The 271997-nt window shown below is 50.1% G+C and overlaps 12 protein-coding genes and 1 non-coding gene across 34 annotated transcripts in view; 7 read left to right on the forward strand and 6 right to left on the reverse strand.

Annotated features, from left to right (window-relative positions):
- The window catches only part of LOC102050127 (ankyrin repeat domain-containing protein 26), a 14824-nt gene extending 10488 nt beyond the window's left edge, over nt 1–4336 (forward strand). For all 6 annotated transcript variants that reach the window (XR_008730443.1, XR_008730444.1, XR_008730445.1 and 3 more), the window contains 2 exons: nt 1194–1239; nt 2744–4336. Coding sequence is in view for 3 of the 6 variants with exons in the window: in XM_055700301.1 (XP_055556276.1) it covers nt 1194–1239; nt 2744–2892 (195 nt within the window). In the remaining 3 variants the exon portion in view is untranslated. The remainder of the gene's footprint in view (nt 1–1193; nt 1240–2743) is intronic.
- Nucleotides 4337–26399: 22063 nt separating this feature from the next.
- Nucleotides 26400–30601, forward strand: EMC4 (ER membrane protein complex subunit 4). 3 transcript variants are annotated; one of them, XR_008730442.1, is made up of 6 exons: nt 26400–26594; nt 26696–26795; nt 26934–27087; nt 27716–27876; nt 28003–28170; nt 30419–30601. XR_008730442.1 is itself a non-coding variant. In XM_055700300.1 (6 exons), the coding sequence occupies exons 1-5, from the start codon at nt 26521–26523 to the stop codon at nt 28036–28038; spliced, it is 525 nt and encodes a 174-aa protein (XP_055556275.1). In that variant the 5' UTR covers nt 26400–26520; the 3' UTR covers nt 28039–28070; nt 30419–30601. The 3 variants fall into 3 exon arrangements, 2 of the variants coding, with proteins under 2 accessions (XP_055556275.1, XP_055556274.1); XM_055700300.1 differs by having other exon boundaries at nt 28003–28070; XM_055700299.1 differs by having other exon boundaries at nt 28003–30601.
- Nucleotides 30602–53287: 22686 nt separating this feature from the next.
- Nucleotides 53288–57814, forward strand: LOC102049785 (uncharacterized). The gene is made up of 4 exons (XR_008730434.1): nt 53288–55155; nt 56185–56301; nt 56608–56760; nt 57521–57814. It is a non-coding gene; the product is annotated as an uncharacterized LOC102049785 (transcript).
- A 3765-nt stretch (nt 57815–61579) lies between these two features.
- Nucleotides 61580–62651, reverse strand: TOMM5 (translocase of outer mitochondrial membrane 5). Its single transcript, XM_055700358.1, has 2 exons — nt 62467–62651; nt 61580–62098 (listed from the first exon to the last, which is right to left on the reverse strand). Exons 1-2 carry the CDS (start codon nt 62585–62587, stop codon nt 62064–62066), a joined length of 156 nt encoding a protein of 51 aa, XP_055556333.1. The 5' UTR covers nt 62588–62651; the 3' UTR covers nt 61580–62063.
- Nucleotides 62652–62882: 231 nt separating this feature from the next.
- Nucleotides 62883–122945, forward strand: FRMPD1 (FERM and PDZ domain containing 1). Its single transcript, XM_027813131.2, is given in 18 exon segments — nt 62883–63384; nt 98299–98455; nt 99720–99824; nt 100618–100775; nt 102745–102847; nt 103180–103225; nt 105375–105482; nt 109540–109635; nt 112066–112191; nt 113324–113443; nt 113736–113872; nt 115116–115242; nt 115640–115735; nt 117002–117184; nt 117616–117763; nt 118430–119236; nt 120623–122112; nt 122114–122945. Coding segments are annotated over 16 exon segments (4422 nt in total). The 5' UTR covers nt 62883–63384; nt 98299–98455; nt 99720–99723; the 3' UTR covers nt 122690–122945.
- A 1438-nt stretch (nt 122946–124383) lies between these two features.
- On the reverse strand, nt 124384–129800 carry TRMT10B (tRNA methyltransferase 10B). The gene is made up of 8 exons (XM_055700190.1): nt 129620–129800; nt 129431–129539; nt 129211–129335; nt 127781–127933; nt 127114–127192; nt 126199–126266; nt 125757–125880; nt 124384–125121 (listed from the first exon to the last, which is right to left on the reverse strand). Exons 1-8 carry the CDS (start codon nt 129776–129778, stop codon nt 125015–125017), a joined length of 924 nt encoding a protein of 307 aa, XP_055556165.1. The 5' UTR covers nt 129779–129800; the 3' UTR covers nt 124384–125014.
- A 10035-nt stretch (nt 129801–139835) lies between these two features.
- On the forward strand, nt 139836–155240 carry DCAF10 (DDB1 and CUL4 associated factor 10). 2 transcript variants are annotated; one of them, XM_055700276.1, is made up of 7 exons: nt 139836–140168; nt 143834–143947; nt 148905–149102; nt 149534–149736; nt 150530–150640; nt 151875–152020; nt 153703–155240. In XM_055700276.1, the coding sequence occupies exons 1-7, from the start codon at nt 139876–139878 to the stop codon at nt 154045–154047; spliced, it is 1410 nt and encodes a 469-aa protein (XP_055556251.1). In that variant the 5' UTR covers nt 139836–139875; the 3' UTR covers nt 154048–155240. The 2 variants fall into 2 exon arrangements, with proteins under 2 accessions (XP_055556251.1, XP_055556250.1); XM_055700275.1 differs by having other exon boundaries at nt 139839–140168; nt 153679–155240.
- Nucleotides 155241–160054: 4814 nt separating this feature from the next.
- On the reverse strand, nt 160055–166365 carry SLC25A51 (solute carrier family 25 member 51). The gene is made up of 3 exons (XM_055700296.1): nt 166234–166365; nt 165689–165867; nt 160055–162793 (listed from the first exon to the last, which is right to left on the reverse strand). Exon 3 carries the CDS (start codon nt 162752–162754, stop codon nt 161879–161881), a length of 876 nt encoding a protein of 291 aa, XP_055556271.1. The 5' UTR covers nt 162755–162793; nt 165689–165867; nt 166234–166365; the 3' UTR covers nt 160055–161878.
- Nucleotides 166366–166488: 123 nt separating this feature from the next.
- FBXO10 (F-box protein 10) lies at nt 166489–188204 on the forward strand. 5 transcript variants are annotated; one of them, XM_027813095.2, is made up of 11 exons: nt 166489–166960; nt 168657–169247; nt 172922–173770; nt 175953–176102; nt 177030–177166; nt 180912–180982; nt 181576–181728; nt 183026–183301; nt 183533–183843; nt 186390–186583; nt 187864–188204. In XM_027813095.2, exons 2-11 carry the CDS (start codon nt 168663–168665, stop codon nt 188027–188029), a joined length of 2892 nt encoding a protein of 963 aa, XP_027668896.2. In that variant the 5' UTR covers nt 166489–166960; nt 168657–168662; the 3' UTR covers nt 188030–188204. The 5 variants fall into 5 exon arrangements, with proteins under 5 accessions (XP_027668896.2, XP_027668895.2, XP_027668892.2 ...); XM_027813094.2 differs by having other exon boundaries at nt 166489–166931; XM_027813091.2 differs by lacking the exon at nt 166489–166960 and adding an exon at nt 166969–168300.
- A 6477-nt stretch (nt 188205–194681) lies between these two features.
- On the reverse strand, nt 194682–210389 carry POLR1E (RNA polymerase I subunit E). The gene is made up of 12 exons (XM_055700272.1): nt 210167–210389; nt 209965–210068; nt 208196–208272; nt 205944–206029; nt 205168–205223; nt 204632–204776; nt 202925–203032; nt 202394–202490; nt 201221–201354; nt 199975–200056; nt 198366–198497; nt 194682–195075 (listed from the first exon to the last, which is right to left on the reverse strand). Exons 1-12 carry the CDS (start codon nt 210225–210227, stop codon nt 194916–194918), a joined length of 1242 nt encoding a protein of 413 aa, XP_055556247.1. The 5' UTR covers nt 210228–210389; the 3' UTR covers nt 194682–194915.
- Nucleotides 210390–210516: 127 nt separating this feature from the next.
- Nucleotides 210517–227920, forward strand: ZBTB5 (zinc finger and BTB domain containing 5). Of its 7 annotated transcripts, XM_055700116.1 has the most exons (4): nt 210517–210676; nt 220079–221124; nt 221706–223474; nt 223607–227920. In XM_055700116.1, exons 3-4 carry the CDS (start codon nt 223464–223466, stop codon nt 225633–225635), a joined length of 2040 nt encoding a protein of 679 aa, XP_055556091.1. In that variant the 5' UTR covers nt 210517–210676; nt 220079–221124; nt 221706–223463; the 3' UTR covers nt 225636–227920. The 7 variants fall into 7 exon arrangements, with proteins under 7 accessions (XP_055556091.1, XP_055556093.1, XP_055556094.1 ...); XM_055700118.1 differs by having other exon boundaries at nt 220079–222818; XM_055700119.1 differs by having other exon boundaries at nt 220079–221983.
- An 8340-nt stretch (nt 227921–236260) lies between these two features.
- On the reverse strand, nt 236261–243394 carry GRHPR (glyoxylate and hydroxypyruvate reductase). Its single transcript, XM_055700122.1, has 9 exons — nt 243277–243394; nt 243074–243204; nt 242885–242957; nt 242351–242467; nt 241758–241846; nt 241304–241408; nt 239992–240127; nt 239180–239310; nt 236261–236539 (listed from the first exon to the last, which is right to left on the reverse strand). Exons 1-9 carry the CDS (start codon nt 243339–243341, stop codon nt 236418–236420), a joined length of 969 nt encoding a protein of 322 aa, XP_055556097.1. The 5' UTR covers nt 243342–243394; the 3' UTR covers nt 236261–236417.
- A 15447-nt stretch (nt 243395–258841) lies between these two features.
- Nucleotides 258842–271997, reverse strand: part of ZCCHC7 (zinc finger CCHC-type containing 7) — a 124648-nt gene continuing 111492 nt past the window's right edge. For all 4 annotated transcript variants that reach the window (XM_055700260.1, XM_055700257.1, XM_055700258.1 and 1 more), the window contains exons 9-11: nt 270706–270801; nt 265922–266039; nt 258842–265449 (exon numbers count right to left, since the gene is read on the reverse strand). In XM_055700260.1, the coding sequence (XP_055556235.1) occupies nt 265004–265449; nt 265922–266039; nt 270706–270801 (660 nt within the window). In that variant the 3' untranslated portion in view covers nt 258842–265003. The remainder of the gene's footprint in view (nt 265450–265921; nt 266040–270705; nt 270802–271997) is intronic.

The raw sequence follows: 271997 nt of genomic DNA on the forward strand, positions 1-271997 counted from the left end.
ATCTGGATTTGTGCCCATTCCTCTTGTTTTTTTGCTTGGCACCGCTGAGAAGAGTCTGGCTCCATCTTCTATACTCCCCCCACCAGGTATTTATACACATAGATAAGGTCCCCCTGAGCTTTCCTGTTCTCCAGTAAAGAAACAGTTGCAGCTCTCAGCCTCTTCATATAGCTCACAAGGTCCAAGCCCTGCAGCATCTTCATGGCCATCGTAGCCCTGGAAGCTGTATGATATCTGTTTGGAAATTCACTTCTGTGTGTCACAAATTTGATGGGAAAAAAATGTAGGAGTAACAAGTATCATCAAATGTAAACAACAGCATATAGCGCTTGGACTGTGACTCTTAAATTAAGAGATGTGATTCCTTCTTGTGAAGGCTTCTGAAGGTGGAATCATAAGTGAGAATAACTTAATTGGTAACAATACCCACTTCTAGGGGAGAAAAGGCGTAAGTGCTCCTTTGTAGTGATCCAGGCTGATTCCAGCTACATAATAAACCCCAGAGCACTTGCTGCGTAGAAGCTGTAGCTACGGTTGTTTTTCTTAGTACACAGTTTGCAAGAAAAAATTGTGTGTGCTTTTATATTTTTATAAATGTGTGTCATGGTATTTGCAATAACAATAAAGAAAAGTTTTGGCATCATCTGTAGGAGCTCTTTCAATTTCCCATCTTAAGGTGGAGAAAAGAAGAATATTGGCACACGCTTTTTTCTATACAAGTGGTGTGTGTCAATCCTGCAGCAGCTGCTGGTGCAGCTCTTCTCTCTGTGAAGTTGCAGAAGCCAGCCTCAACTGGCTGATTTGTCCCTGTGGGTGGCATTTGTACATATCTCGGCATGTAGCTGACATTCTGTTCGTGTGTTTGATGATAAACTTCAGCCATACCTTCACCGCAATAACTGCGCTAGGCTTTCTTGCTTTCTTCCTGTGTATTTTGTTAAATGCCCAGTAATAATCCAGCTGGTGAGTTACAAATTGTTTTGTTAACGTTGCTGAGCAACGAGGCAGCTGCAGCCCGGCTGACCAGAAGTTTCTCTTCAGTAAAAATCAAACCCCAAACCAAGGTGTGTCTATTTGGAATTATATTTTTAGGGTTTCTCTCATTATGTGTGGATTTTAAGAATGTTTTAGAAGTTTAATATTAGAAAATCGTAACTGTTAATATTTTAACTATATTTTCTGTATAATTCTAGGTACAGCAGGAACTAGATGAAAAAATCGCTAAAGAACTTAAACGAGGTAATGTGTCACTATGTTAGGGGCATTTTTAAGGAAAAAGAAGAATGTTCCTAACTCTTGAACGTAATGGCTTGAAAGCTGTCAAGTTCCTGTGCTAAGCACAGGGAGGTTTTTCTGCTAGCTTTCCAGTTTAGGCTTGAATGTGAACATTTCCTGCTTACCAAAAGATTGTGTAGAATGTTATGCAGTTGCCTGAAAAAGACAAGTGCAAAGAAAACTAACCCACTTCCTCTACACGGGTGCACTTGGCTTAAGCTGAAGTCACGTTTTTCTAGAGTGAATCCTTGAGCACAAACATCAAACGTAAAAGAAGCCCTGAGAGAAGACGTTTATAGACTTCAGCCATCACTGCTTCTTCCATGTGCGTCAGTTGCATTCCGCACTAAATCATACTGTGCACATTCTCTGCTGTTGGACCTTGATTTTTGCTGTTTCTTATTCATTGCTTGTATTTGTAGCTTATATGTTGCAGTCTTTTTTGAATAAGCAAGAAAAATATAATCAGTGATGAAAGATACCCTTTCTTTAGGAAAAAATCATTTAGTAGCACTTAGGCAAACATAAGATGAGTTGAATGCTTTTAACACATAGCATGAAACATGCTCTATAATATGAGGCCAGGTGTCCAAAGAGGAATTCCACCTGTTTCAGGGTAGTCGTTCTTCCAGAGTCACTGCTTTGCTTTGCAGTGACTGGTGCTATTTCAAAGCAGGTAGCCCCTGCGAGAATTTCCTTCTGTTCCTGCATGCTTTTGGTAATACAGAGAGTGTTCAGCTGTAGCTTCACAGCTCTTTCCGTGTGTCCAAATGGACACAAAGCCGTTGCATTTCATCCGGGTGCGTTTTGAACCTGACTGTGCATCTGCTAGGTGTCATAGAGTGCGTTTGGTTTCAGGACCTTGTCTGAAAAATGTGGCTGGAGAAGAACAGGAAAGGTGGGCTTGCTTTCATTGAGTATGTGTTTTTGTGGAGGAAAGAGGGTTTTGCCAGGGTGAGTTACAAAGACGCCCCTCAAAGAAAGTGCCAGGCTAGGAGACTTGTCCTGGCCTGACTGCATTGCAAAGGTGTTTGCGTTTTCACCGGCGGATTCTTTTTAAGTTTGTCACAGAGAAGGCAGAAGCTGGTTTTTAGGAGCAGAGTTCCAATAAATCACTGCTTTGAACATTCAAGGAAAACAGGTACTGGAGGTTTGAGAGGTCTGCAGTGGGGCTCAGTTTAGCACTGGTGTAAGCAGGAGTCATTTGTGGATTCCCTGAAGATGTTCAATGTGTAGCCTATAGAATTTCTTTCGCTGGCTTTAGAAATACTGTTGACTGGTAAGCAAATGTGGAAAAAGATTGTTTCTCCCTTTGTGCCTAGCCCTTTGATTGTTACGATCCCTTGGAAGTTTTTAAATCTCTTTCTGGACTGTAGTCTCTCCAGTTATCCATAATGTTTTTGTAGTGACTGATTTGGCCCTGTCTAGGGTAAAAGCAACACCGGAATCTTGTTTCTCTTCTCCCTAGCCACTGCTGAACTTGAAGCTGGATCTGCTGGAGCTTCTCCCACGGTATTTTCTGATGGATCTTCAAAAAGTATCCACGTTGACCAGGATCCCCTTTGCAGGGCAGTACAGGAGTACCGTGATGTTTTAACCAAAAATTACCTGATTTGAACAAAATGCTGGGAAAAAAGCTCTGGAAAGGATTTTGTTTACATAGTGCGTCTATAGTTTCTCCTCCCACAGTTCAGATGTGCAAATGTGTTTATTGCAGTCCGAATGTGAATTCTATTAAATGGATGTCAAGCACATTGCACTTGCCTGTTGGCTTATTGATGCATAGGTGTTTTATTTTGCACTCACCATGAGAAGCACACCTATTTTTGTCTGACTAGCAGAATGACTCACCTTGATTCCTGAGCTTGACAGAATTGTCAAAATGTTTCTTATTAACGTAGAAGCATTATTTTTTCTCCACTGATGTTCTGTGTTTTAACAAAAGCATTCCCTTTGTTCTGCTTAATCCTTTCACCCTATGTGTTTTTAATGTTTCCAGTGTTACTTTAATGCTTAGGACATCATTTGATGTGATTTGAGCCTGCTGCTTCAGTCCAGATGCCGTGACTGCTTCTGCCGATAAAGTGAAATCTTTACCAGTGGTCATGCTGGAGGACGGGGCACTTCACATTGCTGTCACCTTATGCGCCTTAGGTTTAACATTACTGTGAGTGTGTAGCAGTGCCAAGAGAGTTACGTGGTGGGTTTGGTATGTTTGTTTTGGATCACAGGACCACGGAACAGGTGAGGTTGGAAGGGACCTCTGGAGGTCATCCGTTCTAGCTCCCCTGCTCAGGGAAGGCCGCCCAGAGCTGGTTGCCCAGGACCATGCTGGCTTTTGAGTATCTCCCAGGATGGAGCCTCCATGGGCAGCCTGTGCCAGTGCCCAGTCACCCTGATCGGAAAGAGGCATTTCCTGACGTTCAGCCCCAACCCTCTGTGTTTCCGTTTGTGCCCGTGGCCCCTCACGGTATTCATCGTGGGGTTTGTGTTAAAGGCCGCTGCAGCTGTAGACATTCCCAGTTACTACATCAGCAGCTGTGCTGTACCTGAAACACTTCATGTGCGGGAAAAATGAATGTTAAAATACTAACTTCCAGTCTCCTCAGTACTTTCCAAAACTTGTATGATAGGGCAGCCAATCTTTTTGTTGCTGCTAGCAGCTGATGATGTGGTGGCTGTAGCCCAGTTGGTAGCCAGTGTTCTGGGACATTTGTGTCAATAAAAGAAGCAGGTTTACTTATTTCAGGGAGTTACCTGTTACTGAAGATCTGCGTTGTCATTTCCTGTCCACAGAAGTCAGTAGTGATCAGAAGATGATAGAACAAAGTCCCAGTTCTGGGAATGGAAGAATGGTTGTCCCAAGATCAATGAAGACTGGAAAAATTTGGGGGTTTTACCCACTAATTCAAGGACTTGAGTTAACAGGCAGCGAGGAAAGCAATGAATGTTGCTGTGACGCTGTTCCTTTTTATATGAATACATATTTGTGAAGTTAATATACTGTATTTAATTCAGATATTGTTTCAATTTGAAATTTAATAAACTTTGTCATCTAGTATATGTCTTTGTTTTATCGTTCCCCTTCTTGACATCGCTTTCTACCCCTTTCCCTAACTGTACAGCTCTCCAGAGCGCTCTGCTCCTTTCAGCTCTGTTCTCAGCTGCACCTTCAGCCTGTCCTGGAGGCCAGGCAAAAGGCCAGCATGTGTGTATGTCCTTTTCCACAATTGTGTTAACACCACGGACTGGTGTTGTGGTACTCATGATCAGTTCCCAGACTTTTCCTGTATTTTAGAGCAATCCTCCTTGTGGTTTGGGCAGAAGGTAGCAGGTGAGCTTCTGCTGGCCGTGAAACGCTGGGAAATCCCGCAGGTTTTGATCCCATGGGGAGCCAGCCAATTTGTAGCTGCAAAGGAAAAAGGTGTAATGAAATTTCTCCAGCCTGCACCAGAGTGGTCAAAGAGAAGGTCAGCTTTTGCTACTTCTAATGTCTCTCCACAGAGGAAGCAGGGACAGAACATCTTGACATTCACGTTGTGTTGTCAGTCACTGTGATAAACTCAGACGTGACCTGTGCTCAAGTTTCTTCACCCGCTCTCTGCTGCCAGCTCTTAGTGAGAGGGGAGAGCTCTTGGCTGGTGGAGCAGCAGAACAGAAATTCGGTGTTGGCATCTGCCATAACCGGCATTGATAGCAGTTATGATGAGGCGTGAGGGGGGTACAGAGAAGTCCAAGCAATTCCTGCGCTCGAAAGTCCATCCCCAGTGTCACTGTGGGGACACTCCTGATGAAGCAGGAGAGGGCATGGCACTTAGGGGAGGCTCTGAGGCCTGGAAGACAGGGAATGTCTGTCCCATCTTCAAGAAGGGCAAGCCCGAGGAGCTGGGAACTGCAGCCTCACCGTGCTGCCTGGGAAGGTGGCGGAGCACGTACTCTGGAAGCCGTTTCCAAAGATGCTGGGGACAAGAAGTTGGTAGGGAGGAGTCAGCATGGGTTTGCACAGGGTGAAATCATGCCGCACTAACCTGGTACCTTTCTAGCGATGTGTGAGTAACTGAGTGGACAGAGGAAGAGCGGTGCGTGCTGCTTACCTTGGCTTTAGCAAGGCTTTCTCTGGCTTGTGCCCTAACAGTCAAGTTCAGGTTCAGGAACTTCCTGATCTCTTTCCAAAGAAGAAAGCAAGCGTGTTTCTTGATTTCTTTGCTCAGGTACATTAGAAACCCTTTGGGGTCAGTAGCTCCAAGCAGGTTGCAGATCTTTGCAATCAGTTGTATGGAATAAACAATTCTGTTTCAGAAAATCTTATTATGCCAGCTGCTTTTTCCTCATGAGCAAATGTGTCAGAAGTTTCCCACGTTTTGCTGTCTTCAATATACCATGCTGAATTGTGGCTACAAAACATGAGTTTTTCAGTTTCTCAGTGGCAGAGTAGTGGTTGAGTAGTGCTGCTGCAGCACTAGTATGTCTACCCAGTGAGTCCTGACTTCTGAAACATCCAGGCATTTGCTTATAATTCATTGCTGATCGCTGCCACTCTGTTCCGCTGATGCTCTGCAGAGGGAACGTAACTCTGGGAGTGTCCGTTCATCGCCAAGAAGTTGCTCCATGCAGCGGGGAGCCCACCAGAGCCCTAGAGGTGTCAGTTAGTTCTCTGGACAGGGGTCTCCAGGGTCTGGTGCCAGCCCAGCTTTCATTTTCCTCCATAAGCATGTATCTCTGCATCTCAAGGCTTCTTGCACAGGTTCCAGCAGTAACAGCTGCTGCTGCCATGGGCTCTGTCTGTTCGCTGTGTTTGCAGCTGGCTGCGGCTGCTGGCAGAGTGCTGGTGCCATGACAGCGCTGCTGCTGTCTTGGTTCAGCATCCGCGTTGTTTGTCTTCAGGCCCAGGGTTGGGGCTATGGCCATGGCTGCTGAGCAGTGGGTGTTGGGGAGAGTACTTAACTAAAGCGTGGGTGGCGGATTTTAATTATGAGACATGACCATGATGTGCGTAGTGGGTGAACCGCCCTATTCCGCATAACTGTTATTTGCATATTTAAGCAATAATTGCTATTTAAGCAATATTGCTAATTATACATTGCAGCAAGCCATTTTCCTGATTATTCTGATTCTGTAGGTAATCTGAATTAGAATTACTAGCATATGAATGCATGACAGTTTAGTAAGAAAACTGTAAAAATAACAAGTATTAGCATTGTCACGGCAGTATTAAATGGACTACTCCATGAGAGCAATTAATTCATTCCTTGTATTTCATCTAATTATTTAATGAGATAATTTTATATTATTTAAACAGCCCAATTAAATAGTTTAATATTATAAAATACAATGAACAGCCTGCACCCAAAGTGTGTTTCATTTACTACTGCTGTAGGAAAAATGGAAAGAGAAAGCACAAAGACCAGAAACCGACATAAAGAGAAAGTTAATTACTATTCTAAATCAGGATTTCAGCGTATGAATTAGAAGCCTACTTAGGAATATTTTAATTACCATAATTGCAATAAGATATTATAATAAAATATTCCCAAATAGAATTCTATTTCTACTTCACAGCTGGGAATTTTTGTTACAATACTGCTTGGGCATCATAGATTTAACATTGCTATTATTAAATAACAGGCTGTCCTGGTTTTGGCTGGGATGGAGTTAACTCTCCTCCCCGTAGCTGGTGCAGTGCTGTGTTTTGGATTTGGTGTGAGAATAATGTTGATAACACAGTGATGTTGCCAGTTGTTGCTAATTAAGTCAAAGACCTTTCAGTTTCTTAGGCCCTGCCAGCAAGAGGGCTGGAGGAGCACAATAAACTGGGACAGCTGACCTGAACTGGCCAAAGGGATATTCCATACCATAGACCGTCACGCTTAGTACAGAAGGTGGCGGGGAGTTGGCTGGGGTGGGACAGCCACTGCTGGGGTACTGGCTGGACATCAGTCAGCGGGTGGAGGGCAATGGTATTGTGCATCACTTGTTGGGTTTTTTTCTCCCTTGGGTTTTATTTCTCTCTCCCACCCCTCTCCTTTTCATTACAATTATTATTGTTGTTGTTATTATTGTTAGTGGTGGTGGTGGTATTCTATTGCAATTATTAAACCGTTCTTATCTCAGCCCACGGGTTTTACCTTTTTCCAATTCTTCTCCCCATCCCACCAGGAGGGGCGGAGGGGCGGAGGGGAATAAGCGAGTGCCTGTGAGGTAGGTACTTAGTTGCTGGCTGGGGTTAAACCATGACACAGGCATTAATGATGCCCAATCAGTGTTCTGAAAGTTTTAAAATTCTTTTTAGCATTTTATTAATCAAATTTAATTTGCACTATTTTATTATAGCTCTACTTGGCAGTTAGTAGTACCTCTACTTGGAAGTTAGTAGTACCTGTGACTATTCCACCACACACACACCACACCCCCCCAAATGGCTATATTTAAATTTAGGCAGTCGTGAAACACTGATGATTTTCTAATTTTAATTTTATTTTAAATCTAAATATTTTAATGTTATGTTAGTTCTGGTTTGGAATTTTTTTTTTTTTTTTAATTAAGGAAAACGCTATTTCAACTCTGAAGTCCAACCTACCAGGAAAAACAAACCACATGTACAGGGCTAGATGCATTTAGTACCCAAAACTCATTCAGCAACCACTGGCATCACATCCATTCAGCGGCTGCCCAACCTGCCAAGCACTTGCCACCACACGTACAAGGCTAGACACATTCACTTATATCGATGAACTTGTACCAGCACTACATTCTGGATAGGACTGAATGACAATGCAGAATTAAATCCTGTAAGAATCTTTCTCCAAAATATCTTTAGTTGCAAGGCGAATTATATACTGTAAATCATCATCAATGGCTCTACATCACCAAGACTCTAGGTGTCTCCATCTGACTCTCTTAACAGACATAAACAACTCGGAAAGAACAGAAACCACCAGAACAGGGTTGAAACAAACAGAAGCATCAGAAAGTGTACCAAGCACCTTAAGTAACACTTAAGCAGCCTGAACAACAATAAATGACAAAAAAAAAGACACCTCAAGAGAGATGTTGAGAAAGACAAATGAGTCCACACAGAGCAAAACAGAAGTCCTTCTGAGAGGACTGTGCAGGCGAGAGAGGACCCTTCCCTTCTCTCAGAACTCAGGAGGACGTCTGGGCTGACAATGTCCTCAGGGTGCCAGGGACTGAACAGAGGCATCCATTAAGATCAGTAACTCTTTGTCGTATTATATGTATAATTTAATGGCTAGGAACTTATGTTTCAAAGATAAAACAATTTATCATATCTGAAGCCTTCCTGAGGGGCTGGGGCACTCAGAGGGACGGTGGGAGGCTCCCTGGGTGTTGGCAAAGTCTGGCAAAAGCCCCAGGGTAGTCTGGAGAGAAGCGGGGTCCTGCCAACACACAGTAAAGCCTGCTAAATGCCAAGGGGAACTCTGGAGGGCAGCAGGGCCCCTTACCAGCCATGGCAAAGCCCCCCCCGAAGGCCTCAGGACACCCTGGAGCGAGGCAGGGCCCCACCAGGGCATCTGCAAAGTTCAGCCATGGCCCTGGGGCTCTCTCGAGGACAGCTGGGCCATGCCCAGGAGCTGGCAAAGGCCCCAGGGAGCTCTGGAGGAAACCAGGGCTCTGCCTGGGCCCCGGCAAGGCCTGGCAAAGGTCCCAGGGACATGGGAAGGGCAGCAGGGCCCTCTCTGTGCCCCAGCAAACCCAGCGAAGGCCCTGGAGCAGTCTGCGGGGGAGCAGGGCCCCACCCGGGTGTCTACGAAGGAGCCAAATGCACCAGTGTGCTCCAAAGAGCAGCAGGGCCCTTTGTGCGCCTCATCAAAGCTGGCTAAGACCCCGGAGTAGTCTCCAGCAGTGTGAATGCAGGGGTGGCGGTGTGTTTGAGGTGCGCCACTGTGGTGGTTTCACCCCGGCCTGCAACCAAGCACCACGCAGCCACTCGCTCACTCTCCCTGCAGCGGGGCAGGGGAAAACTTGTGGGCAGAGATAAAGAGTGAAGCAAAAGTTGTGCATGCAAGCAAAGCAAAGCAAGGAACAAATTCACCATATCCCATCAGCAGGCAGGTGTTTAGAGCCGTTTCCAGGGAGGCAGGTCTTCATCATGCATAACAGCTACTTGAGAATATAGATGTCATCACTCCAAATGTGCTCCCCCTTCCTTCTTCTTCCCTCAGCTTTATATGCTGAGTGTGATGGCATATGGTTTGGAATGTCCTTCAGATCAGTCGGAAACAGCTGTCCCAGCTGTGTCCCTTCCCAAATTCTGGTGCATTCTCAGCCTGTTTGCTGGTGGGGTGAGGTGAGCGGCAGAAAAGGCCTTGATGTTGGGTGAGCACTGTTCAGCAGTGACTAAAACATCCCTGTATTATCAACACTGTCTTCAGTGCAAATCCAGAACGTAGCTTCATACAATCTACTATGAAGAAAATTAACTCCATCCCAGCCAAAACCAGCACATCTACACACATCTCTTCCTGGCGCATGATCAATTTGCGTGCAGACAGTCCCTTGGGGTTTGCCACTCACTGTTTTACTTCTCTCCGCTCTCTGCTCCCCGCAGAGAGGACATGCACAGCAATCAGCCACGACAGAAGGGTCCCCATCACTACCAACACTATGGGTGTCCCGACATGGCAGAGCTGCTCTCCAGAAAGCCCTAGGGACCTTTGCTGGGCTCTGCAGGGACCCGTGCATGGCCCTAATTATCCCTGGGAGTGCGCCAGGGCTTTATCCAGGCTCTGCAGGGGCCTATGTGCGGCCCTAACTGCCCTCCGGAGTGCCCCAGGACTGTAGCCAGGCTCTGCATCTCTTCAGTGGTCCTACCTGGAGCTGCCCTGGCCCAAGCCCACAGCTGGACCTGAGTGTGAACAGGGGGCCATCACTCCAGTCTCACAGCACATCATCCCCCCTTCACTGGATCCAGCCATGGCCACTCACCCCATGCCCAATACCTGCAGAGACATGTAGGATTGCAGAGGCACAGTAAAATGATAATTCATTCATGCACATAAGAAATCCCAGCAATGACTTGGCTCGGAGGCTCAATGCCCCGGTGCAACAGGACAGAGGGAGAAGAGGCAAGAGGAAAGCAGGAGGAAGGACAGAGGGATGCACAGAAGAGGTGTGGGACAGGGAGCCAGAAAATGGGGGAATGAGAGGAGCAGGACAAGGGCGTAAAGAGAGAGTGAGCACCTACTCGTGGTCTCCAAAGATCCAGAGGATGTCTTGTGCACACAGGCCATGTTGAGGAAGGTGATTCAAAGTGCCCCAGCATCATATTCTAGGAGCTTGGTAGCAATGTATTGCTTGGATATGGATACACCAACTGTGTAGAGTGTCTTCTTGGCTTCAAAACTTTGAAGAGCATCTCTATACCTCCTCATCCCTATAGGCCAGCACCCTGGCTGTCAGGGGTGCTCCAAGAAATCAGTCCTCTCCTACCCCAGTCAAAGGGAAAGGGAGCCCCAGGTGCATGCTGGTGCACTCTGGTTCTTCTTGTGTGACCAGGGGAAAGCCATGAGGAAGCGAGATGGCGAACCCACTTTGAAGATGGAAGCCCATGTACGTGAACTGAGAGGGAAGACAGCTGTTAAGAAGGGGTCACCCAAGAAGGCTGTCAGTGTAGTCGCTGCAGAGACTCAAGAAGGCAATTAATGCTCTCTCAGACACAGAAAAACTGAAATCACCTCCCTTGATCCTGGTGAGGGGAATTCTGGTCTGGCACTGCAAGGGGAAGACAGTGAATACTGTGACCAGGAATGGGACCTTTTATAGGTCCCTGACATCAGCCAGGAGGAGGAAGGGGATGATCAGGTATACAGGACTATGTGGATTCAATGACCTGGCACATCAGATCCACAGAAGTATAGAGCTTTGGTAGACAATGGTGTGCAGTATATGCTGGTACCATCAGGGTATAGTGGCATAGAACCCATCTGGATCTCCAGAGTGACAGGGGGATGCCAAGAATTGTCTGTATTGATGAGGTGAGCTTAACAGGGGCAAGTGGGAAAAGCTTTCCATTGTGACTGGCTGAGAGGCCCCTCGTATCCTCGGCATTGCCTGACACAGGAGAGGGTGCTTCTGTAGACACTGCGAATACAGAAAGATCAAATTGCTGTCTACCCTGCCTTGCCTCTCCAAAGATCCCTTTGTTGTGGGGCTGCTGTGAGTTGAAGAACAGCAGGTGCCTGTTGCTACCACAACAGTTCACCAGCAGCAATATCGCACAAACCAAGACTCTCTGGCTCCCCTCCATGAGCTGACTCATCAGCTGGAAAGCCAAGCAGTCATCAGCAAGGTTCGCTCACCTTTTAATAGTTCCCCGCGGCCAGTGCAAGAATCTGATGCAGGATGAGGTTAACAGTAGACTATCACAGCTGGAACAAAACAATGCCACCATTGAGTGCTGGTCCTGGTTTTGGCTGGGATGGAGTTAATTTTCTTCTCAGTTGCTGGTGCAGTGCTGTGTTTTGGCTTTGCTGTGAGAATAATGTTGATAACACAGTGAGGTTGTCAGTTGTTGCTAATTAGTGTTTGCACTAAGTCAAGGGCATTTTAGTTTCACAGGCCCTGCTAGCAAGAAGGCTAAAGGGCCACAAGAAACTGCACCCAGGACAGCTGACCTGAACTAGCCAAGGGGATAGTCCACAGAACATCATGCTCAGTGTAGAAACTGAGGGGGAGTTGGCCCAGGCCCTGAGAATTGCTGCTCGGGGACCAGCTGGACATGGTTTAGTGGGTGGTGAGCAACTGTGTTATGCATCACTTTGATTTTCTTCCCTTTTGGATTTTATCTCCCTCTCTCTCCTCATTACAATTGTTGTGCTAGTTGTTATAAGTATTATTATAATTTAATTATTAAATTGTTTTATGAGTTTTACCTTTTTCCCAGTTCTCCTTCCCATCCCTTGGGGTCACAAAGTGAGTGATAGACTGTATGGTTCTTAGTTGCCAGCTGCAGTTAAACCATGACAGAGGCTTTAACTGCTTGGCTTGCTTAATGGCAACACGTTTCACATGCATGGATAACCTGTGCGACAGTGTCTACGGTGAAGTCCACCCCTCTCAGTCACGAGCCCATCTATATGTTGCATCTCTTCCTTGATGGCATGAGGTCTTATGGTCCCATCATGCTGTATTGTTCATATAATTCACTCGCATTTTGCCAGTCCAGATCCACCCAAGCCACTTCAATCTTAGCAGCCTGATCTACCTGCTGGTTACTTTGATATTCTTCAGTAGTCTGACTCTTGGGTATAAGAGCAGCAACACGACGCACTCCATCACAGCAAACTGGTGACCCTGACGGTGGTTTATGAACCACCAGGCTGAGCGGCAGGCTGTGAGTCCCACAGAACGTTTGAATGAGCTGCTGAAAGGAAGCAGGAATTGAAAAAAAAAGTCCCTCTGGAGTTGACAGGTGAGCTGTGGAAAACTTGGGAATCAAGTGTCTTCCCCTATGAGAGATGTATATGGACTCATAAAGGGTCTTCTGGTCAGATCCGGGAGTCGGTGCCTCAATCTCCTCAAATGGTGACCCCTATGGTGGTGTCCCGAAGCCTTGGAAGAATAAGGACAGAACTGGTCGATAAAAAGACAGCTCGTGGAAGAGGGCTGCGTTCCGGAGGAGACGGCTTGGCTGAACGATCGTCTTGCTGGGTGGGCCAGGCAGACAACCTAAACCCTGAGGATAACACCTGTATGCATCGAGACAGGTGAGCAGCCAAGAAACTTTAGAGACTTTGAAAGAAATGAAAGTGTGTACAGACAGCAGCCAATTGTATGATGCTGCCGCGGAGGGGAACTCCATGTCGGGAATGCATTTAGCACCTTGGTGGCAAATTCTGACTACTCTTCACCAAGTGTGGACTAATTCTGCTAACGGTGCTAAACCAGAGGAAGCTGTAAATTCCACAAACAGTGTAAGCACTGAACTGGAGGAGGCTGTAAATTCCACCGACAGCGCGACTCTTCTCAGCACACTGTCAACGATGGCGATTCTGTCCACACCTCCTCTGCCCCCAAAGCTTCTGTCACTGATTGCAGCGACCGTCACAACACAGGACCAAGCACGGGAACAGGACAACTTGGACAATGATTCCATTGACACTGATAAACCTTTTGATCCAGGTCCTATAGATTCAGAAAAGGAGCTAGACCTTTCCCCCCCCGCCCCTGCCGCCCGCCTCTCTCGATGCATTGACTGTATTTTCGGGGAGGGTGAAAGGGGGTCTGAGGGATCGGTGGCAGGAATGCAAGTGGGAAACACTTAAGTGAGGGGTTTTGGGAGTCGCTATGGCATGTTCAGTATTTTGTCAGACAAATCAACCTGCAGAGTGGCAGCCTGTGCAATACGAGGCTGTTAAAGAGTTAAGCAAAGCAGTGCGGGAAGGGAGGATTCATAATACATTTGTTATTTGTCCCTTCGTAAAGTGATGGCAGAGCCTTATACACTCACACTGCGTGACTGGAAGTTATTGCTTTGTATGGTACTAACTGATACAGTATATGATGTGGTTATCTGATTTTTGTGGGCTATGTGTAGTGGCCTTGATTGAAAACCTTAATCGGGGAATTGCTGTTAACTATGAGCTGTTGGCTGGAGAAAATAATTGTGCTGATTCTGTGACTCAGGCAAGGTATCCCAGGGAGAACGATTTGCAAATGAAGGAGATGGCTATTAAGGCAGTCCGGATGCGGGAGTCTTGCCACAGTCTTGCAGGGTCCTAGAGAATCACTAACTTTAATACTAACTTGATTGACTGGCTTCAGAATATTTTGCAACAAGTCGAACATCAGGAAGCTCAAGGGATGCTTTTAAAACAACTAGCTGTGATAATGCCAATGAAAATCGTAAACGGGCAACTTTCACAATCGCAACCCCAACATGTTTATATATAAGTATAATGCAGAACTCACAGCAGACTGTAACTCTCAGGCTGAGTTCTGGAATGCAGCGTAACACATTTTTGCTTCTCTAATCTCTTCTGTAAGAATAGTACACGCTCTTAATTTGCTTAGTAAATTAGGCTGCTAGCTTGCTAAACAAAGTAATACTACAAATACTATTCTTTTTTTTCTCTGGCTTATTAACAGATGTTGATTCTGTCCATCATATGTTGCTACAGAACCGAGTTGCTATTGATTTTTATTATTAGCACAGGGACATGCATGTGAAAACTTTGATAGGATGTGTTACGTGAATCTGAGTGACCACTGGGAATTAATTTACAAAAGTATACAAAACTCAAAAGCCTTAAAACAAAGATCTGCAGCAGAGCCAGGGGCAGGATGCCTTTGGTCTCTTCTCACAGCTGGGAAACCTTGTATCACAGCACAGATGGGTTTACCTTTGCACTACAAGTTGCTCTGCTTCCATTGCTGCAACCACCCATGCAGGGCATTAGCCACCATCCATGTACCATTATAGAGGCGAAGTATTGGCTACTTTTCTCATTCAGCGATGTCTAAAGCCAGCTAGATAGCCTTCAATCTGATTCAATAACCTTCCCCTTCAGCAGTCTCTGTGACTTGTCATAGAGGACTCCATATGGCCACCACCCACCTCCAATGCGTTCCTACGATACGGCAGGACCCATCAGTAAGCAGAGCATGCAGCTGCTCACGTTCTTGCTATTTATTATATGGTGGGGACTCTTCAGCATGTGTCACCTCTTCCTCTGGTGACATTCCAAATCTTTGCCTTCTGGCCAGTCCATGATCCCTTCCAAGATTCCTGGGTGACTGGGGTTTCCTATTCGAGCTCGTTGTGTGAGCAGTGCGACCCACGTACTCCACGGAGCATCAGTTGCGTGATGTATAGAGGAGATGCGGCCTTTGAACATCCAGCCCAGCAGCAGTAACCGGGGTGCCAGGAGGAGCTGTGTTTCGGTGCCAATCATGCCTGAAGTGGCTTGAACCCCATCATACGCAGCCGGTATCTCTCCTTCAGTTGGAGTGTAGTGGGCCTCAGACCCTCTGTATAGAGCATGCCTGGTACGAGCAGCACTCAGCGGCGGCGTGACGTCGTTCAGGCCACGATAGTCCAGCGTTCATCTCCTTTCTCCATTAGGCTTTCACACGGCCCATATGGGGCTATTACAGGGCGAGAGGGTCCTGCTGATCACTCTCCTTGTCTCTCCAGTCGCTGAATCAGCTTACGAACGGGAATCAGGGAGCCTCAGCTGCTGCGGTATTGCCACTGCTGTGCCACTGTGGCAGCGACAGGCACCTGTTGTTCGTTGACCTTCAGCAATCCCACAACAGAAGGGTCTTCGAGAGACTGGGCAAGGTAGGCAGCTGCTTAATTTCCTCTGTCTCCAAGGCAGCTATACCCAAAGCCCACCGGTACCCTTCTGGGCCCTTGAAATACCCTCTCCTGAGAGTCTGTGCCACGGATGCACAGAGCCTCTGGGCCAGTCGCAGCGGGGTGCTTTTGCCACTTCTTCCTAGTCATCTTACTTCAGCCTCCAATACAGTTGGCTGTTGGGATCCCTGTCACTCCAGAAATAGAAAGGGCTTCTGCCCGGTATGGCTTGATGGCATTGGGTTACACTGTGCACTGGTGTCTACTAGAGCTTTATTCTCTTCTGGATCTGATTGTGCCTGGCCATTGGGTCCAGACAGTCCAGTAAATTCAGCTGTCCCTCTCCTCCACCTGGCTGGGGGCAGGGCCCCTCTAATTCTGGTCATAGGATTCTCCACCACAGCAGCAAGTGGTGTGGAGCAGCTGTACCACAGAGCAGTCCTGTCCATTTACATATTACAAAAATGGGTTAGAATTGATTTTCATAGGATCAATACTAAAATCAGCCCTATCACTCTGTCTGAGAAACTACCCCCTGGAGACTGGAGCAGTAGACTTGCTGAAAGATCCTCTATTTTTGATTGGTTTTCCTTGCAACTCACGCACCCATGCCTTCAGGGTCGAGGTTGGTTTTCCATCCTACCTCCTCATGTCCTCTCCATGGTCCTGCAGGTAAAACCACAGGGTACCCTGTGTTGTGTACCTCCTACATTGTTCCTCTCAAGCAGAAGGACACTTACTGACAACAGCTGAGATGCAGCTCCATACAGGTGGGGAGTAGGATCTAAACTTGTTGAGTTCTGGACCAGTTTCTCTTCAGCCAAGATGAAGGAGGTAGAGATGTTATCTTATTCCAGGAGTTGGTGAGCCACTTCATCCACCACAGGTGCTGCTTTATATCTCCAGTTCATTACTGCCAATGAGTTGGCATATGACAGTGGTCTGCTCCGTAGAAATTTCTGCTACACAGGTCATGTGCATTGGACTTCATCAGGATCTGTGGGTTCCCACTTCATCGCGATCTGCGGGTATGTTGTTCAGGTCATAATAAATTCACTTTCATGGCTAATTCCCTCAGGCACTGGATAACACTCTCTATTGCAGTCCACTTGCCTGGTCGACATCTAATATCCTCCCTGAAGGAACACCTTTCATTCATGTTTGACAGGAGTCACCTCCAGAGCCTGGGGACTTGTGTCCCTTTTCCAATTGCAATGTCAACGGCCCCTTCCCTTGAAAGTGATCCCAGTTGCTTGCCTTGCCTAGCCTCTAATTCCAAACTATTAGCCCCATTATCCCAACATCACAGCAGCCAGATGATAACGTGCTCACCTGGATAATGGGCAAAATCTCTTTGCATACCCCACAGTCATGCAGGGACAGGGATTGAGTGGTTACCTCTTATTCTGCCTCTTCCCCCCATTCCTGTGGTGGCCTTTCTTTGTCGTCCTTTGCTAAATGAGGCGACTTTTGTATCCATTTTTGATTGTGTATAGGGGTGACTGATACAGACAGGGGTTGGTCCTCTCCATCGCACGTCATGGGGCTGCAGTAGCCACAGTACTTGTCGGGAGGAGGGTTGGATGCCTGATCCTCAGCCGGGCCCAAAACGTCAATACCACATCCAGTATTCCTAGCAATAGCATCAGGGCCAGCGCTACGCTGGGTCCAACATCCTAAGGATGGTCGACATCTTCAAAAGTCTTAAATGCTTCGGTAGTTAGCCCTGGGGAGAAGGGGGAGGTGTAGGCCCTACCCACAGCTCGGCTCTCCAAGGCCAAAGGTGCAGTTGTCAGCATTGCCCGCAAGATGGCACCAAAGTACAGGGATGACAACAGCCCTGCGCGCGCAGACCCAGTTAATTTCGGGACCAGCGAGCCCATCAAAACCAGAAGCCAGCGCTGTAATAGCACAACAAAACGAGATTTTTAACCTGAGCCCCAAGGACGACAAACGGCAGAACACGGAGCACATGCTGCAGTAAAGTGCATAACGCAACCCTGAGACCATGGCCAGCAACTTTAAGAGCAAAGAAATCAGCATTGTGGCCAGTGATTATTAAACTGTTACAATGAACACTTTTTTTGTTGTTGTTTCAATTGTATTTATTTTCAATTGCATTTTATTTGTTTCAATTGTTATATTCAATTGTATCAATTTTGTTCTAACACACTCTAGACAGAGCTGTTATGATCTCACCCCTTCTTGCCCTGCATTGGGTGCCAAAAAGGACTGTTGTGGTTTAACCGCAGCTGGTAACTAAGCACCGTACAGTCGACACAGCACCGCAGAAAAAACTGAGTCAGGTAACAGGAGTCATTTCCAAACCCTCATAGACACCTGAGCCAAAGAGCCTGGCGTTATGTGGGTATATCACACCCCCTGTCCTGCACAGGCCTCCTGGAAAACCAAACGACGCAATGGACTGTTAAAGACCACACTGAGAGCAAGGTGGTGGGACCTTCAAACACTGGGATACACATTCAGCAAAAGACACCTGGTTAGTCAACACTAGAGGACCTGCCAGTCGAGCTGCCCAGAGGTTTTACGTACTGTAGAAGGGAATAAAGCTCCTGCAATGCACATTAAAAATATGCTGGGGAAAATGGCCTGATTCATTCCTGCCTCAGGCAAAGGCAAACCTATTCAGGGATTGCTTTTGTTTGAGGACCTGGCAGCACTCGGTGGGTGAGGCGGAGGGATGGGCAAGTCCAACGTGTGCCTCAAGGGGATTTGATTCTGGGTGAAAATAGCCAATAAATCAAATTGTGTGATGTGAATTGCTGTACAACACTGCATATTGTCATTTCTATATGCTTGAAGCACCCGTCTCTGCCATTCTGGATTTGTAGGTCTGAACCCGACCTTCCTATGGCCACATTATCAAAGAATGAACTCTGATGAAACTAGATCAGTGCAGCTGTGATAAGATCAGGTCTGGCTTTAGCATGCAACAATGAAACACCTTGCACCATCTTTCCTGCCTTGAAAGACTCTTAATGACAGACAGAGCCCAACATCATGGACTAAATTAACTCAATAAACTCTTAGAGGGATGGTCCATAGATTAAGGGAATGGTATCTGTGTGTTTATATCAAAAGTCAGGGAAGGTGATGGCGCATTGCTAAGTGTGGCATGACATAAATTGTAAGAAATAAAGGGTCGATACTGTCCTCATTTTGGCTGGAATAGGCACTTATTTTTTCCCAGCAGCTGGTGCAGTGCTGTGTTTTGGATTTGGTGTGAGATAATGTTGATTACACAGTGATGTTGTCAGTTGTTGCTAATTAACATCTACACTAAGTCCAGGGCTTTTCAGTTTCACAGGCCCTGCCAGCAAGAGGGCTGGAGGGGCACAAGAAACTAGGAGGTGACACAGCCAGGACAGCTGACCCAAACTCATCAAAGGGATATTCCATATCATAGACCATCATGCTCAGCGTAGAAATGGGGGAGTTGGCTGGGGCAGGCCAGTTGCTGCTGGGGGACTGGCTGGGCATCATTTAGTGGGTGGTAAGCGACTGTATTGTGCATCACTTGTTTTTTTTCCCTTTTGGATTTTATTCCTTTCTCCCTCTCTCACTTTCTCATTTCAATTCTTCCTCTTAATATTATTTTAATTTCATTTCATTATTAAATTGTTCATTTCTCAACACACAAATTTTAACTTTTTCCCAGATCTTCTCCCCATCGGTCGGGGGCGGGGAGGGGCGGGGAGTGAGCAACTGGCTGGCTGGTACTCAGTTGCCAGTTGGGGTTAAACCACAAGAGCGCTGCTGTAGCAGACATGTTAGAGCTCCAATAGGAACTGGAGCTGAAGGTAGCCAAGGTGTATGCTACAACTGAAATTGCCGATGCCTTCTTCTCAATCCCTTTGGCAGCAGGGTTCAGGCCACAGTTCACTTGCACTTGGAGGGGCACCCAGTACACCTGCAATCATCTCCCCCAGGGGTGGAAACACAGCCCTACCATCCGCCATGGGCTAATCCAGGCTGTGCTGGAAGAGAGTGATGCCCACGAACATCTGCAATGCATTGATGACATCATCATTTGGGGCAACAAGGCAGAAGAAGAAGCGTTTGAGAAGGGAAAAAGAGCAATTCAGATCCTTCTGAAAGCCAGTTTTGCCATTGTGGAAAAATGACTAAAGGTACATTACAACATTAAGGGAAGTTTAGGATAAAACTGCAGCTGCTCCTTCCGGAGAGGAATGTGATTGGTATGCAGGGAATCTCCTCCTCAGCAGTTCCCCAGGCAACACAACCTCCAGCCTTAGCACGCGCTAAGAGGAACTGAATGGAAGGTGAAGCAAAGTGAAGACACCAAGACACCACCCCAGGCTGTGTTGTACTCTGCAGGAAGGGAAACTTGGTGATACCATGTACTGATAAACTGCATATTAGCTGTCAAGCAGGGAAGATAAGGGAAGATGTCATCTGTTGAGCTAGCAGCTGTGGTAAAATTTCTTTCCTCAGATGACCTTTGCTTGTTATAATGTCATTGTAATACCAAAGCACACCTCCCTCTCAAAGCTACCTGCCTCCAAGGTATGACCACCCCTCACTAAGCATGCACTTTATATTTTTATTGACTGTACCTTTAAAGGTAAAGCAAGAGGATTTGACACCTGGAAGTAACAAAAGTATGTATGACTAGAGTCACACAAGCTCCGGTGAGAAGTAAAGAGATAATACAAGTTAGGAAGAGGAAAAGTTAGAGAAGACTCCATCGTAGTTATTGGAATCAGTCGAAGGGCTGTTTGACAAACCTGTCTTCTCCCCAGTAGAGCTGCCTGTCTGCTAAGAACTACCCTGTACTCTATGCACGCTTAATGATTAACTCCAGCTGACTTTTATTAGTGATTAGATTTTGTGTGCATACTATTTCACATTTGTTCTTGCAGTCAGGGTACTACCAATGGTGATCTTGAACCTTAATCTGTCACAAATCTCTATAACAAAAAACTCTCAGCTGAGCTCGGGTTTGTGTGATTTTTCTGGAAACTTGAATAATTGATTTGACTAGTGAATCTATCACCGTGAATCCCTGAATAGGATGGGTGAATCACGCTCCAATGCCATGTGCTGTCCAGTAGAGTCTGTAGCAAGCTGTGACAGGCTGGTCAGGCACAAAGTTCTTGTCTTTCCTGGGGCATTGACAGACTAGCTGAACACAAAGGGTTGGGGGAAAACCTCCCCCTAATGTGACAGTGATAAAGAAAAGCAAGGGCAATGGACCTACAGAGGAGATTCAGTACTTGGGAATAAAATGGCGAGATGGACATCATATGTGCCTATGGATGTGGTCAACAAGACAGCAACTACTTCTCCGCTAGCTAACACAAAGGGAACACAAGATTTCCTAGGCCTTGTAGGGTTCTGGAGAATGCGTATTCTAGGTTATAGTCAGCTGATGAGCCTTCTCTACTGAGTAATCCAAGAGAAGAACTACTTTGACTGGGGTTCTGAGCCTTTGAGCAGGTCAAACAGGAGCTTGTGCAGTAGCTCTTGGGCCTGTCTGGACTGGACCAGCTGTGCAAAATGCACTCTACACTGCAGCTGGGGAGCATGGTCTCACATGGAGCCTCTGGCAGAAAACATCAGGAGGAATTCAAGGTTGACCATTAGGGGGTTTGGGCCTGGGGTATTGAGGATCAGAAGCCCACTACACTCCAACTGAAACAGAAACAGTAGCAGCATATGAGGGGGTTCGAGCTGCTTCAGAAGTTGTTGGTACAGCAGCACATCTCCTCTTGGCACCCCTATTGCCTGTGCTACACTAGATGTTCAAAGGAAACATCCCCTCCAAAGATCATGCAAAGCATGCTACACGGAATAAGTGGGTAGTATTGAGGATGGAACAAGCTTGACTGGGACCCAGCTGCCCAGGAATCGTGGAAGAGATCCTAGCAAGAAGGTAGAGGGTCTGGGCTGTTGCCTGAGGAGGTGGCTCACGCCTAAGAGGTAACACCATATAATGAGCTATGAGAAGATGCAAGGCATTATGCTTTGTTCACTGATGGATCCTGTCATGTGGTACAAAACCGTTGGAAGTGGAAAGCTGCTGTGCGGAATCCCACACAATAAGTTGTTGAGGCCCCTGAAGGAGAAGCTAAGTCAAGTGAGTTTGCAGAAATGAAAGCCATCCAACTAGCCCTAGAGACTGCTGAATGACAAAAGTGGTCAGTACTCTATACTCAAGTATAGTCTATACTGACTATATTGGACCACTGTCACGAACACGGCAAGGCAAGGACTACATAGTCACTCACCATGGTGGAAGCAACTACTGGTTGGCTAGAAGTATACCCTGTAAACCATGCAACTGCCTGAAGCACCATCTTGGGCCTTTAAAGGCAGATTTTGTGGATGTGGTACCCCCAGAAAGAATTGAATCAGACGACGGGACTTACCTCCGAAATAACCTCGTAAAGTCCCGGGCGAAGAAACGTGGCACTGAGTAGGTGTATCACATCCCCTATCAGCCACGAGCCTTTGGAAAGACCGAGAGAGATAACGGCCTGTTAAAACCTCCACTGAGTGCGTTGGGCAGTGGTGCATGGAAGCGCTGGGATACAAAGCTAGCGGAAGCCACTTGGCTGGTTAACACTAGAGGATCTGCTAACCATCCTGATCCTGTAGGAGCAAACCCCCTCTGGTGCTGTGGGAGGAGATAAGGTCCCCACACCACACACAGGAAAGTGGCTGGGCAAGGTGCTGTGGGTTGCTCCTCCCAGGGGAAAAAGCCAACCCGTTCATGAGAGTGTCTTCACACAAGGACCTGTGCGTACTTAAGTGGTTATTGGGAAGGACGGGGAGACCTGGTGTGTGCCTCAAAGAGATTTAACCCTAGGGGAAAAATCATCTGTGACGTGAGTTGTATGTTGTAGGAAGGAATGTAGTTGGAATGACCTGAACTGATGAAGAGTGAGTTTCACCAGGAACCTGACAAGTGCAACGATGACCCAAACCAAGCTGATGTTGGTGTCCCACAACTGAACATACCACTTCTGTCCTGAGCACCCATCTTGACAGATGGGGCCCGAGCAAAGGACGGGGAGTAGCAGTTAGTGAGAATGTACAAATCTATATGTTGGGTATAAAGACGCTTTAAGTATGTCATTAAAGTTGTAAGTGTTGGTAAGAAGGGATTTCAGTCATGAGAATTAAATACAATGGAGTAGTTAGGAAAGACAGATAGATACATATGTGTATGTATGTATTAAATTATGTGGGACCTGAGCGTGATGCAAGTGATACGGAAAGTGGTGGAGACTGTACTGGGTCTGGCTGAGCCCGAGTTAATTCTGCCCACAGCAGTCCTCACATTGCTGTGCTTCAGCTAGAAAGGTGTTGGTGTTCAGTCACTGCTGAGCAGCGCTAGCACAGCATCAAGGCCATCTCTCCAACATCCCCCCTCACCAGCAGGCTGGGGGTGAGCAAGAATTTGGGAGGGGACGCAGCCAGGACGGCTGACCCAAGCTGACTGAAGGGATATTCCATACCATATGATGTCTGCTCAGCAATAAAAGCTAAGAGAAAGGAGGAGGAAGAATAATTTATGACATTTGTCTTCTGGAGCAACCGCTACAGGTCCTGCGGCCCTGCTTCCTGGGAAGTGGCCAGACATCACCAGCTGATGGGGAGTAGCAAATAATGTCTTTTGTTTTCCTTTGCTTCTGCATGCAACCTTTGCTATTGCTTTATTAGACTGCCTTTATCTTGACCCACGAGGTTTTTTTCATCTTATTTTCTCCCCCCATGTCCTGCTGAGGAGGGGATAGAGCAGCTTGGTGAGCACCTGGCATCCAGCCAAGGTCAGCCCACCACAGGGGTAAAAGAAAGACAGCCCAGAATTAAAAAACAGGGAGCAGGAGCTGGATACAGAGAGACGTAGAAAAAAATTCAGAAGGCCACAGGGTACAGGGCAGCGTTGGTAGAAGAGGAAAAAGTTATTCTGGGGAACTGAACAGGCACAAGAGGGAGACAGAGGCAGGGACAGGCAGGCAGGAAGGCAGAAATGTAGAGAAGAGTGACAAAGATCTGCTGCAGCCACCAATCACACACTGCACAGGGCTACTGTGACAACCAACCCAACTCCAGCACAGCCAAAACCAGGACTGCTCCTTCCCATCCTATGATAGCTGTGCAGGTATGAGTCCCTCAGTCTCCATAATAAAACATCAATAAATTGTCCATTTTTTTTTTTTTTTTGGACATTTGCTGTAGTCATGTAGTCCATGACTCGGGCTCCAGGACAGGAGAGGCAGCGCAGGGCCTCGGAGAGGAGCTCAGGTGGGGTCACTCCTCCTCCACCAATTTAGGTGGCTCCAGCTGCGCCACTTCCTACCACACAAGCACCTCCAACGAGATGTCCATACAGCATCCCTTGGCACCAGGCCACAGGGTTTACTGTCACAGCAATCCCCTGGCTTCTTCTCTGGGGGCAGCTGCAGGCCAGCAGATCTTCAGGGTGTAGCTGCTCCGGTGGGGACTTCTCCACAAGTCCCCGTGGCAACTTCTGGAGTTGGGTGGGAGATGAAGCAGGACAGAGTGGAAAGAGAGGGGCAAAAGGGCACAGGGGGACTGAGAAAGGGGGAGAGGGACAGACCGGAGTCGGGAGACAAACAGAGAGGGGGGCAGAAGCAGGGACAAGGAGAAGAACGCAGCAGAGCTGTGGGGCAGGACAGGGGCAGAGAAGGAGAAGAGAGGGAGAAAGGACAGGGGGGAATGAAAGGGGAGAGGCGGATGGCGAGAGGGGTAAAAAGGAGCAGGGAGGAGGAAAGGGATGGGGAAAGCGATGGGATAAAGGGAGAGAGAAATTAAGAAGACCCAGGGGCAGGACAGGGAGATGGGGAGGCAGGAGGAGAGAAGGAAAAGGGAGAGGCAAAGGAGCAGGAGGAGGGAAAGATAGGAAGGGGAGAGGGACAGAGGGGTGGGGGAAGGGGAGGGTATACAGGGTGAGGAAGGACTAAGGAGCCAGAGAGGAAGAAGGGTACAGTGAGGAGGGCTGGAACAGGGAGAAAAAAAAAACCACCCCAAGTTGAAAAAAAGAAGGGTAGCAAGACATCAAAATACTGCCCTAAGAAATAAAAAGCCAAGGAGAAAAAAAGTAAAACAAATCTAGAAATCAACCCACCCAAGAAATAACACTAGAAGTCAAAAAAAACAACCCAAGTTAAAAAAAAAAATCAAAATAGCTCAAGAACTAAAATATATGCTAAAAAAAGAAAAAATAACAAGAAAAAAAAACTACAAGGAAAAAAGAGAGAAAACCAACCCCAAGAGATCAAATTAACCCAAGAAATCAAAAAAAAATTAAATAACCCACAAGAAAATAAGGGGGAAGGGAAAAAAAAAAGAAGGAAAAAAGAAAAAAAAAGAACAAAAATTACCCCCTCCCCGTTGTGAATGGGCGATTTAGATTGCTTAGAGAACCACCAGCAAACGTATTAGCAAAAGCAGTTTTATTGAAATATAAGGCTGTAAAACTGTGACTTAAAAGTTCAATAGCAAGGTTAGCTCTATTGCTGTACTGCACAGTAATTTGAAAAAAGATTCTAAACTACCAAGGCAGAGCCCAGGTTACCAAGACAAAAATCAAAGTTAACAGGTCACAACTCAGTTACTGTAAAACAAAGTTATGCGCGGTATTGGTCACTTAACAAGGATCTGCCGTTGGCGAAAGGCACCTTTGCCCCGACAACCCCAGAGATGTGTCCCATCCCCAGGGGAGATCACTGCTGCCACAGAGAGCTGGCAGGGTTCAAGGTCAGCTCGCTTTGGGCTGTCAAATACGGAATAAAGTGCTTGGCTCACAGTCAAATTACCCGTGATGGCAAAGGCATGCATGAGACTCCTTGTAGCGACAACTGGCTTTTGTTCCTTGAGAAACGAGTCTTGGAAACGCCACCTGCTATTCATGTCTTAATTGCACTTAATTTTTAATGTCTTAAAAGCACAGGCTGGTGTTTCCAAGCTCACACGCCTGGATGCTCACTGGGTCACACCGCTCCTCTGTGGGGTCTCCAGGAGTTCTTCACCCATCTACGGTGCAGGCCTTTGCTTCCTTTGGAGCCTTTACCAAACTACTGCCAGTCTGGTTCAGGAGTTGAGTGCCTCCATCAACCCCTCTCCAAGAAATAAATTAAAAAAAAAAAACCAAACAAACAAACAAAAAGAAACCACAAAAAAACACAAAAAAATCAAAAAACAAAAAAACCCACCCACAAACCCACCCCCCCCAAAACCAAAAAAAACCCTAAAAAAACCCTAAAAAAACCCCAAAAATAAAAAGGAAAAAAGTCTGCCCCAGGAAATCAAAAGCAGTCCTGGAAGAAGTTAAAAAATAAAACCAACAAAAAAAAAAAAAAGAAAGGAAAAACCAACCCAAAGAAATAAAAAACCACAGAGCCAAGAAATAAAATACGAAAAGCAAAATCCTTCTCAAGAAAGAACTAAATAAATAAGTACTTTAAAAGTAAATAAATAATAAAGAGGCCAGCCGCAAGAACTTTAAAAAGAGAAGAAAAAAAAAAAAAAAAAAAGTACAAACCAGCGTAAGGACGCGGCACGGGCTGCAACAAGGCGGGCCGGGGGTGAAAGATGGAGCGACCGGGGGCTGGGGGGGCGCGGCCAGAGCGTCCCCGCCACCGGCCCCGGCCGGAACCCGCGGCCGGAACCTTTAGTTCCAGGCAGGAACGGACCGGGAGGGAGCTGCAGGGCGCGGGTGGCCTGTGGCGCTGCTATAAGGAAGGACGCGGGGCTGCTGTAGGGCTGGGGGGGGGGGGGGGTGTCGGTGTCTGCGGGGTTCCTGTGGGGCTGCTATGGGGTAGGGCGTAGCGAAGGCGCCGCGTAGGCCCCAGGCGCCCGGGGTTGTTTGCCGGGACACGCCCCGTGACTCCGCTTCCTGTTCGGGCGCTCGCAGGATGGCGGCGGCGGCGGCGGTTCGGGGCCGGCGGTTCAAGTGGTCGCTGGAGCTGGCGGCGGCGCCGGGGGGGCGGTGAGGCCCCGGGGTGTGGGGGGAGGGGGGGTTTGGGGGGCGGATGTGGGGGGTCCAGGGAGCTCCTTGGCCTCACCTGCCCTCCTCTATCCCACCCCCAGGCCCCGCGGAGCCGCCGAGGGCCGCGGGCCGCTGGGGTTCGCCGAGCGGCAGCTGGGGGAGGGCGGCGTCCACGAGAGCGACAAAATCCTCATGGAGAAGGTGGGCGGGGGGGGACCCGGGAGGGAGAGGGACGTCCCCTACGCCGGGTTCCCCCGTGGAGGGGATCGTCCCCGTCCCCCATGGCTGGGTACGAGGTATCCCCACATGGCGGACGCCTCGTTGGCCTCTTTCCTGCAGCGTTGCTGGGACGTGGCACTGGCGCCGCTGAAGCAGATCCCCATGAACTTGTTCATCATGTACATGGCCGGCAACACCATCTCCATCTTCCCTGCAATGATGGTGTGCATGATGGGCTGGCGGCCGCTGCAGGCCCTCATGTCCCTCTCTGCCAGTGAGTACAACCCCACGCTACAGCCCCGGGTGACAGCTCCCTGGGTGATCCCCCGTGGTCGTCCTCTGCCATGTGACGGTTCCCCCAAATACTTGTGGTGGTTCCCTGGCCCGTACCTCTTCTGGCAACATTCATCCCCACATATCTCCCAGCAGTGGTCCCTGCAACAGACCCCACCACATACGTTCCCCTCCAACAGTTGCCCCTATGTCAGTTGCCCCCACGTGTCCCTCAACAGTTGTACCTGTGACAGTCACCCCCTCGTGTCCCTGAACGGTTGCCCACGTGTCAGTTGTTCCCCCGTGTTCGCTAACAGTCACCCCCACATCACTCACCCCCATGCATCCCCCCCGCCCCCAGTTGACCCTGTTGCAGTCAACTTGTATGTCAGACCCTGCCCCACACCCCCTAACAGTCACCCATGTGACAGTCATCCCTACGTTGTCACTGCCATGCGTTCCTCGACAGCCATCGCCATGCCATCCACCCTGCGCCTCCCCCACCGCTTCCCCCATGATGCTCCCCGGCTGCTCCCCACTCATCATTACCCTGGTCCCCTGCAGTGCCACACGTGGGTGACAGTGACGGGGTCCCCCAGTCCCAGTGTCCCACCCTGTTCCCCCTGCAGCACTGAAGGCCCTGGAAAGCTCAAGCCGGCGGGCCCTCCAGGGGCTGGTGTTCCTGGTGGGCAACGGGCTGGGGCTGGCCCTGGCCCTCTACAAGTGCCAGGCCATGGGGCTGCTGCCCACCCGCCCTTCCGACTGGTTGGCCTTCGTCGCCCCACCACAGGTGCGTCCAGATGCCAGGGTCCCCCCACCCCCGCTGCCCTGCACGCCAGGGTTCCCGCTGGCCTGGCCGGCAGGGTCCCCCCGCTCACCCCCCTTCTCTCTCTCTCTCTCTCTCTTACCTTGGCAGCGGATGGAGTTCACTGGGGGGGGCCTGATCCTGTGACCCAACTCGCCTGTCCACCAGTAAAGGCAGAGGCAAGGCTGGTGAAGTTACTCTGGGGAAAAATTCAGAGGGTTTGGAGGTTCAGCCTTAGGAGGCACCAGGATGGGTTGAAGCGAAAACCGTTTATTGGTGGTATGTGCTGAGAGCGCTGGGGCCTGTACTGGTAGTGCCAGGGCCCATGCTGGGGACACTGGGAGTGCACTGCAGGAGTGTTGAAGCCTGTACTGAGAGTGCCCTGAGAGCCTTGGGGCCTGTACTGGGAGTGCACTGGAGCAGCAGTCAGAGCCTTGGGGCCCATACTGGGAGCCTTAGGGCCCTTACTGGGAGCACTGGGGGAACCTTGGGGATCACACTGGGAATGCACTGGAGCTGCACTTGGAGCCTCAGGGCCCATACTGAGTGCATACTGGGCCTTAGGTTGCATACTGGCAACGCTGGGATTGGGGCCCATACTGGGATCATCCTTGGAGAGGTGCAGCCCAGGCTGGTACTGTACTGGGAATACTGAGTCCATACTAGGATCTCAGTTTAAGTGTAGCTCACATTGCCGTCATACTGGGAGCGCTGCGTCCACACTGGTAGTGTTGGGGCCATACTGGGATCCTACTTGAAGAGTTACGACCCAGACTGGCATTTGATCGCATTTGCTTGCCCTGTTTTGGCCTATTCTCCCAGTTCTTGCCCCAACCCCCATAACTGGCTGGTTTTGCCCCTTGTTGCCTTGGGTTTGCCTTTTTTTTTTCCCCCGGTTTTGACCTGTTCTGCCTTGTTTGTGCCCGGGTTTGTCCCTCCCGTTTCCCCTGTTTTCCCTGTTTCTCCATTTCTTCTCTGTTTTCCATTATTTCCCTCACTTTCTCCAAGTTTCTTCTGGTTTTTTCCTGGGTTTACTCCTTTGCCACCATTTCCTTCCTTTCCCCCCATTCCCAAGCCATTTCCCCACATTTTTCCTGTTTTCCCACAATTTCTCTCGGTTTTCTATGTTCCTGTTTTCCCCTGGGGTATTCCTGTTTCTGCCCCATTTTACCCTGTTTTCCCCCATTTCCTTTGGTTTTGCCCTGGTTTTCTCCCTACTGTTTGCCCATTTGTGCACCAGTGTTTCACTGTGTTTCCCTTTTCTCTTGTTTTTTTCCCCACATTTTTCCCCATTTTCACTCATTTTTGCCCCATTTCTTTCCCCATTCCCCCCATTTTCACTCGGCTCCTCCCCCCCTTTTTCCCATTTACCCATGTCTTCCATTTTCTGTCATTTTTCCCCAGTTTCCCCATCTTGCCCCAGTTTCTTCCTCCATCCTGTCGTTTTCCCAGTTACTCCCTTATTCCCGTTTGTCTCCGTATTCTCCCCTATCTCCCCCTTTTATCTCTTTTTTTTTTTCTTCCCTTACTTTCTCCCTGCTTTTTGCCCTGCTTTATCCCCCATTCCCCCCTTTTTTTCCCGTTCCTGCCATTTCTTTTATTCTGGCCACCAGCAGCACCAGCCAATCCCACTCACTCATTCAGTCACTCTGTCACATGTGCATATGTGGCACACATTCCACCTCCCCAGTGTCCACCAGTAAGCATTGGTATGCACCAGTGCCCACTTGTGTCCCCCCCCAACATTCCCCCCCATCTCCCAGTATGGCCCAGAGCTCCCCCTGCCTCCCAGCGCAGCCCACAGCCCCAGAACCCTCCTCCCCAGTATGCCCCCATGCCTCCCAGCACCTTCCAGTATGGCCCAAGACTCTCCCAGTATGGCCCAGAGCCTCCTCATGCCCCCCAGCATAGCCCAGAGCCCTAGATCCATGCCTCCCAGAATGGACCACTGCTTCCCAGTGAGTCCCAGTATGGTCCAGCTCCATGCCGTGTGGCCCAGCACCTTCCCCATAGAGCCCAAAGTCTCCTACTGACTCCCAGTACAGCCCAGACAGCTAGAAGAGCACTCGGCTCGCCGGGTGGTCCTACACGAAAGTGCGCAGCTGGGTTACCATAACTACACGGGGTACAGATGGCGAAAGCGTGGTGAGCTTTGCCAAGTTCGACTTCCTCCAGTGCCAGTCCTGGTTAAAGATGCGAAGATGAAAATACGATACCGACATCTGAAACAGCCAGAGCCTGCAAGTGTCATCCCACGTCTCCCGGTATAGCTAAGTGCCCTTCCCAGCAGTCCCAGTATGATCCAGGGCACCACAGTGATTCCCAGCGTGGCCCAGAGCCCCATCCCAATATAGCACGCTGCCCTCCCAGTGATTCCCAGTACACCCCAGTGCCCTGCCAGAGCACACCAGACCCCCCCAGTGGCACTCACAGGCTCCCCCCCAACCCCTGCACGGGGGAGCTTGCGATAGGGCAGAGCCTCCCTCCCGCACGTTGTACAGTATGTGCTTGGCAATAAAATCTGCAGGGAAGAAAGAGGAAGAGGGGACATTTGGAGCTATGGCGTTTGTCCTTCCAAGTCAAGAGTCAGGTGAGATGGAGCCCTGCTTTCCTGGAGACGGCTGAACACCTGCCTGCCGATGGGAAGGACTTCCTTACGTTTTGCTTGCGGGCAGCTTTTGCTTTTAACTATTAAAATGTCCTTATCGGAGCCCAAGTTTCCTACTTTTACCCTTTTATTCTCTCCAAACAGCTCCTGGGGGGGCAGTAGGGCAGGTAGCTGTGTGGGGCTTGGCTGCCGCCCGTGGTTATATGACAACAGACAAATATGTTGGGTATGGATATATTAAGGTTAGGCTGCTAAGACTGTTACACACGTGAAATGACAAACCATCGGACCCCAAACTCTTTAGTCTCTATAGGTGAAGTACCAGCTGAGGGGTCTGCTGCTTCCCTATTACAGGCTGCACCAAAATTGACCTGCAAGTGCTTTGACTCAACGTATGACAATATCATATCAGCCCTGGAGCTACGCTAGGCATAACTACTTTTACCTAGGATTTAGAATGATGGGATATTGCCTCGAAAACTTTCCCCATATAACTCCCGTGTGTGGCCGCGCAGAAGCCGAACAGCACCTAGCGTTTGGCAGTAGGTTATCCTCCACTGAATGGAAATATCAGACACGTAACACTGCGTCCTGTCACGTATCTGATTTTTTCCTGTACAGTGAACAGCCCATCCTTGGATGGCTGCCTTGGATATAAAGGATATATTTTTCATGGTCGTGTTACAACTTGAGGATCAAGAAGAGATTCACTTTGACGTGGGATGGAATACAGTACGCTATTCCCTGACTACACCAAGGATTCAAACACAGCTCTACGTTGTCACACCAGGTTTTAGCTAAGGAATTAAGAACAAATCCCACAGAACAAGGGGTGATGGTATATCAATATATCAAAGACATTTTAATTGCAGGAGATTCTCCCGAGAAGGTCCAAAGAATGTGTGGTGGCGTCCTAGCCCGTCTGAAATGTGAGGGGGTTAGCATCCTGTTGCCAAAAATCGTAACCAAGAAAATGCTCCAAACCAAGTAATAGTTTAGCAAGCTGACATCGGTTTATTGCAGCACTGAGTGCATGGGGGGATTCTTCCTCCTAACATGCATATCAAGTTATTTGAGGGTATAGATTATATACAATAAATATCTATATTCATAGTCCATTGCATATTCATTGTCATACACACAGGGTTGGTTGCAAGTTTCTCGCTTCCAATGCAAGTTCGTATTCTTCCTCAGATAGCACTGATGAAGCTTTTTTACTAATCCGCATGCTCCCCAAGTGGGGTTTTGTCCTGTTTCAGGGGAGCTATCAGAGGTCCCGAGCTCCCACTGCCACAATTACCTTTGTCTTACTTTCAACTAATTCTCTGCTGATGTCTGTGGACTGCAACACCTTAGCAGCCTGCCTTCTCTTGCAGCCAGGACTACCTCATTTGAAGTCGTCTTTTTGCATTTTATTTTTACTTAACTTGGATAACGGTGTTCTTTTAACCATCTGTTCTTTGTTTCCTGACTTTGTGACATGAGCAAAAGAAGCAGAACCTAGTTCTCTCTTCTTGCTAACTAAATTGGTTTAAGTCCTTGGTATCAATCCCTGAGGCTAAATAGTGGGGCTCTAACCTAAAGGTTAAATTTTTAGGCATAACTTGGCAAGGGGGCAGATGATATATTCCCTCTGATACCTTACAGTAAATATCCAAGTTAAATTCACCCTTTGCTAAGAAGGAGTTTTGACAAGCCCTAGGAACTTCAGGATTTTGAGGATTTTGGCAAGCTTGTCTCCACAATTTAGCATAATTGCCTGAACCTTATGCAATCTACTAAAGATGCGTGCTACCTGGGAGTGGACAGTTGCTCATGAAGTAGCATTTTGTTCATTAATATGCAGTGGTTTAGAATATCAGCCCACTGGCCCAATAATAGCGGGGGGGGGGGCCTTTAGCCTACATATAGGACTCACAGAAAGAAGATCCCATGGGAATTCTGGCAACCAGCTCCCAATAAGGCTCGGTTTACTGCTATACAGTTAGGATTGAAGGAGCAGCACAGTTCCCAAGCATGGTATTCACCTTGGGAAAAAATCACTACCGATGGTTTAAACAGCCCTGTTAGATGCAGAATCCATCACTTTAGATCCACCCTTAGAAACGCAAACTCCATTCCCTATCCTTAAAAAAGCAAAAGAGCCTATTCCCATTCCGCAGAGAATTGTGCACTCTGGTGCGATTCAGAAAACAGTGATGCACGTAGCTGTGGCAGTGTGCTCCCCTGCCACTAACCCCACCTGCTGAAGCCATAACCATTGTTGTGATGTTGTCCACCTTACTCTGGATTTTGGGGGATAGATGGCAGCATGATAGCCAAAGGCTTTCTGGAATGGTGAAACAGACGTCTTGCTGACATGCAAATATGACTATTACTTTATAAACAGTCGGCAGCCCAGGGCTCATGGAGCTCTCCTGCATGGCAGCCGGCTGCCCGGCAGGATCTCCCCTTGAGTTCAGTCTTGAGGCTTGTCAGGGTTACTCCTCGAAGCTGAGATTCCTTGCTGCAAAAGATCCTTGGTGAGTGATTGCATGCTAAACTTTGAAATCTTAGCTAAGTGGTATAAAGGATTGATTGTGAATATATAATCCTTTAGACATAAACTGTTGACCAAGTCTTGGACTAGGGTTGGGTCTAGCTGCATCTAGAGTCCTCTGTGAGAAGGAGTTCTGAGACCAAGGGGGTTCTTGCTGAACCTCATGACTCCATGGGAGGATCTCCATGACAGTCTTCTCTGACCCTGTCCTCTGTGTAGTAAATAACCAAGTGTACCAAACCACTTGCATTTAACATTAGACTTTGTTACCTCACTCTTTTATATCAATGAAGTGCGGTGTTCTCTCTTACGAGCAAAGTGGATGACTCCACCTGAGACAACAGAACGTCGCCACTGGGTGGATGGAGGAACAGGCCTTACAGGGAAGTTCACAGGCGTGTAATATCCAGTGGCAAGAAGCTGCTGAACCACCCCTTGCTACGCTGCCTTCACCCATTCATGGTGCACCACTCCCATCTGATTTACAACAGGATGCTGTGGCTTGGTCTAAGGTTTGGTTTAACAGATGGATCAGCTCAAAGGGTTAAAGGGGAACGGAAGGGAAGGGCTACCCACATGTGGCCCTCAGGTGGGACATCTGAAGCACAAGAAGTAGCGGGATCAGGTCAGTTGGCTGAGCTCTAGCCGGTCATGCCAGGAGCCCAACGGGGCGCTGAGGCGAGTGTACTCATTCCGATGTGGCCTGGTCTATGTGGCCACCTGCGGCTTCCACACTGGAAAGCTGAAGGATGAAAAATTAAAGGAAGGAAAGCCCGGGGAAAAGGTCAATAGGAAAAGCTGTATTTAATACCTCAAAGCAGAGCAGTGGAAACCCTCTTCAAACTGGGCACATACCAACACATACAAAGGCCACATATTTACAATCCAGATGGGATCATGACATAGATCATTTGTCTAAAGAACATAAAGCAATAATGTTGATCTTTCACATAACATATATACACTATTCCACCTCTGGCCTGGTAGTTCTGGGTTGGCTACAAGACAACTTAAGACATATGGGTAGCCTGGATCTATATCAATAGGTTGGCCTTCAAGGGGGGGCCTATTTCTAAAACAGAACGCTGAGATTTTATAATTAGGAGCCTTTTTTGTGCAGATGCCCAAGCCAATATTTTAGCTGGACAACACTGGCCTAACCGGAGGCATGGTAAACACTTGTGGTTCTTTGTGCTGGTTTTGGCTGGGATAGAGTGAATGTTCTTCATAGTAGGTAGGATGGTGCTATGTTTCGGTGATGAAAAAAGTGCTGGTAGCTCTCCAACGTTGTAGCTGCTCCTGAGCAGGGCTTGCACAGCAGCATCAAGGCCAGCAAGCAGGCTGGGGGCACAAGGACCTGGGCAGGGGGACACAGCTGGAACAGCTGCTGACCCCAACTGACCCGAGGGGTATCCCCTGCCCGATGGCATCACGCTCAGCAGGTGACACTGGGGGAAGCAGGAGGAAGGGGGGGGATGTTCAGAGTGATGGCATTTGACTTCCCAAGTCCCCATCACATGTGATAGAACCCTGCTTTCCTGGAGATGACTGAACACCTCCCTGCGCATGGGAAAAGGTGATTGAATTCCTTGGTTTGCTTTGCTCGTGGGCACGGCTTGGCTTTCTCTTTACCTAATTAAACTGTCGTTATCTCAACCCATGAGTTTGTTTTCTCACTTTGCTGATTCTCACCCCATTGTGGGGGCAGTGAGCGAGCAGCGATGTGGTGGTTAGTCACCAGCTGGGATTACACCATGACATTCTTGTGGCAAATGAATTTTAAAAGGAGCTTTACCAGGAACTCCAAATAAATTGGAGTATATTTTAACCTGGGCAGAGATTATTAGTGGTTTAGGTACAGCCCACCCATTCTTCAGGCTAGTGCAAAATGCCTAATTTTAGGATTAAGACAACGGTTTACCCACCTGCCTTTACTCTCTGTGATTCAATCAGACAATCAACCACATTTCAAAAAGTAAAGATACACACAGATGGGCTGAAACCCAAGGATTTAGATAGATTTTCCACATTCCTTGTCATCCCCAGTACAATGTTATCATTGAATGCTGGGATGGACTTCTTAACATTAGTGTAAAATTGGAATTTACACTCAGACCAGTCAGTCCAAAACCTCAACCAGTATTTCCCCATATCACAATTAGACACATCGTCTTAATGACACAGTGACTGCTTTAAGCAACCAACAGACCATAACCAGTAGTCTGAGCTGGAAAGTTTTTGATACCAGCTGCAGCATAACTTTAAGTGAAAATTATAATCATCAGTTACGTGTTAATAACTGTCTGAACTAATAATCTGCAAAAAGGAAGATTTCACTGAGTATTACAAACACCCCTCTGAAGCACCATGTGGAAGGTGCTTGACCGTCAGAGTAACACAAATCTCATTTCTGAGCAATGGATACCCAAATTATTTAACATTCAAAAAGAGACAAAGTGGATTTGTGTTTTCCTTCAGGTTACTCTAACCACAACATCAGGAAATGGAAACTCATACTATCTTCCCTGGTAATACCTTGTTCATGATACTGATTGACAATTTGGCATGAAATGAAACAAGCTTATATTGATTCTGACCAAAAAATCTCATGGACCTGTAATAATGAATCAACAAGTGCAAACAAAGGTGGTTTTAATGGCTTGGAACTCCAGAATCTCACATGAATGTTAATAGAACAAACTGTCAAAGATACAATTTCACTGCACCTAATTCTCCAGGCTGCAAGCTGCCAAGTAATGCTTGGCTGAGTACTAACAATAATTGGGACACAGGTGGCCCAAACAACATATCTGGCTGTTTAGACTGTAACTCTCTTTGGACAATACGTTTAAGCCAAACGTGCTTAATGAAATTCAGTGTTTCCCTAATCCACTGTGTTCATTCTGTAAACATCACAATGGTTCTGGGCACTTAAATCAACTGGGTGGTTCCGGCTTTGGGCCACCACAGCAGGCTGCACTTCTACCATAGCACTCTTAGTCCTTACGCATTTTGATCTAAACATTTAGCCTTTAATTTGCACCACAACCATTACCCTGTAGGTAGGAACTATGGAGTGTTCAAACCCATCGTGACAGGACCAACTAAATGAAGTTTCTCTTGGCAGAAGAGATACAGCCTCAGCATCATCCTGTAGCCATCCCGGACAGGAGCACTCAGGGGCCACCTTTGGGCAGCAGAGCTGGGCCAGCAGATGGACCCAAGGCTGGGCTGATGTGCCCCAAGGCACTTCTCACAGTGGTGATAATTCCTCACCTGCTGGTGCAAGTGGATATAAGGAATGGGCTTGCAACACGCTGTTGCAGAGTCTTTGTAGAAATGCTTACAGCGGTAGGACTCTGTCCGATGCACTCTTAATCTTTCTTATGTATGTGCTTAATTCACTTCAAGGGGTACCACAAAATTTCCTCAACAAGGTGACTCAGCAACATGTCTGAGTCATCTCACCAACCTTTCACCAACTAGTCCAAGAAAAAACCCTGCTCAGAGGTCTGCCAGCAGACTGCTCCTGGCTATGGTCTTGGCTTCCAGGCCTTGCAGCATGGGCATAGCACATCTTAATGGAATTAGCTCTCATTCTAGCTGCTGGCTTTGTGCTTTTCTGTATTGTGTCTTGCTTCAAATCTCTTGTGTATATCACTTTTACCTGAAGCAGTACTGTAACCTCAGTTCTCGGCTGACAAACCCTCACTTAAGTTACACCACCATTGCTGGGCCTGAGGCAAGTGTAAGTACTCCATCTCACACATGAAGAGGCAGGAGAGATGCGGTGTAGTCTCACCTGCAGTGACCCACCAGCAGCTGTAGGCCCAGGGGTGAAGTGGCAGGAACTGCTGTAAACGCAACCTGGTTATAGTGGGGGGAAAGACTGTCAGAAGGTTCCTGTCAAAACACTGACAGAAAAAATGCCAGCAGGCCGGGGAACCCAGGGCACCCTTGAGAAGCACAGCTGAGTACCTCAAAACCAGAGACATCATGAGATACCATCAATAAGCACAAACCCCAGAAACTGCTTATCATCTAGAGAGGTGAAAAGAGTCAAAAAGGTGGAAAACAGCCTGGAGGAACCGGTGACAGCTATTGGCTGTTTCAGATGGAAGAACAGAAAAACAGTCTGGAAAAGTAAAAATTCATCTGAGAGAACAGAAAAAAAACATTGTCTGTTGACAGTCTCAGGCTGAAACCAGAAGTTAGCAACATCTATAGGCTGCTTCAGGTGGTGGTGTCCTATGCCTTCTTACTTCTCTGGGATATAAAAAATTACGTGCTTTCTACCCGGAATGAAGCCTCTCTCTCCCTCTCCAAGTGTTCCCCTTGTGTGGACTTTTTGTACAAGGTCTCAACAGACTGGACCCTGGCCAGGGACACCTGGCTGACTGCAGACTCCAAGAAGCTGATGACGTTTCAAGTGAAACTTTGTCCATTGTTGACTGGCCTCTCCCCTGGAGCAGTCTGATGAGCACCATACTGCAACTACTTTGAATATTTATATGCACAGGCACACATGTCAGTAATTAATCATAAGTATACTTGCCGCTAATATGGAAATACATATGTCCTTGCTACTTTAGTACTACTGCTAATATTGAAATACACGTACCCTTGTTTTCTTTAGTAGTGATAATTTTTGTAATAACTTGAGATATCTCTATACTTGCTTCTTGGTAGTAGTTTTGTAGTAAATTGACATAAATATATATATATATATATATACATACACACAGAATCACAGAATGGTTTGTTTTGCAAAGGACCTTTAAAGAATATCTATTCCAACCCCCTGCCATGGGCAGGGACACCTTCCACTGGTGTTGCTCAAAGACCCTTGCAATCTGGCCTTGGACAACTCCAGTGATGGGGCATCCACAGCTTCTCTGGGCAACTCTCACAGTCCGTTTGGATTGCTCAAATGTACAGGACAACATACTCTGCAAGTTATTCTATGAGTTCATTAAGAAATACAACAAACAAGCATGAAAAACGAGGGCAAATCACCTTTTTCCAAACTAGTCTGCCATGTGAATTCACTCATTCACCATCCAAGTCATGTAATTCTTAATTCATGCACCTATGAGCAAAAAATCAGTTTTCTGGCTGATGGTGAGAGTACACATCCTTCCTCCTCCATCACCATACAGGCATCCTCTGTATCACACCAGGAAGCACAAAATCCTCAGCAGTCCAGCTGCTGTTGGATTTGCTTCAAAAGGTTTTGGAATAAGCTGAGGTTTTGTACCTTCCATCTTGAATGTTTGGTCTATACCATTTCCATAAGTTAGCGGATCCTAACAAAACTGCCAGACAATTGATATGCAAAAATGATGGCTGCAGGAGACAGCCAGCTGTAGGTGATAACAGCAGCATAATGGCCCTTTAGTTCTTTCTGGCTACCTGCCCTGTGTAGGTGATGCTCACATTTTGACCTAATGGTACAGCTCCCAGCATACATCAGGCCTTAGCATGAGCAATATTAGCAAAAATGTGAGCAGAAATTGAGTGAACAGCCAAAGCAACCTGTTCCAGTGTCTCACCACCCTCATTGTAAAACATTTCTTCCTTATGTCCAATCTAAACCTACCCTCTTTCACTTTAAAACCATTGTCCCTTGTCCTGTCACTAGAGTCCTTGGTAAAAAGCCTCTCTCTGTCTTTCTTATAAGCCCCCTTTATATTCTGAAAGGCTGCTATAAGGTCTCCCCAGAGGTTTCCCTTCTCCAGGATGAACAAACCCAATTCAGCCTTTCCTCACAGCAGAAGTGTTCCAGCTCTCACATCACTTCCATGGCCTCCTCTGGATCTGCTCCAACAGGTCCATGTCTTTCTTTTGCTTGGGACCACACAGCTGGATGCAGGACTTCAGGTGGAGTCTCACAAGAGCAGAGTAGAGGGGGAGAATCACCTCCTTTGACATGCTTCTTTTGAGGCGGCCCAGGATACAGCTGGCTTTCTGGGCTGCAGGCACACATGACTGGCTCGTTCCATGTTTTGTCTGCCAGTATCCTCAAGTCCTTCTCTTCAGGGCTTCTCTCCATCCACTCATCCCCCAGCTTGTATTGATACTGGGGATTGCCCTGACCCAGGTGCCAGACTTTGCACTTGACCTTGTTGAACTTCATGAGGCCCACATGGGCCCATTCCTCGAGCCTGTCAATGACATAAGCCCATATATGATGTGAGATACAAGATATAACACAGATTAGAGTCCAATAAATATTTAGAGCCTTCCTACAGTCTAGTTGAACATGCAGATATAGTAAGTTCTGGTTTCACAAAGCCCATTTCCAATAAGCAATTAAAATACGGATGTGCTATAAAGCCTCACATTCTCTCTGTCTACAGCGTTTCCAACACTGTATGAACTTCTGCTCCACAGCCTCAAGCTGCACCAGGGGAGGTTTAGATTTGGGTGAATAAAAAATTTATTCACCAAAAGGGTTATCAAGCATTGGGAACAGGCTGCTGAGGAAAGTGTTGGAGTCACCGTCCCTGGAGGTATTTACAGGATGTGTAGATGTGGCGCTTGGTGGCTTGGCTTAGTGGCGGAGCTGGCGGTGCTACGTTAATGATTGGACTCAATGACCTTAAGGGTCCTTTCCAATATAATGATGCTATGATTCCCTGATTAATACAATGAAAAGGAACAGAAGGAATGTGACAGCATTGAAGGAAAAAGGCTACATCTCATCCTCCCTTAAACACAGATTGAGAGCTACAGCATTTCAAATCCACAGTGATCTGGACAGAGCAAACAAGTAACATTTGTTCTCTGTCTCTTCCAGTGCAAAATCCCTGGAGCATCAAATGCAAGTAGCTGCCATACTCCAAGCAAATGAAGACATTTCTTTTACAGGATTTCCCACCACCCCACCACCGCCATCCAAATACTTACAAAATAGCCTGTAAACTTCTTGTTGCAGGACAGCTATTGATTATGAAAATGCCTGTAACTTCAAAACAACTCAGAAAGCAATGGATAAAAGAAACCAAAAATCATTTGAGGGCTACTTAATAAAAATCTGAGGAAATAAAAGAAGAGTTCTGAAAACATTTGCTCGGCTCTTCTGGTCTTCCTTAGGCAATTAATTGCTGTTTGCCACTGCTGTAGGAAAGATAGCAGGTTTGTCAGACATTTACTCTGAAGCAATCAGAACCTTTCTTAGGCTCCTCTAAAAATCAAAGTCAAGCAATGAAAGCACCTGGAAACTTGCAAAATGCATACCTCTTCTTAACACTTTGGCCCTTCAGGAAAGCAGGTGTATGCTCATACAAACCCAGAAAAATATGTTCCTAATTTTAGGCCAATATTGCATGTTCATGGTGTACACAGTAACTGGACATTTAAGAAAAGAACCTGGTGACTTTTCAGGTGTGTAAATGAAGTATGTAAAATATATTCACTTTATACACACACACATATTAAAATCTATATTGAGACAGCTGAAAAAAATTCTTTAAGGCCTGTATGTGGCTGTAAGTCAACCTGCAAATTATAATGCACATAATTTTTAGCCTAATTTCACCTTGACAAATTGCAGAAGGATTTGTATGCAAAACATGCTGGTATACTGAAGTATTGAGTGCGTAACTGACCACAGAGCACTTAGTCATGAATACAGTTAATATCCTGATTAGACAGGTGTCATCTTGCCTCATTCTTAAGCTGCGATTGTGTAGGGAGGTATCATTTAGCAATATTTATTTAGTATTAATGTAATGTAAATATTAAATAATACTAATAATTATCACTTGTGACATATTCACAGTGGTGAAGCCTTTCTTTTTTTGTGCCATCAGCATTTACTACATACTATAAGAAAAAATTTCATCACATGTCAAAGATACTGACTTTAAAGGCAGAATTCAGAGTAACCAAGAGTGGGTATGTACAAAATGTCCTTAGAAATCCACCCTATGAAAGAGCAATTAATTTGATTTTGTCTGCCTGACACGTAAAAAGCAAGCAGAAGCAATGAGATGCCATACCCTCACCTTCTCAGCAAACACCTTCTGTTGGGAATGTCATGAACAACAAGAGCTGAGCTCTGCTGAATTTGTTGTGTCCCAAGAAGTTTTGATTTGCTTTAACAGGCTAATGGTATCTCTGCGGAGCAATAGAAAAAGTCATGCCAGGCTCTGGGAGTGAAGGAGGGCAATTTAATTTTATATTAGAGCATCACAGAATCACAGACTGGTCAGGGCTGGAAGACACCTCTGGAGACCATCTAGGTCAACCCCCTGCTCAGGCAGGCTCTCCTACAGCAGCCTGCACAGTGTCGTGGCCGGGTGGTTTTTGAATGTCTCCAGAGGAGATGCCACAGCCTCTCTGAGCAGCCTCTTCCAGCACTCCGTCACCCTCAAAGAAAAGAAGTTTTTCCTCGTGTTCAGAAGGAACCTCCTGTGTTGCAGTTTGTGCCTGTTGCCTCCGTCCTGGTCCTGTCACTGGGCACCACTGAAAAGAGCCCAGCCCCGTCCTCCTGACACTCACCCTTAAGGTATTTGCAGATACTGACAAGATCCCCTCTCAGTCTCCTCCAGGCTAAACAGGCCCAGCTCCCTCAGCCTGTCCTGAGAGAGATGCTCCAGCCCCCTCATCAGCTTCGTACCCCTCCACTGGAGCCTTTCCAGTAGCTCCCTGTCCCTCTTGAACTGGGCAGCCTAGCACGGACACAGCACTCCAGAGGTGGCCTCACCAGGGCGGAGCAGAGGGGGAGGGTCACCTCCCTCCACCTGCTGGCCCCGCTCCTCCTCATGGACCCCAGGATCCCTCTGGCCACCTTGGCCACAAAGTCACACGACTGGCCCATGGGCATCTTGCTGCCCACCAGCACTCCCAGGTCCCAGTCCGCAGAGCTGCCCCCCAGCAGGTCAGCCCCAGCCCGTACTGGTGTGGGGGGCTGTTCCTCCCCAGGTGCGGGACCCTGTTATGTGACCTTACTAGGACTTCTCTGAATGAGCTTTGTCCTGATGCAAGCAGACTCAGCTTAGGAGACCTTTGCTTGCTGCCAGGGAGGACGCTGTTGGAAGGACAAAGGGTGAAGCAGAAGCCTGCCAGGTGGATGTAAGGGGGTCGTGCATGGAGAGGAGGTGATGCCAACAGTGCAACGCGTCAGCGAGCAGGACAGGAAGGGTGGTCTGGGAGAGCATGATAAAAGCCACGGTGGCAACGCTGTTTGCAGCAAAGCGGGTGCATGGGGCATGCCCGCCGAGAGCGCGTGGGAGCGCAGGTGTGCCTGGCAGGGGGTGGGCAGCAGCCGCGGTGTGTGCCCCAGGACCAAGGGCCGTGCTGGGGCCCGGTGCAGTGGAAGGCTGCGGGTGGAAGGGCCAAGGCCGGTGTGCATGTGGGTGCAGCGGGTGCGCAGGCAGCGGGTGCGTGCAGGAGGGCGCGGCGGCAGGGCGGGCGTGCTGCGGCGAAGGAGCAGGGGCATGCCTGGGGGGAGATCTGTGCGGGGATTCGTGTGCCTTCGCGTGTGCCCCCCCCCACACACACACGTGCGTGTCAGGGGCGCACAGGTGCGGGGGGAGGCGCGGGCCCGTCGCACGCTGCCCGCCCTGCGCGGCGCCCCCCAGGCACGGCGGGGCGGGCACGGCGGGGGGTGGCGGCGGGGCATCTGCTCCCCGGCTGCCCCGTGAAAACCGGCGGCGCCTGCAGCCGTGTTCCCACCGTCCCGGACCGCCCTGCCGGGTCTGCAGTCCGCACCATGCCCGCGCCACCCGCGCCGCCGCTGCTGCTGCCGTTGCTGCTGCCACCGCTGCTGCTGCCGCTGCCGCCGCCGCCGGTCTTGGCCCCAGCCCCGGGCCCCGGCCCCGGTCTGGGCGCGACGGCGGAGGGGTGCGGATCCTGCGAGGCGTCCCAGTGCCCGTCGTCGGCCTGCGTGGTGCCCGGGCTGCGGGCGCGGAACGCCTGCGGGTGCTGCGTGCTCTGCCTAAGGCTGGGGGGCGACCCCCGCGGCTGCCGCGATGCCGTCGGGGCGCGGGCACGGCGCTGCCGGCAGAGCCTGGCGTGCGCCAGCCGGCGGCGGCCCGGCGGCCCGGACCCCCAGGCCTCCCGGAGCTGCCTCTGCCGGCCGGCCGGCACCGCCTGCGGCCCCGACGGGCGGTGGTGCGGCGGCCCCCGCGCCCTGCCACTCCGCATCCGCCACCGCCGGGCCGCCCGCCGCCGCCGCTGGGGCACCCGCCGCCGGGGCACCCGCCGCCGCCGCTTCCTCGATGCTACCGCCGCCCGGTGCCAGCCCGGTGGGTACGCCGGCCGCCCCGCCAGGCGCCGGGGAGCCCGAGCCCCCGCGCCGGTGTCGCGGCTGGGGGGGGCGGGGAGGTGTCGGGGATGGCCGGGTGCGGGGCGGAGGCTGCGGTGGGAGGTTTGCGGGCGGATTTTTAAGCACCGGCTCTCCTCCCTTGGCCGTGCGTCCCCTTCCCCGAACGATGCTCCAGGCGCAGAAGGGGACACAGGAAAAAAGCAAGCGTCTCCCAGCGCTGTCCCAGTGGAGGGTACCGGCTCCTCCGTGGGTGGCCCGTGACTTAGTACGCCCACGTCCTTTGGGTCACCTCAGGACACAAAAGCGCTGCCGTTCCAAGTTAAGACATGCGCTGGTCCAGTTTGGGGGATGTGCAATGCTGCCAGACTGATAGCTTGTACGGTTTAAAGCGGTTTTAAGTTTAAATACATTTGCTGGTGCCAGAGATGGCACCCTACTAATTAAGCAAATGGCAAAATAGAACCAAATAGCAAGATTCTTCTGCATTCTGAAACAAAATCATCACCATTAGGAAAGGGGAAAAAAAAGAAAACTACAATTTTTCCATTCGAGGTTGCATTCTTTACTTGTATCCTGCAATTCTGTACTCTTGTGCATATCTGAATAACCAGAGGCTTGAATTCTGTAAGGAAACACACTTAAAATGCTTTAAACTCATGTGGTATTTTGAGAAGGAATTTGTACCGCCAGGAAGTTCAGTTCTTAAACCTTAGCATCTCTTGTTAGCAGGTTTTTAACATATACTTAGATATCCATCTGCTCAACGTGGTAAGCAACCCATGAAATTAACTGATTGAAGTAATCCTGTCCTCAGTGGTACACCTAACTCAGCCAAAACCTGCACGCTGTACAAAGGCCAGTACCCAGAGGAAATCTTCTGTTACCTCCTGGGTATATCAGCTATAGCACCCAACATGGAGAGAAGGACAGGACAACGCTGCATGAAGGTGCGTTTGTGGGATGAGGACTTCAACAACACAGAGCATTGTGTGGGCATTGCAGACTGCCCCTGTGGTCTCTGTTGCATGGTAGAGGTAAATCCTTTCTTAGGGCCGTTTGCTCTCTGCTAGCTCTTCTGGTATGGAGGAATCAGGCTCAGCTCTTTCAGTGTCTGCATCTGCATCTGTGTGTCTTGTGTGCCTGTGTCCCTTTCTGCAGCTTTTTTTACTCAAAACCCCCTGCTAAATACAATTTATGTTCTCCTGAGTCTTTGTCCCATTGTTCCAGTCATGGTATAAATGCACTCAAAGATGGGGGCAGGGGGGACAGACAGGATGAGGGATGAGGGGACGACACACATTTGCGAGTAAATACCTTGTTATATCATAACTCAGAAGCAGTAATTTATTCAGCTGTAATCACAGGGACAGGTTTTAGCTGTCCCCATGGGACACTGGTGGAAGCTGGGTAACAGCTGCTTCCTTTGCTATTTGTGATCAAAAACATCCTTTCTGGTATGTTTATTTTTTAATGAGCTTCCCTGAGGCCCTTGATGGGAGTTGGGAAGATCCTACTGGATTATCAGTTTCTCATTGTCTAGCCTTCTTGTCACAGTTCTGGTGCACCCATAAGAAGCTATACACTGAAATTGGTTTAAATATTGGAGAAAAGTACCCTTTGCAGTGGATTTCTGGTCATTACTAAGGGATTGAAACCCAAGGCATGGACAAACACTGCTTGTTCAGCTCTGGCAACAGCAGCAAATGCCTCTACAAAAGTCTTCATGGAATTTTCCAGATAAGCCCAGAGTTTCTGTATTTCTTGATGTCTGAGCTTCTGAAGTGAGAGAGACTTCCATGTGACATTTTAATTGCTCGCAGGCTGCTTTGAGGAGCTGACACCGAAAGTGATTTTTACAATATCATGAATGTATCAGTCAATATGTAATCTCCTTCCATCTCTACAGAGTTTTTTCTCACTCTCCCAGATCCTCTCACTGACTCAAACAGCAAAAGGTTAGGCAGAAGCCTTGCTAAATTAAGTGCCAGTGGAGATACAATTCAGTATTTATAAATGAGGCTTCTTTTGGTGAGTCTTCTTGGTGTAGTGCTTTCTAGTGCTCTGAAATTAATTATCTGTTGTATTACTTCCATGTGCTATAACGATTGCTGATTGCACTCTTAGGAAAGGGATATACTATTATCTGCTGACTTTGTTCCAAATACTGGTTGCTTTACAGAGTAGAAGTCCTTTTATGGGCAAATTTTTTGGTTGCCAACCTGAAAGTTAATATTATCTGCAGGCTTGGCTGAGTAAAGTTGCAGAGAATGTCTCTGTTGGTGCCTGAATTACACAGCGCAAAGCAGGGGAATTTTGCAGAAAACAAGAAGCATGGTTATTTTCATCTCCCAAAAGCACAGCATAAAAGGTGATGAGAACGTTTGGTTCTTTCCAGCCTTCAGATTTAACAAATTACATGTTTCCACTCAGCTGAGGTTTATTTCTTTAACTGGACCCTCTGCAGTTTGGGCCAAATGTTAATACTAGGCTTGCTGTATCCATATAACAATAATAATCTCAACTGAAAACCACATAAAAGAGTACATCACTCAGTCCTCTGAGGAGGCAGGTGATGGTGGAGACATCCTTGGCCACCAGAGGGTCACAGGTTTTGCCGTCCAGCAGCAGCTCCAATCCAACTCTGACTTAGGACTTGTAGCTTCTTAAGTTTTACAGGCAGTGCTCTGCGTGCTGCTACGCATCGCTGTTCTGTGGCAAGGTTATCACAGCCTGGTTTGCTGGCTGCCTGGGACCTTCAAGGCCAGTAAAGAGGGAAGAAGTCTGCCTGGTGCACAGGACCTTCAGGGCCTGGTGAGGAGGGGAAAGGGGACTGGTATGTGACCAACTCTCAGTCACAGAGCATGGCCGTTTGCTTGGGTTAGCTGTGCTAACCGTATTACCAGGGGCCAGGAGCAAGGGATACTGGTCACAATCCTCTTTCAGTAGCAGCAGAGCAAATGTCTTGGGCAGTGGGCTGTGATATGTGCAAGCATTGCATTCCAAAGACACTGGGAAGTAGGTAGGCCTGCAGGTCTGGATGCTTTGGTGCTGTCCATCAGTAGCACACATTTGGTAGACACCCGTGTGTGTGCAAGCCACAGCAGCTGGAGTAACAAATGAAAGTGCGCTGGAAAATACGGAGCAGAGTGGATGTGTGCTCAACCAGCTTGCTGGCAACAGACCGAAGAACATGATCTGAAGGAGCGGGGCTAAACCCCAAGCTTCACAGTGCATTCAGAGTGTGCTGCTAGCTACTAGCACACCCTCCTTACTTCGCTGTTAGGAAATCCACACTGGAGACAGAGCTCTTCCATGCCTTGTGTCTCGCTGGGAAACAAGGAAGACTGGAGCAGGCTTATTTGTACAGCTGAAACGAAAACAAGAGAGCACCTTACCTGGGTGAACATTCCAGGCTGCAGAAGAAGCGGACTTCCCTAATTTGTTCTCTTGAATAGCGTGAGAGTATTGTGACAGAGAAGAGCTGGCTTGTGCATCCTTCCCCTTCATGGGGCCCCACGTAGCCCCTACTCCATGCTGAAGGGGACAACTTTTGGGGGCAGGCTTAGTAAGCCAGTAAACCGTCATGCAGGGTTCAGCCCAGGCTCCGTAGCGAAACCCACTTCCCAGTGCAGAAGGAGCAGTGGGGCCTTCAGTTTCAGTGGGAACTGTAAAGGTTCGTTGCTTCTGCAAATAAATCAAAATCCATCACCCTTAACTTCCTTCCATCCTCCTGGTTCTCCAGAGGGTTTGGGGTGAAATTCAGGTCCCTTGCTTGTCTTTGGCAGGCAGGCAGGCTGGAGGTTTCAGTAATTAACTGTAACCAAAGAAGCATAGCTATATACTTGGGATCATTCATTATTAAAGCTCACTATCAAGGCTTAGGCACTTTGGCAGATGTTGCGAGTGCTTCTGTCCCTGGTGAAGTCAATGAAACTGTGCATCCAGCCCTGTTTAAAAATATTTACAATGTCTTGCTGGTGCTGGTGTGCCTTGATCTGGTTCTGCAGTCAAGATGCAGCCACTGGCTTTTCAGGGCTGATAATATCTCGTCTGTTCTGTGTGTCTTTCTCTCTCTCTGTGCTTGCATATGCATTTTAAAGTCTTCATTAGAGCAGCATGACAGCTGCTCAGTTTGAGACACGGCTTTTGTTACATTAAAAGTGCTTTGTGGCAGTTCAGCCTGTGCAGATCTACAGAAATACTTCAACGCCTCAGCACTGTAAAGCATCTTGGGCTTGTTGTGTGAAGCAGGAAGGACAGTTTTTAGCATAGAATCATTTAGGTTGGAAAAGACCTTCAAGATCGAATCCAAACGCTAACCCAGGACTGCCAAGTCCATCGGTGAACCATGTCCCTAAGCATTGCATCTATGTGCTTTTTAAACACCCTCAGGGATGGTGACTCCACCACCTCCCTGGGCAGCCTGTTTCAATGCCTGACCACCCTTTCTGTGAAGAAATTTTTCCTAATGCCCAATCTAAACCTCTCCTGGTGCAACTTGAGGCCGTTCCCTCTTGTCCTGTTGCTTGGTGCTTGGGAGAAGAGACCAACTAGGGAGCGATAAAGTCCCCCCCCAGAGTGTCCTCCAGGCTAAACACCCCCGGTTCCCCCAGCCGCACTTCATCAGACTGGTGCCCCAGCCCCTTCCCCAGCCCCGTTGCCCATCTCTGGACACGCTCCAGCACCTCTACGTCCCTCTTGAAGTGAGGGGCCCAAAACTGAACCCATGACTTAAGGTGCGGCTGCAGCAGTGCCCAGTACAGTGCTGCACTGTGAGTTTGTGAAGTGCAAAAAACGTTCACAGAAACTAAGGGATGGGTGTATGTGAGCAGGACCTGTCTTCCTTCCCATAATCGTTTCCCCTTACAAGCTGCCCATTATAGTGTTTTAAAAATGTTATTCCTAACCGTGAATGTTCTTTCACATGTGCTTATATGTTGAAAAGATGCCACAATCCCGAACAGTCTCAGTGTCTCATCTAATTTCCACCTGAAACGCCCTGCTCGCTACCTCTGTGTGACTGTAGTGTTGAAGCAATTCCCTGAAATGTTTGTTAAAATGTCCTACCAGGAATAAAACTCTGGCAGTAGCAAGAATTGGAAAACAATTTTGCTATGGAAAAAGTTTGCTATGTCAAGAGGCTTTTTACCCAGACATGACCTGTCAACTGGGAAGCGCAGTGATACTTCTGTAGCCATTGCACCCTCATACGCTTTTTGCTTCTTTGGCTAACTTCTTTTCATTCCAGCCCTCTTTTAAGCCCTCCTTTTACCTAAACTGAAAGAGAAGCAGTAGGGGGTTTGTGTTTTAACAGGATTCTGCTGCATTCAGGTCAGTGGTGGTATGAAAAATCATCAAAAATCAAAAAACTGCCTCTGCACAGCCTGGGAGCCAGCCACCATTAATGGAACTGCTGTAACTGCCCTGTTAATCCTGTAGTTTCCCTGGACAACGGTCACTTTTTCTGGCACCATTTGTGGCTGCAGCCCTCAGCAGGGTACTGCCTTGCTGCCGGAGCCCCGAGATGTCCGTGAGAGCATCTCCACCCAAGGGGAGGCTGGCCAGCACTGCCTCGCAAGGTGCTGGCTGCTGGGTCACCTGTCCGTGTCTCCTACAGCTGCTGGGTCACAGCTGGATATGTGGTCTGCAGAGCTGGTGCATGGAGCTGTGCGCTCGAGAAAACACGAGTGGCAGGGGGTATTCTGGCAGCTCGTAAAGGAAGGTGCAGGCTTTCACATGGTAGATGAAACTGCTGGTGGGGAACTTACAACGAGCCTGAACTTCAGCAAAGGGCAACAACTGTCTTTCCTATCTCATGGGTTATTAGTTCTGATTTATGCACGGCAAATAATAGGCACTTGCAGCATCAGGGAATGGGGGGTGTGCAGGAATGATTATGGGGCAGACTTTGCCTCGCAGGGAAAAATTAGATCCCTTAAGAACATGAGAGAGGTAAGGAATGCATTTTGAATTGCGCACAGCCTGTCCTCTGAGGCTTGAAGGAGATGGTCAGCTAAGACACCCCAAGCACTTTTATCTCTATTGAATAGCATCTGTCTTTCTTAGGGAGAGGACTGAGTAGAGACGGCCGCTGTTTATTTGGGAATTGTTTTCTCTCAAGCACCAGGACAGTAACTTGTTTATAGCCCCTCCTAAGATGCCTCTGGACATCTAGGGCTCTGTGGCTGCATGAGAGAATCCCAAGCAGAAGATTAGTGCAATTTAAATGAATGGTTGCTCATGCCTAATAGATTCTTGTTTGGCAAATACATCAGCTGTGTTCAGACAAAAAAAATTTACCAATTCCTTTGGATTCTGACCAAGGCAGGCCCAGAAATAGCTAAGCCTGTTACACAGCCTGGTCATGGAAAAGACTGTTTGTAAATGGGGAAAACACAGGAGAAAGGACTTCTCCAGCTGTGTTCCTATGCTTGTGACATGTTTAGTAACTACAGGAGGCCTGGAATATCACTTTGTGAAAATTGGAACAGGTCTTCATGCCTGAGAGCCACTCAAATGCCATTCAGCTTCGGATGCAAACCTGTAGTTAGCTGAACTAAGCTATTAAATGTTCTGCATTAGAACTGCAATTTAAATACTGAATAGCATAGATCACTAGCATTATCCTTTCACATGACAAGTGATGCACAAAATGTTATGTTTCCCTCTTGTAAGCAATGCCCAAAGAAAGCCTTCTGCTGTTAGGTTCTCCTGCATTTTCTTTTTTATTTTAAAACTTGTCATGAAAAAAGGTCTAAAATGGCAACTGGTTGAAGGACAGCTGCTATTAGGATAACAAATATCATGACTAAAAACCCATGATAAACTTCGCCAAAGACGGGGGTTCTTGTTCTCAGAGACCTCACCGTGTTTAATAATCTGCTCCCTACATTTCAGTAACTTCTGTATCATCCCGAAGTGCAGAATGTAGCGGAGTTGTGCTGTTGAATGTGTGTATTGCTGCAGCCAGCATTTGTGAGCATGTAGTACCAATACATGGGCTTTCCCTGGGAGCTGCGCACCTGTGAGGCCTGAGCATCTAGGGCATGTTGCCTGTATCCCCCAGGAAGGAGAGGTGGTGGTCCTTGCTGTTCAGAGATATGATGTGATCTGGGGTCTGCATAGATACCTCCTTCCCATGGCTGGTCATGCCCAGAGCATTTACACACAGCAGTAGGTACATGGCAAAGCCTGGGATTGCCCAGTCAGCGCTGAACTGTGCTGGCACTTCCCTTGGCTGTGAAATTCACACTCCCTTCTGGCCCTGAAGCTCGACGTGGTCTGCATCAGCTGGCACCTTATCTGGGCCTTCTTCAGAATGGGTGCATCAGGATGTGTTGACTTGTTTCATTTCAGCAGCTTTCATTTTCTATCATCTGCATTTTCCGTTTGCATTTTTGATGGCACTGGTTTTGTCCGTGGACACTGTTGGGAATATGTCATGCATGGGGAAAGTAAACAGTACTATTTACAGTCCTCAGGCTTATTGCATGAAAGATCTGGAGTGGTGAAACCCCTTTCTAATACAAGGAAGGGGAAGTAATTTGAAGAGAGAAGATACAGAAACATCTGGTGGATGAAAAAGCATCCATCAGAGATTGGAGATTTACCAAGACTGTGAATCGAATTTAAGACCAGGAGGTTCTTGTGCACCTGACCAGGCAGCTTTGCACTCAGTTAATCAGCAGAAGGGCAAAGATGATCTGCTGTTCTGTTTACAGTGACTCATTGCCAGTGATTTCAGCCACAGAAGTACACATTTTAAATTACTTTGTTACGAGATAGGTTTAAAAATGACAAAATTACAGCTAGTGCTTTTGCTTCTGTGTTAACAAAGCTGATGCTTTTTTCCTGTTGCTGCCACCCTTACTTTGATTTACATTCGTTCTTTCCTGCCTAAGTATGGCAATGTAAGCACTACCAGACAAAATCTACAGCTTTACATTGTGCTTTCTAGCAAAAAGCTGTACACTACAACAGAATACCAGTGAAATAATTCTTTTTAGAAAACTTCTGCCTTCCTGGCTTTTTTCCATTCCTTAACAGGGTGAATGCAATCACTTACTGTTCTTTGCATGCCTGTGATAACACAGATCCACTAACTTGTGTCATATTAGGGAATTATGGAGGATTTTGTAGGGAAACCATTTCACAGAAGCACCTCAGAAGCAGCCAGTGGCCTGGAAGTTGATTTCTCATTATCATTTCCCCATCTGCATCAGTAGAATATGTTTCCGAAGTCAAATGCCATTTTTCTGGCAGCCATCCGAAACACACCTAAACAAAATAGCCTCAGGCAAATTCTGTATCACTCTGAACACCTGATGAAGCCAACATGAAGCCTGCACCACAGTAGCGTGGTCTTTAAAGACAGTACTTGTAAAAAATCCCACTAGAGATGCACTGAAGTAGCGCTGGCTGTGAGTGAGATTTGAAATGGTGATGAACAGAAAAACATACAAACTTGAATTGTTTCCAAAATATCCACCAGTTCCCCATTTGTTGCAACTTTGTTGAAATAAAAAGGGCTTTCATTCCTCAGCGGCAAAACCATCTGTGATGTCACCGTAAGAGAGCTTCACAAGCTGAAAACTCACTATCCAGGCATCTCCATCCATTTATGGGTGCTAATTCTTAACAAAATGAGGAGCTTGTACTTAATTTTCAGACTTCAGGATTGCCATTCAGGCAAGCAGGAGAACAGCTTGCCAGGGATGGGTTCCCAGCTTACACCTGGTTCATCTGGCTTCAGCACAAGTGTGGACCTGCGCTGTACTTCTGTGTAGGTCAGCAGCCCCTCCCCAGCTGTATTTCTTCAATGCAATTGCTCTTTCTATGGGATCCAAAGCAGTTTATGCTGCATTTGATATGCAAACACCTGAATCAAACATACTTTAATCATCTTTTCCTCTGATAACACTAACACCTTCCCCTTCCCCTGGCGAATGAGGGTGAGAGAAATCAGCGATGCCAGTGCCAGCGTGCTCAGTGTGATACCTCATTGGTACTATATAGTGGAGTTGTCACCAGAATCCTGTTTTACCAAAGCAGGGATGTGTGGACAGGTGTGTGAGCCAGGCAGTGAAAGAACAAGCGCGTGCTTCAAGTTACCATCAGTCTGAAAGTTGCTGATGTCAGGTGCAATTTCCCAGCCTCTACCCCCCTGTCACACTCCTTTCTTCAGTGCAGCCCTTGTGAGGTTTGCTTGCCAACCTCTTACCTGCTCTTCTTTTTCTGCAGTGTTAAATTGCATCTTCTTTCATGTTCCTTTTCCCTGTGTCTGTCTCCCTCTGACAACGGGAGATCATGGAGCGCGAACAAAGCAGAGATTGCTTTATGCGCTTGGAGTGTGGGACTGCAGCATGGATGGAGGAACATCTGGTTGTTCCAGGAGATGGTTAACATGAGACACTCTGTCCCCATGTCTGAAGACAGCAAGGGGTAGGTTCACTGTGTGACTGACTGGACAGGGAGAACCTTTATGTGCATGCATGGGATATAAACTTCAGAGAAGATAGTAGAAAGACCTTTAGACCAAAGATAGGGTCTGGGGGAACAGAACAGCTGAAAATATGAGCTGCAACTAAGCAACCATGAAACGGTGGGAATGGCGTGGCAGAGACTGTCTTCTTTCCGTGCTTGCATTCAGATAATCCAGTTGATGACCCTCGGTCTGTAAGTCAGCAGAGGATCCTCAGTACTGGCTGCTCTCCAGCCAAGGTAATGTAAGAGCAATGGCACTGATACAGAAAGTGGTCTAATAAGGCAGGGGAAGTAAAAACCATGTTACTTTCCAGCTCAAACAGAATGGCAGGGAACTCGACAGATGGAAAATAAGCCAAGCCCAGAACTGCTATTGCCATATTTGGAAAAAAAATAAAAATAATTAAAAAAAAAAGATGTTGCAAACAATGGGGAACATTTAGATACGGTGAGTGTCAGATTCCTTCCTGGTAACGGACTCAATGACTGTGGGAGCAACACAGTTCAGAGGATCAAAGGGCTATACAGAGAAGTAGGTCAGGGTGAGGGTTGTGGGACAAAGTTTTCTTACCTAGAAATGTTGAAATGTTTTAGGGTGTGAAAACATGCCCTTGAACATTATCTTTGCAAAGAACAGGTTTTTAGGTGGATTTGTTGTATCATTTTTGCATTATTGCTGTTGTTTTACCCCAGTGAGCAGCTAAGCCCCATGCAGCCCCTTTCTCACTCCCCCACAGTGGGATGGGGGGGGAGAGAATCAGAAGGGTAAAAGTGGGAAAGCTCATGGGGTGAGGTAAAGACAGTTTCAAGGTAAAGCAAGAGCTGCACACAAGCAAAACAACATAAGGAATTAATTTACCGCTTCCCATTGGCAGGGAGGTGTTAAGGCATCTCCAGAAAAGCAGGGCTCCATCTCATGTAACACCATCACTCTGAACATCCCCCCCTTCCTCCTGCTTCCCCCAGTGTCACCTGCTGAGCGTGATGCCATCGGGCAGGGGATACCCCTCGGGTCAGTTGGGGTCAGCAGCTGTTCCAGCTGTGTCCCCCTGCCCAGGTCCTTGTGCCCCCAGCCTGCTTGCTGGCCTTGATGCTGCTGTGCAAGCCCTGCTCAGGAGCAGCTACAACGTTGGAGAGCTACCAAGCACCTTTTTCATCAAAAAGCCAAAACATAGCACCATCCCACCTTCTACAAAGAAAATTCACTCTCTCCCAGCCAAAACTATAGTTCTGTAGTACAGCAGCATTAACTTGTGTGGTTTTGCCCTTCATAACGGCATGGTGCATATGGCACCAAGAAAAAAAAAAATTACAAATTTCTCTCCTATAAAACTGGAAGTAGGTCATCTTCTCTGAGGGTCAGCAAGGTAAAAGCAAGCACATGTTGCTGATTCTTGTCCAATTTTTCGTCCCCCAGTATCCCCAAACCCTTCTCTGCAGGGGTCTTCTCAGCCCCTTCATCCCCCCAGTATTGATACTGAGGGATGCCCTCTCCCAGGTGCAGGACCTTGCACCTGGCCTTGTTGAACCTCATGAGGTTCATATAGGCCTGTCAAGATCTGTCTGGGATCTTGACTTCACACCTGGAAGTTGCCACCAGTGCTACTCCCTTACACAACACTCCAAACATGAGCTTGATGCCATGCTGATTCTTTGCTCGGGTTGTGTTTTTCAAATGTCCTCGTCCACCAGCTCAGTGGTCTTATGCAAAGGCGTGTGGCGCTGGGGTTAGAGTAATGGGGACAGACAGACAGACACATCAGTCAGCATAGAGTAAGCACCTTTGGTCTAACATAAATCCAGACTGCAACCCAAGAGTCCCAGTCCTCATTCTGCCTGGACAACCTTGTCCTTCATACCCAGCCTTCATCCTTCCACAGCAGCTGCAGCAGGTTCTCATTCTGTGACCTTCTTGGTTGTGGGGGTATTTACACCTTTTCTGGCACAGCAGCCTTGCACTGAGCTGGTGTCACAGCGTGGCCGATGCCCTGTGTCCCCTGAGGTTCACAGCTGCCCTTCTGCAGCAAGGCGCATATGCCAAGTCAGTGCCCTGTCCTGCCTGCCTGCCCTGCCGCCGGTGCTGGGAGCTGCGTGGGGTGGGAGAAATGCCATCCGCAAAGCAGAGCAGCAAAGTGTTACAGGAAAAGCGAGCTTCCCTGACAGGGAAGCAGAAGGCCCAAGCAGTTTCTGGGAATGCTGGCCATGCCAGGTGGCCACATCACCTCCAGGAAAGTGTCTTGTTTTCTTCCAGTTCCCACGATCATTTTGTCACCACAGAAAATTCACAACATCACCAGGGCCCAGGTGTACCCGTCCTGTGACACGAAGGCAGTGTCCACGGCTGTTGGCACCTGGAGAAAGGTATGCTGGGACTCTGGTACAGGAGGCTCACCTTCATTGTCTAGCAGCAGATGTGGTTCTGCATTCCCATGCTCACATTCTGTGTTGCTGCACCACATTTCAGGTAATTCAATTCATCATCCGCATACACGCTGAAAGCAGAGTAGGGACAATTTCTTCCAACGCTTCAGCAGCCGGTAGTGCCCATGTGGTGGGGAGGTCTAGTCCTCATCTCCCCAAAGGTTATCACGAATCCAAGCATCTTCTCATGGTAATGTAATCTAGTGAACAACGTCAGAGTGCCTTGTCAAGCACTACAAATTAGAGAATGGTTTTAGCAGTCAGTACCACAACTGGGATGTACGCCCAGCAGACATCTGCCCACGCATCTAGTAAAACAGAGACTACTTGGTGCTACTGGTTTGCTGGATGGTTTTATCTCCGTGTCTGAAAGTGCCTTGCTCTGTGATGACGTCAGCCTGAGGCGTCTCGAAGCCACACTGCACAAAAAAAATTTTGCCTAAAACCTTAGAGACTTCAAAGCAAGCGCAATTTTCTCAACCCTTCAGATACACAGAGAACCGAGTCTGTAGGGGTCAATGCTGCAGCACAGGAGGATGCTGAGCAATAGGCATATTGAGCAGTGCTTTGAAGTATCCAAAGCCCCAGTACCTGTGACAGAAGGTTTCTGCTCTTTGCTGCTGACACAGGAGCTACACTGAGAGACCAAGTGAGCTCAGGCGTTCTTAGGGGTGAATAGGGCTCAAATTCAGGGCAATGAGGAAGAAGGGGATGAGAGTCTTGGCACAGGCTGGGTGTAGGCAGAAAGAGGTGCATTTCACCAGCATATTTCCCTGGAGCTGCAGAGAGCACCTGTCCAGTGAGCATCACCCTGCTTCTCCCTGCTCCCTGCCCTGCATGCAGCTCCTCTGCCTGCTTGTCCAAGCATGTCAGTGACAGCATGTTCAGAGACAATTATCACGAGTAAATGCTTCTAATGGATTTCATGGATGTCCTCTAACATCTTCACACTCCTATGAAACTCTGCAGGTCTCAGAGTCACACAGAGGAGTCACCCTCCTGGAGGAGCTGCCTGGAGACAGAGCAAACACGGCTGTTCAGGCTTGGGGAGGACCTTTGCAGGATGAAGGCACAGGGTGGGTTTTGGTAAGTTCAGCACAGCAGGTACATGGGACAGGCTTGGACAGGCAGCACCCAAGGTCTTGGTGGTAGTGAGAAGTGACAAAGTTCAAACGGTGAAAGCAGTAAGAGAAGGACCAAAGAGGACCTTCCGGGCAGACACGTCACACAGAGCAGATTGCCCTCGTAACTGTCTAGAGGAGCAGTATTTTGTGCCTGTTTTGAACGAACAGCAAACTTCAAATGTGCTTAGTTGTGAGAGTGGTTCCGGGGTGCTGTTCAGAATGTATGTGCCTGTTGATAATAAACTATTTTCTGTGATGGTTTTGCCAGATTGACCAACTAATGAAGGAAGATGAGGGGGTCTACCGGTGTCACGTTGCCAACACGGCTGGAGAGGCACATGCAGATGGGAGCATCACGGTCCTTGAGCAGAACAGAAACAAGGAGGCATACCTTCTGGCACAGGACAACCCTGCCTAGCAGGTAACGCTAACAATAACAGTGCATGCCATTACCAGGAGCTAGCTGGCTTTGGCACACTCTCCTTCCACTGCACAAATCAGGGTTTGTAGATGAGAAAGCAGCCAGCTGCAGGGAAGGACTTGGTCAGATGTGTTGCGTGTATTTGGATTGTCCTTCTCTAGAGCAACTGACAAGGTCGTCCCGTGCAACAGAGAAGGGTATTTCAATGTACCAGCCTTCCCCTATCCCAACAAGGGCACAAGCAGCTTTGCTGGCATGAAACGTTGCTGGGTGGTTCTTTTAATAAAGCGCAGATGGGAATGCAAGTCATACCCTTGACAAAGTATCAGCTGCTGGCAGGAATGAATCCTTTCCAGAAAGGAGAATGAAGACGAGACAGGTAAATGAATGGTAATATTTTACATTCAGCCATAGGAACAGACTTCTGTGAGGCTCTGTCACTCCTAGTATTTGTACCATGACATTAGTCCCTGCTGTAATGCATTCCAGTGAGACAGCATAGGTTATGCTGGACCAGCAAGTAGTACAATGGTGAATTGTCTGCCGTGTGTAAAGCAAGATTTGAAACTGGGAGGTCAGGGTGTGGGAAAGAAGAGGAAGAGAGGAGTGTGTCACTTCAAAGCTATTCTGGAAATGCAGTATCTTATGCCGAAATTGAATCTTTGGTAGAGTCAGAGCGGGGCTTTTAAGAAAAGTTCAGTTTCCTATGAAAGACTTACTTGGTAATGTTGTCTGAAATCTGCCCTCTCCCTTGTTCCAGGAAGAAGGCATTTGTTCACTCAAGAAGAGCCGAACCGCAAAGCACATGCTAGAAAACAGTCAGTGGCTACCTTTGCTTCCTTTGCCATAGGAGTTTGGAAAATGTTGCATTAATACTCTTACTATAGGCTTACTGTCAGTTTTATACATCTTCCTGCTTGGAAACTATGCAATTAGTTTTGAAAATACCTAGTTGAAAATGCACATTAATACTGAAAATTCATGGAATATCAGTAGGGGAAAAATAGAGCAATAAAAGCATTTGAAAAGCAGTAAAATACCATTTTAAGTGGCATTCTCTCTCTGGCCTGTTTTCTTATGCATCTCACATGAAGTTAGAGTTTCTAACGCTGCGGAAAAGGTCACCATTTGTTAATTCCCACCCATGTTTGCCCCCAGGAGAAAACCTTGCAGCATAACTAGGAAGACTAGGCAGTTTTAAAGCAAGCCATTTTTGAGCAACCTGAACACGTAAGTAAAGCTTTGCTTACAAATTTCATCTGCTTATGCAGTTGTCACTGGATTTGCACCCCAGCCGGAATTTTCCCCTTTGGGGTCAAACATCTGCAGCCCTTCTGGGACATGTTTGTTCCTGTCTGGCTGCAGAGCAGGGCACGCTGGCTTCTGGGTGGGAGGACCATGCCCTGCGCACCACCCAAGGACAGAACACAGATGATGCGCTCAGAGTGAGGTGGTGTGGGGCATGCAACCTGCACCAGGCTGCTGGTGCACCACATGGCAGGGGTCAGAGGAGAAGTCCCTTGTGCTGCTTTCCTCCTGTTATTACAGGAGGGCTGCACCAACACCAACATCCCTCTCGCCCCCATCCTCAGTGCTCTGGCACTTGTGTGTGGGCAGCACGTGGACCTTGCCACCTGTGTCTGAGCCTTTCTCGCTGCTGCTGCTGCTGCAGGCCAGCGGTTGGTTCTTTCAGAGTCCTGACAGATGCTTGGCTTGGAGCCTGACTTTTTTTTTCCCCCCTGGAGCACCAGCTACTTGAGGGTGCCATGCTGCGTACACAAGAGCTGAACAGCAAAAGAAGGAGCTGCCGCACCTCCACCTGCCCTATCATCAACCTGGCTGCTGATTTTGTACCACCAGGTGTGCTCCGAGGGTGTTTTGCTATAGGTGGGTGTCACACCCAAACATGGAGTTGTTTCTGGAAGCTAGTAAATCACAGGCAGTCAGCCACCCAGGAAATTTACTGTCCCTGGAGATGCTGGTTATGTTGCACCCAGGACTGGCAAAAGCAATGCAGCACAGCTGTGGCATTTGCTGGGTTATAAAGGTTTGGCTTCTATAGGGCAGAAATCCAAAGCAGAGTTCTCTCGAAGTAAAAAACGCAAAAAAGATAAGTTAAGAGTTGTCTCCTAGGAAATAATGCCCTCTGGTTCTGCCACTGTGGTGCATCTGGCTCAGAGCGTGCTTCCATGCAAAGCTGAAATTAGAAATGAGGAGAAATCTATGGCACACAAAACAAAGAATAAAAAGTGGATGTGGTCTAGAAGCAAAGAAGCTGGTGCTAATAATTATGCAGAGAGCCAGAGGTGGTAAGTAAAATGAGAAAAGCACAAGTCCTTTATGACTGCTTGCCTGCTGCAATGAAACAGGACAGTGAGTCTGTTCCAGTAAAGTGCGAATACGAAACAACTCCTGAAATCTCTTTTCCACTCTGTAGATTTGCGCTCTTGCACGCTTTTCTCCCACAGAATGGAGGCCTAGCCGATGAAGTCAGTCTCTGCTCACTTGTGTTGCCTATAAAATGTATAGATAAATAAATAAATTGTATAAATAATCTTATACATGTGATATGCCAGGAAATGGCAGAAAGCCAGAGGCACAAAGGTGAAGTGCTGCCACTGTGATCTGTTTCCTGCATCCACATTACAGACTAGGTTACCAAAAAACAAAAAAATAAAAAAAAAGGGGAAGAAACACCAGTCCAGGCAGTTCCTTTAGCTAAAGCGGACATACTGGTTAACCAAGAGACTGGGAGTTCAAATACGTGTGCCTGTATATATATATATATATATATACATTCCAGCCATATATGAGTGCTTGGCACTATACCTACACCCTTTCCTAATCATGGTAATAGCTTACCCACAGCAGCAAAAGCAACGCAATGCGACCGCGCATAGGAGCAGCAGCGATGTGGTTAATCCTTACAAGCACTTCAGCAACGAAGCCCTGTGCTGCCTTGGACAGAGATCTGGGGCCCGTGTTTTCAACCTGGGGTTTTTCCACTGTGCTTGTACTCTTCTGCGCTATGTTTTATTCAAGGGTCGTAGATAAGAAAATAACTGCTTGCTGTTGGTATGTTAGGCGCTACATGTGCCACATCATACCAAACAGATTGTCACAGCAGCTGTTACCCTAAAGAATTCCATAGACCTAGAGCTCAGGCAGGCTGATCCTGTTACACCATCCACACAGAGAAAGTGGAGCAAGCCACAGATGTTACAATGGGATGAAGCTGTGTCAGGGCAAGTTCAGACTGCATGGTAGGAAAAGGTTCTTCACTGACAGTCACTGGACAAGGTTCCTCAAGGAAGTATCCAGGGCACCAAGCCTGTTAGCATTCAAGGAGCATGTGAAAAACTCCTTTAGTCGTGGTTTGGTTTTGGGTCGTCCAGTAAGGACCAAGGAGTCGGACTTGGTGGTCCTTATGGTTCACTTCCAAGTAGAGATATTCTTTGAGTCTACGATGAAGTCCAGGCACAATCAGATCCAGAAGAGAATAAAGCTCTAGTAGACACCAGTGCACAGTGTAACCCAATGCCATCAAGCCATACCGGGCAGAAGCCCTTTCTATTTCTGGAGTGACAGGGATCCCAACAGCCAACTGTATTGGAGGCTGAAGTAAGATGACTAGGAAGAAGTGGCAAAAGCACCCCGCTGCGACTGGCCCAGAGGCTCTGTGCATCCGTGGCACAGACTCTCAGGAGAGGGTATTTCAAGGGCCCAGAAGGGTACCGGTGGGCTTTGGGTATAGCTGCCTTGGAGACAGAGGAAATTAAGCAGCTGCCTACCTTGCCCAGTCTCTCGAAGACCCTTCTGTTGTGGGATTGCTGAAGGTCAATGAACAACAGGTGCCTGTCCTGCATCTTTCCTGCATTGCAGGACTGTTTTGACAGATGGAGCCCAACATCATGGACTAAATGAACTCAATGGACTTTATTATAGAGATGGTCCATAGACTAAGGGAACGATACCTGTGTGTTTGTATCAAAAGACAGGTAAGGTGATGGTGGTTACCTGGGATCTACTGGAATTTGTGGGACCGGGGTGTGATGCAAACAGTATAGAACGAGGGTGGAGACTGTCCTGGTTTTAGCTGGGATAGAAATTTTCTTCCTAGTAGCTGCTGTTCTGTTTAGATTTAGTACGAGGACAACACACTGATGACAACACACTGATGGTTTAGTTGTAGCCAAGTTGTCCTTACCCTAAGTCAAATCAGTTTCCCATACCGTGCCAGTGAAGAGGTGCACAAGAAGCCGGGAGGGAGCACAGCCAGGACAGCTGACCCCAACGGGCCAAAGGGCTAAACCATACCACAGAACATCATGCTCCGTGTATAAACCGGGGAGAGTTTGCCAGTGGCCGGCCGATCACTGCTTGGGGACTGGCTGGGCAGCGGCCAGTAACTGTATTGTGCATCACTTGTTTTTCACGCCTTTTATTCCTCTCTTTTTGTTATCTGCCTTTTCATTACTTGTCATTATAGTTTCCTTTACTTCAATTATTAATTCTTTCTTACCCCAACCCACGTGTTTTACCTTTTTTCTGATTCTCCTTCCCATCTCACTGGTGCAGGGAGGAGGAAAAGCGAGGGACTGAGCAGCTGCATGGTACTTAGTAGCTGGCTGGGGTTAAACCACCACAAAACCACATTAATGCATCATTGCCATGTCTTTTTCACTCTCCTTTGCTTTTCCTCAATACAAGTTGATTTTAAAGGTGGAGAAGAAAGTAAGCCTAAGACAAGAGCCAGGGAAATAACTCCAGATGACCTCTAGCTTGAGTGACGGTTATTAAAAATAAAGCACTACCAAAGTTAAGTAACACAACTGCTCCTCCATTTATTTAAAATAAAACTGCTTGTGAACTGAACTCATTGAAGACTTCCTTTTTCATACAGAAAAGTTCGGTAAGGTTGATGGCCATAGCATGTGGCAGTTTAGAGGTAGCTGCATAACAGAGCAACTTGCCAGCGCTTAACACTTCAAACAAAATGGAGATGGGCAGCGTTTTGTTTTGTTTTTTTTTTTTTAAACAGTACAAGAAATGTTCCATCACAAGTCATAGCTTGATGCTACTAGGGAGTATTCTGTGACCAGAATTGCCCTGCAGGGGCAACAGACATCTTCCCCATCCTCCAACCTAAGCTGTCACTCTCAGGTCAGATAGGCTTAAGCGAAACATTTTAGAACCATTTAGTACTGGATGTCTGCCTCTGGCACAATGTTTAATTAAAAAAAAAAAACAGGGGAAAGCAGCTCCGGTCCATTTCATGTTTTCATATATTGTGTCTGAAGTGGTCATATGCTGTCCAGCTTCTTCAGGATGAAAGGAGCTGCAAGCAGAAAAGAAAACTGCATGAACCTCGCTGAAGAAGCAGTTATTCCCCAGTAAGTCTGTAACAAAACAGCATCTAAAATATTCAGAGGCTGGGCGAAGGACTACTTTCTGCCTCCCAGGCGGTCCCTTCTCTCTCCGCACGCCTGCTTTAACGAGCGAGGCAGCACGATTCCAGGGGGGAACCAGCAGGAACGGCAGCCGGGAGCGCTGCCGGGCCGCCGGGCCTCATCGCGGCCCCGGGTAAGCACCCAGCCACCGGGCCGCGCCGCCGCGGGCCGAGGCGGTCAGGAGGCTGCCAGGAGCAAGGCCGGCGATACAGGCCGCCATCGCGTCTGCTGCGGTCTCGGCCGCCCCAGCACTTACTGATCCGCAGCAGCGCAACGTAGATGAGGAAGTTGCGGACGGAGGTGAGGACGTCGCGGCGCATCTTCCGCTTCAGCTCCTCCGGGTCCATCTTGGGCCCCAGCCCCTCGATGCGGAACATGCTGCGCCCGGCGCGGTGCGGGCCGCCGGCGGGACGCGCACGGCGCAGGCGCGAGAGGGGCGGGGGGGGGCGGGGCGGGCGGCGCGTACGCAGTGAGGCGCGGCCAAGGCCCCGCCCTCCGGGGGCCGCCCGGCCCCGCCCTCCGGGGGCCGCCCGGCCCCGCCCTCCGGGGGCCGCCCGGCCCCGCCCTCCGGGGGCCGCCCGGCCCCGCCCTCCGGGGGCCGCCCGGCCCCGCCCTCCGGGGGCCGCCCGGCCCCGCCCTCCGGGGGCCGCCCGGCCCCGCCCTCCGGGGGCCGCCCGGCCCCGCCGTGAGGCCGCGGGAGCTGCTTCCGCAGCGCGGTACTGGCGGTCTTTGCCCTGGCGGTCCCGGTAACGGGCGCGTTCCGCCGCTGCCGGGGTGGGAGGGCTCAGGCGGCCCGCGGAACAGGCCCGCTCTGTTGGCGGGGCGGGGCGGGGCGGTGTCCCGCGGCTGGACGGAGGCCTGCCCCCCAGGGGACGCGGCGGCGGCCTGGCCCGGCGGCTGGGCGGGCCTGCGGCGGGGGCCGGGGCTCGCGGCCGGCCGCTGCCGGGGGTGCTCGTCCTGGCTGTGCCGGCCGGCGGCGGGGCGGGGACCTCGGGGGCCCTGCGGGCGGAGTTCTTCCGGTCCCGCCTGCAGCAGCGCGGCCTCCCCGCTCCCGCCAGGCCGGGCGGCTGCCTGGTCTACCGGAGCAGGCAGAGCTGGGTCTGCGGTGGGTAGCTGTGCCGCCAGCCTGGAAGCTGCCCGGTCCGTGGGTGTGAACTCGGGGAGCCTTTTGCAGGTGAGTGCACGGAGCAGTTCTGGTTAAGTGTAGCTGTGCTGGAGGAGTCATGCGGGCCACCGGGAGCTTCTCTCCTGTCGTGGTTTAACCCCGGCCAGCAACCAAGCCCCACGCAGCTGCTTGCTCACTGTCCCCACGGTGGGATGGGGAGAGGATCGGAAGAGTAAAAGAGACAAAAACTCGTAGGCTGAGATAAAGACAGTTTAATAGGGAAAGCGAAAGCCGCGCACACAAGCAAAGCAAAACAAAGAATTCATTCACCACTTCCCATGGGCAGGTGGGTGGTCAGCTGTCCCCAGGACAGCAGTGTTCCGTCATGCAATAACGGCTACTTGGGAAGACAAATGCCATAATGCCGAATGTTCCCCCCTGCCTTCTTCTTGCCCCAGTTTATATACACTCTGCATGACATCATATGGTATGGAATATCCCTTTGGCTAGTTCTGATCAGCTGTCCTGGCTGTGTCCCCTCCCAATTTCTTGTGCTCCTCCAGCCTTGTCGCTGGTCGGGCCTGAGAAACGGGAAAGGTCCTTGACTTAGTATAATATTACCCAGCAACGATCAAACACAATGCTGTTAACATTGTTCTCGCAGCAATGCAATACACAGCACTGCAATAGCTACTAAGAAGAAACTTAACTCTGTCCCAGGCAAACCCAGGCCACTCCTCAGCCCAGTGCTTGCCCTTAGAAGGCAGAGGGCAGTGAGCAGACTTAGGACAACCCTACAGAGTAAAGCACAGAGAGACTGTCCAATGCCTGTCAAGTCTGTTGCAGATAATAGCGCTTGGAACATCTGTAAGTGACAACCTCTGTGACTAATGGTGGTCCTGAGAAGCTGCAGTTAATCTAAGTGATGGGTACTAGACACTTGTCTGGGAATGGGGATGCATCATAGGGCTGCTTAGGAGAGACGGACACAGATGAAACAGAGCCCGCTTCTGTGGGTTGCACATCGTGATGGTTCAAAGCATGTCAGCACAGCAGCCTCAAACTCAGCACCTCTGGCCATGCCATCACATCTGCTGCTGCGAACCCCACTGGCTTCCCCATTTGTGTGGTACTACCACGTGAGTTGTGCAGGAGAACACGATCCTGAAGAACAGACTAGTCTCAATGTTCTCAATCGCTGGGAAGAGAGGGTTATAGCTGCACCAAGCAGGAGAAGCAGTTGCCTTGCTGGCCCCTCTGACCTATTCCTGGTGCCTTCTAAGTAACCTGTTTACAGTGCGACTTAATAGATACCTGTTTTTCTCTAACGGAAGTGAAGAATTTATCTGGCTGTGAGTCAACCTGCTTCTAGCTCTGCTAGCTTTCCTGACTCACACACCATCTCCTGAATTACGCACCATTGTCTTTTGTACCGCTGCTGATCTGCAGTAACTGACTTAGCTGTTCTGCTTTGTTTAGAACACAAGACCCTTCACTCCAGCACAGAACCCCACCGTGCAAGATCTTTTTTTGCCTTTTGTAAATGCAACCCCCATTCCCAAACAAGTCCCGGGAGACCGTCGGAGGCCAGTAATACTTAATAACAGGTACAGAAAGACTGAGAAGACCAGGGATCTTGGCTTTGGAGTGGCCTCTGGCCAACCCCAAAGCCCCCGCTCCAGGAGCTGGATGTCACAGGAAGGTGGGCTGTGTATGAATTTCAGTTAAGATACTGGATGACTATGAATGCTAACTGGAATTGTGCCCTTTTTTAGGGGGAGGAGCTGGTTCAGGCCTGAGACCAGGCCCACCCAGATAAGTGTGTACACAGCCGTCAAGTCTCACTCTTGAGCTCCATCCACACATACAGGCTTCAGCCAGCGATTTCCAGCCTGTGGCAGGCAGCAATGCTTTCAGCAGCTCTCCTCAGATGCCGGGAACACCTTCAGAGATGGGCACGGGCACTACTGGTGCCTGGAGTGGACCAAACAAGCAGGCAGAGGCTTGTGGCTCTCCCCATCACCCCCACAAGACATCTGGGTTCCACAGCCCACCCTGCTCTGCCTGCTTGCTTGATAGGCAGTAGGTAGATAATTCAAAAACCCAGATTTGTCTCAGCTAAGCTGCCTATGACCTGAGGCAAAGCCAATTACAGAGCAGCTGCTTTCATTGTGCCAGTGATTAACAGGGGCTAATTGCATCTCCCATTAGCTGGGGGAGCTTTCCTGCTTTTCTGTGGTACCTCAAGGGTCCACCCTGACTTTGCAAAGGATGGCCAAGGGAAAGTGGAAAAGGGAATCACCCTATTCTGAGCACATTTGCAGGACATTCAATACCAATTCCCAGCGCAAATGAAAGGTCAAACTCTTCTGGTCAAAAAAAGTTGTAAAACTGCCCTCCTGAGAGCATTACAGCAAGGTCCAGGAGAAAAACACGACAGAGCTGCCCAGATCTGCAGCTGATATAAACTAGCTTTGTTCTGCTGGCTTCCAGGTAATCTCATTGATTTACTTGTGGTTTCATTCTGGATGTTGGATTTCTCTGGTCTTTGCTAGCAGAAACGGATTGGCAGGTCCCCAGCCCATGTTAGCAGAAGAGCAAGGAGTTTCATCCTACATTTCAAGACTGTTGGTCTTCCCAGTCTTGTTTTGTATTTGAAAAGCAGAAGTGATGCTGCTTTCCCAGACGTTGCTCTGGAGAAGATAAAGGAACTTGGGCAATTCTGGGCATAGCTGAATCAAACATGACACAGTATTGGAGAGACTGGAGCAAGGAAAAGACAAAAAAATGCTGTTAAGGAGCAACGTGAATGAGAACTCTGCCAGGGCATTGACTGGAGAGTTGTTTCACTGGGGCCACCCTATACTCCTTGTCCTTTTGTAAAATAGGGGGATGAGAAACATTTCCTTTGGGAGAAACCCACATTGGATAGGGAGGAGACTTCAGATGTGGAGTGACTGGCAAGGAACAGAAGACATTGGCTTTGGGTTTTGACAGCAGCATGAACAACTTCCCGAGCTGCTCTTGAAATGTTTGTGTCAATTTTCCAGAATTCCCTCAAACCTCCAAACTGCACGATTTTGACAGCTCGTATTATGTTCTTAGTTTTACTCAGCCCTGTAATTGCATGAAAATTTTAGCTTTCATTTACTGGGGCTACAGGCAGACATGACATGCGGAATTGAACTCTAAAACTCGAGGAGAGTTATAAAGCGGGGATGTTTATTGCAGTGCTGGGTGCAAGGGGGGTTGCTCCTCCTCACTTGCACACTGTTTCAACAAGCTGGCTGATATTTATTGTACAAAGTTACGAAAATACATAAGGTTTCCAAAAATTCATTATCATAATCTCCTCCCTCTGGCACCTCTTCAAGATGTACTTTTCACCTTCTTGGGCAGTTGCCTAAAGTTCCTGCTTACCTTTGCATACATTAGCAGCCTGTTGTTTAGTTTCTGTTACCTACTAGAGTTCTTCACGTGTCTTCCATCATCTAACCTTTTGTTCAAGTGTAACGCATCTGCTGGCTAACGATGAGCCCTTCCTTACTGCCCACTCTAAACATGTCAAGCTAATACGTGCCCACGGGGCTGGTTTTAAATCTATATCAGACGACTAGACACTGACCGAACGCTGGCTAGAGGTTAAGGTCTTTGAACAGAACATGGGCAACTGCATGACATGGCTGCGTATCGCAGGTGACAGTATGGAAAGCTGACAAAAGCTGCAGATGATGCCACAAGGGACAGCTGGATCTCCCAAGCGATTAAGGAGTAGTGATGTGAGAGGAAAGGCCAAACTTCACAGATAACTGGGGACAAGCAGTGGGGTCTTTCTGGGGCAAGGCCAGCACACTAGTGAGAACTCAGACTTCTTGCCCCAGGGGTCCTCCCCATCCCATGAAGTGCTGGCACTGGCTCTGGGGTAAGACTGGGCTAGTGCAGAAGGCAGGCAGTAAATAGCACTCAGAAATTAAACCTGTCCCTCCTGCCCTTTTTGAGACTTCAGACAGGTTGGGGCTGGGGCAGATGGGAGAACTCGCCAAGATGGCTTGATCCTCCTTGATGGAGATGTTTTGTGAAGTGGCCTTCTATACACTGTTCTGCAGTGTCTCTCCAGGGCTGCTCCCGCATGGTGGAAACAGCTTATCAGCCAGCTGAAAGGACAGCATTAGCTTGCCCTGGTTCCTTCGGCATCTACCAGTAAGATTCAGAGAAGTGCCAGAAACCTCCACCTCTAGAGCTGTACCAGGACGTTTATTGCTGTTGCATATGTATCAAGGGCGGTTTAGAGGCCCAGGGGAAGCCTTGCAGAAGCACTAAAGGGAGGCAAAGTAGATAGTGCTGGAGCCTTGGTGCTACCTACCAAGTTGACCATTTCACCCCATCAAAAGAATCCATATTGATACATACACTAATGACAGCATTTGCCTTTGTTCAAACAAAAATACTTTCTCTTTTTCTGGCCAATAAATTTCAGCCTGCCATTCCATAGTGTCTCTCTACAGACTCTGCACAGCAATCAGACTGTACATTTTTGGGGCTTCATCAAACCAGGCCGAAAAGCAAATTAATGTGACTGCCAATTGAAGCTGAAGGGACAGTTCCCACCCACCCCACTGATGCCATCCAGCTTCTCAGGCCTGGTGTAGAGGGTAATGCCATCTCTCCTAGTGTGTGAGCACACTAATAGTGTGCGTGGCCCTTGCTGCTGGCGTCTAATGCTCAGTGTCTTGGCTTCCCAGTGCCTTGCAGCTGGAGCATCCATACTTACTGCTTTCAATTCTGCTGGTCTGAAGACCGGATAGTGTGACTAAAGACCATATGTACGCTGAGTCCAGGACCGATGCATCTACTGCAGGCAGTGCTGCACAGGCACACGAGAAGATACCGGTATCTAACCCAGCCTTAACCAGGGCAAAGGGTGAGTTAGACCAGCTTAGGCTGGTTGATGTAATGCAAGGCAGGTCTCCTTCAAACGAGAATGCTCTGGCAGAAGCTCCCAAACAGGACTGCCCATGCAGTATTGCCTGTGAGACTTGGTCTGCCATTTCTGTCCACAGGCTGTTTTCTTTTGGGACAGTCACTAGTGAACAGCTTTCATCTTTATTTCCTGTTTTCCAGCCTGGATCTGCAGCCTCTGGCGTTGGTATAGTGAAAAAACTGTAAAACTCTGCAGCAGGCAGAAGCTGCACAGGTAACAGAAACATCAGCCCCAGAGGAAGAGCGAAGGGCAGGAGCTCAGCGCTTGGCGAAGGGACAGTTAGTACCGATGGAGATGAGCTCCACGAGAATGTCAATAAGGAGCCGTCTGACTAGGGCATGCTAACTGCTAAAAGAAAACAAACCAGGGGAAAAGTTCGTCCTTTTCTCCAACGGCCCCCACCCCAAAGAGGATGGATCCCCCGGCGGGGGATCGTGGTGATACAGATTAAAACCGGCCCCGTGGGCACGTATTAGCTTGAGTGTTCAGAGTGGACAATAAGGAAGGACCAAGCATTAATGTCTGCATAATTAATGTATGCAAAGATAAACAGGAACTTCAGGGAACTGCCCAAGGAGTTGGAAAATACATCTTGAAGAGGCGCCAGAGGGGGATTCTGAATGCTCGGAAACCTTTCTGTATATGCCTGACTTTGTATAATAAATATCGGGCTGCTTGTTGAAACGGTGTGCAAGTGAGGAGGAGCGACCGCCCTTGCACTCAGCGCCGCAATAAACATACCTGCTTTGTAACTCCTTGAGCGGTAGAGTTCGATTCCGCACGTCAGTGTGAAGGTCAGAAGAGATGACAAGGGCTGTTATATAGCGTTCTGCAAGTTTCCAGTAAGTTTGTCTAGTCAGATGGTGCACCGATAAATGCAGCTATCATAGGTGGTGCCTGAGGCAGCTGCACTGCAAGATCAGTGCCCATTGCTCACTCAGTAGGGCTACAGTAACAGACACCCAGAGGTGGCATGGTCTTGTGTCCATTCATCCTCTCTCCTCAGTTCTGAGGCATGTAATATTGTCCGTGTCTCCCCGCAGACAGAAAAAGTCTACCACGGTTAGAGCTCTGCCTCTTGACTTTATCAAATCTGAAGTCTTTTCCTTTCAACTAATTCCAGCCAGAAGCTCTGGCATGTATTGCAGCTAACGGCAGCTACTTAGGGCCAGGAAAGCCAGCAGTGTCAGTCACACCTTTCCAGCAGGACTCTTGGCAACTGTACAAGGGGGAAGACTCTCTGGCACAGATAACTTTGTTGAATGAGATTCCAAAACGGAATCTACATCTAGTCCTGCTAACACCGTGCTGTGGCAGAGCTGTCAGCTGGATGGCTAATCCAAAGGGAAAGCCAAATTACAAGGAGCTTAAGCAGGGGAAAAATTTTAAAACCACATCGCACTGACCTCTTTGAGGAACAACGTAGGAGGCTGCACAGGTTCTTGTGCAGGGGTACATTTGGTATAGTGCTGCTGGGGAGAGTGACACCCTTAGATGGCAATAGGACTGGGGGAGAGATGTTATTTCTCTGCAGAGCAAGCAGCAAATAATGAGGCAGTGTTCAGGCCTACAGGGTATCCTGGGGGTTGTGTAAACTGGGTGATTAAAAGGAGCAAAACGATACCAGAGCAGACAGTCCAGCAATGTAAATCCACACAGAGCTGCTAAAACACAGCGTAACAGTTCCAGGAGAGGAAGCCTCATGCCCTCCTCTCACCTGTGCATTGCAGTGGGCACAGTGAAAAGGCACAGTGGGGCCCAGAGAGACACAGGGCGAAGAGACGGCGCCAACCACACGAACAGCTGAGTCCTTAGGGCACCTTGAGCTGGAAGCCTCCCACTTCACAGCTGTGTTGTGCTTCTACCCAGCTCCCCAATCCCCTTTGCTCCCTTTTGCTGTGGCTCATATCTCCCCAGCAGCCTCACCAGCTACGTCCTGCTTAGTGGGGACCTGGGGCAGGGGAACAGTTCTTGATGCGTAGCAGGAGGAGAAGGAGTAGCAAGACTGGTCTGGCCTCTCCCCTCAGACCCTTGCATGCTCACCACATGTCTGGACACCTGGGGTTTGGCACCTCAGGGGGCCAGATGGTGACACAGGTTGATTTTCTGTAGCAGTATTCCCTTTACCATCAGAGGTCACCATCGCACCACGCATCTCCGTGTGATGATGTGGCTTTACTCCACGCTGCCTGCATTGGCAGACAGGTTAGTGCTCAGGCAGCAAAGCTTAATTTGCAGTTCCTAGAGGAAGCACGCATCCAACAAGGGGTTCTGCTTTTCCATTCGCCACCTCCACCTGCCGCCTCACCGAGATGTCATACTCAGGCCATCTCTGTCTGTCCTGAGGCTGTACCTGTAGTGGTTGCTGCACAGAGCTGGAAGGAGACCAGCACAGCAGCCTCAAGCTGCAGCATGGAGGGGGCTAGTGCCGATGCTCCAGCCTCCCCTGTCTGCTTCTGCCAGACTGTTGGAACTGGCTCACTCGTGAAAAAGTCATCTTTGCTCCCTGTAGGGAAGGCTGGATCCAGCAGCCCAAGAGAGGTGAGGCTGCTGCACCCAGGCTCAGCCAGCAGTGAGGCTGAGCAGCTATTAACAGAAAGCATGTGCATACACATGCACACCCTTACAGTGCTGCAGTGGATTGACCCTGAGTGGACACCAGGTGCCCCCCAAAGCTGCTCTATCACTTCCCCTCCTCGGCTGGACAGGGGAGAGAAAATATAACAAAAGGTTCGTGAGGCATGTTAAAGACAGGGAGAGATCGCTCACCAATTATAATCATGGGCAAAACAGACTCAGCTTGGGGAAGTTAGCTTAATTTATTACTATTCAAATTAAAATAGGATAATAAGAAATAAAAGCACATCCCAAAAACACCTTCCCCCTACCCCCTTCCCTTCTTCCTGAGCTCAGCTTCACTCCCAATTTCTCTCCCTCCTTCCCACCAGCAGCGCAGGGGGATGGGGAACAGGGGCTGTGGTCAGTTCATCACACGCTGCCTCTGCCACTCCTTCCTCCACAGGGGAAGGGCTCCTCACACCCTGCCCCTGCTCCAGCATGATGTCCCTCCAGTGGGAGACAGTCAGTCATGAATTGCTCCAGCTTGAGTCCTTTCCCACAAAACTGCTCCAGCGTGGGTCCTTTCCGTGGGGTGCAGCCCCTCAGGCACAGCCTGCTCCAGTGTGGGTCCCCACGGTTTCACAAGTCCTGCCAGCAAACCTGCTCCAGCCCGGGTTCCTCTCTCCACGGGACCACAGGTCCTGCCAGGAGCCCACTCCAGCGTGGGCTGCCCATGGGTCACAGCCTCCTTCGAGCATCCCTCTGCTCTGGTGGGGGGCCCTCTCTGGCTGCAGGTGGGGATCTGCTCCACTGTGGGCCTCCACGGCCTGAGGGTGGACAGCCTACCTCACACCGTGGGCTTCACCACAGGCTGCTGGAAAATCTCTGCTCCAGTGCCTGGAGCACCTCATGGCCTCCTGCGCAGACCTGAGTGTCTGCAGAGTTGTTCTTCTCACTTCTCTCTCCAGCTGCTATTGCTGTTGCACAGTTTTCCCCGCCTTCTTAAACATTAACATATCCCATAACGAGGTACCTATGTACGATGTTACGTTATGAGCCATGTTACGATGGCTCAGCCTTGGCCAGTGGTGGATCCATCTCGGAGCCAGCTGGCACTGGCTCCATTTGACACAAGGGAAGCTTCTAGCAGCTTCTCACAGAAGCCACCCCTGTAGCCCCCCTGCTCCCAAAACTGTGCCGTGAAACCCAATACAAGTTCGCAGGTACATGGCTGTGGATATATGTGACACATATACATGGCTGGCCACACGCATCAGTGCAGACAGGAGCCCTGAGCACTCACGCAAATGCAGACAGCACCAGCAGCCTCGATGTGCTCCCCTTTGTGGCCTGAGACCACCATGAAAACACATGCACACTGTGCAGAGTCCCTCATTCAAGAAGGATGCTAGAAGTGGAGTTGAATTAAGGTGGCAGCAAGACAGGCTATGCTGACCCAGCGTAGGGCATGACCAGACAAGCATCCCGATCAGAAATCAGTTTCTGTGTTGCTGACCCTTTTTATCACCTTACCCCTCTGTTTTCACATGTTCATCCTGCCTGAACTGCGTCAATTCCCATGTTTCCCCACATTTGGTTCCTCCCCTGGGCATCCCGTTAATAAGCTTTGTGCTCTTCCCCTGCCCGCTGTAGCGTGTCCCATACCCCTGGCAGAGACCCCTGGGTCCGTGAGGGGCTGGGGAGAGGGCAGGTGTCCCCCAGCCTGTGGGGCTGAGTTCCCCTGGGACTGGGAGATGCTGAGCAGGGGCTCACCCCTCTGTGTTGGGGTGTGCATTCAACAGTTCTGGGTGCCACCACCCTGGGCCTTGTCCCCAGGCATTGCTCCCACACTGGGCTCCCAGGCCTGGGGACGCTCTGGTGCCTGCCTACAGAAATTCAGGGGAGGCTCAGCAGCCACTGGGCGTGCTGGGGTGCTCCCAGGAGTTTCCATGGGCTGTGGAGGGACCAGCCTCTCCCCAGCAGGCTCTGGGAGGTCCCTCGCAGGCTGCTCTCCTCCAGTGACTTTCCTCCAGAGGTGAAGTGTGCGAGGGATCACACTCACAACCCGGACGATGAAGCAGGGTTGCCTCCTTGGTGCTGACACAGCCAAGAAGGTGGTGGGGAATGTTCGGCACCAGCCTTAGGGCCAGAGAGCAATTTGGCTTCTCAAGGTTCCTGTGGGACGTGGGTGTCACCAGGTGCTCCAGCGACCACTCTATGGGCCAGCGCAGCTCTGTCCCTCCCCTTCTCCAGCGGTGCTCCTCAAAGAGCCCAAGTGGAAGGGCTTCACCATGGCCCCTGGTGCCAGCTCTTGTCATGCCTGTCTTCCTTCACCCCACGTAACCTGTGCATGGTGACCGGTGGTGCCAGCCTGGGCCATATCGGGATGATCACTGGCCAGTGATTTGACGTGGCTTATGTGAAGGATACCAACGGCAAGAGCTTTGCCGCCAGGCTCTCCAGCATCTTCGTTATTGGCAAAGTCAGCTTGCACAGCCCCGATGTGGGTGGCTTCTCTCCCATTGCTGGGGGCTGCTGGCTGACACCAAGAGGCATGCGTGTCTTCCGTGGGCAGCTGCCTTTCCACACGGTGAAGCTCCAGCCCTGGCATCAGCTGTGACTCCACTCCCAGTGGTTCTGCCTGCTCTGGGATGACCGCTCTGGGAAGGGGAAGCATCCATGAGAAGCATCCAGCTGCCTCTGCTGTCTCGCTGTCTGCCATGGGCTCTCCTGTCCAGCTTGGAAGCGGGTGGCGTTTCGATCTTGGCTGAAGTGCGTCCTTGATGGATGTGACTGAAACAGAGACAGATGTAGGCCTGTACGCCTTCGGCGAGTTCCTAAGGAGCTTCTGCTGATCCAGCGCCACAGCTCTGTGTCTGTGGCCCAGCACAGGCAGAGTCTGGCTTCTGCTGCTTTTCCCCCCTGAATGGGAAAGCTCTGCCCCCTCCGGGCTTCCTGGTGGGGAGGTGGCTTCTTCCCCTTTGCTGAAGGGCAACGAGCCGTGGATCTCCTTGCCTTGTGGAAAGGGCATCCACCTGACCAGTGCTGAAAAAGAAAGACCAGAGACTGGCGGCCGAGCGGAGCAGTGTGTGAACTCCACCTCGGGCCCACGGTGGTCCTTTCAGTGTATTCATGAAACCATTTACTGAATGGCTGAAGGTGGGGCTGGGGGGCTGGAGAGCAGCAGTGCCTGTGGGGAAGGCCCAGACACCGAGGTGGCAGGGGCGGGCAGCGTGCCCACACAGCAAGGGCTGTGCTAGCCAGGGCATGGGTGGCACCGTGGGAAGAGGTTCCACCGCGCCGTGGGCCCAGGGAACGCCATGCCCTGGTACCGGCTGCGGGCTGGGGCTGCCGGATCCAGGCAGACACGGGGCCGGTAAGCTCTCGACTCGTTCTGCATCCTCCCCTAGGCAGAGCTCGATACATTCCTATTGCTCCTCACACCAAGAGCAAATCCACCACCTCTCCTTGCTGGCCCTGTCTCTCCTAAGATGTACGCAGCCAACCATGACAGCATTCAGGTCGTGCAAGCTATCCCCTCACGTGTCTGTAATTACAATGAGATCACGGCCCTGCGACCTCACACAGGTCTCTAATTCTTCCTGCTTTTTCTCCATGCTGTGTGTGCTGGGGTACCACTATTTTGGAGAGGTAGGTTGGAGAGGTGCAAGTGGATCCACCATAGCCACACGTGCTCCTTGGGGTGGCTGGCTGCCTGGCGCTCAGCTTGGCAGGCAGCTAAGGAGCATACATCACTGTTCTGGTTGGCCTGGCTTATTCCCCAGTTTGATGCGATGGCGTGAGCATTGCCAATTTGGACCCATGCCCCCGAGCCCTGCAATTTAAAGCCCGCCTCACCAAGCTGGCCAGCCTGCTGCCAAAGAGTCCCTTGTCTCTTCTAGACAGGTGGATCCCATCCCTCCTTAGCAGGCTATAGCCAAAGAAGGTCCCGTTGTCATGAAGGGGCCCAGGGAGGCTGTGGGACCACCAAGTCTGCATTTTCTCAGACTCTGATGGGACACACCCCTGAGTCTGGTCAGAGAGTTTTGTTCAACTCCAAAATACAAAATGGGCAGCATAGATACCTCTTGGCTCTTCCTCCTGACTCAAGATGCCCGTGTGCACAGCCCAGCCCTGCTACTTCTGCTGCAGCAGACCCTGGTGCATCCTTTCCACTCAGGATCCTCTGCCTTTGCAGCCATGGAGCCCAACATAGGAAGCAGCGGGGCTCACAGGGGCAAGGAGGGAAGCCAAGGCTATACATACGATCAGCTTTTCACTCCATTCCTCCACTGCTCGCATTTGCAAGAGGAGCAGGAGAGAATGAGAATCTCTTGCTTGGAATCTTGTGTCCTGCAGCACGGCGCCACACCGGTACCTGAACATACTCCAGGCTGACAGAAAATTGCTGCTGGTTCAGGGATACAAAACCTGTTTCAGTCTCTGTAAGGAAAGCCTTGCCTGGGTATGATTTCGGAATGAGAGGCACAAGGCATGAAAGTGCTCCTGGCAAGTCATAGACATGGCTGTAAAAGAAGAGATGAAGGGCAGCAGGAATGCCCTGATGCTGGGACTAGAAGGAAAGCCTTGATCATGCACTGCTGGGGAGGGACTTGCCCATGGATGGCATGCAGCACTGCTCTCACTGCCATTGATGAGAGCACCAGAGCACTGGAGGAGGGTCTGAAAAACAGAGGGGCCAGTGGCTCATGTAGGTGCTCCTACACCCCCCTGCAATGGGGAGGTTCTTTATGAGACCGTGGTGATGCAGTGCCGTGCAAACATTAGGTACAACAGACCAAGTTTAGGATAGAACTGAAATGTTCAAAGTCCTTGGTTTGAATCACAGAGAGGCGAGTAGAACGGCAGCTTGAGGGGGTCCAGCCAGACTGCTGGGACACCCTGAGGACAGAGGTTGACTCAAAACACAGGTCCCACGGAGCGAGGCCAGCAGAGGCCCCAGCTGGTCCAGAGCTGGAGTGCCAGAGGCACAGGCAACGGCCGAGGGTGCCAGCTCTGCTCAGTGTGGAGAAGAGGGAGCACAGGGGCCCTCCAGCTCTGCCTGCTGACATGGGCCTTGCCTCCACCCATCTTTCTGCCAGGATGGACCAGGCATAGACAGGCACTGAGGGGAAATGGTCAGCTTTTATTGGCCTCAGAAAGTGTCCAGGCCTGATCCCACCAAAACTGTGACATGAGGCTGGCAGCACAATGACCTCTCAGGGCAGCTGAATGTCTGGGGTGCCATCCCTGCACCCATCCCTCATGTGCCTCCCTGTGCCGCACCCTCTGGATGCTGCGCAGGCTCAGGGCCAGCCAGCATCTTCAGGGACCCCTTCACAGAGGGTGTGTGTGACATCCCAGTGTGTGTGACACCCCAATGACCTTCGGGTGTCACTGGGGATCTGCTACGGCTTGGGGCTCATCTTTTGTGCATCACCGAAGTCAGCATTCCCAAGCTGTGATTTTCTTCTGGGAGACACAATACTGAAAGCAGTGTTATTTGACCAGTCATATTGGAATCTGCCTTACTGAGGTCACGTGAGGCCAGATAGTTTGAAATCCCCCATCGGTTCTCAATTCAGGCATCCCAGGGATGTCCCCACCACTCCAGGTCTGTTTTATCTCCATTAAGCCAGTCCTATCAGTCTGCTGTGGTCTGGGAGTACAGCACAAAGGGCTCAGGGTACCCTGGCACTCCTGGCATCCCAAGGGAAGATTTCTCTTCCTGCTCTTTCCCCTTAATTTTGGGAGGAGATGAACAGGTGCCCCTGCTGCTCATGATGCTGCCCAAGCTGCTGCGAGAACCTCTGTGCTGCTTTGTACATGCAGGGGGTGAAACCAGCCCTAAAAGCTTCACTTGGAAGTGAAAAAAAAATAAATGCTAAAAATCAATGCCAGAGCCTCAAGGCAAATACTTCAGACTTACCATCCATTTACCTGTGATCTGGACAGGGAGAGACAGAGCCAATAGGAAATGTGATCCCACCAAAACTGTGACATGTAACCACAGCTTGCTCTGCCCATGCACCAAGTGGTTGAATATGATTCCTGGTGTCTTCAGGTTTAATGCACTGATGTTTATGCTGAAGAGAACCAGAAAGGAGACATCATTTGTCTGTATCGCTTTAAGAAGCAATCGCTACTCTAAGTAGAATCAGAGCCTATAGCATGCTACCCGTCAGTCTGGGAGGGTCTGAATGCATTTCTACCTTCAGGGTAAATGTTTTCTGGTCGCTTATATCGTTAACAGAAGTGTTTCTCTTGTCACACTGTTTCCTTTTTGCCTTCTACCACAGATGAAAAACTGTGGGTTCCTTTTTGAGCTTCTTGTCTTGAAACACATTGACAAAGAGGTGAGAAGGAAGATGGATGTTTCAAGGGCAAATTGGGGACTGTATAGTTTGGCTCTGGTATATTTGAGCTATTCTGCTTCGTGGGTTAATCTGTCTATTCCTTGCTAAGGGATCTGAAAGGGTTTCCTTAACAACAGATCGGTGAGGGGTGCCTGCACAGCAGGCTTTGGAGCTTCTCGGTGCTGGCTCTTGGCCTGATTTGCTGTCCACGCTTAAGCAGCCAGCTATTAGTCAGAGCATCAGGGTGAGCTGTAAACAGGCAAGGCGTGCCCTTCTTATGGGCACAGAGGCAGGAGAGATCTACAGGAGAGATTCAGAGAGATGCCCTGGTTCAAACTACAGACTGGCCTGCCAAACAGGTCTTCCCACCGGGGAGAGAGAGCACACAGAAGGGCTCGGACCCACACATGCCCTTCTCACAGGTGCCACTTCTCTGGAAGGACTCCAGCGCAACCAGCTCTGCCACACATCTTTCACACCTCTTTTGTCTTCTGAGCTGCTTTGTCTTCCTCTGGTCACAAATGCGATGTTGTTGTATTTTAAGAAGGTATCCTGGGCTGCATAAAAAGCAGCATGGACACCAGGCTGAGAGATGTGCTTCTGCCCCTCTGCTCTGCTCTGCTCTGGTGGGATCCCATGTGCTGTACTGTATCCAGCTCTGGGGCCCCCAGTACAAGAAAGGCCTGGAGCTGTTGGAGCAGGTCCAGAGGAGGGCTACAAAACTGATCAGAGGGCTGGAGCACCTCTCCTATGAGGAAAGGCTGAGGGAGGTGGGGTTCCTCAGCCTGGAGAACAGAAAGCTCCAGGGAGACCTTACTGTGGCCTTTCAGGACTTAAAGGGGGTTTATAAGAAAGATGGGGACAGACTTTTTAGCAGGGTCTGTAGCGATAGTACAAGGGGTAGTGGTTTTCAGCTAAAAGAGGGTCAACCCAGACTTGATATAAGGAAGACATTTGTGACAACGGAGGTGGTGAAACACTGGCACAGGTTTCCCAGGGAGGCGGTAGGTGCCCCGTCCCTGGAAACACTCAAGGCCAGGCTGGATGGGGCTCTGAGCAACTTGATCTAGTTGAAGGTGTCCCTGCTCATTGCAGGGGGGGTGGGCTAGATGGTCTTTAAAGGTCCCTTCCAACGCAAACCAACCTGTGATTTTATGATTCTGAGGTAGTTTGTGTCACTCACATAATGCTCAATGACCTTTGATGGGTCAAACAACTACAAAGTTGTAGTGATTGTGAAAGGTGCCAGACAAACTCAGCTTTTACAGCAGCAGTGAAGAAAAATAACCATCGTTTCTGTGGGTGTGTTGATTTGGGAGAGGGTTTCAAGTCTCTGAAAAAGGAACAGAAAGAGCAGCAAAGGTAAAGGCAGAAGGACCCGCAGTGCAGAAGTGTTCTGGCTAATTAGAGAGTATGAAAGAGCAAAACCAGAAAGGCACAAACCAGAAAAAATCAATACCTTTCAGTATATGAGTCTTTGTTTCCTGACCAGCCTTGTGCTAAATAAAGAGCTGCAGACAGTTGCAGGGGAATTTAAACACAGAGCAGGGCATTTTTGCAGCAAAGGCTGGTGTCAGAGATGGGAAAAGAAGAGCTGACACAGTGGTTGTAGGTTCCTGTGTCCCCATTTGTGCAGTGCCAAATGAAAGTCGTGCAGTGCCAGGCGATGTCCAAGCAGCCCTGCACCCCACTTTCTTTGCCCTTAGCACCACTAAGCCCTTTGTGCCTAGAGTACCAGGAGCAAGAGCACTGCACACTGTGTTACGTGATAAAAGTGGCTCTGCACACCCACGGAGGAGTACGGAGGGGCAATAGCAGGGTAGGAAGCCGAAATAATGCCCTGCCCTGTCTACTCCCAGGCCCATACGGTAGTCACTAGCCCACGAGAGGCCCGCTTCCACAAGCCGTAAGGAGCACAGAGGCACAAAGGGAGTTGGAAACACAAATTAGGGACTCAAAGGAACGGCAAATCTGTCCAGGGCCCTCCCAGGGCTGTCCCAGGAAAGCCTCAGCCCCACAGTCCAGGCATGAAACCATCAAAAGGAGTCTGTGTCTGAGCACCCTGGGACTCCGCCATCAACATGCTGTGGGGTGCAGGGGAAGAGCGTTCCGAGATTCTGCAAAGCCTGTTACACAGGATGCCCAGGGGAGGAACCAAATGTGGGGAAACACAGGAATTGACATGGTTTGGGGAGAACCAACAAGTGAAAACAGAGGGTTAAGACAATAAAAATGGCCGGCAGCATAGAAACTGTCTTCTGGTCAGGATGTTTGTCTGGCCATGCCCTGCAACGGGTCAGAGCAGCCTGTCTTGTTGCCTGATACAGCTCCACCTGAGTGAGGGACTCTGGGGTGTGTGGTGTGGGTGTGCAAGCGAGCGTGCAAGTGCTGGTGATGATCCAGCTGGGTGAGCGGCGAGGAGGTTATGTGGCCATGGACTTGGGGAGTGGGGGTCTCTAGGGGTGAGACCACCGGAGGGGCTGGCTACTGGGGCAACCGGGGCAGTCCTGGGCAGCTCTGTATGTTTGGTGTGCGCGGGAGGGTCTGGTCCAGCAGCTGGAGTGGGGCCACGGCTTCAGGGCGTTGTATGGGCTTGTAGGTGCCAGCGACTGGTGACGCTGGGAACCAAGGGGGAGCTATACTGGGCTGCCAGTATCTGTGGCTGGCTGCTGGAGGGACCCACGCTGTACACGCACGGGCTGATAAACCGGAGAGGGGAACAAGCTGAGGCTGCGGGTGCTGATGTTGGATGATGTAAGCAACAGCCCCGGGCGTGTGGGTTTCGGCGTGCCTTTGGGGCACCTTCCCAGTCCCGCTGCTGCTCGGACCCGGCGGGCAACGGCGTGCAGCAGCTTCACCTCCATCAGGCACCCCCGGGGACACCCCGCCCCGCCCCCGGCCCCCGCCCCGCCCCCTTCCACCGGCAGGGGCGGGGCAACCCGCCCCCCGGCCCCGCCCCGCTGCCCGGCCCCGCCTTCCCGGGCAGAGGCCGCACCTGCCCCGCCGCCGGCGCCGCCGCGGGCTCCGCGCTCCGCGTCTGGCAGCAGGTAACGGGGCAGCTTCCGCAGCAGCGGCGGCGGCGGGCGGGGGTCCCCTCCCGTGCCGGGAGCTGCGGGAGCCCCCGACGGCGCGGCGGCTGCGGGGCCGCTTTTCCTTGCCGCCGGCTCGGTCCGGCCGGGCTCCGCCCTGCGCCCCTTGCAGCGGCCGCGGCTGCCCCGGGGCCCCTCGGGCGGGCTCCCCGCGTCGGTCGGCGCGGCCCCGCCGCAGCCTCCGCCGAGGAGCGGGCCGGGAGCCGCGGAGCGTCTGGCGGGGCGGGCCGGGGGCCCGACCGGCGTTGCCTCGGCGGGCGGGTGGGTTGGGCCCCGGTGGATCCCGGTGCCAGCGCAGGTGCGGAGCCGCGCGGGTCCGCCGGGACGCTCCAAAGCGGCTGGAGCGATGAGGTGGTGCAGTAAGTAGTGCCGCCGGTTGCGCTCCGCATCGGCTGTTTCTCCAAAGCCACGTGGAAAATTGCTTTGCTGCTGGAGGCAACGCCAACGGCAGGCGCGTCTGCCCCAAAACTGTCATCAAAGAAACCGGTGCTACCGGGCTGGCTTAGCCGGTCGCCAGGCTGATACGGTGGGAGAAATCCACGAACCCAGGACTCCAGCAGAAAGCCAGCACCTCTGAGTTCTGGTCTAGTGCCCTGCTGTTAGCTGCTATCCAGAAATACCCGTCTTGCTGGGTGGTAGCTGCTTGGACGGTGTCTGTGTGAATGAAATGGTCGTTACTTAGAGTTTCGTGTGCCTGACTTCGTTCAGGGGACTTGTTCAGTGGTTTTTGGGCCTGATCTTGCACCAAACGCCGTGAGGTAATTTTCTTTTTCAGGGGAGGAAGCTATACATGCCTCACTCCCCTCCCCCCCCTCCCCCGCAACCCCCAAACCGACAACAAAACGAGCAGATAAGTTCCCAACCCCTCACTGTTGTCGAATTCATAGTCAATTATTTTTGCCTTTTAACAATGGGATAATACTGTGAGAGGAATGTCACCTGAGCTGGGGGGAGCGGAAAGTCAGAGTGGCTTTAACATGCAAACATCAGATCCAGCATTCTGGAGAGCATCTTCATTACAAAGGACGGTGGTCTCAATAGGCAAAGGCGGGATCTCTGCAGGGCAGCTGGAGCACAGAGATCAGGCTCTGTGAAGGACAGCAGATAAGGGCGGGGTGGCATTGCGTATTCGGCTGGGCTGGGAGGTGTTACAGATTTGTGTTGCTGGCCAAAGTGATTGGATTTGTTCCGTTTGTATGTGCTCATGATGGCTATCTAACCGCTGACAACATACCTGCCAGCTTCCACCTGGGTATAACCTATTCTGGATTTGCATGCTGGTCTCCACCTCTTGAGCATCACACATTTTTGCTACTACTCTGTGACAGCTTGTCTGTGGCTCCCGTGTTGAAGACGGGTTTACTGCAGTACTGGGAAGCTATCTGAAATTTTTCCTTCCTGGCAGATTTGGCTGAGACAACCTGCTGATGGGATGTGGGAGATAAGGCTGAATGCTCTAAAGGGGCTGTAAGGCAAGAAGTGTTGGGAAACCCATTAGTTATGGGGGCCTTGTCCTGGAGGGGCAGTCCAGCTGGCCCAGAACCTCCAGAACTGGAGATGGAAATGATAGTCATGTTAAATAGGAGGCCCTCAGTGAATCGTTTCCTCTGCTTTGGCTCTTTCTGTGGTCCTGTTCCCGCTCCCATATGGGGTTCTCTGTAGCAAGGCAGAGAGAGAAATGTTCAGAGGGCTATCGTGTAACTGGATAAAAATCCAGGCTGGAAAAGAAAAAAAAAATAAATTCTGGAAGTCTGCAAGGCAGCATTTCATTCTCCCTGCATAAATTCCAACTGACATCAGCTAGAGAGGCACGTGACCCTTGCCCCATCCCTCCATTTGTGAATCTGCCCGTGCAGCTCTAGGAAGACTGATGAGTAAGCTGTGGGACCAAACTGGTGGGAAGGCCAAAAGCAAATAATTGCAAGGATGCAGCACAACTGCAAGGAAGAGGCTGGCCCTCTGTCCAGGTCCATGACGATACAGGGATAATAGAGATGGAGACAGGTCTTTCTCAGACAAGAGTAGAGGGGTGAGAGGGCTCTGGATGGATAGGGGGCTTGAAAGAAGCCAGTGAAGCCTTCCAGGAGATGGCAGGTGAAGTTCTTCTCCACCCAAGCTTCCCGGTCATGTCCTGTACCAGATGCAGCTGCTATGGGAAAGAGTGGCTTGGCAGCAGAAGTGGTGGCATTCGTCTGCCTATGGCCTTGCAGCTGAGTGTGGAGCTTGCTGTGGTGGAGACTCCTTTGCTTCTGTAGTTTAGCCGTTGGTAGCAAGGCATATGGCACGCATTTCCAAGTGTAGTGCTATCTGATTTATCCTGCATTTCGCTCGTCTAAGTTTCAGTAAATGACACTCTAAATTCTTGCTGAGCAAGCTGCTAGCAAATAGAGAAGTGTGTTTAATGCTGGTTAGTTACCTGGGATCTAATTCTTGCAAAAAGCCTGGCATTTTTAAAGCTGAAGACAAGCTGTTAGGCTTCCATGAAGTGGCTCTGTGTGCAGCACGAAATTCCCAAATCAGTATTTTTCAAGGGCATGTATTTCCCCCTTTATTCTTCGTTTGTTGGCATTTACCAAAAGGCTATGCAGAAGTGGTTTCCCAGCATAAAGTCTCCATGCTTGGTGAAATCTGAGGCATGGGTAAAGATCATCTTTACCCACAGATGCGGAGGAACCTGGTTTGTTGCCTGCCCTGAACTTGTGTACGCTGAGGTGAGATTTCTTCTGGGTAAACAGTCCCAGGAAGACACTGGAAATACTCCAGAGTGCCAAACTTTACAGGCAGGGGTTTTGGTCCAAGGTCTGCACCAGGACGTCGAGATCAGTGCCAATACGTGGAGTTCTGCACAGAATCTTCCCCGCCCCCGTTGCGCAAATTCTAAGTGGCATGACATTGTTGCAAACTGGGCTAGCTTCTTGGTTTCATGGTATTGTGCACACAGAAGCTGGGGAAGGGGATCTGACGACACACTGAGGGAGACAGTTCTTTTTATCACTGTGAAAGTAAGTTACTCTTGGAAATTAGAGAGGAATATTCTTTCAGGGCTGTCAGTTCTTGTCCAGATAGATATAGCTAAAGGGATGATCTTCACGCACTTCCACACAAGTTTATTTTTAGAAGTGAAAGCTGTTCTGGAGGGGAGGTATCGATTTTTCTCCTTTCCACCTTGAACATTCTGTTTATTGTTTTCCTCAGTTTGTGTGTAATGGACCATACACAAAGCTATTCCTACTTCTCCCCTTTACTCTAAATACATAAGCCTTTGCTAAAACAATTTTTATTTGGTGCCTGAAGTCTTTGCATGCTATGCCCAGAACCTCATATTTTAAAACTGTCATGGTTTAACCCCAGCACGCAACTAAGTACCATGCAGCTGCTTGCTCACTCTTTCTTTTTTTTTCTTTTCCCCCAAGCTGACTCATGGGATGGGGAGGAGTACTGGAAAAAGGTAAAACCCATGGGTTGTGGTAATAAAAATTTAATAATTGAAATGAAAAAAATACTACTAATAATTGGAATGAAAAGGGATATAGCAAAAAGAGAAATCAAACTCAGAGGGGGGGGAAAAACCCCCAAAGTGATGCACAATATCATTGCTTATCACTCACTGACCGATGCCCAGCCAGTGCCTGAACAGCCAGCAGCAAGCCTGGCCAGCTCCCCCAGTTTCTATGCTGAGCATGATGTTCTGTGGTATGGAATATCCGTTCAGCCAGTTTGGGTCAGCTGTCCTAGCTGTGCCCCCTCCCAATTTCTTATGCCCCCTCCAGCCCTCTTGCTGGCAGGGCCCAAGAAACTGAAAAGCCTTAGTGCAAACATTACTTAACACAGTAATGTTTTTAGTTATTGCTATCAAGGTACGAAATTTAAACCACAGCAACACAGCACTATACCACCTACTAAGAAGAAAACTAACTCTATGCTAGCCGAAACCAGGACAAAAAGTAATTCAGCTGTGGGATCTTTTATGTCCGCAGGAAAGCGGAGCACAATGAGGGTGTAGACTTGCAAATGACTTCAGAAAGCAAGCTAACAGCTGGCACTGCCCTGCAGATTGGTTGGGAAGAGCACCAGTGAATGGTTAACTTGTGCCTCGTGGTCACTAATAACTTCTGGCCTCCAGCAGTACATCTGGTCAAGCTGAAAGAGACAAAGGGACCATCTTCATGACTATGTGGCAGAAATAGATGTGATCTGGCAGGACCGCTCACCCTGTTCCTTGATGTTTGTGTCTGTTCTCAGGCAAACTACAACATGTGTTCTCCCTGAGTCTGACCAGGTGTTACTTGGCTTTTGTTTAAAGATGCTACATGACAAATTCCTCTGGGCCTCTTGGAAGATGGCTCTACTAGGTGATGCTGTGGAGCTTCAGCTTCACCCTTCAGCCAGCCAGCGGCCACTGGTAACTTCCTCTGTTGTTCTGCTGCAACAAAGCCCTGCTCCAGGGCTTGGCATGGAGCCACCTTGCCAGCAGCGCTGGCACCAGGTCCCAGCAGCACTGAGTCTGTGCCCTCACCAATAAGCCATGTGTCTGCAGGTTGCACGGGGTCCCGTGCCATTCCTCTCCTCCATGGGCACTTCAACCCAAGACCTTGCCGGTCCAGGGGCGCATCCCCAGGGCAGGTTCCCCTGCAGGCTGTGGCTGGGGCTCTGAGAAGCTTTGTCTCAAGTGACATGCATCTGTGAAAATACTGTGGTCTTTCTGAGCCAGACCATGTCTGTGTAAAACCTGACCAGTGCTGTGGGAAAGAGGAAGGTGGGAGGACTCAGGCAGTCAGAACACGCATGTACAGGCAGCGCAGGCGGTGTCTCTGGAGGTGTTCCTCCAGAAGGTCTTCCTGGGAAGGCTTATGTGTGTATAGCAATTGCATCAGGCAGCATTCAGCAGCACCATGGCCTGAAGCAGAACCTCCTCTGTCTTCCCTGGGTTGCCAAGTGCTCGGAATTCTCCTGCTGACTCTTTTTGACTTAATGTCAGGTGGAAAATTTCTTTGTTGTTTTGGCAGGGGGCTTTTTTTTTTTCCTCCTGGCAGCAGCTGTTTGTAGGCGGAAACCTGGGTTTCCAATAACACTAAAAAGCAGCTGTGCTTTTTTTTTTCTTCTTCTTTTTTTTTTTTTTTCCCTTCTGTGGGGGTTGGTAATAGTGGTAATTATTTTCCTGACATGACAAAAAAGTGCTGAACGTAGAAGGTTTTTCTATTTTGGATGAGAAGGAAATAATGCTATGACTTAGCAGCACTTCGTGAGAACTGCAGCATGAGTGCGTGGTATTTCTGACATGGATTATGCCTTCTGAAACACTTCATGGCTTTCTTACCATATGAGGTGCTTCTTTCCTCCTTTAAGACTGGAGGATACAGTGCAGCATGGCAGGAGTCCAGTCAAGGACTGTGACTTCCTCAGTAGCTGCAGAAGGCATCAGAAATGACACTTCCTCAAGCTGCTGTGGTCTGTCTGGTTCACACAGTGTTGGTCTGTTTTTCCCCATTCCAAAGCTGCCTTGGCTCTAAGGATGGATGGATGAGTGGGCGTGGTGGTGGCTGTCCCTTTGCTGTTTGAGCTGTGGTGAGCCACTCAAGTGCAAAGTATGTTCATCCTGTAGAAACAAAACCCTAAAACCCCAAGGTGCGTGGATGGCTTCATGAAAAACTGAATCAGATTGGTGCTTATGCCTAAGGTGGTTGGTGACAGCAGCTGACAAGCCAGAACTTGCTCAGCTGCTCACTGAAAACATGGTAATCCGGGGTGGTGACTGCTTGCTTGAATGGCTGGAGAAGGCTTGTGCACAGTGGCACTGTGATCAGATGGTGGTAGACTTGGCTGGTCTTGCTTGGCAGACAAGGTGATGTATTTGTGGAACAGCACAGGTTCTCCTGGCTGCCAATAGCGGGAGATGGACAGAAGACTGTGTAGGATTCTTCTGGTGTGCTGCCCCCGGACCAACCTGGAGGGACATGGCCGTACATCTGCACAGCACTAGGTCACGAGCTTGCTGACCCACTGGCTGGTGCTGTAGGGCTCCGTCCCCTTTTTAATCAAGTCGAAGCTGGTCATTTTCTGGGTCCAAGCTCTGCTTTCGTAACGTGGAGAGGCCAGGATGAAGAGCTCAGGACTGTCACGCAGTCAGAGGGACATCAGGTCAGCTGTGAAGTCCTTGTTAAGGAGAGCAGGCCACCCTGTGGTACTAAAGCAATTATAACCAGGGACCCAGAGGTGATCAGACAAGCGGCTGACATAAGAGTGTAGAGGATAAACTCTGCTGAACAGACCTCAGTCCTGTTAGTGACATCTGGCAATATCGAGCAGTGTCAAGGGAGTGTTTTCCTTCTGAGGAGAAGCAGTGCTGCTGTAATGGGTAAGGGGACTGACATCATGGCGCACAAGGATGTTTGCGGCCATGGGGAGGATCCTGCTCTGGACCTTCTTCCCTGGGCAGCGGGATGAGTCCCAGATGGGCCCATGACTCTCACAGGCAGAAAGTTGTGTGTGGACAATTTGGGCAGGCCTTTGATCTGGGCAAGCCCCATGTGAATCCAACGTGTCTCTGCAAAAACCAGGGAAACATCACAGACTTGCTCAGGGAAAACTTCTCCTGCTTCTCTTGACTTAGGAGACAGGATGACCATAGTGGGGTTTTTTATTTATTTTATTTCCTTTTTGCATGGGTTATGTTATTTAAATGTGTGATTGTGGAAACTATAACAGCAACAGCTCAGTCACAGCCAAATAATGAAAGCAGCGTGGCTCACCCCAGCCCATGTGTTCCTTTTTCCTTAACTGTTCACCTGCCTTGCTGCAGGGGCTGGAGATGGGAGTCATGGCTGGGGCCTGTAAGGATCCTTGATTTCCGTAAAAAACCCCACCAAACATCTTTGTCATTGGAAGAGAAAGGAGACCTACCCTGTCAGTGTCCGCTGTATTTGCATAGAGATGAGCCTGGGGAGACTCCCAGGGGATGTGGAAGCTGGGAGGTAAATGAGTCAGAGCATCTCAGTGGCTTTTCAGGGTTGGTGTCTTGGGTAAAATGTCTCCTAAGAAGAGAAGAGCCCTAGTGGGCCAGGTGCTACACAGGCAGAAACATCCTTGGAGCGGTTTCTAGTGTCATCTTCCCACCTGGGATTTACTTGCATTCTGGTGGGAGCGCAGGTTGCCATGGAAGCTTTAATCTCAGTCCTGTGGCCCAGCTATCTTCCCTGACCATATCTCGGAGAGTATCTTTAGAAGCCATTGTGGAAAAAACTGAAAATTACTGTTCTGTCCTAGTGTCTTGTCAGGGCTGGCTGACCTTCAAAAGCTTTGCTGCAGAGATGCCCAGCCTGCCAAAAGTGTCTTCTGATGCAGCCCAGGCTCACAATGAACTATGTAAAGAATGAGCTCAGTTTTCTGCTGCCTGCCTAGGAGGCAAAGAATGTGCTTACGCCCTGGTGGTACTTGGACAAGAACAGCAGCTGAAGGAGCAGACATCACCAGTTGTGATCGATACCTCCTTACCTGTAGTTGACCCATTACGTGACCCAGATCCTCCTGGCTGGTTGGCAGAGGCGTGCATTCAGCTGTTTGGGAACCTGCCTGTTCTCCTGAACCTGCAGCTGCCTGACTCAAGGAGCTCCACACCCGGTTCTGCTGTTGAGTGTGAAGACTCCTTCCTTGGCTGAGGGACCACAGATGGAATCTCTTGTCTGACAGAAGCCCGTGATTTCTCTGGAGCCAGGGGCATTCATTGGCTCTGGAGGACTTCAAAAGGAACTTGGGCTGAACCTTTCTTTTGCTATCCCTGTGATCTCTGGAAGCAGGTGGAAAAAACATGGGGCTTTCTGGCAGCAGAGAGGCCAAGCATTACCTGAAGGACTTCTTTGTGCTCTTCTCCAAACCAAGGAGACCGGCCATATGGCAAAAGCACATCCTGCTTCTAAAGTTTCTGCTTTACAGACCTTATGAGGGCAGCATGCAGCACATAACTGGTATCCAGAGAAGACCATGCCTGATGAGTTGGGGTAGTCTGGGCAGGGACCAGCACCACTTCATCTCTGAACTGCACAGTGTGAGGATGTGTCACCAGCTACACAGGAGGTAAAATCATAGAATTACAGGTTGGTTTGCGTTGGAAGGGACCTTTAAAGACCATCTAGCCCACCCCCCCTGCAATGAGCAGGGACACCTTCAACTAGATCAAGTTGCTCAGAGCCCCATCCAGCCTGGCCTTGAGTGTTTCCAGGGACGGGGCACCTACCGCCTCCCTGGGAAACCTGTGCCAGTGTTTCACCACCTCCGTTGTCACAAATGTCTTCCTTATATCAAGTCTGGGTTGACCCTCTTTTAGCTGAAAACCACTACCCCTTGTACTATCGCTACAGACCCTGCTAAAAAGTCTGTCCCCATCTTTCTTATAAACCCCCTTTAAGTCCTGAAAGGCCACAGTAAGGTCTCCCTGGAGCTTTCTGTTCTCCAGGCTGAGGAACCCCACCTCCCTCAGCCTTTCCTCATAGGAGAGGTGCTCCAGCCCTCTGATCAGTTTTGTAGCCCTCCTCTGGACCTGCTCCAACAGCTCCAGGCCTTTCTTGTACTGGGGGCCCCAGAGCTGGATACAGTACAGCACATGGGATCCCACCAGAGCAGAGCAGAGGGGCAGAAGCACGTCTCTCAGCCTGGTGTCCATGCCGCTTCTTATGCAGTCCAGGGTGCTGTTGGGTTTCTGGGCTGTGAGCGCATATTGCCAGCTCATGTCCAGCTTTTCATCCACCAGTACCCCCAAGGCCCTCTAGGCAGGGCTGCTCTCAATCCCTTCATCCCCCAGCCTGTGTGGATACCAAGGGTTGCTGTGACACAGGCACAGCAGCTTGCACTTTGCCTTGTTGAACTCATGAGGTTCACATGGGCCCATTTCTCAAATTTATCCACGTCCCCCTAAATGGCGTCCCATCCCTCATGCATGTCAACTGCACCACACAGCTTGGTGTCATTTGTAGACTTGCTGAGGATGCACTTAATCCTGCTGTGTCACTGATGAATATATTAAACAGTACTTGTCCCAGTATAGACCCCCTGAGGGACACCACTGATCTCCATCTGGACACTGAGCCATTGACCACTACCCTTTGGATGCAACCATTCACCCAGTTCCTTATCACCGCCATCAAATCCATCTCTATCCAATTTAGAAATTTGTGGGGGACCCTATCAAAGGCCTTACAAAGTCCAGATAGGTGACATCAGTAGCTCTTCCTTTGTCCTCTGATGTAGTCACTCCATTGTAGAAGACAGCTAGGTTGGTCAGGCAAGAAGTGCCATCGGTGAAGCCAGGCTGGCTGTCTTGAATTACCTCCTTGTCCTCTGTGAGCCTTAACATAGTGTCTAGGAGTATCTGTTCCGTGATCTTCCCAGGCACAGAGGTGAGGCTAGCAGCTTGGTAGTTCCCAGGGTCCTCCTTTCTACCCTTCTAAAAAATGGGTGCAATGTTTCCCTTTTTCCACTCAGTGGAGACTTCACCTGACTACCATGACTTTTCCGATATCATGGAGTGCCTTGGCAACTACATCAGCTGGTTCCCTCAGGGCTCCTCGATGCATCTCATCAGGTCCCATAGACTTACATATGTTCAGGTTCCTCAGGTGGTCTGAAGCTTGATCTCATACAGTGCTCCTCCAGTCCCTGCTTTGAGGTCTAGCGAGATTGCTGGTGAAGACTGAGTCAAAAAAGTTGTTGAGTACCTCAGTCTTTTACTCGTCCATTTTTACCAGCTTGCCAGTTGTGTTCTTCAGGGGTGTGTGCTTTCTTTGACCTTCCTTTTCTGGCTGACATGCCTATAGAAGCCCTTTGTATCCCTTGCCAAGTTCAGCTCCAGCTGTGCCTTGGCCTTCCTGACCCCATCCCTACACAACTGGGCAACATCCCTATGCTCTTCGCAGGATACGTGTCCCTGCTTCCACTGCCTGTGCATTTTCTTCTTCCCTTTAGTTTGTCCAGCACGTGTAGATGCACCGTCATTCACGTTAACAGTTGACTGACCTTCCAAATCCAGACCCACATGCCTGTTGTCTAGAGGCACCTGGGAAGGTGAGGTAGGCAAGGAGGGGGTTCACCTGCTGCCCCAGGCATAGACTTGCCTCCATTCACTCCTTTCCTTCAAGTTTACTGCTTTCTGCCTAGTGATGGGAGGATCACTTTGATCTTGTGTTTTTCTTGTGGATGTTTCTGCCTCAGGGAGGGCAGAGCATGGTTCCGCTAGCACCTTCAGCCTTTTCGGCAAGAATAGCTACAGTCTGGATAGTGGCAGGACTGTGGACTTGCTTATGTTCCTCTACCAAGAAAAGGCAAAGATATGATGAAATGCACAACCCTGTCATGGCTATTTTTCACAGCTTGTTCTGGAAGAGGGCTTTTACAGCTGCAGTGCACAGCATCCTCATAGCACCACATGCCTAGCACGGACACCTCTGCTTTGTCTCCACAGGAACTGCTGAAGTTCAGCATCACTGTGATTACTTTGAATCCCATGAGCTCTGCTCTGGAATTAGCTGTCTGTCAAAGGACAACAGTAAAGATGAGACTCTGAGGCTGCGTTAGCAGCGATGAGTGGTGTTTGTACCAGCAGTCTTGCTGCAGCTCCATAAAGGAGCATTTGGAAGAGGACAGGAGGCCATTTTTGGAGCTGGAAGCCTTTGCTGAGGAGCAGCAGCCTGCTTTTTAAAGACCTAACCCGGTGCACAGGTTTTGACCTTGCATCAAAAGAGAGATACAGCTTCGATGAAAAGCAGAGGGAACCAGCACAAAGCACTGTGTTTACACTTCGGGCCGTAGCCCTCACTGCTGTTGAATTTTGCTGCCTTTATTTTCAACACCACACATTTTGACTGCAAGCCCTAAGGCTTCTCCAGTTAAGAGAAACATTCTGCAGAAGGAATGGCCTCCCCTACGGCAGCTGCTGGGGAGGTTGCTGGTGGTGTTGGGGTCCTTGGCATGTTAGGGTGGCCAGAGGCAGGGCTTGTGTCTTCCATGATCAGACAACCTTGTTGCACATGGTGAGGCTCCCTGTGAAGGCTATGTGGGATTAGCTGGAGCTTAGAGGTTGGAGCTGGCTGCTCTCCTGATTACTATAGGGTGGCCAGGGGACTGACTTGGAGATGGGAGGTGGAAGAAGCCTTAAAAGCCCTTTACTCCCTTAGGGAATTCACATGTGAGTCAGGGAGTACTACATTAATCTTTGAGTAGCTGCACAGGCCCCTGATATGTGCTCCTTATACCCCACAGAGAGCAAGTTACAGTAATTGGGTACCTGCTGCCAAGCCTGGCTTCATCTTCCGCTGGCAGCATCATCAGGGCTGGCAGCAACAGTGTTAAGGCAAATGCTGATCATCTGCTTTTCAAGAAGAAGGGTGCATCTTGTAAAGAAGAAAATGTAGCTGTTCCAGATCTGCTCTAAATACACGTATTATCATAGTAATATTTGTGTCGTAGCTGATGATTCCCAGTATTTAGAACAAATCAGGCCCCAAACTTCAGGAAATTTAACGCAACCAACCACCTTTAATTCCTCTCCGTTTGCCTCATGAGGATGCAGCTGGGATCGTGTATCAAAGGTATTTTTGTTGCTGCTCTAAGGGTCAGATACTTCACTCCCATAGTAAGAATTAAACTGAATCTGAAACTTCCAGCCACCAGTACAACTCTAGAGCAGGGGCTCTAGGAATGTCCATATGAGGGAGGCTGGGCTGTGGTAAGTTGTTAGTGCTGATGTGAAGATCTTTAAGTGCACCCTCTGTGTTGCCTGCAGCTGGATGCCCTGCCCTGCCAAGTGAATCACTGATGTCCACAAGAGGTTTTGAGATATTTTCAGGGAGATGCAGGTGCAAGTTGCCCCTTTAAAGCAAAAGAAAGGGATTTTCTTCAGCTGGCTTGACCCCCTTGGACAATGTCTGTGGGAGAAGGCAGAAGATGGGTCATTTTTCTCACTGTGTCCTAGCACTCGGAGCTCAGCACAGACAGCTGGAGTCAGGCAAAATCACAGACTGGCTGGGGTTGGAAGGGACCTTTGGAGATCATCTAGACCAACCCCCTGCTCAGGCAGGCTCTCCTAAAGCAAGTCACACAGAGTTGTGTCCAGGTGTGTTTCGTACGTCTCCAGAGAAGGAGATGCCACAGCCTCTCTGGGCAGCCTCTTCCAGCACTCCGTCACCCTCAAAGAAAAGAAGTTTTTCCTCGTGTTCAGAAGGAACCTCCTGTGTTGCAGATTGTGCCTGTTGCCTCCGTCCTGGTCCTGTCACTGGGCACCACTGAAAAGAGCCCAGCCCCGTCCTCCTGACACTCGCCCTTAAGGTATTTGCAGATACTGACAAGATCCCCTCTCAGTCTCCTCCAGGCTAAACAGGCCCAGCTCCCTCAGCCTGTCCTCACGAGAGAGATGCTCCAGCCCCCTCATCAGCTTCGTACCCCTCCACTGGAGCCTTTCCAGTAGCTCCCTGTCCCTCTTGAACTGGGCAGCCCAGCACTGGGCACAGCACTCCAGATGCGGCCTCACCAGGGCGGAGCAGAGGGGGAGGGTCACCTCCCTCCACCTGCTGGCCCCGCTCCTCCTCGTGCCCCCCAGGATCCCACTGGCCACCTTGGCCACAAAGTCACACGGCTGGCCCATGGGCATCTTGCTGCCCACCAGCACTCCCAGGTCCCAGTCCGCAGAGCTGCCCCCCAGCAGGTCAGCCCCAGCCCGTACTGGTGTGGGGGGCTGTTCCTCCCCAGGTGCGGGACCCTACACTTGCCTTTGCTGAACTTCATTAGGTTGCCCTCCACCCAGCTCTCCAGCCTGCCCAGGTCTCACTGAATGGCAATGCAGCCATCTGATGTATCAAGCCGCTCCTCCCAGTTTTGTATCATCACCAAACTTTCTGGGGGTGCTCTTGGTGCCTTCATCCAGATCACCGATGAAAAGGTTGAACAGGACTGGACCCAGCACTGACCCCTGGGGAACACCGCTAGCTACAGGCCTCCAGCCAGATTTTGTGCCCCTGGACACAGCCCTCTGAGTGCTGCCGTTCAGCCAGTTCTCGCTCCACCTCACTGTCCGCTCATCTCACCCACATTCCTTAAGTTTGTGCATGAGGATGTTATGAGAGACAGTACCAAAGCCTTGCTGAGGTCAAGACAGACAACATCTGCTGCTCTCCCCTCATCTACCCAAGCCAGTCGTTCCATCAGAGAAGGCTATCAGGTTGGTCAAGCGTGATTTCCCCTTGGTGAATCTATGTTGACTACTTCTGATAACTTTCTTTTCTTCCGCATGCTTAAGAGGTGACATCCAGGATGAGCTGTTGTATCCCCTTTTCAGGGACAGAGGTGAGGCTGACCAACCTGTAGTTCCCTGGGCTTTCCTTCTTGCCCTTTTTGAAGACAGGAGTGACACTGGCTTTCCTCCAGTCCTCAGGCACCTCTCCTGTCCACCATGACCTTTCACAGGTGACGGGGATTGTCTTGGCAATAACATCTGCCAGTTCCCTGAGCGCTTGGTGGTGCATCCCATCGGGGCCCATGGATTTGTGGGTGCCAGGTTTGCTTAAGTGATCTCTAACCTGATCCTCCTCAATCGAGGCAGACTCTTCCTTTCTCCACACTTCCTCTCTTGCCCCTGGGGTCTGGGATTCCTGAGGGCTATCCTTAGCAGTAAAGACTGAAGCAAAGGAAGCATTCAGTGACTCTGCTTTCTGTGTGTCCTTTTTCACCAGGGCACCTACCTCATTCAGCCATGGGCCCACATTTTCCCTAGTCACCCTTCTCCTGCTGCTGTACTTGAAGAAGCCCTTCTTGTTGTCCTTGACCTCCCTCACCAGATTTAATCCCAATGGACCTTAGCCTTCCTCATCACATCCCTGCATACTCTGACAACGTTCCTATATTCCTTTCAAATGGCTTGTCCCTTTTTTTGCATCCCATAAACTTCCTTATTCTGTTTGAGGTTTTTCAGAAGCTTCTTGCTCGTCCATGCAGGTTCTCCTGCCCCCTTTGCTTGATTTCTTACTCATAGGGGTGCACCAATACTGAACTTGAAGAAAGTGATGCTGGAATATTAGACGTTCTCTTGGACCCCCTACCTTCCAGAGCCCTAACCCATGGGATTCCTCCAAGTAGGTCCTTGAAGAGGCCAAAATTAGCTCTCCTGAAGTCCAGGGTTGTAATCCTACTTGTTGTCCTGTGTCTTCCATGCAGGATCCTGAACTCCACCATCTCAGGGTCACTACAGCCAAGGCTGCTCCCAGCCTTCACATCCCCAGCCAGTCCTTCTTACTGAGTATAAGGTCTAGGAGCACACCTCACCTCATTGGCTCCTCCACCACCTGTGTCAAAAAGTTATCAGCAACACTTTGCAGGAACCTCTTGGACTGTATGTGCCTAGCTGTGTTGTTTTTCCAGAAGATAGCATGGTGGTTGAAGTCCCCAAAAGAACCAGGGCCTCTGATTGTGGGGCTACCTCCAACTGTCTGTAGAAGGCCTCATTGATGTCCTATTCCTGATCAGGGGGCCTGACCGACAGCAATGTCCCCCGTGTTGGCCTGCCTCTTAATCTTTACCCATAAGCTCTCAACTGACTCTTTGTCCATGCCCAGGCAGAGCTGAATACATTCCTATTGCTCCCTCACAGAAAGAACAATTCCACCACCTCTCCTGCTGGCCTGTCTCTCCTAAAAAGTACACATCAACCATGGCAGCATCCTGCTCATGCGAGCTATCCCCCCGTGTCTCTGTAACAGCAACGAGGTCACGGCCCTGTGACTGCACACAGATCTCTAATTCTTCCTGCTTATTCCCCATGCTGCATGCATTGGTGTACGGGCATTTCAGAGAGGTAATTGAGCAGGCAGGGTGCAAGGGGATCCACCCTTGAGGTGGCTGGGCTTCTGGCGCTCAGCTTGGCAGGCAGCTAAGGAGCATACATCACTGTTCTGGTTGGCCTGGCTTATTCCCCAGTTTGATGCGATGGCGTGAGCATTGCCAATTTGGACCCATGCCCCCGAGCCCTGCAATTTAAAGCCCGCCTCACCAAGCTGGCCAGCCTGCTGCCAAAGAGTCCCTTGTCTCTTCTAGACAGGTCTCATCCCTCCCTAACAAGCTATAGTCATTGAAAAATGACCTGCCTGCCCATGGTGTCCTCTTGTGTGCTCCCCCCCAGGCTGCTTGTTCTGGTTGCTCTCAGGTGGCCTGCCTGATGTCTCTGGCAGAATCAAAAACCTGTATAAGAAAAGCAACCATGCTGAATATCCTGAAGATAACCTTGGTTATCCTTGTTCTGTCTGCTAGTTACTCCGAGGAAGTCTGGATTGCGGCCTAGTGCGGTCTCAGCAATGCGTGCTCTTGCAAGGTGCCGGTGGGGAAAAAATTGCAGCAAAAGAGCAAGGACTGTGTTCCCTCAAACCCCTGTACTCTTTGTAGCCTTGCAGGGCTGCTGGCCACATGCGCTGTGGTTTGTATGTTGAAGGCTTGCTGCATGGGCAGTGAATCACGAGCCACAGTCCTCTGTTCACCCAGAGGAGCACTGAAGTGTCACAGCTTTTTGTCAGTACCCATTATTGTGACTGCACTTTGAGGATCGGGGGGAATGGCACATTATACACTCTTTGGTTTTTATTATTGCCTTTCTTGAGATTGCTCACCACTGTCTGGCATCCTTTACAATAAGTACTTAGAAAGATGTTTCCAAAAGCCCAGATGAGTGAAGATATGGGTGGACCACATCCAGAGGTGTTTTATGACAGCTTATTGCAACCATTTCTACTCCTGCAGTTCTCTGCCATCAGTGAGTGGAGGAAACTGGCTGATTCTCACTACTGCTGTTGCTGCTACATTTTGATGGTAATGAACACTTTAAAACAAAAATGCAGTTTGAAAAGTAGCAGAAAAAAATTTTCCATCAGAAAATTTCAGTTTGATGAGTTAATACTTTCCATGTAACGACATGAGAAAATGTGAAATGTTTTCCTTGAAAGTGGGTTTGGTTTTTGTTTTTTTTCCTGCCAGTCAAATCTGAGCTAGCTGGCTGAGTACTCCTCCATTTGGTGCTTTCTGCCTGATTGCACAGTTGGCACCCATTTATCAATGGCTTCCTCTCCTTGTATGATGGGCTGCCACCGACTTTCTGCTCCACTTTGGAGTGGGCAAGAACTGAGTGAGGTGAGGTCACATCTATGTTATCCTTGTTTGCAGCCTTCTGTGCCACTGCAATGGCTGAAGGGGAGGCTATGGAACAGGAGGCTGGCGGGGAGCAGTGTTCTCGCTGCTGTGGTAGATGTGCATGACGCACAGACAGTGAAGGCTGGTAGTTCTTGTGTCCTTTCCCTCCATGCAGGTGACAATGCACTTACCCACAACTGCTCTCAGTTGCACTGCCCCGTGGCTACCTGCTGTGAGGTTTCCCAAGGTTCTGATCTTCAAGTCAGTGTTGTTCCTGAAGAGCCAGAACCACCCACCCAGGTTTCCTCTGACACACCAAGCAATGGCCACGTGAATGGGTCAGTTAGCCACACAAATGCCTGACAAGTCTTAATTTCCTCTGCCAGAGTTCAGGGATCCTTGTGTATTAGGATCCTAGCCCACTCAGGCTGCTTAGTGATGTGCTCAACAGCTTAAGGGCTTGGCTCAAAAATAGTTGCGAAAGGGCAGGTGGGAGAAGGACTCAGGTTGGAGGGTTCATAGGACGTCTTTGAAGCAAGGAGGTGGTGCGAGCTGCACAACGCATGATGGATCTGTGCAAAAGATTGAGTAGTCCTGTCCTACTCAGTGGATGTGTGGGTGCTGTCTGCCCTGGGGACACCGTGAAAAAGAAGGCTGCTGCCTTGTGTTTTGCTCTGTTATAGGGAAATACCTACCAAAACTGCTTCTTCTAAGACACCTATTGTTTGGCTCAAACATTCTGGTTTATTAAAGGACATTGTGCGTTTTTTTCTCTTAGTATTGCATCTGGGTTTTTTCAGCATTTATGTTTGTTCCTCAGGCTTTTCCTCCTGCGGGTTAAGAGGTTTTGTCCAGAAATTGCGTTTTGTGAAGCACAGCAAAAGCGTAGAAAAGAAAGGCTGACTTTCTGCAAAGAAGTAAAAGGTACGGAGCAGTGTTAGAGTGTGGAGCTGTACATGGAGGTAGTGAGAAAGCACCAGAGAACAACTAATCTCAGCACATCAGTAGCTGAAGCAGGTGACTTGTAGGCACCCAAACAGAGAGCCTCTTGGGATGAAGGACCAGCTGCAAGAAGGACTTTTCCCGTGGCTCAAAGTGAGGTGTTAGAGTGTTGGAAGGAATGTAGGCAAGCCAAAGCCCTTTATGCTACTGAGAAGAGAGATGAAGTCAAAGTCAGAAGGTGATTCCAGCCATACTGTTGCACAAGTGTCTATGGAGCTGACTGTCAGAAGCAGTGAAATGCTGGGGCTGAAAGGGAGCACACTAAGCATGGACAATGACTGCTCAGGCCTTGGTCTGACATGTTCTATCTGTGTCTTTCAGGCTGCAGAACTTCTATGCTTCTACTTGTTCTGTGGTTACTTCCCAGTCACCTTCTGGAAAGGGAGCAGATTTCACATCCTACAATACAGAAAACACCATTTGATTGCCAGGGTACTCGTTTTTCATTCAGAGATGCAGCTCTGAGGCAGATACAGAAGCACTGCGGCTGAAGGAGCAGTTTTGAATTGTGTTGCATAAGAAAGAGCAGCCAAGAGAATGCACAGAAAGAACTCCCCGAGGGCTGAATTTTGTGGCCCTTTCCCCTCTTTTCTGTCCATTGCTACACCAGTCTGAAATGGGCCAGAATAGCTTCCGGGGAGGGAAAGAGACATCAACAAATGTTGGTCATGTCTTCTCATCCTTGTTGGAAAAGATGAGTCGGGAGGAGTGTTGTGAGCTGGGAGGGTGCTGGGGGGAGAGTTCCAGTTTATGTGCAGACAGAATGTTCTGTGCCTCATTTCTGTCAGCTTCAAACTAACTCTCTTTTATCTGAAGTTAACTTACTAATACTTCTCTAATACAGCTCCTGCTATGGACCAGCAGTCCGCTGTCCTCTGCACTGTCTCAGCATAACGGACAATGTCCCCAATGTGCAGAACTTACTGTCTGAGCAGAAGACACAAGGGAGGACCTCAGGACCTACAAAGCTTGCAAGCTGACCAGAAGACACAGCGTGAAAGGTAGATATAGTAATTCTGTTTCCTTGCTGAAATGCAATTGAAATACAAGAGTTTATATCCTTCGTGGCTTCTTGTAGATGCAGACATATTTTCTGTTTCATTTTGTGTTTGGTTTACTTGCAGCCCACAGCTCTTTCCAGTGTCTGAATAACAGAAATAGTCACCTGTATCAAGGAAGACACAATGTTAAAGTGGCAAATTATCTGTATTAGTAGAGGAATTGTGGACTGGCAGGTTCATTTTGGGGTCTGGAAGCTGACCTAACCATTGTATCTTCAAAAGAAGGAACATTTTTGGGTGCAATTAAAGTCACAATGAATTATCTAGAGAACCAAACCCTTCTAATGCTGCAGTTCTTCAGTTCAGTAGGACTAAAACCATCCTACCAACAGTAAAGGGTACACGCACAAGGAGCAGGTTGGGTGAGCAACCATTTTCATATTGTTGACCTAGGGCTTTTAAGTGGAAGATCCAGGATGAGCCACTCACTTTACTGATTTCTGGAACCATGTATGTTTGCAGAGCTCCAGGACTAGCGGATTTCAGGACACTGGACCAGTTTTATCAGAGAAAAATTTGAGCTTATGACCTGTGTTTAGAGACTGCTGCTGCTAGTGCAAACAGCAGTCTGTAGCAGCTTGCACTGGCCACTCGGTTTCTTGCTTCATTACTGCTCTCTGCAGAATTTCTGTGGCTGTGTTCATCTGAGAGGAAATCTGTCACAGGGAGGGAATACACCAGTTCTCTGCCTCCCCAAGGCAGTTAGGAGTTTGCTGTAGGTGTCACTGCCATGCCCTGAAGTGTCTGGCCCACTGAGGCTGAAGGCTGTGTACTTGCCCCTGAGATGATGGTCAGTGGAAGAAGCATGCCTAGTTTGGATCAGCGTACAGGTGGGTGTTACCAAGCTTACAATTCAGAGATCCCAGATTAAAATAGAGAAGGGCTTTCCCATGACTAGATATATCATCACAGGATCCAGAAACCGGGAAAGAAGAATACAGAGGTTACTGGGTTATTCTCTACCATGAGTAGCTAACGCGCTATAACCACCAACATGGACTAACCAAAAGCACCAGGCAAGGGGAGACTGGATGGGCAAGAAGAATCAGATTAAGTGTTCCACATATTAACATCCTCTGTTAAAGCATGTGGTCTTCCCAAGGTGCCAACGGATGTCTTTATTACAGGAGAGTTGTGAATCGGTGTTGATAACTGAACAGTGTCTAGAAGATTTCTGTTTTCCTGTGGTTTCTGTCCCTTTCAGGTAAATGGAAGATTTGGAGGCTAACTTAATCCAGACACGCAAAGCATGTAGAATAGAGCAAGTGGTAGCAAAATGGCTTCATCGCTCTCGGGACGGTGCATCCAGGTAAACATGTTTTTTGTGAAAGAAATATCTGTTGATCACCTTTGATCAGAGACAGCACAAGCTTGTTCCCAACAAACGGGTGGTCAGGGGTTGCAGATCTTATTCACTGTTTCAGTTGCTCTTGGGAACTATGCATGCAATAATCCCTAGGGAAAACAATGTTTTTAAGCTTCCCCCTTGGTTTCCAGGGTCAGAGGTTCCTGCTTTAACCCATTCTGGTTTTGTGAGCCACAGCTGCAGAAATACAATACTACTCAATGCGAAATACAGTTTTCTTGCAGGTGGGGTTGTACTCCTCTTTGTGTCTTGCTGTTGGCCCTTGTTTTTAGGGCAAGACTGGGCCCAGCTCACAGCTGCTTTACTTTCCTAAGGTCTGTAAATCAAAAGTAAGCTGGACTGGATCCTGGAAGAAGTAGAGAGCTGTAAATTCTCTCACTGCCTTGCTGGAGAAGGGTGTTGCTGTGATCTGTGGAGGTCGGGGCTTGCTGTGGGGCACACCTGGAGTTCTCCCACTATGTGACCACTGGGCTGGGGTAGCTGGAAGAGTTGTGGTTACAACCAGCTAGTGCCATTGTTCTGATGTCTTCAGTTTTCTGTGGAGCCTCGGGGATCACTGCAGGCCTGCACAGTGCAGAGCCACCCATGGGTACCCAGAGAAGTGCTGGCCTCCCTGTGTACTGGTGCAGCCCACTGAAAGTGGGGAGGAGGGGCGTGTATGTGTGTGGATCCATGCCCCTTCAATAAATTATCTTCCGACTGTATATTAATTAATCACTGGCTTCTTGTCTCACAGGGGCAGAGTGTCTGTGACAGACAGCACCAGTGATGGCAGTGGCCAGCCTGCCAGCCGTGTCAAACTTACTGTCACAGTATACAAAGATTTGATCCTCCATCACTATGGCTTTGAAATCTGTCCAAACCTTCCTCTTACGATTGCATCTGTCACTGCAGGTAAGCACCATTTCCTTCTCTCTGCAATCACAGATGTGACAGGCCTGAGTCGTCCCAGATAGCCTTAGTGACAAACTCCTGCAAGATTATGAGTTTCTCAGGTACCTCTGGTTGGCATGTGATCCTTGAATACTGAGGGCAGAAGGCTGTGTGCCTGTGGCGTGCAGAGTGCTTGAACATCTACCTGAATGTGATGACATGAAAGAAGTCTAAGCCAGTGGCAGCTTTACCACAAATCCTTTGCCTGCACTTGGACACAGCTGACCTTCAGGCATGCAAAGAGCTGCTTCAGAGCAAAGTTCTTTCCGGTGTTTCATCTGAAATGCATAGGAAGAATTTCATCTAATCTTAAAGAGTTCTTATTCCGCAGTGGCCCCAGTGATCTGTTGTTGAAAATGCTCTATGGGCTTACAACCCTGTAATGCCAAGAGGATCACTGTGAGTAACAGACAGCCCAGGTGAAATTCTGCTTCAGTCAAGCAGATCAACCCCTCCAGTTATAAAAAGGAGCGTTATAACTCTGCTTTTAAGGTGCCGGGGTGGGGGTTGAATCAAAACCTGTGAATCTGTTTTTTCTTTACCTTTCATTTTTGTAATGGGGACACAAAAATGCCTGATTTTTTTCCTGTTGGTGTGTGACAGCCAGAGGAAGTCTATGCCTGAGCTGGACAGGTAGGTGTTGTGGGGAGGGTGGCTGGACAGCTGGCCTGAGCTCTGCCTCTGGCTGCTCCTGTGGGCTGTGGCATTGTCTGTCTGCCTGGGGGAGCCATCCGAGTGCTTGCTCCTGTGCTTGTGGGCTGTTGAGCGTAAAGGCACTACAGTATGGTCTCTTGTCCTTTCCCACTGCTTTTGAGTGAAATTTTCTCTTTATACCCTTTCCCACTGAAATGCGGCTGAATCAGCTGAGAGTCTTGGGGTCTAGGAAGTAGGGAAGGGGGTTTTCTGTTACACTTTTCTTTCTGCCTAATCAGAAGAATCAACATTTTATTAAAAGTGAGGCACAAAGAAACCTGTCCTTTTAAGTGCTGTCCTGTCCTGCGGGAGCCCACCGCTAAAAGCCCCATGTTTAATTCCAAATGATTGTGTGTTTTGCATTTCATGTACGCTACCTGGCGTTGGGGTCTCCTTGAGGGGCAGGTGACAGGTGCGAGGTGGGTGCATGGGCAAACTCTGTCTGGCAGGGAAGTTCAACAGGGTGCTGCTGTTGCAACTGCTGGTGGAACCGGGGGCTGAATGTGTGCTCCTCACTCTTAGGCTGGAGATACACCTCCTCCTTAGCCCCTTGGATCCTGTGGCTGCTACTTTCCTGGAAAGCAAAGCTCAGAAACCATCTTTTTGCCTTGTTGTGGGTCCTGCCAGCAGACAGCATGGTTAAGGGAGGCCTTCTCCGTGCTCTCCCAGGTTGCAGAGGGGAGTCACCATGCTGGGAATGCAGCCCACATCTCCCGAGGACTGCTGCAGCACTTTGGTCTGGATGGCGGCGTGCTGGCGTATGCAGTCAGCTGCTGGGGTGAGACCCGCAGGGTCAGGCCATGGTGCAGACCTGCAGAGAGGAAGCGCTGGCTGCGGCAGCTCGCAGGTGGGTGAAGGGCAAGGCAGTGCTGCTACCCCGCAGTGCTCCTGCGGCTTCCCAAGAGCCTGTGAGTCCTTCTGCTGCACCCCAGGCAGGCCATCCCTGAAGCGGCTGTGACAAGGGGAAGGACATGGCGCAAGAGGGATTTTCTGTGGTGCAGGGGCAGCTCGTGGGACAGGCGGAGAGCCCAGGTGAGGCAGCATGGGCATGGGCAGTGGTACACCAGCTGGCATAAGGGCCCAGTGTCCTTTGGGTCCTTCGTATTGTGCCACCCAGTACAGCTGCTGAGGCAGGTGGGTGCCAGGCGAGGTGAGGAGCTGACGATGAACGTCCCCGGTGCGAGGAGGCCTGCCGGCGCGGTGCTGCTGTGACTAACAGTGTGCTGGTCACCCGCAGGGAGCACTGCCGAAGGGAAGCTGCAGCCAGGCGACCAGCTCCTCAGGATAAACTCTACCGCAGTGGATGACATGTCTGTCGAACGAGCGGCTGACATCATCAGGTGTGGTCCCTCATGGCCCGTGGGACGAGGCGGCGGAGGGCTGAGAGGGGAGGTGCGGGGACTGGGTCTCATCAAGGGTGGCGAAGGCACATGGCCCTGTGGGCCTGACACATGGAGCTGGGCCTTGCTCAGTGGGGCCTGCCCCGCAGGACCAGCCCCGGGGAGCAGGGTGCCCCCTCTTTCCTCCGCCATGTTGCTGCTTGCTGGCTGGGAGCGGTCCCTCACGGGGCGGGCGGAGGGGCTAAAGGCCTCACAGGCACCATCTGCCACAATGGTGGGGAGAAAGGCACAGGCATCTGCTGACCCTGGCTGACTGCGTGTCTCTGTTGCAGGGAGGCTGGTGACGAGCTCGTCCTAACTGTCCTGCGCTGCACGTCGGTAAATGGCCTTTCTTCAGCACTCTCAGCATGCCCTGCGGCACTGCTCCAAGGTGGCCGTGCCCAGCAGCATGGCCCTCAGGGAAGGTGGGGTGGCTGGGCTAGCACACAGGCTTCGCAGGGGCCAGGAGGCCACAACTGACTAGGATGTAGGCAGATCTCTTCAGCAAGTGGTGGCCGAGCCCACCACGGACAGCCCGGCATGCTCCCTGTGTGCTGGGGCTGTCTGGGCCATGGAGGCACCCTGAGCACGAAAGGCAGGTGCTGGGGCTGCAGGCCCACATGTGCCTTAGGTGCTGCTTGGAAGCTCCTGAGGTTTTCCTTGTTGAGTGCTGGCAAAATTTTCTCCAGCTGTGTCTGGTTAAGGGCCAGGGCCTGGGTGTGGATCGTACTTTGGGAATAGAAGGAAGTTTTAGTACAAAACTTTGGTGCTGATTGCCCATTTCTGTAGCATAAAATTCCCCAGAAAACACGTGCTGCCAACGTGACGTGTATATCCATGTGGTTTTCAATGTGTGCAAAAGCTGAGCTGCAAAGCAAGGACAAAATTGGGTTTGTGTGCTTTTTGGCTTCTCGTGATGTATGAAAGTGGCCTGAGGGGGATTTCCCCCCTGCTTCTCCCTGGAAAGCATTTGGGAAGTGTTTTTCATTTGTTTGGAGGTTTTTTTATTTTTATTTATTCTTAGAAACAAGAATGATGGCTCCTTCAGTTGACTTACTGGAACTCTCAGGCTTAAGGTCATGAGATTTCTTGGCCACTTAGTAAAGGTACATTAAACAGAAGATCTCTTAAATATATTTTTCCTGCCCAGAGTTTCCCAGGTGTTGGCATTCAGTGGATGTGCACAAAGCCAAAGTAACCAGAACAATTTTAAGAAGACCCACCGAACAGTGGCTTCCCTGTTTTGTGAATCTGATCTCTCTTGCCTAGTATGTTGGCTGTCGTTCTTGCCAGCACTTGATCCGTCTGTAGAGATCAAGGAAGAAGTGAGTTAGTTATGCAAGACCTGAATGCTTGCCAAAAGGGGGAAAATGAAACGGCTTTTCAGAGAGAAAAGGCTTTGGAAAACTTCATGGGATTTGGAACACCCTTCACAGGCCTTCATGCATTGTGGAGAAGCAAACAGGGCACAAACCCATTTTTGTTTTTTCCTTTGCAGGTCACTTTAAGGACATCTCCAAATACAGCCAAGGCTGATCTTGGGTTTGGGGTTGGCTCTTGCCCCACTGTGAAGGCAGCTGTGCTTAGAGCTGAGAGGTAACACCTCCTGTTGATGGACACCAGCCCCTCTGCCGGGGCTGCTCTGGCCACACTAGAAGGGAAGCGGGAGCCCTTGGCCCTCCTTAGGGCAGCTGTGGGCCGTGATGCTCCCTACAGCCCCGCAGACTCTGGAAGGGATTGCTGGCCGGACACAGACACTCCCGCCTGCCTCCCTTCCTCCATCCTCGCTAAATGGCCTATGGGCAAGATGGGGCTTTGGCAGGTTGGAGGCACCTGCGCTTCTGGCAAGAGTGTAGGGATTGCTCCGCCTCAAAGTTGTCTAGGAGGATACTGAGGTATAGTGCCTCTCTTCTTCTTAGGGAATATCATGCTTTCCCAGAGCAGGACATTTGGGCACAAAACCTCGGTGGTTCCTAGGCTTACATGGAGTTTGGTAGGATCCTGTAATGGTGAAAGCACGTTTATGTGACAACAGTGCAACGAAGTCAAGTTGGCATTTTCCCTTTTGGGCAGTTTTCTTAAATATTTGCAATATGAAGAGTATGCTCTAGAAACCCCAGCTGAGCTGGGAAGTTTCTTGCTGTGTTCTTGTGAGGCACTGACAGTGCGTGGGTTGTCCGTCACTGCAAGGCGCTCTGCAGTTTATTGTACTGTTAGCCTCACTGCAAGCCAGCTGTTGGTACATTAACAGTCATTCTGCAGGATCCTGACTTCATTGCAGGAGTTGGGGGGTTGCCTAAACACAGTAGCTGGCTATCATGCCGTGAAATTAGGAGTATGTACATGTGTGTCCACTTGTTGGACAGCCGGAGTTGGGTTCAGAAGGCAGGAACTGCCCGGGTCAAAAAGGCCTTTAGCAAGCCTCCTCTGCCTCTCATATGGAACAGCAACAGACTGAGCTGCCGACTGAGTGCTGTTATTTTTTCAGGGTGGGCCTAAGTCATCGTTTCTTACTGCAGAGAAGAGGGCAAGGCTAAAAACAAACCCTGTGAAAGTACGGTTTGCAGAGGAAGTGCTGGTGAATGGACACACGCAGGTCAGTGGGGCATGGCTGCAGCAGGTGCAGGGGGCACTGCATGCTGGGAAGAAACGGGTCTGTCCTGTGGACAGATGCCAGGTTGGGGTTAGCATGACCAGGACCTACAGAGTGGCTGCACCCTCTCTGTGCTAGTCTGCCCTGGATAAGCATCCAGGCATCCAATCCCAGCTTGTTTGCTAGGCTCACAGGTGATGGCGGGGGCGGGGGGGGGGGGGGAAGTGCTGATATCCAGAGGGTTTTATCTTTGATTTGTTTACTCAGAGTAATGGAAAATACTTGCATATACTACTTTTGTCTTTTTACAATCAGGTAAACTTTAAACCAGGATTACACAGCTGTGGGAGGTAGCAAGCATCTTGTGAGGTGCCAATCTCTCCATAGTAAACCTTAGACTGAAGTTTGGGCATGACAAATCCTAACACTGAAGATGAGAGGTGGATCCTACTGTCCATGCCAGGTTTATTTGCAGCCAAAGTAGCTGCGGTGTCTCTTCCTGGCCCTCAGCAGTGTTCAGGCAGCTTTGCGTACAGAGAGTTTGGTACTGGTGGTTTTGCTTTGCTCTTAAATTTTGACATGTTTTCTAGGTGATAGGGTGACAGCTTGTTGTGTTTCATATCCTTGCAGAAGGTTTCAACAGAGCATTCAAGCTACCTCTGTAACAGACCATCTGCAAGCTGAGCCAGCCTGTTCTTATGTGAAACAAGATCCCAGCTCACTGGAGGAGTGCTGCAAATTTAGGGTTTCTACCACTGGGAACAAATAAGCTGGGTAGATATGGATATGCCTGTAGCAGAAAAGGACAAGCAGTGAGAACACTTGCAGCTTCCCTGAAGCGCAAACAGCTCTTAAATGATACCTTTTTATTTCCGTGTAACTTAGTAAGCTCAGTGTCATTGGGATGGACTGGGGTCAGCTGGGGAATCTTTATTGAGTTTTCCTTTTTCCTTTTGGGCTGAAAAATTTCAGTCGTCAAAATCCCCCACTCATGTCCCCTGCTCTTGAGTGCTGTTCAGTTGTTCAGATCTGACCCAATCTTGCTGCTTTGCACTTCGCAGTGATGATGAACCATCCCCTAGGCCCTTTTCTTCTTCCCTTCTGGGCTGTCTCTTGTTTCCCATCTCTGGTGGTAGCGAGCTCTCCTGACCCAGCTCAGGCAGAGCATCCCTGTGGCAGGTGTTTCTTCTTCTCTCCCTGCACCAGGCTAAAGGCGATGTTTTGCGAATGTGAATGCTTTGGTGCTTGTGCCTGACTCCAGGCATGCTGGGACTCCTTCATCTCTGGCTTGCTCTCCAGAACAGGAGAGGGTCAGGCATGACTCCTGACATGTTTACCAGTAAGTCTCTCTAGACTCTGGGATCCTTTCTTTCCTGCTAAGTTGTTGCCAGATGTGCTAGAGCTGCTGCAACTTGCCTGTGCTCTACTAAGGGCTGTGTTCACATCCCTCAGATCTTACTGACAGGTAATCGTGTCCTGCCTGAGCATTATGGGAGGTGGGCCACCCTTCCTGACACACATACTGGACCCCTTACGTTGTTGGGAGATGGAACAGAGAAGAGGAGAATGTGCTCTGGAAATGGTCCCAGGCAGACATGACTGAGAGGCCTTGGGCAAGGCTGATCATAGGATACAGCCAGACATGAAAATGTCAGCAGTCTCTTCTTTTTCTTATAGCTGTAGGGTCACAGTAGTATCTGCCTGGGAGCTTCCGTGGAGCTGTTTCAGCCAGAGGTTGGGCGCTCCGTTGTAATTTATGGAGGTCTCAGATCTGTGCCGTTCGCTTACTGATTGCGAGGTAGATCTTGAGAGGCCTGAAGAAGGTAATTCCAGAGGGAATGCTGTACTCTGCACTTCCTACAAAGCCCCTTCCGATATTCTGCTGAGCAAAGTTAACCATACCTTTGCAAGTGCAGAAAAGGGACAAAGTCATTTAATGAGAACATAAAGGTAAGAGAAATTAATCTGGGTGTTGGGGTACCACAGGTGTTAGCTTCCCTTTTTACCAGTTGGATATGGACCCTGTTTTGACAATAAAATATTAGCAGAAAGGGAGAGTAAATGAATTTGTTGCACATTTTATGACTTCTTTCTGGAAAAGCGCTATTCACCATAGACAGCAGCAACTGTGCTTGAGTGTTTTAGAACTGCTTTCCTTTCAGTGGACTGATGTATTAAGACAGCCAAAATGGGTATTAGGGCCCTGGAAAACTGCAAAGCCTCCTGTTTCAGTAAATATACTGCTCTTGTCATCTTAATGGAGCATTGCTAAATGATCTTTGTGGCAACTGGAAGGAACTCGGAGGCTGCCTTCTGCAGATGAAACCTGAAACTCCAAGCTGGGAACATAAATTGTTAATAAGCCTCAGTGCTATCAAGCCTCCATTTTCTGTTGCGAACTTATTATGTATTTCCATAAAACTGGATGATATGCAAGAGACTGGTCCCTCAGGATCCTCAGGTCAGTGTCATTATTAGAAGCTGGGGGCCTAGCTGTAACATGGAGTTAATCAGCCTTGCACTAGACAAAACAGGAGGGTTACAGCTGCTTACGCCATAGCAACAGCTTTCCAAATTAATTCATAGTAATCTATTAGAGCCTGCACAAAAGGAGAGAAATCCCATCTGGGTGTTCTGGCCAGCTAATTGGATCTAACTAGGAGAGTGGTGAATCTTAATTTCTATACGAATTTTTATATATATATATTTTTGTATAATTTTTATATAGATTTCAAGTTTTGCTGTGTGCTGGCTATACAAGGCCCCATTGATCTGATAGGCAGAAGGTGCGAGAGCTGCCGGAGAAAATGTGCAGTTGGTGTAAACCAGCATCCCTTTTCTGAAAGTGGTGGAGGACCCAAAGCCTGTCAGAGATGTGATGTGTTTGTGCTACTTCGCAGAAAGGAGTTAGAGCTTGGGCTCAGAAATGGTGGCAATGTTCACTCTTTTTCCTCAGTAATGACTGTAGGCAGCTTGAACCCCACAAAAGAGGGAGGGGAGGAACAAGGAACAAGATTCAGAAGCATTCTGTGTTTGTTCTGGTAGTACTTCCAGGACATATGGGCTGTATATCAAGAGGGACCATGGTTATGAGATTGATAAGGTATCGAACAGCAAATGAAACACAGGAGAGGTCACCTTAGAAATTCCATCCTCAGCCTTGAGACTGTCATGACAACTTTTTAAGATAGCAAAAATGTGGTGGTCCAAGAACGTAAGAAAGGTATGCTGAATGGGAAGTCCAGGGGTGGAGGAGTAAATCTTCTTAGCACTGAACAAGAAGAATAAGGCTGAAAACAAGGAACGTGCAAATGAGCTCTACCAAAGGGAGTAACGTGGGAGGCTGAAAGGTGCAGCTCTAGACAGCCCCAAAAGGACAGAGACCAAGAACCCAGACCCTTCTCAGAGCATCCAATGGAGGTGCTTTTGCTATGGAAGTCATTGCCTTGTCTAATGCATTTGAGACCTATCTCAAGAAACCCTGGTGATACCATCTCCTGTTTGGGAAGACCCAGAGTCACAAATCTTAGGGCAATCCTCAACAGAAGTTGGGTTTGCTGAATTCTACAGCCTTCCCATAGCGTGCAAGATCTGTTTGTGGTAGCATGGAGGGTTTGGGTAGCTTTTGAGTTGAAGTCATGGCTGCTGCCAGTGGGACAGTGTCAGTGTCGGGGTTAGTGCTGCTGGTGCCCAGTAACAGGACAATGTCTTTTCTGGCAGACATCTGACCTTTTCTGGTAATGAGCTGGCAAGATGTCTCTCAGCTTTCAGTATCTGCCAGATCTTCCTGCGCCATGTGGGAGCTGAACAGTGGGCATATCTGGGCCATGTGCAGCTATTGCACTGCTTGGAAATTTATGATAAAGGCATTTATAAATGCTTTCTTTCCCTTGTTCCATGCCAGAAGCATAATCAGGAAATAAAGCTTGGTGCCACAGAAGAGTATTGCAAAAGCAGAGAAAGATGTCCATTTATACCGGGATGTGCTGCGTCAGGCAGAGAAGCCTGGTGCCCGGAGGCTTAACATCCAAGGATTAGTGCTGTTGCTTTTGTTCTGCAGGGGAATTCTCTTCTCTGTATGCCCAATGTTCTCAAGGTATACTTGGAAAATGGACAGACGAAGGCTTTCAGGTTTGAGACAAGCACTACAGTGAAGGTAATGATGCTTGGTTGTCTGTCTTTGTTCCCACCACCTGAGTTCAATCCAGTAGCAAAGGTGCATGCAGTGGAACTTGCAACCTCTTGGTTGTATTGACCAGCTAGTGGGAACTGGATTGCTGACTGATGCTGAGCGTGCTGGATTTTCCATGCCCTTCCTGCAGAGGAGGCACTGCTTTGGTTCACCCCTGTTTTCTTCTCAGCAACCAGCTGTCACAGAACTAGCAGGAACTTGGCTATGAGACCACTACAGCTTTGCGAACTGTGATTGAAGTTGGGCCAAGAGGACAGGTTGGTGGGGGACTGGCAGATCAGCAGCTGTCCAGACAAATGTTGCTTTCCTTGGAAACCACACGGAAGAATACAGAGGAGGTTTTTTAATACAGCACTGACAACGTGCATCCCTGAGAGAGAGAACCAGTCTCCTGGCTTGGGACTTCGGCAGTGAAGTCCAGGTTTGGATATCACATGAACTCAGCAAGTGCAGTTGTGCCAGTTATTTAAAGTGCCTCATTTCTGCACTGGTGATAATGTTCCCCTGTGCCGACAGGAAGACTGATTAACCCCTCGAGATGAAAAAGCAGTACCGCCTTCCTAGGATCACTTGAGCTTGGAGGCATTATAGACAAGTTACCATAATTTTCTTCACAATACAAGGTGCTCATCTCCAGTGCCATTAATCTAGCACTTTCCTTAATTGCCGTGTTTAGACACAGGCTTACAAATTTAAGTTTTTCTAGCCTGGTCTATAGAGTTGTGCAGTATTTACGCTGGAGTTAATAAGATTTGCCTGTACACAGTAATTGGAGGCCATAATTTTTTTTCAAGGATATATGGTATCCTGCAGCAGTGCAGTTACTGTGGAAAAGATGCATGATGGACAGGCATTGTGGAGTTATCATGCTGAAAGAACATCAAGGGGGAAGCAAGGAGATCTTATTTATAATGCACAGAAAACTTTCCTCAGAAAGGAGTTTATTGTGTGGTGCATCTGGACTTCACAAAACTGTTGTGGTCTCTCATTCAAGTAAGTTTCTGCAGGTCTTGTGACTTGCAAGGCAGAGAAAAAGAAAATAATGAAATAAAGCAAGAAAGTAGTAAGGAAAGGAGTGATGATTTATAAAGAGATACTTATTTTCCAACCTGCAAGGCATTAATTTCAAAACAATGGATTAGCTCTTCATGTTTGACTTGAGTTGCTCATGTCAGACCTGGAACAAATTTTTCCCTACTGGAGTTGAGTGCAACCCTCACCAGAATCATCACAGAAACACTCAAAGGGGTAAAATGCTTCCTAAGTTAGGTGTTTTCAGAAGTTCCTCTGCTGTTTGAGAGATCCTTGCTTAAAGCTGAGATGAGTCAAACATTTATGCTTGCCTCAAGAGGTTTGAGTGAGTCAAAGGAGTTGTCTTTCAATTTGTATTCAGTCAAGCCTTATGTAATGCTTTCTGTTTGGCAAAAATAAACTTAGTCATTTCCATGACACTTAGTATTCCAACACAATTCTACATACAATTGAAACACCACTTTCAGCCAGATTTGTTAAGACTTTTGCAACTATGCTCTCAAGTTGTTGTTTATTGGTGGGGAGAAGTGTTTTTCATAAGTTCGCTATAGTTTCTTCAAAAGGTGTCATAGAGTTCTAGCAAGCTAGACTGGTTAGCAGCAAACTTTTGGATCAAGGGTGAAAGAAGGTGCTCAACAACATCAAACTAAAAACTGCAAGCCCAAAACTTTCTGCGTAAAGCAGCCCAGGACATGCAGCTTTAGGAAACAGATTTGATGCCTGTTATACCCTGAAGTTTGCATCTTACTACACTCTTACCACAGCAAGCTGTAGTTTTCCTACCTTGTCTTCCTGATCTACTGAAATGTGTTGTCCTCCCTTTATCTGTGCTTCCTCTGCAGTTCCCTTGACTCCCTTCCTTACCAGCTGGCTGGCATCAGTGGACATGGGTGGCTCTGACGACCATCCTGCTGACTGCCTGACTGGCATATTCTTTCATTGCCCAGACATCCAGCTGGGATGGCACAGCAGCTACCTGCCAAGCTTCTGCTTGGTGTTCCAAAGAGGCTGCCGTCTCCCATGCCTTCACTTCTGATCAACTTGCAGGCTTTGTATAACCTTGAGACCTCTGTGGTTTGTCTAGGTCGATGGGTCCAGAAGTGGTCAGTGAAGAGGTATAAGCAGTACATCATATAGGCATTAGTTTCCTGTGAAACAGCACTAAAAATGTCATGCTGTGTTGCAGCACCAGGCATGTTCTTGGCTGCAGAGAATTTTGTGTCTGGCCAGTGCCCTTTCAGTGCTGTCCCACACAGCTGCCAGCACAGGCTGGAAATATCCATGTTTGTGTGGTGTGCTAGTGGTGCTCAGCAGCTCTGTGTCTGAATTCTGTTTGACCATTTATGTGCCTTCCCTTCTCAGGACATTGTTCTCACCTTGAAGGAGAAGCTCTCCATCCAAAGCATTGTGCACTTTGCCCTTGCTCTGGAGGAGCAGTACAACATGGCAAAGATCCACCTGCTGCATGAGGAGGAGCTCATTGAGCAGGTGAGAAGAGCCCCTTGCATGTCCTTGCAGCCATGCTGGGAGGGGGCACCAGTACGAATGAATTGTGGCCGGTGAGATGCAGAGAGAGCTGAGCTCGTGACAGTGTCACAAGAGGGAATGAGCTCGGCCCCATCTCCAGAGATGCTGTCCTCTCTGCCTGTTGCATGTGTCACCCCTACATTGACCAGAGCCTTTGGAGAAATGGTGCTTTCATAAGCATCACATTGTTTAGAGAGCCCACAGAGCAATACCTGTGGGCTGGTACTGCTTGGACTACATCAGACGACTGAGGATGAACATGCTTTGTGCCACCTATCAGACAGGTCCATCTACAGAGGACTGTTTGAGACCGTCTTAAAATAGCTGCATACCCAGCTATTTACGATTCCGTAGGTAGTCAAGAGAGTTAATCCAGCCAGGTGCCACTTGGATGAAATTCTCAATCTGCAAACATGAGGTTAGCTCTGACAGTAATTCTGTTGCTCTGCTAGTAAATCTGAGCTGATCTAAGGTGTGAGAATGTGCCCACTTGGTAGATTCATCTCCGTGCTGTTGACTGTTGATTGGTGATCCACTGTGATGCAGAGAAGGTTCAGTAGCTGATGCTGTCCAACCGCTGAGCACGCGTGCCTGAGAATTTCTGCTTTGTTTGAGTTGGTGAGCCTGTATAGGATTTGCCCAGAATAAAATATGCTAATTTATAATGCAGGGGTTAATGTATTGACATTATGATGATGAACCAAGTGTCTGTTTAGCACTGCTGTATCTTATGACTGACGTTAAAAGCAGAGAAGCTTGCCCTTTCCTCTGTCATTATATGGCCTTCATGCCTCTGTCCTAGCTTATCTACTGCAGGTATACGAGATCAATGGGTATTTAATGAAGTTTTGCTGTCAAAGGACTTCCAAGCTACCACAGGGAGAAGTAAAAAACCAGAAGAACCAAAGATAAAATTACAAACCCTAGCAGTCTCCTTCTGATTGCGAAGGACAACAGCTAATCTGCAGCCAGCCCAGTTGCCAGTAGCTTTACATGATTTCTATGAGTTCATACAAGCCAGAGGCTTACTGTGCATTTGTGAAGGGAGGGACTACAGCAGTAGTTGTGGCGTAATGCTGTTTGTCTGTTGCAGGTGGTCCAAAAACGAGAATGTCATGACTACCGGTGCCTCTTCAGAGTCTGCTTTGTCCCAAAGGATCCCTTAGACCTCCTGCAGGAAGACCCAATTGCCTTTGAGTATCTCTACCTGCAGGTGAAATCGAGGCATTCCATGCTTCAGGATCTCTTCTCACCCAATTCTCATTTCTGCTTGAAACCAAAGCATACTTCAGGCCAGTTCAGTTATAGGATTGTGAAATGCAAAGCTCTTAAAAACAGAGCATTCGGATTCAGTTTGCCTTAAATTCTTAAATCAACTATTAGTTGGCTTTTTAACAGAAAGAGATTGAAATGAGCCAGGTGGCTTCGTTTATTTGGTTCATGGTAGCCATATCCTGACTTCTTGAGCTCCTGTCATCATGCTAACTCTGCTCTCTTTGTTCCAGAGCTGCAGCGACGTACTTCATGAAAGATTTGCTGTGGAAATGAAATGCAGTGTGGCATTACGTCTAGCTGCTCTACACATACAGGAGAGGATCTATGCTTGTGCTCAGCCACAGAAAGTATCCTTGAAATACATTGAGTAAGTTCCCAGACTTCTGTATCATGTTGTGACTAAGCCTGGCAAAAGAAGGAGCCAACTAAAAGTGGCATCAGCTCTATGTTTGCCCATTCTGGATAGAAAACTGTCTTTGACCCAGAGAGACTGCAGTCTCTTGGTTGTGCCAGTCATTTTAGGGCAAGGTGGCTTCACAAGCCTCCCTGTCTTTAACCGGCTGAGCTGCTTGAACAATCTGGACCTTATAGCGTCTGGGCACATCCCTAAACTGAGGGAGGTTCTGTACTGTAGTTAGAGCGGGGACGTGAAATTGCCAGCCTCTCACATAGTTGTGGTTAGCTGGGCTGCTCCTGCCAGTATACTAAGATTTGCATGCAGTAGTTGAGAGAGAGGATAATCATCAGCTTTGCACAGCCAGTACTTTACATCTCTTCATCCACCAGAGCTACATCAGAAGTATCTAATTTCAACATAGGTGATAGGTCCTGTGAAGTAGTGGGATCTGGGGAAAAAAAAAATAAATGCTTTCACAAGCAGCAGGTGTGCTGTGCTGCACGGCAGTGGTCTTAGACCACGCTTGCCCTAAAGAGCAACCCTGCTTTAAGAACTTGTGATGAGCCAGTAATTAAATAACAGTGTGGTAACTGCACCGTTGAGCTTCTGCCAGCCCATGCAAGCACCACTGATACCTTGCATACAGCCAGACATCTCTAACCACTTAGAGTTACTGGAGAGTGAGAAGCGACTGTAGACAAATGCAGCATTCTTGGTTCCTGAATATTTAATGCGGGGGCTTGAACAAACTGTTCAGCAGAACAGATGGCCCACAGCGTTGGGTCTAGGGAACTGGAGATGTCAAAATGTAATGTCACAATGTCTTGTGACCGAAGGAAAGTGACTGTAAAGGCAGAATCTTCATCCGCTGTGTGGCAAGGACAGGTGAAGACCATTATGCTGACGAAGCTTGTAGGTTGTCTCCTGTATAACCACGTAAAAAGAGGCATTCTACCTGAAAGTGCACGCTGCTCCAACCCCACCTCCGAACCCAGAAGCAGATGCACACAGGAGTGAATGTGCGTGAGGCAGGCAGGTTGCATGAGCCATGCAGACGTGTTACAGCACCCTGAGGCTGGGTGCATCCTGGTCTAGCATGGTGTCTTTGCCTTTCCCTACCTCTGGCCAGCTGCCCTGCTGCACATTTTACTGTGTGGCTGGGGAACAGCACAGCTGGGGGTCCCCTTTGCTTCCTTTCCTGTCTTTCCGGCAGGAGGGACTGGGGAATCGAAAACTTCATCTCACCAACTTTGCTTCGAAACATGAGTGGGAAGGACATCAAGAAAGCCATCAGCTACCACATGAAGCGTAACCAGGTGCTACTGGACCCTCGGCAGAAGGTAGTGTGTGTCCCCTGGGTTCAAGGTGCTGCCCCCCAGGATGGCGGCTGCATCTCTCCAGGCCAAAAAGGCAATGTCTTTCCTCTGTGGGTTGCTTCTCTGTGGCATCACTTGGGGCTTTTCTCGTATCTTTTCCTCTTGTAACTTCCTCTGCTGCACACGTAACGCTAATATCCCTGTGCAGTGTGTTCTGCTGCAGTTTGCTTGCGGGGTTGCCAAACGGCAGCCGTGGTAATGTGGGATGGTCCTGTACATCTGTGGCCTATCCAGACCAAGCTAGATGCGTTGGTCAAATACTAAGTCCTGTATCAAAAGAACATCTTATAGCCTACAGGCTAGCTCGCAAACATCAATCTGTCATGTTCCTAAACAGTATTTCTTCTCTTGCAAAATGAAGCATATGCTCGCAGCAGTTCAAGTGCGCCTGAGCTACCTGCAAATACTGGGAGACCTAAAGATGTACAATGGGAAGATCTTTAATGCCACCCTGATGGTACGAGTGCTGTTTATTTATGTAATCGGGTTTTGGCGTACTGTCCTATTGCCTTGCTTTCTGCACCTGTTATGACAGTGTACTTGGACAATAACTGCAAAGTTAGGGCACAAGAAGCAGTTCTAACCCTTTTTCTTCACCAGTGGGTAAGATCGTGTCTTAACCAAAGCAAACCCTAGGTAAAGCAGAAATATTGAAATATTTTTCTGAATTGATTGTTGATGTGAGACTAGCAACCTCTTACTGAGTCTCCTTCCCTATCTTTGCTTTGATGCTCATAGAAAATGTAACATTAGCCTTGGCGGTGCTGTTTCAGCCAGCCCCAGTCACATCGCTTTTCCTTGTCCTGGGATGTCATAATAAATACTGGTGACAGCCTCTGCTAGGGTAACTCAGCATAGTTCCATTGAAGTGAACAGCATACCAGCCTACACAAAATTATGCATATTTTTTCTAATGGAAAGTTTTCACTCTTGCTCTTCAGGTGAGCTGTCTATATTTGGTATGTTGTAAATTACTGAAGAGATCTTGGGGGTGGTTCATGAACTCTTGGAAATATATTTGTCACGCTTAAACCTTACTGTAAAAAAGAACATTTCCCTTATCACAAGAAGTTTCTTGTTTTGGTTTGGTTGGGTTTTTTTCACCTGTCCCCACTTGGATCTGTACTGAACTGTGAACCACAGCTGTTTAGTACAGAGAGCTGAGCAGCACAGGTAGCTCTGTACCAGTAGAGGACCTTACTGATGGGTTGCAGTAATTCCTAGGTCTGCACTTGTGCGCAAAGAGAATGATTTCTTCCAAATTATACGGGCATTACATAATTTTTTTAAGTGTCTGATGCTAACAGAAAGTGTTGACATTTCTTCCGAAGTCAAAAATGCCTTCGTGAAGTTTCTGGCCAGCTCCAGTAGGTCTCGCTAGGTCTGTCTGGCACAGCCTGGCAGGTGACACTTCCGATAGCAACCTGCTGCTGCCCACCTCTTTGGATCTGCTAGATGGCTGATGCATCTCTGGGGCTACCTGCCTTGGGGGGCACAGGGGAGCTGGCGGTCCCCAAGGCAGAGAAGAGAACGGCCAGGAGCAGGTGACCTGACTGCCTGTAAGTAACGAGGGGCTCCTTTGCTGATGGTTACAGCCCAGTTGTAAAGAGAGTCCAGTGTTCAGGTACCACGCAAGATCAGATGGCTGAGGAGTCCCTGCCTGGCACAGGTGAATGGGTTCCTGCTGAGATTTTTGCTACACATTTAACCTTTCCCCCTACAGCTACAGGACAGAGAATCATATGTTGCCTTGCTGGTGGGTGCCAAGTATGGGGTGAGCCAGATTATCAATAATAAGCTCAACATCATAACAAGTCTGGCGGAGTTTGCAAACATCAGCAGGGTGGAGCTTACAGAGGAGTCTGAAAAAGTGAGCATGGTGAAAATCTACCTGCAGGATCTGAAGGTATGCGGTCCTTTCATGATGGCCAGCATGTGGTTGTGTCGGGGCCAGAGAGGAAGTAGAGGAGTTATTCACACCGTCTATTCTTTTCAAAATCTGACATTTAGGTGATGGTGTCATCAGTACAAAAGGCTTAGAACAGACTCAGAAGGGAAAGCTCATAGGAAGAATACAAAATGACTGAAGGAAAGTGATTCTTCCTGCAGTACTCCATCAGTGAGACATATGAAAGAAACAAAACGAGAAAAAACCAATTGCTCATCTTTCTCTGTGCCTCATGCAGAAACAGAGTGCTCTGCAATGATGGCAGTATGGGAGAGGGAATGGATTTTCAGTGTGCAGCACGTAGTTGCAGATTGTCATACAAGCGGTATTTGTCTATGCTAACATTTTTTACTGTTTCCTCCACCACCACCACCCCCTCACCAAAAAAGCTGCTGACTCTGCTGCTGGAATCAAACAGTGCAAAAGATCTTGTCTGCCTCATCATTGGCTATTACAGACTGTTCGTGGATGCAAATATCTCCATATTTACCTGGGGAGAGAAAAACCAGCAACTGCATCGTGTCTCGGCTGAAGAAGGTTTAAAAAAACCCCAGTCATTTTTTGGCCAAAGGGTGGGGAGAAAGTGGGTGGATCCTCCAGCATTAAAGGTGTTATTTCCTCCTGGGAATAGCATCATACTAGACCAGTAGCCTAGGGGTGTGCAGTGCCAGGTTTCCATCACCCCCAGACACGTTGGGCAGGGGAAGAGCACCAGTAACTGGCAGCTTTTCCCGGGAAGTGAAGGCTGAGTGCCTGTCATCGAAATGGCAAACGCGGCACTGAGCGCTTGTGCTCTTTTCACCAGCCTCCTGAGCAATTTCCCTGCTGCTGGCATCCCTCAGCCAGGAGAGAGAGGATCTGTTTGCCTTGCTGTCCTGTCCCTTGTCAGCGTAACTGCAGCCTCGTAGGTGTTGCAGACTGAGGCTTTAGGTAAGGGTTTAGCTGGCTGCTCTTCTGCAGCTCCCTCCGGTACTGCTCTGCAGTAAAAACAGGCAAAGCAGGCAGGAGGAACCAAGCCTCTGCGGACAGGTTGTGGCCCTGCAGTTCAGATTGCACCTTCTTCACCTTGTTTGCTGAGGAGCAAGTGAGGGCAGAGCTCTGTGGGCTTTGCATCCCTGCTGTGCAGACAAGTTCCTAGCCTTTGTCTGGCTGTTCCTCCTTTCTGCTGCAAAGAACGGGCTGACAGATGTGTTTAAATCCCAGGCTACGAATCTCGAACTTGCAGTGATTCTGAAGACTCCTGGGAGCTGGATTCCTCCTCAGAGCATTGCGTGGATGCTCCTTTAGCATACAGCAGCACCCAGTGGAAGGAGGAGGAGCTGGGAGAGCTCCACAGTCTGGAGAAGGACAGCACAAAGCCCCAAGCTGGAGGAGGTGACCAGTGTGGTGGGGGTGACAATGCAACAGACAGCGCATCCGAGACTTCAGATTCAGCCAACACCGAGAGCCGAGGGTTTAAGACAAGTGGCTCCAGTGACTCTATGGATGCACTGGAGGAAGATGAGTTGGAAGCTTGCTCTTCCTCCAGGCCGGAGTTCTTCCACTTCTACACACCAACAGTGCAGGAGATGAGCAGCTCATACAAGAGCTTCCCCATTCATGCTGCAGGAGGCTCCAGCAGGGCCGAAACCAGAGACTACTTCTGTTTCTTGCAGGTGCCACATGCAGAGGAGCCTGGGTGTGAAGACGGACCCTCTGAGCAGAGAGGGGACGGCACTGGTGCGTCTGTGCTGGAGACCAAGCTGTCTGAGAAAAACGCCGTGGGCTATTACAACCTGTGCTACAGCGTATCCCCTGCAGGCAGCATGGAGAGGAACAACATCGGGGGCAGCCTTCAAAGAAGCCCTTGGGAAGATGGGTTGGCCCAGGAAGAGGCACTGTGTGGAGCAGAAGGGATGGCAGAGGCAAGCGACCTCATTTTGGAGCCACCCCCGGGCTTTGGTGACACCAGCTCTGAGGAGGAGTTCTATGATGCTGCAGACAGGCTCAGCCCTCTGGATGCCCTGGCAGGTAAACCCTCACCCATGTGATGCAGGTCACCTTCCACCCCCTGGGCTGGGGTGTTGCCTGTTTACCCTGTGAAGTTTTCCTGGAGGGATAATCTTTCAGCTCTTCATAGTTTTCCCAAGATTTTTGAAGGGCCTTTCAACGCCCATTCTTCATGAGCCACTCTTCAGCAGAAATACAGTGGGTGTGCACACAGGGGGCAGAGCCGCAGCTTTGCAGGGAGATTTGTCATCACATCTAAGCATTGGATCCTAGAAAAAGGTCAGTTTTGAAATGAGTCTGGCGTTCTGGAAAGTTCTCACGTTTCTGCAGGAGTTCCAGAATACCGATGTATGGCTCTGCTTGATCCTAAAGCCAACACACTCCATGAGTAAGTAAGTTCTGTGCATCCTTCTACGTGAGCTGGATCTTGGCTGATGAAAAGAGTGATGAGTCCCAAAAACAGAACACAGAAAAGATGTGTGTCCCTGCACCGACAGGGTGGTTTGTGGCAAATATTCCCATTGTCAGACAGTACCTTTACTCTGCAATCTTCCTTCAAGCTGAGGAGAGCTAAAAAGTGTAAAATATTATTGTTCCATGCACACCCAAGATCAAAAATAATTTTCGGGTCAGGGGCATATTTCATAACTGGGTCAGGGAGCCTTGTGGCTGAGCAGCTCCCTAGTAGTAGGTACAATTTTGCCTTGCATTGATGCACAGTAACAATACCATGTTCAGGCACTAAATTGTTATGTCTGGAAATGTGGAATAAAGCTACTACTTTTAATGCACCTTTTTTTTAAAAAAAAAAAACCACCTGCCCAGGTGGATGTTCTCTAGAACTTTGAAGATCAGATTTTGACCCATTTTATTAGGGGCTAAAGACTATTACTGTGTTCACTTGAGGAGGTTCACTTGCCAGGACACACACAACCTGTGACGAGCAGAATTTCAGCAGAAATTCGCAACCTGGAATTTCTGGTGTTTCTTGTCAGTGTTAATAGAGGTACAGCTGTAGGCAGTACTCCCTGTAGCTGGAGTTTATCCAAAATTATCACCAAATTTAACTTGAGAATTACAGCTGTACCTGCAGTCAGATCAAGCAGCTCCAGTAAACAAGGGGAGAGACTACGCAGTGCCCTTCTTCGCTGCTCTTGGACTTTAAGTTGTAGCCATGGGCCCAGACTCTGTTTTGCTTGACATAACTGATTCCAAATGGGTGCTTGATCATAACACAGGGACAGTTTTCTTTGGCACTTGGGAGCCAGGCTTTGCTGCCAAACACTGATGCCTGCAATTGCAGGACCTGTGTTAAAGAGCGTTTTGGCCCACTGCATAGACTCCTGGATATTCCGCTGCCTGTGGCTGTTTCCTGACTTGCATGGGTTTTTTTTTTCTTGCCAGCAGGCTACAATATGATGTCCCCATCCCAAGAGGGTACAGACAACTCCTTCTGCACCCTGAAGAAACCAAGATGTTACAGCTTGGAGGAGGACCTGATGACAAGGCAGACAGCAAGGGAGAAGCACAGGAAGGAGAAGGAGCTGACATACACCAAAAGCCTGAGGAAGAGGAGGTCTTTCTTGAAAACTGATTACACCTCGCAGGTCACTTTCCCCTTGGCTTTGCCAGGCTCTCTGCAGAGCTGCTGCTCCTGGCCACCCTCCCCACCACGCCTTGCTCAGCGCCCTGCTCCACGCTCGTCAGAGGACATCAAGAAGGATGCAGCACTGGGGCTTCCTGCAGCCACCCAGGCCCAGAGAGATGCTGCTAGCTCAAATACATCTTCTGACCTGATGGAAATGGAGCCTGACACCCTGGAAACAAAATCACTGACTGACTCTGTGCTTTCTTCCATTTCAGCTGTTCGCCTGCCAGGTGACCTGCACAGGGAGGAGAGTGCAGGTGTCACCACGCATGTGGACGGTGGTCTCCAACCTGCACATGCTGTACATCCACCTTCCCTGTCCCTGGAGGAAGCTGTGCCCCTTCCTGGGGGACAAAGCAGAGCTGCTGAGGGAAGTTCCTCCATGAAGGCATGTACTGGGTGGCTGAGTGAGGAGAGCTGTGTGGCCACCGGCAGTTGGCTGGCCCAAGTGGCACTGGAGGAGGCGGGTGAGGTGGTGGCAGCCCAGCATACAACTGGTGATGTACCCCCATTCCTGGGCCAAGAGGTAACCTGCCCTGCTAACGGACACATGCTGCTGCCATCAGCTCATGGTCCCAGTGTGGCATCTCCCCTTGAGGTTGCCCAGGACCAGGACCTCACATCACCCAGCCCATCTCAGGAAAGGGTAGATAGCCCACGAGAGCTTTTGGCCTCTCAGAAGACCTGTGGGTGCCTGGGGGCTGATGCTGTCAGAAAGGAGATGCAAACAGCTCCAGCTGAATCACCCTTTGAGAAAGAGTTGGTAAGCAGCCAGGATGAAGCAGAGCCCAGAAAAGACATGGGAAATGGGGCTCACAAGCAGCTGCAGCCTGTTCAGACCCCTCTTCCTAAAGAACAGGCTGGTGAGGTGGGGAAGGACTCTCCTCTGACTCCATCTCTAAGGCTTTCCGTCTCCTCAGGCCCAATTCCCTTGGGCTCACTGGGGAAAAGAGCAGGAGATCATGGGGCTTCAAAACTCTGCTTTCTCTGCTTTAACTACAAGAAGGATGAGCAGACCCCTTCTGACCCCATCATGACCAGGTCCTTGGCTTTTTCCACAGTGAAGATGACCTCTCCACCACAGCTTGGGGTGGACAAGTGCAGCTGTCGGCTGTCCTATATCAGCTGCTTCCATAGAGCTGATGACAAGGGGGAACATGAAACCACCATCCCCACGTGCAGCACGTTTGTGGGGCCTCTCACCACACCACCATCCAGCGGCTGCGGTCTTCCTGGGACCTCTCTGAGCCGTTACCCCGGTCTCCATTGGGAGGGATGCAGCATGGGAGGACCCTCATGTCCAAGCCCTCAGCCAGCTGAAGGACCAAGCAAGAATGAGCCCTGCAGATTTCTCCTGCTTCCTAGCCTACACCACAGAGCTTCAGGAGGTCGTTGGGAAGCTCTCTGGGAATGAAGCAACCCACCTGCAAGATCAATGTGCAGAGCAGGGTGCTGAAAGTAAGGGTGCCCTTGGATTAGCCTCTCAGGAGCTGCTGTCCAGTTGCCAGGAGTTCCTGAAAACAGAGCAGTCCCTCCAAGAGCTGCAGGGGGCACTCAGGGTGACGTTTGACCACCTGGTCCAGCTAGCAGTGGCCTGCTTCCAGGTGACGCACTGCCAGCTGTGCAGGCAGAGGCAGCAGGAGCTCGGGGCCGCGCTTGTGGATGTGGTGGGCACCTACCACCAGCTTGTGCAGGCCGTTCACCAGCAGCTTCACAGGCAAGGCTGCCCAGATCTGGGTGCCAAGCTCCTCGCCCACCAACATACAGCCTTTACAGCTGCCATGTTTTGTCTCCTGCAGCAGTTCAGGGTACCCCCCTTGTCGTGACGGGGCGGTTCGGTGGCGCGCACACACACGCATCGGGTGGGGAAGAGCCCAGCCGCGTTCCCTTCTCTACCCTAACAGGCTCTCCCCATCAGGATGTGTAGCATCAATAACGGTCACGGGACTTGTCCATGCATGTTGGCTTCGCTGCGCCAAGAGCTGCCCTGGCCGGGGGGTGGGCACAGGGCAGGGCATCCTGCCCTCCAGCCTAGCTTCGTGGAATTCTGCGTACACAATCTGTATGTAAGAGGCAAACTCACAGAGCGCTCTCAACGCTTTATGTATCTTGCCTGGGGCTTGTCCCTCACTTCCCAAAGGCCTGGCAGGTGGCCAGTCTCAAAGGGTTGTCCTAGCCACCTTCTGTCACCTGTGGAGAAAGGTGGGGCTTTTTGGCCTGCCCTTCCTCCCATTCCTTACTCTCCAAGGCAGACCCGGAAGTAGAGCGATGTCAAATAGCAGTGCGAAGGAACGCAGGCTGCTCTGGCCACCTCCTGTGGCTGAGGATGTGCCTGGGCTTGTAAGAGAAACCTCTTTGGCAACAAAACTATATACTAGTATTTAGCTGTGTCGCCTTACAAGAGCAGAAGAGAGAGTTGTCCGGGGTGAGGGAGGCAACACCATATCCTACTCTTCCGATACGGTTTCTGTGTCAGCCAGCTTTTCTATTCCCGTTTTGCTAGCGCTGGAGAAAGTCCCTCATTAACCCTCCACGCTACTTTGGATCCGTGTCTTCCAGAAGGCACAGGTAAGGCCTTCAGACTGAAATGACCTTCACAGCCGTGAGGATGACCCGTTACGCCGGCCTCCCTAGGAGAGGGCAAGCCTCTTTTGCCAGCTTTTTCAGTAGCTCTTCTCCCATCGCGCACGGCACAGCCCTGGCAAGCATGAGCCATCTGCCCTTAGGTACCATCCTGTTGCGCATCCTAGTCAGCACTCCGGTGCTGGAGGCGCGATTTCACCCCCCCACCCCCCAGGATGAAGACAGCAGAGGCAGGTCCCCGATTGCTGGCATCTAACTTTGGGACTTCCTCCTCCGAGGGATGCTGCACACACTTCTGTCCCCAAGCACCAGGGCAGCATGGGGACAGTATTGTCCTGTGGTTCTGTAACATCAGAGGGAGGCCACCTCCACTTTTTTTTGGCTCGTTCCATGGAATGCTTCTGGAGGGCTTTAAGGCAAGTCCTTGCAGTTGAACCCAGGTGTGGAAGAGGAGAGCAGCTGGGGCAGAAAGGAGTGTCACAGCCCCTCGGAGACCTCTCTATCCAGGCAGATTCCCAAGAGCCAGGCAAGCAAACACCCAGCAACCTTTGTTATCCCTGCACCAAACCCCCCAGAACCGCTGCTCTCGCACTGTGCCTGCAGACAGCCAAGCTAGCAAGCCAAGGGCAGTCTGCTCTGCTGACCAGACAGGGACAGGGTGGCCACAGTACCTCCAGCCACTGGGTTAGCATATGCTGCTACCTAGCAAACTCAGGGGCTCAAGTAGCAGGTTAAAGTCTCTTACACAGGAGCCCAAGTGCAGACCTCTAACTACACACAACAGCTGATGGAACAGGGAGACATGAAGAGTAAGAACTGGAAGAGCACGTGGGATGCTGGGTGAACCCGGAGGGCACAGCAAAGCAACGGGCACCAGCAAACACAAATTCAGCTTGTGTGGGGAGCAACAACCACCAGTAACTGTAAAGATGCAATCGGAGTTTAAGAGTAAACATTTTATTTTAGCGTAGATGCACAGAATTAGCTGTAGGCTTCAACAACTCGCCAAGTCTTCAATTGGTTTAAAGTAGTTAGGACATGGTGCACCTAAGAATAGTTTCTCCACTGGGGAGCCACTTCCCATGTGGTGTTCCCCAGCTGAAACAGCACTGTCCTTTTTCCGTGGGAAGGAATCTTCCTCACCACCGAGCTTTGCAATTCTAACTTCACCTTACTTACTGTTTAATCGAGGTGAAATAGCCTAAAGCTCTCATCCCTGTTCCAGAACAAATGTAGATGCAGGAGTCAGAAACACTCTAAGCAGCATCTGCAATGAAGCAAAACTGAATTCCTGTCAAGTTTTCACTTGATCCCAGGGCTCAATCAGTTGTGGGGTTTTTTTTCTGTTCAAGGGGAAAAGTAATTCCCAGCATTGTACTGCTGAGGTAGAACACGACACTCTCGACAAGGTCCTCAAACAAGATTTAAGCAGAGCTGTTTTCTCTATGCACATTCATGCTGGTTACTCTGCTTGAAATCTGGAGTTTGCCTTTCTTGTATGCACAGCTCCTTACCATCAAAAAATAAAAAGAGTTTTCTTGTGCATTGTCACGCTGAGGTATTTCCACTTATTTCCCCGCATCTGGTAGCACATAACCTTTTCCAGAAGAAACTCCCGCTTTCAAAGCTGCTGGCCAGCATCGCGTCTCGTAGTAAGTTGCTAAGACATCAAAGACTGTTGGGAACAGAGATGTACCACGCTGTGAAACCGGTGTATCAGTAGCAGGCTCTACAATACACCACCACCACCACCCCGATTGCAAAACATCAGGACGTGGTAATAGCTGATGCCAGAGAAGGTTAGCATGGAGTCTGCATTCCCTCCCATGTCAAATCTGGTGAGTGAGTGAGTGAGTGAGTGAGTGAGTGAGTGAGTGAGTGAGTGAGTGAGTGAGTGAGTGAGTGAGTGAGTGAGTGAGTGAGTGAGTGAGTGAGGCTAATTTGAAGATGGCTTTGGGGAGCTCTGGTTAGGAACAGCAGAGGCTGCGTCAACTAAAGCAAGGTGCCCGCAGTCACCACGCTGACGGACCCGTGCTGTCCTGTCTGTGCCACTGACCATACACCCGGAAGCACATCATACCCGTGTCTCCACATCAGGGCTCCCCTAGAACACGCAGTGGCCTCCAGCAGCTATGCCTGGTGCTCTGCAGTGCCCTCTGCCCCCTCTGCTTGTGCTGATGGAGACGGCAATGGCTTCTCCCCCCATTACTGAGCACTGGGCCCCCGTTTTGCAAACCACTGCTTAGTGCTCGACAGCCTCCCCCCCTCCTCCAGCCCAGGCAACCGACAGGACACAGCGCAGCCTCGCACCTTGATTAATGGCCAGCGTCTCCGAGTGGTAGTTTTTGGTGTTAACTGCTTTCACCATGTACTCACGAATGGGGAGGCGGGCTGTTTGCAAGGACTGCTCTTGTGCCCTCTGCAGGGTCAGCTTCTGCAAGAGAAATAAGAACAAGGTGCCCTGTGCGCACAAACTTGCACATGCAGAGCACAGAGCACGCACATCATTTTGGGTACAAGCAGCTACGAAGGTGAAAACCGTCCCGGGGCTTGTTTCACTGTGACTGCTGCAGTCTCTCAGCCTGGTGCTGGATCCCCACAGAACCTTGAGGAAAGATGGGTGTTGGCACAATAGTGATATGTCGAATTGATGCAGCAGCAGCACCAGGTGCTACTAACGGGGACGTCTCTGCTCTCATGAGAGAATGGGGAAGCCAACAGCCTCAGGTTCTGACAAGTGAATACTACTCACCTTGTGAATACTTTCATCCACCAGGCCTCCAAGGACATACACTTTATTTGGATCAATATCTTCAAGGACTAGAAAAAAAGATTACTTGCTCACCACCACACAACAGTAAAATTCTGCATTACACCCTTCTCTGAGCAAGACTCCACTTCCATGAGAATGCTGTGGACAGAGCTGCCCTTCACCCTGTAGCCTCAGGCTGTGCAGGAGTGTGAAGCTTCAGAGACGGAAGGGTCCGCCTGAACTGCAGGCAGGCTGACTGAAGGGGGAGATCAGACTCAGGCTGAAAGCACAAAGCACCAGAGATATCACACGTTGTTCCCCTTAACCATTGTCAGTTCTGAGATGTGGCTGATGTGTCCGTCTGATCCCAAGCAGCCTGCAGACGCCTCCCACTCACCTCCTAAAACATTTCCCAACCCTTAACAGATTCTTTATCAGAGTAAGGCATTTGCATCAAACAAGAAAGGGATCTACATCCCCAGAAATATATGGGCAGTCAGAAATGGAGGAAGAGGAGAACACACACAGAGCAGCAAATGAAGCAATCACGGGAACGTTGTAGCTGCTGCATTATTTCAGAGAAAGATGTCATTTAGACTGTATCCAAAACTGCCCCAGCATCTCCACTTCGCCCCTTCGTAGCATTACAAACGGCAGTGGGTCTACACACAGGTTTTAAGTTCAGTCTGCTGCAGATCACACACAACCCTGAGTCAAAACCTCATCCCCTGTCACAGCAGATGGAAACAGGAATAGGTTTAGCATCAGATACAAGTACAGGGTACGTCTTGCAATTTGAGACAGCAAATGCTTGGAATCGAATCACCTGAAGTATGAAACAGTCTTAAGAAGAAAAGCTTAAAAATCAACATCTTTCCCCAGTTCCTCTGTGCCTAAAGCATGTAAAATATTTACCATTGTCGGAGTCAGGAGTGAGATAAACAATCGCATCTAAAGGAAATAGGTCCAGGTAACTTTCTTGAGTTGTATCCATCTGAAAAATGCAAGACAGGGAGAAAAGCAGGCCATTTGCCCCAAGTCCATCTCTCAGAGCAAAACCTATTCTCAGACACAAACGTACCAGAACTTGACACTACCGACTTAGGTGTTTGAACTCCTACAGATAAGAGTTTGGGTTTGTTTTTTTATTTTTTTTTTAAATTGGAAAATGTTTCTGTATGAGCACTGAACAATATATCCCTCAAAATCCATTAAATTCTCTTCTCATCAAAATCCCTAAATGTGGTTTGAGGAAGGGAGAGCAGCAGTAATTACCTAACTTTAAATGAGATCTGAATTCTTAAAGAGATTCAGGAATCTCCACTTCAGGTGTTTTTCTCCCCTCACCGTTACCAGGTGCAGGCCCACAAGTGCTGTAGAACACATGGCTCAATGTCGCTGCTGTGACATTGTCTAAGGGCAAGAAGACCTGACCTTAACCCCTGTCACCGAGCTGCATTCCCACGCCACCCCCAGCTCTCGTTCCAGCCCACCGCAGCCTGTCTCGGACCAAAACTGAGGGCAACCACCATGGCTATGGGGTGCTACAAACCTGGAAACCACTGTGGCCAGAGACCCTTACCAAGTAACTGGAGAAGCCGTCGTTCATGCGAAGACACTCCTTGTAGATCAACGAACCCACCACGAACTCTGTCAGACAGAGCCAAAACGGCTTCTTGGCCCGCCTGTTTGCCCCGTAGAGTCTCCTGATCTGGGATGCGAGGCGGCTTGTTTCCTTCCAACAAATAACAAGCACAATGACTCACAAGTCTAGGAGCAAAGGGGTAACACAACCAACAAAAGTTGCATTCAGGGTCTGCAGATGTCTGCAACGCTTGTGTCACCGGCTGGTTACTAAGATCTGAAAAGGCTGTTTGTGGGGAGCACAGCTTGGGGAAGCCCCCCGAGAGCTGGGTGTGCAGCCAGCCCGTGCTGGAGACCAGGCAGCACGTGGGCAGGCCCGGGGGTCGAGGGACAGGCAGAGGCAGGACAGGCCAGCATCCCCCGCAGGGGCTGCACCCAGAAAAGCTGTTGCATGTTCTCTAACACACCCCGGCTGCAGGCGAGCTGGAGGGATTCTTAGCACAGCTTGAACAAGCCAGCAAGCGGCCCCAGCCACCTCCTCCACCCCCTTAGACACCTTCCATAGAGGGACGGACAGAGGAGAAGCACAGCTGCCAGGCCGTGTCAAGGTTGCGATGGGGCACGTCCCCGGCATCTCCTGAGGACCTGCCAGGCCAGCAGGCAGCACTGGGGCAGGAGGGCACTGCAGGCAGTGTTCCAGATCTGCTAATAAGTTAGAATTAATTGACTTTATTTGATTTTATAAAATCATTTGGAATAAGAAATATATTTTAATGGAACTCGTGCTTGCACAGCAAAAGCTGCTATGAAATCCTCTGTACAGCCCTGCAGCAAGGCCAAAAGCATAGGTCAGAATCACCTAGTAGGAATGATTAGAACGTAGATAACAGACTTAAGATTCAAGACGATTGAAGATAATTGGATACAGTATTTACAGGTAGACTGGGGAGAGGATTTCTTTGCATTTGACTAGTCTTCTGTATGTAGAAAGTGTATTGAAATGTCAGAATACAGAATTAATGGGAAGTGGGGGGAGTTGACTGGAACAGCTTGTAGTTACCTGCCAAGAAACTGTGAACTTTAGTAAAAGGCAATTCTGGCAGGGGGAGATCGCGACCACCGACTCATATACCACCTACCCAAATCGTACCCCAGACCCATTTCTGGACCTTTCTAACCTTTACTGCGCAGAACCAGAGACGGGAGGAGGGTATGTTAATGATTTTCAGGAAATACCATGATTATGCATGAATACTTAATGAATACATTCTCTATATGGTGTCTGATTCTGAAGCTTGGTGTGCGTTGATCGTGAGAGGACTCGCTCACGCACCCGACCGTCAATAAAGAAGTGTCTGCTTATCTACATCACATCGGTGTCGGTAAATTCTTTGTTCCGAGATTTCGGTAACAGCAGGACCCTCGTACCTTCTCCGTCATGCGATCGGCCACGCCGAGGTCCACGCAAAGCCGGGGCCCCGCCGCCCGGGCCTGCAGAAGCCGTTCCTTTGCGAGGGTGGCCGGCACCTTCCCACCGTCCCGGAGGGCAGCCCCTGGGAGGCAGAGCACCGAAGGCAGCCCAGGCCCCACGTCCGCCCACGGCCCGGGGCCCCTCGGCGGGGCCGCTCCGTGCCGCCCTGCCGCTCACCTGCCCCCTGGGCCCGCCGGGCCCGGCTCCTCTCCCGCTCCTGCCGCCGCTTCATCCTCTTGGCCGCCAGCACCCGCTCCCAGCGCCTCCGCTTCCGCAGCACGTTCCTCTGAGGGCGTCAGCGGGGCCTCAGGCCTGCGGGCCTACCGCCGCCGAGCCCGCGCCGCGTCCCGTCCCGGGGGCACTTACCGAGCACCGCGCCGCGCCGCCCACCCGCCCCGCGTCGGGCCCGACGGCCGACGGCTCGATACGCAGCAAGCGGAGGGCCTCGCAGGCCGCCTCCGCCTCAAGCCAGCTCCCGCCGCCCGCCATTGGCGCCGCTTCCTCATCGCTCCCGCCGCCCGCCATCGGCGCCGCTTCCGCTTCCGCTTCCGGGGCGGGGGGGAGGAGCTCGCTGGCCACGTCCCCTCGGGGCCACCGCGGCTCGCCTCTCCCGGTGCCGCGGAGGGGAGGGTGGGGACAGTGACAAACGTAGAGCGCTGCAGCAGGCAGAAGCTGCACAGGTAACAGAAACATCAGCCCCAGAGGAAGAGCGAAGGGCAGGAGCTCAGCGCTTGGCGAAGGGACAGTTAGTACCGATGGAGATGAGCTCCACGAGAATGCCAATAAGGAGCCGTCTGACTAGGGCATGCTAACTGCTAAAAGAAAACAAACCAGGGGAAAAGTTCGTCCTTTTCTCCAACGGCCCCCACCCCAAAGAGGATGGATCCCCCGGCGGGGGATCGTGGTGATACAGATTAAAACCGGCCCCGTGGGCACGTATTAGCTTGAGTGTTCAGAGTGGACAATAAGGAAGGACCAAGCATTAATGTCTGCATAATTAATGTATGCAAAGATAAACAGGAACTTCAGGGAACTGCCCAAGGAATTGGAAAATACATCTTGAAGAGGCGCCAGAGGGGGATTCTGAATGCTCGGAAACCTTTCTGTATATGCCTGACTTTGTATAATAAATATCGGGCTGCTTGTTGAAACGGTGTGCAAGTGAGGAGGAGCGACCGCCCTTGCACTCAGCGCCGCAATAAACATACCTGCTTTGTAACTCCTTGAGCGGTAGAGTTCGATTCCGCACGTCAGGAACCCGCGGCGGGCGGAACCCGCGGCGGGCGGAACCCGCGGCGGGCGGAACCCGCGGCGGGCGGAACCCGCGGCGGGCGGAACCCGCGGCGGGCGGAACCCGCGGCGGGCGGAACCCGCGGCGGGCGGAACCCGCGGCGGGCGGAACCCGCGGCGGGCGGAACCCGCGGCGGGCGGAACCCGCGGCGGGCGGAACCCGCGGCGGGCGGAACCCGCGGCGGGCGGAACCCGCGGCGGGCGGAACCCGCGGCGGGCGGAACCCGCGGCGGGCGGAACCCGCGGCGGGCGGAACCCGCGGCGGGCGGAACCCGCGGCGGGCGGAACCCGCGGCGGGCGGAACCCGCGGCGGGCGGAACCCGCGGCGGGCGGAACCCGCGGCGGGCGGAACCCGCGGCGGGCGGAACCCGCGGCGGGCGGAACCCGCGGCGGGCGGAACCCGCGGCGGGCGGAACCCGCGGCGGGCGGAACCCGCGGCGGGCGGAACCCGCGGCGGGCGGAACCCGCGGCGGGCGGAACCCCGTGCACCTGTCCGCGGTGGTGGGTGTTCAGCCATCGCCGGGAACAGGGATTTGGGGGGGGACAAACGCTGTCACTCCGAACGTCCCTTATATACAGAGCGTGGTGTTCTGCGGACTGGCCCTCTGGCCAGCTGGGGTCACCTGTCCTGGCTGTGTGTGTCCCCCCCCCCCCCCCGCTGGCAGGGCCCCAGAAACTGAGAAGTCCTTGACAATAGAAAAAGTTCTCAGCAACAACTAAACGTCAGTGTGTTATCAGCGTTGTTATCCTACTCAATCCAAAACACAGCACTGCAGGGGCTGCTAGGAAGAAAATTAACTTTATTCCAGCCAAAGCCAGGACAGGTGGTTTCTCCTTCTTGCTCAGGGCACTGCATGCCATCACAAACGGAGGGTAAATTTGTTGGGTACCTGTGTGCTATCCCTCTGCGAAGCAGCTCCCCATGTCACGCACCCCGCGTCCTCCAGTCCCGGATTTTTTTCTTCCACTGATGGAAAAAAAAACAACCACCAGGCCCTTCTGGTGTTGAACCAGATGTGTGGCTGACCGTCACACGATGGGAGTCCTTGCTTTCAATGGGCCTAAAGCTACTTGTTGCACCTCAGTGTATTTTTGCATTTATCCTCAGAAAGTTTCATTTCTGAGATGCTTTTAGTGTTTTCCTTATCATTTTCATAGGCAGCACCTGGATATGTTCTGGTACAGTATGTACAGCTGTTTCAGCATCTTCCTTCCTCGTAACAGCAAGCTGAGGTCTCTCTGCCCTGGTTATCGTGGTTAGTCATTTATGCTGCAGTAGTATGTTGGCATTTCAAGCCAGAATCCAAATACATGCCAAGCAAAACCACTCAGAGAATATGCGATCCAACAGGTTTGGTTTTCGCCTCAAAATTGTAGGGGACAGCATGCGGTGGTGGGGTGACTGGTGATCATGCAGTGTTCCTGGGAACATTCAGAACTGCTGCAGTGCATTCCAGGGAGCTGGGAAGATGCTCAAGATGCCTTTCAAACCCTACTGCCATGCCCGCACCAGCTGCACAACCATCTATGAGATGTGGCTGCTTTCGTCAAGCCCTTTACAACACAGCTGAAGAGCTAACAAGGCCTGTAGCCTAGAGACTGCAAGACCACACCTTCTTAACGGTATTACAAAGGGTGATACAGTCCTGCTGGTACCAAACCCTTTCCAGTGGTTCCAGTGTAACCGTGCTGTCTGCTTCAGGCCTCCAGAAGGCCTGATTCTGGTGTCATCGATTGTTCCGCAGGAGGAAAGGCACCTCTGGCTGGAAGAAGGCTGTTTGGCAGAAAACCAAAAAGGCCTTTCATTTATTCTTCATGCCCTTTTGTGGAAGATCTGTTAGGGACACTGCTGGATGTCCTTGTGATGTTGCGGTATGCAGACTAGGGGGAAACACCTTTTAAGATTGAGAGATGCCACGGGTTCAGCATTGGTGGAGACGGGCTGGTTCATGGCCCGTGAGGACAGCAAGGAGCAGCAGCCATGGCCTGCAGCTGAGATGGTGCATAGGAGGGGGGCAAGGCGATGTGATGCTTGCTGCATGCCCACACAGCAGCTTCGGTAGAGTTGATTTTCTTCCTAGTAGCTGCTGCAGTGCGGTGTTTTGGATAGACGATGAGAACAATGTTGATAACACTGTGATGTTTTTAGCTGTTGCTAAGAAATGTTCATATTGAGTCAAGTACTTTTCAGTTTCTAGGGCCCTGCCAGCGAGAAGGCTGGAGGGGCACAAGAAGCCAGGACAGAGCAGGACCAGGACAGCTGCCCTGAACTAGCCAAAAGGGCTATTCCACACCACAGAGCATCATGCTCGGTATATAAACTGGATCTGTGTGTGTGTGTGTTGTGTTGGCCAGGGCCAGCAGATTGCCGCTCAGTGGTTGGCTGGGCATCGGTCAGCGAGTGGTGAGCAATTGTATTCTGCATCACCTGGGGCTTTTTTTCCTTGTCATCATCATCAGCATCATTGTTATTGTATTTCAATTATTAAATTGTCTTATCCCAAACCTCAAATTTTGTAGAGGAGGGAAGCTGGGTTAATTAACATTGATAATATACAACTGTGGGTTGGCTTCAGGGGCGGTGGGTTGGCCGATGTAGGTAAGGTGCAGGTGTGGCTGGTTCTGTTAAGTGGTTGAGAGCAAATGAAGAGAGAGCAGCTGAGGAAGAAGCAGAGAGAACGGGCCCTGGATGAGAGAGACTAGGAGAAGGCAGTAGAGTGAGTAGCATGATGAGTATGTTGGTATGAGATGGTAAAAGACCTTGTTGCAGCTTGATAGTTTGGAGGGTGCTGTGAAAAGAATTTCACCTTTTTTCCCCCCCAATTCTCCTCCTCTTCCCACTGGCAGGAGGTGGGAGAGTGAGTGAGCAGCTGGGTGGTGCTTACTTGCTGGCTAGGATTAAACCACAGCAGGACTACAGCCAGGAATGGGACATGGGTTTCCTTTCCTAGAGCACCCACTGCCCTGCTAATGGAGCAGCAAGTCGCTTACGGTGGTGGAGGTGCCCCCAAGTCTGGTGGACTCAGCAGAAGTGGCTGAGGAAAAGTCCTCCCTTCCCAGGCTGCAGAAATGATATGTGCCCTTCCAAATAACAAACTTTCTTCTGTCCTTTCTCCCCAGCTTCAGCCTCCCCTAGCCTCAGGGGGACCATGGAGGTGGTCCCAGGTGGCATACGGCACCAAGGATGAGAACGCTGCAAGGCTTGTTGCCCAGTACACAGTACCCAATAAGAAGGGCATGCCGTATGAATTGTGGAGCTCATAGAGGAAGCAGAAATTCAGGTGAAAAGATTTCTGCCGCAAGATTCTGTCAGCGGAAAGGGTCGAGAGTTTGAGTAGGTCACACGCCCTAAGAGAGCAGTTTTGGTCCCGTTAGGTCTAACAAAAACCTGACATTGAGGTGAGCAGCCCTCCTTGCAAAGCTCCTTCCAGTCTATGGGATGGGGATTTTACTGGAAATCCTGCAGAGTGTTGACAAGATTGTGACTCTGCCTGGTTCCACGGGACTAGTGGGTTGTTTCAGATGGCATCTTGCGCATGGGCTTTAGCTGGCGCACTGATGTGTATTTGTTTTTCTGAGAGAGCATCTGTATCTCCTTGAGACACTACTAGGAGTACTTTTTAACATTTTTAATGGAGAAAAAAACCGGCAGGAGATGTGTTGATGACAATATTAAAAGGCTTGGGGGTGTTTCTGCTTTTGAGCTTTGATTTTGTTTCTCCAAAGCCAAATGGGCTGCGCAGTGGCAGAACAGTAAAACCTAATGCAGAACTCTGTATAAGGGGAAAAAAGAGAGAACTGGACAAGTCTCTCCTTCCCTGCTGTTGTTGAGAAGGAATACCACACCATCCCTCCTGATTGTGAAAACACTCCACCAGCCACAGCTCCGTAGGGACTTCTCTCTTCCAAGAGCTTCCCGTCAGGGGAGTGCTGGTCCATCCCTCCCTATGCTTTCTGCCAGCCTGTTGAATCTCTGCTCTGCTACAGTTGCAGTGGCACCGGTGAAGCTTGCAGGATAAGGGAAGGAGTCGGCAGACTTGAGGGTAAATGTGATGTACAGGGCAGGAGTCAGCTCAAATGTCACTTGCTGTGGTGCAGAGCCCCGTGTGTCTGTGCGCTGGAGGGGTCAGCAAAGACCTCTGTGTAGGATCAAACCAACCTAGCAGACTTAGGTATCCAAACGGTGCTGCCAGTCTAGTTCCTCGGTGCCTGTTTGCCTAGGGAGGTGGTGTAATCACCGTTCCTAGAAGTTGTTCAAAAAAACCCTGCACAGATGCATGGTTTAGTGACGGACTTGGCAGTCCTGGGTTAATGGTTGGACCTGATGATCTTCAAGGTCTTTTCCAACCCAAATGTTTCTATGATTCTATGAAACTTATAGGTTGTGGAGGAAGACAGAAGAGCCTCCCCCTGATTAACTAACAGTAAACAGATGGGTGAGACAGGAGGAAGGCACAGGCAATTGTGTGGCAGTGGAGGGAGGTTGCCAGAAGGGTTTGTGACACCTGGGTTACTCCCCTTTTCCATAAACACCCTGAAGAACAGCAGCAAGTACGCTGATGGAGTCTGTGGGCAGTTACCACAGCCACAGAGAACCTAAACCGTTCAGAACAGCAGTGGGCAGCCAGGCACTGAGGCTGAACCCTGCCAACTGCTGGGATCCAGGCACAGGTGGGCACTGCGTTGGCTGATCCTGCATGTGAGAGGCAGCAAGTGATGCTCAGGAAAAGGCAGCCTCGCATGTCATCACAGAGGTGGCAGTTATCGGGGGCAGAGCAGCCAGAGAGATGTAGAGCAGCATCATTGCGCCAGCATATGCATCCACTTTGCGCTGGCACCTCGAATGGTGTGCTGTTGAGATTGGGTCAGCCTTGTCTTGCCTCCTGTAAGCTTGGAGGGAAGAGGAGAGCTACAGACTGTTTAGGATGGTGAAATGGGCACAGCAGCCTCTGTGCAGGGAGACCAAATGGAGACGGCCTATCAGTTTGGAAAGGAGCTTGCCAGTGTGACCGCGGTCGTTACTGCTGTGGATGAAGTGAGCAGGGCAATCAGACCTGCTATGGAACTGCAGCAACACCTAATGAGGAACCGCATTATTATGTGTTCAGCTGTGTGTATAAATGGGCTCAAAGGGCAAGAGAATGCGACTGCAGAGAGTCCCCGGCAGTGCTGTGCTAACAGATTGTTCTCTAAGCCTCGTGCATTAATGTTGCCCTCTGTGTTCTGTGTTAAGTTACAAGTCTTGACTTTTTTTTGTCTTTTTCCTTGAACAGACTGGATTTCTGCCCAATGTCTCTGAGCCATGTCTCACTGACCTGCTGAATTCGGGGCTTTTTTTTTTTCCTTATTACAATGCCATTATGAACAGTAACACAGATAAACCATACAACCACCTCAAAACTGCCCTTCCCTTTGTAGATGTGAAAAGTTGCTAGAAGCGACATTTCTGACATCCTCAGATGTATTGCCTCACTGTGGCTTCTCCTAGCCCATAATAACAGCTGGCAGAGGCTGGAACTGCACAGCTGCTTCTGGCTTCGCTTGTATTGCTTTCAGCTTCATGCTTTTTAGCTTGTGGTTAAAAAGCAGCTCTTAAGCCGAGCTCTGCTGCCTCGCTGCACTGGGCTCTGTGTCACAACAAAGAAAGGAAAGGCTGCTGCCTAAGGGAAGATGAGCCAAGAACCGAGTGTGCTGGAAGGGTGCAGACAGAGGCACTGGTTTCATGGGAAAGGCTGTGGCCTCGTATTACTGGAACAGGGCAAATCTGGTGGTGGTGACCAGGGTCAGCCAGATTTCCCAGGCAAGTCCATAGGGACAAGGCAAGATCCAAGATCAAGCCAGAAAATTGGCTTGCGAGGGTGTCAGTCAGGTTCCAGACCCAGCAGGGTTATGCAGCCAGGCACTGCAGCCACAGCGTGGCTCAAGTTGGGTCACAGCCAAGGGCCCAGTGTAAAACAGCTCCCGAGGGAGGGGCAGGTCCTTGCTGAGCCTGCCTGCCTTCCCAACAGTTCTTGGTGATGAGCTGCCTGCAAAGCAGTGTGAAAAATTTGTGTGAGGAAGGCTGTGCCCTCTAGCACGTGATGCGCTGCTGTGGTGGGTTGACCTTGGCTGGATGCCACGTGCTCACCACGCTCTTCTATCGTGCCCCTCCTCAGCAGAACAGGGAAGAGGGGGAGCAAATAAGATAGAAAAATAATTGTGGGTCACGATAAAGGCTGTTTAATGAAGCAATGGCAAAAGTTGCGCATGCAGAAGCGGAAAAATAAAAAACCCAAAAGATGTTATTCTCTACTTCCCCATCAGCAGGTGATGTTCAGGGAAGCAGGGCTTCTGTACCCGTAGCAGTTGCTCTGGAATACAAACAGTGCAAGTAGCAAGGTTTCCCCTCCCCCCCCGCCCTTTCCTCCTCCTTTCTCTTAGCTTTTATATCTGAGCAGACATCATATGGTATGGAATGTCACTTTGGATCAGCTGTCCTGGCTGTGTCCCTTCCCAAGATCCTGCCCACTCTCAGCCTACCGGTGAGAGGTGTGTGTGGGTGGGTAAGGTTGGAGACACAGCCTTGATGCCGTGCGAATACTGCTCAGCGGCAGCCGAAACACTAGTGTGTTCTCACCACCTTTCTAGCTACCAACACAAGCACAGCACCGAGGGCTGCGAGGGGGGCTCGGCCGGATCTAATACAGCTGCACGGGGGAGCCTGGAGGCAGAGGTGCCTGCACCCTGCAGCAGCAGGGAGAGGAATGAAGTGCTTGCTGTGTGCTGGGATGCCTGTGCAGCAGGCAGGCAGCCTCTGCGTGCCCAGCGTGGAGATGAGGGCGAGCCGGCTGTAGGGAACTCCGCGTGGCTCTCCAGCCTGCGGGGAAAACACAGCCTGAGGACTGCCTGTTCCTCCTTCATGTTTCCTGCTGGGTAGGTCACCGACGGGGCCTGTTGTCGTTGCTTTTGCTCTGCAGGTACGTTGGTAAAAGCTAGATTTTTGTCAACTAAGCTGGCGCGGGTAGGCTGCTCCTCCGGCTTATGGGAGATGAGAGCTTGGGAGGAGGGTCTCGGCAGGTTCTGGGGGCTCACTAGGAGCACGGCCTTATGCCTCTCCCACATCATACGTGCAGTCTCTGTGTGAAGCTTTCTGCTCCGCTTGTGCTGCTGGCATGAAGCCATGCCCCTAGCTGTATGAAGGTCTGGTTTTCCCTTCTCATTCCCATACCTTTTTTTTTGTTTGACTTGAAGAGTAGGACTGTTTTGGATCCCGCCCTCTTCAGCATCTCTCCTGTACCGTTTGCAGCATTGCTACCTTCTGGCACTGAACCAGAGCAAGAAGATCTCTTCTTGTGACTCCTCTTTAGCCAGGAGGTTTATGCTCTTAAAAGACACTGGTTTTATGAAAATGTTTTCAAAGTCCAGTAAAGCAGTAGCTTTTATGGGGAGCAGGAGGGACCCTGATCTTCCCTGTGAAATGTAGTTTTGAAGAAACCCTGCTGCTACCTATCTTAAAAAAAGGCAAAGAGCATGAGTGCTGATATGCAGCCAGGTAAGTTCCTCAGACCCTCAGCGCTGTTGTGAAGCTGTTTGTGAAAATGGGTTGGGATTGATTCTGAGTATAGCAAGGCACAGCCACCTTTTCCACAGCTTCTTTAGAGCAGTCACTGGGCTAGATGCTCCTGTAGAAGTTACGGTTTGCCTACCTAGTGGTCACTAGAGGTTCGCAAAGCCTCAGTCCTAGGGTCCCTCCCTGTTCTTTTTGGTTGTTTCTTTCTGCCTTCAAAAGCTACCAATAGTTTACTTGCCTGAAACTTGCTTAGCAGCTTTTAAACACTGCGCTTTTCCGTAAAAGTAACAATAAAGCAAGGGGAAGAACAGACGACACCCTTCCTAGCCATCTGCCTCTGAGATGTACACGTACCAACCCAGCTTCCTACTCGGTGAGCAAGCAATTTTGGTCCTCTGAATTTTCCTGTTATGCAGAACTGTTGTCTTCCTGTTGGCCAGATCTCATGTCTCTCATCATAATTAGGTACCTCACAAGCAGCCACCCAGATGAATTGGTTACATGGATGATCATAGAAACACTGGTTTGGGTTGGAAGGGACCTTCAAAAAGTAACTGCACGCCACCTCCTTTGCGTGGTCCTTTGGGAGGTGGGAATGACCCTCTCATGTCTTTTTTTACCTGAAGTTTTGCTCCTTAAAGTCTACGTGGTGCCCAGCAATCCTGACGTGTCTGGAGCCCTACCTCAATACCTGGCTTAGTAGCATTACTGGTGAGCAACCAAACCAGTAGCTGGGGTGGGGGAGGACCTCGAGGTGAGGACCTGTGTATCTTCATCCACCTTCTGAGGAGGATGTGGGGAGGGACTGTTGACCTGCATAGCATTCATCCTGCTGCCTGCGTCCTTTGCCATTTTGATCTGGTCTGTGGAGGAACTTGCTACCAGCATCCCGGAAGGGTTGGGTTGTGTTTCAAAAACTCCTCCATGGCTTGCTCAGCGAAACCGCCAGAGTCCCCAAGATGAGAAGGGCGGTAAAACAGAGGAGTCTTTTGATCGATGATAGCCGGGCCATCTGGTTTGGGTGCCGAGGAAGACGTACTGCCATCTCTTTGGTTTGCGGAGCATAAAAGGTGGTCAGCCAGTTAAGACTTGTTTGCTGGGGCTGTCTGTGCTACCTCTGGGTTGTGTCTTCTCACAGACCATTGTATACTGGGAGCTGGCCAGCGCTGGAGTTCGCTCTTGCAGTCTCTCGAGCTGCCATCACCGAAGAGCATCGCCAGGAGCTGGAGAGACACGGTATCGGCCGTGAGAACGCCGGGGGGGGGGGGGGCGGGGCGCACAGGCACCAGAACTGCCTTTTCTGCCGCGTCCGATCGCATAGCTCGTTGCATCGACTGCGCGCAAAGCCCGGAGCCCACGCGATGGGCAGCACGGCACGCCCGGCGGCGCTCCCGGTGCCCGCGCCCCGACGGACGGACCGGGCTCGCACTCCGCACCGGGCTCGCACCGCCGCACCGAGCGCGGCATGTTTCGGACCGCGTAGACGGGTGACAGGGGCAGCGCCAGGCGCCTTCCCTCCCCGCTGCGCCCGGCGAGACTCCCGGGATAACCGGCGGCTCCGCTGCCGTGCTCGGGGAGGCCGCGGTCCGGGCGCTCGGCGGGTGACGCGTGTCTGGGCTCGCGCCGACCCGGTGCCCCGCGTCGCTTCCCCGGCGGAGGGACGGGCGCTCCGGCCGGGCGCGGCGGCGGCGGCGGCTCCCGGAAGACGCGGCCCCGCCGCGGTCACGTGGGGCGGCGCGCAGGCGCGGGGCGGCCGGCAGGGCGGAGGGCGGCGGGCGGCGCGATGAGCGCGGAGGCGAAGGTCCCCCGGGCAGGGGCCAGCGGCCCGGCCGTCCCGGGGCCCGGCTCGCCCGCCGGCATGGAGCCGCCGGCCGCCCCCCCGCGGCCCGCCCCCGGCGGCGGGCTGTTCGGCTGGCTGCGCGGGCGCTGCCTGGGCCGCAGCGCCGCCGTGGACCCGGCGCGGGATACCTTCCGCGCCATGACCGGGCTGTACGGCTCCATCCAGCCCGCCGACTCCGTGTACCTCAGCACCCGCACGCACGGCGCCGTCTTCAACCTGGAGTACTCGCCCGACGGGTACGGGCCGCGCGTGGGGCTGCCCCGGGCCCCGCCGTCCCGGGCAGAGCGAGCGGCGGGGTGCACGCACCCGCCCGGCCGGGCTCCGCGGGAGGCCCCGGGGTGGGGTGGGGGGGCCCGGGGCGGAGGCCGCGGCCTGGGCCCGCTGCCCGGGGGTGCGCCGGCGCCTCCGCGGCCCTGCCCGCAGGAGCGGAGGCCGCGGCCGAGGCGCAGGGCGGAGAGCCGGGCTGGGGCACCGTGGCTTTAGGGCGGCGGGAGCCTGTCGGGCCGCCCCGGGCGCTGCCGGGCGCGGGACGTGGTTACGCACCGAGGGCTCCCGCGTTGCGGTACGCGGCTGTACCGGCGGCAGCGGGCGGCGGCCGGGTTCGGCCGGAGCCGAGCAAGCCCTGGCGCCCCGGCTCGGGGCCCAGCCAGCTGGGCAGGAGATGCTGGCATCCCTTCTGGCGCACGCTGTGCTTGTAGCTGACGTTTTCTTGCAGCCTGGGGTGGTCTCACGGTGTGGATAAGCCAGAATTAAAATCTTTGTCACCCTCGCTGGCTGGTCTGCTTTTTCTATTTTCAGTGAATTTTCATCAAGACAGAGCTCTGGTTTCCAGGAGCACCTGAACTGGTGATGGTTTTGCCATGGTTGTGCTGTAAATCTGAGGTTCAACTCCTTATTTGTTCCTCTCTTTTTCTCAAGAGGATAAAGTTTAAGCTCCGGAAACAATCAAAACCATTCCCAGGTGACTGTTGCTGGAAAACCATTTATTTTGTAGATTCCCCAGCCGTGTGTGTGCTTAAGGTTGGCAGGGCGCCGGTGTCCTGGCCGCTGTACTTGGCGGCACAAAGAAGCTGGGTGGGATTGCTCTGCTGGCTTAGCCACGGTGACTGAATTGCAAGAATACCCCGCAGGCGGATGTTCCGTACTGGTGTGGGAATCGTCAGCTGTAGTAGCAGTACACCTGGGCTGCGCTTTAAGGTTATTTGTGCATGTTTCTGGCAAAAAGGGCGATTTTTGGGTTCTGCCTGCCCCCCCCCTTGTGCCTGATGCTTGTGAGGCTGTATGGTGAGCTGAAGCAGGGACCTTCCCTGGCCGAAAACGAGCCCAGCAAAAAAGTTCTGCTGCCGAAGGAACGCGTCCGCAGACCTGGCGTTTTGCGTGGCTGCAGGGCTTGGCCCAGGAGGCTGCAAGTGGTGTTGGGCGTAGGTTGGGGCCATGACACTGAACCTGTCGCCTTTAATACCTTTACTTTAATATTTCAATAAGTGAAACAGCCCAAACCATGCTCGCTTCTGCATGAGCCTTTGCTGGTTAGGCTTGGCTTGGAGCAGTCACAAGACCTGGTCAGACCCGTCCTGTGCGATGGAGACTTCTGGTCTCCCTGGAGCCTCTCTCAGGGGAACCAGCTGTGGTTATTGGTGCTGCATCGTTGTTCCTTGCCCCTTCTGTTGGCTGCTGGCTCCTCAAAGCACTGTTCTTGGGCCACGCCGGGAGTCTGGCCTTTCGGCTGGGTGAGTGCTGCCGGTTAGGTCCAGCCTGCCCTTGGGATGCTGCTCCTCAAGCGCTGACTTTGTGGACAGCAGGTGGCTGCCCTCTTGCCTTAACACTGCTGTACTGGTCAGAGGAACTTCTCAGCTTTCCTGGAGGTCAGCTTCACTAGTTTAGCAGGCCACCGTTCACTGTCACCGTACTTGGACTTCTTCAACGTACATGAACCCAGTATGTGTCAACAGCCCGGGAGAGGCTGGTGCAAAGCCAGACAGGCTGCCCATGCTGCGAAGTTGGTGTTTTCTGTGCTTGTTGGGACCCCTGTGAATGCTCTGCAGAGATCTCTCTGGACTCATTCACAAATAACGTGTATTCTGGACAAAGTCCTGGTTTTTTTTCCTCTGAGAAAACCTTTAAATGGATACACAGAGGTCTTCGTGTGGGAAAGAAAAGATGCTGGTGTTTTGTTTGGGTTTTCTTTTTTTTTTTCTTTAAAAGAATTAATGTCCTTGAAGTTGTAGTTCTTGGAATTTGTTCTGGTTTTGGCAAGTGAATTAGGTGATGCACTAAAGTACTAAGTCTTGATCTGGGTTGTTCTGTGTCCTAAGAGTAGTAATGGCAGCGTGGTTGTGAAATCCATCTCAAAAAGCATGGATAACGATGAGCCATGTTCCCAGCCTGACTCTCTACTAACGCCCAATTTAAACTGATGCCAGTGCCCTGCTGTTGCTGCCTTTGACCGGCACACCACCACTACTGCATTTAGAAAACGATACCTTTTGTCAGAAGACTCTTTTTCTTTGTAGTTAATAGCTTGTAATGTCTGATAGCATGACTTCTTGCTCATTCAAAAAACTTTTAAAAACTTTGTTATGTAAGGTTTCAGTGAAAAAATGACTCAGCCGCAGAAAGTCTAGGCATTTGGAAGAAATGTTTGAACCGGTCTTCTGCCTTTAGCATTTACTGGCTTCGTACTGTGATGTAGCAAAATGCATGCTGTCAGCAGAGCTGCTTGAGTTTGGATTATTGGGGAAGGACGCTATGCTTTGCAGTTCACTTTAAAAACGCTTCTTCTGAATACACAGTCTGAATGTCATCTTTATGCTGCTTTTGGGTGGGTGCCAAACTACATTTGCTGTCAAAGGCAGTGTTACGGAAGGAGATAAGGAGACGGTATGTTTTTAACCTCGAGAAGCTGGCTGGTGGACTTCGGCGCTGGCTGCTCGTTACAAAAGTGGTGGTGTGGCTGGGGTGACGTCTGTTAAGGTCTTAGGGGGGGGGAAATATTGTCATAGCTGATAAAAGGAGGGAGATGGGAGAGGGTTCTTACCCTATGTTGGGTTAGCGCAGTGACAGAGTGTAAGTTATCCGAAGGTGGCTCGCGGGTTGTTGGCTTATGCACGTGCCCCTCCCCCCCCCCCCAAAAAAAAAAAAAAAAAAAAAAAGTGTTGCCAGGGAACGGACAGAGGATACCATGGCATGGGCACAGTCGTCTGGGAAATCTGCAGTAGAATTCCAGAGTAGATGCTGTTGTCTTTTTTTTTTTTTAAATGATTTTTCTTTCCTGCAGCATGAAGCAAATAATCCCCACATGAGTGACACAGCAGGTTTTCATGCCAGCGCTTTGATTCTTCTTTCTTCCCAGGCAGGAACCATGGAGTTCATGCACTCACTGCAGTGTTGGGGCAAATCTCCCTCAAGTAACTTCTGAAAAAAAAAACCAACCAACAACCCCACAACCCCAAAACACACTTAAGTGTGTGATTTAAATAATGCCATCGTTGGATCTGTGAAGTACATAACAAAAAAAACCACCTTTCATGTTAAAAAAAAAAAGTTAATTAAAAGATCATGTGGTCTTTCCAGCAAATGCACCAGCTGTGCCACAGCCAGGTAGGAGAAGAGTCACGGTCTCTCAAAAAGGAGTTAGAGAAGTTAAGTTCTCCGGAATAAAACACCGTGGTATTTTCTGCGTGTTTTGTGTGTTAGGTGCCGGAGAATAGGCATCTGCAAGAAGGCAGTACAAAAATATCAACACTGCTGCAAACTCTCTGCAGCGTAAGCAGAAAGCTAAGCTAATTGACGGTGAAGCTGTGTTTCTGTGAGGACAGGGAAAGGGAGGTAGCTGGATGCGCACAGGTGTCGTGTCTCTTACTGAATACAAATGTTTCTGCTTTGTTCTGCTACCCTGCAGGTCAGTGCTGACTGTTGCTTGTGAACAGACTGAAGTACTGCTTTTTGACCCAATATCTTCAAAGCACATCAAAACTCTCTCCGAAGCTCATGAGGACTGTGTCAATAACATCAGGTAGGTCAGAAGGAATATTTTGTCTCCGCCATAGATGCTTTTCTTACAACAGCGTGGTAAGTTTGTGTTGGGCACTTGCTTGGAGAGCGTGGGTTTTGCGATGCCGTTAGGTTGCAGTGTGCTTTGTGCCATTTTCCTTCTCTTTGGCACTGGAGGTCGGGAAATGCTGGAAGGGGGAAGAGGAGGAGTCTGAAAGTGGCGGTATATAATGCTGACAGGTGGTTTTGTTGGTGGAGGAGCTGCAGTTTTGGGGACGGGAAGAGTGTTAAGTTACTACTACCTGGTTTACCTGCCCTTTGGAATGCCCTGCGTGAACGTAGTAAGTCAACGTAACAGGTAGTGTTTGATTTTGGCAAGTCTGAGGCTGTAGCTATTCATGTGAATACAGCTGGTATTTTGAATTGTAAGCGTAACTGCCATAGTTGCATAGAGATTTCCGAAGAAAGATTGGCTGCTTTAGATACAGGTATGCTATAGAAGAGCTGGGAAAGGGGAAAGGCTTCCTCAATTCAACTTAAACTCAGTCTTTATGGTTTAAATCCTTTGTCTGATTCTTAGGATGAAGTGGGAATCAGCAAGCACAGGAACCCAGACCTTCAGTATTTTTGTCATGTAGTGTTTTTCCTTTTAATTTCTATTATTTGTAGCTGCTCTGGGTCTGAGGATAGACTTTGACATGTGAACTTAAGGCACTTCTTAATCTTGTGGACCATGTTGCAGCCTGTCTTCACTCAGATTCTCAAAGCAAAAAACCCAACCCAACCCAACCCAAACCCTAAACCCAAACGAAAAATCCCCCAAGAAAACTTGTGGAAGCAATCTGAGCGTTTCCTCTCAAAAGAGCTGAATGAGGGGTGCCAGTGCCTTTACACATTTGTCAGAGAAACTGATGTTTTCCTGAAACTGCTTGTCCTTTTTCAAGAGGCTGAAGTTTTACATCAGTTGGATTTCTTTCAGAAAAGCTGAAGTAAAAGCTGGGGCTAGCTGGCACAAATAGAAGAAGAGACGTTGAGAACATGCTTTCCTGTAAGGAAATACAGCTTTTCGCGTCTTGCATGCCAGTGGTTGTGCTTTAAACGTGCTTAGTTTTTAGATAAAGCTGGGTGCGAAATAAAGCCATGTTACCGAGAGATTGGAAGGCAAAGGCAAACCGGATTTATTGTGATTTTCATACATCCCTGATTCAGTATCTGATCCTTACATCCATACTGCTCTTGCTAGGGTTTGAAGTGAGTGAGCCTGGGTCATGTTTTACAAAGAGAGTTCTGTTGCATGCCCCTTGACTGTTTAGCTCTCTCTGTTGCAGTCAGCTGTGCTGGTCTTGAAAATTTATCTTATTACTTGGTTGAGAACAGCACTGAAACTTCCTGCCACTTTTTTCTCTTATTCATACCTTTCTTTCGACTTTGGCTGTCCGTGAGGCTTTGTACATCCGTTCTTGGTCCTTAAATGTCTTTTCTCTCTGTAGTTTGATAATTATACTGGTACTACCTCCAAGCAGATAACTCTCAGATCTACTGTTAATTACCAGACTGGCAATGTGTAGTAAACTCTTCTGCTTTCCTTTAAAATGCTTCCTAAAGCTTTGTTTTGCCTTTGTAGGATGTTGGCATCTTTTTCTGTTTTCCAGCATGTCCCCGGCATTTGTGTGTTGTTACAAACTTGCCTACAAGGAAGTTAGCTGTATTTGGTAACAGATGATTAGTACAGCATTACCTGGAGTGTTGTTTCCGCTTAGTGAGTAGGACACCAGGCACTGTAGCACTACAGAAATTCCTTGTAATAAGCACCGAAAAACCAAACACCGTTACCACTGTGCCCTGTCGCAGGTGCCTCAGAGGTACTTACCAGCAAGGAAGCATGTGGTGGTCATCTTCCAGCAAATCTGGGTACTTCACACAGTCTGCAAGAGCCAGTCCACACACACAGAGGTACTTGTTTGTTGCGTCTCTGCACAGAGATGGACGCTAGGTCCCAGATCCACACAGCTAGCACACCTCTTAACACATAGTAAAACTTCTTATATGCTTTGAACAATGGTTTACAGTTGGGTTTAGTTACACCTAATTAGCTTAGGTTCTTACCCAAATTTGTCCAATTCGCTATAGATACTTCCATTTTTCCTCCTCTCTTTTTCTTTTTAAAAGCAAGTAATTGCTCTGCCACAGTCACTGCAGATTTGTGCGTAATCGTCTGAAGCAGACATTGTATTTCCACCTGAATTTGATCAGGTTTTGAGCTTACCTAAAACTCTCCTGTAACAGAGCTCCGGGGCACAGCTGTGTTTCACGGAGTATTTGTTAGTGTTTTTTTAAAAATTGCTAGGTTAGTTTGAGGCCCTCTTAAGTTTTTTTGTTTTCTTAAGGAGGAAGATAATCTCTATTTATTTTCTCCGTGCCAGTCAGTTTTATGTGCCAGCGTCATACGCACCTTAAAGGAGCTGTTTTTCAAGTGAATCCTAGTCTACTTGGCCATCCCCTATATGAAAGCTGTCCAGTATCATTTGTACCTCCCAGTCAATTTCTTCCAAAACCTGTTTGTGGTGGGTGAAGCAGGGTTGCCTGTAGCATCCAAGGTAAAGGCAAACGTTGGATTTTTACAGGCAAGAGGTGTACTGTTTGACTTGCCCTGAAAATCTGAACTGTGGGATTCTTCCCATTGTAGTTGGTTATTTTTCATTGAGGTTGTTGCTATTTTTACATGATGTAGTCTGGTTCCAAGTCTTAAAGAGATAAAATGCTGTTTCTAGGGGTAACAACACGTCTCTGCTAGATTGTTCTTGCCTTAGCATTCATGTGAAGCTGCTTCTGGTGTTACTCAGATAGGTTTTATTTTCCCTTTTACGTCAGGTGGGGCTCTTTTTTTTTTTTTCCCAAGTGCCTTCTTCAGGCATGAATTACAAACCTAAACCAGTATGCTTTGTCCTCCTAAAAGGGCATGCATAAATTGCAGTGGGAATGGAGCATGATAAACATTGATCTGTGAAATAATTCTATCCAGTGATTTTTCTCCCTGAACCAAATAATTTGTCTAGGTGCGCTTTCAAACAAAGGCTTGTCCTCAGTAGCTGTTTTTGAAAAGTCGTGTGTTTGCTTCAGTAACTTCTAAATTCAGTGCTGAATTCTAGCCCTTCTATCCCCTTCTTTCTGATAGAGTGTTTTCACATCAGCTATTCTTTCATTCTGTAATGATTTGAAGGTGGTCAGGCTGCTTCATGTGACTCCAGGCAAGAGTGATACATACATTGACTTTTGGCTGAAGACCAGAAATGATCGTGGTAAAGAATTACCACCTGAACAGGCTAAGTACTTAACCTGATCCGTGTAGGAATGTTGTGATTCCAACTCAGACCACTCAAATCTCACATGTACAACTGTATTAAAGGAGTTGGTAAATTTGGGTAGCTTGTGCCACTTGTGCAGCTGCTACTTCCAAAGATGATCTGAAATTCTCTACCCTCAACAGTGCTGTGCACTTGCACTTTGATACGTGTACCTGGTTTCGCACATTTGAAAAGCCCAACTTTGTGTGTCTGCTTCAAACACATGAACTGTAGTAGTGTGGGGGAAGAAAAGGCAGAAGGGATGGGTCCCTTGGTTTTTAATGGAGAGCATTGAGGTTGTCCAGGTGGTACCAAACATTCCTTGATGTGGGAGGTCTGCATGGCTCCTCCTGGCTCTGCAGCTGCAGCGAGCCATGCTCCTGGGGCACTGCGGGGGTGGACAGGCTCCAAAGCAAAAGATGAGCAAGGATGGAATGAAGTTACGGTTCTAGGGAAACGTGCAAACAGCGGCCAGTGTTCGGTTTGAAATCTGGTACGTGTTTCCAAGATAGCAATACTGCGTGGAAAACCACAGGGCCAGCTTTGAGGTGTGCTCGGTGCAGACGTGCGGTGAGCCCCGGGCATCTGTGCAGGGCTGTGGCTGTGTCACAAGAGTGGCAGGAGGACTTCTTGGAAAGGGCCTTTGGGAGACCTGTCATCTGTAACAGCCTGCTGGTTAGCCCAGGGCTTTGGGTTGCCTCACCAGCGCCCTGAGAAGCCTGGTGCTGAGCGTTCCCAGGACAGGTGGTTCCACTGCTGCCTGTGCCACTTGGGGACAAGATCCGGTGAGAGCTTTCGTTGGGGGCTGACTACATCGCATGCCAAGGCAACCGTGTGTGGTACGGACCACCTCAGAGGTGGGGGTGTTCAGGCGTTGCTAAGGGAGACGTGGGCACCGTGTGTTTCGGCTGAGCTAGCGGAATGTGTGCCATACAGAGCAGCAAGGTTTAAAAGCGGTAGAGGACTAACAAAAGGTGATCTTTATTTTAAAAGCCTCCTTTGAGTTATGTTTGTGGTGGAGAAGAGAGGAAGATTTACAGTATAGCAGGGGAAGAATACGTAGGTAGAAATGAGAGTTAAGAAGAGCGTGTGCTTAATTACGAGCTGATAGGATCTTGTGTAGTCTGAAGTGATGATGGAATTCCCGTGTCTTCTGGTGCTGCCTGTCTGTAATAGTGAAAGAATCTGGCAGAAATGCAGTGGTGTCAAAGCTGACCAGTCCTTAGGACGTTTGTGTCTTGTAAAGACTTGGTAAGTTTAAACCTGAGTATTTTCCAGATGGGTAACTAATTTGGTTACCACACAGATTCTGTGTGAGCATTTGTTCCACTGGTGGTTTGGTGGTTGTGTGATCTTTACATGAATCATAAAAAAAAAAAACCAAACCCACCCAAAAACCTTCAGCCATGCTTCTGTGGGTTTACTTGTTGGCTACTACAGATGTACTACTGGTTGGTATCCCAACATAACTGGTTATTAATTGAACTGTTTTATTGGCAAATATTTTGCTGTGTGGGTTTTTTTTTTTTTTTTGTGTGTGTGTGTGATCACTCTTATTTCTGTGATAGCTTAGATTTCTGCGTAGGAATATTTAAAAGGCACTGAGCAGCCACAGTGTTTCTCTCCCGTTTTCAGGTTTCTAGATAATCGACTCTTTGCGACCTGTTCTGATGACACTACAATAGCACTTTGGGATTTGAGAAAGCTGAACACTAAAGTGTGCACTTTACATGGTCACACCAGCTGGGTTAAGAACATCGAGTATGATACCAATACGAGATTACTAGTGACATCCGGGTTTGATGGAAATGTGATCATTTGGGACACAAACAGGTACGTGGCTGTGTTCGTGCCGTTGTGTTTCTAGAATACAAACAAAAGGGTAGGGTTCTTCTGCACAAGACTGAAAGCCTGCTGCTTTGAATGTTGCTCTAACGCGTTCTTAAATACTGAGATTAGTTTATAACCCTTATTGAGAACTTGGATCACCTTTATATGGTAATAGTCCAGTAGCTAAAAGGAGAGCTTTTCTTGCTGATGTGCCAAAACGTAGTCCTTCCTTTTTGAAAAGGTTCTGTCTTCGCTGCTGTGCTAGTATGAAAATGTGACTCGTGTCGTTTCATTAAAATCTGATTTAAGTAGTGTAAAGCAGTACTCAAAGAATGAAGAAGGATGCTTAGTGCATCTTGGACTTTCTGAACATCATTAGGTGCTTGAATCAAAGCTAATTGCAGCCACTTCTTTTGCTTTTGTTCGCTGCCCAGGTGCACGGAAGATGGATGTCCCCACAAGAAGTTTTTTCACACCCGTTTTCTTATGCGAATGAGGCTGACGCCAGACTGTTCCAAAATGCTGATCTCAACCTCCTCTGGATATCTTCTGATTTTGCACGACCTTGACCTAAACAAATCTTTAGAGGTTGGCAGCTACCCAATTTTAAGAGCTAGGAGGACAACCTCAAGTTCAGGTGAATGCTTATGGAAGGCCGTGGTGGCTTCTGTGTTAGAGGTTGTTTTACGGGATACTCTTAGCTAGCAAAAGGCGGCAGAGGTGGAGTTGGAAGGATTCTGCTGAAGAACGCTTTGGCGTGGTAGCTGCTCTTTTGTTCAGGGGTCACACACACCTACTGTTGAGTAAAGTGTCTAGGGTGATTTCTGGTGGCAGGACTTCAGTGCTACAGGCTACAACCTCTATAATTTTGTCACTAGCTTTGTCTCTAGCTTTATTTATCTACTGTCCTTGGTCCTGTAATGAAAAACCCGAAGCCGGTGTTGAGCAGGCTGAGCGGGTGTGAGCTGCAGCAGCTACTACTGACTGATGTGTAACGGTGTGGTTGCCCTTGACAGCCAGACCTGGAGGAATCGCCTCCTCTGAAGTCTCGCTGCTTGCTTGCTCCTGCTTTCTGGCAGTAACAGAACAAAATCCGGACAGAAACTCTGCCGTTTGGGGTGTCAGGATATAAAGGGAGTGGCCTGGGGAAAAATTCATACCCCAGCCTCTGGTGATGATGGTGCGTAAGAAGGAAGGAAAGAAGGCAGCTCCTCTCTTATCCCCAGTAGAGTTTGTTGTGCTGGCAGTTTTATTTGTAGGAGGCACAAAGACCACGGTCATTTTAGCCTATAAACTGAGCTTTGAAAATTGTTTTCTTTACAAGATGCCTTCCCCTTCCCCTTTACTTAACATTTCTGAGGAGGGTTGAGGGATGCGCACAAGCGCGCTGTGCTTAGCTGTTTTGTTCACGTAGCTGATGCTGTTTGCAGACATAACGTCATCAGGTTCTTCTGGTCCTCGAGCTGTTGGTTCACCGTGTCACCAAAATGATTCAGGTCCAGTGTCTGAGAAACACATGTCACGGTCCTCCCAGCGAGAAGGTAGGAAAAGATTAAAAAAATAAAAAATCATGGATTTTGACTTACATCTAAAAGTGCATAATAGTGAAAAGCGGCTTTTTTGTCTCTGTGACTTTTAAAATAATAGTGTTGCTATGACTTGTGTTAAACCAATGAAATACTGTTGCACACCACAGTCTGGGGATCTAATCAGTTTTTTATCCCAAGAAATCTGATAACAGCAACAGGATCTTTATTTTAATATTCATACATTATTGTTGTTACCTAGAGGTGCTCCCTTTTCCTTGCGTTTTTTCCTCGAACAAAGTTTGTGTGAATGACCTTTAGGGGAAAAAAACCCCCACACCCCACTCCAACCCCTCAAAGATCCCCAACAAGAGCTATGTTTTGCTTTTTGTTTCTCTTAATGATGGGCTTGTGTATCTGCAGTTTCTCCATGAGGAGCCAATAGCGTGGAAAAAGGCCATGCAAACAGATCTTACAACAAAAAAAACGAACAAAAAAATAGCACGCAAACAGATCTTAAATGTGGACAGACTGTTATGTGAAGTTTTAATTACAAATGAAGTCATACCTCACGGCAGACCTATGAAGACTGATGACCCTGTGTTTATCAGGCTTCCTCTGAATCTAGGATAAACCTTCATAGCGTCAATGTGAATTTGGCAAATCGGTAAACACTTTGTGAACCATATGCAATTTAAAATAAGTGTAATGTTAAGTTTTACCTACTCATGGTTGTTAAGTTACTCAGACGTACTTAACAAAAGGAGGAGCCTTATCTGGATGCCAGGCATGATTTATCTGTGAAAAGCTTTCTAGCAGTGAGGGGGGAAAAGGGAGGCAAGCTGCATGCGGTTGAGCAGACTTTGGAAAGGATTTGGAAAGGACATCATACAAGTTTGAGAACCAGCAGTTCTTACAAAAAACCCTCACTCTTGATACTTTTTTTTTTTTTTAATGATAATGAAGAGCATGTGTGTGGAAAGTTAGCTCTGACTTAGCTCACAATAGGAGGTGATTTAATGCAGGTCTTTGAAGGCAGATTTCAAAGTAGAAGCTATTTGAAAGCAAGACTGAGCTCATTGGTATCTGCCTCCCTTGTTCATATCACTGCCTTTTTGATTTATCCTTTTATAAAGGTGCTGTCTTTTCTAGCACTCGGATGCAAGTGTCATCAGTAGGCTGATGAGAGGGGTGACGATCGATGTATGGACTTCATTGAGACTTAACAGTTGCCTTCCCCTTCTGCTAGGTGGATCACCTAGAAATAGTTTGGAGGTCTTAACACCAGAAGTTCCTGGAGAAAGAGATCGAGGCAACTGCATTACATCACTACAGCTACATCCAAAAGGGTGGGCTACGCTTCTTCGGTGCTCAAGTAATACGGATGACCAGGAGGTAAAACAGTGGTGGTTTTTGGTTTGGTTTTTTTTTTTTTTTTTAAGTACTTTGAGTAGATATATCAATCATACGGCTATATTGAAATTTCCTTGTTTTGGGGGGTACGTTTGCATTTGAATAAACTAGTCAGTTATTTCTGCTTACAAGTGCATTAATTTCACATCAAGATGATGAATTATTTTTTTTTTATAACCTCATATGACTTTGTATCCTGTATTCAGTACTCCCGTTGCCCAGCTCCTTCACAGACTATATTATGTAGGTCACAGCTCTCTTAAAAGTTTTCAGGCCGTACCTGTGCTGCCAAATACATGCCTTAAAAATATGTACCTGCCAAAATATAGGACACTTGAACTCGGAAAAGACCGAGTCTGAGAGAGCCGGTTGTGTTTGGGAGCACCTACTTCTGAAGTACCACCTTCCAGGTTAACTCAAGTTCACTTAGAACTTAAAGCCCAACCAGAGCCTTCAGAACACCTGGATTCCGCCAGATGGTCCTTTTGCAAGCACCTTTTTTTTTTTTTTTTTTTTTTTGCCTAGGGTTATTTCAAAGTTAGCGGTGCGTGACAGTTGTGCAGAACACTGACACAGAGGTTTGAGACTTGTTTTCCAAAAGGACAAGTGATTCTTTGAACGCTTGACCAATAATAAAATCAGTTTAGTTAATTTGATAGCTGATGTAAGTTGGGTTTGGTTTGGTTTTGGGTATTTTGGGGGAGTGATTGTTGTTATTTTTTTAATTTGTGGGGTTTTTTTTAGAGGAAAGGCAGTCTTAGTTATGGTGACTTCTTACAGATGTGTAGAGGACTGAATGAAAGCCTAGCAGATTTGTTACAAATCTTAATGCTGGTTCTGTAAACTACTATACAACACCAAATTTTTTGAAAATGCAAGTATTATACTGGGTTATAGTGGTGCTGATGATAGATGTAGGTATAATTTCCCGTAGTCCTAGTGTCTGCCTTACTCCCTTCTGTTAATATTAGTATTGTCCCCTTTGTGTTTATTTCAGTGGAATACATGAAGCAAAACTAAGAACACTTCTTTTGTCTTGTGGCTGAAATTGAGTCTTTCAACATGATTAAACTTTGTCATAGAGCTGGTTTTGCATTTGGTTTGAGATTAGATAATTAGATTACACGTTGAAGTCTCTGGCTGTCTCACAAGTAACAAACTGGTTACAGAGCTGTTCATAACATTCCCTGAAAAGTCCCTTTCCCTCTTGTTTGAAGATTTCTTTCCTTTTGAAGTAAAGGACACAAAGTGTCAATGTTCAGTTGTAAATTTCAGTAGGCTGAGTTCTACTTATTGTAGATTTCATTTAAATGTTTACTAAATTAGAGCAGGTGCCTGGCCAAAGGATTAGGATTTGTTCTTTGCAGATAGAAACTAAATTTAAAAAATATTGTATCTAGCATCCATTTAATTAAAAAAGCAGCTCTGATGCTAGACAGCCGCTTTGCTTAGTTCAAAGCGGAGGAGATGCCAAGGGAAGTGGCCTGTTTTCAGTGTTTCGCATCACGCTTATCAAAGAGTAGATAACCAATACTTACAGGACATTCCTGCATTACTCACTGAACATGCAGTGGGAGGGAACGAGGATTCGCAGTGCTTTACCTTTCTTTCAATGTTCCTCTCTCTGCCTCTCCCTTTAGTGGACTTGTGTCTATGAATTCCAGGAAGGAGCCCCTGTGCGCCCTGTCTCACCTCGTTGTTCCCTGCGATTGACTCATTGCATTGAAGAAGCCAATGTGGGCCGGGGTTACATCAAAGAACTCTGTTTCAGTCCTGATGGCCGAATGATTTCATCCCCGCATGGTTTTGGGATCCGCTTGTTGGGATTTGATGCACACTGCAGCGAACTTGTCGACTGTTTGCCCAAAGAAGCTAGTCCACTGAAAGAAATCCGTTCCCTCTACTCTCACAGTGATGTGGTACTGACAACCAAGTTTTCTCCAACACACTGTCAGATTGCCTCGGGGTGCCTTAGCGGACGTGTTTCTCTGTATCAGCCAAAGTTCTAGGCACGGATTGCATCAACAGGACCTTCAGGTGTTTGTGGTTTTTTACTTCAGTTTAGTTGAAGTGTGGTCTTTCTGAAATCTCTTAAACCCGGATAAGGTCATAGGTACTATGATCTCTCAACACAACAACGGAACGCGTTTCCAGCCCAGCACTGTATGCGTTCTCATACTGCATCCACAAGTCCGTGCACTGTTTTCAGCCTCCCAAGCAGACCTCTGATGCTCTGTCGTCCGGTCATTGTTCTGGTTTGTTTGTATCATAATACTTGCTGGTAGTTTCCTTCAATGCAACTTGAAAGGGGCTCTTTGAAAGAAATGTAGATGGGGCAAGGGTAGCAGTTCAGCAGAAACTCACCCAGGCTCCCTGGGTACGACACCTCCGTGTTCCAAAGGAGCTGAACTTCCTCATGTGTGCTTCCTTGCACTTTTTCTGTTGCTGAAACTACTATATGGCGATTATTCCGTAACGAGCTGCTTTTCTACGTAACTAACACAATTAGCTTCTGTCACAAAAAGAAAAGAAAGTTTTGGTTTCATTTAGATATTAATTCGGTGGTTTGTGATTGGCTAGAAAAATGAGTCGACCTTCTGTAATGCTTTTGCAGCAGTTAAAGAATTCTGTTTTCTGTGATTGCATATATAGTGTTTACTGCCAGAAGGAAGAGGTGGTCTATATGGAGATGTAGCTGCATTTTTTTGTCAGAGAATTTAGTAGGAAAAGACTGGGGCAGGGAAGCAGGAGCTGAATGGGTGAAGACTCTGCCCTGTAACGACCGCAGACGAACTGTTTGGATGTTTCATGTGCCGAGGGTGTCCTTGCTCGGCTTCTCTTGGGCAAGTTTGACTCCTCAACCACCATGGTTTCTGTTGTAGGGAGCTTTCCGCATCAATAATGTAAACCTTTATCCTGCATTTGAAACTTAACCCTGAAGAATTTTCTGGGGGTGTTAAGGCTGGCTCCTACCTGACTGTTCTTCTGCACCTCACCTGCACTGTTGCTGTGAGAGGAATTTGTCTAGGACGTGTCTGTAGTATCACCAGATAAGCCTTTCTTCACATGTACTGTCAATTTGGGACTGGATTAAAAGCACGCCTGTCTACAGTAAGATCTATATGGATTTAACTGGGCTTATGGTAAGATGTGAAAAACATTCATGTTCACCATTAAATCACAAACGAAGTATGAATGCCAAGTTTTAGCCCTGCAGTTCATATGGCTAACCTTGTAAATGCAGTTATTTCAGTCTCGTATGTCCATATCAGTTTATAATATTCTCATCGCTTAGGTGTTCCAAGATTATTTTTTTTTTTTTTTTCAGTATTTCACTAAGGTTTTGCTGACCAATCACACACTCAACTCGGCAGGAAACTTTACCTACAAGGGATTGTACTGTTTCAGTGTTCACTGTCTCCAGCTCAACAGAGCTTGCTTTTTTAAAAGCTGATTCTTACAAAACCTTTTGCAACTTTGGGGAAAAGGAAGACACCTATAAAGAGGAGGTGGCTGGAAACACATAAGCCTGACGATCCTCTTGTAACTTTGAATTTGCATAGGTAGCATACTGTGGTTGTTGGTGAAGTCATTGGAAACTTAAGGCTCCTCTGCATGACGAGAAAAAAAAAATAATCTTCTATTCCCTGTTTTGGAGAATTTCTTTAGGAATTCGAAGCCTTCAATATTGGGCATTTGCTAATCTGAGGACTAGTTAGTTACTTCTGCATTGGGTTTCATCATCTATAGCAACGGACTGCTAAAGGATTACATTCGAGTAGTCAAGTATGTGCAGCTGACAAGACTCCTGCTGTTTGGTAGAAGGCCTGAACTTGCTGTTCTCATGGGTTTCTAACAGAATTATTTGGTGATGGTATCATCCAGCTGGAGGAGTAAGTTTTAAAAATTTTTTTCTATTTCTTTTTTTTTTTTAAGCAAATACACTCAGCTTAAAATGGAAATAAATGCCCACGGTCTTCTCAGGCAGGAACTTGTAGGTTGAAGTGTTCCATGGCGTATCTTGTGAGCAATTCCACTGTTGCTGAACCCATTGTCTTGAACTCGAAAGTAGACAGACGAAGTTGTAAATTAAGAGAGATGCCCCATTTTCTAAAACGCTGACTCTGAGGTTCCCACACTTGTACCTTTTGAATGCTTTTGGAACTTTTGCGTGCAAAGAACGCAATTTATGAAAAGGTATTTTTTCACTTTGTTAATCGGCCAAGCCGTGAAAAATGGGGCCTAGTGACTGAATGAAAAAAATACACAGGTGTATCTGAGACCAGTTAGAAATACATCACTTCCTTTAGCACCCAGCTCCTTTTGTGTACGCGTAAAAGCCTGTGAACCTGAACCTATGTTGGGGGCAGAGCTTCGATGTGTTAGAAACAGTTTGGGGGGGTTTCCCCTTGTCTGTGACTTAAAACAGTGGCAGTGAATTGTGCAGAAAACTTTGAGGGCAGTTGTGGAATACAAGATTTTTATGCAAAAGAGGAGATACGCTACAAGGAGTTTGTAATTGGCCAAGCTGTTTGGGGGGGGGAAAAACCCACAAACCATCGGAATACTCCTGTAGTAGCATGTTGTAAAACTCGTGGATACTGCGTTCTTGACGTTAGTCCAGTGAAGTGTTTGGTTTCCTGTTCCTGAAGTTCTGAAATTCAGAATTTTCAAACAGAATGCAGTGTGCCTGTGTGAACACTCACATTTCTCTGCATGCCCCTCCGCTAGAAGTTGTTAGGTTCTCCCCCCATCCCTGCGCTGGACGTGATGGTTTTTTCCACGTGCACTCTCTCTCCTCATTTCTAGGCTGCTTTTTTCTCATCTTCGTGTTTTACTAAACATCATTGGAGGGACTACAGGTAACATTTTGAAGAAATCTTCCTGTTTGCACAGGCTTGAACTGTGTTTGTTTTCGAGGCGAAGAAGCACCTGTGAAATCAAAAGCAGTGGTTGGGTGGGTCTGTTAGTTCGTTCTCACGGCTGGTTTTGGTTTTTCCTGTCAGAAGATCCTTGAACTGGTAGGTAGGTTGCTTATGACTTTAATTCGATGCCTGTTAATATGCACTGAGTGTTACTTTTTTAATTCTACCTCATGATACGCTGTTTTTTACCAGAGTATTGTGCTGAAACGTTGGAGACTGAACTTTCCTGTCTAAAGAACTGTTACTCCAAAGCGAGATATGTCACGACATCTAGGCATTACCTGCAGTGCATAGCACCAAGAACGGTGGGTTGACCCAACCCCTGTGAAAGCCGGGGCTGCTGAGCAGGAGTGTAGGACTGCTGGTAAAAGCTGAGCTTGTTAAGGGGGTTGATGATGATGATGATGATGGAGCTTTTGTGGCATGTCCAGCAGATTCCTATTAAGATGAATTCTGTCCCTGTATACTGTAGGAATGTGACTTAGTTCTGATTACATTTGTAATAAGTTTGAGTAAGTAGGGTAATCTTACATTTTGATCATTTGATTGCTCCTTCTCAACGATACTTGGGCATTTTCAAATGAAAGTTCGTCTTATTTTACCTGTGAAGTTCACGGAACGCTTACTGAAACACTGTTCAGTAGTTGACAGCGGATATGCTTTGCAGTTGCATCTTGGTGGAAGGAGTGATTTTCAGTTCTCTCTGAATAATATTACCTTGCCTTACTGAATTCATGAAGTACTGGTTGGTAAGCTTTGGATGATTTCTAGATAGTACGAAAAAAAAAAAAAAAAAAAGGTTTATCTTACTGTTATGTTTCAAAAGATGAGTTCTTAACCTTCCGCAACTCGATAGAAATGTCTGGAACAAATAGAAGGAAACGTTTCAAATGGTAGACGAAAGCCTGCACTAACAGCAAAATATGGTAGGGGCTTGTAACCAGAGATTTCTTTCAAGCGGTTTATTTTCAACCACTCAAGTGTTAACATCACTTGATAAATGTGACAGTATTTCTGTTGAAGACAGAGCTCTCAGTTGGATTGTAAAGCATGCAGGATGTTTTTTAAATGCATGGGGTTTGTATTCTTTTAACTTCTGTAGTAAAAGAATTCCTCCCTTCGCAGCATGGCAAATCAGCAGAAGCAGATGACCTGCATAATTAAGGTCTGTATAGGAACGTCAGCATATAGCAGCGTCTACAGGAATGGAACAAGTGCTCTTTTTGTAATAATCCAGTGACTGTTGTGGGAGCAAATGCATTTTCGGAGTGTTCATTAGAGGTCAGTCTTTAAATCACTGCAGCACTGTTAAGATACTTGTGGGGAAGGAGACAGAAACTCTTAATAGGACTGTACAATGACATTCACGTGTGTGTACTTTGTGGGTGGGTGGGTGTTTGTGTGTATTTCAGTAAACATCCAGCCACGGGGCATCAGTCCACTTGTCAAACAGGGGTAGTTCAGGGAAAAAAGTGTAACCTCCCAACGGAACTATTTGGGATAGGAAAAAAGCACAGTGATGATGTAGACACACATGCACGTTTGTTTGCACTCTTGGAGGCTTGGCAAGGACAGTTTGATTGCCTACTACCAGAAGTAGAATGTAAACATCGGGTTTTTCTGGGGTTGGTTTTTTTTCCTTTTTTTTTTTTGTTTGGGGGGGGGGGGGGGGGGCAGGGAACATGACCTTGGTTGATTCTGTGAGGTTTTTTTTTCTGTGGTGCTTTTTTTTTTTAATTATTTTTTATTTGGGTAACACTGATGTGGAGAAGGTCCTGATACCGTAAAACATGGGTCTGTTGCTATATGAAATGTGAACTCTTAGAAAAAAAGAAACACACTTGCCAAATGAAAGCTTTCAAAAAATCTAGTTTACAAGATTCTAAGAAGTTGCAGTAAAAGGAGAAAGTCAATGGCCCATAATATTTTTGTCCTGCAGGAAAAAGAAACTTCTCGTTTCCTGATCTTAGTCAAAGGTGCATTTTCTTAAGCACAAAATGTCTTCAGTTAATTAATGTTTTTAATACCAGAACAAATTGTGCACGTAGAATATTTTGAAATACTTGAGATTTCATAGTAAAAATTGTAGCCTTTTAATACAGTATAGACAGTATCAGAACTACTCTGAAAATAATTGTACTTAAAGCCGTACAGTAACTTCCTATTTGTGGACAGTTTGTCTTGCTTGCATAATAAATTAAACATTTAATGATTCAATTCATTAAAATCTATTTTAATGTATTTATCTTACACGGAGCTGTGTTCTGTAATGCTCACCGGTTCTTGCCTCTTCCCCCCAGCAAAGTTAGGAAAAAAAAAAAAAAAAGATTGCTTCGAGCCAAACAGCCTCTGTAGGAAGGTTTCTCTCCCCCTGCAGGTTTCTTTGCGACTGTCCTTGCCACCCAGCATGCTCGTGAGAAAGAACACTTCACTCACGCAGCCTAGAAGGCAGGACATATGTATGCTTAACTACAAACTCGGCGTAATTACCCATTCTGTCGCCTGAGACAGCACCCGTGGGGTAAGACAGCACCTTTAGACAGCAAACCCTTGAAGGCAGCGTTGCTGTTCTCGTGAAGTTTTGCTGAAGGAATCTTTCTCCAGCCGTCTTTCTCTCAGCAGTATTCCTGTTGACTGTTGTTGATGGAATTCCTCTTCCCCTTCTGTTAGTTGAAGCATTGCAGCTCCTTCTGCCTGGCCTGGCCTGGCCAACACATGCCGTTTGGTACGTGACTTATTCCATCTCACAGTGTGCCAAAACTCACTGGACCCCTCCATCCACTAAGTATGTGTCCTCTTAGGCGTGAAACACCTGTCATTTGTGAAGCACACTCCTCTGAGCGTGCTGGAAAACTGGCGGTGGTTATAAAGAGATGATACTCAAGCACAGTTCTGTCCTGACAGACTTACAGCGCGCTCCATCTAACTGTGCTGCCTAAGCAGAGACAGACCAGGACTACATTTCCCCTCCCCCCCCCCCCCCACAGTAACGCCAATCATCAATGAGTAGTGGGTTTGTGTTAAAAACCTTACCCTCAACGCTTCAGATTTCCCAACGTTACAGAAGTATATAGTATCTTTCACAGAAAAGCAGGATGCAAATGTCTTTATTCCATCAAGGAGTGATTACAAAAAAAACCCCCCAACAGTACACTGGTAAAAATCAGAATCTGCCAATAACAAACATTCAGTAAACATTTTATTTAAATGCAAATAATCACAACATTTGGATACAAGAATGCTCACTTGTGCCTGGCCATTTTTGACTGTGAAGCTAGGGACTCTATTATGATTATAGCACACTGATTACCATCGGTATTTGAGGACAGTTTAGCAAATGGAAAATGCAAAGTAATAGCCACTCCAAAACTTACGAGAAGATCAAGTCACACCAGCTTCTGAAAGCTTTCCTGTCCCCCATCATCCAAAATAATTATATATATATGTATAGTTTCACAGGGAGTCCCCCAAGAGAATCAAATGCTTTGTATTAAGACAGTCACCTTGTTCGTGGTCACGCTTGCTCTTCTTTCCCTTTCTCTCAGGCCTCAAGTCTTGCCTGTCTCACCTCCCAAGCCTGTCAGACACTTGACACTTCTTACTTCGGTGAAGTCTTTTTCATGCCTCACCTACAGAAGTCCACAAACACATCTCCAAGCGCTGTATCTTTCCTACCTAGCTGCTTCCAAAGTCATCTTTGGCTACTGTCTCTGCTACACTTACAGACCAAAAACCTCATCTTGTCAGTGCTGCTGTACATCTGTCTTACTGAACTTGTTTTAGAGTACACAACAAGCAGGCTGAACTCCCAAGTTTCAGGTAAAATCCACCTCCTTGTGATCCATTACTCCACAGCCCAAATAAAACAGAAGTAATTTGCAAAAGACAAGAAATCTCAGTACAAAAGAGCTGTGTTTGTGAACTACTGTCACAGCTGCAGGAGGCTGGACTATTTTGTATTACAGAAAGGGCCATTTTCTTCCTGGCCCCACAAAATTAAGCAACAGAAAAAGCAGCAATGCAAAAACAAAAACCAAAAAAAAAACCAAAACCCAAACCCACCACCACCAAAAACCCCAACAAAAAGCAGAATAAATTTGATGTTTACAAGTAGAAGGTTTGTTTTTTTTTTTTTTTAACAAGGAAGGACACTTTAAAGCTTTACTAAATTTGGTGTTTCCTTCCTTCTACTCTTCCCTTTTCACATGAAGGCACACAGACATGTACACACAGAGATCCCACTTTGAACTGGAGTCCGCTTACACTGAAGTTAAACATTCAGTAACTACTCTTAACACTGCTGAATGAAATGTTCATCTCAAAGCCAAGCATCAAAACAGCTGGCAGAAGAGTTTGTGTAGGCTTAGTTTTAAGCTTGAAGTCTAAGCTTCAGTCATCCTCAAACTGGAGCCATCCATTTAGATTTAAACAGTAAGAAGTTCTTAGGACCCAGAAGCATTTGAAAATGCAGTTCTTAAACTGAGATTTTGAAGTCTGTCAGGTTAAGGGAATCAATTTTCATCAGCCCCTCCTTTATTTTTTATATTCTACAATGTGGATGGTGGAGTACATTCCATCACAGAGCGTTAAGAAATTTTGGGAGTGATACAGAACAAGCTGCAGGACTAATATAATACTCTTTTTTTTTTTTTTTTTTTTTTTTTTCCTTTTTCTCCAAAACTTTGTATTTGTCTATTAGGTCCATTATGGGAAAACTCACTTGCCAGCAAATAAATACTTTCAAACTTTCATCTTAATTGCACCAAGATTTAGATGCATCACCATTCACCCCATAAATACTGAAGGCCAACACTAATTACCTTTCACACTACGCAGGCACTGTTCCCTGGGATTAAGTGACATCACACATGCCAATACCCAAATGAACAGAAGAGCCAAAGGAAGACAGTGGTTTTCACAACATCTTTAGCAAGAATTCGTAGGTTGCATTGATTATGCCCCAGGACAGGACAGAGCGATGGTAATTCAGATGGGCCCCTCTGAAAAGGTGTATCAGCTTTCTATCACGTTCCAGCCATATCTTCACAAAAACGTTTGAGAAGGACTGAAATTCACCACCAATTTGAGCTTGCATGCGAGTTTTTACAACATTCACTGGGAAAAACAAGAATCCCAGCATGGCACCCAACAGCCCTCCACAGATAAAGTCATTGACTAAATGAGTGCTGTAAGAAGTTGCTTCAGGCAGGCACTGCTTGATAGGTCCCCGTAGGCCAAAGAAGAGTGCATTACTGGGCCCATTGCGGAGCAGAATGGGCACCAATCCCCGATAATATTCTCTCATCCCATAGACTTTCAGTACCTTGAAAGCCTGGTAAGTGTTTGTAAATTTATCATGGTGTTTGTAGTCCTGAAGCAAAGTCTGAACTCTCTCAAAAGGTGTAAGAATAGCTTCCGTGGTCCCTGCAAGCACTGCTGCCATGCTGCGAGTGAGTAGTTCAGGAGCGCTCACGTGGCAATGGAGCAGGGAGGAGAAATCTTCGTACAAGCCAAACATCAGAGCCAGCGTTGTCGTTTTCTGCATCAACGGAGGAAGGATGCCACGATAGAGATTTCTAAGTCCGTCCTTCTGCAGCTGATGTACCGCATCCTTTGTTTTCAAACCATACAACTGCTGTCGAAAGAGAACCTTCTGGATGGGAAAAGTGACTGAGATATTTGTGAAGGCCGCACAGTAGCCACAAAGATAATGTTTACCAGAGGTAGCTGTTACGTCATTGCTTAGGTATTTCTTTGAATTTGTTGGGGCAGAACGTTCTGAATCCATCATACTGTTTTTCTTACCGCAGTATATCTCAGTTCTCCTTCCCTACATCAAAGAAGAAAAGAACAAACATAAGCAGAGCTGCAGGTGACCCCGCAGCTTTTTTCACGGTAGCGGATCATTCAAACAGCACCTGCTACTTGACATCCACGGAAAGCCCATAAAATTTCAAGGAGAAAAGCAACACATGGAATACTGGACAGACGCTGCACCGTTTTCTCAGAGACCTGAAGTTTTTCCCTTCTGTACACTTTCAAATTAAAATAGAAATAAATTGGGAAGGAAATTGAGAGATGAACTTCTCAAGCGCTACATTACAGCTAACAAGAGGAAGCTTACGCATTAGGTCTCCTCATTCACTATGCCGAGGAATTTAAACGTTGAAATGTCTACTCTCACAGTAATAAAATACACTTCACCAGGACGGTGGTGGTAGGGACAGAGCAGATTCAAAAAAAAAAAAAAAAAAAAAGAAAATAAAATAAAAAATAATTTAAAAAATTTTTTTTAAAAAATAGACATGCAGTAGTATTAAAAATTCTCATCATTCCAGATTCCAGTCTGCCTTTTCCTAAGGCAGAAAACAAAAGATAACTTAAATAACAATTTGTTGTGATTTAACCTGGCCAGCAACTAAGCACCACACAGCTGCTCACTCACTCTTCCCCACTTCCCTGGTGGGATGGCAGGGAGAACCGGCAGAGTAAAAGAAAGAAACGTGCGGGTTGTGATAAAAATAATGTAATAACTAAAAAGAAATTAAAAAAATATTTTATAGGGGAGTGGGGGAAAAACCCAACAAAAAGAGAGGAAAATAAAACCCAAGAAAAGCAAGCAATGCAAATGAAAACACTCACTGCCAATCACCCATCACCTGCCACCAACCTCCCCCTCCCTGTTTTATTGCCGTGCAAACATCATATAGTGTAGGAGATCCCCTGGGGTCAGCTGTCCTACTTGTGTCCCCCCCCCCAAACTCCTTCACTGGGCAGGGTGAAGAGCAGAGAAGTCCTTAACACTTGCAAGCCCTGCTCAGCAGTGAGACATCCCAGTGTTTTCAACAGTTTCCAGCATAAAGCCAAAATACAGCCCCATACCAGCTACCATGAAGAAAATTAACTCTATCCTAGTCAAGGCCTGCATGCAATCGTAATCCCAGACTTAAGTTAAAGGACAAGAACTCTTCTAACAAGAGTGTTGAAAATTTCTGAAAGTTCCAGTGAAATCAGCCTGCAGCAGCATCCACAAGGACAGACAGCCTCTTGAAGCCACCGTAACTTTCACAATCTGTCACAAAGTTTCAATACCTTGCACTTGGCTAGACCCGAGGCCCCGAAGGACACGCAAACACAGACAGTTCTACCAAATAAACCAGAATAGTACTGAAGCAATCATTACCAGGCAACGCTTCTTCCTCATTTAAAATGGGATTACTTATTTCAGCAATTGCAGAAAGCTGGGGGGTTTGCAGCTGATCTGAATCCTAATTTAAGACTACAGCACAGCTTTAGTGAAGTCAGTAACAACCAAGGGAGGCTGGTGGTGGTTTGTGAACTTCAGATACTCCCCACAAGCAACATGCGTGAGATTTCCATGGTTTCAAAGTGGTATTTGGGGCTAATACTCCTGCTGGGCATGAGGAACCGTTTCTCAAGGTGCAGCCACTACAGGCTGTTAGGTGAAGGGCACATGTATAGTGGAAGCTATACAGAAACAAGGTGGATCGCTCAAAGCAAACCTTATGGATTCTTTTGACAAAGTACGCTATTTTTAAACCAAAACTCATATACACCTGGACTGGCTTTTCCCTACAGTTAGACACTATGTAATCCTTTAAGGCCTGGCAACTGCAAGTTCTATCTACATCATTTAAAAAGATGAAGTGTCTTTGTCAATATGAGAAGTAATACCAGAGACTACGATTCACGGCTTACACACCAATTTATATATGCACCTGCTCAGACTCGCATTTGGATTACAGTAGTTCTCCTTGCATATACTAAAAAAAGCCACATCTACCGACACGTCTTAAAACAGGGCACAGTGGGTCATGCTAAGTCAACTAAACGATGTGGAGTCTCACCAGAGACAACGCCGTTACGGAGATGATTCAAAAGGCCTTTGGCAACTGGTCATTTGTATGGGTGGCAGCTGCACGCAGCCAAAACATATTTCTCCTCTCAAAAGAAACTCCGAATAAATAAAAAAAAAATGTAAAAAAATATATAGACACACCTTTAATTTAGTTTCAGAAGCTGCATGCTCCTTTTGGTGTAACTGCTGGATCTGCCAGTAGGGAAGTGTGTGATGTCTTTAAAAAATGCATAGGTGCGGTGCTTCATGACAGGGTTTACTGATGGACTTGCCAGTCCTGGGTTAACAGTCAGACTTGATCTCAAAGGTCTTTTCCAAGTCAAACAACTCTACGATTCTCTATCTCCCGGGACAGTAACTCCACCATCTGCCTGGGCAGCCTGTTCCAATACCTGGCCACCTTTTCCATGAAGAAATTGTTCCCAAAATCCCATCTAAACCTCCTGTGGTACAACTTGAGGCCGCTTCCTCTTGTCCCGTCACTCGTTATGCGGGAGAAGAGACTGACACGGCCCCTAACCTCCCCCCTGGGCCTACAGCCTCCAGTCAGGCTCTAGGGAGCGATGAGGCCTTCCCTGAACCTCCTTTTCTCCAGTCTAAACATCCCAGTCCCCTCAGATGCTCCTTGCAAGACTTGTGCTCCAGCCCCTTCGGCCTCCTCTGGACACACGCCCGCATCTCGCCGGTCCCTCTTGGACAAGCCGGGGGGGGGGCGGGGAGCCCAAAACTGAACCCACGTATCTGTTCGTTTGCTCCTCCAGCCGATCACCCACCGGTACGGGGTACACCAGGTTACGAAGCCGGGGTTCGCCAGCCCCCCGCTGGCAGCACGCTCCCCCCACTCACCGCATTGTCGGCGCGGGGCTTCCCGCCGCGCAGCCCCGCGGCCAAACCCGCCGCTCCGGTACCGCCGGGGAGGCCTCAGTATCCCTCACGACGCCGGCAGGGCCGCCCGGCGGCGGCACCGGCGTGCGGGGAACGCTCGGGAGCGACGGCAGCCCCTCCGGGGCACGGCATCAGGCGACCTGAAAGGAACAGCCAGGCCCGAGTCAGAGAAGCTGCAAAGGCGCGGGCGGGCGGGGAGGCCGCGGCCGCGCCGGGCCGGCGGCACAAGGCACCCGCCCCTTACGCCCGGCCGGTGGAGACGCTCCCTCCCGGGCCAGGGCCTGCAGCGCTGCCCCGCTCCCAGCGGCCCGCGACCGGGATCGCCCTCAAGGTCAGGCCGGCAGGGCAGCGGAGCGCGGGGCGGCGGCTGCGGCCCACTCCCAACGGAACCGCGCTCGTCCGCCCGCCCCCGTGCGCCTGCGCGGCCGCCGCGCCGCGCCGAGCCGAGCCGAGCCGAGCCGGGCCGGGCCGGGCCGGACCGGGCCGGGCCCCGCCGCGGGCCGCACCTGCGGCTGTTGCCATGGCAGCAGTAGGACCGGAGCCTCCGCCGGCCCCGCGGCCTTCCGCCGTGCGCGCGCCGCCGTGTCACGCAACCGCGCCGCCTGACGCGACGGCGCCGCCGGCGACGGGCGCGAGGGGGGGGGGCGTCGGGTCTCTCCGCCCCTCCCCAGCACGTGACCAATCAGCGGCACCGCGCGGGCGCCCCGCCCCCAAGCTCCTCCCCCGGGGCGGGGCGGGGCCGAGGCGAGCGCGGCCGGCGGCGGGCCGGGCAGCTTCGAGCGGGCTGCGCTCTCTGCCGTGTGGCCGGGGCGCCGCCAGCTCCCGGTGGCTCTGTGTCCGCGCCGGGAAGGGCTGCCGCCTGTCGTTGGGGTCCCCGCCCCGATTGTCCGTCCTCCGCCACCCCCCGCCGGTAGGCTCCGGGCGCGTCTCCTCCGCGCAGCCCCGCTGGGCGGAGCGCCGGGCCGCAGCGTGCCCCGGGAGTTCTGAGCACCGGCGGGTCCGGCGGGACAGGGCTTGGTCTGCCAGAGGGCCTGGGTACCGGAGCTCTCTCCGGGAGGGAGCCGCGGAGGAAGCGCCGTGCGCTGCGATCCGAGGGAGAGCGGCTCGGCGGAGCCTCTGCACCGGTTTCGTCTTTCTCCAGCTCCGCAGCCGCCAGCGCCGCCCCGGGTTTGTGCCGCCCCTCGCGCAGAGGCTCCGGGATCAGGTACCGCGGCCGGTGATTAACTTTTAGGAGTAAGTAGCAATGGCTCGGGTTTATTTTTCCCGTTTGTATTGCAAAGTTTAACGGGAAGGCTTATTACAATCCGACCCATAACCGTAAGCCTGCGAAAGGGAGAGCGATGGCAAAGAGAAAGTGCTGAGCTGTGCCCATTGCCATTGCAATGCCGTGGGAACGGACACCGACACGGGAAGAGTTCTGAGCAGAACCGGAGGGTGAAGGCTTCATCTCACACTTAAAGCAGGCACGATGCTCAGCGCTTTCTCTTTGCCGTTGCTCTCCCTTCCACAGGCTTATCGTTACGGGTTGAACTGTAGTCGTTTAAGAGGTTCCAGCTCTCTGGAAGCAGAAGTAAAATTCCCCATGGCTGGTCAAAGAATATTTTTTCAAAGCGCGAAGTGCTCGCCTGCCTTGCTAGCGTGCATCCCTGAGAGAAGAAAGGGAGCCTGGTGCCTGGCTGCTTTTAACAGCATCACATGAGAGGTGAACCCTGGCATTAGAGCGTAACCACACTCCTTGCCGGAGTGCGTTTCCTGGCACGCGAGTGGGCATGAGCTGGCAGTGGTGGGGTAGGCAGGGGCAAAGCCAAAACTGCCGGGAGTGGGGTCAGAGCTGCTCCTGCCAGCAAAGGCTGTCGTGACCGTTCAGCTGACCTGAAACCAGCTTGTGGACATACGTGCTTTTTTGTGTTGTTCATAGGGCTCCCGCTGCACGGGAGCACTGATCCCTAGCTGCTGTAAAGTGGAGAACGTGCATGAAGCGGGCTGCGTCAGGGGGGAATGCTAATAGATGGTGGAGTTCCCTGTTTTGTATTATTGTCTTTCTGGTCACTGATAATAACGCTTCTACTCTCAAATACCAAGTGATAAATTCTGTGAGGTACCTCCCTGTTCCGTGAAGCTGCTTGTCTGACACTTTCTGGAGAGTGCTGGGAGGTCGCCAAGCACACGGGGCATCAGGAGGCTCCACTGCTGCATGCACCGGGTAGGGGACAGCGTAGGAAGCGGGGGCTCAAATCCTGCAATCAGGAGCAGTATCGTGCCACTGGCAGCCACCGTTTCTCAGGGCAGGGCATGGGGAATGATGCTGGGCAGGTGGTGGCTTGAGTTGGAGCAGAGGGGCACAGTCTTGCATGCCATCAGCAGCAGTGGCCTCATGCCAGGGTGGGATCAGGTGTTGGGGCTCCATTAGGAGCCGTGCCCGCTTTGCTGGTGCTGCAGTCGTGAATGCTTTCTTCTTCTCCATCCCTCCTCTGCTTGGAGGGTGCTGCTGGTGTCCCTGTGTGCTGGGCCACGGCATGAACTCAGCCTCTGGAGAAAGCCTCACACCTTTCCTAACGAGCCCTGCATCCCAGGTAGGGCCATCAGGCTGGGCTTGGGGGGCTCGCAGCGCAGCCCTCTCCCCCGCGGCACGGTCCTGTGAGCCCCACTGCTGAGGGATGTGCACAGCCTTGGAGCCCCAGGGTTAAGCCACAAAGTTTTAAGTGCCCCGAAAAAGGGCAGCTTGTTGGGGTGTTGCGGGGCTGGCAGGAGACGGAGGGAAGGGCCGTGGTGGTGGAGGGAGGTGGGCCTGCCTCTGGCTGGCTGTGTCTCTGAGAGGCAAGTGCCGTGGGGGCTGCTGTGTCCCCCTGCCCCGACTCCACCTCGCCTCCCACCCCGTGCCCCGGCGCTCTGCGGGCTCGCCGCTGACGCTGTGTCCCATCCTTGGCAGGTGCTGATGGAGGCCGACGGCTTGCCCGTGGAGCTGTGGCAGCTCATCTTATCCTACCTGTGCCTCCCTGACCTGGGCCGCTGCAGCTCGGTCTGCAGGGCCTGGAACGAGCTCGTCCTCAGCCTGGACAGGACGCGCTGGCGGCAGCTCTGCCTGAGCTGCCTGGAGCACAGGCACCCGCACTGGCCCGTCCAGCCTGACGTGGAGCCGCAGTCCTGGAGGGACACCTTCAAGCAGCACTACCTGGCCTCCAAAACCTGGACCAAAACCACCCAAGCCCTGGAGTCCTCCAACTGCCTCTCCCTTTTCCAGAGGAGGAAGGGCCGTCGCCGGCTCTGCGTTGGCGCGGTGGCCGAGTTCAGCAGCCTGCGGGCTGCCCTGGCTGTCGCCAGCCCCTACGACCGGCTGGTGCTGCTGCCCGGCGTGCACGAGGAGCACAGCGAGGTGCTGCTGAAGGTGCCTGTGGAGGTTGTGGGGCAGGGCAAGCTGGGGAAGGTGGTGCTGCTGGCAAGCATCAACCAGCACTGCCCCACCGCCCGCCTCTGCAACGTGGTCTTCATGCCGGCCCGCTTCACCTCGGTGCTTTACAAGGTGAGGCTCAGCGGAGCGGGGGCAGCAGGGATGGCGAGGCCGCCGAGGTGGCACGGCCCAGGGGGTTCCCCAGCCTGCAAGCGTTGGGAGGGTGTGACGAGGGGTTTGCGGGGCTCCCTGATGCATGGGGGCTGGGGGCTTCGTCCTCAGAATGTCTCCGCTTGATTGCAGGCTGCCGCAGATGCCGCACAAATCACTACTAGCAAGAATAAGAATGCTTTCGATTAATAAAGCAAACACATATAAATATATACATGCATGTATTTTCATATATTTATATACATGCATATATATATTTGTATGCCCATCTCGGGCTATTAGAAACTACCGTCAGCAATCGATAGTACAGTATCAATGAATAGTATGACAGCAGTCAGTAATAGAAACAATCAGTCATATAGCAACAACCAACGTTACAGCAGCAAGCAAGCAGGTAAATACTAGTAGGTAAATGCCTGCAAACTCACCACCAACACAGCAGCGGACATGCTTATGATAGATTATTTGGATATGCGGTACAGGTATGGATAGAGTCAGATAGATTTCAGAAGGGGCCAAACTGTCACAGGTGAATTATTAAGAGAGGTCATGGTTGTGGGGTAAGCTACAAAGGCTATGCTAATGGTTAAATGATGATCAAATTATAATTAATCAATGATTGAATGGCAGTTAAATGGTAATCGAATAGTAATTAAGCAATAATTGACGGGTAGTGAAGCACTGACTTGACAGTGATTTGACACTGATTAAAATGATGATTAAATGATAATTTAGACTGTGGTCAAACACTCTACTATTTATTACGACACTTTCTAACAATTAAGCTGCAGCCAGATATATAAATGTTGGTAGCATACAATATACTTTTAGGCCTAATGTAAAAGGTTGCTTGCCTTGTTATAGGTATCAAACACCGGGTAGGGGTCTCTCAGCCTCAAAGAGTAACCTGGAGGTCACTGCTCAAGGAACGTCACCACCGTGCAGCCTGCTGCCATACAGGAGGGCTCGGTGGGCTCATGAGGCTGCATATTTGTACAGTACAAAGTGCTGGACTTGCAGGCAATCCCGTCTTTGGTGTTTGTGCAGGTGCGCAGCTGTAGCAGTTTTAGTTTTGTCTGGTCCCAGCTCAGGCTGGTGCTGTTAGCTCCTGGTAAGACATGGCCTAGACTCCTTAGTCCCTGAGAAGGTCTGGCCTGGCACTGTTCTGGTGGCGTGCACAGCAGGGCTGACTTCAGCAAGGACTACTTGGTGCTGCCTGAACCCAAGTACCGTTCGCTCGGTCAGAGGCACACAGCCATCACAGCATCCCAGGAGGGTACCCAGCCATCCCAGAGGTGGGAGGGCAAACCAACCCAACCCCAAAAGTGGGGCCAGAGGGGTCTGGCGAGGTAACAGAGTCTTGCATCAAAGACACTTCGTGTTACAGTCCGAGATCTCACAGCAGGTTCATGCAGAGAGTTCAGCCAGTTTAGTAAAGGGAAAATACGTGCAGGGTGGGATGTTCTCAGAGAGAGAAGGCTCCGTTTTGGATAAAAATAAGTGTTTAAGAGGCTGTGGAACACCACCACTTTGAGCAACCAATAGATGCTGTTCATTTCCACTTTTCACTTGGAGTAGCCAATGGATGATGATGGTTTTGGGTTTTCAGAGCAATTTTATTTTCCTAGACTGTTCCAGTTTTCCAGATGAAAAGCTGCTATTACAGTCCCTGTTTTTTTGCACTTACTGGTGGTATCCCGGGATGCCTATGGGATCCTGAGATTTTTTTTTTCCAATACCTGGCTGCACTTCAGAGGCACAGCTGTGCTTCTCGAAGATGTTTCTGGCTCCCAGCTCCCAGGCTGGCAGATGTTTTCCTTTGTTCAGTGATCTTCCCCTTCTCCCCAGCTGCTGCTCCAACTGTCCTCGTGGTGAGGTGGCCCAAGAGGCTGGACACGGGAGCCAGCATTGCCCACAATGCATTCCACACCAGCCCTGCTGCCCCAAAACCCAGTTGCTGCTGCTGTGTGCTCTGCCCTTAGCGTGGACTGGATGCCCTTGGCCAGGATGCCCAGGGTCTTCTCCGGAGCTAAGCCAGGGCATGGAATCACAGGCACAGTCCTGCTGCTGTGGTCCACCCTGACAACACCTTGGTCCCCATGGACAGCTGCTGACTGGTCCAGAGTGGGATGTGCCCAGTGTGAGTGCCGCAGCTGTGGGCTGCGCCTCTACAAATGAGCCCTTCCTTGTGATGAGTCAGCCCATCACTGGTTATGATTTATAGTTTCATTTCCTTTCACCGTTTTATTGTTGTGACGTATTGAACTTAATCAGTCTGAAAGTCCAGGGTGATGGTACGGCCCTTCACCTGCTGTTAGTGGAATGAGGGAGTTTTCTCCCAAATCCATCAATGAAAAACTAAAAAGCAAACTTAACGCCAATCCTACTGGCAGTCATTAAAACCCTGTGAGTTGCAATTTCAGAAGGGCTTTCACAAACAGCCTCTCAGAAGCTGAGTGGATTGCATCCCTTCTAATTACCTTTTTTTTTTAATTAAAAAAAAAGGGAAGGTATGATTCAGTCCAGAGCAGGCTAGCGGTCTGAAGGGATTTCTGTATAGTTATCTTTGAGTACAAATAAATGCATTTCAAAACATCTTTGCAGTATGACCACTTCTGAGAGTACTCAAGGCTGAAAACAAATCTTAGGACAGCATTTTGGCTGGAAACTCTGGAAATCTCTGTAAAATTGCCCCAGTCACCTGTCAGAAGTGAAGCTTTTAATGTGGTGCACTAGGCAGTTGCGGGATGACCTGGGGAGAAAAAAGAACAATTTAGGAGATTCCTAACCAAATTAGGAGCACAGCGGAATTCCAAGCACGCTATTCAGCTTTTCTGGCCTGGCTCCTCTGTACCTTGTTCAATTTCTGTTGGCCTTTTCTGTAGATAAGCAGAGACTAGCCCTGCCAGCACCCATAAATTGCCCCGTGCATTGTGTTGCAAAGCAGGAAGGCCATGGTAGGGATGGCTCCATTCTGCCAGTTAGGTGGGAAACCACAGCCGGGGAACAAGGTGTTGGTGGTGTTTCTCCTGCTGCAGTGCCACAGCACGATGCCTGCGCAGCAGCATGGCACAAACTTTGACCTGTTGCTTTGCACTTGACGCATCGTGGGTGCAGCATCCTTCCACCAAGTTTGCTAACGGCTCTGGGTTGAATTGTATCTCTGCAGGCCAACCAAGCAATGTTTGATGTCATCTTACCTGCCACTGCACCCAGTAACCCCCTGAGTCCATTAAATGATGCCAGCTGGCAAATACGCATCTCTGAAGGTTGCAAACTCCTCTGTGTAGGGAGCTTTGCTAAGGTTTAGTAATCTTACCACATCTGGTCCCTGTCTGCTCCCATGCGTGACTGCTGGGCCTTGCTGAAACTGCAAAGCTGTGTCTTGTTGGGGAAGTTAAGGAAATATTGCCAGCAGGGAAGAAAGTCAGTGGTTATCGCTTGTTGCAAGACGCTTGCTAACTCGGCTCGCAGCGCTGCATCTGTGCCTCGGTGAACTTGTTGCATTTGTGACACCTGAATGCGTATTGTGTTTGCGACTGTGAGCTTGTTTCCTGTGCAAAGACTTCATGGTACGTCCAGGACTGCTTTTTCTTGCTTTGTGCAGTGGTCTCACCTTGTGCTTACTCTTCCAGACAACTTCAGGCTATGTCCAGTTTGACAATTGCAACTTTGAAAGCGGGCAGCTGCAGATCCATGCACCGGGGACATGCCAGGTGAAGTTCTGCACCTTCGCCCAGTCCAGCATCCACCTCCGCAGTGTGGCCCTCTGTGTCCTGGAGAACTGTGAGTTCATTGGTAGTGAGAACGCCTCCGTAATTGTGGAGGGCTACCCGAGCTCTGACCGTAACTGGGCCTGCAAGCACCTGGCCATGCTGGCCAAGTCCTGCACAGCATCCGTGTGGGAGCCCAGCCCAGCTGGCTGCCCTGTGGCCAAGCAGGATGGCTGGGGAGAATCACTGCTGGAGCCAGTGAGGATGTGCGAGATTGTCATAGGGGAAGAACGAAGCAGCTTCATCTCTACTGTGGGTGCTCAGGCTCTGCTTGGCTCGGCCCAGGAGGTCACTGAATTCAGAGAGAACCTTCAGGCAGCAAAGGAGGAGGAGTACCTGGCCCTTGACTCAAACTCCAGTGACAGTGACTTAAGCAGCGACAATGAAGAGGATGCTCGGGCTGCATACAAACTGCCTTATCAAGCCCACAGCCTCAGTCACACGCTTGCTGATGTCACAGACAGCAGGCTTCAAAGCGACAGGCTGCATGCCCTTCAGACGGACCTTAAGCTCAAGTCTCTGCAGCAGGAGCTGCAACAGGACAAGGAGGCCCAGTCTCTGGCCAGCTCTCTGCAAGGCTGCATCATCCGCCAGTGCCTTTTCAGGGATGGAAAGGGAGGAATATTAATTTATTCTCGAGGGCAAGCAAAACTGGAAGGAAGCATCTTCAGGCATCTGACCTACGCAGTGCGCTGCATACAAAACAGTAAGGTGCTGTGAAGACTACTGTGAGCCTTCTTCCTTCCCCCTCCTGCTCCACCAGCATCATTATTACTACGCGTTGCTCGGGTTATCCAGCCCAAAAGAAAGTCCGGGCATGTGCTGCCGCCCGCTTTCTGCGTGCAGCAGTATTGTTCATTGCAATTGGAGGTGTTAACTTGGTGACATGTTGGGGTCACGTAGTCAGGCCTGCTCTACCTGTAAATTAAACTCTTGCCCTGTACAAGTGCTGCCGACAAAGGTGTTGTTGTCGCCTTTGCTGCTCCCCGCGCAGCCTGTACCACAGATGTAGAAACTTGGAGACTGCCATGGTCAGTCCTGCTTTCTTCAGGAGAGCCTTCGGGGTGGGTGCCTGCTGCAGGTAGAGGCAGAGATTTTGGCCGGGGACACAGTGCTGAACTCAAGTTTTTCCTCCAGCGTAGCAGCGTCTAACCCTGTGCTTGCCCACAGCTCTCCACTTCTGTGCCTGTGCTCCCCTTCAGACAGGACAGTGGTCGTGAGGGCTGGAGGGTGACCCCCCCACTGCCAAAATCCCCATTGCTGGTGGTGTTGGGAGGGCTCGGGAAGCCCCTCTCCAGGTGCCTGCCCAGGGCAACATTATCTCTACCACTTGGCTGAGGCAGCACAGGATTTAGGCCTATTTTTCAGTCTTAACTGCTTTGAAATCCTGCACACAAAAGTTTTGTGCAGTGGGAAGAAGGGGAATGTTTTTCCGCCTGGTTCTGGGAAAGGGCTTTGCCGTGATGGTGCTAGCTCCCCATCTGCAGTCCCCACAGGACTGCAGAGCACTGGTGCCTGTGCAGAAACACTTTGCTGCTTGGCAGCGGAGAATTCTTTCCGGGGGATACCCGTACCAGAGGTATGCACTTTGGACTGCATTCTGGTTTTATTCCCTTCGGTTTGCTTCCAGTTCACTCAGCAGCCTGCTCGTAACTGGGAGCAAATGGCAGGGAGATGAGACCAGCTCAGCTGCTGCTATCAGTGAGCATTTTCTCAACTGGGAATTGGCTCTTGACGGGAGGTGGGTGTCAGAGCATCAGGCAACAGGAGACAGTGAAATGCTTGGCTGTGAGATGGGGGCAAGGCGCAATGTGACGCGGGAGCACTGCAGGTGTCCTTGCACGGTCAGGACCCTAAAGCACAGGACAAGCCTCGGCCAGGGTCTGCTGTGTGGGACTTGGCTGTAGTGGGTGTCTGCACTTCTCGCCTCCTGTAACCCCCTCCCCGCACAGCCAAGCACGACTGATGAAGACAGGCAACTGTCAAGTCCTGCTGAGTTCCACAGGCAGTGGAAAGATTGAAAGAAGCACCTTTCTGGACTGAGCAAATAAAAGGAAATATCATTTCTGATCTGCGTTGCTTGTTGAAGTGGGATATGCAAAAGCAATTTGTAGGTTATCTGTTAGCACTTGTAAGACACGGATTTCAGACGGGATTTTGTTTGGCTAGAAAATACTAAAGGACTGCTGCTGCATAAATATTGAAACTAGTTATTTGCTTAGAGGAAACTAAGTTGTTTCAGTTTGCTGGCTGGGACATTTCCGTCCCCAGACGGCAGAATCTTTGTTCTGAAGGTGCAAGGCGATGGACAGGTCGCGTGCTGAGCACGTGTGCTGTAGTGCACTGGCCCGGTCAGCTTCGTGGGAGCCTCATGGGAGGTTCGGTGGCATTTGACATGTCACCTCCAAGCAGCTCCGTACCGCGAGAGTCAGGAGGCGGTGTGTTGCTGACTGTGTACATGCAGACTGGTCTGTCGCACTAAGAGCGGTGCGGAGATGGGATGGGAACCGGTTGCTCGCTGTTGTCGGGGGTGTGCAAGTGTAAGGCAGCGAAGGAAGCCATCGAGCCTACCTGAACGTAGGCTTTGTCCAGCGGAGGGATGCGTCAAGTCAAGAGTGTATCTTTGCTCTGGCTGCGCAGCACCGACCGCTGCAGGTCCCCAGTCTCTAAAGGGACCAACGCCAGTGGGTAATGCTGAATGGGCTTAACCGTGGCGCTTGCCCACATGTGCTGATCTTCCTTTCAGCTGGTCTGTGTGCCTGGCACACCTCGGGCTGCAGGAGAGGCAGAGAGGTCATAGATGCACAGAAGCTGCAGGAGAGAGAGCTATGCCCTGTGGTCATGTCCTCTTCCTTGTCCGAACTTCAGCTACGGGTGCTTCTCTTGCCTGCAGGTTATCATGCTGAGGAATGACATCCACCATTGCAAAGCCTCGGGAATATTCCTGCGCCTGTTGGCAGGAGGCCTGATTGCGGACAACAACATTCATTCAAACTGTGAGGCTGGAGTGGACATTCGTAAGGGGGCTAACCCCCTTGTTCTGGTACGTACTCCTCCAAGCCGTGCTGGAGGGCACTGCACTCTCTCTCTCTCTCTCTCTCTCACATGCTGTTTCTCTCCAAGGGGCAGCAGGGATCCATCTCCGGGTTATAGAAGACACCTTCTGTTAGTTTTGCCCTTCAGCCTGTTCCTTAGGATTTTGTTGATGAATTAACGAATTCAGCGAGGGCAAGGCACAGTAAAGTGCTGCCTGATGGTACATCCATGGTCTCCTGCTCTGTTTAATGGTCTGTGTCTTAAAATCCCTGCATATAGAGGGGATGCTCCCCTGTCAAATGAGCACCTCTCCGTAACGAATGAACTCACGCAAGCAAGGTAGTAAATGGGCACTGTACCGTGAATTGTTTCTCCCACCATGTTGTCTATCCTGGGACTTGGTTGGAGGGTCTCAGCTCTCTGCTCAGCCTCAGGCAGGATGGGAGCAGCAGCCCCGCTCTCCGGCAGCATAGCTTTTCCTCCAAACTGGTAGCGTTCCCAGCTGGGCAGCAGGTTGACCTTGTCCCTGTTTACCGAACGCTCGTGTTTTTAGCCATCCTCGAAGGAACTAGGGCCTCACCATGCGGGGGGGGGAGGCAGAGATACAGATACAAACTGCCATCCCAGTGACCCTGTGGCTGCACTGAGCTCTCCATGTGAGCTGTGCACAGAAGCTGCTGGTGGAAGAAGAGGCTGCAGACGCGACGGGAAGCGAAATTTTGAGTACTAGAACCCCAAAGCAGGGTAAAAGTGACATGTGCCTTGACCGTTTGAGAGTGCTTTCTTCGAAGGTGGATTAATTACCCTTCTGATCTTTTCCCCAGCCGGGAGCCGTTGCTTTTCTCTGTGGTTGCTGCCTCCTCTTGCTCACTTTTGAGTGACCTTCCTTCCTTTTGCTTTTATTCTCTCTACATGTTCAAAAATAAAACCGTAGTGCAATAAGATACACAGTGGCCTTCGCTCAGGCATTGTCGTCGTTGGCAACGGAAAAGGCATCATCCGTAGCAATCAGATCTATGGGAATAAAGAAGCTGGCATTTATATTCTGTATAATGGAAACCCTGCTGTGAGGTATGTTCGCTAGCACTGACCTCTCTATCTCCTTCATCTGGTCAGAATTATTCCTCCCACTGTGCACACTTTTCTTCTCTCTTTTTTCTTTTTTTTTTTTTTTTTTTTTTTCCCCCCCTATCCCCAGCGTAGAGCAGAAATAGGACGATGGTGCACTAGTGCCTTTCTATGACTTCCCTCTATCTGTTTGCTCCACCCAGGTCTTTGCCAAGTGCCAGTCCTGGGTTTTCCCCCTGGATCTGAGGAGGCATAGGCTGTGCTCAAGATGAACAGCTCACACATGCCATGGTGCTCTTTGCAGGAAAAGGGGAAACAGTTCGTGGCACTCCAGTCATTGTTACTCCAATTCACCTTTCTGCTTTAAACACCTGGAGCTACTAACTTCTGTGTGTTTAATACCATTTGATTTAGATGTTAGTATTGGTGTCTGGCAGGCTTTCTTCAGGTTCAATGCTTTGTATCCACTGGTAGCACCGAACCCAGAAATGACATGGCAGGTGTAGCGTGGTATTGCTTGCACATGTGAGGGGCATCTCATCTGTACTGCCACCCCCTCCTACCTCTCGCTGTGCCTGTGAGGGACCTGGAATAGGCATGCGACAACTCACAGTCACGCTACGGAGCAGGGAGAGGCACAAAGGGAAGAGAATGGTTGCCCCTCCTAGCTAGGATGCGAGTATTGATGCTGGAAGTATTGATAATTAACAGCGCCTTAGCCTTGAGTCCTGCAGACCTAATGAAAGCAGCTTCTTGCAGGTTTCATGATCCGCACGCAGAGCTGCTGAGGTTTAGACAGGCTGCCCATACGGACATTTAAGAACAGGTTACCGAGGCATTTAGTCTTGTCTGGGACCTGGAGAAGTCTGCGCCAGACATACGAGCCCTTGAAAGCACAGGGGTCAGCGCTGGGCTTTCCAACACAGGATGCCGAAACTGTGGGAGAGGTATTAATTTCTGAGAAAAGCGGTGGTGTAGTGGCAGGGATAGAGAGATTTACTAGCTATTCTGAACTCTGTACTGCCTCGCAACATCGTTTGCAACACCGGTTTACGCCTTGTGACTAACGTATGAGCGACTGTGCTTAATGGCACGTAGGAGACGATGGGGAGGAGGCAGGGAGGAAGCTCGGTGGGAAGAAAATTTATTTTTTTTTTTTGCCTGACCAGTTACCCGTTTTGGAGGAGCCCCTCTGCTCCGCTTGGGCATGCTGCTGTGTGCTGCCTTTCTTCTGTGCTGACTTGAGGCAGGCTCTGGCACTGGCTGAGGCTGCGTACGCCGGGGCTGGCCTGGCGGTGCCATGTGCAACTGTGTTGGCCACGGGGCTCAAACAGGGTCTGTCAGCGTGCCTGGGGCTCACTAGCAGGTTGGTGTGTGCGGCTGCAGGCAGGCAGGGCTGGCAGAAGGGGCATGTTCAGGGTGGGAGTAATGTCCTTTGCTGGGTCCCTTTTCTACAGCTGGTAACAGAATGTTTTGCCCATTCCCAAGAGCTGCAAGCCCAGCTCCATCCTGCGTTTCTGCCCGCCTAGAGGACAGGTTTCAGCGGGGCATTGCGAGGCGCTTCTTGCAGAAAGCAGGAAGTGTCCTGAGAAGTGTGACAGCCACCTGGGTGCCAAGTACCATTTTTTTAACCATAATACCGGCCCTTGGGCACGTGTGTCTTAAAATCAGAGGTACTCCCTGGAGCAGCTAAAAAGTTTTTTTGGGTAAGACTGTGTCCCCCACTGTGCTGAGGCCAAGGCTGGGAGGTGCAGAGTGTGACGGTGCCTAGTGGTGCGAGGCTGCCGCCTGCTCCTGGGACTTCAGCAGCTGGGAGCCCCTGCCTTGTGCTGCTGGGGAGTTGCCTCTGGGATGGTTTCACAGCTTCTCATCCTCCATACCCTCACGGCTGCTGGAGCGAGTGTGGATTTCAAGTACAGGCGCCTTGTGCACTTACCTGGTCCGTCTTTCTAGAGGCAGGTGCATGCGAGCCCACAAGCAGCTTTCCATTCTCTGGGTGGCACTGATAGCCTGCGCTGCTCTGCCTGACGGGCTGGGGTGGCCCCTGCTCTGCCTGCACTTGTCCCTGGGGCAGGACAGCAGTGTGAAGGGCTGCGCCCACCCCTGCACCCCCAGCCAGCGCCGGTGACAGCATGGCACAGGCACTGCTTTCCCACCCTGGCACCCTGCTAGGGAATAATAAAATGGTTTGGGTTGGAGGGGACCTTAACAGTCATCTAGTCCCACCCCCCCTGCGTGGGCAGGGCCTGTCCCCCCCCAACCCAGGCTGCTCCCAGCCCTGTCCAGCCTGGCCTCGAGCACCCCCAGGGATGGGGCACCCACAGCTGCTCCGGGCAACATGTTCCAGCACCTCACCACCCTCACAGTACAGAATTCCTTCTTGTAGCTAATCCAAATCTCCCGTCTTTTAGTTTGAAAACATTACCTCTTGCCCCATCGCTACAGGCCCTACTAAAAAGTCTTCTTCTTTCTTCTTTCTTTCTTCTTCTTTCTTTCTTCTTCTTTCTTTCTTCTTCTTTCTTTCTTCTTCTTTCTTTCTTCTTCTTTCTTTCTTCTTCTTTCTTCTTCTTTCTTTCTCCTTCTTTCTTTCTTCTTCTTTCTTTCTCCTTCTTTCTTTCTCCTTCTTTCTTTCTCCTTCTTTCTTTCTCCTTCTTTCTTTCTCCTTCTTTCTTTCTCCTTCTTTCTTTCTCCTTCTTTCTTTCTCCTTCTTTCTTTCTCCTTCTTTCTTTCTCCTTCTTTCTTTCTCCTTCTTTCTTTCTCCTTCGCCCCCTTCAAGTTCTGAAAAGCTGCTTTAAGGTCTCCCCAGAGCTTTCTCTTCTCCAGGCTGAACAACCCCAACTCTCTCAGCCTGTCTCCGTAGGAGAGGTGCTTCAGCCCCCTGACCATCTTCGTGGTCCCTCTGCTTCCTTCACAGCCCGGAGGGAATGGAGCCATCTCCAGTGAGCGCTCCTGAGTGGGGGCCGGGGCAGGGTCCATGCTTGGTTGGTTGGTCCTTTTGCTTTGCGATCAACCTGATTGCTCTCTTGCTCTGATCCTCAGCAGCATGCCAGAGATTTGGGGTCACGTTGTGGTGGAGGAGTTGGTGGTGGCCTTGGGGCTCCTGGGCTTTGTTCCTTCTGACAGGTGGTAGGTGGGAGCCCAGGGGACAGCAAGTGACGCCTCCTGTCAGGTGTGACGGGGCTCATGTGCTCTCCAGGCTGTTGTTCACAGCGTGGCGCCGCCTCTGCTCCTGCTGTTGTCCTTAACATTTCCCACCATCAACCAACGATCGCTGGATGCCTGCTGGCTTCAGGGCTTGGAAGCTGTTGGAGCAGCAGTCCCATGGATGATAAAGCCTCTTGGCTCCTCCCATGATGTGGAGTGGGGAGACCTTGGCTGAACAGAGAACTGGGCTGACATGGTGGCCACTTGGATGTTCACGAGCACCTCCTGCTCTTCCCTTACTGATGCATGTTTCTCTGTGCCTCGTTTTGTGCTTTCGCCTCCTTTAAAATGGTTTGGCTGTCAGTCCCTCAGCTCTGCTTCGCATGTACCCCTTCCTCACTGTGCTTCCCTCTTGCTGCACTTCACTGCGTAGCTGCCCCATGCCCACCTCTCACTGCTGGCCACAGGCAACAGGCTGTGACAAGTCGCCAGCCAGGGAGACTGGTGCCTCCGCAGAGACCTGCTGCTGCGCTGGCTGGCATCGGTGCAAACCATGAACAGGCAACACTGCAGCTGGTAACTTTCTTTTCTTCTCCTACCTCAGTGGGAACCATATTTTCCAGGGATTGGCTGCTGGAATAGCAGTGAATGAGAATGGGAGAGGCCAGATCACAGGTATTGGAATGGAAATGACATTGTTATGCCCAGTTTGTTTCTATACAGAGCCTCTGTGTTTGTTTGATTGCAAAATTTATCTTGTGGCTCTTGGGTGACTTCAGGTGCACTAATCCCCTGGTTTGCATTTTCTAGTTGGCCTTTCTGCCATTACGGAGGTAGCACGCCTTTCCGCAGCGTGTCCTCCAAATTCCTGTTTCTTTTGTCTCTGGCCCAGCTGGGACATGAAACTGTGCTCCAGAGCAATCTGCCACGTGGACTGCATTTTTTTTTCCCCTCCCATGCCATCCAGTTGATAAGCTAAAGCTGTGAACGATGTTTCCTGCTGTTGTGGCACCTCTGGGTGGTTTTCCACTCTGCCCTACACCTTGGAGGACAGGGAGGTGGTGGTTACTGGAACTGCTAATGACTGGTGTCCTGTGCGGGAGAGCATTGCCAGGGGAATGGGGGAAAAGGGAAGCTCCTGGGGCTTGGGCTCTGCCACAGGCAATGGGAGCTTTTCAGTGGGGCCAGGTCTCAGCTTGCCAGGTCTCCTTGCTCTTCCGTGGGCAGGAGGCCCGTGTGGTCACCCCATCCTCCCTGCCTGGCCTTAGGGAACATCATCTGCGAGAACCAGTGGGGTGGAGTGGACATCCGCCATGGTGGTGACCCCATCCTCAGGAACAACCTCATCTCCTGCGGCCACTCAGACGGCGTGGTGGTGGGTGAGCGCGGGAAGGGCCTCATCGAAGGAAACGCCATTTACAGTAAGGAAGCTTGGGTGGAGAACGATTCTCACCTTCTCCCTCATCCCCCTGTCCTCTTGGGCTTGCTGGGCTGTCCTCTACCTCCAGTGTGCTCTGGAGCAGTGGTGGGTGCCCAGGAGGCTTGACCGGGAACGGCACCAGACCCAGCCCAGCACAAGCACTGCTCCAGAGGTTGTGCCACCAGCACTGCAGGGCTGTGGCTCTTGAGGGGCTATCTCCTCACTGAGGAGACCACCACTTTGTCTCTAGTGGAAGGCAGGAGCTTCCTCTGAGCCCTGAGAGCGAAACCAGCCTTGCACCATTGGCCTCGTGCAGGGCAGGGTTGCAGGAGGGGATGTGCGGTCCCTACGGGACGTGGGGAGCCACAGCTGCTGCCATCCCACATCCCACTAACCGGGGGCCAGAGGAGTCTGGCAGGACTTAACTGGGCTAAACGTCTGACAAGGTGTAAACCGTCCAGGTGATTTTCTTAGGCAACTGGAAATCACTTTTTTAAAGGGATTTTGAAGTGGCTGCAGAGAGCACGCTGCTGCCAGGGCACAGGTCCGAGTCCTGGAGGGGCTGTGCTCCTCTCTGCCCCTGTTTAGGACAGCGATGGAATGCAGACGGTTACATAGCATGGCCTGGTGCGCGTCCCCCTGTCCCTCTGTCCCACTAGTAACGCTGGAGGCAGTGGTGGCCAGTAGTGCTGGTGGCCACTGTCAGCCTCTCGCAGCAAGTATAGGGCACACAGCTAGGGCGTTGCCAGAAGTTTCTGGAACAGCAGTGGCTGGGGAAGCAGGAGGGTATTCCTAGGGCCCAGCCACCTGGGCATGGAGAATGTGCCTTGGCCCCCAGGCCAAGCCTCAGGGAAAACCAGCTCGGTGCTCCCTGGCCCTGGAGACTCCCAGTCGTGGAGGAGGAGAAACCAGGACACATGGGCTTCCAGCAGTGTGGCTGTCCATCTGCAGCAAAGCCAGCCGTACGTGCAGCCAGCGGACAGCGGTTTACCTCCTGGTTGCATAAGTTAAACCTGGGGACTCGGGCTGGGGTCGGAGCACGGACAGTGCCAGGAGGCAGTAGAGGTGGGGAAACAAAGGCGCTTAGCTCCCAAACTCAAGGTGGCCCAGTGGGACCAAGCCAGGGTCAAAGGATCTCTGTGAGCCTCTGACGTGTAGGGTTAGCCTTCATGTGTACTCAAAGAGGAGGATGGCCTCTGCCGCACCTGCACTGCGTGTGCGCTACCTGCTGCTCTGGGGCAGGGCTGAGGGTCTCCAAGCACTGCTGAGCTGGTGGGCTATGCCGCCCTGCGCTGCAGGCAACAAGGGCTGTGGCGTGTGGATGATGTCCTCCAGCCTTCCACATCTCATCAACAACCAGATCAGCCACAACGGCATCTATGGGGTGGCACTGTTCTGCCGCAAGGATGAGGCTGGTGACTATCCCCCTGGTCAAGGGGGCAACGAGACCTTCCAGGAGGAGAGGGAGGGTGCCGGTGGGGAGAACGGCCCCGACAGCGAGGAGGAGTACCCAGCTGCCCGGCCTCCCATCAGCGTGGCACTGGTGGAGTTGAACAGCATCAACCACAACGGAGGTGAGCTCAGGTCTTTCTCAGCTGCCACTAGGCCAGGAGCACCCTGGAGAAATGGCGTGCTGAGACCTGAGTGTGGGTGGGGTTTTTTTTTTTTCCTTCAGCTCCCAGTCAGAAAGTCACCCTGTGGCAGAAGAGACTGGGTAGCTTCTAGAAGGAGAAGTGCGTTTGTGGGAGTTACGTATGACTGAGGCTGCACGGTCTTAACCAAGAGATCTTCTTTTTGGTTGGCAGCTGCTGGGTTGCACATCAAGAGCAGCGAAGCGCTCAGCGTCATCGCCAATGTAATCCACGCCAACCGCGACGGCGGGGTGGCAGTGCTGCAGAGCAGTCAGCTGACACACATCACAAACAACAGCATTTGCTGCAACAGCCGGGAAGGTGTGCTGGTCGAGGCCGAGTGCCAGGTGGAGCTGCGCGGCAATGGCATCTATGAGAACCGCAGCCATGGCATCATCTCCAAGGGCGAGGGTGTCATTGAAGAGAATGACATCATCGGCAACCACAGGTGTGGCCTTCAGATGCTCCAGGCAGCAGACATGAAGGTGAGTCCTGCAGAGAGCTGAGGGGGCACCTGCTTGTGCAGCCCCAGGGCTGGGGCAGAGGCAAGACAGAGCCGCCTGCTGCTGCCCTCCCTCCCTGGGCGAGGGGAAGCCAGCAGGCCCCCCGGTTCGCAAGCGGGACAGGAGGGACCACCCTGGCATTGCCAGCAGGAGGAGTGTCCTTGACCCTGCGAACCCTGTGATAGAGGGAGTGTAATTTCCAGGCTACGTTAGAAGTGTGTCCAGCTGACACGGGAAAGTTGTCCCCTCTTTCCTTTGCCGTTGGGAGGCTGCGTCTGAAATGTTGCGTCCTGTTTGGGACCTGAAGGTCAAGAGAGAGGTGAAGAAAAGGGAGAGTGTCCACTGCAGAGCTACCAGGATGGGCGAGTGCTGGGATGTGTGACTGCTAAGATGAGGCAGAGGCAGCTGGGCTTGGCTAATCTGGCAAAGAGGAGGCCGAGGAGGATCTAACAGCAGCCCCACCGCTACCTGAAAGGGCAGTCGGAGCCAAAGCCGCCTCAGCAGTGCCAGCAAGGGGTCAACAGCACAAGTGGCAGTGGTCACCCCACCTTGGGAGGCCCAGGTGGGAGGCTGAGCGAACCTTCTTGCCTCAGAGGGTGGTGCGGCCCTGGGACAGCTCACAGAGGTGTAGGGTCACCGTTCTTGGGGGGTTTCCAAGCTTTGGAGGACAAAGCCAGGGTTGCCCTGATCTAGTGCTGGAGACAGTCCTATTCCAGAGGTCCCTTCCATCAGCATGCTGTAACTTTGTGTTTTTCTTGGCCAGTCGTTGGGAATAGGCTGGACGAGGGTCAGCAGAAATTGTTTGAGGGAAGGTGTAGGTGGGAATTAAGTAAATGTTTCTTTTTAATCGGGCCAGCAGTGCAAAACAAGAGCGCACTGCTCACAAGAAACTGATGTTTCTATCCATAGTGTGTTTGAACTGCATCATGTCCTAACATCTGTCAAGAGAGGTTTAGAAGTACTCTGTAGGGCCCAGAAGGATGAGGCAAGTTCTTCCCCTAGCCTCAGCATTGTAGGGTCTGTGCTTACGGTTGCTCAGATGCAGCGGGAAAGCACACTTGTACCAGGGGAGCTGGCCGTGTTACCCCAGTGCACTCGGTGACGGAATGCGCAAGGCGGTTTTTTTAGCAGCAGCGGTTTTTCAGATGGGCAGACGCACAGGGGAAGGGCTTGCGTGAGCTCATGACATTGCTTAGTGGCAACAACAACAAAAAAAAGAGTAAATTTTCGAAGTCCTATGTCAAGGCTGTATCCTCTCTGGTGGTTTGTCACATCTGTCTGATGTTTAAGCCTTGGTGAAGGGCAGCTCAGTAATCATTTCCCACACGTGGATTCACAGAGGGCTTGTAAGAGACACCTCTCTTCCCTCAGAGCAGCAGAGGGATTCCTGTGTGGTTTGGTGCAATGGCATTCAGCAAAGTCCATCTTCTCCAAGGCCTGTCCCCTGTATTTAACCGCACGGCACAGTCAAGTGGGTGACCCCATAGGGCTCTGTCGGAGGTTTTGCAGGCTGCGTGAGCTGTGCTGAAGGTCTGGGGTAGCTGGCATCTGAACTAGATTTTTTGGGAAGTTAGATGCAGCATTTCAAGCATCTAACCAGTTCCCCAGGTTACCTCCTGGAGTACAAGGTTGCCTCCATTCTGGTCTTTGTTGAGGGGAAGCCATCATGCATCAAAATGAGAAATGCAATTTAACTCATCATGAAGGACCCCTAAAAAGAGTTTACAGAAAGCCCTGCCAAGCAAATGCTCTGCATGAGTCCTGCAGGGGCTACACACTCCTTTTGAAAATGATGCCCGTAGAAAAAGATTGTCCTCTGGAGCAGAAGCTAAAAACCACTGCATGTTCCATGGTCCCAGCCATCCAGTCTCCTGGAGCACACAGGCAGGATTCATGTTGCAGGGTTCATTTGGGGAGCAGAGTTGGGGGGCGCAGCTCCTTGCTGAAGTACTGGTGATGTCCTGGCGCTGTCGTTGCTCGTCCACGCACTGCCAGAGCCCAACAGGTGCCTGAGAGCGGGTGAGATGGTGCACGGTGCTGGGTGGGAAGGAGCATCACAGCAGCTGTTGCTGTGGATCCAAGGAGAAAGGACCAAACTGATCTTCTAGATGATGGCATGGTGAGAGCCGTGGCCTTGTCTGTCTTGGGAAGAGGAGAATCCTAAGTGCTCTTTTTGTCCGTATAGAAGGACATGACAGCCTACAAGTATGGCCATTCAAAACCTGGAGGGCAAGGAGCAGCAGCAGGTTCATATTGCACCAGGGAGTTGGGTACCAGCTGAAGGGAAGCTTGTAGCATCTACCACTGACAGAAGCTGAGCTGCCAGGTGGGGCCACCAGTAATGTGTAGAAGGCCTTAGGAAAGCTTCTGTGTGCGTGGCTACAGGACATCCAGTCTGAACCCCTGGTATGCTCCCAGACTGCCAGGGAGTGCTAGTGAGCCTTGCAGAGGAGCTTTGGAGTTTGTTTCTTTGTCGATCAAAGAGCCGTATGAACAATATCCTTCTGCTTGTGCCATCCCATCTAAAGCTTAATTTGCAGGTGACCAAGAACAGGATACAGGCCTTTCGGGACTATGGGATTGCTCTCTTTGACGAAGCCAAAGGCCTGGTGCAGGAAAACCTCATTTTCCAAGGAAGATCCAAGAAATTCATTTTGCGACCAATGTCAAACGCAGAAGATTGCATTGTCCAAGACAATGTGCTTCTCACCGTCAAGAAAAGGTAAGGGCCCTAGCACCATGGGGTGGAGTTGTGAGCTCGGAGCCGCCGTTGTGCTCCCCTGTTAGGCAAGCACAGGAGGGCTGTGCTATGGAGCGCCTCTTCTCAGCTTCCCATACCTGCTGACCCATGGCACCAGCCCCACATGTGTGGTGAACCACTGCAGGTGACGACTGCAGACCAAGCAGAGCCAGGAGGTTCCTCTTGGGATACCTCTAAAGCCACCAAAGGGGCTTGGATTATTCCTTGTCAGGCTACGTGGGTCTTCATGATGGATGGCCAGATCCGACCCCAGTCTGCACTGGGCTTTTGGTGCTGGTGAGGAGGAGGAGGGTGGCTTCAGGCACCAGATTCCACCTCCAAGCTTTTGCCCGGAGCAATGTGAACAGCCAAGGGGAAAATGGATCTTGGAGTGGTTGTTTCTTCCTGGGCTTGATTTAGCTACCCTGGTCTTTGTGCCAGTAGAGGGAGAATGTGTCTTCTGGTGGTCTTCAGAGGTACTCCTGTAGCTGCAGATCTCCAATGGGTGTTGCAAAGCTTCCCTTAGCTGCTTACCGTCACCCAGATCTCAGTGACTCTCACTACAGGCCTTGTTCAAAAAGGGTCACTCTAGAGCTGGACTCTACAACAGATGCCCGAGGGTGGAATGCTGGAGCCCCGTCACCCATACAAGAGCTGGGTATTCAGTGGGTTGTTCTTTTTAGCTAAAAAGATTTGACCTTGACTCTACTCCCTGGGTCCATGGCGTGAGAGAGGACCCAGTGAAACTGGAAGACTTGCATTACTGGAGGGAGGTTACATGTGTGGGCCCCCAGGCTGGTGATGCTGTCACTTAGTCCTCCAGACTCCCATAGCATCAGTGTCAAGTGCACTAGAGAGGATTCCCACCACCTCCTCCAGAGCCTTTAGCCTCACGATTCCTCCGTTAGGTTTTCAAATCTGGGTCCCTTACAGCAAGTCTCGGGAGGTCCTAGCACTGAATTTCCTCCTGCAGGTTCCTGACCCATCCCCCTAGAACTTGCAGGCACTTGGAGGTGTTGGCTGTAAAATCACGGGAGGTAGTTTTGCAGTAAAGCGAGATGTTCCGTCTCAATTCTCCAACCATTTCTGTCCCGCTTGTGTTTCAGAACAGACGTCGCGTCTGAGCATTGTGCGCCTGCCAGCGCTGCTCTGCCCCTTCCCTCCCTGATGGGGGAACTTCAAGGGAGTGTTTCTGAGGCGGCTCTGGAAGCACCCTTTCACCCTGCTCATGGTCACGCATGGGGTGTCTCTCCTTTTCCCAGGTTTGATATGGAGTGCATGCTGATTAACCCCCCAGCACGGCCTCACGTCAGAGGAGGTGTCCTGGGCTCCTGCATGGCGGCTGGTGGTCCGAGGGTTTCCAGCACAACTACCAGGATGGATGGGGGCTGCCACCACCGCAGGAGCATCTTCTGCACCATTCTTTGACTGGATTAGGAGGTTTCTTCCCTGGTTTCTCTGCCTGTCTTTTCTCCAGAGCGGCCGCTGGGAAGCTCTCACAGCTCAGGGATGGGGACCCCTGTTGGACTGTACTCCCTTTTCACGAAGAATTTTGCAACTTCAGTGGCACATCACTGAATAAAAAAATAGCTGGGAAAACAGCGTTCATGTCTTAATGTCTTCCTCTTTGTCCACCGAGATTGCTGCTGGGGTAACTTTACAAGGAAGCAGTTCCTGAGATGGGATGCATTCCTTGGCAGAACCAGCCTGGGCCTCCCCAGCCCAAGCTCTGGACAAGCCTCTCCTCCCGTGGGGCCCATGGCGTTATTGATTGGGGAACCAGTTGCTTTGAAGCTCTTTTGGCAGTGACCGTCTGCATCTGTCCTGCATGATCTTGCTCAGTCTCTGTGCTGATTCTGACCCGGAAGGGGCACACAGATCAGCGCAGACAGACGGACGTACACGCAGTGCATGTCCCTCCAGCACCCAGACTCGGCTGCCATCTGCCCAGTACTGCCCCAGGGCCCCAGTCTCTCTGGTTTCTGGCACCAGGACGTATGAGACCCTAGAGCCTGCAGCATCCCCCCTCAGCAGACCAGGTGGACAGACAGAGGGGGCGGTTGGGCTCCCAAACCAATTCACCACCTTGTTAGTAGCAAGCCCATGGAGATAGAGATACTGCATCTGTCCTTTGCTGCAGCGAATGAAGAGACGGGACGCAGCTTGATGCAAGCAAGTTGTCCCTTTATTAGTGATTTTCTTACAATTATAAACGTTTCTACCTTCTACATATTACACACTGATTGGTTAAATCTTAAGCATAAAAAACACTGATTGGTTGATATTTGAGGCACACCGTTAGAACAATAGGAACTTACTAGTTTATCTTGACCTAGCAATAATTTCTATTCCAAGGTTAGGGAGTTTCTTTCTACGCGGCTTTCTTGATTACATATCGGCGCCATCCGTTCCCTTATCTGGCTACTTGTTTCTCTGTCCGTCTGGTTGCCTCCTCAGCTGTGACGGCTCAGGGGTCTGCAGTTAGCTTGTTCCTTTGCTCCCAGGGCTTGTGCCCTACAAGTTCTAACAAGTCTCTGCTCATCAGGCTATCAGTACTTGGACTCTTGTCCTTGAGGCCTTGTCCTACACTTTGCCACCAATCACCTCTCTACGCACAGTGAGACGCTTTTATTGCCTCGCTCCTCTGTTTTCACGTGTTCATCCTGCCTGAACTGTGTCAATTCCCAGTTTGGTTCCTCCCCTGGGCATCCCGTTAATAAGCTTTGTGCAATCCTGGGATGCTCTTCCCCTGCCCGCTGTAGCGTGTCCCATACCCCTGGCAGAGACCCCTGGGTCCGTGAGGGGCTGGGGAGAGGGCAGGTGTCCCCCAGCCTGTGAGGCTGAGTTCCCCTGGGACTGGGAGGAACTGAGCAGGGGCTCACCCCTCTGAACGTGTCACCAGGGGTCCCCCAGTGGTCCCTGGGGCTCAGGGCTCTTACCGTGGGCAGGTGGAGGCTTGCGTGCTGTAACCTCGCATGACCTGCTAGCAAGTTCTGCCTTCTCATCCCCCTGCCTGAAACCAGCGGTCAGTTTCCAGCTGGATTTTCTCTGTCTTGTTCATGTAACGAAGTGTCCACATAGGTTTCTCCTCCGGTACACTTTGGTGTAACTGTGTTGCACAATCTGATGTCATCTGCTGTTTCTCCACGAAGCAATTCTGTAAGAAGAGACCATCTCTTCTGTTTAAAAAAAGGGAAACTGCCACAAATGAAATGCTATCCTTTAAAAGGTGTCTCTAATTTAGTAACGGAGCCGCTTTCCAAACTAAGTGACATTTTCCAGAGTGGCTTTTGGGGGGGCCCTTTCTGAAGCTCGTCACACTGCAAGGCTATGGGACGTAGTCACAGCCACCTGGCAGGGACAGGCACTGGGCAAGCCCACAGCCTGTGCCAAAGCCTGGAGGGTTTCACAAGCTCAAGAGCAGGTTTAAAACCAGAGGTGAGCAACAGCATTCTAATCTCTGTGGTCAGTGAGATCATCTAAAGGCCCAGTTTGCCACGGGATAACGGCAAAGGCAGCTTAGCACAAGCCTTCGGAGACCAGCACATCCACCAGGAAATGCTGCTCACCATTTCCTGGGCAGACTGGGAGGAGGTGCACACAGCACCAGGAGAGCCGAGTAGCGGGGGTCGCTCGAGATGAAGTAGACGAGCCCCACTGGGGCATTGCAGAGCAGTCCCTGCTGTGGTGGTCCCACGCAGGAGGAGACTTCAGGGAAGGATGTAGCTCCTAGCTGAGACCCTGCAGCTGATAACGGCGTTGCTTCGCTTGACAGATGGTCCTGGGGCAGGGGTAGAGTCAAGCAGTAGAAGCAGCCGGCAACGGTAGCGGGAGACGAGCAGCAGGAGAAGAACGAACGCACAGGTCGGTAGGAGGGACGGCTCTGCGGGAAGGATGTGAGAAGCCAAACTCAGGCTGTAGGGCAGGAACTTGAAGTCCCAGACTCTCCGTAGCTGCCTCTGCAGCACTGACTCTCCCACGCACAAAGACATGGATCCACAGCCCTGATGTGTGGAGGGGCCTGGGACTTTGGGGAACCTTTAGAGACCTGTACGTGAGGCAGGACAGAGCCAGGCTGCTGGCACAGACAGTAAAAGGTCATGGCTGGGTGTTTCCAAGTGGAAGTTGCCAGAAGGCTGGCATGCTTGCGGAAGCACCTGGAAATGTTCGGTACCACTATGAGAAAGCCTGTTAGGGAAATAAACAGCACAACTGCAATAGACGTGCTCTTGCTCCGACTATTCACAGCAGTGGTTACTGGCTGGAGCGGGCTAAACTTGCACACGTTAAAGCAACGCGGAGAAGCTCAAAAATAAGATGCAACGCCTGGGGCTGCCTGCAGTGGCCTGAACTCCGGGATTTCGGAGAATCTCTCTCAGTTCAAGCACTTCACAGAGGCTTCTGAATCCCGTCAGCCTGTCATGGATGGAGCGACACACTTCACTCATAAGGAGAAGCAGCGGTACGTTTATTGGTAGAAAACGGAGATTTAACAAAGTTCGATAGTAAATGCCACGGTGGTTTAGCAAGATTCAGTGGCAAGGTACACTTGATTCTTTACTGCACAGAGGACAGAGCCAGAGAAGACTGTCGGGAGACCCTCCCGCTGAGTCACGAGGTTCAGAAAGGACACCCCTGCATTCTGGAATCCTTCTCAAGAGGGGAGTTTCGGCGCGGATGGATCCAGACTTAGCCCCACGCTTGGCCAACGGTTTCTAGCTACAACATTACAGGGGCACGGCCAATCCTTTGTACCACTTCGCTAGGATTTCAAAATTTAGTCACTTACCAAGAACCTGTTGCGGCGTGGGGTGCAGCTGAACCCATGCAAACCCCCAACTCCCGTGCTCGCCGTGACACAGCGTGTGACAGCCCCCAGGCACCCTGACCGCAGGCTTGCTGAGGCCACAATCTGCAGCTCTGTTGGCTTTTTCACCACCTGAACGTTGTGCAAAGCTAACGCACACCCACGACCTGCACAACCACTTCCCTGCACAGCACAGACCTTGCGTTTTGCTTTGTTCAAAGAGGGCAGTTTGTCTGCTTGTCAGTTAATTAGAGCTCATCGTTTCCAGAAAAGCAGCACTGGCGAAAGCTGAGGGCCTCGCTGCTGCTCTGCCTGTCCTGCTCCTGTCGTGAGACAATACGCCAACATCGCCAAGAGAAGCTGACTCCAACCCAACACTGTCCTACAGAGCCCTGTGCGCTTAGATGTGAGAAAGAGCCCGTGCCCAGCCTATTTCCCAGAACCTTTACACCTGGTGGCCAGCCACCTCCTCAAGAGGACTATAATGCCATTTGTATGCTCCCAAAGCACTAGAGTGATCTTGGGGCGGCGGCAGAGGAGCAGCAAGGCGATCTTCTGGTCACCTTCAAAGCAGGCAGCTGTGGGAGCCACCCTGCTCCCGTGGGAACAAGAACGATGATGCAACCCATCTTTAGGTCCTGCCTCATCTCCAGTGCTGGCTCAGGCGTGCCCGTGCTGCCCGGGTACTGCATGTGCTTGCTAAGGCAGCTGTGGTCAGTGGGAGTCCAAGAAAAATGTTGGCCATGACCCTCCTGCTCCCAGGCAGCCCGTCTGGCGAGGGCTAATGTTCTCTAACCAGCAGCTGCCGTGCCCATCAGTCTCCCGCTGGGCAAACCCGCACGAGCGCCTTGAGAGAGAAAACGCGTTGCCTCTCCCAGCCCCTCCTGCACCCTCAAGTGTCCAGGATGTCCCCTCGAGTGAGGTGACCCAGAAAGCTGAGCAGCGTCTTAGCAAACCTCATTTCCAGCAAGGCATCTTTCCCACCGCTGCTGGATTTCTTCTTTTCACTTTGCGCGTCGGCGGCCCAGGGGGCAACCCGGCTACTCCGCGATGTGGCCAGCGACAGGCACACTTGACTGGGGGCTCCGAGTCCCTCTTGGCCACCCACACCTCGCTGTGGTTCCCACCTGGCGAGTGCCCCCTCCACGGGACCTCCCTGCAACCCTGTCCTGTCTCCCTCAGTGGGGGCTGCGTGTCTCCTCTCCAACCCCAAGATGGGATCTCCGGTCCCCTTCCCCCACTGCCATTATCACTGCCTTGGGACTTCTTTCCCTCGAGCAAAGGATTCTACTGCGTTATCGCCAAGGTGAACAGCTGCTTTGCAAAGCGCAAGAGCGAACGGTGACATACGTCGCAGATGACTCATTCACCCACTCGGACTAAATTAGCACTCATTTTCCCCCGAATCAGCGGTGCTGCTCTCGGACACAGTCCGACAGGCTCTGATGCACACAGCACTGATGTCAAGAGATACAATTAACATTCTCATCTCTGCTGCAAGTGGCTCCGTATTACGGAAAAGAGCATCACTTCTTGCTCGGTTGTTCAGGCAACCACCTGCGCTTTCTACTTCTCTGCTTGCCTTTGCCACAGCTTAGAAGCAGCTTTGCAAGAGCAATTGATTTTTTCATCCAAGAACCCATGATGCTGTCAGGGCAATCCACATCTGCTCCCCTCCTCACACCCTGTATCAACTCCCCAAAACAGCAGCAAGCTAGACCTCAGATAAAGAGGGTAAACTACTGGTGTATCTCCGAATACAGTTTCATACCGGTCTTAAGTCAGAGCTGCTGGCTCTGCTATGTAGAAGACCAGATCCCAAGGAGAATTACAAAAACTCACAAAAGTGGCTACAGCCAGAGGAGCTCCCTGAGCATTATTTCGCTGTACCAAAGACTCGAGAGATGAGGCCCGGGTAAGTCAGGGGCTTCCAAAGGACAAAAGGGGGAAACATGGAGTCCTGCACTTGGGGAGGAGCAGCCCCAGGCACCAGGACATGCTGGGGGCTGCTCAGCTGGAAAACAGCTCGGCAGAAAGGGACCTGGGGGTCCTGGTGGGCACCAAGCTGAACACGAGCTTGCAGCAGAGGCTAACACTGTCTCAGCAGAATTAGGACCATCTCCAGCAGGTCAAGGGAGGTGATCCCTTGCTTCGGCTCAGCACCGGTGAGGCCACATCTGGAGTGGCGTGTCCTGTTCTGGGCTCTCCAGTATCAAAGAGACACAGACATATTGGAGAATCCAGCAAAGGGCGCCCAAGACGCTGAAAGGACTGGAGCGTCACTCCTACGAGGAAAGGCTGAGGGAGCTGCAACTACACAGAGAAAGCTCTGGGGGAATCTCATCCGTATCTATAAAAACTCAAAGGGAAGGTGCCAAGAGAACAAGCCAGGCTCTTCCCAGTGGTGCCCAGTAACAGGACCAGAGGCCACGGGCACATACCGGCTCCCTCTGAACGTCAGGAAACACTTTTTCTCTTACCACATGACCACATACTAGCATAGGTTGCTCAGGGAAGCTGTGGTTTCTGTCACTGGAAATAGTCGCAGTGCTGGGCACCTGGCTCTGGGTGGCCTTGTTTGAGCAGGGGGACTGGACAAGGTGACCTGCAGAAGCCCCTTCCAACCACAACCATTCTGTAATAAAAACATTCCTACGCATTATCTGCAGCCTGTAATTCCCTGGCATTAATTATCCTCCACCCAGGAAACTGGATGTTTTGTGTCAGTTCTAACGAAAGCTATGAATAGTGGGGCATGAGGGTGTGCAAGGAGTTACTCTTAAATCCCTAAATGATGTACTAAACCCCAGTTACCATCTGAAGCAAAGACATCTGAAAGAGAAGATTGCTCTTGCCATCCCATGCTCCTGTTTCACATAAGCTTTTTCTCTTGGATGTGACCCTCAGCTTTTCACCCTTTCTGAAGACGACACCAGCTCTAAGTCAGCACAATTCTCCCTCCTCCCTCCAGGACAGGAAAAGTGGTAGAAATATTTTGTTTGTGTTGCACCCTCATACTTTTTGACCACAGAACTACACTGAACCTCCAGTGAAACAGACACACACAGAGCCAAAAAGTTGTAAGTAACTCTTTGCTCAGTGTCTCTTTCTGTGCTTTCTACCCTGCATGTGTGAAAAAGGGGTAGAACGGGCCACGGGCCACGAGGTCACTGCTAGAACCAGACTGTAGTCGGTGGAGGACCTGCAGTTTCAAACCATGATCCTGCACAGCAGCACATCCTACGTATTTCTCTCCACCTGTAGACAGGAGGAAAAAAAAAAAAAAGGTTTTATTGTAGCTTTTTTCACACAAATCAAAAAAAGCAGCAGTTTAATGAGTGAACATCTGTTGTAAGCCAGCCTCAAGACAGGGTTTCAACAGGGTCACGTGCTGATGTTAGACAGCCAAATCCAACAGACGGAGAGAAGCATCCCCGTGCTGGTCTGTGTGCAGAGTGGCAGTTGAGAAAGAAACTCCTTTGCCCCTGCTCAGACCTCTGAGCCATTTTAGTTCATTTTCTTGCGCTTCCGTTGGTTCCCTGATGCCTTCTGCACAGGCAAGGGGAGAGAGAGAGTGCCCAGCTTGTGGTTCTGATCGTTCTCAAGTCCTGGCAGCCCCTTTGCCTTGGAGACCTTCAGCCGCATGGCCTTTGCGATATCCATCATCCTTGAAAACAGCAGAGGAACACTATGTCAGTGGGGAGCACAAGCCTTCTGTACCACGATACTGCACAAAGAGATCAACAGCCTTTTGCCTCAGGGGAGAAGGCAGGAGACACCAGCAAGCAGGATGCGTTCTCTGCATCTCAAGGATACCATGGAGACAGAAGCTGTAAGTCTTCAAAGGCTACAGAACGCTACCGAGCTGTGCACCACCACCTCAGAGAGCGTTATGAACCCTTGTTGCCTTACTCGGCGGCCAGCTGCCTTGAGAAATAATAATGCTGCTCTCCACTTCCCTACAAAGAGCAGAACAAGCATTATTTGTGTTCAGCTGCTGCTGCTGGCAGCACGCAATACCAGTTAGGAAGAACAAAATAACGTATGACTAGAGTCACTCAAGCTCCACCTAAATGTACAAGAAAACAGACTAGCCCTGGACCGAAATAAGTCCAAAGGTGGGGGAGGGGGCGGGAATTGTTGTCTAAACTCCTAAATTACCAAACTCTGATTTAGTGTTGAATTATATATAAATCCGTGCATAAGGTTAGGTCAGGATGACCCACCCCTCCATGAATGAAAGGGCTTCTAATCAATGGAGTCAGCCTTGGGAAGGATGAGAAATAAAGAACAGACAGTGAGAAAGAACACCATTACCTAAGTTACGCAGAAAGAAGCCTTCAAGTGAGGAAAGTTCTGTCTACAAGAGGAGACAGGCTGATAAGGTGTTGCAGTCCACTGACATAAAGAGAAAATTAGTTGAAAACAGGCCAAAGGTAACAGCGGTAGTGGGAGAGCATGACCTCGGACTCAAAACAGCCCCCACGAAAAAGGGCAAAACCCTGCTTGGGGAGCATCCAGAGTCGGTAAAGAACTGCAGCAGCGCTGTCTGAGGACGCGTGCTAATTTGCATTCAAAACGAGAAACTTGTAACCGATCCCGTGTATGATAAATGAATATGCAGTGTACTGCAAAGTATAAAACGTGGATGAACGAGGGGAGAAGTTAGGGATGACTTCATTGTAACCTCTGGGATCAGCTGACAGGCCAAACTGCCTTCTCCCCTGTAGGGACACCTACTGGGTAAAAAACTTTGTCCTATGCTTAACTCATGCTAGCTGTTAATACCTGTATTGTTTTAAGTTTGCTTTGCAGTCAGTGTATTAACACCAGCAATCTTTGAACCTCATTCTGTCACAAACTTGTATTTTATGTAACAAAAATCCTCAGCTGAAGTCCCTTTTGTGTAAGTCTCCAGAGATCTGAGTAGTTGATAAAAGGGATTTGACTCTGTGACACTGTCAACGGGGGTCCCCGAATAGGTTGGTTGAATTAGCAGCAGGCAGGCTGGCTGGATGCAAGGGTCTCGTCTTTCTCGGGAAACCGACGGGCTGATCAAATATAAATGGTTCAAGGAAACTCCCACTTCTTAACACGACAGTGTCCCAGCCTCAGGTGGGGTCCTGAGAACACACAAATCCCAGAATCCTTCCAGCTGACTTTTATTATCTTTGAAATCTAAAAAGATTCAGTTGGGAAGGGTTCTTCAGTCAAACCTCCCATTCCAGGAAAGAATTATTCCATCAAGTGGCCCAGGGCTATGTGTATCTCCTCAATTTTTCTAACAGGTACCAGCCTCCTCCCCCCTTTTCTCAACAGCATCCTACGGCCCACGTTCCTAGCTCCAGTACAGAAGAACAAAACCTGGGAGCAAAAATCAATGTGGATTCCCTAAAAAGCTTAGTTCCGAAAGAAAAAGGAGGAAAAAAAAAACCCAAACCCTAAATAAAAATTGGATAGAAACCAATAGCAAACACTGCTGTTAAACCCACTACTACCCATCAAAGAATAAAGAGCATAACTGTGGGCAAAATCAGAAATAATTGCAGCAAGGCTGATAAGGGAGCTTGCAAAACCAAGAGGTGACTAAGGGCTCTGATAACTTCCAGTTACGACCAGACCTTAACATAAAGCTCTCAGAAAGAAACCCTAGGATAGTCCACAACGTTTTTCTCGGTTGCAGCGAAGGGTTTGTGTCCCTCCACGGCTCCCGCTCAGCCGCGTGACTACTAAATAATCCTGTTAAGAAAGACCAAGGTGACTGAGTTATGAAGCACATGTCCTTGGCATCAGCATCGCTCACAGAACAGGACAGGGCAGGAAAGAGATGTTAATAAGCACGGCTGGACAGTCACGAACGGGGCCACCTGATCCCTTCCCAGCCAGGATTAAGAAGCTGCCTGCTGAGTTGATGTCTGCTTGCTGGGAGACTCCCCAGACAGCACAGTGGGCTGCTCGAGCAGTTCTGATCAATTCCTGATTTATTTTACCGTGGGGGGGGGAGGGGGGGGAGAGGCAGAGAGACAGTACAGCACAAGCTGCAGTGGAAGAAGTGCCAGAGGAGCTGGCAGCAGGATCTAGCTGACACCTGCTGGGAAAGGCATGCCTTGCAGCTAGCAGCAGGTGCACGATGCTTCTGTACATAGTCTTCCAGGGAAAATTAAGAGTCCAGGGAGCAACCGCCCCCAAAAGCTAACGGAGCAAGGGTCGTTTGCCCTGAAGTTTATTTTGCAATCTGTTTTCAATCTGTTTGCAATCTGGGAATTTGCAACCCATTCACCATCACCAACCCGGATGTGACAAATCCTTATTTCAAATCCTGGGGCCAGCAGTTCTGCCTACAACCTCTCCCCATGAAGCTTTGCTGTTAAGTCCCCAAGTTCATCAGTTTTTCAAAAACAAGAACCAAGAAGCCAAGGGCAGAGTAAATAATTTCAGGGGGCTGGGTTTCTTCCATGTAAACACCACCTATATGCCCACAGTGTGACTGTAAGAACAAACCCCTCTTGTTTCTAGTTTGCCTGTTACAGTCGGCTACAAACCTGCACTTACAGCCAGACTGGTACCTAACAGGTACCTTCCAGCTCTGCAGGAAAAAGGGATACAGGGGACAGGAAGGGGAAAAGTGATGTGACTTGTCAGGCAAGAAACACAGCTGGGCGGCAGTGGATAGACCATCCTGCCATCTGCCCCAGCTGGCCATTCCAGTGCTGCCTGCCTCTGCTTCTTTTCCTGCAGAATAGCTGAAGAGCCTCTTGATGCACCTGAGGGTCTTTTGAGATGTGTAACCACCCCTCCTTTATGAACGCCAAGGCTTCAAACTAAAGCTTCGACACACAAAAGGCAAGAGTCCACTTACAACTAGTAGGTATTACTATGCCACCCAGGGGCCGGAGAAGCTCCCCAGCTCTCTCCTCAGGAGGATCACAGCAAGCACGAACACACGCAGCAACTCACCTGCTTTCTTTGAGCTTCACGTCATTCTGCAGAACAGTGAGGTCCGTTTGGAAGTTGTTGATGTGCAGAGCCAATGCAATGACATACGCTGTGATTTTAGCCTTCATGGACGCAGAGATTAAATTCTGGACACTGGATGGCAAGAGGGAGAACATATGAGATCCGGAGCGTCAATGAACGCAGAACACAACCCGCACAAGGTACAGACAGAACCGGAGCCCCAGTTAGACAGGACTTGACTTTTCCTAGCCACCAAAGAAGAGCTCAGAGCAACACAGACCTCCAAGCACTGGGACCTAACAGGTTCCTCTGCCCTCACATGCCCATATCTGTTCAGAGGTGCAACCACCAACTAACGCCACTTCAGTCTCTTCGCCACGCTGCTCCCTTGCGAGAGGAAACAAAGGGAAGCTGTTCCAAGCGCATTTGGCCTAACTAGTAATGGCACCTCAAATACATAATCCAGACAAAGCAGACAGCTAGCTGGTGATCCTCTGGGAGCATTTCACTGTTCGTCACTGGTTTGAGACTTCAGACAAAAGCTGGCCCGTTTGGACTCAAGTTCTCTGCTCCCACCACATCAACAGTGGCGGTGCAGCTGTGCTAGCGCTAGCGGAGCATCAGCATTATACGCTGCTTCTAGGTGGAGAGGCTGATGGCTCCTGGAGTGTGGGGAAGGCACTCTGGCAAGAGTGAGGATACTCTTCACCCTTGCCTGTAATTTGGTGCTTCCACTCATCGGGATGGCTGAATAATGCGTATTTATTCAGATTTCTAGCCACTTAGATGTATGTGGCATCCATCTGAAGGCTGCAGCCAAGGGCCACCCGGTCAAAGGCACCTCCACCAGCTGCCCAAGGCCCTCACTGCAGTAAGACAGCACTCAGCATCCCACAAGTGGCCCTGACACTGCTGGAAAGGACCTGCAGGAACTTCCCAGCCTCCGCTCCAGTCACGGAATGGCAGTTTCTCCTGGTGTGGGTCTCAGCCCAGGGTAAGTTAACTAGTGCAAATCTTTACACAGTTTTGTCTGTGTAGGTTTCACCAGAGAATTCAAATTAAGTCATGCCTAAAAGTTGATGTAAAAGCACCCCTGCTCGGCTAATAAAACTACGCAAGTGTGAAAAAAAGCGCCACTATTCAGCCACTGCACCACCTCCATCCTGACGCATTCTGGGACGGTGAAGAGACGACGCATCCGTGAGCTGCCTCGGTTCACAGTGAAAATATACACGTGGACATTTGCCTGTTCAGCTGCACCATCAAGACCCAGCTGCAAAGCCAGCACCCATTCTGCCATCCTCCATCCAGAAACCATCAGGCAGATGGCTGGGCACCCCATTTCGTCAAGCCAGCTTATATCCATAGGTGCAGGCTTGCATTTGCACACATGATCCTGTCTCTCCAAGTGACATTTTAGACTTGCACTGTCTAAAATGGACCATCACCAGCCACAACTCAGTGTTCTAAAGGGCTGGGGGTGTGAAGCGAGGAAGCTACCTTCCATTCTAGTAGGAAGTTTCCCGATAGATAATGTGTTCACGGCCCTTCAGGCTGAATCGGGCATCTCTCTGCCTCAAGGACATTCAAAACACACATAGTTCCTTACCTGCCATTGTTGTAGGTCAGTGAAGTGAAATTCTTCATGAGTTTCCTGCTAATAATGTGTGGGCATTCAGGACCCATCGGATCTAGGACAGAAAGGGGTTTTGCAGTGGAATGAGAAACACATACTCTTTCTCGTACTGCCCACCTCCAGCCGTCACAATAGCACATCTGCTACCAGGACATTTAGTGCCTCTTTCCAGGAATACTGAGAACCTAGAAGGAGCCTGGGCACTTCATTTCTAGGTCTCATAATTTTTCAGGTCAGAGAGGCTCCTAACAGCTTTTATTTTCTTTACAAATGGGATCTCTCACTTCAACACAACACAACTGGCAACGCATGTGTGTGTCTATGCCTGTTTCTCCTAATAGATACCTGCCTTTCAACCGATGGTCCTGTCACAAAGTAGCATTAGAACCGAAACCACACTAACAAATTCATGCTAGCACCAAGACTGGTCATTTCCACATCCTCCTTGACCAAATCCTGCAGGGCGACTCCTGTGTCTCCAGCAACGCAGGACAATATTTACAGCCAGGCTTGCCATCTCCTCCATCACCCCCCCCCCAGTCACTGAAAATGCTAACAACAACATTTTCATCACTGACAAGACTCAAGGTATGCAAGTTCTATGGGAGACAGCAAATCCTGAAATTCTTCAGGAAAATCTTTTGTGCAGTGCTTTCGAGAACAGCAGTTCCTACCATTCTAAAAGCAAGATCCTGAACACAGGATTATTGCGATTCACACATTGAGCTAATAAGCAAAGGAGGATGAAAACATTCTCAAAAGCACAAAAAGAGACACAAAGGATGTATCACACACTGTATGCCTCTTGCACCTGGAATATGGAGGCTGGATAGAGAGCGCTGACAGTTTCCAGCCTCTTGGCTTAGGCCTAAAGTGAAAATATAAACCATGTTTGTAAGCACAGTACTATCAATAAACTAGAAAGAACCTCAACATTTTCAATCTAAGCTACCTTATCTTCTATCAAGAGGATGTCACGGTGCCATCCTGATGCACAGCAGTTACAAAGAGACTGAAAAGGATGAGGCATACATCTTCCAGCAGACACAGAGCTAACAACCCTCAGCAACGCGGAGATCCTCAACTTCAGCATGGTACAGGCTGAAAGCAACTGCTGCAGCTAGCTGCCTGACCACACAGCTCATTCCGGGCAGCTTTACTCTTTTCCACTGTAGGAATTACAAACCAAGTCTCAGCAGGTAGCTTAAAACTCTCTTACGCTTCTTCTTGATCATTTTCAGGTAGCTGAACTTAATAAGGGTGTCCAGGAACCAGAGGCAGCGGGCTTTGTGATCTCTACTCTTCTCATCAGCAGGCAGGAACTTCAGCTCCTCTAAAACAAAGGAGCAATGGCTAAAAGAAAGGAGACGGAGGGAGAGGATGAGGCTCAAAGAACTAGGAACTAGTTTACATCTTCAGAAGACACACCTTTAACCTCAGTGCTCAGCTGTTTGAGGAGAGTCCCCTGGACACCTAGGAAAGGATAGCCCAGGAGGCTGCTTCGCGAGCACACTTTTCCTGTCAACGTCCCTCACGTTCAGCCAGCCCCGTTTCAGTGTGCGGCTAAGAAGGTCCCCACACCGCAGGCTCTCAACGCGGCACTCAGACACACTTCTGCTTCAGCACAGGCAGCCACGAAGTACGGGGAGTGAGGCACGGTGCTTTTCCTGCTCACTTCAGCCCCCCCAGCACAAAGGCTTGACAGCTCTAAGTGTATGTCCCTGCCAGCTTGCCAGGCTAGAGCAACCTCTGCAGCGAGTCAGTACTTGGCTGGGACATTTAAGGTAGATTTAGATTAGATATTAGGAAGAAATTCTTTACTGTGCAGGTGGTAAAGCCACTGGCCCAGGCTGCCCAGAGCAGCTGTGGGTGCCCCATCCCTGGCAGTGTTCCAGGCCGGGGCTGGACAGGGCTTTAAGCAACCTGGGCTGGTGGAAGGTGTCCCTGCTCATGGCCAGGGGGATTGGAACTAGATGGTCTTTAAGGTCCCTTCAAACCCAAACCGTTCTGTGATACGATTCTGTAACACGATTCTGTGACAGTCCCCAGCCATGGGCACACTGTGCTCAGCACAGTTCTGTGGTTTACCTTCTAGGCACGTGACTTCAGAGCCCACTCTGGATTTCTCCACGCTCTTCCTCTGCCAATTGGCTCCCCAAAGGGCAGCCGTGCTGCTGTGCATGCAGCTTCCTCACCTGTACACAACTAAACCCTGTGGTCCACAAGGTAGGTGCGGCTCAGCCACGCTTGGATCAAATAACCTTCCTCTGTACTGAAAAAATCAGCCTGGGTACAGCGGAGCTGGCAGCAGTAGCCAACCTGCCCCACAGAATAAACTACAGTTTCACAGGGCCCACCTTCACTATTACAAGGCTGTTTGCAGCAGCATTACCTTTTATCTTCCGTTTTCTTGGCGATTTCTTCCGCAGTGATGTTAACAAAGACCGCTGCTGGAACCCGCAACGCTTCATACTCTGCTGGGGACAGAACTGGTAGGATTTTCAAGAAAAGAACAAGTGTGCCTTTGCTCACCCTTCCGGACTGAAGGGCCCACAGTGAGATAAGCCCCATCCACTCTCACTTTAGGAAGCGTGGGGTAGGGAAGTAGGTAGGGAAAGAAACTCAAAATAGGTAGGACCTAACACCACAACCTGGAAGCCAGTCAGTAACAAAGGACTGTGGTTTGACCCCAAGTCACTTCTCCCGCACGGCTCTGACCTCATTACTATTACCAGTCAAACTGCAGGCAAAAAAAACCCCCAAAACCACCTCAACAAAGCATCTCCCTGCTCTCAGTTTTTGGCTTGTGAGGGGATGAGGTTCAGCTCATTCACACACCTGCCAGCACTCACTCCCATGTGCCAGACCACTGACACCAAAGGCTTAGAGGTGTGGGAAACCACTCCACCACAGAAAAAGATACTGTCCTCAAACTTGTAAACATCTTCTGGTTTGTCAGCATCTTCATTACACGGTGGGAGGAAGATGGAGATGTTCTGTACATCATCTTGGGCCATATCCTGGATCAAAGCTTTGGAAGGAAGCAAAAAAGACGACAGTATTTGGACCACGCAAACAAAAACACAGAGAACATGACCCCAACCCAAATCCTTCCTTTAAACGCAAGTCTACTTAATGGTGGTTCTTTTGTCAACACCAGTTCAGTCACAGTTGGGAGTTTTAAAGTTTTAGAACTCCAGTTTGTCTCACTTGGGCCAGTAGTAAGGAAAAGGCTACCGCTCTCCCCTGTTTTGTTTATTACTGCCACACGTAGGTGCTGACTACATCGAAAACATTCCAGTATGCACAGAAAGGCCGGGAGCTTCTGATACGCCTGCTACGTACTCAGCGTGCTGGGTTTTAACCTGGTGCCATCAGTTCTACCAAAAACTTTGTGTTCCTTAAGATTTAGAAAAGTCACTCCAGACTAAAGAAAAATCGAGGAAAGAAGCGCACCAAGACAAACTGGTTGCTGCTGCTGCTGCTGCACCTACCTGTTGCTTGCAGGACGGGCAGAAGATGGCTTTGGCAGCCTATGGTACAAAGCAGCTCTGAGAGCAATATCCAACCCGGAAGAGAATGCATGAAAGCCTGATAACAGATATCTCCTCCATGCATAGCCAACAAAGCTCAGAATCCCAGAAATACAGGTGAAAAGAAACTCTGGAGGTCTACTGTCCAACCTCCTGCCCAGAGTAGGACTGTCTCCAGCACCAGATCAGGGCAACCCTGGCTTTGTCCTCCAAAGCTTGGAAACCCCCCAAGAACGGTGACCCTACACCTCTGTGAGCTGTCCCAGGGCCGCACCACCCTCTGAGGCAAGAAGGTTCGCTCAGCCTCCCACCTGGGCCTCCCAAGGTGGGGTGACCACTGCCACTTGTGCTGTTGACCCCTTGCTGGCACTGCTGAGGCGGCTTTGGCTCCGACTGCCCTTTCAGGTAGCGGTGGGGCTGCTGTTAGATCCTCCTCGGCCTCCTCTGTCATTTTTTTACCTCCTTCTTGATCAGGGCAAGGGTGCAGGGGGGGCGGCAGAGGCATGACAACACAGTACAGATGCAGCCTCAAGGGCACTCAGTAGTGGGGTCGCCAACTGTCCTTGAAACATCACTTCACTGTGATGCCTCTGAGAGTGAACGTTCCCTGTAGCCTAAGTCCATCAGCCTGGTTCACAACAGCACCGGGGATGGCACCTGATGGGGCTGTGACCTGGTTTAGGGCACAGACCATTTTCCACAGCCATGCCACTGTGAAGCCAGGGTACAAGTTCACCTTAATGAACATTCAGCATCTCGGTTCAGACCAGGTGAATGTATCACCTTCATCCCAATAAAGTGGTATCTAGAGACCCCCAGAGGAGCTCCTAACAATGGGCAGGGAAGGACAGTGGTGCCACAGGGACCTTCCCTAATTCAGGCAACTCTGACACTAAGTCTAGCAGGATCAGAAGGAAGCAGTTCCCCTTCCACCAGAAAGATCTGCGAGTTCCTCCACCTGCGCCCTTCTCAGCTGTTAGACCAGCTGCTTCCTTGAAGAAAAGCCAAGCCCTTTCTTCTTCCTACCATACTCGGCAAGTAACAGACAGAAAAAGGTACTTCTGATGACATTAATTAAACTCTGAGACAATACTTACCTGTTACTCCCTTTGCATCTATTATGTTTGCTGCTGCTTCTGTCACAGCTGTATTCAGAATATCATTGCCCACTGCATTCATTCGCCGAGAGTTCAGAGCTCGTTTCTGCTTGCTGGTACCAAAGGTCTCAATGCACAAATCCATCTGTGCAAGGTAGACAGAGATTAAAACACACTGAAGACACTTTGCATCCAAGAGGAAAACTCAGCTGCTAAGCACCACCTGTTCCACATTCACACTCCCTAAGAAAACTTTAAACTTTTCCCTGGGCCCAAGTCAACCACACAACAAGAACTGATCTGCGCAAAGGGGCAGGAGGTAACTGGGATTGTAATCAAGCCTAAAATAATTGTGAAAGTAATGCCAAGTCAGGCACTGAAAATGCACTGTCTCATGGACCTCCAAAGCACAGAGACAGCGCTGAACCTGCACGTACACCCTGCAGTAAACCAACCCTCACAGTCTCAAACAAGTATCATCTGCCACTGTTAGCTGTATAATCACAGAAGAACACGATATGGGCTTTCAACTTTACCTTCTCCCTGTAGGATTTTTTCTGATAATCCTTTGTGTCATCAGGTATTAAGTTATCTATAAAAGAACAAAAGTTAGCACACTTGGCTTGCAGCAGCCAGGACAGCACACATACTCTGTATTCCTGAAGCTCTAATGCATCACTGAAAGACTTGGCACATCACTTGAGATCTCCTCCACAGGAGCTGGTCGATTAAACAAAACACTGAATACACAAGAGTATGTACCGTAAACAAAAAAGGAACGGCAGGCCAGTTTTTGCTATAAAGCGAACAAGTGTTAATGCATGGATTGCAGCAATACCTGGCTCCTGCTGCACAGGTTAAAAATAAACTCCCCAAAGACTTCGGATTATCCTCCTGAGGTCAGTAACAAAAAGCAGTTCTGCTGAAGAAAAATGGTTTTGTTTTTCAGTGATCCAGTCCCTCGACCTGACAATTTCCAGGCTTCCCTCAAGTCGAGAGCACCTAGACAAGGCTGCGCTTATTCTGAACAGTGACAGCTTTGTTACTGACTCCAGCACTTCCAGCCTCCCATCCATAACACTCTCTGCTTATCCTCCACCCTAAATTTCACCTTGCTTCCTTCTCCATTTTTCGCATCATGTAGTGCCTTGGAAGATGATGCTGAGGGAATAAAGCAAAAACGAGGAGTAAAGCAGCCAGGGAGACAACAGAGACCACTGCTGTCAGCAACCAAGCAGTCCATAGCTCAACGAGTACGTAGGTCTAGCACACTGTGACTCTGGTGCTGGAGTTACACACAGTATCTTCCTACCTGACAGTAAGGGCTGCAGGCTGAATATTTCAGCATTATAGACTTGCATTTGCCCAGAGTCCTTGTCTAACACGCCGACAAAATACCTGGGAAGAACAGGAGCAAGTGGTTAGTGAGAGACAGATCAGTGGAAGTGATGTTTTAAAATATATGGTGCAGAGCCATGTGTACTCCCCACTCCCTGCCAACCCTCTGCCTTGCGAATACAAGTCTTCCAAGCGCTTTCAGGACGTCAAAATAAAACAAGCTACCTTCAGGGCACGCACACATAGTTCACACACACAAGTGTGTGTATATATATATATATATCTCTCTAAAGACTTGTTGCTCTAAGTAAACGTAGAAGCCTTAAGACAACCAAATTAACTCCCAAACGCACAGTTGAAGCCTAGGTGCTGGAGTGCTAGCTGCTACTCTGTCTTTTTTGATGCACCAAGACCCTTGGTTTCTCAGTGCTTCTATGCAGTTTCCTGTGTTTTTAAATCTTGGGTTCCCTGCAGCCAGTTCTCTGCTCAGTACAAGTCACCAAGTTCTCAGAGCTTCTCAGAAACATGACTTTGCTGTCTCTAGAACACGGTAATTTCTCTCAGGTAAATTCCTTTTCAGCCCACATTTCAGTGGGGCAAGCCCAAATGGTTTGTACTGCTCCTCACTGTGCCTCATGACCCACCAGAAACAGGAACAGAACACCCTTGTCTGAAGTTGATCAGGGGTATCAACAGCACCAGTTTTTTATCTGGCCAGAAGAGTTCATTCCACATCAACCCTTCTGACTAGCGCCCGAACTTGCTCTCCTCCACAACACATCTTCCTAAAACTCAGGACACGCTCCCTGAAGACAAAATCCACCAGCACAACAGGATGCCTGCTGCAGTGGGAGCAACACACCACGCAACTACTGCCCAAGTACAGTGCAAATGACCATACTTCGCTGGTCAGGAAAGGATCTCTTGGCAGTTCCTGCTGTTCCAGAAAGCCCAGAGGTTTGCTGAACTCATCGACTCAGAAAAAAACTGGACTGTTCGTTCAGAGGTGGCTTCTGCTCCGTGTTATACCAACAATAGCCGTTACGAGTGCACAGTTTTAGGCTGACAGCTGCCACGAGCAACGGGAATGGATCCACTGTAGGAAATCCTCACACATGTAGCTGAAGCACACGTAGGAAGAAAGGGACAGAAGGAAAGGATAGGAAAACTTGAAAGAAAAGCAAGAAATTAATTTATTAATTCTTGCCTGCATCTCTGGAGATCCTGAGGCATATGCACACCTAATGCAAAACTAGTATTTGAAGCTGAATGTATATCAGCTGTTAGCTTGCCCTCTTAGTTACCACAGCTCAGAATCTCCAGAGGTGCAGGCAAGAACCACTTAAGCCGCTAAAATCATCTCTTATTTAATGTTCAGAGATAAGAGCACTAAATCGCCCTAGAAATAACACTGCAATACCTGTATCACACATTCATTAAACTAAATTTATCTCTCCGAAGTAAGGAAGAAAAAGCCCCTTTGTTCATTTTTTTTCCGCTACAGCATCTTAAAACTGAAGGCTGTTATATCTGACGGTCCAGTGCTCCTGGTTTCACCTCTCGGAAAGAACAAAGATTATTAGTATTAGCATGTTTTGATAGACTATTTGCAAATTTCACGTTAGCTCTCCACCCATTTGGCGGTTCTTGTATTCCAGAATGAGACAGATCTCGCATATAAAACACTCCTTAGGAGGACCGTGGGATCTGCGCCAGTGCCACAAAGGTCACATTCTTAAACCAGGACATGTAAAGGCTGGTGATTTCACCGACACTTCCTTTTATAGTGCATGGCACAGACGCCTTATCAGTTCACACAGCAGCATCATGCTGTGGCCCTGAAGTTAAGGGACGATTAATGACCCAGGGGTTTCCTGGGCAGCAGCAGATGATCTTGAAAATTCTTTATCTTTTAGTTTCTTAATAACAAAGCTGTTATTCCTAGGTTTCAGCTACATCAAATCACTTTCTCACCCTTCCCTTCACAAGATCTTTACAAATACACTCTATCTGTATGTAACATCACAACTTCCAAAGGGACGCAACACACAAACAACGCAGCTGCTAGGTGCTAGAGCCTCCTGTCAAAATCTTCTTGATTAAAATCACAGCCTCTGTGGGGACTTCTGAGCCAGCTTTAAGAAAGTCTACCAGGAACTTTGTATCTGAGTAATTCCTCTGCATCCACCTCCATGTTCCTGCCCCCACTTTGCCTGCAACCCATACCTGCATAGGGAGTTACATTTCCTAACTTCGCTGCTGAAGTTATTCCCCACATATGAAAGCCTTTCAGTTTCCGAGACCTGAAAAACAAAGAAAAATTACCTGAGTACAGGGCTGTAAATAACCTTCTCTGCATCTGCTTTATTATCCCTGATGCCACAAAGCTCTACATTCCCAGGCATCAGACACGAGTCGTGTACGCAAACTTCACTGCCCAACTTGGGTACGTGTTGCAGCAAGTCAAAATCTTTAAAAGACAGCACTTCTTGAAGCTTAAACTACCCATGATTCTACTTCAGCTTTCACTGGGCCAGAAGATGAGGAACCATTGCAAAGAAATTATGAGCATCATAATTTGAATTTAGATTTTATCACTGTAGCAGTTGGGTGCCACTACACTTAAAACATCATGCAGTCTTTACTGCTGTACTTTAATCCAGAAGCAACTTTGTGAAAGTAATAGGTTTATTCACAAAGTTGCCAGTGAATAGAGATCAGGCCTCTCTGCCAGAGAATTTAAGATACTATTCCCAATGCTTTAGGGTCCTTAACACAGCCGCTCAAAGCTTCTCTAAGCTTCCAACGAGGACAAACCTTACAGATTTCAGCCTGGGCCAGAGGCAAACACTGATCAGAGTCACTACTACAGACAAGGGGAACTGTTTAAGATATAATGTCTAATGATCCGCTCAAAGCTCCAAGTGACCGCAATTCACTGGAAAAAAAAAAAAATCCCACCAAAACCAAACCAACAAACCCAAAGAGCTAGCACTATCAGGAATGGCTCAATCACCTAGATGTACTTCAAAACTTTGTGTTTCTACTGTACTTCAGACAAAATCCTCAGGGAAAGTGTACTGAAGTAATTTATTCCTTGAGGAAATCATGCATGCAAGCAGCTGTAAGACTTAACAATACCAGCAGAAAGCATCTCCTGACTTTAATCGTGGTTCCCTCTTCACTGAAAGAAGCAGAAATCTCCTTGTAATGTAATGTAATGTAACAAAAATCTGGGTGAAGAATTCACCGTGTTCACTATGTAAACATAACACAACAGATTTTGTGATCATGAAGACCTGACTAGTTGTTAAGTAACGTCACTTTCAAACATTATTTCCCTTTAGGTTATTAAAATAAATCAACAACACACAGAACTTCAGTAAATGAATGAACCTTCATCTGAGAATACATAACCATGTATCAATCGAAATGTTTCACAGAGGCTGGGGTTAAACTCTAGTTATTTATATACACATTTGCTACAAAGAAAAACTCCATGCAGATTTTCCGAGCTTTGTTCATTGTACAGTAAGGAGGGCAGCTGGAGCAGGGCAGCTGTTTGAGGGCAGCAGCAGTCTCCCTGAAACGGGACCACAGGGCCTGCATGTCTGACCCAGGTTCCCAATCCCTACTTGCAGGAGCGGCCACGGCCACAGACATAAAAGGCGGGAGCGAGATCAGAAGAAGCGCAAACCCTTCGTCACTAGCTGAGGTGGGTAGCGTTGCCGGTATGCCTCGGGGTGCTGGTCTCACGCCGGTCTCTGGCAGGCCCCGCAGCCTCCCAGGCGCCGCTCCCTCCGTGCTGCAGCGGGGTGCTCCTCGCACACGGAGAGCGGGCACGTGTCGGAGCCGCACCGATGCCACGGCCCGGTTTGGGGCAGGCGCAGCGCCGGGCTCCCCGCGGCCGCCCTTAGCGGAGGCGCCGACGCTGCCAACACGAAGCACCGGCTGCAGGCGGCCGCCGGGAGCCTGCTTCCCTGGCGGGCCCTTACCAGGATCCTCCGGTGTTTCTTCCCGGGATGGGCCGTGTCCTTGTTTCGGTAGACGGTGAACCGTATGGAGTCGGCCTGCCGCACCCTGCCGTTGGAGAACTGCACTGCAAGGCGGAGGGGAGAGGCCGTAAGTCCCGCTCCAGTCCGTGCTCCCGCCCGGCCCGGCCCAGCCCAGCCCAGCCCAGCCCAGCGCCCGCCTCACCCAGCACCGCCGGCTGCTCCGGCTCGGGGTCCCCGTGGTAGCACCAGGTGGCGGCGGCCATAGCGGAGGGAGCTCTCTCGCGGCCCGGGCCGCCCTGCCTCCCCGAGCGGCTCTATACGTGAGGCCCGGCGCCCACAGCAGGCCGCGGCCTACTCCCCGCCGCCACCGGGCCCGCTCCGCTCCAGCGGCCGCAGTGCTGCCCAATCACGGCTATAGTTATTGCCGAGTCGTGAAGGGAAGAGTGTGGGAGGGCGGTGCCGTCGCTTATCAGTAATGAGACCGCTGATTGGTTGGCGGTCGGGTGGGCGGGGTCGCGGCGCCGGTGGGCTGCTGCGCGATGGCGTCACTTCCGGCCGCCGGCGCGGCCGCCGCAGCAGCGCAGGGCCCGTGGGGGCGGAGCCTCGGGAGCCGGGGACGGGGCCGCAGGGCCGAGGACGACGGCTGCGCCCGGCCCTGCCCGGCCCTTCCCGCCCAGAGAGAAGAGGCAGCGGGGAGGGGCGGGCACCTCAGGTGAGTGGGGCCGCTGCCGGGCCTGGCAGGCGACGGCGCAAGACACCGGGGGGGCGGTCGGGGGGCGCGGCGGGTGACGTGGGCGGCCGGGCCGGGCGGAGCGGGGAGCCCTCGCTGCCCCTTGCCGGCTTCCGCCGCGCCGCCCTGAGCCACCTGGGAGCCCCGCGGGAGGGTGGAGGCGGGCTGCCCGCCGCCCCGGTGCGTGCAGGAGATCGGCCCGGGGGCGGGGAGCGCGGCTGTGCTGTGTTGGGGGGGAGGCCGGCGGACAGCATGCGAACCGGTGGCGGCGGCGCTTCTCCCGGGCCCCCGGTTCCCTTCGCGGGGTTTCCGCCTGCCGGGCACTGGAGGTTTCAGTGGGGCTTGTTCAGGCGTGGGCTTGCGGCGGGCAGGGCCGGGCCGTCCCGTGAAGAGCCCGGCGGTGGTCGCTCGGGCCTTCCACCAGGAGCCGGTGGAACGGAGCTGGAGCCTGGCCTCTGCCTCGGGACTCGTTGGCCCCGGCCTGGTCACGGCACGCCAAACCGCGTGGCGGAGTGCGAGATGCTGCGTTCGGCAGGGAATCCCTGGAGGGCCACCTTGTGTTCACGGCGATGCCCGTGTAAGATAAGAAATGAAATACGTGAAATGTGGTTTTAACAGCTGGGGATGCAAGGATGGGGCGCAGATGCTGTCGCCAGTCTTGAGAGGGGCGTAGTGTTGGAGATCCCAGGTGATAATATAAAAAAAAAAAAAAAAAAGGCATAACTCAGTTTCTCAGAGCAGTGCATCCCATGCATTCAGGATTCTATGCAGGAACAACAGCATTTCTTATCTGTCTGTTAACTTCATGTTCTGGAATTTTCAGAGAAGCGTGTTCAGATGACATGTTATAAATTGGGGTTTACTTTCTTGCGCTTGGTGTAATTACTGACTCGTAGCTCATCTTGTGGAGGACAGCATACAGATGGAGTGGCGTTACACGTACTGTTGGTGTACAAAAGTTCCGCGTGCACCGGTTGCTGCCCTGCAATGGATGTCTTATCTCTGTGGTGTTGACTTCACTAGCTTCCAGTTTTTCTCATGGTTGTGCTAGTGAAGGCAAACTCCGCGGGGGTCAGTGGTCAGACTGGAGCTTGTGTTGCACTGTGCTGTAAACCCATATGTTATAAAGAAATGGTAGACCTGAAGTGGCGTCTGTGTGGAATTGGAGAAGGAAATCACCACCTCGGAACTTGACAAAAAGCAGCTTCATTTTTTCCTTCATCTTTCAAAAATTACTCGGCAGTAATTTAGTTAATTTAGCGTGATATGTTCAAATCACAGAAATTGTTATCCTTTAGCGTGACTTTTAAGCAGTGATTAAGGTGATGTTTTTTGAAATTCATTCGTCTATGCTTGTATTGGGTTTGCATGGCGTGGTTTTGGTAGCAGGGGAGCTACAGGAATGGCTTCTGTGAGAAGCACTTAGAAGCTTTCCCCATGGCTTTTACGATGGAGCCAGCGCCAGTTGGCTCCAAGGCTGATCCACTGCTGGCCAAGGCCAACCCAAAGCCCACCAGCAACAGTGGTAGTGCCTCTGGGATAACGTATTTAAGGAGGGGGGTGGGGGGGGTGGGGGGGTGGAACCTGTGCAACAAATTGCAGCCGGAGAGATGAGTGAGAATATGCGAGGAGAACAACTCTGCAGACACTCAGGTCTGCGCAGGAGGCCATGAGGTGCTCCAGGCACTGGAGCAGAGATTTTCCAGCAGCCTGTGGTGAAGCCCACGGTGTGAGGTAGGCTGTCCACCCTCAGGCCGTGGAGGCCCACAGTGGAGCAGATCCCCACCTGCAGCCGGAGAGGGCCCCCCACCAGAGCAGAGGGATGCTCGAAGGAGGCTGTGACCCATGGGCAGCCCACGCTGGAGTGGGCTCCTGGCAGGACCTGTGGTCCCGTGGAGAGAGGAACCCAGGCTGGAGCAGGTTTGCTGGCAGGACTTGTGAAACCGTGGGGACCCACACTGGAGCAGGCTGTGCCTGAGGGGCTGCACCCCACGGAAAGGACCCACGCTGGAGCAGTTGGTGAAGAACTGCAGCCTGTGGGAAGGACTCACACTGGAGAGGTTTGTGAAGGACACTTTCCCATGGGAAGGCCCCCATGCCGGAGCAGGGGAAGACTGTGAGGAGGATGGAGCGACAGAGATCAAGTGTTACAAACTGACCGCAATCCCCATTGTGGTGCTCAAGGGGGAGGAGATAAAAAGAGCTGGGAGTGAAGCTGAGCTCAGAAAGAAGGGTGGAGGGAGAAGGTGCGTTTAGTTTTGTTGTTCTTTCTATCCTACTCTGGTATTTATCAGCAATAAATAAAATTAATCTTTCCCAAGTAGAGTGTTTCGGATGGTAATTGGTGAGTGCTCTCCCTGTCCTTATCTCAGCCTGCAAGATTTTCATCTTACTTTCTCCACTGTCTTGCTGGGGAAAGGGAGCGAGAGAGTGACTGGGTGGGTGTCTGATCAGCCCTCCGCAATGTCAAAACAGAACTGTGCGGTGCCTCCGTGTAGATATTTTCCCTTCCGAGGGTAAAAGGATGATGTTAGAAAATGAGGTTTTTAAATGAGTTTGGGAAGATCAGAAGCGGATAATTCAACAGGTCTCATTTGAAATGCAGTAGTCACCTACTGAATCAGTTGTGTGGATAGAGTTATTTGCTTAGGCTGAAGATGTGTAATACTAATGAATCCATTGTGGTCATGGCAAACTAATATTTGTTACTTCAATCTAAAACATTTCCTGGCAAAAATAGATTATTCATTGCGCAGTTAACCCTGGCTTCCTTGGGGTTAAAATCTTAGGCAAAGGAGTCACCAAGGAGCATGGCTGGATCGGGTTGTTTAAAATTCTTGAATCTCTGGTACATGGTGAAGTTGAAGAGCTAGATTTAGAAATCATCGCTGTATTGAGCAAGAAGACGGCATGCTGGCACTGAGCTGTCTGTGGCTGCCCTTTCTTGTGGCATCCTTGCCTGCACACATTTGGTTCTGCGTGGTGTTTGTGGTTTGATTCTTGAATGGGGGGTGATGGCAGGCAGAAGAAGCTGGCAGATGTCTTTCCTTTGCAGTGCTGGCCATTCTTGCGAAAGGACGATGACAGTTACAGAGACTGACGTGGTGTCATGAACCTCAGGAGAGGTCTTCTGAACTGATAACGTAACTGTGAGTTTAGATCAGTCCTTGGTGGTGGTAGTTCACCTTCCCGTACCCTTAAATGGCTTTACTGCCAGTTCTGTGAAGCAGCATTCTCTGCTTTTCCCTTTGTAAATAAATCAAATAGGGATATTGCCCAAACAGCTTTCTTCAGGTGTTTCAGTGTGCAATGCCTAAAACCCTGTGTTGCTCTTGGGAATTGTCTCATATTAGACGCAGGTTTTTAACTTCCTAAGATCAAGGACAGAATCCATGAACTGTTTCTTAATGATACCTAGAAAACACTGTGCTTTTTTTATAAGTTGACCAGAAAAGCATGTCGGCCCTTTTTAAGAGAGACCAATGCCTGTGAAAGCTATGGTACTGACCCTGAAGTCCAATTGGTGAAGGGAATTCGCCAGGAATTAAAAGGGAACAAGTGTTCAGTCTGTTCTGAATATACAGCATTACAGGTGTGTTAAATAGTGGAACTACAACAGAGAAACAGCCCCCCTGGTGACAAGCTGAGATGGCACATCAAAATGCAGGAGTGGGGTTTTTTGCTCTCCTCCTGTGTGTCTTCTCCGAAGTATCACACTGCGCTGTGGGATCTGGATGCACAGAGATGCGTCACAGGGCTGGGAGGAGGTGAGTGGAAATGTCAGGAAGCAGGAGGATGCCCTGTCGCAGGTGGTGTCCCTTTCTTCAGATAACTAGGTGTCCAAGAAAACTCGTCTTTTTTTTTTAGGAAGCTTTTTGTTGCTCCTTTCAAAGATGCTCTTTGCAACTGGCAAGCTGTGCTGTTACTCTTTGTTAATGAGTTAGTGTTGCCATGAGTTTGACTGTCTATTTACAGTACCATTCGGATGATGAGAAAATACTAAGCCATGTGCTAATCTCTTACTGTTCTCTGGAGGGCTGATGCAACTTGCAGCGGCATTTGCAGTGCAGTTTATCCTTTCTGATTCTTACATGAGTTGTAACTCGTTGTCCCTGACAATAAATAGAGAGATAAACTGTGTGAGTTAAACTATATATAAAACCTGGCTAAGGAAATGCCTAAAATGAGATACTGTAAGCTCAGTGTCAGTCATGAAAGTCACTAGTTGCAGATGTGTCTCGTCAGACGCACACAAAAAATGCCTTTCATGGCTGGCACTCAACATTGTCACATGCATGAAAGCAGTGTAACACTGAAGCCTACTTCAGTTGTATGGGGCAAATCCAGAAATCGTTTTGACTGTTAACTAAAATTCCACCATATGTTTGGCTTGAAAACACTCTTAGAGCAGAGAATGCACACACTGCGTGTTTCAAAGTGACAAAACTTGCTGGAGGTGTCAAAGAAAGTGAAGATTTACATTTCTTCCTTCCTCTACTCTCCCACTGTCCCGCTGACTTGTTAAAAAAACGGATAGAACCGATAGAAAGTTTTCTAAAGGAACGTTTGTATCGCTGACTCCTATCTAGATTTATGTTTGTTATTTCAGTCTTCAGCGGAGCTTTTTTTAAGATTTTTTTTATTCCAAGCACAATGGTTAAACACAGTACAAGTATATTGTAACATTTTGTAAAATGTAATTTAAGCGAAGAGGCAAGCAGTTACTAATATTATATTGGCGTACTCTCAGGTTTTGACTATATGCCAAGGATTCTTGCAGGCTTAGTACCTACAATATCGAATGCGTTTAAATACAGGTTGTTGGAAATGAGGTTTGAGGTGCAAGTAATAAATTGCCCTTCATTTATCTGATAAGGAAAACCCAAATGCCTAGTCCAAAGTCTGCAGTACTGTGTTTGAATGTAAGATTTCTTCTGATGCCATTCTGCTGAATGGTATATCTGAGGCAGCTTTTATTGTTGGGTTTAATCACACAAAATGAATTCCTCCACAGACTTTTAAAAGCTTCTTTAGGGAGCAACTTGAGGTTCTCTTTGAATATTTTGTTTGTTTGACTTCTTGACAGTGTCTCAGGATTGCAGTGTAATCTAAACTGTGCCCTTTAGTATGGGACATAGTAAAAAACACTTAAGTAGATCATTGTACAGAGTTGCTGTTTTTCACACCGTTTTATAGTGAGTTTAACTTTTTTTAAAGAAATGAGAGAAAAAGTTTTTGATTCTGCAGTAGTTTCAGTGCAAGTGTACTTAAATACTTGCCGTGTCTCCTCTTGCTGCAGCTTAAGTATTAGAGCAGGGGGATTTGCTGGGAAAAGGGACTGTAAGTCTGCATAGTACTGTCAGTGCTCATCATTCAAGAAATAAAAAGAAATCATAGGAAGAAACAATTACTATTAAAAGTAGTAGAAATATGTGCTAATAAAACCTGGAATTCTGCTGGAGAAATCGATAGTGTCCCTTCTCTCCTGCCACGTGGTTTTGTTACCAGCTGTCCCTTGTGTCTCCTACCTGCCTGCCTGGGCTGTGTGTGCAAACTGGCCAGCTGGCTGAATTTGGTTTTGGGTGTTTTGTGTTGTTTAAGAGAATAAGGGAATTAAGCATGACTTGGTGAAAAGCGGTCCTTATAATTTGGCTGCTTCTGTAACCAGACACCAACTTCCGCAAAAAAAAAGAAGGGGATTCAGCACCTAGTCTCCACTTTGTAAAATTGGTTGGAGTTGACAGACAGACCCAGAGGTTAATATCTAATGGAAAATTAATGAACCGGCTGTGTGATTGTAAAGCGTAGGTCTTTTTTTTTCCCTAGAATTTGAGAACGCTTGCACATCATCTTCCCCATTAGGTATTTTTAATCCTGATGCTTTCTTAACATGGAAAGCTTAGTTTAAGAAATCTAAGCCCTATCTCCATCTGTATACATGAGGAATGTGCCACCAGGAATGTTTGGTTACGGGGCTCTAGCTCCTCTGCACAGCCCCAAAGGAGCTTGAAAACACAAGGACAGGAGTGGGAGCCCCGTGGGGCTGCTTGTAAGCCCATTCCTGGAGCTAGCCCGTCACAGGCCCATCTCTGCTAGCCCAGAGGAGCACAGGCACAGGTGGGAACCCCCCTGAGAAAGGGAGAAAAGGAGCACGTTGTTCAAGCCCCTGCCAGGGCAGTCCCAGCCCAGCCTCTGCCCAGTGTCCTGTTGTGCTAAGGGAGATGCTGCCTGCTGTCGGGACAGATGGGCTGCAGGGAACGCCAGGTTGGGATCCCGCAGGATGGTTAGGGGTGAAACCAAAAGTGAGGGAAAAGAGGAGTTAAGGGATTTGGGGACGAACAGGTGTGGAAATAGAGAGGGGTAAAGGAATAAAAAGGGCCGGTCGCGTTGCGTGTAGGCAGTTGGCTCGTCAGTGCACTTGCCTGGCCATGTCCTGCACCTGGTCAGTGCTGTCTGTCCTGCTCCTTATCAAATTCCTTCCTGGTTGTGTCCTGGGTGAGGTCTCTCTGCCTGATACGAGCACAGCCACAAGGCAGAGGGTCCCTTTGTCCGTGGGGCATTGACTGGAGCAAGTGCAGCTGTGCGGGTGTCTGATGGCCGGTGAAGCTCAACCTGGATGAGCCGGTGAAGTGGCCTGGGAGCAAAGGCGGGGGTGTCCATGGATCCCTAAGGGCAGCACTGGGTGTGAGAGTGCCTGTGTCTACAGGGACAGCACCATGGTGGGGTCAGCTGTGGGACCAGAGGAGTCTTGGCTGGCTCTGTGGACTTGTGACAGTCCGTACCAGCAACTGGAGCCAGGTTGTTGCCTGCCTGCAGGCTAGGGGTGGGGAGACTGGGGACCAGCAGGCAGCTACTGGGAGGGCCAACTGCCGGAGGGGGTCTACCTCGTATGCCTGTATGGATGTTCGCACTGGTGGACTTCCACCCTGCCCAGGCAGAGAGGGAAGCTGAACGAGGCCTCTGGTTCTGCCCATGTGTGAGTGCTGAGTGTCTCTTGTAGTGTGTACATGTGCTCTGTGCATTTGTGCCTGCTGGGGATGCGTCTTCTCCTGCTCTCCTGCTGTCTTCTCCTGCTGGGACCTGGGGATATTTAGCAGCAGCAGCAGCCTCGCCTCTCATGGGCTGTTTGATTTGCTGTGATATGATCTCCACTAGCGGTTTCAGTATCTATTGAGCACGCTTTTTATCAAAGTTTAATTACCTTTTTAAGGATGTAATCCAAATGCTAGGGAGAAAACGCTGCTTTACTTGTTTTCTAGCCAATTAATGTTACATTAAAAAAAATCTGTCGTTCCTTTGTCAAACTCTACTGAAATTACCAAAGCAAACTGTCAAATAGAAAGCCAGAGAGGTAAACCTCGTGTATGTAAAACCATGCCTCCGGTGACTTGTGGTTTAGTGCCTTCCCAGGTAGAGGTGGTGTCTGAATATTTAATAGCTCTCAATTAATTTTTCTTCAGTGACTCTTATGTATTCACGTGTACTTGCCCATGGCGAAGAGTTTTGTCGCTTTACTGTGTTACGTGGAGGAGTGTTTCTTTGGTTCTGACCTTGCTGGTTTCATTTCTTAAGCCTTAGTCCAAGAAGAGGCAGAACAGTTGTTTTCCAGTCAGTATTTCGTAGATGGTTTTTCATTGCTTGCCCTTAAAATTTTCCTGGCTCATGACTAGTTGTATTTGTAGGAAAACTACTTGCCACTAAACAATTTGGTATAGTTTCTTTTCGTTTGTGGTAATTTGATTATAAAACTAAGCTGTTCCCTCTCCCGCTGCTCTCCAAAAGGCTGCTGGGACTCGGTGTCTGCCGTTTGTACCACTGATGCCTCCCCTGAGTCGCACTGACTGGGTCTGATTCAGCAGGAGGTTTCATCTAACATTCCCTGGGTCCCCAGGATGTGAACTGGAGCTGGTTGTGAGCCTCACGAAAGCTGCACGCTGGCCGCTGAAACCACTCACTGCTCAGCTGGGAGCATCTCTTGTCTTTCATCTGAATGGGCTTTCACACAGCCGTGAGATGGGATGTCACCCATCGTGTGCTGGAGGTGTTGGGTTGTTTGAAAGGGGACTGATGGGGATGTGCAGCCCACAGGTGGTTCAGCGGAGTCTTTATGGCCAGCTCTTGCTGAAAGACGGGCTATCACTGAAGCAGGAGGGAAAGACAGACTGAATCTGCATCTCCAGAAATACGCCACCCCTTTATTTTGATACTGACTTAGGTGCGTTGCGTGTATTTAGTAACCTGAAGCAGCTGATATCTCACCGAATGTGGTCTGTGGATATAATGTAGTATATACCGCTCAGCCTAGTTTTATAACTTTTAATTGATCTTGTGCAAGATCTCAGCTCCACTCTGCGGTCCGTTTGTTGATTCTGGTTCAAGGACTTCAGCCTTTATAGTGTAGTAAAAGTTAAATACCAAGCCAAATTAATGTTATTTGAAGCAAAAGTGGGGTTTGTCTTGTTTCAGGTGCATGAAGGATGCACTCGCTTTTGGTGACTGTAAGCCAGTACTCTTTGGGTTCTAAAGTCCCTATTCATTGCTCAAAAGAATGAGTTTTGGCTGTTTTCTCGGGTTCGGGTACACGTTGCTGCCTGGGCAAGAAGACATCGGACCATCCCTGTAACCTAGCTTCCTTTCTGGAGTCTGGCTCAATCTTCTTGCTGATGTGAGATCCTGTCCTCATGTTCAGCATTTTCCACCTCCAGTCTTCTCTGGGCATTGGTTCAAAGGCTTTATTACAAAGCATTTTGTAATACCTTTGTATTACCACCTCCTGGGATTGGCTCGATAGGGGCAAGGCATGAGCGAACTCTCGAGTATTTGATAATCCTTTACGGTGCATTTCCTAGAATGACCTAAAGCAGTGCACAGACTGGGAACTGCTGGGGTGCTCGTGAACAGCTTGCTTCTTGACAACCCTTGAAGCTGGAGCGGTCTCTGCTGGGCCCTGTGCTTTTTTCCGCAGGATGGAGATTTACTGACCTGCCTTTTAGCTGGTGGTGCTAATGGTTCATCACTGACACGTTTTGGAAAGCAGTACCATGGCGTCTGCCAGTTGTGCTCCTTAGGGAAAGGAGATCCCTTGCCTCTCCTGGTGTGGTGGGTGCCTGGCATTTTCTGGGGAGTCTGCCAGCGGGCTGTAGCATTGTATGCTGTGCAGATCTGCTCTACGCGTAGTCGTGCAAGTGTGAAATGGTTCTTTGGAGCTGTTGATATTGACTTGAGAATGAAGTGAAAAGAAAGTTGACCAGCATCCAGGCCCCACAAGAGCGCACTGATGCTATAGTGATGGTACTGTGAATGGAGCAAGAGTTTCTTGTTGCTCTGGCAACTGTTGCCCCTACCCCCCATCTCCTCCTCCTCCTGTCTCCACATTCCCCCTAGGTGCTGCGGTTTAGTCCCTTTCCTGTGAAGCCAAGGACAAAGTGTTATCACTCACATAACACCTGGCCCATCTCAGAGGTGAGTGAAAGAATTGTTCGGCAGTCTCCTCTCAACTTTCCAGAAACGGCCGGCTGAGGGGAAGCTTTCCTCACAGAGGAGGTCATGCCTGCACGGTGCTTGCTGGAACGAAGGAGGCCAGGAGTATTTTTAACCAGGTGTGCCGGAGCTCAGAAGTCAGACAGCGATGTGGCAGCACTGTTCACAAAACAGCCCTGGCCTCTGCCACATTCCAGATGCTTCCTGCCGGGACTTGTGGCTGTTGTCACAGGTTCCCCGTCTTCCTTTTGTCTGCCTGCCTGCCTGAGGTCACAGAGTTTCAGTTTGCGCCTCCCTTCTCCTACGACACCAAGAAGCATTTCCTCACTTTCCCTCTTGTTGCGTTTCTCTTGGAGAAAATGCGTAGAAATAATAACTCCGCAGTTCCAAGGTTTTGTCTCGCTTAACATACTTTTGTTTGAAAATGTCATCTTATTTTTCATGTCAAATACACATTGGTATTGAAAGATAAATAAAATCACCTGTTACCTGTATTGCTATTTCTTCTTTTAAAAAAAAGTGGCAAGCTCAAATTCTTCTGTTTTATTACATAACTATATAGAGATAAGGAAGATGTATTTAATCTATTTATGGTGCTTATTTCAGGCATCATAGCCTTAGTGCTGCCAAATTACAGGATTTTTGATGCTGCTGGTAAGCCGGAACCCTCACCATTGCTGGAAGGCATAAACTGTAATTTATTTATTTATTTCATCTTTTTAAAATACACAGGCACTAATTACAGATTTTTGCCAGCAGAATTTTTTGCCTTTTCAGCGTTTAGGTAAAACTCTGGTTCTTCACGAGCCTGTATCCTTTGGAGAGGGGGCAGGGGTCTTTGTGCAGTGGACTAGGTGGTTAAATCTTTTTCTGGCAAAGAGCTGCAAAGTACGTGTTGATGACAAGAAGTGTTGCTCTGGCCACCCCTTCCATAGCTATTGGAGGCACTGGTAAGTTTTGAGTGAGGAGGTTAAGTATTTTAAGTCCAGCACTGGTTATACCTGTGGGCCTGCTAGAAAAGGGGGGAGCCTGGCTTTGTAACCTTACTGTTACTTTTTTTTTGCTTTTTGCTGCTCTGATAGTTACCCAGCATGTGTTCAGCTCGTGCTTGTCCCACTCTCTGCCAGTGGATGGTGTGACTGGGAAACGTCACTCCACCCCAGGCCCAGCCTGAGCTTCTTCTGGGGTCTGGGGGGGATTCGGTCTGACAGGCCGTGGAGAGGGAGCAAGTGGGGTTGGCGTGCAGTGTCGTGGTTTAACCCCAGCCAGCAGCCACGCAGCCACTTGCTCTCTCTCCCCCTCACCCAGAGGGATGGGGAAGGGAATGGGAAAGGAATGTAAAACTCAAGGGTTGAGATAAGAACAATTTAATAGGTAAAGCGAAAGCAAGCAAGCAGGGAATTCCTTCCCCACTCCCCACGGGCAGGCAGGCTCAGCCATCCCAGGGCAGCCGGGCTCCATCACGTAACGGGTACTCGGGAAGACAAACGCCATAATGCCAAATGTCCCCCCTTCCTCCTCCTTCCCCCAGGGTATATACTCAGCATGACGTCCCACGGTATGGAATCCCTCTCTGGCTGGCTTGGGTCACCTGTCCTGGCTGTGTCCCCTCCCCATGTCCCGTGCCCCCCCAGCCCTCTGGCTGGCAGGACCCAAGGAACTGAGAAGTCCTTGATTTAGTAGAAACATCACCCAGCAACAACTAAAACCGTCACTGTCCTGTCAACGCTGTTCTCACATCAGAGCCAAAACACAGCACTGTACTAAGAAGAAAATTAACTCCATCCCAGCTGAAACCAGGACACACAGGTAGTGAGGGCACACACCGCATGGGTTTACTTCATTTCCAAATGCAAAAACCTAACCTCGTGCTGCTTGCAGAATAACTCCTGAACGAGTTCCAAAGAAGTGTCTTCTTCGTAACAGAGGATCAAGAACTGTCCTGCTTTCCTAGCACTTGACGTGCTAGTGGTGATAATGCGAGGCGGGGGAAGATTGCAGAGTTACTTCCCTCCTTTGAGCGGAGTTGCTGCCAGAAGCCAAGGGATCTCTCTAATTCTGCAGCTGCCAGCTTGCATATGCAGAAATGTGTAAATCCGTTGTGATCTTGTGTGTGTTGCTTGGCTTTTTGGCCCTTACCAGCACGTGTCCGGCCTGCCTTGCCTCCCTCCCTGCCTTTTTTTGCCTTGCAGCGCAGCAGAGTACAGAGCCTTGAGTTCCTGCAGGCTGAGGGAGCCTTAGTGGCAACGTGCTGCTGCTGCTGCTGCTCCTCCATCCCTGCCATCTCGATAGCTGAGGTTTTGCTTTTTCTGCTGATCCTTCCAAGTAAATAGTTAATAGACAGCCCTCCAGGTGAACAAAATTCCAAAGTAATGAACAACCTACATCAACAGCTGTACCTGCTTTCCTCTGAATGAATGTGCGTACTTGGCAGCCACTGTCTCTGGCCTGAGCATACCTTCTGAGCAAAGCTGGTGTGTAAAGCGAAACACCTGGGAAGAGTTTGAAAGAAAATGTTATTTCTGAGCGAACCATTCTTTCCTGGTCCAGCATGACTATGGGAAACCTTGTATGCAGATTATTCACATAGCTTGTGACTTTGCACAGACCAAGAAGGTTTGTAAGAAACTTCTTCAAAATAAAGGTATGGAGACGGCTTTTAACGTTGACAGACTTTTCTGTCTCACTACAAAATAAAATAAGAAATGGGGTTTATTTTGTGGGAAAACCTGAGGACTTTTAGTGTATCCTAGCTGATAAACCACAGTCAATAAGAAAATTGTATTGCACTTTTGATAGCTAGTGGCAGTTTGCGTTAAGAGCTGACCGTTCGTTCCAGTGCAGAAGTGTCTCCCTTCTTTTCCATTAACTCTTCTTTTCTGGGTGTCTGTGTTGAAAGCAGGTACTTGAATGACAGTTCTGCACAGTAGCTGAGAAAGTGTGCAGAAAGTCATTTGCAGAAGGTGAAATTGGATTACGTGAGATGAGAATCAAAGTTCAGACTTTTCAGTGGGGGGGTTATCTAATAACGTGAGCCATTTATCAAAGGTTGCAGTAAATTATTCACAATTTTTTAAAAAAAAAAAACCACCCACAGGATTAAATGTTTTACTAAAGAGTGTGGTTTAGTTTGGACAGGTGAAATGACCTGCGTTATTCAGTTTACAGCAGAGCTCCCTGTGACACATCTGATGCTGATGTGACTGTTGCACTAGGTCAGCTCCATGGCAGAACCTGTATTTTCTTCCTTGTCCTCCTCCACAAGATTGTCAGCTTTGATACAGTACCAATGTGGCAGCAGTAAATTAAGATCAGTTATTGTTTTATCTGTCTTTCAGCTGTCATCTTTCATTTTTAAACCTGGTTTTCTTGTGGTCTGAATGGTGCTTCAGCTGTTTTTAGTATTATAGTTTCTTCTCTTTTGTTTTATAGGATCATGGATTTTCCAGGACATTTTGAGCAAATCTTTCAGCAGCTCAACTACCAGAGGCTTCATGGCCAGCTTTGCGACTGTGTCATTGTGGTGGGCAACAGGCATTTCAAAGCCCATCGCTCTGTTTTGGCAGCATGTAGCACGCATTTCCGAGCTCTGTTTACTGTAGCAGAGGGAGATCAGACTATGAACATGATTCAGCTGGACAGCGAAGTGGTGACAGCAGAAGCTTTTGCTGCTCTGATAGACATGATGTATACTTCCACACTAATGCTTGGGGAGAGCAACGTTATGGACGTCTTGCTGGCTGCTTCTCACTTACATTTGAACTCTGTTGTGAAAGCATGCAAACACTACCTTACTACCAGGACGCTGCCAATGTCTCCACCGAGTGATCGAGTTCAAGAGCAAAATGCACGCATGCAGAGGTCTTTCATGCTCCAGCAGCTTGGACTGAGCATTGTGAGCTCTGCTTTAAATTCCACTCAGAGTGCAGAGGAGCAGCCAAATACTATGAGCTCCTCGATGAGAAGTAACATTGAGCAGCGCACTACTTTTCCTATCCGTCGTCTCCACAAACGTAAACAGTCTTCTGAAGATCGGGCCAGACAGCGCATCAGGCCTGCCATGGACGAGTCTGTTTCTGACGTGACTGCAGAGAGTGGGCAGTCAGTAGTTCATTCACGGGAAGATTTCTTCTCACCAGATTCACTGAAGATTGTGGACAACTCTAAGGCCGATGCTGTTGCTGATAACCAGGAGGATAATACTATTATGTTTGATCAGTCTTTCAGTGCTCAGGAAGATGCTCAAGTGCCCAGCCAGTCTGACAACAGCGGAGGCAACATTGCACAGATGTCCATGGCATCCCAGGCAACACAGGTAGAAACCAGCTTTGACCAGGAGGCTGCTTCTGAGAAGAACAACTTCCCATGTGAGAACCCAGAGGTCAGTCTGAATGAAAAAGAGCACATGAGGGTGGTGGTGAAGTCTGAACCTTTGAGTTCCCCAGAGCCTCAAGACGAGGTGAGCGATGTCACTTCCCAAGCAGAGGGCAGCGAGTCTGTTGAAGTGGAGGGAGGAGTAGTGAGTGCAGAGAAGATAGAACTGAGTCCCGAGAGCAGCGATCGTAGCTTTTCTGACCCGCAATCCAGTACTGATAGGGTGGGAGACATCCATATTATGGAGGTGTCAAATAACCTGGAACACAAGTCTACTTTCAGTATCTCTAATTTTCTAAATAAAAGCAGAGGTGGTGGCTTCAGCGCTAGTCAAAACAGTGATGATAACATTCCAAATACCACCAGTGACTGCAGAATGGACAGTGATGCCTCTTATCTGATGAGTCCAGAGTCGGGGCCCGCTGGCGGCCATTCGTCTGCCACGGTCTCCCATGTTGAGAACCCATTTAGTGAACCTGCAGACTCTCATTTTGTTAGACCAATGCAGGATGTGATGGGGCTCCCCTGTGTACAAACATCTGGGTACCGAGCAGCAGAACAGTTCGGCATGGATTTTCCGCGGTCAGGCTTGGGCTTGCACTCCTTGTCAAGGGCAATGATGGGCTCAGTCAGAGGTGGAGCTAGCAGCTTTCCTGGGTACCGCCGCATAGCCCCCAAAATGCCTGTGGTCACTTCAGTCAGGAGCTCCCAGCTGCAAGATAACTCATCCAGTTCCCAGCTGATTATGAATGGGACCACTTCTTTTGAAAACGGGCATCCATCACAACCTGGTCCGCCACAGCTGACAAGGGCGTCCGCAGATGTCCTTTCAAAATGCAAGAAGGCCTTATCTGAGCATAATGTCTTGGTTGTAGAAGGTGCACGCAAGTATGCGTGCAAGATCTGCTGCAAGACGTTTTTGACCTTGACGGACTGCAAGAAACACATCCGTGTGCACACGGGAGAGAAGCCTTACGCCTGCCTGAAGTGTGGCAAGCGGTTCAGCCAGTCCAGCCACCTCTACAAACACTCCAAGACAACCTGCCTGAGGTGGCAGAGCAGCAACCTGCCTAGCACTTTGCTTTAATCTTCTCCACCGCAGGCCCAAAGGAAAATGCCAGTCTAGCTCCCTGAAGCACCACAGGAGTGTGAACACTATTTTCTTCGAGGCTGCAGGCTCGGAGGCTGCTCTTGTCGGTCGGTGAACGCTTCCCGTGTGATTGTGCCACACACACAGAAGTCTTGGGTCTGTCAGTTGGGGATATTACTTTACCTACCTCACAGGGGTGTTGTGAGGCTTAAGCAGCTGTAAGCAAAGAACCTGGAGATCTTCAGAAGTCGCACTGTAGGTGGGTGAAGTGTTGGCTACAACGTACGTTCAGGCCTTGGGCTGCCGGGGATACAATCCCTAAAGCTAAGCAGTTCCTTTGCAGGGCAGAGGGGTGAGAACGTAGTAGTTATCTCATGAAGTAGCACGTTTTCAACAACGAGAAACTGAAGTGCAAATTTCCTCTTTTTTTTTTTTTCTCCCCCCCCCCCCCCCCAAAGTATTTTGTAAAAGTGAAAGCATTTTAAAAAATGACCTGTAAAACAAGTTGCTGCATTATGTATGGACAGTAGTGGCAGAGCTGTTAACTGGAACTAACGCAGAGTGCATATCTTTAAAAGAGAAGAACAACTTTGGATGCACCCGTCTTGACATAATGCTTTAAAATATGCTAATTATAAAGATAGTTCTAGGGTTATGAATGTATGTTAGGCTGTTTTGTAGTAAAGGACACTGTGTAAGGAAGGTGCTTAAATTAAATCCCAGACAAGTAACTTTTGGACTGCCAAATGTATATAGATACTTCGAATACAGCAAGATCTGGATGTTTGATTTTATTTTTTTTTTTCTGTAGAAACTTGTATTAAGTGGTAAGTGAAGTACTGTTTCTTGTTTGTGCTATTCTTAGCAGTATTTTAACCGATTTGTATCTCCTATGTTAAAATTATCTATCCACAGAAGTCTGAAAAAGAGCTTGTCTTTGTCTGCTTTGTTATTTTGAAGGAGAGAGAGAATTTGTGATGGCTTTTTTTACTGTGTAAGATAGTCTCTTGCTGTTTCCAGATGCTGATAGTCAATCTGATCCCCGATATTGCATAAGTATATTGTCCTTTTCGGACACGCTTACCTTCTGGCTTTAATTTCCTCCTCTGTACACTTACTTAATTTCCTTCACAACTATAGATTGTTCCTCGTATCAAACCAGTCAGGAATGATCCTCATTTGCCATATTTATTTATGCCGCTATAAAATGTAGTTGTTAAACACACTCTTTCCACTTAGTGTCACAAATGTACTTTTTCACATAAATTAAAAAAAAAAGCGCATAAATTTAATTTTAAAAAATAGCACTTTGTATGGCAAAAAATCAGTGATTGTTATTCTTGAAGTGAATTGTGTAAACCTTATTTTAATTTCCTCTTCTTTGATACCGTTGTAACTAGTACTGTCTGCAGTCTTTTTTTAAGATGCAAATGAATTAACTACTGGTGTTCAGCATGTTGGGTTTCTGAATAAAATTTTGGAGCACTTGTGCTGATAAATGTTGCTGTACCATATAGGAGTTGGGTCAAGGCTGCAGCATGTCTGCTGCTTAGGAGAGACAGAGGATTTGCATTTCCTGGTATCTTAAGTCACAGAACAACAGCTTTCCGTTAATACAAAAAAAAAAAAAAAATTGCAAACCTTCCCCTCTTTTATTTTATTCTGTATAGCAAATGCATTTTGTGTGATGACATTCAGCAGTTTTATGGAGTTTGTGCTACCTAATAGTTTGCCTTCTTAAACGTCTTGGATTTATATTTGGATAAACTGAAAATAAAATCCTTATCCATAGTTCTGTAGGTCATTTAGCGGGATGAACTATCAAAACTGTGGAAGCATAGAAACCAAACAGTCATTGTCAGACCAAAGGAAATACGGAAATTTTTCTGTACTTGGCTTTATGTGAAACAGTAATCCACTAATGAAGAAATGTGTCTTCATCTCTAATTACAGTGCTTCACATGAAAAAAAAAAAAAAAAAGCCAAATGTCTGTCAATGTGTTACTTGCGCCTCGAGCGTACAAAGTAAACAGGAACATGGAAACATAGTGAATGGATTAATTCCTTTAAAATGTTAAGATTTTGTTACAGGATTTATTTAATGGTCATATTTCTAGCTCTTGATTTTATAGGCATTAAGGAAATGTGCTGCATTTTTTTAAAGCATTAGGATATGCCACAATTTGTTTTATAATGATTTTGATATCAGGGGACTAACAGCATTGAGCTATACTAAACAATCTCACTGAAATGTCAATAAAATGCAGTATTTTGTACTTTAATATTTTCTTGTGTTGCCTTATTAGTGACATTCTGATGGTTTCATCTTCCTTGCATTTCTAGCATGTAGTTTTAAAAATAGGGTGTTTTTTTACATTTTCTGTTTCCTATAGCACATCTGAATTCTTTGAATTCTTACAACACATAGGGATAAAACATCTATGCAAATGAGGAGATTAGAGTAACTGAGAACGAATACGAGCAGATGAACATATTTAACTGTACCTTTTGAATGAAATTAAAATTGTAATGTTATTAGGAAATATCAGACCTTGTGCAGGAGGACTCATGTCTTTAAGAAAAAAAAATCAACTGGGAGCATTTTTGGAAGTAGCAACTTTCAATTCCATTATTCATTGCCATCTAGTGCAGCTGGAGGAGCACACTACAAACCTAGGAGCCTGTGGCTGGCTTGTCGCTTTCCTGGTCTTCCAATATGAAGCAATATCTCAGAGTGGCATCTCCACTTAGCTATCCCCTGTTGTAAACTGAGAGTATCTCATCTCAAAGCCTGGTAACGCTGTCAAAGAGCTTATCGCTCTTGAGTTTTGTTCAGAATTTAACTTTCCAAATGCTACAGTGAGAGCTCATGTGAAGCAGTCAGTTATGTTAGTATTACGAAACGTGAAAAATAAACCCTACGTTTTTGTGCTGCTGTGTCTGACTTGATTTACTTGTTTATGTTATCCTGGTGTGTTTGCCAAAACCGTACAATGGATTGACTATAAACAAGTAATGCTTGTGTGTTAGCTGATTTGGCTCTTGGTGAGATCTTACTAGATCACTTGGCAGTGCAAAATGATCCTCTGTTGGTATCTAGGCACGCACGTAGGCATTTTTGTCCGACGAGGCCAAGCACACGCTGCTGCCCACGGCTGCCCGCCTGCTTTGTGCTGTGGCTGTGCCAGTTCTGAGAGGACACGTCGAATCACAGAATCACTGAGGTTGCAAAAGACCTTTAAGATCAAAAGATCTGACCGTTAGCCCAGGACTACCAAGCCCACACCAAACCATGTCCCCAGGCGCCGCATCTGCGTGGTTTTTTTAAACTCCCCCAGGGACGGTGACTCCACCACCTCCCTGGGCAGCCTGTGGCAATGCTTGACCACCCTTTCCGTGAAGAAATGAAGAAAAAAAAAAAAAAAAATCCTAGTATCCACCCTCCTGCAGCGGGGGGCCCAGCCCTGAGGGGCTGGTGTGACCCACGTGCAGGACCAGGCAGTGAGCCTTGTTCAACCGTGTACAATCGGCCTTGGCCCATCAGCCCAGCCTGCCCCGTTCCCTCGGCAGAGCCTCCTGCCCTGTAGCACGTCAACAGTCTTCCCTCACCCCCAGCTTGGTGTCATCTGCAAACTGAGGGCGCACTCTTATCTCCTTGTCCAGATCGTTGATAACGTTACCCAGGGCTGGCCCCAGCACGGAGAGCCCAGAGGACACCACGTGTGAGTGGCCACCACAGGATGTAGCTCCGTTCACCACCGCTCCTCAAGCCATCCAGGCAGCTTTTAACCCAGCGCAGAGCACACCCGTCCCAGCCATGAGCAGGCAGTTTCCCCAGGAGAATGCTGTAGGAGACTGTGTCCAAGGCTGTACTAAGGTCCAGGTAGGCACCACTCACTGCCTTTCCATCATCCACTAGGCAGGTCATCGTCTCATAGAAGGACATCATGATGTCATAGCTAATCAACGTGAAGTGGGTCCACATTTGAGCCAGTATGAGGTCTTGAAGGACCGTGTTGGCCCATCGATGCTTTGTGAGCTAGTCCAAACCAGGAGAGTGTGGCTGGACTTCACCGTGGTGGCTTTGGTTTCGTGTCTCATGGAACCACTGCCCCGGTGCGGTGGGCTGTCTTCTGGCTAGTTCTCTGCTCTGAAGGCGGCATTAAAAATGTTTCATGTGCACCATTTGAGACGTCCAATGGCTGGCTGACCTCCCTGAAGGGATTCTTGCTCCTGCCGCAGCCTTGATGGGAAGGGGCACGTTGCCTGCCTCTCCCTCATCAGATGAAGGCTGGATAGCCTTGGGATCCTGGGAGCATCCCCACTTGTGCATGGAAATTACAGACATTATTTTCCTAGCAGTATCAGTTCCCTGATAAGGTCATTTTGTGACTGTGCAGGTGCTCGTGCTGGCAAGGTAGCAAGGCTAAGGGGCTAGGTAATGGGGCGATTATTTTTTGGTGACAACATCTAAATTCTCATTGGTGACCTTCCAGATCTGCCGCATAAGGCAACTAACAAAGGCTGGTTTGGTGACTTGCTTAACACAATGTACTAGTGCCGCCGGGACCAAATTGCATGACATGATGGCATCATTCACGTCATTCAGGGCAGTTAAACAGATTTTGAAAAGGCATAAAAGTAGCAGTCTGCAATTTAAATGCTATACTGCACTCCCTTAATTTTTTCTTAATATTACGTGAAAATACTCAGCCTGGAGCTTCCTATGAAAAGGAATGATCGAACTAATGGAAGACGTCAGTCGGTAGAAGCCACACATCAACATCGCATCTGCGTAACTGTAGGAGCGCACGCTTAGCTGAAGCCTTGTGTTTGCTTGCGCTGTGGAACCACTTTTGAAGGTTTGCTGTTCCTGCCAGAGAAAATAAGTCTTGGGAAGACTGTGGCAAAATTTCCTGTTGGAAAACTTCCACAGAGGCTAGGTTGTTTGCTCTGGCCTCTGCCAGCTGCGTCTGCGGGCAGCCAGCGCTGTTCACTCGCGTCGGCGACTTCCACCAGGACGCTGCAATCTCACTAGGTCGGTCCACAAGCATCCCTTTGCTCATAATTCAGCCTTGTAAAATGCTACCAAACCCCAGCAAGAATATTTCTGTTCAGGAAGTCCCCTGGCAATGGTTGTTCAAAACATCATTATGTACTTCAAGTGCCGAACTGCGGCAGCAAATCCTCTTGCTTCTGTGGCAGTTTTACCACCTTTTACTGCTTCTGGGTTACATGCTGGGGGCTGACCCTTGCCAGCAGCTCAAAAGAGCAAGCATGACCACCGGCCACCTGTCCAGAGGGACTGCGTTCCTGCGCCTCTTCCCTAGGCTCTTCCTTCTGCTGTGAGCGTGTGGTGAAAGCAGCAGCTGCCCTGCTGGTGTGAAAAGCTCCTTCCCCCATGGCAGGGTGAGCGTGAATCTCATCAGCACCATCAGCCAAATAACCACCAGAACAGGCTGCTTGAAAGGCACGGTCAAAATGATAATTACTGTTCATGTCAACCTGTAAAGAAATACTTGTTCTAGCAAAAGCTAGTTGTAAAAGCCTGTACATCACTCAGTAAGAATTTTGCCCTAGTAGAATATGCTTTTTGTAAAAGCTGAAATAGCATTAGTATCTACGCAGCATCTGTAAAATCCATAATCTGTTGTCATTGTTGCTCTCTGAATTCCTTGTGGGAAGATGTTGATGCTGCTCTGCCCTGGGAGCTGCTGCAGCTCGCCACACTGGCTAGCTATTTAGCTGCTGGTGGCCCAAAGTTTTGACTAGTGACTGCTGGTATGGAGTATTTCCAGAACTTACTGAGCAAGAAATCTTGTCAAGAGGTGTTTCCTCTTGGACGGACAAGACTTACTCATACTTTGCTGTCAGTACATTCAGCTCTGACCAGCCACACTCGGACTTGCCTAAAAAACTACAGGTTCCTTTAAGCAGGAGCAGAGTGATAAGGTTAACATTTTATTACCTACAGGGTTTTAAGTATTTCTAGAAAACAAAATCTTTTCAGAAAGGGCTTATCGATGATTTCTCGTAGAATCACAGAACACCTTGGACTTGAAGGGACTTCAAAGACTGTCTTAATTCCAACCCCCTGCCATGGGCATGGACACCCCCCCCCCCAGCCCAGGCTGCCCCCAGCCCCGTCCAGCCTGGCCTTGAGCCCCCCCAGGGATGGGGCACCCACAGCTGCTCCGGGCAGCCTGGGCCAGGGTCTTACCACCCTCACAGGGAAGAATTTCTTCCTGATATCCTAATATCTAATTTCTGTGCCTGGCAAAATGATAGACAGCTGCAGAAGGTACTCTTTTAAGATGTGACACCTGAGATGTGCTCCAGTCATTCTGGCAGCCTTAGTTACAATCTTGTATCTTATTTCTTAACGTAATCGGGGGATCTAATACAAGTGCTCAGATACCGTTTCATTTGCGCTTAACTATTTCTCACATTGTTAGGGGTCACGATAACCTGCTGAATATTTAGTCAATATCCTTCAGCGTTACAGTAACTTCGCTAATACCAGAATCTTTAGTATCAAAACTGAAAAAGCATACAGACCAACAAACTCACCTGACGGGCTTGCGCCCATGTAATACAGCCAAGACTTTCACATCGAAGTAAATCCTTCTGATTTCTGTTACATCAATTGGAAAATTTCCAGCCAGTTGAGATGCTTGGGAGCCCAGTCATTCCTCCCTACCACCACGGCCACAAGCCTTTCCTTGGTCAGCAGAGTTCTCATTAAAAACTTCCCAGACACTTTCTGTTTCTGATGTGTGGGCATACAGTGATCAGCAAGGCTTGTAATCAAAACACGTTGATGAACATGTCAGAGACTCTCTGAGGCATGAAGCAAAAGTCTTCCTTTAACTAGCCAGCACCGGCAACTAATTAATGAACATATTTCAATAGCTACCATTCCTATCGTAGTAATCAAGAGGAAATCAAGCTGGGAATTTAGCAAGAACACTTGCCATGGGACAGAAAGAGGAGCAGATGAACTTTAATTCCCAAGCACAGGCTTTTCTCTGTGTGTTTCAGCTCCCTCCCTGCACCAGGCTTAGGACACTGCCAGCTGCTGCCCTCCCCTCTCAACCCCTCAGAAGTATTTTGGACTATTCCGCAGCACCCTGCTCAGCTTTTATATGGGCTGAGAGCTGGAAAGCACAGTGCAGACTGGGCTGGCTGGCTGGGATGGCTGCGGGGAAGCTGTGCTGGGCACTGGGCACCTGCCAGCAGAGGTCTGGCCGGGCGGCAGCCTCCCTGTGTGGGGAACCACGAGGCTCTTCCTCCTGGCTCCTGGAGCTCAGTGGAGAGGGGCTGTCAGCATTGCTGCTGGGAGCATCACCAGCAAGCTCCTGAGCTGGGAAGGAGACGCTTCCCCTCCTGCCTGTGCAGCCCCCTCCCCTTGCACCAGCATTTCAGTGCTGGTTTTGCATCAGTCAAGCAGCTGAGGCTTTGTGTCTCTCTTTTTCAGGGTGATTTCTACAGGCATGAGCAAAGCAGCTCTCAGCAAGACCTCAAGTGTGGTGGGGGCCTTCAGACCATAGGAGGAAGGGTCTTTCCTCCCTGGGCGTGTGGCATGGCCAGGCAGAGCCACAGCAGGTAGGCACCATGGTCTGTACCAGCTGAAGATCCCATCTGGCATCTTCAGTGGCTATAAAAAAGGAGGCAGCTGGCTGGTGGGGAGGAGTGGGCTGTCTCTGGTGCTCAGACCTTCGCTCTGCTGGACACGGAGAGGTGGCTGGGTCGGTGAGACCGATGCTATGCCGTCAGGGCAGCTGCTCCCAGGGCAGACACAGCGGGGATGGCTGGTGGGGAGGCTGGGTCATGGTCCGGTGGCTGAGCTTCACCCCGGTTTACTGCTGAAGGCTGACGTTTGCCGAGACTTGGTAAACCTCAGCCGGGACATATGTTTAGCCCAGAGGCATTTGCCTGGCTGCAGAATCACTTGGTTCTGGGAATGGGGGGGCACGAGTGGGGACGACACTGAGCCCGCACCTCCCCTTCCACGGTGCAAAGGCACGTTGGCAAACGCCTGCAAAGGTGAAGGCGCAGAGGAGAGGGCACGGGTGGCCACAGCTGAGCAGCCCTTGCTGTACAAACACACCTCTCAGCTGGGTGGATCAGCCGCTTGTGCCACCATTCACCCTGGCCACCACAGAAGGAGCCCGGGTGTCCTCCTGCATGAGCCTGGCCACCACAGGGAGGTTCACCTGGCTCAGCCCAGCACAAGCACTAAACAGCAAGAAGAGAGCAACAGCCTTGAGCTGGCTCCAGGCCAACGTGCTTGCCCAGCACGGTGACAGTGGAGCATCCAGAGACTGGGGATGGTCATCACTTTGCTGCTGCGATCCCACCGTGTATTGGAATCGCGGTACTGTGTTTGCCCTGCCGTTGCGGTGCGTGGCTGTTATCACTCTGCTAAACCGAAATCCAATGCAACAGGCCAAGCCAATGCCTACAGAGAAGCAGAGCTGGGGGGATGAGAGAGGGGGCTGGTCTGGAGATCGCGCTGGAGCCCACATGGCTTGGAAGCGGGGTGCCCATGCTAATCCATCCCATGCTCATCCATCCCACGCACCAAGCAGAAATCCCAGTTCTTTGCCCGGGGATGAGGGACAGCTTTTCAACCTTGCTTCAAGGCACCGTCTCTAGTCATGTTTAATCCTGACTGAAGGCGGCTCCTCCAAAGCCACGAGCTCCTGGGTTACGCTTACATGTTGCGCTGTGGAGCGCACGGTGGGTTCCCGTGCCCGTGAGGCCAACCGAACTGGTCCAGTCTTGCCTTTGGAGGAAACATAGGGTGGAGATGACCTGGTAGCAGCTGGGTGGCTGGTGCAGGTGCTCTGCTGCCGGCAGAGCTCATCGCTGCTCCGCACCTTCAGCACCTGCCCTGGCTGAACACACCGGGCACGCCTTGTGTTCTGTGTCTGGGGGATGGAATTCCCCTGGGATCAAGTGAACTGAAATGTTCACTCACCTCCTCCTCCTCCTCCTCCTCCTCCTCTCCACGCCTCTTGCAGCCTCAGAAACAAGACTGTCCCGGTTTCATACGCTGCTCTGAATGTTGAAACCTGAGCAGAGGAAGAGCAATGAGGCTGGGAGAGGAGGGGGCCTGACCGAGAGTACAGCTCAAAGGGGACTCGAGTCAAGGTCCGCTTTTCACCTTGTTCCCCAGCATGACTGGGAGCACACGGAGCTGGGAGGAGACTGGTCTGAAACGGGTGAGAGCCATCTCCACACCATGCAGTGAGGGCACCCACGGAGCTGGCCGGAGCGGCCGTGACCGTGATCGGCAGGGCTGTCCCCTCTGCCCTGTGGCCGTAGGTGCCAGGAGGGTGCAAAGGGATGGGACCACGGTGAGGTCGACATTTGCCTCCAAGCAGCTTCATCACCGCCAGGCAGGGATGGACCAGACCCAGGTCTCGTCCCCCCGCACCAGCCCGAGCAGACTGCCCTTGCCAAGGCTCCCCGACCACCCTACAGAGGTAGAACGTGAGAAGTTCAATTTAACAGACTCCCTCATCACACACGGGAACACAAGTTCACAATTTGCAGCTGTGTCCAGCTGTGGCAGCGCTGTCACTGCAAGACTGGGCGCACGACAAGCCTCTGGTAGAACTCCAGCAAAGTAACGTGACTGCTTGTTTAACGCACTTCGGTGTTGATTTCAAAATGCAACAATCCTATACGTCAAATCCTTGCCTTTTATTCTGCGCAGGATCCTGCGGCAGACAGCTTATGGGCACGCCCCGTACAAAACTGGAAAACTTCCTTGAGCCTTTCCACCCTTGCAGTGGGAAGATGCTGGGGGATCACACTCAACACACGCGTTGAAAGCAGGATTTCTGACCAGATTTCAATGTGTTAACATTTCTCCTGCTGCTGCAATGCAATGTCACAGCCACCTATCTTTTCCTTAAGGAAATGTCATTGGAGCACGCATCCCTCAAACAGGACATGGTAAAGAGCGTGCAGGTGCAATCCAAGGGGCACGCCTCACCAGTTGTTTCACCAGCTGGAGCAGAAGCTTGCTGGGGAGGACTACCAGCGAGAGATGGGTTCCAACCCCCATTTACAGAAGCGGCACAATTGTTGCAGGAGGGACAAAACCCTCAAAAGCCCCTGAAATGGGCTCAGATGTGCTCAGCCAGGCCTCTCCTGGCAGCTAGAGGCTTGGCACCCCGCTCAGCTTTTCCTTTGCACTAACACGTGTCTGGGAAAAAAAAATGAACTGGGGAGGGGGGGAACCAGTGTGGGGCTGCAGAACCTCCCAGCATGAATTGCAGTTTGCAATTCCCTTCAGAGCCATGCCCAGAATTAGTTAAGAGATACAAAAGACAGAGCTGGTGATGCTGGGGGGGGGGGCACGCAAGCTTTTTTGCTTTTCTTTAGACACCTGCGGAACAGAAGCATCACACCTTGGCACCAATTCAGCAAGACATCCTCGGCCGTGGGCTGTGCCGAGACCTGCCTCTCTGCCCTTCCTGGAGCTGGAGAGCGTTTTTCTGAGCTGGGGCCAAACCCCATCCATCGCCTTGATGGATGGACCCGCAGACCCCGCAGCGCTGTGTGCTCTGCCCCGCGCCCTGTTATCAAATGAAATGAGCACAACGTGGTCACTGCTTCTCTTTAATGGCTACAGCGCAGTTCCCTCACCACAGGCACCACTGGCATGCTGCTGCAGAGGCGAGGAGGCACAGGACTGGTCCACGAGGCTTCTCCAGGGAAGGGAACGCCAAGTCCTGCTGCTCTGAGGGAGCGGGGCTCTGGCCGTCACAGCAGCAGCTCGTGGGGCATGGGCTCCCCTCGCAGCCCGGCCAGCAGGTTGTTGGCTGCCAGCACTGCCATGGTGCTTCTTGTGGCATACGTGGCACTCCCGATGTGCGGCAGAATCACTGCAGGGGACAGGGAGTTCCTTGCTCATTTCTTACCTTTGCTGACCTCTTACAGGGGCCTTCCCATGGGGGGCAACCTGCATCCTGCGCCCCCCACAGCTACACTGGGATTACATCAGCCATAGAGCCTGAAAGAAAATCATCAGCCACTGAGGACTGGAAAAGACATCTGATAAACGGCTGACTAAGCTATTTTTTAAGTCCTTCAGGCAAAAAGACAGTCAGCCAAGAGTGGGTCCTCCTTTCTGCGTTCAGGCTTGGTACTTACCTTCCCGCACAGACTGAGAGTTGGCAGTAGATGTCAGATACCATCCCTGCAACAAACACGCACTGAAAATTGCACGCTGCCGCTCCCACACAGCTTTAGGAGGTTTTGCTCATGGACAAGCACGAACCAGCACCTCTACGGGCAAGGACCTGAATACTGTTGTGAAACATTGTTTTACAGACCCCTGGGTGCACGGGAGAGGCACGTGTGGAGGCAAACTGCCCCTGCTGAACAGAGCTGCCATGCTGTGGCACGGTCAGGGCAGTAGAAAGGACCAAGCCAAAGCTGCTTTAGTCGTAAATTATTATAATATTAGTAGCGGGTGGTACTTGCCCAAGGTACTTGCACTGCAGTCCCTGGTTGTTTTCTAACAGAGAACATTTACCAACAATGCAGAAACCTGACAGGCTGCTGCCCCGGGGAGAGAAGGCCTTCCCAAGAAGGACTGTGGGGCCACCAGCCTAGGTTCCGTGCTCCTCCAGCTGCTGAAACTATCTGGCAGGTTTGGGTGAAAGCTGCGAATAGTTTCAGAATTATCAAAGCCTCATTTCCGTGAATACGTATGTATTTGCTTTTCTCTTGCTTGGTGATATTCCTAAGATCTCAGAAGCCCTGTAAGTATTTCCAGAAAGTCTCTGCTTTTATAGTTTCTCACACTGTCTACTATGGGGACCAAAGCAAACAAATCAAAAATATTCTTTAGCAAAAAGATAATCAGAGCAACAGCTATGAACCTGTTTTTCAGAAACGAACGCTTGGTCACAGGCCATCCCCAATCGTCATGCGTGCCTCTATGGTTTGGGGTTTTTTTTGGGTTTTTTTTGGAAACAGCCTTTTCCTACTCCAAAACCCTCCTTCCTGGAAAGAGAACATCCTGCACAGCCACTCCAGTACTTTGCCCATGCAAGTGAAGATGCACACGCTGGCTCGCACGCTTTGGGGGCAGCTTGAGCAGCCAAGGCACTCGATCGTGCAAGAGGGAGCTGCTCTGGCCCACCTGGTGCCATCAGCTCTCAGCAGGGCTGGCCACCCCAGCACAGCCCAGCACCCAGGTAGGAACAGGCACCCTGCCCCTGCACCAGTGACGGGGTAGCAGACAATCACAAGATGGTTACTTTCTAACTAGAAAGCACTGCCTGCTCGGTGTTGCATTTCTGTCTTTTTTTTTTTTTCTGCCTCAAGGGATACCTGCGAGCCTGTGGAGGAGGAAAGCTCCTGCTCCAGCTTTACAGGGGACAGGCCAAGATACTCACTGAAGGCCACGCCAGGGAAGGCAGTGAACACACCAGGAGCTATCCCTAACTTGTCCCAGGCTGCTGGCCAGCCTGTGATGCCTGTGAGGATGGAACTGTGCTGGTACGTGGCAAGGCCATAAGAAGCAGCCCCTAGCACAGCCCCTTCACCCTTCACCAACGAGGATCCCAGGAACTAAGACTGAGGGTTTTGCCAACGTCCTGCGCTAAAATATCATCCTGCCCCAAAATATCATCCTGCCCCACACAGCAGCTCTCAGCAAGGTCTCGGGAAAGCACTGGTGAATCAAGCGGCGATCAGCTACTGGCCCCTGGCTGAAGGTGCTCCTGCCTCCAGCGGTTTGGCGATGCTGAAGCACAAGAGCAGCTGAGCAAGCCCCTTCCTAACCAGCCTTTCTCCTCCGACCTAACCTCCTCTGGAGAAGACACGCACTAGTCCTGGGACCAGCACCTTCCCAGCGGCCTGATGCCTTGTTGTGAAAGTTGCCTTGGGCTGTCCAGGGGATGCAGCTAGCCCACCTGCAAAGAAACCCTTGCTCATCCCACACCAGGCTCACAGCGGGTGGGCTAACGGGCAAGCCCCGCAGTGGCTGCAGCGCTCTGAAGGCCAAGGTTCCTCTAGGTAGATCCAGCACCCAGCTGTTTAGCTGCATGGGAAGCTTTTCTAACTGAGTATATGCCCAGGAGTTTACAGAATAACAGAACTTGGCAGGCCACCAGCAGGCATTTGCTTTCCCATTCAGGCACCTGCTGGTATCAGACCCCTTCAGGAATTTCACCCCATGCCTCAGCCCCCTGAATGGAGATCCATCAGGAAGGTGCTAAAAAATGAGCTGATCTCAACTGCTTTCTGGAGAATTATAATACTTCCCGTACTAGTTTGACATCACATTGGTGAGATCTTCCCCTCTGGCAGCTCCCTGCATCGTACAGTGGGCACAGTCTGCTCAAATACACTTGACCTTTCTGTCCTTCCGCATTTTAGTGTATGCTTGCACTGGCAGGCTAACGGGGACAGAGAATCTCGTCACACCAGCTAGCGGGTCCCCAGCTGTGGGCACCCAAGGCACCCCAAGCACAGGCTGCTGGAGCACACTGGGGGCCTTGCTGCCCACTTACCACAGTTCTTGAGGGAGAGCAGGGGGTGGTCAGTGGGCAGTGGCTCCGGTGTCGTGACATCCAGGCCTGCTGCTGCAATCTGCCCATGGGCCAGCGCATCATACAGGTCATCCTGGTTCACCACGGCCCCCCTGGAAAACAGAGAGAGAGGCCCAAGCTGCTGCTGAGGGGTCCCGTGGGCTCCCAGGAGTGCGTGGCCAGGGCTTGGGTCATGTAGGACAGCCTGGGCACCGGCCCCCAGGTCCCCAGGGCTGCCTGAGCAGAGGTCAGACCCTCTCTGGGATGCACCTGAACCTCCCACTGCAATGAGCTGCTCCTGCTCCAGGCTGCCCACCAGCAGGGAGAAGAGCTGGGTGCTGGAGAACAGGATGACCCCAGGGCAGCCACGGTGGGAGGCAACGGGAACGGGAGGCTACTGCCAGACCCCACCAAGGAGTCCTGTTGCAGCTGCCTCCACCTCAAATGCAAGGCTTCTGGCAGTTGCATCTGTCTCTTGCACAAGCCCTCAGCCCCACACCACCCAACTGTCACCGCCCGTCCACCTCACCGGGGTGGGACACGGGGCCCTGGGGAGGAGATAGAGGCTGCAGCCCCCTGAATAACTTCCCATGCCTTTGCCTTGATCCCAAGAGACCTTGGGCTGGATGGACAACGTGCTGGACAAACGGTTCCGGCAGCTGCAGCCATGAACATGTACAGGCTGTCTGGAGTCCCAGCGGGAGCGCACCTCAGAGCCTACCAGTTCTCCCCTGCAACCACAGCTGTCGGCAGCGTGGCAGTCACCCCCCGTGCAGCAGCTAGGTTGCAATTACCTGCTCGTGTTGATGAACACAGAGGTCTTCTTCATTCTGCCAAAAAAGTCCTTGTTGCACATTCCCTGGGTGGCCGGAGTCAAAGCACAAGTCACCACAACGAAGTCCGACTCTTTGGCCAGCCTCGTGAGTGGGACTGAGTGGAGAAACAAGAGGTCACAGCTCTGCTCGGGTATGTCACCAACCCACTTCAGCAACCCTCTTATCCATAAGGTTCACCAGAAAGCACGTGCTGCTCTGAAGAGACCTGGCTGACCATCCTCCACAGACTGGGAGACACAAAGACCAGAAAACATGAGAAACCATGCACATTCCTGCAGATAGCACTGCAGTGTTTTGTTTCACTTTTGATTTAAAATTGAGCCAAAGGGGAAACGAGTGATGCTTCAGCCGTCTGGCCCGAAGGAGGCTCTGGTATGTATTTCATGTTTAGACAGCAAAATATGGCAGCAGCAGTTTGCACCAGCATTAAATCTCTCTTTCACTCCTGGAGGCAAGAGGAAAAGTGCAAGGAGACAGACAAGTTCTGCCGATAATTTCATGCAAAAAAGTACCAACTGGAAATGCACTGGCTTTGGAGTGAAAATTAGCACTTGATGCAAGTCTTGGGACTCTTTAACAGGGCCACGGAAAAGTCCCATTCCGCAGCTAAGAGACATTCCCAGGCTTGGCCGGACATTAATTTAACATGAATGTTAAAGCAGGAGGTTAGAGTTGACGTTTGTTTCCAGCAGCCAGCATCTCAGCAAAGATCTGTGGTCAGCCTCAGCCTGTCCCCTCCTCCGTGCAGGACAGATGCCTCGGTACCCATCTCGCGGGGGGGGGGGGGGGGGGAGGTCCACAAGACCCTTCCCTTCCTCCCAGGGGCAGCTGCCACTGTCCCCTCCCTGTCTGTTCCATTCCACTTCCTTGCGGGGATAAAACTGGGGGTCACACACAGATGGACACAAGGGAAAGATGAAATGCAAAAGCAGCAGGAACGGCCACAACCCACAATTCCGGTGGGCAGCCAGTTCGCGGCCAGGTGTGTCCAGCTTTCCGGCTGGAATTGCCCGGCTCAAGGCAGCAGGTGCCCCTCCCCGCCGCTGCGCAGGGAACGTTTGCGATTTGCCATCCCCTCCCCTGTTGCCACCACGGTGGTTCACACCAGCTACACCAGGGAGCCCCCCAGAACCTCCTGCTCGCCCCTCCCTGTGCAGCGGGCCAGCCCTGGTGGGGTGACACTTCCCCCGGAGCCAACCCAGCCACAGTGCTGCGCGCTGCCCTGCCGCCGCTGCCCGACAGCCGCCCCCGCTTCTGCCGCCCTCCTTACCAAACTCAGCTGCAAACTCCGCAGCGCACTCTGATTTCGGACAAGTGCCAGCGTACAAAAACTTCTTGACCCCAAACGGCTTTAGGCGGTGGGCAACTGCCTGTCCTAGGAGCAAGAAAGAAGGAAAGACACAAGCCATCGGCTGACAAAGTTCACAACGGAACGGATGACAGGCACGTCACCTTGGACTTCGTACAGGGCATTCGTTTAACTAAAAATCGAGAGGACAATGTCCAGTTTGCTGTAGCGTTCAGGTAGCAGGCATGTCTGAACGCTTTAAACTTCTAAGGTTTGGGCCTGGTGAGTCAAGATCGCTGTTCAGAGGAGGCCCTACACATCTCCCCTTGTTCTCCTGGATTTTAGAGGCGAGTGCCAGGGACACCGCCTCAGCGGAATCTCCCACCCCCCCCGCCACCACAGCAACACACGAACCTTGAGCCCAACCTGCACTTACCTATTCTCCCCAGACCTATGATGCCCACCGTACTACCAGACAGACCATAGCCGCACATCCATAAGGGCTTCCACGTTGTCCAGCCACCACTGGCAGAGAGCGTGAGATGGAAACAAATGTCAGACAGCAGCAGGGGAGAGCCTGCTCATAGCCTTGTCCAGCCACATTCTCTCAGGTTCCCGTTTTGTGACCTCGGTGGTCTCCTGCAGGAACCTGCTTGGACCCTGGGCGCACAGCAGCCACCTTGGGGCCAACTTTAGGCACCACTAACCACAGCCCTAGAAGCTATGGCCAGACCTTCCACGTGTGTCCTCCTTGAGGGATCTGTGGTGGCTTTGGGTGCTGTCTGCCACAGGTCCGCTAACCTAGCATAGAGAGGGGGAGTTCTGCACCTCTCACAGCCCCCACGGAGCGCATCTCCAAAGTGTCACAGAACTGCAGGGGACTCGGCCTGGGCCTGCAAGATGTTTTGGTGCAAGCCGGGTGAAACTCTGGCCTTCACCTGTCTGGTGTGGCATGCTTTCTCCTGCAGCTCTCAACTGGGAGGCTCAGAAGCCAGGCCCTTGCTCCAGCTGGCAGCTGCTGATACTCACTTCTTTACCTGCTCCGCTGCCTCCGGCAGCCGGCGGCACGCAGCCAGCAGCAAAGCCACGGAGAGTTCTGCAGTGGCATCGGTCAGGACGTCGGGGGTGTACCCCACCCGGATCCCTCTGCAAGGCAAGGAAGGTCTCGGGGGCAACGCCGCCAGCCTCGTGGTGCTACCTACAGGTTTCTGGGCAGGTTGCTGAAGCTATTACCTCCTTCTAGGTACCTGCAGCACCACGAGCAAGAGGGCCCCCGTTTTGGCCCCTGAGCCCTTCCTCCTCCTCAAGACTCTTCTCAATTGCCGTTGGGTCAGCCTAGCCCTTCCCTAGCATCCAAAGGCTCCCGCGACCCCAGCCGGGTCAGGGGTGACCTCAGGCGGGTCGGGGGTGACCTCAGGCGGGTCGGGGGTGACCTCAGGCGGGTCGGGGGTGACCCCAACCCCAACCTAGCAAGAGGGAGGTGCAGGCCCAGGCCGTGCCAATGGCTTCGCCTCCCTCCCCGCTGCCCCCCCACGCCCCCACCCCCCCCGGAGGGTTAGTTACCGCTTCTTGATTTCGTCCAGGGAGAGGTGGTCAAAGCCCACGGACATGGTGCTGATGACTTTCAGGCCAGGTCCTGCAAGATACCACCAGCACGCGGCTGCCCAGCGTCGCCCCGGGACGGCGGGACCGCGGACGGGGGGGGGAACGGGGTGGTGTTGGGGGGGGTTCGGGGCCGCAGCCCGCACCCACCGGCGGCCTCCAGCACCTCGCGGTCGATGCGGTCGGAGAGGAGGCAGAGCAGCCCGCGCTTCCCCGCCACGCCGGCCAGCAGCTCTGCCCGCGGCACCGGCTCCTCCGAGTCCCACTGCTGGACGCGGCACCTGCGGCGGGAGCGCGGCCCGTCACCCCGCCGCCTGTCCCGCACCCGGCCCCGCACCCGGCCCCGCGCTCACCCGCCGGCCTGCGACAGGACCCGCAGCCCCTCGGCCGGGATCCGCCGCGTCACGAACACCGCCATGGCCGCGCCGCGCGCCCGCCCGCCGCCGCCGCCGCCGCAGCGACCCCGGGCGGCCGCCGCGCCCCGCCCCGCCCCGCGCCCCGCCCCGCCCCCCGGCCCCGCGCCCCGCCCCCCGGCCCCGCGCCCCGCCCCCCGGCCCGCCCCCCGCCCCGCCCCGCCGGGAACAGGCGCGCTCGGGGAGGCTCGGCTGGGAGCGTCTGTGCGTTCATACCCATACCCATATATGTGTATATATGTTTGCATCCATTGATTTGGGTTCCTTTTGACTTTTTTTTTTTTTTCAAATTCCTTGCAACATCAAGGTACTATCTTGTCTTCTGGTGACATGTCTTCTTGTCTTCTGGTGTCTTCTCCAGAGCTGGCAGAGAGGCCATACCAAATATCGCAAACTGTGACACCGAACTGGGTCCATCAGCATGGTGACACCTTCATGCCTTTGTAGGAGAAGTACTGCTGTAATGCTATAAGGTGTAACGCTGTCTAATATCATCACCGATCAGTAAGTAAGGCGGGGTGGGAACTACTACGTCAACCAGCTTTTAGCCACGGCTTTGTGCCAAGGTCATTAAAGAGGTTGGTGATGACCTATACCACTTTTGCTTGGAGGTGCTGGGTTTCCAGACCACGTACAGGGTGATGGGTCCTCCCAGGTTCTGTTTTGCTGTGGTCACCCAACCTCATCCCTCATCAGGAATTTTATTTTTTTTTTTAGCTCTGATCTCTTTCACTTCTATCTCCTGAGGCATCACTGAAGTACTTCTCTGTCCGCTGGCCCAGGAGGCACAGAGGAGCCATGATACACCCTGCTGGGACCCAACCTGCATCTCTTAAGCAGCGCATACCTACTCTGAAGTGAGAGTGAGAACGTGCCGGCTGAGAGGAACCATCCACGCAGCTTGCTGCTCCAGATACAGCATTCATCTCCCAGAGATCCCTTTGTCCAGCTGCTTGAAGAAGCCATACAGAGCACCCCACCAGTAAGGATCTAGGCTGAGCTGGTTGCCTAAGCTTCACTGATGAAGAGGGATTGCCACCCCTAGCTGACAATTGACACTACAGGCATTGGGTACTGTTGTAGGATGATCATTTCCACCTCAGAGTCTGCCGTGACTACTTTGTGAAGTTTCCAAAGGCCAGAGAGAGGCGGAGTAAAGCCTCTCCCAGCGCTAAACAGACTTTGCTTGTTAATAGCCAGATTGAAATTTGCTGGGAGCCTGACCCGCATCTGCTTTATGGTCACAAAATGAACACAGCTGGCTATAGGAGTGGGTGGGTGGAGAAGCCAAAAAAAGACATGAGCTCATATAGGAAGGCGGGCTAGAACAGGCGTGTTGTCCCTGGGAGTAAGTACAGTCACACCTCTAAAGAGAACACATGCATGGAAGTTTAACATCCCAGAATATCTACCTGGGATTCCTTCTGCGGTTCCACAGCAGGTGCTTCACAAGCTTGCGCCACGCAAGAGGTGGGGATGGCTTGCAGCACACCTGGCGGCAGGTTTTTGTGTGAGGAGGAGGAGGAGGATCTGCAGGCCCTGTGCCCCGGCTGGCAGCTGCGACGTGCCCGCAGGCAGAGCCTGGCTGGCTCGCGTGGCTCCCTGCGCCCGCGGTTCACTGCGCCCGGTGCTGCTGGGAAAACAAAAGGTCTGTCTGCTACAGGGCCTCCTCCTCCTCCTCATTGCCCGGGGAAATAAGAGTCTTCATTGTCTGCTGGAAGCTTTAGCAAGAAGGCTGGAGAGAGCTGGAGTGCACAACTGTCTGATCTTAACGGGAATTTTATAGCAAACTCCGAGGCCAGCAACTTACAGTGCTTTTCTCTGGCACGAATCATCAGTGCTATATGAGGTATCAGCTTATCTAATGAAACTGTACTCTGCTAGTAGGATTTTCCTTTATCGTGATGCATGTCTGCTCCCACCGCCAGTATGTTGTCAGATTATGCCAGCAGAATCCGTTTTATTTTTTAGTAATTGCTTGAAAGTTTATTTGATTTTATTGATCTGGGTTATCATTAGAGCTGACATCTTATCTCCCTCCCTGATCACGTAAGGATTTGTGTCAGGAGTATACGCTCTCCAGCATGACATCTCCACACGAATCTTGCAGCGCAGTGGCTGCAAGGGTTTTCCTTTTCCTTTTCCTTTTCCTTTTCCTTTTCCTTTTCCTTTTCCCTTTTCCCTTTTCCCTTTTCCCTTTTCCCTTTTCGCTTTTCCCTTTTTCCTTTTCCTGCTGATCATCCGGTGGAGGCGGTGGAGTCGCTCCTCCAGGAGAATGTGCCAAGTCTGCCGGTGCCTCTTGTTGCTGGAGCCAGCGTGCCATGCACAGCAATGATGTCTGAACACCTGGCCAGTTCCTCCAGCAGCACCAGTACAAGGCACACAGTGGTCTCAGGATCTGCTCAGCGTGGTGTGCGTGTGCATGGCCTCAGAAAACCACTGCTCGGTGGCAAAAGTTTGTGACAGCATGACCCGGGCGAGGACAAGGGAATGTCTGCTTCCCTGCATGCAGCTGGCAGTCAGCTCCAGTGGGACAAATCCAGCCTCTCACGTGGGACCTGAGGATATTTTGCTTGCAGGCTCAGCCCCGCTCCTTTGGATCCCATCACTCGCACAGTTTGGTGACAAAATCCTTTTGCACCATACAAGCTGGCAGCAGCCCAGCTCTACGTGCCTGTTCCCGTCGCCGGTCACTCACCCAGCATGGTGAGAAACTTGCTGCCTCTTGGAAAGGTGGTAGCTCCTCAGTCCCTCTGGAGGCCAGGTCGCTGCCAGTGCCATGCTCTTGCACTGCATCTTACGGGTGTCCTCTGCAGCAGGGTGCAGCTCAGAGCCACAGGGTCCCTGAGGCTGGAGGCATCTCCAGAGGCTGCCTGGCCCAAGCCCTGCTCAAAGCAAGGTCGCCTATAGCCAGTTGCCTGGGACTGTGTCCGGCTGGGACTGGGGTATCTCCACAGATGGAAGCTCCATGGCCTCTTTGGGCAACCAGTTCCAACAGTCAGCCATCCTCAAGAGTGAAGAAGCAGTTTTCTTCTGTTGCCGTGGAACTTTCCGTGTCTGGGTGCGGGCACTGCTGAGAAGAGCCTGGCTCCTGCAACTTTGTTCCCCTGCTGGGTGTTTTTTATACATGGAGATATGACACCCACCCCCGACCCCCACCCCCAGCCTTTTCTTTCCTCAACTCCTGTGCTGGTCAAAAACTGTGTCGTCAGGCCGGGCACAAAAGGGATTGCACTTGAAGCCTGCTCCTAATGCCCACAGCTTCCTCCCCTGGATCACCCCATCTCAAGCGTAACTTGGAGCCCCGGGTCCTGGCATCGTGGGCTTGTGCGCTTGATTTTAAAAAGGCATTCCATGAGCACGGGAAGAAATGAAGCTTGATTCCCCGTGAGTTTCTTCCTTGTGGATGACCGCCTTCAGTGTTGAAGGAGGTGGACGCCTCACTGAAGTGTTCCCCGGGGATGAGGACAGAGGGGGTGAAGGCACTGACCATAAGACTCGAGATTGCAATGCAGCCCTCCCCTCCACGCGTCATTGGCAAGGTCCTGGCCCTCTACACATCCACCTTTTGCCCCAACGGCTGTAGAAATGCGGCTCACATCTCCAGACACAGAGGGCAAATCAGAGTGGTCCAACTTTTTTCCAAGCCCTCGTGGTTTTTGAGCCAGCGAGTTGGGAGTGGGAGGAGGACAGCGTGCCTGATGCCGTCTCTTTGACTAGAGGGGGGTGCAGTCTTGGTACCTCACCTTCCATTGCGGGGGGTGTCAGGAGTGCCTGCTGACACACCCTCCCTGCAGGGATGAAGGTTTGTGACGTCTGCCCACCTCTGCTGACCCTTCCCTAACGTGCATGGGACTTCCATCCACTTTTCATCCCAGCCTGGCCAGCAGTCCTGCTTGCTCAAGCTGGGCACAAGGTGGGGGAGCAGGGCCAGTGCCCTTGCAAGGGATGGAGCGATGCCTCCTCTGTGGTTGCTGCTGGTCCTGCTGGAGAGGCACCCAGGCACCTGGAGCACCAGCCAGCTCCTGCTCAGCCAGCGCTTGTGGAGGTAGGAGGAGACTGGAAGTGCTGCGGGAGAGCTGGAGGGACTGGGGCAGGACCGTGAAGCCGGGTCTGGGGGAAAGGGGTGGCATGGGGGCAGCTGCAGGGAGGTGTGAAGGGCTGTAGGAAGTCGGGCAGTAGATTGTACAGCACATCTCAAGGGGTGTGCAGCTGCCCCACCACTGCAGGGACCAAAGCAGTTTGAAGCCATGCCTGAGCATCCCTTGAGGGCAGAGAGCAGCAGCTTGGTGCTCCCATCCCCCTGCCCACTCCCCAGGCTGGCCGGTCCCAGCTGCTTTGGACCTTTCAGAGCAGGGGTACCAGTGAGCCACCCCAAGAAATAACCCCTATTAATTAGCGCTTCACCTGGACCCAGAAGTTGTGCCCTCGGGCAAAACACGTGGGCAGTGACTATTTCTGAGCCTGAACAGGCTCAGATGAGCAGATGAGTGTTCAGTCTGTTTGAGACCCCTCTGTCACCTGGCTCGAGGGCACACCACAGCCCTACGAAGAGAAGGAGCTATTTCCTTCCCTCTTTTTTACACTGAATGTCATTCAACCTGCCGTTCTCTTCTTCCTCTTGTCCCATGGGACAAACTGGATAGCAATTCCCAGTTTCCCATTTTGGTGTTTTGTAAATAGTACACGCATGTATATGCGTATAAAAACCCACACAGGCAGAGATATATGCATCATTTACATGTCGTATTTTCTGTATTTCCTCTAATTCCCTTCTTTTGGTGAAATGCCAGCCTGCGCTGCCTCTCCGCGGTACCCCCCTGGCCAGCTTCTCCGCTCCTCTGTGCACACCATGACAATGAATACGTCAGGCGTAGCCCCCACAGCATCTTTAGCCGTCACAGTATTCCCATCCCACCTTTTCCTTCGGAATCATTTTCCTGCTGTGTATGAGCCGTCATCGCCTCAGCCGGGGCAGGCCACTGACGTGGGTGGCTGTGGGGAGTCCAGCCCGGCCTCCCCGCTGCCTCTGCCTGCTCCTCATGGCTCTGCACCCGCCACTGCTCCACCGACACCTCTGCCATTGACCCGCCTTTGCTGGCTCCTTCTGAAATGCTGCACAGTGTCCATCAGCGCGCCTGACCTGGGGATGCCTTGTAGCCTTTCCTTGTCCTACCCTGCTTTGCTTCACCCCGGAGTTTCAGCATCATCAAAGCAGTTAGTTAATTGGTCTCTCATGTGTGACCTGGCATCTTTCCTGTTATCTGGACACCCTGGTGAAAACTGAGCGGTAAATAAATTCTGGTTTTACCATCTGCTTTGTTTCAGACAGTCCTGCAGACCATTTCACCCCTGGGAAACTCTGCAGAGCTCTGCAAAGCCTGTCTGAAAGCTGAAATGAGCGAGAGGAACAGATGCCGTGTCTTTCTCCACTTGTTGGCAGACGGCTGGGCTGCTGCTGGAGGAGCAAGGACACTGGGTATGTCCCAGCCAGGTCCAGGTCCAGCTTTTCTTTCCCCCTGTGCAAACTTGCAAGGGTTTGTCTTCGCAGCTAGCACATCAATGCTGTCACAACTGGAAAAGCCTTATTGTGGGAATAGCCTCCCTGAATGCTGTTTTCACGTTTCCCCTGTATGAGGCTGTTCTGAAGGCTTCGCTTATATTTTTTCCTGCCACTGGGCTTGGTGCAAAGAGAGCCAGCTCACCGTCTGGGTCAGAAGGCAGCTGTAGGAGACGTGTCTGAGCTTTGCCCAGCCTCTGCGAGCCACGGGCTGCTTGCCAGCAAGGCCAGGGAGCTGCCATAAGTTGAGCAACAGCTTCTGCCAGTGACTTGGGGGGGGTGTACTCCACCAGAGGAGGTGGAAAAATCACCTCTTGGGTACAGCAGGACCTTGATGGCATTTTAGAGTGCATGTCAGGGCAGGAGAAAGACAAGCACTGGCTTTCACTACATGAAGGTGATGTCTTTCAAAATACAAGAACCCCCTGGCAAAGTTTGCAGCCTTCCAGAGGATACAGGAGTGTGGAGGTGTGGCAGTTCCTTGCAAAAAGCCAGCACAACAGCTGGGTCTCCATCTGTCCAGCTATCCCACCCCACCCCCATCCCATCCCATCCCATCCCATCCCATCCCATTCCCAGCATGCCGTCCTATGCTCCATCAGTAATTTTTCTTGTCATCGCCAGTACGTGGTGATGGGAAGGTTTGGGTCCATGTAAGGGCTTCATGTGTGCTCCCACAGGCCCTCATCTCTCCTTCCCCCCATCACCTGAAGGCTCCAAGCTCTACTCCGTATGGTGTCTCAGCACCTACACGCATGGAGGTGGGACTGCCCCGACCCACGGAGAGCCACGGCCCTTTGGGGTTGCTTCTCCTAATGCATTCACTTCCCATGCTCCTTCTCACCACCCTTGGATCTCCAGGACTTCTCCTTGGACAGAGGGACCTGTGGGAGCATACTGCCCACCCAGCTGGGGCCGAGGGCAGCAGGAGCCTGGCTTTTCCCATCCTGTGCCAGTCTGAGCTTCCCTCCATGGCTACTCCTGCTTGCCTCGCTGTGCCCGCAGCAGAGGTGGCTCCTCTCCACGGTGCAGGTTGCACAGCCGGGGGTTTCGCATGCGGCACACGAGGCGCAGGGCACTGCCATTTCAGGCTCTGTGATGTTCAGAAGTCGATTAGCCCGAGGAGAGTCTGACTTTACTGGAGGGCGAATGTGTACTTGGGCTGTTAGGCTATTATCACAAGATTATTTTTAAAATTTTTTCAAAAGTTTCCTGTAGGGACAAAAAAACATACCGTCTCCATTAGGGATTTCAACCACACTGGTTTCTTTAATCCTTCTTAAGGGATAGCTAAGATTTTTTATTTAGGAGCAACCGAAACCTTTGGGCAATGCTGTTCTAAGGAGCAATATTTGAATTTTCCTTTCTTAAAAGAGACAACTGCCACCTTTAAAAGAAGGCTCAAAGCTCTACCTGGGGAGAATTCACAGCGGAAGACCAAGCTCAGCACCAGTTGCCTTCGTGCAGTGTCCTGGCTGGGCCTGGGCCACCGCGCTGGGTCTCTGCTGGCCAGGGGATGCAGCTCCTGGGGTCTTCCCCGTGCTGACTCCTGCCCTCCCCTTCCCCTTTCCCAGTGGCTCGATGGACAAAGCCAAACCACTGCTGGTTGCCTCCTGGCTGGGCTGGCCCGGAGAGGCGGCAGAAGTGGGGCTGCTGGATTTTCACAGCAGGCATCTGCTCCGTATGGTGTCTCAGGGTGTTTTCGGGGGCACCAGGGAGGACCCCGCCGGGGGGGTGGGGGGAACAACCAGCACACACAGCGGGGCCCAGAGAGCTGCGAGAGAGGAGCGAGCTCTGGTTCTTGTCATTAGGCTGCCCGAGCAGCCGTCCCCAGACGCGCTGGGGGGGGGGGGGGGGGGGCACAGTCCTGCGAGGGCAGGAGGTGGTGACCCTTGCCAGCCTGGCGAGAGGGATGGGTGTCCCGGCCAGCAGCGCTGGCTCTGCCTGGCACGGCTCCCCCATGCCGCCCTGCGCCTGCCCAGGATGGCACCAGGCTGCCCTGACACGCGTCCTGCAGCCGCGGCTCAGCTGTCCCTGTGTGTCCCCACAGGTCGCGTCTGCTTCCCCCGTGTCCCCCTTCCCCAGCTGAAAGCGGCTGGACGAAGCTGGGTTGGTTAAGCTGGGGCTGCAGCTCCCGAGGCGATGGAGGGTTTGTTAATCGCCACGCTCCTCCTGGGCAGGCTGCAGGCGTGCTGACGGCAGTGGGACCATTTTCGGGCAGATCTCGTCCTGTCCCAGGATGACCCGCTGTCCCCCAGTCTTACCAGAGGAGCTCCTATGCTGGGTTTGCATTGCTGCCATCGCTTGCCAGGGATGCTGGAGGACGCTTGTCTGGGGGATGCTCGACACCTGTGTTTTAGCATTGCCGTTATAGGCCGGCCCACAAGTTGGTCTTTGACTGCGTGACGTGGATACCACACATGGAGAAATGGTCAGCCTGCTCTGCTGCCCACACCTGTGGCTCTCCCAGCGCTTCACATTGTGCTAGGTGAAGGGCCAAGGGCAAGTGCATCCCAGTCCCGTGCTCTCCATCCTGCTGAAACTGCCGGGAAGCGACCTCCAGCCCATGGTCCTCTGCAAACCGCCTTGGTGGGGAGAGCTTGGAAAGGCAACGAGGCACACGTGGGAGCAAATCTTCTAAACGGGAGCAAAACGACGGCTCCTGGCTGTATCGTGATGAGGCATTGTTTGCCGTGCATCAGTGCCGATTACCAAAACAAGCCTTCCTCCTTTTAATGCTCTTTCAATAAAAATATAACAGCGTGCTCATGGTAACTACCTGCAGCAGGGTGAGGGGAAGAGGGACTGAACGCAGCAAAAGCAAGCAGGCTACGGTTAACAAAGAAGCATTTAGAATAAAAATAAAAAAGGCAGGCAGATGGCATGAATATTAGTGCATGAAAATGACTAACACTCTGAGAATTTCCCAGTGTACTTCTGACTGGTTTGGGCTTGCTTTTATAATTAATTTATGGAAAGCACCTAAATTGGGAATAAACACAATCTCGCAAATCCCTTCTAATCTCTGCCTGTATTTTTGAAATGATACCCTGAAGGTATAGTTAGTTACAATGATTAAACTGTTTTCCTTTTAAGAATTAAAAGGGACTTTTTTCATGCGATTGTGCAGAACATTAATGGTCAGGACCAAACTCAGAACAGTTTTAGATGTGATCTATTGTTGGAAATGCCCGGATGGGGGCATTTCCCCATTGGACCACTGGATGCTAAATCTGCCAATGTTTTCATTTTGTATTCATGTATTTTAATGCAAAATATGACCTGGTATGTTGTCAGTCACCTAATGACTCGAAGCATTCTGACTCTAGCATCAATTTGGAACCCCCCTTTAAAAGGAAAAAAAAAAAAAAAAAATTTTCATGAAGTTGCTGCTTCTCTGTGACAATAAAACCAGAACTCCCTCCCCCGGGGAAGGATGTGCAGAAAGTGCTCGGGGAGGTGGCGCAGCGCGAACAATGGGGGACCTGGAGTGCGCTGCTGGTTCTTGGTCTCTGGGTGCACGCGGGAACAAGCTGTTCCTTTGCAGCCCTGCACACGAGGAGAAGCCTGTGGAGATACGGGCTTTGCTCCACAGTCACCGCTGCCTCACAGGGGGGGTTTCTGCTGGCTGCTGCTGCTGGCTGCAGAGGAGAGAAGCAGCAAGAGGCAGACAGGCAGAGCCGTGCCCTCTCCTGCCATCCCTTTGTGCCCGTGCACCGGCAAGCGGCAGGAGGAGAATAATGTGTGCAGTGGAGACCCTGGCCAGGCAGACCAGGGGGATGAGGGTGGGGGCCGCCTGGTGCAGTGGTGGCTGCTGATGGCGCAGCTCACCGACTCATGCTGATCTGCAGGCTGGTCCCCAGGCCTCGTTTTTCCTCTGCACCGCTGTGCATTGAGGCTTTGCTGCACCTCGCTATGACCCCAGTGGTGTGGCACTGGGCCCGTTTGGGATCCGCTGCTGTGGGCATATAGCGACAGCGCTGGCCTGAGGAGGGAGAGCGTGCCACTGAAATTTCAGCATTGTTGGTGGCCATGGGGCTGGGCTCCAGGAGGGGTCCAGCAGAGAGAACATGAGGGTGCGGGAAGGAAGCGAGGTTTTTATTACATGGCTTATCGTGTTTCAACATGGAAATCAAGGTAAGAATTACCCAGGGCACAACCGGTCCCTTTGATTTGGCCTTTGCAGCTCAGTCATGCATAGGAGAAACCTTTCCCTTGTTCCCTGCAGCAGCATCTCCTTGTAATGGCTAATGGGAAAATATCGTGGCAGTGAAAAACTCTCTCACCCTCATAAACACAATGACAAGGCTAAGTGATCCGTCTGCAGTGCAAGCAGGGTGTTTGGGCTGCATGTCTCAGATGAATGCTTCCCATTTTGCAGGCTGTTTGCATGTGCTTTATGAGCTCCAGTAGTAATTCAGGCAACTGCCAGACAGATGACAAGAGAGGAGACTGGCAGAGGATGCCATGGCTCTGGCTGCCGTGGGTGCCACCAAAGGGGGCATGCCTCGGACCTCTCATTCCCCAGGGGTGGCCAGAAGCCACCCAGCTGGGAGGGTGAGCTTTGGCAGCAGCCCCTGAGGCTGCCTGTGCTGCAGCATCTCCATGCCCTTGTGCCAGTGCTGGGCACAGCCCTTGTGGCGCTGCTCCCTGCAGCGCTGCCTGTGTCCCCCCCCGGGGGCTGCAGCTTTGTCCTGCGCTGCAGCTGCACCTTGCTGGAGTGGAGGCCAGAAGCTGGGCTGGTTTGTACGTCTCCACCAGGGTATTTACTTCTCTCCCGTCGCAGCTCTTTGTTCGATCGCAACCTTCCCGGGGGTCCGCATATTTGGTTTTGCTGAACAGTTCTCTCCTACGTGTAGGATCGGTGGGGTTTAACATAGTTTTTCTGTTCCTTGGGGAAAAAGAAAGGAGAGTGAGGAAGATTGAATGTGATCTTTGCTTTCCGAATATTGCTGCAGTAATTAAAATGCTTTGGAGAAGGTGTTCTGTTCCCTGAAGTAATAAATAGTTTTGACTGTTTTGCCCCATTAATTGCATATTAGTTAAATACGTGTATTTTATAACATGCGTATTCACTCACCTGCTTACTCTGACAGCTAAATGCATATTTAAATATGCATTATACCCTTTAATGCATAGTAATTATTTGGTAGAGAGCGAAGACTCTTTCTGAGCAGTCCCTTTCAAGGGAGCGGCTGTTTGCGTGCGCAGTCTCGTGCTGACTCTGGAAGGCAAACTGTGACAGGTCTGCTGAGGTCACGGAGCATGGCTGGGCTGCGTGCGCTGCTTCAGCTCACGGCACCCCGCTGCAGCCCCGGGGCACGCATGCTGTGCCCGCAAGGCGCTTGGGGACTTGTGCCCGCTGCCCCGCAGCCTTCCCCCTTGCGCACCTCTCGCAGCGGCCACCTTGTCTTCTCCACGCCTAGGGCAGGCGCTTGCAGAGCAAGCACGCGGCTTTGACAAAGGGTCAGCCTTTTCGGGGTGAAAGGAAGAACTGGTGATGGTGCCCTGGGCTGGCCTCAGCCCACGGCTCTGCTGGGGGACGCCGGCGGGTGACAGACACCTTGCCAGTGCAGCAGCATCGGGTGGTGGCACAGGGTCCATGTGCGCGTTGTGTGAAAGAAAGCGTTGGCTGGGAAGGGGCTGGAGGGCTTGCTTGGATTCCTTTTTCTGCTCCACATCTCAGCAAAAGAGGCCCTTGTTTCAGATGCCCGAGGTCAGCGCAGGCTCTTGAGCTGGCCACCAGCTTGCTAAAGCGACAGCTCCTGCTAACCGTAGCTGGGCACTTCGCGTTCTCAGATTTTGTAGTAAACGCCACTTGCATGCTTTCGGTGGCCACAGTCAGCTGGCATGCCAAGCCAGGAGACGCCTTGAGGGGAGCAGAACCAGCAGTGTCTGGGACAGGACAAGCCATTTCCATGGCTGCTGTCCCCTCCCAGGATTACATGGGTTTTCTTTTGGACTGTAGTGCATGACAGCAAGAGCTCAGCAGAATCATCATCACTTAGGGAGGGTGGAGATGCCTTTCATTAGGTCACTTGGCAACTGAGGGGGTCTCTGCGTGTCTGAAAGCCCACCCGCCTTTCTCAAGTACACTCAGATGTTGCCTCCTGCAACAGGACCCTGATCTCCTACCGCTGCACTGGGGAAGAACAGCCAGCAGCTACTGGCGGCCGAACCAGCACTCTGTTCAAGACAAAGTAATGAGCTGGTGCAAGCGACGTCTTTGCTGGGGGCGGGTGAGTGAGCAGTTGCACCACCTCCCTGCCTCCAGCTGCTGCTTCCAGCTGCAGCCTGAGCAGTCCGCACATTGAGGAGTGGAGGTGGTGGTGGTGGTGGGGCGATACGCATGCTCCCATCCCTCAGAGCACTGCCTCTGTGATTGCCTCCTCCTTGGCAGTGCCTCCCTCCCTCCTTGCACAGCCCAGCAGCCCCTGCTTTGCAGCCGTGGTGCTGCTTTCCAGCCCTTGCACCCTCCCAGATGCAGCATTTGGCTTTTGAGCCAGCAAGACTGCAAGGAAGGGGGTCCACAGCCTTTACGTGGCGTGGTACTGGGCCAGCTTTCCCATCCCTGAAAGGGAGGGGGTCCCAGCCCTGTGCTTGGGGTCCTTCCAGCGGGATGTTTGCTTGTGCTGGCTATGTCCTCACCACAGCCATCGGCCTCGGGCGAGATTGCTCCTTGAGCTGGAGTCAATGGTGCAGTGTGGCACCAGTCCTGTTCCCCGGGTGGATGCCCCTTGGCAGTGCCACGGCTGCGCCCTGCCTCCCCGGGCGCTGCGGCCAGCCCTGGCGGCACCACTGCTCCGACGTGGCGGCGTTTCCAGTGAGGGGTCCGGCTGCAGACTTCTTAAGAACAATGGAGTCCTACTGTATGGTACCAGATTGTACATCAAAACTATTATTTCCAACATCTCTGGCTTAATTGTAAAACTATAATACAAATGACATTGGGGGTTTGCTGGAGTTAAATTTTAATAGCAAGCCAGTGCCCTTTTAATGACATTTTATACATTTAAATTGGGCATGATCCCTTTGGGAACAGTAATTTTATTCATGGAGATTATGTCTAATTTGAATATAAAAACACCACTAAAAAGATATTGGATTTGCTATTTTTCACTTGCAGGAGCTCCGGAGTCCAATCTTCCCAACCGACTGGGCTTTGGTGGATTAATAAAAAAAAAAACAACCCCCACCCCCCACCCCAACTTCCACCCAGCCAAGTGTTGTACAGAGATCTACGTGCATGCGACCGTCACCACCCCAGCTTGGCGGCCTGGCTGGCTGATGCCCGCCCTTGCCAGGCATGGAGCGATGAGGGGAAGAAGCCACCCAGGATGGACCACTTCTGAGGCCGGTGCAGCTGTGCTGTGCACCTGCACGAGCTCTTGGGGACGGCGACGGCCTCTGGCACCGCTAGTCTTTCCCCCTCCCCGGGCCGGCCACAGCCTCTACATGTCAGCACTCAATCCCTGTGACTTCTGTCAAAGCGGCAGATCGCTTGGTCGTGGTGGGTCCTTGCCCCACCGAGGGCAGTACGGGCCCAGCCGCCTCTCTGCTTCGGGGGCGGCAGTCCTGCTTGTCTTTATTGCAACAGCCAAGTTCAAGAGGAACGGCCTACAGGCAGAGCACCTCGGGGGCACGTCACCAGCCCGCACTCACTGCCCGCTGTGCGTGAGGGACCCTCAGTGGCTCAGGGCGCTCTTGAGAGCAAATACGGTCTTGATGAGCTGAACACTCTTCCAACCGAAGTGATTCTATGAGAGGATGCTTGCACACAACCAGTGCTGAGTGGCCGGTCACCAGGGCACCTAGGGTGGCTGCTGCTGGCTCTTGCAGAGGCCAGCTGGCTTTAGTGGGGAGGATGCTGAGCAGGAAGGCACCAACTTTGTACGACACACGTTTGAGCCCTCTCCATCGGTGAGGCCGGCCCTGGTGGGGATCGGGGCTGTTTCGGTGCTCACCACTCTTCTGGCAGTACCTCGCTGTGCAGAGCATGTGTTCGCTCCGCATGGTGCTGCAGGAGGCAGACAGCTGGTGGGCAGGTGAGATCTGCAGATGCAAAATAGCTCTGCCGCTGCCTGGGGACCAGAATAAAACTTCCAGGGTTGCAAAATCCCTTAGCTTGATGGGGAGCGGGAAGGGAGACTTGGCTTGCACAGGAGAAGCAGGTGCTGGTGAGGACCTGGAGGCTGCCGCGGTGGCCAGCCGGGCTGCTTTAAGCGTGTTGCGTTAGTCAGCACACGGGGCTGCGTGCAACCCTCCCTGGCTACGAGCTGTATCCTTCAGCACAGCAGAGCCGATAACGGTGCCGACGCTGCTGCGCGTCTGCACAAAGCTGCAGCCTCGTCTCTGAGCCAGGATAAACTGTTTGGCCTTCGGACAAGATTATTTCTGTTCAGAGCAGGATGGTTATCACTTAATTGAAAATAATTATCCAATGCAAATTGGCTTCAAGTTGGCAGGCCGAGTTGAGAAGATGGCGCATTTCCAAGCTGTCCCGAGGAGGGCTGAGGATGGTGGCATGGGACTGGCCGCGGGGCTGGAGGAGGATGCTGCGGGGGGCAGAGCTTCCCTTTGCAACACCCACATAAGGAAACGAGGAAAACGGTGGGGTTCATCCTGCCTGCCTGGTGATTTCATGCACTGGGGTCCTCCAGTTTGCTTTTCCAAAGCTCGGACAAGCTTTGAATCTCCCCCCCGAGAGCGGGAAGCACCAGTCCGTCTTGGGGAAGCGGGCAGCCAGCTGCCAGCATGGGCAGAAAGGAGACGAGATGGCAGCTTTGGCCCCAGGTTGGCTCAGTTATCACCCCACTGGGAGCTGCAGGGGTCGGGCATATCATTTGGTAAAAGAGTGCGTGGTTGTGAGAAGGTGCCAACACCAATAACTCATCCTGGCGATGTGCACCTGGGATTTCTTCACACAGAGGATCCAGCTCTCCTGCTGCTGTCGGTCAGGATTGCTGCGGTTGTGTCCAAGGGATGGAGACAGCTGGCACTGTAGAGGGGCCGGGCCATGTCCAGGATGCGGAAACCTTTGGAGAACCAGGCAGAAACAGACCCTCTGGTGCCTTGGCTGGGCTTGTGCTGTTTTTACTATGGACAAGCACCCGTCATTCAGTATGTCACCTGCATCCGCATGCTGTCGCCAGCAACATCTTCTAAGGAGAACCAGAGATCCCCACATCTCTCTGTGAGGTTTCCCCCACCCCAACCCCCCCAACACCCGCTGAACCTTCCACTTGTGGAGTTCCTGTGGCCACCCTTGCCTGCAGGCTCCACGGGCCACAGTCAGCCTGAGGAAGGGCATCTGCCAGGGAAGACCCTACCCTGTGGACATCTCCTGGGGACTCATCCTGCCCTGAGTCAATGTGGGCACGTGTCTGGTGAGGAGCCTTCGGGCTTTTGTTCTGATGCGGCGGTGCTCTGCTGTCTGTCTGCCATGGGGAAAGCCAGCGGGGCCAGCCAGAGCCCTCGGAAAGGCACAGGCATCCCGCTTGTCCGAGGCCATCTGCACCAGCAGGGACAAGCCCTCCACGGTGAACAGACCCCGGGGCAGAGCCTGGTTCTTTGGCTTCCCCTTTGAAGGGAAATGCAGGAGCGCTCACCCCATCAGCTCCCACTCCTCTTCCCTGTCCTGCTTCTTGCGTACAGGCGTGTAAGCCGGCACAGCCACACATGCAGGGAGGGCTGGCAGAGGAAAGCAGTGACAGGTGATGGATCAGACACGGCACTGGCCGAATCCAGGTGGCGTCTGCATGTCCATGCTGCCGTCCCACCAGCAAGGACCCCCACCTGACGTCCAGGGGCTCTCTGCAGCCATGCTGCCTTTGGTGTTTTCTCCTCTCCCTTTTTTTTTTTCCTGCCTGAACGGGTTTGGATTACACAAGAGCCTCCTGAATGTACACAACGCCTCTGGCAGTGCACAAACACACAAGAGGATACTGAGGTTTCACAACAGTTTTTATATGATTTGACCAGACTGGTACAAGGTTAATTAAAAACCCCAATGTTTAAATGCAGTTTCATCACAAGAAGTGTAAAATGCTTCTGCAAGAATCTCTGTCAGGCCTTTTCAAAGATTATGTACTTTACCCGGCAAAGCATAATTAGACACAGTCAAATATTGTCCCGGTTAAAGACTATTAATTTTCCTTACATTTGTCATGAATTAATTTTTTCTGGCTGTATCAACAGTGTTTCCTTTATAAATACAACTGGCTCCTTTACATTGAAAAATTAAATTTGCTTTGATAATGAACTGAGGTGCTAATAATCATTTTGCAATGCAAAAAACAGTGCAGTTACTGGCTGCCGTGCCAGGTAGTGCCACAGGCACTTGTAACTGGTGGACACATGAAGACAGTGAAGAGCTGCTCGGGGTCGCAGGGATAAAAGCGGCCCTGGCTGGAGAGCGGAGCAGTGCTGCGGGGCCGTGAGTGCTCGGTCGGTCCCCTCCGTCTCCGCCAGGACCACCGGGCAGGGGCTGGCGGGGCTGTGCCAGGCATCCTGTGGGCTGGACCCTGCTTTGCTGCACTCATCCACCCAGGTGGCTGCAGGGCTCTTTTGTGCCATGAGCTGCAGCCTTACCTTGATTTCCATTTTGCAGCAGCGCTCCTACCTGCTGACAGGGTGCCAGTGCCTTGTCCCTGCCCAGATGCCACTGTCCTGCCACCACCACCATCGCACAGCTGCCCTGTTCCCCTTCTGCAGTTCCCGGCTCTCCCAGCATTGCCTGCACATCTGCTGTGAATGCCTGATGCCCACAAGGCTTGGAAAAACTATGCCAGGGCAACTGGGGCTTTCTTTCCCTCTCTAGGACACCCTCATCCATGCCAGCAGCAAGGAGCAGAAGGGACACACAGCTGCCAGCTTAAGACAGCTGGCGGAAGCAAAATGACAGGAGATAAAGACAGCTAATTTTGTCCCGCTCTCTGCAGGCAGCGCGGCTGCAGCTACATTCGGTGCTTGCTGGCTCAACAGCTCATCTGGGGGATACTGACTCGCCTCTGCCCTCGTGGGACAAACCCACCACGGCAAATCCACATCTCGCCCCATAGCAAGGAAACGGTCCCAAAACAGGGTGGCTTCCACCCTGTCTGCCTTGCTTTGGCAGGAAGCATCCACAGCTGCCTCCCTGCATGGATGTGGCCTCCAGCTGCTCCTGTGGCACAGAGCAGCATCCCCTAACTGGCTCCCAGGTGGATGCCATGGCTGGGCGCACGCCCTCCTGCAGCCCAGCTCACCAGCACAATGCCGCCCCACCAGTCCTGCCCATCTGCCTGCCACTGCTCCACTCCGTTCACCTCTGCCAGCAGAGACAACATCTACGTGTGGCGCTGGGGCCCTGAGTTAAGGAAGAGGGCCAAAGCCAGCAAGCTCCATCGCAAAGCACAACAAATTAAATCCCAGTCATGATCACGCTCTGCAAATGACTCACAGCAAGAGATTACTTCTTGGCAAAGAGAAAGGGCTGAAAGCTCCACGTGCTCTGGCAAGCCTGCCAAGACAGCGGTGTAGCTGCAGCTCCTTGCCTGAGAGGGAAGGAGAATGGTTTTAGGGGTGACGGGGCCATGCCTGTGCTCAGCTCCTGTTTGTGTGGGAGGTCTTAGGTATAGGTGTCCGGCCTTTGCCCTCCCACCAACAAAACGGGGGGATAACAGCTCCCTCCATAGCCCCCCAGCCTGTGCGCCCCCAGCTCCAGGACACCCCACTCCACCTGCTCCCACTGCAGCCTCTGCCTGGGCAGGACTGGGACACGGCTCTGTACTGTGGTGCCCCGATGCCACGGCGAGCTCTGGAACCAACGTTTTGCTGCAGGACGCCTGGGACCAACATTTTCACCAGTTTGCTGACAAACTGGGTGCCAGCCTGGAGAGCTGTCGTGTCCAAGACAGACTAACCAGCACTGCTGCTGGAGGAACAGGGCCAGCCCCAAGGAGGTAGCACACGCTCCAGTCAGACCAGCATGGGATCCCGCACCTCACCAGCGGCGTTGTCTGACGGGGGAACTCTGAATTTTGTCCCTGCTATCAGCAGCATGCTGCTCACGCGTGGTGCTTCCCTGATCTGGCACTGGCGACACGGGAGCAGGTTACGGTTCTGCTGTGGGTTCCAGACCTCTTTGCTGGGGGTGTGCAGGAGGGCTCCAGGCCAGGATGCAGCTGCGGTGCCCCAGCATCACCGGCTGCACGGTGCACAACTGAAATGTTGGTCACTGCTCCCCACGGTGCAGCACAGGGTGGCTGCGTAGCTCGGACATGCTTGGTTAAATGACTTTCCCAGCAGAATCTACAAGAGCTGGTGCCTTGAGAGACAGAGATGCCGACATTTTTAGGCAGACGTTAGTGAAACGAAAGCTTCAAGGAGGAGCCAGCGTGTTACAAAGACACGTTTAATTCTTTGCCAACGCACGCTGGTACGCTGCTGGGATGTACACCTCAAACACTATTCCTTTCTTCCTCAACCTTGCTGTGTAGCGGCCGCAACAAATGATAGACCAAATACTCTCTTCTCCCCTCTTCACTCCTGGGACAAGTGCCCCCATTATCAAACAAGACTCTGACCTTTCGATCCATCCATCTTGTCTCCTCCACAGAGTCTGGGCTGAGCTACGCCCCTTTATTTATTCACGCAATGTAGGTTTCCTCATGCTGCTTCACCAGTGCACATCAACTGTGACCTCGAGACACTGTCCTCTCCTGGGATAAGCATGTTTTTCAGTCCCAGGCATCTCTGGAGTAAAGGCTGACAGTTCTTTAGAGGAAGGGGGAAAAAGCAGGTGGGAGGAATGACAAGCTGAAGCACTTTTTGGTTTAATAGGATAAAATGGAGCTTGATGAAAGTAATTCAGCCTGCAAGTCACCTGGTCCCGAACAGGATTTTAATGCAGAGCTTTCCTTTCCGTAGCTGCTAATGTGCTATTTTTGCTTGTGGAAAATGCGTTAACTCCTTTTTGCCATTTTCCTCATCCTGTCCTTCTCATCTAATGCAAAAACATCTTCAACTGTATTATTTTTGCACTAAGCTCTGTAAAATACATCAATCTGCTAGACAGAAGCCTTACTGGCAGTGCTGGGAGGCACAAGTTACCAGTGACAGGCTTCTGGTGCTGGCAGCAACCCCTTTTAGTTAAAGCGTCCCAAGAGAGATGATCTGGGAGTGTCGTCCACTGCACAGGCACACAGACCAGGCGCTTGGTCTCCTGCAGGTAAGTGGAGATGATTTCCTGACTCCTCCACGTAGAGTTTAACGGTCGGGGGGGAGAAGGTTCACTCACTGGGTGTACGCTGCAGGGGGTCCATCTCCACGGCTGGAAACATGCTGCCGAAGAAGGTCCTGGCTGGCAAGAGACAAATCCTTGTCCTGCTGCACCTTGTTGCTCCCACGTGCAAGAAGGCTCAGCACCCAGCCTGAGGGGTGCTTTTGAAACTGGAGTATGCTGGTTGTGAGAGGTGGGGCACTGGGTTTCAAGGACCCGAGCGCTGCCTTGGGCTGGGGAGCGATGGCTGAAGACAGCGCAGCCCTACACAACCGGTGGGATGCGAAGAGTCTCGGTTCTCCTGCTCTCTATTCCAGCAGTGCCTGGCCAAGGGCGTGCTGAGCTCCTTCTGCCCAACAGCAGCACGGGCACGTTGCTTACACGGGGGCAAGGCCAGGACCGGGCTGCTGAGAAACCACTGAAGGGACCTCAGCAGAGCGCTCACGCATCAGCTCGCTCCAACCACCTCTTGTCATCTCTGGCAGATGTTTGTTCTACGCTTCCTTGAAACCCTCCAGGGAGAGTGCACGCCCGCCTCGGACAACCTGCTGCTCTCCCATCACCTTTACTGGTTTAAGCTCTGTTTTCTTTGTGCCTCATCTACACGTGTCTGTTCTTCGCTGTCCCACTTATTAAGACCAGCCATTTTCCTTTGCACCTTATTTACCCAGCTGCTTTTCTCTAGAAAAATACAGATGTTTATACATGAAAAATACATTCATGTTTAGTATTTCCATGCTAGCTGCATTATCCAGACCTTCTGATTCTTCTCCAGATTCTCCGGTTGGCCCTCCATAGCAGATTTGCTCCGTTTTGCTGTGCAAAGCCTGATATAAGTCAGTATTTGGGCCGATGTCTTAACATGCCATGACCCAAGTGGACGGTGCAGTTAATACTCCAGTTTGTATACGTTGCACCAGTATCTCGCTTCTCTTACTACAGCTTTGCTGCCTCGTGTTGGGCTGGGGAGTCACATCCTGGCCCTCACCTGCAAGGCTGCTTGAGGAAGCCAGACACGACGCACCGCAGGAGTCAGAGCTGACCTCAATGCTCAATCTAAACCAACCCTCCTCCCCTACCTGCCAGTCTACGTGCTGGTTCAGCTAAAGGCTACCAGAGGCTTTCGTTCAAATAGAACCAGGTATCGATAAACAAAAAGCATACAGGAAAAGACGAGTTTCAGTGTTAGGGGCAAGTCTTTTCAGGAGTGGAATTAATTTATTGTTTTTATTTTTTTAAAAATCAGGGGTAAAAGCGATTTACTTTTTCAATATCGTCAGGAACTTTACAACCATGTAATCAATGAAGTTAAGCAAAATTAAATTTCAGTTGCCAGCAAGGACACACTTCAGCAAAACCAGGCATTAGGTTCCCAAGTATTAGGCTGGCATAGTTCTACCCCTAGCACCTCGGAGATGAGGTGATATGGTCACTGAAGTACCAGCGTTCTCGCTGGTGACCTTGCCAAACAAAAAGCTGATGAATTTAGGGAGTACTACCATGGGACACTACTGGCAGAAGGGCAGTCCTGATTTTTTTCTAGTGTACCCATTTCCCTTTCCCAGATAGCCTTGCATTAACGTAGGTTACAAACGCTTCCTAATCTTGAAACAGAACTGTAGCCAAAGGCCCGCTTCTTCGTAAAAATTCAGAGAGGACACGCACCTTTATGAAGCTGTGCTGCTATTTACTATTAAATGCTTAGCAAAAGGAGTGGTATCGTCCAGAGCAGGTCATGAATCTACAGTACAGTAGCTACAGCATAGGTAATTTCCTTTTCAAAACCAGAAAATCTCTTGCCAGGGGTTCAGTAAAGAGAAGACGACACTTTTTAATTATGTTTGGTAATGCAAGAAAATGTAGAACAAAGCTACGTTTTTTTAATATCCCTCATGTAAAGTTTTATTTAGGTTGTTCCTTCGATGAAGCGATTATTCTTACAAACCTTTTAACAACATGCTTGTTTAATTCCAGTGTACAAAAATAACTGTGTTTTGAAAAATTACTAAATTTTAGCACAGTTTGTCTGGAATTGAATACATTTTTCATACTCTGCTACCTTTTCTCCAGAAACAACTTCCACATCAAGGGGAGCAAGGACGTGATTTGAGATGTAAACTCTGTTCCATTCTCAGCTGGTTTTTCCTGCCCTGCTGAACAGTCAGCAAGGAGAGGGAACAGACTCGCGCAGAGCTTGTCCGTGCTCAGCACCAAAAGCCACGGCACCGAGAGAGATGGATCCATGACACCACGCTGGAGCACGAGGCGGAAGACTGTCACAGCCCAAAGTGCAAAGGCAATGGCTTTGTAGCACCTTCCAGGAGGGACAGCAGTGCAAGTGTGCCCAGCTGCGCTCTGGAGAGGACTGAGTGGCTGCAGGGAACATTTGCTACATCTGTGCCCCCGGTCTCTGTCCTGATGACTCCTGACGTGTCCAGCGTCAGCTGCGAAGGCACTGTGCTCCCTAGCAGCGGATCCTGCTCTGACAGGCAGAGCAACATCTCACTGGTGAAGAAACAAACCCTACCAAACCCAGCACGACCCTTTCCCCATCACCCCCCCCCCGCCCTCCCCAAGCAAAAAAAATAAACTTACAGCCTATTCTGGGACTGCTGGAAAGTACGGCCATTTCAGGCAGGGGCACAAAGTCCAACCTGTCAAGCGGACCGTTCATGAAAGACGATGTTTGATGTTCATGAGAGGGATGTCTGGTGTGTGACCGCCGCCTGGGCATGCTGCCCGGGCTCAGAGACGGACTCAAAATCAGCGTGCTAAGAGAGGAACAAAAATAAACAGAAGGCAGAGCCGGAGCCAGTAAAGGCTGGTGCTACCTATCTGCTTCCTCATCACCAGAATTTCTGTTTGGACTTCTTCTTCCTTTGTTTTATGAGGAATAAATTCTCATTGATATCAAGACCAGTGTCCTTCTGCTTTTTCCATTTCCTCTTCCGTTTAGCACCCTCCAGAGGCTCCTGCACGTACGCAGTCTTGCTGCCCGAGAATGCCTGGAAAATGGACTTGTAACGGATTTTACTGCCCTTGCACGCATGCCTTTTACACCCTTGAGGGAAGTCCTCCAAACAGCGGTCCATTGCAACTTCACTCCTGTATTTCTCTTTTCGGGGTTTCTCTGCCTGGGACATCCTCATCTTTTTGTAACACTCGCCATCTTTGTTGTATTTCCTATGTTCTTGCCAAGGCTTGCTGCTTTTCTTATGGCTGTGCCCTCCGTGTTTTTCTTCCTGCCACAGTGTCTCTGACTGTTCTGGCAGAAGGCCGGCTTCCTGTAGTTCTGTAAAACAGAGCAGTTTATTTCAATACTGATGCAGAAAACACAAAACGCCAGTGGCCAAGTCATGACAGCTTTCCTTATGGACGTTGAAGGTAGGTAGAGAAAAAAATTTCTCTCTGAAAAGATTTTTTCATAGTGTTTTTTATCCTGCCAATAGACTAGAATCTTAACAAATTACAGTTTAGTTCTCTTCTTGTTAGTTTATAGCACTTTTAATGTCACTATGTTTTTTAGAATTAAAACATCTGACAATGTGAGGATGTTTTAGTGACTTCGGCACAATAAATTTCCATGGCAGACATGGATGATTGAAGTCACAAATCTTTTACAATCGTTAGACTAACTGTTCAAATCCCTATTGCTTTTCTCAACACAGGAAAATAGTCCCGCAATATTTCTAAAAGCAGCAAGCACAGAAGAAAGTATTTCTAAGAACTGAAAGGTAGGAGGAATCTCCCAAAATATACTGTACCTGCAGCCTTTCTTTTTAATCTGTTTGTTCTTCTCTTGATATCGTATTCATCATCATAGTAGCAGATGAATGGAGAAGTAGGGAACATGCTCCCATGCATCCGCCTTTCTGAGCACTCCTGCAAAACACATTTCGCGTCACCATATGTGGCTGAGTTGCAATTTTTTGGGAAGGTAAACGGGTTGGATTCCGCAGGTGCTGGTCTGTACCTGTGGAGGATGTGGCCAGCAATTCTTTAAACATTGCTAATTTTATTACCATCCAATAATCCCACGTTACACGTATTACATGAGCTGAGCTGCTGTCCTCTCGCAGCAAACTGAGAGGATCCCACCTCTGCCCATCCAATTGCCCATCAGCAACGGTAGAAGCGGTGAGTAGGAGGTAAGCGGGAGACAAACTGCAAACACAGCTGCTGGACCTGGGGAATGGGGCTGTCCTGCCTGCAGTGGGGCCAGGTCCCCCCGCCACTCGCCTTCGCTGCCCTCTCCACCCTCCCAGCACAACCACGTGCCCAACCTCCTCGAAAGACAAACCACTTGTAATTGCAGGGGAGCTTTTTTGCCCCAGGTCATTTTGGGTGAAAGCAGGTGCAGAAACGCGGCGGACTGAAAGGCTGGGTGAGCCGAGGGAAGGAGCAAGCGGATGCTTCCTGCAGTTTGGTCGTTTTTTTTTTCAGGGCACCCTGTGGTATTAACTGATGCTTTTTTCTCTTTGTAAATTGCTTGTTACCCGTTGTGCTTTGCAATATTATCTCTCTGCTTCCTACTGCCCAAATCTAGTGAACTCTGGGCCTTTCCATTCTCAAAAAACTGTCAGGAGCTTTCGCTTGCCCTGGTGTCTCCACCACAAGCTAAGCATCTTTCCTTCTTGCGTTTGCTGCTTCTACCACTCGGTGCCACCTCCAGCATATCCTTTCTCTTCGTGTCCTCCTGCCTCCCCCCCTCTCTTTTGCCAAGGCAGAGTACATCAGAGATGCATTTCACATATATTTCGTATTTCTCCACTTGTATTTGGACTTGGCTGAAATTAAGTGAAGAATCAAGTTATTCCCTGTGGTGTCCTCCGAAAGGGCATCATTAGGTTGTGAGACAACTGGCTGGTCTCCCCAAGCATGGAGGAGCACGGACAAGCAGCGGCAGCTTGTAGCTGGAGCCTACCCAAGTCTGAGGGCTCAGCCTTACCGCACTGTGAATCAGGCTGAAAGGGACCTAGGAGGGGGCGTGTGGCTCCGTCACCTGAGGCTGGGCTCAGCAGCTATTCATCGGAGACATGCACACCCTGGAAGACGACCGGATTTCTTATTGCACACCTCGAATGGCCAGCTATCACCCCACCACACAACCTCCTCTCTCACCTTTCCCGGGTCCTCCATGTGCTCCCTCAGATCTAAGAGGCTGGAAAAGCATAACAGAGAAAACGCCACTTCAACTACCTGCATTTCACATGACTGAAAGCTCCGAGTAGCCTTTAGGCAGAGCACAAAGCTACCTGCTTTTATTTATCTGAAATAAAATGAAAGAAAATGCTGTCTCTAAACGTTGCCATTCCTGAAAACAACATAGATTGGCTTTACACAGGAGTAGGCAAAGGCACATTCAGCTTTCTGTGGCACCTGTGAAATGTACGGCTTGAGATGCCGCATCAAATCTAGGGCTTGCCCTGCACGCACATGGCCTGTTCATTATTTTTGTTCTGTTAAGGCGCTGACAGAGAAGATTTAGTGAATGAAAGGCACGTGCCACCCCCATCAGCACTCCTCTTTTCCTCTTTGTCGCCACTGCATTGATAAATCAGCCCAGCAATGCCCAGCATCCCTCCCAAGTAAGCTGCCGCTGCTCCCATACACCAGGTACTGTTGAACACTCTCGGGACAGCCTTCAGCATCGGAGGTATCGTACAGAGCATGGAAAGCAGAAGCCGCTACCAACCTGCAGGAGGATTTTTCTGTGCGATTGGCACGCTGGGATGTGAATGCAAGGTACATCTGCGGATACCATACAGTTCCTTATCCCTGCTGCCTTGAGAACTTGCTGCAGCCTGAATAATGCAGCGGGCTGTGCCTCATTAACTTACCCTCCCTCTTAACTTTGCATGGGGGTGTCCCTTAAAATGACCACATCTTTGTCATGGACCGCAAGAGACAATGTTTTGGATGTGTGGACTGCTATGAAATGAAGTATGATGAAAAGGCTGCTAAATAAGATTTCTCGTCCTTATTAAATCCTGCCCTTAGTTCACGTAAAAACATGACTGTCTTAACTGTTTCCATTTCTAGAAACAACAAGAAGTGATCTGCAGTGACCTCCTTGCCAGGACTGTACAGTTAACTCTGGGATTAGGCAAGTATTTTGCTCTTGTCTCTCTTTTGGGGAAAGGTCTCCCTAGGCCTCTAGCAAAGGAAAGGAATTCCGGTGTTCCTAAATGGAATTAAATGGTAACATGAAAGGAAAGGACTGCAGCGGGAAGCACTGAGTATGGTGTGTGTACACAAAAGTAACACCAGCCTTTTTTTCTTGGGTCAGTTTGTTACTCCTCTGCTTTAACTGCTTAAGAAAAGCAATAGGATAGTGTTCCTGAGGTACAGAAAGGGGACAAAAGTTTAGAGATGCTTGCCATCACAACTGATTTTTACCTGCTTAAAAAGAACTACATGAAATAAAACCAAACCAAAGACCTTTTTCTCCCCTTTAAATTATAGGCAAGAGCCTCCAAGCTCTGACAGAGCTGCTCGCTGCAGGAATTCAGGCACTGATTATGACCTTGGTTTTCTTAGCCAGTGAGAGCCGCAGCTCTCAGATGCATTCCCTGCCTGGCTGGGTCGCTGTGAAGATGCACGTGCAGCCTGCCAGTCCAATTTCCTCGGCCGTTCTTGAACAGGGTTAGTGAGTTGAAGGCAAATACTCGGTTATCATCACATAACCTGCCACGCGCCCCGCACATTCGTCTGTGTGCGTATACAAAGGTCTGGTATCTCTGCCCTTCTGTGTTGTTACTGACTTCTCCCATCTTCCTTCAGTCACTGCTAAGGCTATTTCTGCTCCTCGTACTGTCTTATCTTCTCTAACTTTGGAAGACATACAATGCTGTGCCTGAGTCACTTTACTCCTGTACTGACTTCATGCAGCTTCGCCCATTTTCTATTCAAGTAACTACTACCAGCTCCTCCCACAGATTTACTAATTATTTTTACAGCAGCCTTATTCGTATCCATGTACGGTTGCCTTCCTCAATTTTTAACAGTTCAGGAAAACGCTCCTGATCCATTGCCAGCAATCAGCCTCACCGCTTCTTCAATCCCGTCACTTCAGTTTTTATTCGATATGCTCATTCTAGTGCCTGTATTACTGGCAGGGGCTTTATTCTGGTTTTAACAGGATCAGTTTCAGCGCTGCTTTCATAGGTTTTATCAGCTTTACTCCCCAACAGCGGGCAGAACAAGCTAGTTCACATGACTGTATCACTGGGGTCTTACACCGCTGCCGCACCTGTAGCTGTGCTACGAGCAGATGTTTTGCAGGATTGGGCCCCGTGCACTGCAGCCGAAGCAGTGCTTGCGCTCCTGTTGTGCCAGGGTGCCACTGGGCTGCTGGCTCATGCTCGTCTCCTCCTACCAAGCTTGGACTGAAACCGCTGAGTATTTCCTGCCCCTTCCAATCCGGCTGCGTGGGCAGCAGCATGTCCTGGATGTTCACGATGACCTCAGCGCACCACTTGAAGGGGAAAATCTTTATGTGCCTCCAAAGACAGCTTGGCACTAAAAATCTTCCATCTATCTTTCAGCTCTGCCATGAGAAGATCCCAGCAAACCCGCCCTACTTGTCCCACTATTCCCCGCAGGGATTAACCCTTTAGCTGAAAACAGCAGCAGGCTTTTCACAGTACATTTTCAGTAGTCATAGTAGTCATAGTTGACGTAGGAGTCAACACACAGAGCACGCAGGAGAGAAGGAAGGAATTTGCCGGGAATTTGCTGTAGGAAACAATAAACTTAGCCCATCCAACACATAAGTAACATTCATTTTCTACAATACTTGTGGGCCCTGGACCTATTCCATCAAAGAAAAGAACGAACATTTGTTAGGTGTTCATATTTGCAGGTAGAGAGTTGCACTTGTCACGACAGGGGACTGAAAGAGGTGATAAACATAAGCAAGCAATCCTAGAAGATGCAGCACACCTCCAGTTTTCACTGAGGCCACTTAAGGATCACGATGTCCTCCTTCACCAGGCTGTGTACCTTACAGAGGGTTGATGTCAGACTTAATTCAGATGTTGGATTAAACTACGAAACTACAAATGAGGATAGTTGAAAGCAGGGAGAAATGGAAAATTCCTAAAACGGGCATTCAAATTGTCGGGCTGATTGTGGTGAAAAATCCTGCATGATGTCGAACACAGCAGTGAGGCACTAATAATTCATCCCATGAGCCACAGGGGGGTGGGGGGTGTGGAAGCTGTGTTCTGTCACTGTCTATTTTCTAATGAATATTCTGTCTCCCAGGCAGTCTCATTTTGATTTAAGACTTAAACAACAAAGCAATAAACCCGCCAAGGAGAGACAGTAACTTTTCCTCCGTATCTTTAAACCAGATGGGTGAGACCACTTTGTAGGTTGGCCTCCACTGATTGCAGCAACGCCACAAAGCCACAAACATTTCTTTAGGGTGGCCCTTCATTAGCTTGACTCTTCCATCTCTTTTCTCCAACCACACGCCACGGCATAGATGAATTTTTACTCCAAGGATGTACTCAACACTGAAGCAGAGACTGCTGAGACTTACATATCCGAAGTGTCCCTTCTGAGAGCAGTTGTAGCAGTACACCAAAGCTGAGTGCTCAGGGTGAGAACTGGCTGCCTTGATTGGTCCTGGCTTTGTCTGAAACACAGAAATAGGCAAGAATCAGGTCTGGCAGTATTCCGAGTGCTGAATTAAAAATAAATTAAAATTACATAAATATAATTTTATTATGCTTAAATCAATACATTCCTACTTGCAGTTGGAATATTAACTTGGAAAAAGAAGCAAGTGGTTCGTATTACTGTAATTTTGAAGAGCAAGGTTCAGCCTCAGCATCACAAATGAGGTGGGAAGAGGCATCCCCAGTATCTATTCCACCTGGCCATGTTATTTCAGCTCTGAATACAAGAAAAAAGGCTGCTGATTTATCTCTCTCCCCTCCTCCTTGTCTCCCATCCCCCTGCCCCTCTCGCAGATGTGCCACCATCCCCAGGGAGGGACAGGGCCATCAGATATTGCATCCACCAGCTGGATAGGCACATTTGTGTATTGCTGAACTAGTTTTGCTTAAAGCAATACAGCAAAGATCTGATGGAGATCTCCAGGCCTTCACCCGTGGCATTCCCAAGCCTATGCCTGCTTCCAGCTGCGGTGCCCTGAAGCTGGCGTGCCGCAGGAGAACCTACCAGTCCGTCCTAGAGAATGGGGAACTGGTTCTCCTCCCAGCAGAGGAGACACGATGCTACAGTCCAGAGCTGCTCTTGGGGCTTAGGTAGGGCAAAGGAAGATTTAGCACGGTCCATCAACTTCAGGGGAACAGGCAGTGCTTTTTCTTTCCCCTGTTTACTACCACAAAGTGGATTACGTGAATGTATTGTCTGTTCCTTTACTTTTCACATGCGCAAACATGCTCGTCCCCTGGAGAAGCAGTGGCCATGGAGCTTGTGCCTAGCCACAGCAGGCACACGATGAACAAGGGGTGCGTGTATTCCAGCTAAAAAGCAGCGGGCCAAGAGAGCGACCTTACTGCTTCCCACATCGCATGCATTTCCTTCTCTCTGGCACTAAAGGAGCACTGGAGAGTGGCCTGGATTTCAAATAAATTAGTAGTGGTTGCTAATGCTCATTCGGGGAACTGCTTTTTTCTTTAAATCTGTATCACCACTCTCTTCCGCTGTTAGAGCCGCTGTGTTCTCCTGCATAGCCTCCAGAAGAATGACAGCAGTGCTTGTAAAATAGTCAGAAACAACAGAAATCTTCCAATCCTATCTTTTATGAATCTGATCACACTTGCAGGGTCACCTTATTTTGAACCTCTTCAGCCTCGGGTTTAA

The sequence above is a fragment of the Falco cherrug genome, assembly GCF_023634085.1.
Source record: "Falco cherrug isolate bFalChe1 chromosome W unlocalized genomic scaffold, bFalChe1.pri SUPER_W_unloc_1, whole genome shotgun sequence".
Classification (NCBI taxonomy): domain Eukaryota; kingdom Metazoa; phylum Chordata; class Aves; order Falconiformes; family Falconidae; genus Falco; species Falco cherrug.

Excerpts from the sequence above, each read along its gene's own strand:
- EMC4 (XM_055700299.1), top strand. The coding sequence starts at position 26,521 with ATGGCGGCGGCGGCGGCGGTTCGGGGCCGGCGGTTCAAGTGGTCGCTG. Across the intron at positions 26,595-26,695 it reads GCGGCGGCGCCGGGGGGGCG|GCCCCGCGGAGCCGCCGAGG; the intron begins GTGAGGCCCCGG and ends TCCCACCCCCAG. Across the intron at positions 27,877-28,002 it reads CCTTCGTCGCCCCACCACAG|CGGATGGAGTTCACTGGGGG; the intron begins GTGCGTCCAGAT and ends TTACCTTGGCAG.
- TOMM5 (XM_055700358.1), bottom strand. The coding sequence starts at position 62,587 with ATGTTCCGCATCGAGGGGCTGGGGCCCAAGATGGACCCGGAGGAGCTG. Across the intron at positions 62,099-62,466 it reads CGTTGCGCTGCTGCGGATCA|CTCCTTTCATCCTGAAGAAG; the intron begins GTAAGTGCTGGG and ends TTCTGCTTGCAG.
- TRMT10B (XM_055700190.1), bottom strand. The coding sequence starts at position 129,778 with ATGGCGGGCGGCGGGAGCGATGAGGAAGCGGCGCCAATGGCGGGCGGC. Across the intron at positions 129,540-129,619 it reads GCGGCGCGGCGCGGTGCTCG|AGGAACGTGCTGCGGAAGCG; the intron begins GTAAGTGCCCCC and ends TGACGCCCTCAG. Across the intron at positions 125,122-125,756 it reads GACGCTGGCCATTAATCAAG|TCTTTGATGTCTTAGCAACT; the intron begins GTGCGAGGCTGC and ends TGTTCCCAACAG.
- DCAF10 (XM_055700275.1), top strand. The coding sequence starts at position 139,876 with ATGAGCGCGGAGGCGAAGGTCCCCCGGGCAGGGGCCAGCGGCCCGGCC. Across the intron at positions 143,948-148,904 it reads GACTGTGTCAATAACATCAG|GTTTCTAGATAATCGACTCT; the intron begins GTAGGTCAGAAG and ends TCCCGTTTTCAG. Across the intron at positions 149,737-150,529 it reads GAGGACAACCTCAAGTTCAG|ACATAACGTCATCAGGTTCT; the intron begins GTGAATGCTTAT and ends TGCTGTTTGCAG.
- SLC25A51 (XM_055700296.1), bottom strand. The coding sequence starts at position 162,754 with ATGATGGATTCAGAACGTTCTGCCCCAACAAATTCAAAGAAATACCTA.
- FBXO10 (XM_027813091.2), top strand. The coding sequence starts at position 168,079 with ATGCCATCAGCAGCAGTGGCCTCATGCCAGGGTGGGATCAGGTGTTGG. Across the intron at positions 173,771-175,952 it reads GCTGCATACAAAACAGTAAG|GTTATCATGCTGAGGAATGA; the intron begins GTGCTGTGAAGA and ends TCTTGCCTGCAG. Across the intron at positions 183,844-186,389 it reads TCCAGGCAGCAGACATGAAG|CTTAATTTGCAGGTGACCAA; the intron begins GTGAGTCCTGCA and ends TCCCATCTAAAG.
- POLR1E (XM_055700272.1), bottom strand. The coding sequence starts at position 210,227 with ATGGCCGCCGCCACCTGGTGCTACCACGGGGACCCCGAGCCGGAGCAG. Across the intron at positions 205,224-205,943 it reads CCTGCAGCCCTTACTGTCAG|ATAACTTAATACCTGATGAC; the intron begins GTAGGAAGATAC and ends GTTCTTTTATAG. Across the intron at positions 200,057-201,220 it reads GAAAATGATCAAGAAGAAGC|ATCCGATGGGTCCTGAATGC; the intron begins GTAAGAGAGTTT and ends TTTCTGTCCTAG.
- GRHPR (XM_055700122.1), bottom strand. The coding sequence starts at position 243,341 with ATGGCGGTGTTCGTGACGCGGCGGATCCCGGCCGAGGGGCTGCGGGTC. Across the intron at positions 242,468-242,884 it reads CTGGACGAAATCAAGAAGCG|AGGGATCCGGGTGGGGTACA; the intron begins GTAACTAACCCT and ends CTTGCCTTGCAG. Across the intron at positions 241,847-242,350 it reads GCAGCGGAGCAGGTAAAGAA|TGGTGGCTGGACAACGTGGA; the intron begins GTGAGTATCAGC and ends GCTCTCTGCCAG.